This window comes from Carassius carassius, chromosome 10 (genome assembly GCF_963082965.1).
Source record: "Carassius carassius chromosome 10, fCarCar2.1, whole genome shotgun sequence".
NCBI lineage: Eukaryota > Metazoa > Chordata > Actinopteri > Cypriniformes > Cyprinidae > Carassius > Carassius carassius.
Window position 1 is genome coordinate 32382161 of NC_081764.1, and position 254286 is coordinate 32636446.

General features: G+C 37.1%; 6 protein-coding genes across 12 annotated transcripts; 2 read left to right on the forward strand and 4 right to left on the reverse strand.

Annotated features, from left to right (window-relative positions):
- Nucleotides 1-51314: 51314 nt before the first annotated feature.
- LOC132152178 (RNA-binding protein 26-like) lies at nucleotides 51315-69256 on the reverse strand. Of its 2 annotated transcripts, none has more exons than XM_059560945.1 (23): nucleotides 69029-69256; nucleotides 68848-68943; nucleotides 68401-68519; nucleotides 68069-68205; nucleotides 67445-67536; nucleotides 67077-67312; nucleotides 66071-66334; nucleotides 65736-65975; nucleotides 65498-65638; nucleotides 64433-64567; nucleotides 64209-64320; nucleotides 63752-63911; nucleotides 63509-63671; nucleotides 62383-62495; nucleotides 62232-62297; nucleotides 61899-62015; nucleotides 61722-61796; nucleotides 60900-61067; nucleotides 60716-60820; nucleotides 57337-57540; nucleotides 57166-57252; nucleotides 56978-57091; nucleotides 51315-52123 (listed from the first exon to the last, which is right to left on the reverse strand). In XM_059560945.1, the coding sequence occupies exons 2-23, from the start codon at nucleotides 68904-68906 to the stop codon at nucleotides 52034-52036; spliced, it is 2997 nt and encodes a 998-aa protein (XP_059416928.1). In that variant the 5' UTR covers nucleotides 68907-68943; nucleotides 69029-69256; the 3' UTR covers nucleotides 51315-52033. The 2 variants fall into 2 exon arrangements, with proteins under 2 accessions (XP_059416928.1, XP_059416929.1); XM_059560946.1 differs by having other exon boundaries at nucleotides 67445-67533; nucleotides 69029-69255.
- A 1439-nt stretch (nucleotides 69257-70695) lies between these two features.
- On the reverse strand, nucleotides 70696-137784 carry LOC132152179 (neurobeachin-like protein 1). Of its 2 annotated transcripts, XM_059560947.1 has the most exons (54): nucleotides 137519-137784; nucleotides 136532-136916; nucleotides 126631-126722; nucleotides 124054-124215; nucleotides 122022-122103; nucleotides 121138-121265; nucleotides 116886-116968; nucleotides 116391-116476; nucleotides 111438-111780; nucleotides 111251-111357; nucleotides 109623-109706; nucleotides 107306-107389; nucleotides 106792-106890; nucleotides 105141-105715; nucleotides 103330-103462; nucleotides 103120-103239; nucleotides 102641-103027; nucleotides 99506-99595; nucleotides 99250-99424; nucleotides 98185-98318; nucleotides 97942-98101; nucleotides 96847-96949; nucleotides 96583-96739; nucleotides 95375-95533; nucleotides 94503-94662; nucleotides 93363-93451; nucleotides 92176-92697; nucleotides 91246-91421; nucleotides 90203-90491; nucleotides 89126-89437; nucleotides 88815-88964; nucleotides 88154-88311; nucleotides 87794-87918; nucleotides 87562-87685; nucleotides 86692-86840; nucleotides 86482-86615; nucleotides 85445-85546; nucleotides 85263-85358; nucleotides 85044-85168; nucleotides 84093-84233; nucleotides 83614-83744; nucleotides 82798-82907; nucleotides 82341-82458; nucleotides 80761-80858; nucleotides 80535-80651; nucleotides 80366-80455; nucleotides 77154-77263; nucleotides 76895-77067; nucleotides 76657-76751; nucleotides 76352-76468; nucleotides 76022-76183; nucleotides 75781-75929; nucleotides 74368-74503; nucleotides 70696-71964 (listed from the first exon to the last, which is right to left on the reverse strand). In XM_059560947.1, the coding sequence occupies exons 2-54, from the start codon at nucleotides 136580-136582 to the stop codon at nucleotides 71863-71865; spliced, it is 8154 nt and encodes a 2717-aa protein (XP_059416930.1). In that variant the 5' UTR covers nucleotides 136583-136916; nucleotides 137519-137784; the 3' UTR covers nucleotides 70696-71862. The 2 variants fall into 2 exon arrangements, with proteins under 2 accessions (XP_059416930.1, XP_059416931.1); XM_059560948.1 differs by lacking the exon at nucleotides 109623-109706.
- A 2700-nt stretch (nucleotides 137785-140484) lies between these two features.
- On the reverse strand, nucleotides 140485-147750 carry LOC132152180 (STE20-related kinase adapter protein beta-like). 4 transcript variants are annotated; one of them, XM_059560949.1, is made up of 13 exons: nucleotides 147714-147750; nucleotides 146732-146802; nucleotides 146543-146595; nucleotides 145884-145967; nucleotides 145139-145235; nucleotides 144897-145018; nucleotides 142905-143013; nucleotides 142697-142820; nucleotides 142460-142631; nucleotides 141620-141724; nucleotides 141290-141537; nucleotides 141126-141168; nucleotides 140485-141022 (listed from the first exon to the last, which is right to left on the reverse strand). In XM_059560949.1, exons 3-13 carry the CDS (start codon nucleotides 146552-146554, stop codon nucleotides 140861-140863), a joined length of 1278 nt encoding a protein of 425 aa, XP_059416932.1. In that variant the 5' UTR covers nucleotides 146555-146595; nucleotides 146732-146802; nucleotides 147714-147750; the 3' UTR covers nucleotides 140485-140860. The 4 variants fall into 4 exon arrangements, with proteins under 4 accessions (XP_059416932.1, XP_059416934.1, XP_059416936.1 ...); XM_059560951.1 differs by lacking the exon at nucleotides 146543-146595 and having other exon boundaries at nucleotides 145139-145230; nucleotides 147714-147741; XM_059560953.1 differs by lacking the exon at nucleotides 146543-146595 and having other exon boundaries at nucleotides 147714-147740.
- A 1432-nt stretch (nucleotides 147751-149182) lies between these two features.
- Nucleotides 149183-170727, forward strand: LOC132152181 (trafficking kinesin-binding protein 2-like). Of its 2 annotated transcripts, XM_059560954.1 has the most exons (17): nucleotides 149183-149304; nucleotides 153143-153334; nucleotides 154827-154985; nucleotides 159399-159455; nucleotides 160620-160696; nucleotides 160803-160919; nucleotides 161003-161212; nucleotides 161294-161372; nucleotides 162341-162471; nucleotides 162817-162891; nucleotides 164028-164165; nucleotides 164851-164930; nucleotides 165025-165204; nucleotides 165297-165595; nucleotides 166048-166539; nucleotides 166615-166714; nucleotides 167920-170727. In XM_059560954.1, the coding sequence occupies exons 2-17, from the start codon at nucleotides 153280-153282 to the stop codon at nucleotides 168680-168682; spliced, it is 3012 nt and encodes a 1003-aa protein (XP_059416937.1). In that variant the 5' UTR covers nucleotides 149183-149304; nucleotides 153143-153279; the 3' UTR covers nucleotides 168683-170727. The 2 variants fall into 2 exon arrangements, with proteins under 2 accessions (XP_059416937.1, XP_059416938.1); XM_059560955.1 differs by lacking the exons at nucleotides 149183-149304; nucleotides 153143-153334; nucleotides 154827-154985 and adding an exon at nucleotides 156464-156539.
- An 8257-nt stretch (nucleotides 170728-178984) lies between these two features.
- LOC132151441 (semaphorin-5B-like) lies at nucleotides 178985-218015 on the reverse strand. Its single transcript, XM_059559540.1, has 20 exons — nucleotides 217807-218015; nucleotides 208637-208866; nucleotides 205562-205661; nucleotides 205146-205191; nucleotides 200923-200985; nucleotides 200511-200823; nucleotides 199101-199386; nucleotides 197334-197469; nucleotides 196937-197144; nucleotides 196639-196846; nucleotides 193478-193595; nucleotides 189033-189217; nucleotides 185548-185691; nucleotides 185158-185305; nucleotides 184836-185064; nucleotides 183578-183796; nucleotides 183332-183502; nucleotides 180480-180620; nucleotides 180112-180320; nucleotides 178985-179146 (listed from the first exon to the last, which is right to left on the reverse strand). The coding sequence occupies exons 2-20, from the start codon at nucleotides 208818-208820 to the stop codon at nucleotides 178985-178987; spliced, it is 3270 nt and encodes a 1089-aa protein (XP_059415523.1). The 5' UTR covers nucleotides 208821-208866; nucleotides 217807-218015.
- A 31287-nt stretch (nucleotides 218016-249302) lies between these two features.
- On the forward strand, nucleotides 249303-253195 carry LOC132151382 (protein unc-50 homolog). The gene is made up of 6 exons (XM_059559495.1): nucleotides 249303-249455; nucleotides 250958-251232; nucleotides 251312-251432; nucleotides 252380-252519; nucleotides 252597-252704; nucleotides 252786-253195. Exons 2-6 carry the CDS (start codon nucleotides 250959-250961, stop codon nucleotides 252920-252922), a joined length of 780 nt encoding a protein of 259 aa, XP_059415478.1. The 5' UTR covers nucleotides 249303-249455; nucleotide 250958; the 3' UTR covers nucleotides 252923-253195.
- Nucleotides 253196-254286: the final 1091 nt, after the last annotated feature.

Here is a 254286-nt window from a genome sequence, read left to right on the forward strand (position 1 = left end):
TAAGCCCTGGCTCTCTCTCCACAGTCAAGCCACAGCTGACGCCCCCTCCACGGCTCAGACACCGTTCATTGCCCTTTCACAACCCTGCCCTTTAAAAGTCGGAGCAGCATCCGGTTCTTTACGTTTTGCATCATTGATTGAAGCTTATGGCATCTGGAAATATCCATTATGTGTCTGAAACTGTGCTAAAAGCTTGCAAAGGAAGTCACACTGGATATGCTCTTGCCTAAAAAATACTTCTGTAATTGATTTTTTTGTTTTTTTGTGTTAAACATTTTATTCCAGCGTAACACATAGGAAAAACAGGCAGATTCACCTGTTGGGTCTCATTCACTAGTAAGTGAGTGGATTATTCATATTTGTATGCACAGGAGAATGTCTCCTGTAATAAAATACATTGAAAATGTAATATCTTTATGAAAAATTAATCTTAAAAATGTTTATAAGGCCACCCAGAGTATGTGACTGATTTTACTTGTTTGCATATGTGGTTTCAGTTTTTCATACTTTTATTTATTTATTTATTTTTATTTAGAATGTGATTGATTTTTTTTTTTTATTTTTTTTTTTTGTACATTTAGAATACATTTTAGAAGTAAAGTTATTGCTGAATTTCTGAATTTAATCATTGCTCGTGGCATCTGATTAAATACATTTAAAATGAAATTTTCTCTATGCATTAAATATTGTTAACAGTTACCCAGACTATGTTTTGTTTTTTGATTATATGATTGATAAATTGGTTGGTTTTAATTGTTCATATATTTTGTCCGTGAGTTTTGAATACATTTTAGGATTCATTAATTTGTTCATGAAAATGATTGTAAGCACAAATACGGTTAGGGACTGAAACCCATTGCTCCATTTCTTGTAAATCCTGATGTTCAGCCAATCACAGACAGGGATAGTGTTTTGGAAACATGATTGGAAACAAAAAGTCGGGGCAGACTCTTAACATTCAATTTTGCATCATGAATTGAAACTCACAGCATCTGGAATTAATCCAACATCATCCATTATGTGTCAGAAACTGTGCTGAAAGCTTGCAAAGAAGAGAAAAAACATCTTTGGAAATGTTCATACCAGATATGTTCTTGCATGAAGATTACTTGTTAAAAACTCTCGACTCCATCTTAAAACACAGGAATAGAAAAGAAACGTGCATTATTTTTGCACTTTTTTTGTGTTTGGTCGTACCAGTATTGAAAAATTACAGACTTCAAAACTGTTAAATGTAGAACTCTACACTTAAGATGCTTGTCCCTACCTCAGATTCATCTAAATGGGACATTTTTATCAAAATGACATCATGTCAAAAATGGAGCTATTTTTTTTAAACAGAAAGGCTCAACCGGATGGTGCATGCAAACATATACAAACACATGCTAAACACAAGAATACATATCCTGTGTGAACGACCCCTAATTTGACTGTAGTCTGCCTAAAACCAGACACAAAATGAATACATTCATAAAAGGACTTCTCTAATGGAGTGCATGAGATGCCATCCCAATTATAAGTATCAAAGTCTGTTCTCTAGCTGTGCCGCCACCCCTTTCCTCTCTCTTTCTCTCTCCAGCCTCAAATTTATTCTCCTCCGCGGGTGCAGTTTTAGTGGTGGGCCATGCGTCGTGGCGCAGAGAGGAGCAGCGTGCAGTGATTTTATTGCATTGCCTACAGGCTGCTTCAGCCACACGACTCGCTCGTGCCGCCCCCACCCTTCCACGCTGCAGATGAGGCTCCACTCAGCCCGACGGTGGCTCCGCTACACCACTCTTCCTCCATCTATTCCTCTCTCAAAGGGCCCCTGGGAGCCGAGGGTGGATTATTATGGAAATACTATCATCCACTGGCCCTCTGAAGCACAGCAGGGCAGGGCCATCATTGCATCCATTGTGGCAATCTGTTCTGGGAAGGGCAAATGTGAACGCCACGGTGGCAGAGATGAGAGTGGCATGCACAGATCACATAAAATGTGTGCTGAATAAAATGCAAAAAAATAATAATAATAATTACCACAATAAATGTTTTACGTTTTAATTTTATTAGGGCTCCATCACAGCTGTATCTCACTAGGCACATGTAAATAAGGCATTTTCACCTGGCCTGTTTCTTTTGCATGACAGGAGCTCTTGTCTAATGCCGTTGTGTAACGGCGCAGATATAAATGTAATCTGTGCAGCAAATGTTGCTGGTTTTGTTCCTGTTGTGGGATCTATGGTGTGTCCGTGTATCAATCATAGTCACCAGTCTGAGTGCTGACCGGCCTCTGAGTGATTGCGTTTAGTTCCTTGCGAGATATTTCTGCCATGCTTGTTATCAGATTAACCTCATTAACTTTTGCAGAGACTGAAAGCTCTTTCTTATCACTTCTTTTTATATATATTTGCAATATTTGATTCATGGTGACAGCTTTATGAGTCTAGGATCTGATCTGTTGAATTCAGCCTGTGAAAAACTTTTCTCAGATTATACAAATGGAGTGTTCAGATGAAATGCTTATGACATGCTGTGTTCCATCTGAAACTATTTAATTAGCTTTTTACTCATTATTTTCTAATTATTGTATGATTTAATATTTTTATTTCATATATGTTAAAATTATATATATATATTAAATACTTATTGTTATAACTGTAGTTTTTTAATTGAGAATCTGTTGGAATATAAAAAAAAATTGTACTTAAAAAAAGATTAAAATGGTGCAAATGTAATGTTGAGAAATATAACATGCTGTATTCCAACTGAAACAATTTAAACAACATTTTACTAATTGCTTTACTAATCACGACATTAACCATTAGACATAAAATATACATTTTCAATAACATATTCTTTTAAATTAAAAAAACAGTACAGCATGCACATAGATATGCAAAACAGTAATCAAACACACTCTCAGCATAAGGGCTTATTAATTATTAGTGCCGACTTGACTTCATATTGTGCTGCTGGTGGCCTGGTCAAAGATTATAATTACCACTTTACTGTTTGTATCGTATTCATCTCCTCTTGCCTGTAGTACTGTATTACTCTCAGCATCTCTCCCCCTCTCTCTCTCTCTCTCTCTCTCTCTCTCTCTCTCCCGTACACAAGACCAAAAGTGCAGGCACATCATTTATTGATAAGACAAAAAGAATGTAATGAAATTATCAATGTTCTTGAATTAATTATGAACATGATTAAGAAAGCTAAAATCTCAGGAGCCGAGATCTCATTACCCATTCAGTCTCAGGGATTGCTTTCATTCAGGGAGAGGCAAAAGAAGCCATCCACCCGGCCCGGCTCGAACAGTCCTCTCTGCCCCTGCATGGAGCTCCTCTTTACCCTGCCGCTCTGTCCCTGATTTATTCCCTCTCGCTCACCGCGCCGGCCTGCACTGCTCCGTCCTGCTGGAGCCAAATGAGATCCATGACTGTTTGCACACCGAGAGGTCCTGACCTTCCCCCTCAGATAGCAGCTCCTCACTGGAGGTAAGACACACAAGCTGGTTTTACTGGAGAGCAGCCGCTCCGCTCCACCTTAGTTTGGTGTCTGTGTGTAAAGTAGCACTGGGAATTGTCTGGGTTTTGTTCTAAATGTAGATTATTACTTTTCTGCAACAGTTATGGAAAACTTTTTAAGAGTCAAGCTGTCGTGTGCTTGTACGGAGGGTGTGTTGTTTCCTTAAAGTCTGAGGAGGATAAAAAAATAAATATGTAGGTTTCTTTAAATCGTGAAAATACAGAGGATTTAAATTTGGAATTTTCAGGATGTCATTTGCACATTGACTTTTCCTCAAATTTAACAAGTCAGTTGATTAGAATGCATTCAAATGAACTGTAACGTTTAAGGCCACAGAATGTAAGAGGCCATTCATACAAACTATCACTGAATAAGAGGGAAAGATTTCTGATACATACATATATATGGTCATATAGATAGATGCTGATATAGATATATATTATTATTGTTTTGTTATTGCTCTGCTACATGAATTTTCACCAATTACATGAACATGCTTCATGTGTAAAGGCAAAGTATTTTTTTTTTAATTCAGACTTCTGTATAAATCACTTTGTAAAAATAGATTAATCATTAAAATATATACTATATTTGGTCCGATGAAGCATTGAATCCTCATTAAATAATGATATATATTTTTTTAAGTTTAATATTTTCATTGGGTGTCTGTCGCTCCACTCATTTATCTTTGCATTATTATTGTGCCTTCACTGAGTATTTGTTTTTCACCTGCTTGTTTAGTTTGAATCAGAATGTGTCCCTCCTGTGGAAAAGATAGTCAGAATGACAATCGCTAGGTTTTTTTTTTTTTGGTCACATGGGGAAATGTGCACCAGTATTTGGGCGTCCCCAAAGGAATGGAGCTGGGGTTTCAGAGTCCCATCTTTCCCAACGTCTCTGTCTTTCTCCCATCCTGTCTACCATTCTCATATCCCTGTTTTCTTGCCTCTTTTTTCTTTCTCTCCATCTCTTGTGTCTTCCCATCATCAGGCTCCAACACACACACATTTACTGCAGCACTGCATTGTAAAGCCACCCATCGGGGAACGGTGTAAAGTTGGTGAAGAACTTATGGCATTGTGATTTCTCAACCATTTCGAAAGTAAACATGCATGTATCCTGATGTCTTTACTGTGACCTAAACAAATAAAAACATACCAAACTCTCATTATTCTTCCAGATAAGAAGGTTTATGTTATTCGGTTTTAGAAAACGTGTGTTTTACGCCCAACCTCGGTCTCGGTGGATAAGAAAGCCTCTGGAGGATAATGAGAGCTCTCTGGCCTGAGGATTGATCCGTGTATTGGATCTCACATAAGACTGCTGTTACTGGATATTACCCAGCGCTATCGGCCAGCCGTGATGGCCTCGTGATAAGAAGTGCTTACCAAAGGGGAAGCTCCTACAGGGCAGATACGGTTTCTCAGCCGCCCTCAGGGGACCGTCAGCCTCATGCTGCTGAGCTCAGGAACTTTTTACCTCATCAAGTAAATTCAGACCCTTATCAAGTTACCAAGCAGGCCTCTTCCAGTCGAACAAATATTTCAGCCCATTGTCACTGTCAGTGCTAAAAGAGCCGGTCGCATTACAGGGCACCTGCTTTTCATTGATAACCGGGGAAATTTGGGAGGTGATGGATTTGTTTGGGTGATTAGGAGAAAAGTAGGGGCCATGCAAAACTTTATCTCTTTAGCCGTCTACAGTCTGGGAGTCTTTAGTTTTAAGATTCGAATTCATGTGGGATGAGAATTCCCTGATAAAATTATTCGGAATTTACAGTAGGGTTTGAATTAGTTGAAGTTGTTATGTCCTTTAAATATAATGGCATTGTTGACAAGGCAATCTGCGTCCTGTAGAGCAGTTTAGTGTGTTTTGGATCTCTTAAAGACTCTAAGCTCTCACATAATGAAGTGTTCGGTACATAATGTGCCATCTCTAGAGTTTTTCAGCCCTTCGTTGCAGTGTTTAGGGCCCTGCAGAGAGGCGATGTAGGAGTCTGTCAGCCCTGGTGCTACTTCTGCTGCAGTATTAGCCAGGTGGCATCTGGTACCCACTGCCTGCCTGCCAGAGGAGGAGTGCCCAGATGGCATGTTAAGCAGGCTAATTATTTCGACAAAATTCTGATATCGCAGCCCGCTAGGGTCCAGTTTTCCTCTTTTGAATCTTACTCACTGGGCTTTGTCTCGGAACCGCCCTCCCTCTCTTCCAGTGAATGTTTCCTTGCGGGGTGAGTAATGGATCCCACGAACTGGTGGTAAATTGTGAGCGATGCCATGCAGTGGGAGATGACAGCTGTAATGTTAGTCCTGAGAGGTGACACGGTACAAAACGCCAGGTTGGTTTTATTAATTTACATTAATAAACAGATATAACTAATATTTAAATCTGTTGTACTACAGTACCTCCTGAAATGTATACCTATGTCAGTTTATAATATTATATAATATTATAGCAGATTTCTGTTTCAAATAAATTCTGTTCTTTTGAACTTTCCTTTCATAAAAGAATCCTAAAAAAAAATGTGCTATGGTTTTCCACAAAAATATACAGCAGCATAACAATGTTTTCAACACTGAAAATAATCAGAAATGTTTCTTGAGCAGTAAATCAGCATATTAGAGAAGAATCCTGTGACACTGTGTAAATTTATTACATTTTAAAATATATTCAAATTGAAAACAGTTATGTTAAATTGTAATAATATTTCAGAATTTCACTGTATTTTTTTATCAAACAAATGCAGCCTTGTGCATAAAATAATAATAACAATAAACTATTTGTGCTGCCCACAGTTTGTTTTATGCTGTCTGTCAAGATCATGAAAACAATTAAATTCAAACCAAAACTCTCTCTTTTGTCAACAATAACATGTACACTACATCTTATTTAAACTTCAGCTAAAATAAATATCAAGGTAAATTTTGTACTATAAAAATCATTTTCCGATACTGTAACCAACAATAAAAGTAGCAAAAAATGGGTTGAACTGTATTGATGGGTAATATAACACAAAACGCTTACTAAACAATATTTCAGAGCTGAGCGGGGTGGGCAAATAAAACCATAGTTTTGGCAGTGAATGGTCACCATTTCCCCATTCATTGACCGGGCTGTTAATGTCCAGTGATAGGGCCACTGAGTAATGGGTCAATAAAGGCCAAGTCAGTGCGGAGCACCTGCTATCAGAGTGCAGCAATAACGCCGCAATACCTCTAGCTTTCCCTTAAGAGACCTCAGACCTCGTCATGTAGTCCACTCTAAAGTCCTTCTAATAATAAGGGTCACTTACTAAGTCAACATTAAAAGCCTATTCCATTAGGAGTCCAAAATTACACAAGACTTTAATGTCTTACCAGCTTCAAACACCAGCAGTGAAGATGGAAACAGCTCATGTGCATTAGCAACACATGTTGAAATAGTCATGAGATTATCATCGAATCACATTTTAGTATGTTTGGCAACACAGATGCTTTTGTTCATGGTATACATCTGTTTCCAAGTCATGCTTTCCACATGCCTTATGATGGCTCTTTTGGGAGCTGCAGGTTGTCGAAAAACAATATTTAATGCACAGTGAATTTCCACCTTTGAGTTAAATCCTACATTGATTGTGTATTGGGAGCAGTCGAGAACAGGCCTTTCACGACACCCCTCCTCTTCCTCATCTTCATCCTCTGGTGGGCAGCGACACCTCGACCTCAATAAAGACAAGGTGCAGTTCTCCAACTGATAACCTGCTGACTCCTACATCACAGGTTTGCCCTCTGAAATTGAGTCCTACATCATGATCAATTGGTTGATGTCTACTTACGCACATTATTCCAAACACACATAGATAGACTTTAATTAACACACTTTCATGGACCGTTATGCAGAGAGGCTGTGCATATTTCTCTCCTGATTCAGACGAAATGTCTTTTTTCACTGGAGAAAGCAATATAATCGATAGAGGACTCATATTTTAGCTGCATGGAAGCAATGATTTGATTGATTTGTTTGGTCTGGATTACTTGTGGATTATTGTGATGATTTTATCATATGTTTGGACTCGTTTTGACGGCACCCATTCAATGCAGATTATCCATTGGTGAGCAAGTGATGTAATGCTACATCTAAATCTTGGATGGTCTGAGGGTGAGTACGGTTTCAGCAAATTTTCATTTTTGTGTAAACTGTTCCACAACTATGCCGATGTTATAAATAATTTTTAGTGTCCATTGAGAGTGCAATTTATAAAATCTATTTGCACAATTATTTTTTTATATAATAGTATAGATGGGGCAAATCTTTTCAGTCAAAGTCAACATGAAAGAAAAAATGGATATTTATTTCTAACACACATTCCTGATTCTCTTGTGTGCATTATTGCAAATTTACTTTTAAAGTATTTGTAGCTCCGCCTCTGAAGTAACTTTTCAGCAGAAAACAGCCAATTTTTAAACAGACAATGTTGGGAGTTTGAGGCCTAATTAAATACAAAGTAATAAATGAAAGAGCACAATAAAGACAGAGCTTGTCCCAATAAAGAGATAATAGCGATTTGAGAGTTCTTCAGAGACATTTGTTCTGCACATGTTGTATTGGAGACGGCTGCATTATAAAACATTATGATCAGTAAATTTCGGACTCCCGCTGTGTGAAAGTTAATCATTTTCAGTGTGTCATTGATCAGTATTACATCTGAAACCTGGCCTTCTGCCTATCTCCCAGGAGTCCTGATGCCCTGCGAATTAGCAGCAATAAAGCTGTAAAACTGTTCATTTGTATCTCCACATCCCTCCACCTCTCTCTCCCCCCTCCTTCACTCCCTAAAGTGTCTCCCATCTGCTTTTGGGACTGTCGGTTGTGGTCTTCCAGCAGGAGTGAGATAAGCACAACATTTTCCTGTCGATATGTTTCTATTAGCCTTCGCAGCTCCATCCATCAGCGAGGCCTTCAGGACCATACGGGACTGACTCTCTGTCTCTTCTTTTTCAGTCAGTGCTGAAGTTACGAGACTTACAGCCTCATTTGACTGTGAGGAAGAAAAAAGCACAGACTTCAACTTAGAATGTCTGACAGCACTCAAAGCTACTTGTTTGACTTTATGCAGTGCTGGAGAGATACCTAGTTCATGGTCAGTTGCATGAAATCATTGAAAGATACTCTTTGTTTAAGGCACTTAGTAGCAAGTTAACTAGACATACAATGAATATTAGGCCTATGCTATGTTTGAAAGTCTACACATGGTCTACGCTGCTAATCTTTTCAGTGTTTTTCCACTTTTTCAATCTATTTTATTGTGAACTAATAAAACCAAAACCCATTTTAAAATCACTTTTCATGTTGGTCAGATACTTTTTTATGTTTAAATTAAACCAGTTTTTTTTTTTCTAGATTTGGAGGATAAATGTACTTGTAACAGGGTGGATTTTGAACGAGCAATTGGTGTCAAGTGTCTTCATTTGTAATCCACTTTAAGAGTAGCACAAATCCCACTAAAGAGGACTAAATCAAACATGCTCTATTGATATTGCCAAAGGTCACGACCTGGAAATGATGTCCCCTTTTGGTCTCTAACCTTTACGTGTGCGCTATAATGACGTTGCAGAATAGCAGTGAATATTGAGATGTAAGTGACAGCTAGTGTTAATGTCTCATTTAAACACAATAGATGATACAAGTCACAGTGAGATTGCTTATTGATTACTGGTTAACTGTTTGGATCATGAAACTGTCACAAAGTGATTTTTGTAGTTGATGAATCTGTGTCATTCTCAAAATGTAAGTTTTCAGATGATGCTTTTTTAAAGCTCACAGGATTTAAAGAGATTTATAAAAAAAAAAAAAATTTTTATTTGTCATTCTAAACCTTTTAAAAAGGTTAAAATAAAGGTAAAATGTAGTTTTTTTTTTTGTGGGAGATGAAATATGGTTTCAAATCATTTTGTCCATTTTGTTTAAAGTCAGTGGGCTCCAAATCAACATTGGATCCCACTGTCCTTTACTGAATGGACCAAAAATATTTTTCTTACTTTGTTGGTGTTTCATCCAAATGTGAACTTATGTGAAAAATATAATCAAATGACAATTACTGAGATTTTTAGTTTAAGAATGTTGAGCTATAAAATAACAGTGGACAGCAGCTGAGATCATTTGTATTGGAAGTATTTGGTGAGAAATGTAATGAAACATTGAATATCTCTTTCTGAGAACTCACTGTGGTCTTAGAAACTTGAGTTAGAGATATTCAGATTAATTTCCCATTAATTACTAATTAAAATGCTCTTAACACTTTTATGAAACATTGTGAATGATGAGCCAAAGCTGAATTTACACCAGCATGCAGCTTTATGAATATAGGTGTGCTGTATTTTTGTAAGTACTGCCACTGTATTTGCACACAAGAAGATGAAAGATTGATTCCAGATAGATCTCTCCTCCACCTGCAGTTCTCCTCAGATCGTCTTTTAGCATTGAGATGAGAGAGCTGCTTTAAAGCACAGACTCTTTATTCGATGGCAGACTGGCCTACCTCCCGTAACAGGCCTCGGTTTGTAACAATAGCACTACAGGAACTACATCTGAAGCTATTGATTCAGTAGACAGAGAGAACACAAAGCATGAATGGGCAGTTAAACAGCAAAACCAAAGAGAGTTACTCATTCTGCGCTCAGGGCTAAATATGAAAGATTAATTTTAGGAGTTTTTTCACTTATGAATGTGGTAGGTTTCTGCCTGCTACACTGATAAATACAAATCCCACAATACCAGCAGATGTACACACACACACAGAGAGATACCTGTAATGTGAAGATACGAGCATATGGCTGTGAACGACATGTGGGTTTCCTGGGGACAGTTTTCCAGATGCTTCCAGAAGAAGAATGCAGACAAAAACATGTCACTCTCTCTCTCTGTCTGTCTCTCTCTCTCTGCCTCTGGCAGGTGTCTTGTATGTTCTGACTGTTAAGCACTTGATAATCACAGTGCCTGAGAGCATTGAGCAGAGCACTGAGACCAGATCAACATCTCTATGATTTAAACTGGCCATCTCCTGCTGCTCTCAACTACCTACTTAAGAGATCAATTCAGAATTAAACAACTGTCTTCACTTCAAGAGTGTGAATTTGAGTTGAATCAGAATGACAAGAACTGTCTATCTATATTTCCTACCTTAAATTCAAATTCGAAATTGCAATTCTGTATTCTGATTGCCACTGTAATTCAACTTCAGGAAAATGTATTTAATTTAAAAGGCATTAGATTCTGAATGCACTATCCTGGTAATAGAATGAGCTATGATGGTTTAATACTGTTAGGGGTTTGTTTAAATCTGTAACTCTATGCATGAGCAATATTTCTAGCGATACTTTTCATTAATGTCCTTTCTATTTTATCTAAGTGTCATGTTTCTGTAAGAACATCTAGTATTTGACGTGAACTAAGGTTAAGCCAGTGAGTGAACAGGTGTTTTGGATTATATCATGTATGGCTGAAATGCTTTATTGATTAATCATACAGGACCGGAACTGTCTGATTTGTAATTTCTGATAAGAAATCCCTCCCAGGCCTTTACTGTTATAAGTAGTCCTCATTATATCATATTTACCCAAAACCCCCTGCAGCCACAGTGTAATCCGCAGATAATCAGCCCAGCAGCAGTTTTTCTTCCTGCCTTTTTTGTTGCAGTCGCTTCTTTTTTCTTCAGTGGTTTTTCCTGCTGTTACTGGTTTCTCGAGTCTCCACAGGAAATCCAGTCTCCTAACAGATCATTCAAATGCTGTCTCTCTTTCACATTATTGATCGGGCGGCCAGCACGGACGAATGCAGGGTCCTTGAGATGTGTATCTGTCTGGTAAGGGCAGTAGTGTCTACCATGAGCTAATACACAGCACTGACCTTGTGCTCATGTGCTGCTGCCAGAGAAAGACTCCACAAATGCAAACATAATGTTCAGGCATTTCGGTCAAGGGAAGCCTCAGTGTATTTTTGATTATAAAAGCACATTAGTGACTGGGTATGTTTGGAATAGCATACATATTGTCTTTGAAACAATGCTGTATGTGCACAGCCGTTTAAAAAGTGTGGAATATTTGTATATCCTTTCAAATGTTTGGTTTTGGCAATTACTAATTGACTATATTAACTCAAAATAGTATGAAGGCAAAAATACATGTACAAAATGCGGTAAGAAGTGCGCTAGTATTCTATTCTGAACCTGATCAACATTCTTTGAATATCTCACTTGTACAACAATTTCGCATCAGCAGTGTCTGTAGCATTCGTGTGATTAATCTAATAACTCACACATGCTTGTTTTTCATCTCAGAGGCCTTCATTTCCCAGTCCCCTCTTTTTTCTGTGTTCTGTTTCAAATGCTCATGCTATCAGAAGGCTGAAGCGTGTTCATTAATAACCAGCCTTTGTTCTGAGAGATTTCCATTATCACTGCAGAAATCTATCACTCTGCATTTTCATCTCTTAACGTGCCAGCTTTAATGAGCGACTGGGACTCCAGAGCGATTCATTCAGATGTAAAACTAATGGAACAGACTCTGCCCAGAATTGTACTGAGAGAATTGGGAAAATGTGTCCCTTTTCTTTTATTTCTACATTGATTCATAAGATATACCCTAGAGTGGGTTAATGCTGAAGCCTCTCTTGCAATATCCACAAGAGATATGAGTTTGTCCTCTCGGTGAGCAGCGCTGCATCTCTGGCCTCCAGGCAACCCGATGTCGAAGATGAGACTCCATTGCACATGGCTTGCACGTGAAGGGTGAAAATCAAGGTCTTGGCATAGAAAATAAATGACTCTAGCCTAGTGATTACAAATACAGTGTTATATTAACCCTGGACAGGCATGGTTAAAGCAGTAAATGTTATACAATAATGCAGTAATATGTTTTTTTAATGGCCTCTGTGAGTGTCCAGGTCACTGCTTTTCAAATAACACACAAATTGTTAAAAAAAATATATGATGGCAGTTTAGTAGATTACAATAAAGTATGCCATTGATCTTTTTTTAGCATACTTTTAGTTCATTAGAGGTAATTATACTCAGAGTTGGGTAGTAACTGATTAAATGAAAACTGGATTACGTAATCAGACTCCAAAAATGAGGAATGTGCCCATATCCGAATGCCGTGTTCGGAAAGGAAATGATGTGTACTATGAAGGCTCTAAAGGGAATACATACGAGACAAACTATTTCAATGCTTTCTCTCGCAGTTATATTGTTGGGTACTTATACTGTATGTAAATCGCAGGCATCGGGGAGCCGCTATTATTATATTATATTGTCAGTTAGCTGTGGCTTGGTTTGAATCTATGTTTGTTTGTGGCACAGAAACAGAGGAACTAGAAATATTGTGTTTAAAATATCTATGTTCTATACCTATAATATGTTTTTTTCCCCCTTTTTACTTTTTCTTACTTAGATTTTGTTTTGTAAAATAACTTAAATCATTAAAATGCAGGCAAAGAAAAATTATGAACATAACATTTGTCATGTGACAAAACTAACAAATCATACATGAATGACACATCACTGTATATGTATATTTTCAAAGGTTTTTGGTATTGCTGTATTTTTATGAAAACTAGAGTGCTTTATTATTTATAATTATTTAGATATAAATAAATAAAAATGCATTATTACTTATTAATTTTATTATTAGACATTTTAGTTTGCTTGAATTTACCTTTTTTTCCCCCTTCAAAACGTTTGAAAAGACATCCTCTTTAAAATTTAACATGGAATGCAAGAACTCTAAATTGTGAGTGAAATACTGGATGGCACGGGCAGGTTTATTGTTTACAGTGCAGTTGTAAGCACCATGGTTTGGTAGCCAATCAAATTTGTTTCAGTAATGGATGCCAGTGGTTCTTCAGAAAAGCAGTTCAGTGGTAATGTGGATACGGTTATGCTTATCGACCTAACAAATAGTATTATCAGAGAAAAACAGACCGGAATTGCTCCCCTGAGTGAAGAGAATACATACTCAAGAAAGACTATCACGGTCTGAATTCTGCTCTCATGACAAGATGTTTTTCTCACTGATAATGTGAACATCATTATAGTGTTGATGATATAGGCTACAGACTTTACACAGATACAGTCTATACACAGATTCAATAGAGAGAAGATGGCATTGTGTGACATTCGTAAAAACAGATTCTCTCAACCCTAGTTATTAAGCGGTAAATAAAGATAAAGAAATAAAGTTTTTATTTCTTAGAAAGAAATTATTTATGTTGACTAAAACTAAAACTGCATTAGTAGTGGGTATTTTACAGTGACTCCTTCTGCAAGCTCAGGGACAAAAATGATTTGGATGATTTTGTCATCATAAATCAAATGTTTTTGGTTTTTGTTTTTGAATTAGAAGTAGGGTGCTTAAAATTTGGAATAGTATTGTTTGTTTAATAAATACAAGAATGATTACTATTATTATTTTATATTAAAATTAACTTTTTTATTTGCATTGATTTACCCATTTTGTTTCTTCCAAAATGTTTGAAAAGACATCACTGTCTTTACATTTTAACATAAAAATAAATTGACATTAAAAATCGAAAAGGACATATGGTATATTAAAAATGGTATATACATAAAAAACCCTTTCATTACTTGAAATAAAATTAATGTTATTTGAAATTATATATATATATATATATAAAATTTACATTATTATTGAATGTTTTTTTTTTCTGTTAGTTGCCAAGCCAGCATTTCTCATTTTTGTTCAGTTTAACTTGTAGCAAAATAACTAAAACTAAATAAATGAATAAATAAACAATCATGCATACAAACCCGATTCCAAAAAAGTTGTGACACTGTACAAATTGTGAATAAAAACAGAATGCAATTATGTGGATGTTTCAAATTTCAATATTTTATTCAGAATAAAACATAGATGACATCAAATGTTTGAACAGAGAAAATGTGTCATTTTAAGGGAAAAATAAGTTGATTTTAAATTTCATGACATCAACATCTCAAAAAAGTTGGGACAAGGCCATGTTTACCACTGTGTGGCATCCGCTCTTCTTTTTATAACAGTCTGCAAACATCTGGGGACTGAGGAGACAAGTTGCTCAAGTTTAGGAATAAGAATGTTGTCCCATTCTTGTCTAATACAGGCTCCTAGTTGCTCAACTGTCTTAGGTCTTCTTTGTCACATCTACCTCTTTATGATGCACCAAATGTTTTCTATGGGTGAAAGATCTGGACTGCAGGCTGGCCATTTCAGTACCTGGTTCCTTCTTCTACGCAGCCGTGATGTTGTAATTGATGCAGTATGTGGTCTGGCATTGTCATGTTGGAAAATGCAAGGTCTTCCCTGAAAGAGACGACGTCTGGATAGGAGCATATGTAGTTCTAGAACTTAGATATACCTTCCAGCATTGATGGTGCCTTTCCAGATGTGTAAGCTGCCCATGCCACACGCACTCATCCAACCTCATACCATCAGAGATGCAGGCTTCTGAACTGAGCGCTGATAACAACTTGGGTTGTCCTTGTCCTCTTTAGTCTGGATGACATGGCGTCCCAGTTTTCCAAAAAAGAACTTCAAATTTTGATTCGTCTGACCACAGAATGGTTTTCTACTTTGCCACAGTCCATTTTAAATGAGCCTTGGCCCAGAGAAAATGCCTTTGCTTCTGGATCATGTTTAGATATGGCTTTTTTTTTTACCTATAGAGTTTTAGCCGGCAACATCGAATGGCACGGTGGATTGTGTTCACCGACAATGTTGTCTGGAAGTATTTCTGAGCCCATGTTGTGATTTCCATTACAGTAGCATTCCTGTATGTGATGCAGTGCCGTCTAAGGTCCCGAAGATCACGGGCATCCAGTATAGTTTTCCGGCCTTGACCCTTACGCACAGAGATTGTTCCAGATTCTGTGAATCTTTGGATGATATTATGCACTGTAGATGATGATAACTTCAAACTCTTTGCAATTGTTCTCTGAGAAACTCCTTTCTGATATTGCTCCACTATTTTTCGCGCAGCATCAGGGGAATTGTGATCCTCTGCCCATCTTGACTTCTGAGAGACACTGCCACTCTGAGAGGCTCTTTTATACCCAATCATGTTGCCAATTGACCTAATAAGTTGCAAATTGGTCCTCCAGCTGTTCCTTATATGTACATTTAACTTTTCTGGCCTCTTATTGCTACCTGTCCCAACTTTTTTGGAATGTGTAGATCTCATGATATCCAAAATGAGCCAATATTTGGCATGACATTTCAAAATGTCTCACTTTCAACATTTGATATGTTATCTATATTCTATTGTGAATAAAATCTAAGTTTATGAGATTGTAAATTATTAAATTCCTTTTTTTCTCACAATCTGTACAGTGTCCCAACTTTTTGGAATCGGGTTTGTACATTGATAAAAATATATAGACATTTAAACATCTAATAAAACTGACAAAAATACACACAATTATTAAAACTTTTGTTAAAATGAAAGTGAAAACAGAAAACATAAAAAACTAAATTGAATTCAAAATGTTAACAAATACTATAATAGTATAGAAGTGATAATAAAATAACACTGGTTTGTTGATATAATCCGGTCTGTTTCTAAGCCACAGTCAAGGTCTATTTATTTTAATTATAGTGCTTTCTAGCACTCAGACAACATCCTGGCTGAAACTTTTGTTCATGAAATATTTCTTTTGAGTCTCTCTGGCCGTCATTCTCAGCTTTGAGAAGCATCCAAGCTAATACTGTCATGTCACTGCACATCAGATAGAGATCTCAGCAAAAACCTGAACCTTCAGTGGGGAACATCTGGTGTTATAGTGGAGAACTTGCACTGCCATATATATACCAAAATAACATGTCCTGTAGCAAAAACCTTGAATCCATTTGTCCTTTCATGTTATTAAAATGCCCTAAAAGGGGACATTTCTCATATGTTCTTTTGTAATAAAATAATCTATCACTTACAATTCCCTGCCACAGATATACCTTATAACAAAACATCCTTTTTTTCCCTTGCTGTGTCCATCATTTTGGACTGTATCCAGATCTCTCCTGACATTTCAGCACTGATCTTATAGCCATCTATTAATCTAAGGCATTACAGCCCTCTGCAAATAGCCAAGCAGCCCAGAGAGCCTCATTCAGTCTCTCACCGGCCCAAATCTGATTATGCTGCTGTGAGGAGTCGTGGCCTGCGGCCAGAGCCAGCAGGTCCAGCCATGCCATGGTCTCGTACACCTTCAGAGTGTGTCTTAATTATGCCGTGTGTGTTGAGCAGGTGGGAGCAGATGTGCAGTACAAGGAGCCCTGCAGCAACGTGATCCAGACCTGTGAAATTTTATAGCGTTTAGATCAGGCAAATTGGTATCTCGTTAAATTAATAGAGCTGATAATAGAACAGGTGGAATTCCAAAAAACACAGCATTGTTTTGGATTTCCAGAATAGACTGACAATGTTGGAGGGAAACGATGAAAATCTAGTATCTGGAAATCTAGTATTGCTTTGCCTGAATTAAAAGTAGGATGCTTAATTCTGTAGAATTGTATTGTTTATTTAATAAATAAATGCATTATTTATTATAATTTCTAGTTAAAGAAAAGTGCTTAGATTTGCCTATTATTTCACAATGTTGTTCAGTTTCTCTCTTAAGGAAATTAGTGTCTGATGCATAATTTTCCGATATACTTTTTTTTTTTTTTGCTTTTGTCCAAACAACTGTTGAAAAGTTTTGCGTCAGTTTTTGAAAGAAGTTTCTTATGCTCACCAAGACAAAGTAAAAAAATACTCTAATGTAATTTTTTTTCCCTGGGATTACAATGTTGAATTTTCATCCGTTTTTTTTCATCCTCAGGATTCTTTGACGAATAGAAAGAAAGGACATAATTTATTTGAAATTGAAATGTATTTACTGTCACTTTTGATCCATTTAATACATCCTTTTTAATGCAAGTGAAAATATTCTGTGTATTCTCCCAATTATTATGAGGTTTGTTAGATTTTTGAAGATTTTAAATGCAGTAAAGCTCTTCACGCAGCAGGATCTGTCAGCCTCCCAAAACTATTTCATGTCACCAGTCCAAACACACAGAGTGCAAATGAATATGAGATGTGAAGGATGGTATTTAAAAGCATGTGAGACACTGAGCCAAACTGAAACAGTGGAGTGAATCACAGATGGCACAGAATGAGGAATGATCCTTCTTCTGTTGGATTAATTATTGAGTCTGAACTCAACTATGAATATTATTTTTGGGGAGGACCATCCGAGCATGTGGCTCCTAACAGGAAGTGTCACATCCACATCTGTCAGAGTCTTTTAGGTCCTGAAAGGTGGACTTAAAACAGTTTATTTGGCATTTTCTACACACTGCTGAGTTTTTTGCTTGTTAACCGTTCTCACAGCTGACGGTTTGCAGCACAAAAGCTGTCCTTAAATCCTGCTGCGAAGTTTCTGCTTATGAGTTCGAAATTCTTAATGTGATTCGAGTTTGTGTATGGAATAAAATGTACATGTTCTTTCTAATCACTTCTTGACTTACACATATACTCTATCATTCAAAAGTTTAGGGTTAGTGAGGTTTTTCATGTTTAAAGAAGTCTATTATGCTCATCAATGATGCATTTATTTGAACAAAAATACAGTAAAACAATTATAATAAAAAAGTAATATTGAGAAATATTATTGCAATTTTTTGTTTTGTTTTTTGAAAATGAAGTTTTTTTTAATTGGTTTTATTTTATATATAACAAAACATACCAGTACAAAATTAAACAAATAAATACACTATGTACAAAACAACACAGACAAAAGTAATTATAATAAATAATAATAGAAATGACATTTAAGTGCACAACAGGGTAAGCAAGTCACACTTCAATGGATGACTGATATTAGATCCATGCCTGAAGTAATAATCTGAAAACAATTCCCCCACATATCAACATTCCTGTGATTTCCATTCACTTTAGCTAACATTTTTTCATATGAAACATTCTAGTATCAGTTGTACTGCCGTGATTACCCCTACAGTAACAAGGGAAAACTCTTTATTTTTAATCTGAGGAATCTCAGATTTATCTCCTAAAAGACAAATCCTTGATGAAAATGGAAGATCTACTCCTAAACATCTTCATTGATATTTCAACACAATTTCCCAGAAAGGTTGAATCTTTGAACATTGCCAGAGAGCATGAATGTATGTAGCAGTTTCTTGTTTACATTTCCAGCATTTATTATCAATCAGACAACCCATTCTGAAAAGTCGCACTGGTGTATAATAAAACCTGTAATACCTTATACTGGATAAATTTGCCTCTTGCTTCCTTTATATATCTTCCACTGTGGGACAAAACTCTGTTCCAAGTGTCCTTATCTATGTCACTATTAATGTCTCTTTGCCAAATCAATCTCAAGTTTTCACAGTTCTTATCACCAATCCTCAAAATAAGTTGATACAATTTTGATCATTTTTGAAGGGGTCTTGGTAATTCACAAAATGTTTCTAAAACATTCTTTTCTTGTCCCATAGAAATCTTTGCCAACAAACAGTTTCTAATCTGTAAATATTTCCAGAAATGATCCCGGCCTTCTAAATGAAATTTTTCTTTTAAATTAGTATAAGATAAAAGCTTATCATCACTAAATAAATCCTTTAGAGTGCGTATTCCAGAAAGCCCCACTCCACCCTATCGAAGGCCTTTTCTGCATCAAGCGATATTGCAGCAATGGGATCTAGATTAGAATGATTCATCCACATGAGATGTAATAGCCTTCTCATATTGTCAGATGAAGATCTATTTTTTAATAAAGCCCACCTGATCTCGGTGTATAATTTTAGGTAAAATACTTTCTAATCGTGAGGCTAATAATTTTGTTAATACTTTACAATCTACATTTAATAAACTTATGGGACGGTAGCAGGATCCATCCTACCTCTATCCGGTTTTGGTATGAGTGATATTAAGGCTATATTATTGCAATTTTAAATAATTTTAACTTTTCTATTTGAATATTAAAATGTAATTTATTTCTGTGATGTGCAGCTGTATTTTCAGCATCATTTCTCCAGTCTTCAGTGTCACACGATCTTCAGAAATCATGAAAATATGATGATTTGAATCGAGAAACATTTCTTTTTACAGTTGTGCTGATTCATAGTTGTTATAGTTTTTTTCGGAATTCTTTGATGAATAGAAAGTTAAAAAGAACAGCATTTTGAAACAGAAATATTTTGTTTCAAATATTTTCTTATAAATTGTTTTTACTGTCACTTTTGACACATTTAATACATTCTAGCTGAATAAAAGTATTTTATTTTTATTATTATTATTATTGTTAATATTAATTAACTGACCCAAATGTTTTGAATGGTAGTGTATATGTGTATTTGTTCATTGCTTAGATTTTTTTCCCACTTAAATTTATACAAATAAACTACATTTATTGTATGTTTAGGGTTAGGGTTAGGGTTAGGTTATATATATACATATATATTCATAAACTCTGTTTGAAAGGCCTGACACTGTTTGTCTAAACTGCTGCACAATAGGGGGGGGGGGGGATTGTTTCAATTGTAAATGGTTTAATAAATTTGCAATTTGTATTGATTTAACTTATTATGAACCAACCAATTTCCACCAATCTGGACTCAAAGAAAAAATGCTGCAAATTTGTGACTGCGTTCACATGTTCTGATCTTGTAAGTATGATTATCCCAACACAGCAGAATTCTAAAAATAAGAATTAAAAAAAATCACTGGTATCTGATTGGTTAATCAGCACACACATTTGAACAGGTTTGGTCATGCAATATATATTTCTAATGCATATGCACATACCGAATGTATGATTTTCATGTGCTTAATTGCTCTTATACTGTAGATGGTTTGTACGTGATGTTGTGAGAGGTTTGTGAGGCTCTGCTGATGGGTGATGCCATGGCTGATGATGTAAGCGCTCTTTTTTTAGAGCCTTTATCTCAGAGCAGCCTGCAGTAACACAGGGAGGATTTCATTTCCCTCTGTGGACGGGACAGGACGAGACAGCATGGGAGGGCAGGGCATATCTCTTACAGTGTGGCTTGGGCGGCACAGGACAGATCTCTTTACTTAGTAGTTAATTGATCGAGGGGAGGAGGAGGATGCAGAGGAGCGGGTCGAGAGGTTGATGGTATATGTGTTCTGGCCCTCAAGGAGCAGGTCAGTATACTCACTCCCCACTAACCCTGCTATTGATCATGTAACGGTACGATCCACAACCCTTAACCTCCTAATCTCATCTGACTGTGTGGCTCATCGCTGTCAAATTCTGTCAATTCACCTACAGATGGAAAAAGGAACGTAAAACATTAAAATGCCTTGTAAATGGCAGTGTGGCAGGAATGTGGAGGATTTCTTTGCCTAGAGGTGAATGTACTTTCCATTTTACTGTACGCTTTTGTAAAAGATCACACAGGAGCTGTCTAATTATAAAATACCTTCCAACTTTAAAATTTTTAGATCACAGTAATTTTAGATTTCCAAAAAAAGGGTTATTATTATTAACTAAAACCTTTTTTGAAGTGCTAAAACTTAAAACTTAATAAACTAAAACTAATTAAAAATAATTAGACAGACATACGTGAAAGTGAAAGTGACGTGACATTCAGCCAAGTATGGTGACCCATACTCAGAATTTGTGCTCTGTATTTAACCCATCCAAAGTGCACACACACAGAGCAGTGAACACACACACACACTGTGAGCACACACCCGGAGCAGTGGGCAGCCATTTATGCTGCGGTCATGGTATTGAGGTTGGAGAGAGCACTGTACATGCACTCACCCCACAGTTCTCTCTCCACCTTCAATACCATGACTTAGGTGCCCTTGAGCAAGGCATTGAACCCCCAACTGCTAATGGCTGCCCACTGCTCCGGGTGTGTGCTCACAGTGTGTGTGTGTGTGTGTGTGTTCACTGCTCTGTGTGTGTGCACTTTGGATGGGTTAAATGCAGAGCACAAATTCTGAGTATGGGTCACCATACTTGGCTGAATGTAACTTCACTTTCACTTTTTTGTACAGTATTTGATTGATTGTACATAAATCAAATCACAATCAATCAAATACTGTACACTGTAATATATATATATATATATATATATATATATATATATAAACAACAATTATATAAACATAATTGTCATTTTTAATTCAGTGTTTCTCTTGCCATTTCTTTGTACTTATTGGTGAAATTTACTAGCAATTATTGAGTGAAATTGTTAAAGTAATTAAAAAAGGTATATACCACTTTTTATTGTATAGTTTGGTTTGACATATAATTTTTGACTACAGTCAAAATACTGGAAGCATTTTCTCTAGATGTATTTTACTCTCCAAACTATACATGATTATGTAGTTAGTTGCAGTTTTAGTTGCAATAATTGCATTAGTTGAATTTATCATTGTTTTTCTTTTTCCTGATGTCTTTTACCCCCGTGTTCCCAATTTGGGGTTCTAATGGACCACTTAAGAACCACTTTACAGAATAGTGTCCCAAAATAAATGAAAAGAATAAAAAAAAAATTTGGAATACATATTATTAAAAATACTTACAAAAAGATTGATGAAATTTATAACAAAAATATGAATATTTATGATCTTGGATTAGTGCTCTTATGAAAAGTGCCTTCAAAATTGTTTAACAAAAAAAATAAAACAAAAACAAAAAATATGGGAAGTATTTTCACTCAATTTATTTTGCAAACGTTGCATGATTATATGGTTAGATAGTTCTACCGAAAAAAATAAAAATAATAATAAATAAATTCCATGGTATTGTCATTATGATGCCAAAACATGCCAGATGTGTAATCCATGAGAGTATAAATCTATTTTCTTGACGTGCTTGTATAAAATGAGCTGTCTCTCCAGGTCTTCCTCAGATCATCACCCAAACATTCAGAGATGACTGACGTGATGTGAGCAGGTGTGGACGGGAAATAAAACCTGGCTGGATTGGCTGCAGAGGCCGTTTGTGTGTGTGTGTGTGTGTGTGTGTGTGTGTGTGTGTGTGTGTGTGTGTGTGTGTGTGTGTGTGTGTGTGTGTGTGTGTGTGTGTGTGTGTGTGTGTGCGTGTATGTCTACCTGTTTGTATTGAATAGTGCCCATTAATAATTTAGCTGTATAGCTGCTGGCCATTATTACACAAAAATAGTGCAGTGCGTTTGGACACATGCCTCCTGCTTGTAAGTCAATAGAGAACAGTTCACCCAGTAGGACCAGGACAGAGCTCTCTCAAACCTGTGACAAACCTCTCTGCTTTATCTCTCTGTCTACAGTTTCCATTACAGAGCCCTTTGCATAAGGTTTCAACACTGTTTTAGAAATGAAGCTCATTTTTATCACTGAGATTATTAGCTCAGGGTCTCCGTTGAGGTTTGATCCAGTAAAATAGGCTGAGAAGCATCTCATATTTCATGTTTTATTTCTAATTCATCGAAGTGTAAAATGTGGCGGTTCATATTTTGGATTCAAATATTTATTGCATGGAAAAGTTTCTATCCTCAAAAGTCATGAACAAAAACCATCAAAGTTCAAAGAAATTACTACAGCTAATAGAGCTAACTGACACGGTTTATTCAGCCAGGACATATTCAAATGATCATAAGTGACCTTAAAGACATTTACAATGCTATAATATGCTACATATCTATTTCAAATAAATGATGCTGAAAACTCAGTTTGGTTCACTGGGGAAAAATGAGCCCCTGCCCATTTAACGGTAAAATGCTCTGTCGTTCTGATCTAGGTGTCCCCAGTCTGGGATTTCTACTGATGGGGACCTTAATACACTGGAGCATGCCACATGTGTCACATGAAGCCTTGGCAGAAGAGACTTTCTTTAAAAAAATTAATAAAATAAATACAGGTTACAGCTTCGATACTCTTTGGTTGCCACAGAATCTGGGTCCTGAAGCAAAAGCAACTGAGAATCAGAATCTAAAGCGATGACATTCATACATATTTAAGCATGGCTTAAGTGTCCAAATCCACTGTACGGGCATTTGGGCATGAGATCTTCAGATGGTGAAGTGTGTTTCCTCCCTCTGATATCTCCATTCCTCTGGTCCTTCTGCTTTTTACTCTCTCTCTCTCTCTTTACAGTGGAGACCGTTTGTTTCTTTTTCGTGTCTGTAGGGATGTGGTAGTGTTTGGTGGGCTGTAAGGTGAAGGGTTTAGATTGAGGGCAGATTTTGGCCAGTTCTGTGCGTGTTTGATACAGTCTGTTATCGATACCGAGTTGAAATTGTTTGCCGAGGTAATAGCGGTCTGATGATGTCACTGTAAGTGACCTGGGGGAAAATTGACCCCCGCGCGGCAAGAATTGCTAAAATGCCACCCGTGCAATTACGAACTACAGGCCCCAGCGGTCCGCTGCGTTTTGTTTTATGTCCTTCAGAGACACACACACACACTCTCTTACGCATGGACAAAGACTCAATCCATCACCGTCTCTCTCCCACACACACACACACACACACACATATGCATGCAAGCTTCTACTAACACTTTTTTGCAATCAGAAACACAGATGATACTGCAAATTAAGCCGTACATTTAGGGTTTTATCACTGACCTGCATTCGAGTGAGTGTGCGTGCAACAGAAATGGGGCAGTTACTATGACGATGAAATTTCAGTCGCATAATTTATTCATTTGGAGTAAGACAGCATCACATCACCTCGCTATTTTCACGATTTAGTTTCTCTTTTCCCTTTTTTCACGTCTGTTAATGTGGCTTTTGATAGGCCTGTTTGGAAACGGGAAGCTTTTTTGGTTAGTATGGGATAAATGTTGACAATCAGTAGGAGTTTTTATGCACCTGCCTGTAACAAATCTCATATGATCTGGAAACCACGCAGATGCTTCTAACAATGTTTCTAGGATGTTTGCAAGCACATCCCTCTTCAACATAACAGTCCAAATAGGCTTGTAGCATATCTATTTGTTTTATCTGTGTATTGTTGTTGTTTTTTCTATCCCTTTCTGTCCTTTAAAAAGAAAAGACGGAAGGAGGAGCGGAAAGAGAAAATCCTCAGGAGGCATCTATAATTCATGGCTTAGCTTAGTGGCTGGGAAAGAGCGCCATACTGCTGTTCTGAGATTTATTTGCTGATACCTCCTTTTCTCCACTCACTGGCTCTACACGGCCGTGGATTGAGTTTACACGCAGGCAAAAGTTAGGTCAGCACAGGTTCAGGGTTCAGGACTCGCGGCTCTGGCCTTCCTCAAACTATACATTTCTTTCAGTCTACCTATTTTTATTCTTTTTCTTGTTTGAGTATTATTTCTTTTAAAGTCACTCTGTAAAATCATAATCTTATGTGACTTAATTATACATGAAAACTGTTATATGTGAGTCGAGAACTCAAAACGACTCACAAATCTGTTGTTTTCTTCAGAATTTGTGACCCTGGAGCACAAAAGCAGTCTTAACTCACTTGGGTATATTTGTAGAAATAGCCCAAAAAAAAACATTGTATGGGTCAAAATTATATATTTTTTATGCCAAAAATCATTAGGATATTAAGTAAAGATCATTTTCCATGAAGATTTTTGTACATTTCCTACCGTAAATATATCAAAATCAAATTTTTGATTAGTAATATGCATTGCTAAGAACTTTAAAGGCGATTTTCTAAATATTTAGATTTTTTTGCACCCTCAGATTCCAGATTTTCAAATAGCTGTATCTCAGCCAAATATGTCCTATCATAAGTGGAAAGCTTTTTCAGCTTTCAGATGATGTATAAATCTCAATTTCAAGAAATTGACCCTTATTCGGGGGGGTTGTGGTCCAGAGTCACATATTGTTGTAATTGCGTAAAAAAAAAATAATAATAATAATAATAATAATAAATTTAAAAAAATAACTTTTTATCCTGTATTTCGGAGGGAAAACAACAGCACAACTGTCAACAAGTATTAGCAAGAGTTTGTTTGTTTCACATTAGAACATTCCATTCTCTTTGATAAAATGATTGAAATTTGTATAATCACTTAAAACGATAAAGGAAAAATAAACACTCACATTTTACTTAATTTTGCATGCAAAACTTTGTCATGCAATGCAATTGGGGAGTCATGGCCCCAAATGGCTTGCAGGTCTGTTTTGACTGGGTTTTGAACAGTGCTTAATGCAATAATAAAATGTAACTAACCATTAAAGTGAAATAAATAGACTAACTGGTTGTTCAAATGGAGGAGAAATGCTTCCCACATTGTTTGTTTTTGATACCAATCTGAGGCCATCTTTATCCTGCATAATTAAATAGTCACTTTTCTTTTGCAGCCTGTGTCATGTTAATAATTTTGCATATTGTTGGGACTGTGCAGTTGATAGTAAATGTATTAGCTTATGTTGTTTGATTTGAAGGAGATTTTTGGTTTCTTTTGTGAGATAAACAGCTGTCGGGTCACCAGTTGATGTGAAGTTCTGCTTTGGTGTTGAGTGCTGTTCGCTCTCTGTTTGGATTGCTGTCCTGCCGTCATGAATAATAGAGTTGAGGAGTCGCGTGCGTGTGCCATGGCATTGTTCACAGTTTGTGTCACACCAGCGCATGGCTTACTAGGCAAAACAAAAGCTTTTTAATATTTCAGTGTGTTAGGGACACAAGCACAGGCCTGAGTGAGAAACACACTCACACACACTGAGAGATGCAGAGCTTTGACAAACCAATACACAAATATTTGCATATAATACAATGTAGTTGGATTTAGTTTTTAATTATGTAGTTTAAATTAAATTTTTAATTAATACAATTGTACTTAATTTGATTTGAATTACGAACGAAACATTTTTAACATTGTGCTTTCATTTTAAAATCATAGATTAAACATCACATTAAAATCTATTATTAGAGACATCATACTTATCGCTTGATTTGTTTTTTCTTTTCATATCATCAGGCATTAAGCAAAAATGTATACTAAATGTATCTATATTTTTATTAGACATTGCCTTAACATGTCGGACAAATAATTTTAGGAGGAAATATTTTTTATCATAATATCAGGTTAAAAAATTAAACATTATTTTATTACAATGTCACAATTAAGTGCCTATATGAGTGTATTAAGATTTATTTGGTTTAAAGCAGATGTTGTCATATTTGTACAATACAAAAGAGCTGTAGTGCTGTAATGCAGGAGTCTCTGAGTCTGCATGGACCCATTGGCCAAATCACATATGATTTTAAAACTCAGTCCGGTCAGAACTGAAGGATGTGTTCTGTGGTTTCTCTCAGCGCTGATTATGGCTCATGGTGGTATTGTTATGCAAATTGTGCTTTGCATTATTGAGAGAAAAGACTGTCAGAGTACAAAATTTGTGATTGAACCCTTAATGGTCCTCACAGAACCCAGGGGCCTCCCGCTCAGTTCATGCCTTAAATCAAACTCAAAAAGATCTCATCAAATCTGAATTCAGAAATGGAATTATGTGTGTTATAAACTCGGTATGAAACTGTCAGTAGGGTGGTATGGTTTCAAAAAAGTACTAATATGCACACTTTAGATACTAATATGTAATTTTCAATTATTAATATGTAGCTTTAAGGTACTAAAATCCCAGGGAACATTCTCAGAACTAACATTCAATCAAGGTTCTCTCAAAGTTATGAACAAACATTCCACCTGGAACTCTATTAGAATGTTTGTTCAAAGTTATCTGGTCTTTAAAAAAAATCCTCGAAACATTATCACAAAAACATTATTTATACATCAATCATGGAATGATTTTTCCTGACACATTTTATTCGGGTGTTCATGTAACGTTTTTTAAATGTTACTACTAGTTTCAGAATCTCCAAAGATCCTTCAAAAGTAACATTCCCATAATGTTTGCAAAATGATCAAATAGAATGCCCTCTTATTATTAATTTAAAAATAATTTTCGAAAAATAACATTTATATGCACTTTTATAATTTAGAAGGAACGTTAGCAAAACTTATTTCAGAACGTGCTTTTCTTAGCATGTACCTTTTAGATTTTGGATATGGATACAATTTATTTGTATTTTTTTTTACTGTGTCATCTTTGTACATTTGTTTCTGGGAATGTAATATATTTATCATTTAAAACATATTTTTCCATTGTGCAGTTACGGAATATTGACTGTAATAAGGCATGTATTTATTCTCATATGTAGGTTCAGGAGGGTTGGTCAGAATGACATCACCCCTCACCCTGACCACATTAAATCAATGTATGGATCCTGCCATCTACTGCCAATACTGAAAATGACAACTAAGAGCTATTAAGTGAAAAGCAATGTGTGCTATTCATCAGCATACTAGTACAGGCTCCAGAGATAATGAGCAAATTCAGCTCAGGACGGGTGGCCTGTAAGAGAGGGATGTGTTTGGGTTCCAGAATATTTAAGGTGTTTAATATTTTATAGTAAGATTGAATCTTGATGGCTTATATCTAACATTTTAAACCCCTTTTTTGTTGTTTTATATGCTTTTCGAAACTACTGATTATTTTTAGGATTTTTTTTATTATAGGTTATTTATTATGGGTCTTATAACACCTCATTTGGATGTATTCATGCTAAACAAACGTTAAATGTGCCATTGCAAGTTTTATATTAAAATAGTTTATAAAATTGCTTGTTTTTCTGTATAACTAAAGAGAATTATCACAAAAAAAATGATTGAGTTTAATATATTATATTATATATTAGTTTAATTATATATTATGCATACTGATATAAAATTATTATATGATTATGTAAATAAATATAATGAATTAATATAAATCAAATAAATACTTTAATATATAATGCTGAACATACGGATTAAAAATTAACCATACTATATACTGGATTTTTATATGTTTTGGTCAAAAATACAGTAAAAACAATATTGTGAAATATTATTTAAAAATGTATAAAAGTCTTATCTTTAGTATTGTTAGATGAACAAAGTTCAAAACAACAGCATTTATTTAAAAATAAATGTTTTTTATCATAAATATATTTTCTGTGACTTTTGATCAATTTAATGTGCCCTTGGTGAATACAATTTTTTTTCTTCTTCTATCTAATGTTTAATATGATCTTTTGAACAGTAGTGTATTTATCAGTATTATTAATGCTACTGTTATGTTTACTGCTCATATGCTCTAATACAGAGAGACTGGCCTCTATTGGACTTCATCTGCTATTGCAGCTACATTCACACAAACAGTGGCTACGCTGGATATGATTCATGTTTATCTCATTCAGACATTTCTAATCTGAGATAACCTCACATGTCCTCAATGTAAAGCCACACACACTAGATCAGATGTGCAAAGTTCATTAGCAGCTTTGGTGACATTATTGACATGTTTAAAATCGTACGGTTTCTCCATGTAAGATCCAGCATGGTTTAACCACTGGGTTAACAAGCTCTTTGATCCTTAAAATCTCAGTATTGCTCATGGAAGCATAAAATGTATTTCTGATCAATGTATTTGATTCATCTGGTTTGACTGTGGCCTCGCTAACCAATCAGGATTGAGCTCAGTCGCTGGATGATTTAGGAAAAAGCATTGTTGTGTTTTTCCTCTAAACTGGAGTTAATAACTGCACAACACACACACACTTGAGTACAACTCCACATTACACACCAGGGAACCTTTGCAGACACTTAAGTTACACTAAAGTCTCAAAATGACAGAAATGACTAGCTGTTATTCGGTGCTAAATGATCTCATATCAGTGTGTGTGTGTGTGTGTGTGTCTGTGTGTGAGTGCAGTGCAGCACTCATCCACAGGGGTTGATCTTTTACGGCTCTCAAATCGCCTGTTCACACACAGTTTGAGGATCCACATTAACAGCACACAACGACTTGTTAGCAAGTGAACATACGAGCTGCTTTTGCATCAGTGTCTGTTTCTGGCTATTTTGGCAGGTTTGTCGGACATGAAGAAGTCCTTATATTGTACATCCCTGAGGAACACTGCATTGCTCGGGTGCTGCTCTTTCATAGCTCAGGAGATTTTAGTTTTGTTTCATGTATCAACTTCACTTCAAATGTTTAGTAAAACTCTGTTTGGGAAATCAAAAGTGTGACAGTTGTTTACTTGTGTACAATTAGCGAGGATGGCATAGCTGAGATTTGGTAAAAACTGGTAAAAAATTAGTTTAAGGCAGGTCAGATTTCTTATCTGAATTTTGTTTATCTGATAAGCAGAAGACTTCAACAAAAGTTTAGGTTTGGTCTCATTTTTATGTTTTTGCTTTCTTGGAGAAACAATTAAGATATCTTATTGATGTTTTTTTTTTTTTTAAGGAATTTTTATTCAATTTATTAAAATCCATTTAGTCTCAGATGTTTCTCCTGAAAAGCAAACACAAACAAAAGTATCCTATTCCTCTTCATTAAATCTTATAATAATACAAGTTATAAATTATTATAAAATATTTTTTATAAATTATAATAAAAAATATTTTTTAAAAAAGTTTTAAAATAACAATAAATGTTTAAATTATTTTATATTTAATTCATTAATTTATTTTAAAAAAAGGAGACTGAAATTTCAAACATATCATTTGTGATTTTTATTTCTGATAGGAAGAATAAACGTTGCCCTGTTCTGTATATGTTTTTTGCCTCTGAATCTTGCTGTACTGAATCTCTTTTTGTGTCTTCTAATAGCCAAACAAAAGCTTTGACACGTCTCATTGAGCTCCTTGGAAACTCTTTATTGCACAGGGTTCATTCAGGTCAGCTTGTTAAATGGCTAATTACACAAGCAAACACAATAACGGCTGCCACAGGACACTTGTGAGGGAGGGACCCTCAAACTCCCATCGCTGTGACACACACACACACACACACACACACAGGACAGCCACTGACCTACACTAACAGATCAAACCCAGTTCAACCTTAACAAAAAATTGGTACAGTAAATCGTAACTGATTGATGGAACTGGACAATTTGAACTGACTGATGGAAATCAAACTTGCCACTTGTATTGTTTTGTTTGCTACTGAAGATAAACAGTTTGCAATTAGGGCTGCAACTAACGATTATTTTGATAATCGATTAATCTGTCGATTATTTTTACGATTAATCGATTAATCGGTTTATGTACTTATATTTTAGTTTTTTTCATTTTTTCCCCAAGTAAATTATTAATAAATGGTCTTTATCCTTCAGCATAGATTTTTAAGAGATGTTAACCATTTTGCACTGTCATATCCTAATCAAAAATATACCTGGAGTTGTTTTATTGTGTTAGTAATCCTTTGTCGAACTCTTCTGCAATCAGAACACTGACCCATACTCACAAATTTCACAAGGAGATTTAAAATAATGTTTTCACCATGGCAGTCCTTAGAGCTCCTAAAGTAGTTTAACATCCCGAACAAAGCTTATTAAGGAATCTTTCAGAACATATTTTCACGAAGAATAAGGATAAAACAGAATAAAATTGCAGTGTATTGTATTTTATTATTTACTGGGAAACACCTTTATAGCTTATGCTGTGAAATTGTAAACAATCCTTCGAATAAAGTGCCAGTGGCATGAAACCTAAATGGAACTCACAATTTAAAGTAAAATCCATCAGAAGGTTGTCCAGAAAAAAAATTGGACACACACAAAAAACCTGCTGTGTGAAAAAGAGCAGTGAATACTTAGACAAAAAGTGTATTTCAAATATCTTTAAACATTTATCTCTCTCATTCAGTCATAATTAGGCTGCACGACTGAATTTTGAACTGGTAAACGACAAACTGATCACAGAACATGTTTGTAAAGCTTTAAATGTTAACTGTTAAAAAGCAATGTTATCAGCTTTTACGACTAAACATTTGCAAACAACATTGTACTGGAGAATCTGCACAAATAAAAGTCTTAGGGGCCGTTCACATATCGTGCCTAAAAACGCGTGGAAAACGCTAGGCGCGCCGCTTTCTCCTTCTTTCCAAAGCGCTCGTGCAGTTGCGCCCCTGAGGCGTCTGCCTTTGATAAGCAACCATGACGTGCTCTCTCCTTGAAGACGCGGAAATTTCAGCAAAGGATAAATGGATTTGCAGCTCAAAAATCGCTTGCAGTAGCTCTGCTACTAAATTTATTTCAAAATGGAAATCCATATACAACTATGATCAGCTGTTCCTTTCATCTTGACTGAGCTTTTAACGTTGTTACGGGAAAGGATGAAGCTGATTGGTTAGTTCTTGTCACATGACCCGCGATGCGCTTGCAGCATTCTGAAAAGTTGAGATGTTTTTAACTCGATGCGGTGCGGTGTTGGAAATAACGAACTTGAGCGCGCAAAAGACGCGATATGTGAACGTCCCCTTAAACAGTTCAGTAGTGCAGAGTTTACAGGTTACTCTTCTGTTTTGAAGGCTCAAAGTAAAGTACTCCCAGTCTCCCACATCCCGCTAAATGCTGCAGAGACGCTGTTCGGGAAGCACGTGACATAAAACGAGGCCAGCTATTGGCTATTCGCTACTTCTTCTGCTGTACTGGCTGAGTAAAACCTCCGGTGGCTCATTACTGCCACACTTTGGTCACCGCAGATTTGAAATATGCACGAAATGAGCCGCTTACGGCAAATAAAAGTTATTTAGCAACGAATCGATGACTAAATTAGTTGACAACTATTTTAATAATCGATTTTTATCGATTAAATCGATTCGTTGTTTCAGCTCTATTTGCAACCTATTTTTCTTTTATGATCTTCCAAGAAACAGAATATTTAACAATACAAAACAGTAAGAAGACACTACATATTGTACATTGGGAATTGACTGGATGGTCAACTGCTGCATGTTGTATTACATTTTAACTCTTTCCCTGCCAGCATTTTTGAAAAAAATTGCAAGCCACCATCAGCAATGATAATGATTTTCATTCAAATTTGATCGACTCCATTATATTTTGCTGTATGAATATTTTAACATGCAATACACCAAAATAAAGATCAGAGCCTCTACTTTTAAACAGAAATTTTTTAAAAAATTGTAGCTTTTATTGTGGTTCTTATTTTATCAACACTTGGATATAGGTAGGTTTCATAAAAATGCATAATTTTGAGCAAAAAGATGAGAAAATGTGTGTAATAGCGCCCCCGAGTGTATAACAGTGAAAACACGAAAAGCCGTAAAAGCTCATGAATGGCATCTTCTAAATGGTGGGGAAAGTGTTAATAAATGTTTACAAAGACAAAAAAAATGTCCCTTTATCAAAAGAATCATGCACATTAAGAACATAAACATGCAATTCAAATAAAAAACGTAATAAGGATACATTTTAATTTCATGTTGCCTTTAAATCAGTACTGCTATTAAAACCCAGTCCTTCCTTGTGTTGTGCAACGAGGAAATTTAACAGCCAAATAAAAAGTGCATGAAAACTATCGCTTTATTTCGTATCACCAGTGATATCATTGTGAATATTCATTATATCACCTGGCCCAAGATGAGAACATTTCAATGTTACCAAATATAAACAGATTAATTTGTCTTAAATTAAATCTAACCAAATCTGAGGCGAGACACCCAGATTCCCTACATACCAAACATCCTACTGCCTCCAGACTATATCTGAATTAATCATATAACTGCATGAAAACACTGCTTATTGACACTGAGAGAGAGCCTGTGGGAAAGAAAGATGTGTATGTGAGGAAAACGGGAGCGTTTGCAGATGGGAGATGCTCTGGTCTGCCTGGCCGTGTTCCTCTGTTGACAAAGTTGGGTAATTAGGGGCAAGAGCCCATTAAAGGAGAATATTCAAAGGGTGATAAATGGTTTTAATAAAGGAGCCATGTATCCCTTTAACAGAGACAAATCCTCCCCATCTTTCCCGCGCGCTGATAAAACACGACACACAGACATCCCTTTCATCTCACCTGCTGTGGACCTAAAGCGCTTCCCGTGTCCCTTCTTCTGTTGATTATGTGTGTTTCTGTTTGAGCGTGTATCTGTTTCTGTTTTCATTTCAAGTGTTTTTCTCAGATATAAATCTTACACAGAGTGCTCAGACACTAATTAGGTCCATAAAAGCCTCTGTTTGCTTGCTGGGTAGAAATCTGACAAGCCAAACACTTAAAAATTTTGTGAATCTTCTCTTCTAAATTGGGTGGAGAAGACGCTTGCAGGTCGATAGGAAACAGCCCTTGTGTTGAGAGCAAAGAGCAGCTCTTTTATGAGTCCGGCAGGGTGACTAGAGCATTTCTCTGAGCATAATCTCTTTTAGGGCCTGTCTGCATATGAACACAAAAGTCTGGACTCACTCTCAGAGAGACAATGCTGAAGACAAACAGAATGGCACACGAATGTAGTGGGGGAAGGAATACTGTGAATGGAAGTATAGGCTTTGTTTGGTATTGCTATAGAAATCCCACTAGAAATGCAGTATGCATACTATGCATAGTGTGTAGCATTTGCTGCATGCAAGCTTTTTATATATGCAGAAATGTGCAGTCTCAAACAGAACATACTGAAAATGTAAGATCAATAGTGTGCATTGCATTGTGGAATGCATTATTCTATTCAATCTGCTTTCCAGTTGACTAACCTTGCACCAAAACATTTATGTATATTTTACACTGATTGCATATTTTAGCACACATGACCAGCATTATATAAAAGCCCCTTTCCACCACTTAAGAAAAATAATGATTTGGTAAATCATAATTATGAGATAAAAAGTCTGAATTATGAAATAAAAGGTTGCAATTTGGACAAAGTTATAATTCGGAGACAAAAAGACGTAATTATGAGATAAAAAGGCCGGAATCATTATTCTGACATAAAAATGTGAAATTATTATTTGGAATTTTTACAGTCAATTCTAAGTCAAAAACTTAAACAATTATGAGATGAAAAGGTCAAATTGTGACATTGAAATTATGAGATAAAAAGTTTGACATCTTGACAAAGTCACAATTCTGAAATAAAAATGTGAAATCATGAGAAAGTAAAAATTATGAGAAGCTCTCTCATAATTATTAGGAGACAAAAAAAACACATTTTTGACATACTGAGTCATATATGAAGTGGATGAATGTCACAGTTTTGCATTGTGCTTTGAAACGGTAGGCATAGCCAAGATTTATGCTTTCAGGTTGAAAATAAAACTTGTATAGTACAGTTTGTGATCTAAAATGGTAATTGTGTATTAACAGCTGTCAACCATGTCGCTACGCAAATGTGCTGTCAGAACATATTTATATAACGCATTTTTTATTTTGGTCGCGCATGCGGACCACTTATGTGCACCCCTGGTTATAACATATGTTGTCATTTTGAGTTGTCATAATTATGATTTACAAAAGCATTATTGTTTTCTTATATGGTGAATATGGCCTTCCATAGGCATGAAGAACCAGACCTACCTAAGTGCTGTATGTAGTATGTCAGCCATTGTAATGAGGCTGAGGTTGTGTGGAGAGGTGAGCAGCGGATCAGGCTGTTCTGTATTCAGTGTGTGAGGAGCAGGTGTCTGCGAGGTCTCCATCAAAGCAGCGGCCTCACACACGAGGCTTTCTCTGCCATGTCATCCGGTGACAGCTCTCCCGTTCCTGCCCCCTCAGACCATCTCCAGGGCACCGAGGACCATGACACACCACAGAGATCACATCACCTCCCTACAAACAGATAGAGCCAATTAAAAACCTATGAAAGACTAATGAACCTCCACCTCTCTGTCTTTCTCTCTGTCTGTCTGTCTCTGTCTATCTTTCTATCCTCAGGTTCTTCCTGAAGAGAGTCAGACCCTTTTGTTCGGTGATGATTGACAGGAATTGATCTTCTCAAGGTTCAACCCATCAACTGAATGACAGCTGCAGATCATAAATTATATGAATGGTAAGATAATAGGGTCCTTTTTAATCAGATTATACATGATGGCCAAGAATTTGACACTTTTATAATTTGTTAGACCTCAAATGTATTGTGAATCAGGGTTATTAAATTTAAAGGTTATTATAACTAAAACTTAAAATCACACAAAAAATTTCCGTTACTTGAAATAAAATAAATGCTGCCCAAAATAAAATTAATTTCAGCTAGTTAACATTTCTTGTTTTCATTTAATTTAACAAAGACACACTAAAATAACTAAAACCAAAAAAAAATAAAAATAAAATAATAATAATAATAAACTATATGGGAACATTTAATGTTGTTTTAGTTTAGTTCACACACACACACACACACACACACACACACACACACACACACACACACACACACACACACACACACACACACACATATAGTGTATATATATATATATATTAATTTTAGTGATATATATATATATATATATATATATATATATCACTAAATTAAAATGAAAAAAGAAAGTAAAATCTAAATATTAATAAAGAGTATAATAGTGTCCAAATAATACTAAAATAACAGTTGTTAATGACATTTTACATAGGTCAATATTTACAATTAAGCCCATTTATAGGTGATATTTTTTCATTTCAAATAATATTTTTTGAAGTATTTTTGTATAAATAAAATATAATTTTAACTTAAAACACCACAGTTTTCATATTTGGGTGTCATTTTGCTTTTTCTCCACCAACAGGCTATTGCAAAATTAATAATTGAGTTTAATAATCAAGTCCCATTAGTGGCAGTAATACTTTTCGGTCTTTAAACTGTGCCCATCATAACCAAGACGAACTCTCGTGTGAATCACTACAGTATGATGACTTCTATAACCTTTATTCGTCAGGAATAGATTCAGATAACTTTCTGGCAAGCAGGATAAGTGGCACAGTATTAGCTGGGAAACTTAATGTAGGATGCTTAACTAAATGTCCCATGATTGCCCCCCAACCCTATAGCATGAAATGATCCTCTCAATAATGACATGAGTAATGAAACGCATCATGTTTTGAAAGCTTGCTGGGAACGCCAGACCTCCTCTTCCAGCGAGAGATGTAATTAACCTTGCTTATAGAAAGGTTGCCTATTTGAATTACTGCGTTTTTGTTATTTAGGAAGAAATCATTTTCTCAGCTTCATATTGGATGAAATATTGCCAGAGACATAATTTTTATTCGGAAGCAGCTCTGCGCGAGATATTATTTAAATTACCTCTCCTTGGGCTAAATTCCGCTGAAATATCTCTGGTTTGATTTATCATGCAGTCACAGTGAGAGAATGAAGCATATGAGGGTTTTATTAGGAAGAGAAAAACGTCTGCGCTCCTGCATAAAATGAGTCGGACTGAATCCTGCAGTCATATTTGGACACTAGATGTGAATTATTACAGACACAAGCCTGTCCACCTGCCAATTAGAGCTGCTTCATAATTCAAGCCGATTTAAATATTGTGATCTGTCTCTCTTCTCGGCTCAATGCTCTGTCAGGTATAAATTTGTAGATAATACATTTTGTTGTGTTTTTGGAGGATATGTGCACTTATCTGTCTAAAGGCTTTATTCAAATCTAAATTGCATAAAAAAAAATTTGCACCTGATCAAAAGTGAAAAATAGAATAGAAAGAAAAACACTTTATAATAAATATCTAATAAAGTTTAAAATAAATGCTGTTCTTTTGAACTATATATATATATATATATATATATATATATATATATATATATATATAATAAAAATGCTAATAGTCAGATATAATGTTGACAATATATTAGTGACAATAATCATAAATGTTTCTTGAGAGAATGATATCTGAAGGATCATCTGAAGACTGGAGTAATAATGCAGAAAATTCAGCTTTACATCACAGGAATTTATTATTATTATTATTAATACAATATATTCAAACTGAAAAATAAATGCACTTATCAAAAATAAAATGTAAACACATAAAAATAAAAAATAAAATGTACTGACCCCAAACTTTGGAAAAGTAATGTAAGTCTCCCTGTAAGTTTTCTTTCATACATTGGAGTAATTTCTACACTATTTCTGCTACACAAAACAGTCCAAGCTGCTTTCCAGTATCATCTGTCTTATTGTTAATCTAACCTTTAGTTTTCCACTTTAGTGTGAAGAGAATTATTGCTGTATTTTACTAAATAAGCAAACATTTCATACTTTGTGAAAACTCAATTTCCCATTATTAAATTTTAACGCGAGGCTATAAAGCTGGAGAATCAGTTGTGACATGTTGCCCTTTAAGACTGCCATGTTATATTACCTTGCAGATCACATTTCATGAGTGTCTCATTAAAATAAACTCAGTGTGTTTTAAGCGCACGTAACAGACAGATGCTGACGCTCCTCGAGGACAGATCAGGACATCTGTGTCTGGACTGTGTGAGAAGTTTTCCAACACTCTTGAAACTTCTACACATGTTGTGTTTGTTGGTCTCAGTTGCTTGTTTTTAATAATACAATAATAGATATACTGTTCAAAATCAAGACAAAAGATGTGGTTTAGAGTTTGTTAATAGTTAGTGGATCATAGTTAATGGGATCCTCTACATCTGTGGTTCCTCTGCAGGAACTTAACTCAAGGAGAACTGACTAGAAATTACCAGAAGTCAAGTCAGTTATGTACAATATTTCAAAGCAGATTTGCAGTAAATAATACAGCAATAATATCTTAATTCAACAGGTCATCGTTTAGCAGTTTAATTTGCAGCTTCATAGAAAAGTATATGCCCCAACTAATAATATTCTAATTTGCAAAAACTATTTTTCAATTTAAGTTACAACAAAGCTTTTTTTCAAATTTAAATCTTAGATGAACAACTTAAAAAAAAAAAATGTAAAAAGTTGAACGAAAATGATAAATGTTGCCTTCGCAACTACATGGAAGTACTACAATTATTAAACACAAATGAATTAAAAAAAGTAAAACTGAATAGAAATATAAAAAAGCACATATGCACAAATATGAAAAAAGCAAAATTACTAAAACTAAAAATAATACCCAAGAATAACTATAATAAAAAAATAATATGAGACACCACTGTCTGCAAAAAAAAAAAAAAAAACAATTTCAAAAATTCAGCAAACAAATAATTACATTACACATTCTTTTGGAGATTATTAATTATAAATTAATAATAAACGCTTAATAGAAATAAAATAATAATAACTAAAATGTTAATAGTAAAAGGAAAACTGAAATGTCAAAAAATAAAAAGTTGATTCCAAAAATGAATAAATACTATAATAATATATATTATTACTAGAATAAGATTGAAGCAAGTCAAAGGTGACTGTGGCAAGGAATGAAAAAAATAGTTGAATAACAGCCTTTGATCAAAAACAATATAGAGAAAAAGTGATAAAAGCTTAAAAAGCTTTTTTTTGTTCATTAGGGTGTGATATTTTGTGATGTTTCTGATGCACTGAAATTCAAACACTTTTAAAAGTGACTTAAAATATCAATACTTTAAGTTCCACCTGTCTCTCAGAAATCGTCAATCCACCATCATTTTTCCTTCTTATGCCCCTCCCAAAAACACAGCGAGACCCTCGGCTCTGAATTATTGAGCGTGGGGTGGAGGATCTGGCATCACTGTCCACACAATCAATTACAATGTGAATCCTGCTCTAATTATGACTCTCTCAGACGGCTGACAGGGGAAAATTGAACCTGAATATTTCATAATCTGCATCTCCTCTTCAAATGAGAGATCATTTTGGAATCGCATGCTAATTTTTGTCACAGCCCAGAGTTCCCAATGATTGGAAAAGTCTCTGAAGTTTTCATCAAATTATTTCACTATTATATAAATTATATTGTATGCACATTATAAGGCATGTTTATTAAACATACATCTCCAAAAAGACAAGATAATTATTCATTTAAAATATCATAAATTAGTTATACTATATTGTATTTATATATATACAATGTGAAATAAATTGTATTGTTTACTTTAACTGTTTCTATCTTTTTAACATGTATTATTTTTGTATTTTTAAATTGAATTTATTCAAACTGCATAAACCTGTTCATTGAAAACTATTTCAGTTAAGAATAAACATGGTTTAAATATGGCTAGCTGTGGAACAAGCAATCTTCAATAAGTTAAAACGTGATATTGGAAGAAATTGGCTTTATTGATAATAAAAATAAAAACCTGCTTACTTAAAACACATTTAGTTTATTAGTACAATTACAGAAATCATACCTGTTTCTTATTGGTTTAATTTATGAAAGATGAATGCATCACAAAGTTTAATAACGCTAAAACTGTAATCACCATTTTAAATGGAATTAAAATACATAAATCTTAAATTTAGGCCTTTTTTAGGGTCTATTAAATTGTTATTGGTGTAACAATAACTCCAACTTTTTGTATGCGATGAACTGATTTATTTTACACATTTTCCTATTTGAATTGGGACCTAGAGATTGTTAAATATTCAAATGTGCTCTCAAATTGATCAACTGAAACACTGATGTAAGCACTTAGTAATTCCTTCATCATCTACAGTCATATCAGTTTATATGTTAATGATATGATGATCAATGTAATGTGCTATGATTTTTCCTTGTACAATGTCAGTGTTGTTTTGTCAGACTAATAAAGTTATTTCCCGTCTGTTAACTGGGAGTAGTGCTCTCCTCGGTGTATTGTTGTGTTTGTGCTGAGAGCGAGAGGTTGCAGTGAAGGTCACTGTTAAAGCTCACGGGACACCACAAATAAACCAACTGGAGCAAGAACAAGGTGCGTGTCTAAATTTTACATGTTGTGGAATGTCAAAGTCATGAATTAATAAAGATCAGATAAAACCCTTTGTGAGTCCAGCATCTCGTGTGTGTGTGTGCGTGTGTGAGTCAGTCAGTCTTTTAACCCCAGTCAGAGATGTCAGAGCTCCTCGAGGTAAACGAGAAGTGAAGGAGAGCCGGAGAAACGAAGTAAAGCTGTAGAAAAATAACGGCGAGGTCAGAGGGACATGAAAAATCTTCTTTTGCAAGCGAAGATGTGCAGGTCTTCAGATGTAGTGCGAACTGACTGACTGAAAAAGGCCTTCAGATACCAGAAATCTTGTAAAAATATAGTTTAAAAAGCAATAAAATAAGTTTATTTTAACAGATTTAAACCTTGAATACATGCGAGTGTAAACATCATTTCTTAATCATTATTGCCATAGCCATTTTCCATAAGTTGATATGATTCTTTAGGTTCTTATTGAAATGTCTGTAACATAGTTTGGTTAAAATTCCTCAATGCTAGTGTAAAACAACACTTTTTACCCTGTCAAAAACATCTCTTTTCAGAGCACGCTGTTTTGTAGCCTTTTCCTTTCAATGTTAATGAGCTCTGCTGACCCCGCCCCTCTCTTCCTTGCCACTCTCTGAGGGACTGTTTACTTTAATCGCATTCATCGTGAAACTTGCTAATTAGTGCATTACTAAGAAAGGTGATTTGCAAAGATTCATTAAACCTTATACTCACTTCCTCTGTTGGTGAAGCTGGATCACAAATGATTGGCGCGAACAGATGCATTTATGTAGATTTATATAAACTTGTCATTTTACAACGATTTCTAAGAAACAGTGAATTGTTTTTGAGATAAACTTGTTAACATGGATAAACGGTAGCTTGAATACTTCAAGTAACCAAAAGCCACTAATTGAAGATTCACTCTTATGACCAAATAACTCCACAGCCCATCTCCGCTGCAGTCCAGAAGCAGTCCAGAGCACACACTCATTCAGCATTCTCCCTTCGACCTCTCCTCTCCTTCGCCATGCAAATCAGACAGGAACAAATGTCCTGACTCAGTAGGGACCCTCGACCCGAAGTGTTTAACTCGGCAGCCTCCCATCTCACTCATTCCAGTCTCTTTGATGTTCTTTAAATGAGCTTTCCAACTCCACTTCAATTTTACAAGGCCATTATGGGGAGATATAATGTGAGGGTTAAATATATCGGGGCAGACATTATGTGAAAATAATTAGTGCTGATGAATAATGCACTAATTCAGCTGATGAGGGATGGTTAGCAGAGTAATGGAGTGTGGGGAAGGCGGCGGCTTGACAAATGAAATTAAAATATTTAAACACTGCTTTATGATATTACGGGAGTGATCTCATCATCATCATCGAATCCCTCTCACCTCCGGCACGGCGCTCACTGCTATTAAGGCTGACGCTTCTATTTGAGTGACACGCTCACGGTAATGTGACGTCCATAAGTCACACAGCCCATCTGTCAACCTGAACACAGATGGCATCAGAGCAAGGACAAAAGTGTGTGAAGACTCACCGACACATGAACCAACACAAGGGACTTTTTGGATTTCTCTTAGAAGACACCCTCCTTAGACCTGCAAAAGATCACCAAAGACTACACTCTTCAAAACACTCAAAAGAACCATTTTTGGTTCTCCAAAGAACATTTCAGTGAACTGTTCTTAAAAGAACCATTTATTCTTAGTTTGAATAACATCTAAAGAACCTTTTGGCACTATAAAAGACCTCAATGGAAAAATTCCATGGATGTTACAGGTTCTTCACGGAAATATGAATGCAAAAAAAGAGCATTTAATTTAAGAGTGTAGTATAGACTGGAATGAACCTACACTCTTAAAGGGGTCATATGATGCGATTTAAATTTTTCCTTTCTCTTTGGAGTGTTACAAGCTCTTGGTGCATAAAGATCTGTAAAGTTGTAAAGACTAGTCTCAAATCCAGAGAGATATTCTTTATAAAAGTTAAGAGTCAACCACACCTACCTAAGATGGCTCATTCTAACATGCCCCCACAAGTCTACGTAATGATGTTGGAAAATTTGCATAAAGCCCTATTGTTCATGCAAAAAAAGGTGGCGTAACATTTATTGCTGCCGCCACCATGTTTTGTTCAGATGCTGTGTTTCGTTGTGAAAGTTAACCTACTGTACTTTGTTTGGCCTTCCAAAAGAGGACACAACTAGAGAAATCAGCGGTTAAGTTTAATTTAAAACACCGTCCTGGAACAGTTCAACCCAAATATTCAGACGTGTGCAGCGCATTTTGTGAAGGATCAGGACTGTTTTCCTGTGAGAGTAGCAAACAATGTTGGTGTCTGTTTCTATAAAGTTGGGCAGTTCCAACTTTGCAAGGACAATCTGGCACTTCTGACTCACAGTCTGCAAGTACTTTTTCATATTTAAAGAATTTGCCACTGATGATTCAAACGCAAGTTTTGAGCAGTGTAGAGTACAAACGTGTCTACAGCTCTTCTAGATGAAACCTATAAATCGCTAATGATCTTGAAATTGTGCACAGCTAAATGGTTATTAACATCATTAGCATATAAATAAGCATTAGTCAACATCCAAATGGTTAACTTGAGAATGGTGAGCGGCAACAACTGCATAGTTTTTTTTTGCAGTACAGTGACACTATTAAACATTGGTGCACAACTTATCCTGCAATGCTGGTCCTAGAGACACAAATGATCTCAAATTATGTGGTTTGTGGTAATCAAATGTATGATGATTTATCCGGTGAAAAAAAAAAAAAAACTTTACATACTTTGCAGACATTGTAAGAGGGAACCCAATGACCAGAATATAACCGAAAGTAGACAAGAATACATGGCATAGCTTAAGGCAGGTTATATGACTATAAGTTATTAAGATATTAAGAAATGGGCCTATAGCGCATATTTCTCCTCAAGGATAACTAAAGTATACCTGTCTACAGTGGATGGCAATAGAAGTGAGCACATGATCTTAGAGCTGTCTCTCTTTAAATACTCATCTGTCTCTGTATCGGGTATCAGAGCTGCGCTTGCTGCACGGGACTGGAGTTATTTATGACGGGGTGGAGAGGAGCGACACGACCCACCTCATTGCCCTCGTTACCATCACATTTTACACCCATCATCTGACAATGAAGTGGCTGCACAATAAATCCCTGCTTCACTGCCATTTCCCAGTAAATTGCCTCTACAGAATCAATATGGCGGTCGAGGCTGCCGTGTCCAGATAAATGAGAGTATCGATAGACAGGAGGAGAGTCAAACAGATGCAGGTACAGACAGAGTCGCTAAAGTCCAATAAACACAAAACTACTTTATATATAAAGAAATAATATTAATGCAAAAGAGATTAGATCCCAGACTTGTATATTACTTTGACATTTTTTGTCTTTATGACAGAAATTCATCGTTTATCATAGAAGACTCTTTTTCTGTATGAACCAGTTTGTTAAATACCTTTAACCCTCTGGAGTCTAAGGGTATTTTTGGGGCTTGGAGAAGTTTTGTCATGCACTGACATTTGTGCTTTTTTCAGTTTCTTATACACATCTAAATGGGTAAAGTCTAATCTCACTGTAATCAGCACAAACTGGGCTATAATGATATGTGAGCAGCATGTATGTACATGATTGTGTTTTTGAGAAGAAAAAAATGTTATGCGTGGTTAGTGAAAAACAAAAAATGTTAAAACACTTGAAAAAGGCCATAAAACACAAAGAACAATGGTTCCCGGGATTTTTTTTGAGAACTGGAGCTTGTAGCCTAGAATTTCTTTCTAAATTATGTGAAAATCATCTTGTTTACTCACTCACAGAATTGATTTAAATTTTCTAAGACACTTTTTGTTGGTAAAAGTCATATGCGAGTAGGCGTCAACTATCAAGAAAATCATTGTGCTTTACACCTAAGAAGACAAAGGCCCGCATAATGAGCTGCATAATGAGCTGCATAATGAGCTGCATAATGAGCCGGTCTGTCAGCTGTGTGTCACTGAGAGGGAGGAGTTACAGGAAAGAATGTGAGGACAAAATAAATCTTTAGAATTTTATGTTTGTAGTTTATTTAGAATATATTTAATTATCCCACAACATAATTTAATATCCACTTGCGAGTGCAGTTAAACAGTTTATTAGGAAAAATCAAAGCTGACTTTCAAACTGAATTTTAGCATCATTACTCCAGTCACACAATCCTTCAGAAATCCAGACCCAACATCCAGATCCTGAAAGACATCATCCTCCAGGAAGTGACATGAGATTGGAGAAAAAAACAACAGAACAATCATCAGTAAGTATTTGCAGTGAATATAAGGGATTGCCATGTTTTGTGCCGTTAGTTTATGTCATCCCATTCAAATATTACAAATCAACATATTATCAATACTTGATAACAACTATATATTATTGAATAAATAATATTAACTTACGGTGTACACTCTCGCTTATCCTTGTTTGTCTCGCCATTGTGTGGACAAATTAACATTAATACATTTATGAGTTTGAACAAAGCATATTTCTGAAAGCCTTTTATGAAAATACTTCTTAATAACAAATACTCATTTTTAAAATGTACAGAGCAGGCATGGCCCATAACAAATATTTTTATGGGAAGTCATAGATTTTCAAAAGTTCACCAGGTCTCCTTTACTTCCTAAACGACTCGAACTGTATCAACGAACTAATCACTCTGACCGTATCAAACCAATTTCCATGGGGTTAGAATGAATGTGTAGTAATCAAGTGCCGATGTCTGCTACCAATATGGCTTCCGGCACCTCCAGATATATGAGCGTTGTGCTCTGATAATCTTAATATCTGGGAGATGTGGTTGGCCGTATATTAGAATGAACAATTGCGGTATATGTGAAGTCAGAAAGAATCATTACTGGCCTTGAGCTGACTTTACACTGGAGCTGATATTTCTGAGACGAGGACGGAGGCAGAGGGACGGGGGAAGCATCGTCTCAGCTGGCACTTTTTATTAAGCTCATATTTTGCCACTGTCATTGGCGCAGCATTTGACTTGTAAAACAGACCTAATTACAGGCCCCAAATATGTGATTCGCACATCAAACACTAAGCTACAGTAACGGCCTCCTCTGTCCTGGCTCTCCTCTCGCTCCCGCGCCTCCTGCTGCTCTAAAGCCTCTGATTATGAGAGAAACATTAAATGGGAATTACTGCAAAACAATTTAGCCTTAATGTAGCAGTCATATCGGCACAGGGACAGGAAAAACGACTCAAATATAGTCGGATTAATAATACATGCTTTAATTAAACAGCTTGAAGGTGCATATAACAGGGACAGGAGACGCGGCGGATCTGAACAGATGCAAATATGCACCCATGAGCAGTCAAAGAAATCATGATAATTTACAAGAAGTTAGCGGAGTGATAAAGGTCATTCCAAACATGATCTGAGAGACATGAAGCGTCTGAGATGCCGCATGGTGATCATATATCCTGGATAAGAATTTGCCATCACAAAACAATACTGTTACATTATATTACTGAACTGCTCTTCATTTATTTCGATCATGCTCCATACATATATATAAATGTGTGTTCTAAAACATTTCCAAGTCAAGAGAGCCACTCTGATTCCTTAAGAAAAAGCTCAAGTTGGCTCAGGACTGTCTTTCATTGTCTAAGAGATATTGTTTTGCCTGCCAGATAAAATATTAGTGTGATCAAAAAAAAACTCATGTAAGCCACAGGATACATGAGGTATCATGCATGTTCATACTACTAAACGTACAATGCAAAGTTAACATTTAGTTAGTGTTAGAGGCTAGTTCATTTTAATAAAAGAGCAATAGAAATACGAACACTTGCCTTAAAATATTTGAATTATAGGCACCTAGCTCATAAAAGAAAGATGGAAATAGAGGTATGGTGTGTCTATCCATGTGCTCACAGGTCTGTACAGTGTTGATCAGAGACCCATAAGCCCACTCTCAAACACATTAGAGCACGTCTTCTGAAATCCTTCGTCTCTAATTACTGTGTAAGGTGTGAGACTCCACACACCGGCCCTGTGCGTGTGTGCCGCCATTACTAACCAGGATAATAAATTGTGTGCTACATTGATAAACTAATGCAATTACAGGCAGGGTCACAAAGTCAGCTAATTTACAGATAGCAGTGTTTGGGGTGGAGGGGATGTTGAATAGTCCCTGGGGTCCTGATGTAGTCTCTTTATTTCTACTCTGAGTTTAAAACAGCAAAGTGCAGCAGGATTGATCCTCTGAACTGCGTCGTACTGACCGTGTCTTATAACAACACACAGAGATCTTTAACACAAGGCAATTATTTCTGCAGATAGCATCTAGATGAAAACAGGCTTAGTAATCAAAGCAAGTGATTGAAAACTTGCTGAAATAAGCAGGAGAGTTAGTGAATTGTTTCATGTAAAGTTTCTTTTTTTAAGAAAAGATTGGTTTGTTACTATTCGATTTTTCTCTCATTTATGCTCTTAAAAAATTCAGTTTCTAAAAAGGGGGTTTACACAGTGACAACATAGAAGAACCATTTAGGGTTCAATTTTTTTTCTTAATATGAAGAACATTTTAAATAATCCAAAGAATCTGTTTTCCATTTAAAGAACTATTTGTATAACAGAACGATTCCATGGATGAATGAACCCACTGATGCCAATAAAGAAACTTTATTTTTAAGCATGTTATCATGAGGAACCTCAATGACTTCAAATCATTCTAATCTGCCATCTTGGCTCCAGGATGTTTTTGTAAAGTAATGTGACCTTTGACCCATAATTAAATTGACATCTTTAACCTCCGTTATGGCCCATCACATCACACCTGTGCAAATCAAAGTATATTTGTGATCCTGGAGCACAAAAGCAGTCTTAAGTCGCTGGGGTATATTTTCAGCAATAGCCAAAAAAAACAAAAGATTGTATGGGTCAAAATTATAGATTTTTCTTTCATGTCAAAAATTATTAGGATATTGAGTAAAAGATCATGTTCCATGAAGATATTTGGTCAATTTCCTACTGTAAAAAGTAATATGCATTGCTAAGAAATTCTTTTGGACAACTTTAAAGGCGATTTTCTCAGTATTTAGATTTTTTTTTCACCTTCAGATTCCAGATTTTCAAATAATTGTATCTCGGCCAAATATTGTTAGATACTAATAAACCATACATCAATGGAAAGCGTATTTAACTTTAACATCCATGCTTTCAATTACACAAAAGGTTCTTACAGTGAAAAAGGATTATTATTAAAATGCTTTTAACACAAATAAGTTTATTTACTTTTTAAAAATCTTTGGGGAACCAAAAATGTTTCTTCTGTGGCATTAAGCTTTATTTTTAATATTGTACATGTGATAATTAAACAAATGTATCATTCTATGAAAATAATATCAAGGGGTTGGATAAAAGAAGGAAGAAGCCAAATCAACATCAAGATTAAAATTTAAAAGTTTAGTGCTATTTTATATTACAGTGTAAATGCAATAATAATAGATTGTATCATGGAGAATTATGCAATAAGCAAGAATGTAACTGACAAAACATTCTGTCTTAAACATCATCATATTATACACTTGTTTACAATAATGACAAGGTGAATATATTTGCAGCACACTGCCATCCAGTGATCAGGCACAGAACTAGAAAAACTTATTAAAACAATCAGTCATAACGTTGATTATAATTGTTCAAAAACTCCTTTAAAAAGTCACATGCAAAACTACATCATGCACCAGCCAACACAAATAAAGATAAAGAGAGGGATTTGTGTGTATGTGAACATTCACACCGACAGACACTTCTGGCAGCTCCTGCTCGAGTGTTTCTCACAGACTTCACTGGAGTATTTTTAACGGGAGTGATGGCTGGATGTGCCGGCGGTCTGAGACTCACGCACCCCTGACACCAGTATCTGGGATGATCCATCGCCCCTGGCAACACAGGGCCTATTCCCAGAAGCCCCTCTGATTTATGGAGCTAATTTTGCCATGTTGCTGGGGAATCTGGGATTTGTGGTTCAGCTGAGGGCAGTTGTCTGCATGACAAGGCCACTGTAAAGTTCAAACAGCCAAAGCTTCTGTCAGCACCTTTACACACGCTGCAGAGTGAGACAGATGGAGCGACTCTTGACAACTCACCCAGAGAGAGAGAGAGAAAAACAACTAGTAATTGGTCATTACAAGCGCTGTAGTGTATTGAAATCCCTCATCCTTCCGTTCTTCAGTAAAACTTCAATTCATTCATCTACTTAATGTAGCTAAGTACAACTGCAGTTCCCAACGAGCGGCCTCAACAAACGTTAGGTGGCAAGTATACAAGTGTCAGAGGAACATTATGAGCAAAGATAGGAGAGACTTTGAATATTGTCTTGGATATAAGTGGGCCTTGGAGTAAAAAACTGACTTCCAATTACATGCATGTAAGCGTGGGAGAGCGAGAGTTTCTGCAAATGTATATGACAAGATGATCCCAATAGGATCTAAAAGCCACAGATTTAACTTCTGATCATTTTGAAAAGAACAACGTTCAAAGCTGCTAGTTTGCAGTGCTGCAGACATATTTCAGATTTTGAATGCAATCGCTGAATTTGAAAGGAAATCATTTGTGATTTATTACACAGCCCTGCATCACATTTGCTAAATGAAATCCAGTACTTGTTTCTTATCGATTTCAGCTTGCTGATTCCAAAAATAGTGCATGTTTTGCTCTAGCATGTCAGACTTTCTCACAAAATATGATGCATTTTATAACATTTTTGCTTTTGGCAATCACATGTGAGGTCAAAGGTCTTGTATTATTCCATAATCATCAGGAAAGTTGGCACAGAAAGATTCATATCTTTCTCTGAGCCAATACTTGTTAAATTTGCAGCTCATTTCCACATGCATCAATTATTTTGTGCCCAATCTTGATTTCCATTTTCCCCACTCCTTTGCGGATTATAAATTAAAAGTCACATTTTGAATGCTTCGTTTTGCCATTAAAACCTAAACATTCAAAAATTGACTGTTTTTGTTCTAAGTGCAGGGATACAAACTCATCAAGGTGAGGAAGACACACAACCTGCAAAGTTTTGTTGTAATGGAAACCATTAAAAATGTCTTCATTTGTTTTTGGAAGATCAATGAAAATCTGATGGGTTTGGAATGACATCAGTGTGAGTAACTGATGACGTTTGGTGAACAAACTCTTTAAAGGCTTAGGAATATCAAGTATTCTTGTTATAATTCTGTTAAATCTATAGTTTAAAATTGATCAAACTTTCAAATCTATCAAGTAAATTATGTCATATCTGCAAATGGCAGCTAAGACCACCATTCATCTAACTTTACTGGATCATTTTACAAAAAAAATAAGCAATTAAAAAGAATTATCAAAATTCTTTTGCTTTCTTGGAAGCAGTGAGATTTGCTCAGTCTACACTGACCACCACACAGTGGTACAAAACCCAATTCAAAGCTCCTCAGTCTTCCTCTTTCTCAGATATCCAAATAAGAAAATGTGATCCAGCCAAAGATTCCTCCCCAGGCCTGTATTGTGATGTAGAGTTAGAGATTTAATCTAAAACTGAGCTCTGCACGTCTGGCCGAGCGGGTTTTGTTTTTTTAAAGGATGTCGGGATAAACACTAAATTAAACATGTTTTGGCTGAACTTGCCGGGGACTGAAATTTGCTTATAGAGGCCCGTGATCACATCAAATATTAAAGACTTTTTCTCAACACTAGCAGGAGGAGGCCACCGTCACCCATCGCAGATGAGCATTTTTAATGAAACAAATAAAAAAGATTCCATTTGATCAGAACTGAATGTGGATTACATGTAAATAAATATTGGCAGGGCGAATTATGATTTTTGCATACATTAATGGCCTAAATCAGAAAAAAATGACTGACGATAAAAGCTTCACACCTGATTTTCAAGTCAAACATCATTCACCAGTTAAGAAATAAACCCATTTATCTTACTGACACAGATTACAGATTAAAGAGTCTTTACAAATGGCTGGGCCAATGTAAACGTGTTAGCTGAGGCTCTCCGACACGTTCTAAACTAGTTAGCCCACTTTTTCTGCACTAAACACATTACATGGTTTATTCCGCCGGAAATGCATTGGCCTCATGGACTCACAGCTCACGATGAGTCTGAGTTTCACAAATACATCACTTCATTACAGAGCAGTCGGGCTGCAGGGGTCGCTCAGATTAAATAGCCCTATTTAAGAACCGCGATTTACATCCCTCACACACCGCGACAATCTCTATAGTAACGACACACTAACTGACCCAACAAAGCTTATTAAAATGTTATATTACCCTGGGAGAGAGGTCAAATTTTAACTAGGGGAGGAATGGGACACACACACACTCACTTTAGGCCTGTCCGATGGTGAGAGATCAGGTCCCAGCGACCAGCAGAGGGGGTTTTGGGAGAGAAGTGCAGCATGAGGCCGTGTAGGAGGGGGCAAGCATCCACTTAAGGGCCCCCTTGCTGGGCCGGGTGCGGTTTAGTTGGTGGGGGTAAAGCCGAGCTGCATGGCACACTCCAAGAGCAAATCTAATTCTTCACAATTAGCTGAGCTTCCACGACAGGCACCAAGGTGAGAGAGCCACATCACCGACTGCTACAGCTCTGATTGGGTCATTCGTTCTCCACTATGCAAATGTGATGCTCAGAGGTGGTAGGGGGGCTGGATGCAAGTCGTCAGCATGGTGCGATGGCATCAAGGGTCAACAAATATTGTAAAAACAGGTTTTAGTGTCCTGCGGGAAAAGAAAAGTTGAAAATGCCCAAACAACAACAACAAAAAGTAATGTTCATTACTGTTTATGTTGTAATTAACTCTCAAATGTTGTGGATTTTGTATTTTATATTTCTATCTTCCTAAATTTTTCTTGCTCTTATTGTATAGCTTTTACTCACCAGTAATAGTTTCATTGCTACTAAATCATCAACACATGACCTAATGGACAGAAATGAACAACAGTTACAGTTAGTCAACTGAAAAGAAAAACGGATGTGTTATAACATACAGAACACTTTGTTTACCTCATTTTATGCTGTTAGTGCTCCATACTTACTTGCTGGTACTGTGGTGCATGAAGAATTTAGGAAATTTGCTCTTTTTGTGAGGATTGGGGGGGTGGGGGTTGAAATGGTCTTTATTCAGCTGTTCAGATTTGTTTTTGTTTTTTTGTTCTCAATGCTGCTTTTGCAGCAGAGCTCTCAATATATTTTTTTTCTTTTTCTTTTTTTTTTTGCAGCTGATATTTTTTCTAGACCATTTCAATTCTTTATTTTCTTTTACATTTCAAAATTAAACCCAGGAGATGAATCCAGAAGCAAAGAATTCATACAAACCATTAAAATTGATACATAAAATATGTACACAAAGAGCTACATCCTCATCAGGCTGATTATACTAAGGAAAGCAAACAACTTATAACAATACTCTACTGTTGTCTTTGAAACGTTTCCCACATTTGTCTCAAACTGTAACATTTTCAGAACTGCTGAAAAGAAATTTGGGTCAACATACTGACCATAAAAAAAAAATTAATAAAAAATTGCAGCCGCCAAAAGTTAAGTCAATGTTTTGACACGATACAAAAGAAAATGATGACAGCGAGAAACCAAATCATTTATGTTATTCTACATCTCAATAATTGAAATTCACAGCCTTCTGAGTAACGTTTTCTATTTGCTGCTCAGGTTTGATAAGTAAAATAAAATAAAAAAAAAATAAAAATGTAAATCAATATTTTTAAAAACAACCATTTCAAAAACACAGAACTCAAGATCTGATGCGCTCGAGTGGTAACAGTGCAGCAGGACTGGACACACGACTTCATCTTCATCTGCGCCATGAGCGCGACTCATTATCTTCTTCCTCTTCATCATCGTCCTGCAGCAGGGAATCATCCACGAGGAAATCCCCTGGAAACTGTAGCCAATCAGAACCAAACAAATGCACAATTATACTACATTAGATTCAACTCATTGTTTTCATTATTGTTTCAATTAATCTTTTTCCTTCTTGTTTCATTTCTGTTTCAGTTGTTTTTTTGTTTATAACCAAATCTTACTATGTGTTTCCAGATCCCTACTATCACTACCACTCGCAAACCACACATCACACAATGTAGACAGCGCAATCTTAACAACCTGCACACTTTGCCTATATCTGCTAATACACTACTTTCTTTTTCTATTGGTCTCTGGAATTACCAGTCTGCTGCAAACAAAGCCGATTTCATTACTTCTATTATTAGTCATTCAAAGCTTAATCTCATGGCCCTAAAAGAGACCTGGATCAAACCAGAGGGCACCTGCAGCACTCTCCAATAATTTCTCATTTTCCCACTCCCCCCGTTTTACTGGAAGAGGTGGAGGTACTGGTCTGCTCATCTCTAATGATTGGAAATGTAATCCTTTACCATCTTTGGGTATCAACAGCTCCTTTGAATCTCATTCAGTTACTGTTACCTACCCTTTTAAAATACATTTTGTAGTTGTCTATCGACCCCCAGGACCACTGGGTAACTTTTTGATGAATTAGATGTGTTGCTCTCAACCTTTTCTGAGGATGGTACTCCCCTAGTAATGCTTGGAGATTTCAACATCCATCTAGATAAACCTCTGTTTGCTGATTTCCACACTCTGCTTGCCTCTTTTGATCTCAACCGAGTGTCAACTACTGCTACTCACAAATCAGGCAACCAACTGGACCTTATTTATACACGACACTGCTTTACTGATCATGTTCTGGTTACTCCACTGTACACGTCGGATCACTTCCTCCTCACTCTTAACCTCAACATGGTCCCTGCCACATCACTTACCCCTCCACATGTCATCTTTCGACGTAACCTACGCACACTTTCACCCTCCCGGCTTTCTGCAATGGTTTCATCTTCACTTCCTTCCCCTAAACTGTTTGCATCTTTGGCTGCTAACAGTGCTACTGATACTTTCTGCTCCACTCTTACATCTTGTTTAGACACTGTTTGTCCCTTATCTTCCAGGCCAGCCCGTAACACCCCTTCTGCCCATTGGTTATCTGATGTTCTACGCGAACACCGTTCTAAGCTTAGAGCTGCTGAAAGGGTGTGGCGAAAATACAGAAATACTACTGACCTTAATATGTATCAGTCACTCCTATCTTCTTTCTCTGCTAATGTCTCCACTGCTAAAATGACATACTACCATAACAAAATTAACAATTCGTCTAACTCTCGCATGCTTTTTAAAACATTATCCTCACTTCTTTGTCCTCCTCCTCCCCCTCCTGCTTCATCTCTAATAGCTGACGACTTTGCAACGTTTTTCATTAATAAAATTAAACACATTAGTGCACAATTTTCCACACCACAATCAGACAAGCTCATATCACCAGCAAACTTACACTCATTTACATCCTTCTCTTCACTCTCTAAGGCAGAAGTCTCACAACTCATCCTTTCTAATCACCCTACAACTTGCCCGCTTGATCCTCATAGGTGTGATCGACAAAGGACAAAAAAGCAGGAAACTGTACGGTGCACTTACCCCCCCCCCCCCCCCACATGCACACAGTGACATAATTTATATAGTAAAATAATAAATTAATAAAAAATATTGTACTTGTTTTTTGTTTAAATGAATTTATAAATTCAATAATTAAAAAAGGGAAGGAAAATTTAAATACACATCTAAATTAAATGATTGAACAAAAAAAATCATAAAAGGAGTAATGTGGGAAATATGCTTCAAAGACTGGGCAAAAAAAAAATCTGTCAATAACTTGCTGCTGACGTGCACGAAAACTAGCCATTTATTGGGCATTTCTTGTCCTCCCAGATGTTTTGTTTTTCCTTATTTCTATGGTGTCCTTTACATCTATTAAAAATAACATCTTTATTTGCCTCTATATTTTTGAAAGGTATCTTTTCTTGTGTTTTTGTTCAGCCATTTTGTCAGTGCTTTATTATAGACTTCTATGATTGCTAATTCACAACAGAAGACGATTATTAGGTTGAACGTTCAGAATACGATTCCATAGGTTATATTTCAGGATGAATTTCGAGAATGGACAGCGACTCTTAAGTAGCACGTAGAACACGTTCATGTCAAGTAAAGTTTTTGGGAAAAGCGCGTGGAATTGCGGCGAGCGTTTATAACCTTGCACGTTGAGAGCACTCTTCAGAGCTAAGATACATTGTTATCAGGAAACTCGACCCAGATCAGATTTAAGCATTCATTAAAGTGAATCGGTTTAAAGGATGAGTTATTAGTGGACAGATATGCTCATATGCTCCGCGCATATAACGTTACTCCCAAATATATTTTTAGGTCGCACAGATTAAATTTCAGGAGCATATGCGACAAAAATGTTGGCAATTTCGAGCCTTGTAGAAGCTGCTAAACTTTCTAGCTAGAAGTAAGCAATAACCTACATGGCGTTACTTTGCTAAGTTAGCCCAGAATCGTTTAACATTATTGTTATGGAATCATGATAAAAGTGATCAATTGATTGGTTAAATTTTACTAGACTTGCATATAAAAATGAAAGACAATATATTGGATTTGCTTACATGAATCACCCGTGTTCACGGTCTTCGTCAGTCAACTGAAGCTGTTCACGTGAGTAGATGGTTGGGTGTGTTCGCATTCAGAACGGTGCGCGTACACTTTGAACTTCAATCGTGACAAATGATTGGACTACTTGCGGAGTGACATGACGACATGATTCAAAGGCACAAAAAACGTTGACAGCGGTGAGCGATCATTATGTTTACCAATACCCGACCCATCGCAACCGCCTACACCCCGAACCATCCCCCCAACCCTGTGTATATTTAATATACACACCACTGTTCGAAAGTTTTTTCCGGTTTTTGTCTCTTATGTTCACTGAAGCTGCATTTCAAAATACAGCAAAAATAGCAATATTGTGAAATACTATTACAATTTAAAATAACTTTTTTCTACATATACATATGTATACATATACACTCAACAGCCACTTTATTAGGTACACCCGTTCAATTGCTTTGCAACACAAATTGCTAATCAGCCAATCACATGGCAGCAACTCAATGCATTTAGGCATCTAGATGTGGTGAAAATGACTTACTGAATTTCAAACCGAGCATCCGAATGGGGAAGAAAGGGGATTTAAGTGACTTTGAACATAGAATGGTTGTTGGTGCCAGACCGACTGGTCTGAGTATTTAAAAAACTGCTGATCTACTGGGATTTTCATACACAACCATCTCTAGGGTTTACAGAAGATGGTCAGAAAAAGAGGAAATATCCAGTGAACAGCAGTTATGTGGACAAACAATGCCTTGATGTCAGAGGTAAATGAGCAGACTAGTTAGAGATGATAGAAAGGCAACATTAACTCCAATAACCACTCGTTACAACCAAGGTATGCAGAATACCATCTCTGAACACACAACACGTTGAACCCTGAAGCAGATGGGCTACAGCAGCAGAAGCGAAGAACAGGAAACAGAGGCTACAATTCACACAGGCTTACCAAAATTGGACAATAGAAGATTGGAAAAACATTGCCTGGTCTGATGAGACTCGATTTCTACTGCAACATTCAGATAGTAGGGTCAGAATATGAAAGCATGGATTCATCCTGCCTTGTCTCAACGGTTCAGGCTGGTGGTGGTGGTGTAATGGTGTGGTGGATATTTTCTTGGCACACTTTGGGCACCTTGGTACCAATTGAGCATTGTTTAAACACCACAGCCTACCTGAGTATTGTTAATGACCATGTCCATCCCTTTATGACTACAGTGTACCCATCTTCTGATGTCTACTTCCAGCAGGATAATGCACCATGTCACTAAAGCTCAAATCATCTCAGACTGGTTTCTTGAACATGACAATGAGTTCACTTTACTCAAATGGCCTCCACAGTCACCAGATCTCAATCCAATAGAGCACCTTTGGGACATGGTGGAATGGGAGATTCGATTCATGGATGTGCAGTTGACAAATCTGCAGTAACTGTGCGATGCTATCATGTCAGTATGGACCAAAATCTCTCTGAGGAATGTTTCCAACACCTTGTTAAATTTATGCCATGAAAAATTAAGGCAGTTCTGAAGGCAAAAGTCCAACCCAGTACTAGCAAGGTGTACCTAATAAAGTGGCCAGTGTATGTGTGTGGGCATGTTTTTGTGACATATCAGGGTACAACTCTGTATAATGACATAGGTATGATACAGGTATTACAAGGAGAGGGTGACTTATGAGGACATAAAACATGTCCCCATTTTTCAAAACGCTTATAAACCATACAGAATAAGTTTTTTTGAGAAAGTAAAAATGCACAGTTTCCTGTGAGGGATGGGTTTAGGTGTAGGGTCATAGAATAAACAGTTTTTTTACAGTATAAAAACCATTACGCCTACTTTTGTATTTTTTAAAACAAAAGTGTAATTTATTCCTGTGATCAAAGCTGAATTACTCCAGTCTTTACTGTCACAAGATCCTTCAGAAATTATTCTAATATGCTGATATGCTACTCAAGAATTATATCTCATTATTCAAAATACGCTATTCTTAAAAAAAAAAAAATTGATGAATAGAAATACAGTATTTATCTGAAATACACATTGTTTGTCTTTACTGTCCCTTTTGGATCAATTTAAAGCATCCTTGCTTAACTTAAAAAAAATATATAAAAAATCTTTCAATTCTTTTATTTATTTTGAGCAAACACAAATATATTCTATTATATACAGTTAAAATACAAACAGTTTGAAAGCAGACCAAACACACAGACCAAAGGGCGTACCTCCTCATCCTCAGGTTCAACCTCGTCTGGGTCTGCTGTATTGAGGGAAGCCGCGGGCTTGTGCCAGGCCAAACGCAGCTCCTGATTATTTAACCGAACGCCGTGGATGGCCGCCTGAGAAACAGAGCTGAAGTTTAGACTCTGCATGAAGTATGTATCTACTGATGTTTATGGGAATATGTTAAGACCTGTTCAGCCTCCGCACGGGTTTTGTATGTTATGATGACACTAAGACTTGAATCCTGCATCTGGCAATCTTCAATCTCCCCGTATTGCTGGAGGTTAGTGAGAAAATCAGTTATGACTCAAAGACATACCTCATAACAGTGTGATGTAACATGCCCTTTAATGTCACTCACTGCAAAGTGTGGCAGCAGGTCGACTCGATCGGCCTCAGTGAAACCGCTGATCTCTAAAGCTCGGGGTCGATGATCCACCACAGCGTGAGTTGGGACTCCTCTTCCGCGTCCTCGAATCCCGCGTCCTCGGCTCCTCAGGGCCCCCCGACCCCTGCCGTGGGCCCCCCTCCCACGTCCTGGGGTCAGAAGCCCCCTTTTGGCAGCCTGAATGAAAGGAAATGATCTTATGTAAGCTTATGAAGCTTAAGTAGCACTGCAGTGACACTCAGTGGAAAGATGGAATGTTTTGTTTATAAACCATTCATTCATATTAGAGGTCGACCGATATATCGGGCCGATATTTGTCTTTTTTTTTATATATCGGCATCAGCCGATATCTGTGTTTAGTAGAGCCAATTTAAAGTCAGGCACGTCAGCGGGCATCCCCGTGTTATTGGTGCGGTGGAAAGTGCTGCTGCCGCATGTGAAGGACCCCAAGCCAAAATTTTGGAAGATTCAGTCCTGGGAAATAAAGGTAGTCAGAGAATTTAACTCTGTAAATGGGGTGGAGAAGTTGTCAGCTCTCACAAACACTGCAGCGTGATTGAGGGCTACGTTACTCCGCCGCTCACAGACAGCAGCGTTCTCGGAGAGACAGCTGTCCTGGAGCTGCCCAGAACCGTGAATCACATTTGTTCGGAAGCATGCTTTGATGCAGACAATAGCAAGGTTTCCATCCAACTCATTTGCATTTAGGGATGTCAATATTCGATAATTTCCATGATCGATCGACGTTTAAATTAATGATCAATTAATAACCTTAATGCTGCAAAATGCGTCTGTAGCAGCCACTTGGAAAAAAAGCTTTCTCACCCGAATTAAAGGGGTTTTAGTCTGAATAAAATGCTAGTAGCAGGACTGTAAAATGAATAGATGTGATTATGATCATTTGATAAAATGAAGAGAGCGCGCCATACATTTGAGATCATTTTACTTTGTTGACTGTTTCCCGTCAAGGAGACCGCTGAATATACCTCTTTAAATGGTTTCTTGGTGCTCGTTTTTTCAAATGACACTATAGTATTAAAAATAAAATCATCCCAAACGTAACTGTGGCGCTTGTGGCTGTGCTGCGCAGTCAGTAAACCGCTTTTTTTTTCACATCAAACATTTTATGCAAGTATTATGACCAGTACTTTATTTGATCCTGTTCTGCAAAATGTTCGATTTTGAATTTTTGTGTTCCGCTAGGCATATTTGTTTAAAAAAATCTGGCATTTACAGAGCATTAGATCATGACAGTGTATAAGTGCTTGCATACGAGGACGAGCAAGCCTGGGTTTGGATGTATTTGGAGGTTACTGCTCACTTCTCGTTCTGCACATATTCAAATGTTTCCATATTCGCAATGTATCTGAATGTTAAACTATAATATTTTTTTTTTTTTTTTTTATGTAAACTAGACGTAAAAGATCATCCTCTTCACATGAGCAAAAACGTCCTTGGCATAACAGCAGAGTGGACCGGTATACTATGGTCTATTTAAACTGACCAGTGTAACCTTGTATATGTTTGGTTGACTGTACTTTATTTTAATACTGAACAGACTGCGATGTAAGTTTGAAAATAGAATGCACTTCAGATGTTCTGTGTCATTTATGTAAAAAACAAATGTTGCTGGTTGCTAGTGTGTTTGCAGCACTACTGTTATTTATTTTTTAGATATTTTATTTTTTATATTTTTCAGTTTAATTGATTTTTATTTATAAAATTGTATTTATTTTAAATGTATATTTAAGTTTACATTTATGTTCCAACAAACTTGAAAAATTCTGCTTGATAAATGCTCTAAAACTTTTATGTAAATAATTGAAATATATATTACCTGTTTTATATATTTAATACTTGGTCAGTTTATTGAATTGTTTGGTTAACTTTGGATACATTTTTTATTTTAATACCGTGCAGTGCACAAAATATATATTCGAGAGATGGTTCAAGTCAGTGCTCAATAAATGATGATAAGTTTAGAAATGTTGTGCTAGGGCTGGGCGATATATCGAATATTAGCGATAATATCGGAATAATTATGACGACGTTGTACAATTTGAATATATCGGGAATATCGAATATTTCAAATTCAAGCATACTTTCCCAAAAGAACGCGCCGAATGTCCAAAAAAGGAACCTGTAACTGCTGACTGCTCTACGCCCCTCTACTACGAGAGCTGTAATGATAGCGGTTGCCAGATAACAAAAGTTTAAATCTCCGAATCAGAGCTCCACTGTTACAAGGATACATTTTCTGCCTGGTGTTTGCTTATTTTAAGCAATCTGGCAACCATGCGCACGTGCTCACTCCTCATTGCGGAAGAGCCGCTGACGATAATCTGAAAACACTAACAAGCTGGAATTGAGCGATCTAATGAAAGCGTCGTTCAGCCGGTCTGTGTTCTGTCGTGAGATCTCAACTGTATTGTTTGCATTTGTGATCGCAAAATAAATGCACTTACTCGACCGCTGATGTTTGAATAGAGAAACATAGGCTATGGCCATTTGGAATTACTATTGGGGATTTTCACTGATATGTTTACCAGTTTACATAATATAGACAGAGAGAATGCAAAAGTCTTTGGTATTCATTTATATATATTTATATATAAGAAATAGCTATGTGCTTCAGCAATTATCTCCCCATCTAAGAGGGTTTTTAGTGTCAGTAGGAACATAGTTTCATGCCACAGAGCTTCTCTTAAAACCACAGACAGTTGACAGACTTGTGTTCTTAGCTAAAAAACTTGTTAAAAAAATTAAAAATAAAATACTTATCCTAGTTGCATAGTTTAAATTGTGAATTGCATGCACTAAAAAGTTGACAGAATGCACTTTCTGCAACTGTTACTTAATTTGCACTGCTTCAGTTACATATAGGCCTACATGTATTCATTTAATAAAAAGCAGTAAGTGATCTCTTGGTCTAGATTTTTTAACTGCTTAAATTAGCTGTTTAATCTAAATAGTTTTTTTTTTTTTTTTTATGGGCAAAAGAAAATCATGTTTTATTTTTTATTATTTAAATGCAAATGCAAACATATCGAGATATATATCGAATATCGTAAAAATTTTGACAATATCGAGATATTTTTTTTTTTTGTATATCGCCCAGCCCTATGTTGTGCATCCACTTATTATTAGTGTGACATTTTAGCATGCAAATGAAGGGGAAAACTTCAAGATATCGGCCATCGGCTAACCCTGACCTCTAAACATCGGCAATAGAAAAACCCATTTCGGTCGATCTCTAATTCATATGTTTTGAAAAATATAAACGTGTCAATTTCTAGCTATAGGAAATAAATTACAACTACAAAAAGAGAGCTTTTGTCTCTTTGTGAAATACCTCTAACTGCAGCCGAGTGTATTTGAGCTTGAGTTCAGCAGTGTCCTCTCCTGCTTGTATTTTCTTATAAAGGTCCAACTCTGTGTCCAGGAGCTCCTTTTGAGCCTGAAAACAGAGATGCATCAGAATATACATATGCAGAAAGATCCATTCTTTGATTCTGGTGCTTTGGGACTGTGTGTACCTGAGCTTTGCTCTTGAGCGTGGTCCTGAGGGCATTAGCACTGGACAGTCCTTTCATCTCCTCCTGTAGTTTGGTGATGCTGTTGGTGAGGGTGGTGAGGGTCAGCATGATCTGAGCTTTATCCTCCGCCTTCATGGACTTGTTCTTCTCCAGCTTAGATATCAGCAGCTGAAGACATGCATAAGTCTCAGTCATCTCATAAACTAAGTTATGAACAAAGTTATGTACAATGCTTTCATCCAAAGTAAGCAAGCTCTGACAACAACAAAAAACTATTTTTCTAGACTTTAAGTAGATTTGTTTTTTTATGAACCTCGTGAACATTTTGAATGAAATCAGTGCCAGCCTAGTACCACATTGCAGTTTCATTAAAAACTATGTTCTATTTAAATAGATTTTAAAACGTAATTTATTAATATGACAGTAAATCTGAACTGCCACACAATCCTTTCATATACTAATTTGGTGCTCAAGAAAAAAAATTACATTATCAACGCTGCTTAATATTTCTGCAGAAACTTGTTATATTTTTCAGGATTCTTTGATGAAGAGAAAGCTCAAAAGAACAGCATTTATTTGCAATATAAACCTTCAGTAACATTATAAATCAATTTAATGTGTCCTTGCTGAATAAAAGTAGCAATTAAAAAATAGAAAATGTTAAATGTTTGAAATTCAAACAATTATAAATAGTAGAGAACTTTTTAACTATAACTCAAACTACAACTGTTTAGCAGATAGTGACATCTAGCAAACAACAAGCATTTTTCTAATAAACAAGGTATGCACAACAAGACACAAGGACAACAATTAATGGCGCACCTTCTGAGTCTGAATATGCTTTTCCAAAATCTCCTGCTTCTTTTTCCTAACGTCCTGCTGAAGCTTCAGCGCCTCCTGGTGGAGAAGGACAACCACATTTACACTAGTTCAACGCTGCTAGCACAAGCATAAAATGTACGACTTGCAGGTTGCTTTTTCCAGGATATTAATACAAACCTGCTTCCTTTTCAGGGCATCTTCTGCGATGAGAGTTGTCCCAAATGGCGCTCCCTTCTGGCCAGCTTTCAGTGCAGCCGGGTTATAAACAGTCTTAGTCAGGCCAGTAGAAAAAACCTGTAAAGAAATGAAAGACTTTACCAAGTGATTTGACATTACGTATAAACTTACAGGTGTCTCAAAAGAAGCCAGTGGTCCACAACAAGTGGTTCTACACAAACATGTAAATAGGCCCTAAAAGTAGAAGCAGGTAGGTTTATAAGCTGCAACATGGACTAGACTTCCTGATAACAGTACAAAGCCTAGCTATGCAAACCTATAAAAAAAACAAACCTTTCCTCCAAAGCCAGCTGGTTTAGAGAAGCCCAGACGCTCCTTCACTGAAACCTTGGCTGTATTCTGTAAAGAAGCGCAGAGATATGCTAAGATCTGCGACGACAGACGAAGCACACACTTTCAGGAACAGTTTGAGTCACACATTCACCTGTGCAGCGCCGCCGGGGTCATGTGAGGGTTCAGGATGGGCTGTGGGCAGGGGTCCGAGCCGGTCTTTCACTGACTGTTTCGGTGTGGTGACCACAGACTCCTGGGCTGTCTGTATGCTCTACAAACAACAAACATGACTCCAGCAATCAGATATATGTGTTAATATATGTGACCCTGGAGCACAAAAGCGGTCTTAAGTCTCTGGGGTTTATTTGTAGCAATAGCCAAAAAAAACATTGTATGGGTCAAAATGATCAATTTTTCTTTTATGCCAAAAAACTGTAGGATATTAATTAAAGATCATGTTCCATGAAGATATTTTGTAAATTTCCTACTGTAAAAATATTAAAACTCAATTTTTGATTACTAATATGCATTGCTAAGAACTTCATTTGGACAACTTTAAAGGAGATTTTCTCAATATTTAGATTTTTTTTGCACCCTCAGATTCCAGATTTTCAAATAGTTGTATCTCGGCCAAATATTGTCCAATCCTAACAAAACCATACATCAATGGAAAACTTATATATTCAGCTTTCAGAAAAATTGATAAGACTGGTTTTGTGGTCCAGGGTCACATATACTAAACTGTGATAAATATTGTAATAAATATGCTAGTTACCATCTTGAAATTAAAGTGATAATACAAACATTTTGTGTTTGTACACAAGTTTACACAAGTTTATACAAATGTAAATTAAATTGATAAACATAAGAATTGTGATTTGTTATGTACTCTTTAAACAGTGATAAATATAAACATTCTGATAATTTTATAAAAACTGAAACGTGTGATGTTATTTACTATTTATATTAAACTGAGATAAATATATATAACAATGTGATGTTATTTACTCCTAAAATAATGTAAAAACAAAACTGTGACAATTTTATTACAAAATCAATTCTTATTTACAGTCTTTAAGATAAACTGTGATAAATGTGTTAGTTTGTCTCTTTAAATAAAATCTATATTTAACATATACAATTAAATATATACATTTAATCGCAATTAAATAAAATATACATTTTTAGAGGCATCAGTCACTAATAAAATACAGCTCGAAGAGTTCTAACAGTTGGATTCGGTCTGTTTGTTGTAAATCAGAGCATGTTAACAGGAGGATGTGATACCGGATGTGGTGTGGTGTGTGTGTCCTCTCTGTGCCAGTGTACTCTGATGAAGCGGTTGTTGAGCACTGCCTCTGTGCTCTGAATGGCCCGTTTGGCTTCTTCAGGAGAGGCAAACTGGATCAGCGCCCCGTCTGGGTTATTATTATATGCCACCTGAGACAGAGGAAATGTGCTTCTAAGATCTTTATGATCATGAACATCAACATGTCACGTGGTTCTCTCAGTCACAGTACCTGGAGGTTGACGATGGTGCCAAACTTGCTGAAGTGCTCGTTTAGTTTGCTGATGTTGTTGAGTTCAGGAGGAATCTGACGGATGGCCAGTTTGGTGTTTGCTAAAGAGTAGGGCACATTCCTGTGAAAGCCGTGGTGGTTGGGTTTGTTGAAGTTCGGTCTGTGGAGCGAGAAAACAAACATGCACATTGTGGTCAAATGTAAGTAATGAAACCGACTGAAAGATAAAACAAATGGATACTTTATTTGTGTGCACTCGAGCAATTGAAGAGATAAATTTTAATAATCCTAAAGAAAGACTGCATCCATATTCAACTATATGCACCTTTTATGTATCTATTAAACCTCCGAAAATGTATTTGACTTGCCCCTTTTCTTACTTCATGGCTTAATAAAAATGTACAAAATATGTACATACATTTTTATTTTATATCAAATATTTGAATGACTGTCTTACTTGTCAAACCAGGGTTTCTTCGCAGGAATGGCTCCATCATGAAGTCCTGCTCCTCTCTTCCTGGAGTCGGACTCTAAAACTATCCGAGCACTGTTAGTGTTTGACATTTTCTCTGAAAGAATTAAACACACACAAAGAGGCAGGTAAAGGATGAGAACATCTGTTAGGCTTTATTTAAATTCCTGAAGAGCTGGTTTAGCAGGGAGGCCAGAGCTCACGGTTACCTCGAGGGGGCAGATCCACTTCTCCCATGGTCAGACCAATCAGATTGGGCCGCTGAGCGTTGACTCGGTGTCTGTACATGGGCCGTGAGGTCATGCTGGGGGCTTCAGGATTATACACTTCTGGCTCAAATGAATCTGTATATTATAAAAAATGACAGTTGTAATTCCATAATTATAAAATAATACTTAGTAGCATTTTTATTTGGTATGTACGCTACCACTTACAAAATTTGTGGTTAGAATGATTTTTTGTTTTAAAGAAAGAAATGAATACGCTTATTCAGCAGGGGCACATTAAATTGATCAAAAGTGACAGTAAAGACATGTATAATGTAACAAAATATTTCTATTTCAAATAGAAACTTTCTTTTCATCAAAGATTCTTTAAAATACTGATCATGGTTTCAACAAAAATATGAAGCAGCACAACCGTTTTCAACATTGATAATAATCAGAAATGTTTTTTGAGCAGCAAATCATCATTAGAATGATTTCTGAAGATCACGTGACAATGAAGATTGTCACGAAAAGAAAATTTCCCTGTGTCATCACAGGAGTAAATTACATTTTAAAATATATATTCAAATAGAAAAGTTGTTTTAAATTGCAATAATACTTCACAATATAATTTTTTATTGTATTTTTGATCAAATAAATGAAGCCTAGGAGACTACAAGAGACTTCTTTTTTTTTTTTTTATGTATCGACCCCAAAGATTTGAATGTTGCAGTTTTGTAATAAGTGAAATAACACAGTCATCCATTCATTACTGCAAAATAATATATAAAGTCCATATAAGATACAAGTCCTAATCACCAGACTTTATTATTGCTGAATGATTGTATATTGTTCCGACATATTCCACGCTTTTTTAATGCTTTCTTTTTAACCCTTCAATTGTAAATTGTTTCATATATGAATTTCTTCCTTCAAATCTATTCATCTTTTACATAACTCCTCATATGCGTCAGTTAATATATGTCCAGGTTTAAGCTTTGACAGTCCAGTGGAGATGAGTCATCACTGTATTACCGTATCAGACGTGACTCATTCATAAGCACTGACCTGACGTGAACAGGGGAGGCGGAGGCTGGCTGATCGGGGGCCGGACACCTGACGTCACTATAGTGGGCACAGAGCTGGTGATGGAGTTTGGTGGGGCGTCCATACCAGAGGGCTGAAGAGCAGGAAGAGGAGGCGGAGGACCTGAAAGACAGAAGAACAGCACATTTATAAAATACACTCAACATTAAACATTCATTCCAAATGAAAAGTCTTTCCTGGGAACAATGCTTTTTCGTGCCTGCTACAGGGGGTAGGCTGGGTGGCATGGTGCCCGGTGGTGGCACAGGTGGTCTGAGGTTCACTGGTGGAGTCAGGAGTGAGTGGGGGGGCGGCAGGCCCGGAGGAGGTGGGCCTTCCACTCCAGGAAGAGGCGGCGGCTGGAAAGGAAGCATGCTGGGAAGATTAACGTCCTCCACCACCACTGGATCACTCCCGTGATCAAAAGGGCACATGTCTCCTCGCATACAGAAGCCCTTCTCTGTTAATACAAACAAATCAGGATGTTACTGACATAAAGAGGCTTATTCTGTAATGAACATGATTTCACTGATTAGGGAGTAAAAAATTGTGTACCATCATAGTCACGACAGCGTTTCCTCGGTGGGCCGCCTCTGCCGAAGGGCGTGTGGTCTTGTGGGAACTCTGACCAGCTCTCAGTGGTGCTGTTCCCATGGTGGGTGGGGGCGATGACAGTGATGGTGCTACTGAGGGTGGGCACGGGGAAATGAGTAGAGGGGATGCCGGGTGTGAGAGGCGTAGGGGTGAAGCCATCGGTGGTCACGGCCTCCTGACGTTCTGGACGACTGTGCTCGTATTTTGGCTTTCCAGAATCCCGCTCTAGAAAAGTAAGAAAAGCATTCAACAGAAGCATGACAAAGTGAGCAACGTAAAGTTGTGAAAATGTGTCTTTTTTTATGCAAGCAAGTTTCTAAGTACACTACAGCTAAAAAGGGGGCAATTTTTGGGCTAAATTAATACTTTTATTTAGCAAAGATGCATTAAACTGATCAAAAGTGACAAATACATTTATAATGTTAAAAAAGATTTATATTTCAAATAAATGCTGTTCTTATGAACTTTCTATTCATCAAAGAATACTGGAAATAATAGGCCTATCACGGTTTCCACAAAATTCTAAGCCGTTTACAACATTGATAACAATAAGAAATGTTTAGAATGATTTCAGAAGGGTCATGTGACACTGAAGACGCTGAGAATTCAGCTCTGGCATCACAGGAATAATTTAAAATGTATAAAATGATTTGTTTTGAACAAATAAATAGAGCCTTGTTGATTATGAGAGACTTCTTTCAAAAACATTTTAAAAATCTACCCACCTTTAAACTTTTGAAACTTTTTTACTTAAATATGTAAGAAGTAAAAACTTTTAGTATTTTTAGAGAGAAATATTCCATGCGATCTCTATTAATATGAATCACAAAACATAAGCACTTACATAAACCTGTTTTAAAAATAGTTTTAGACAAAGCATAGCATAAAGTATTTCATGTGAACTACATGCAGAAAAATTCAAATGTGTTTAAATAAAGCACATCACTAAAGTAAGGTGATGCCTCACCTCTGCTTCTGGAGCGGGATCGTGATCGGGTGCGGTCCCGCTCTCTGTCCCGCTCTCGGTCTCTGTCCCGGTCACGAGTGCGGTCCTTGCTCCAGCTGCGACTACGACTGCGACTGAAACTGCGGCTGCGTTCTCTCCTGCGGTTATAACGTTCCCTGTACGAGTCCCTTCTGGGTGGGTTACGCTCATACTCTCGCTTCCTGGAGCGGTCATCTTTCTTGCGGTCATCTACTCTCCTGTAATTTCATTTAAATAGTAGAGAAAATATGAGGATAGCTAAACAAGGTGGCTTTAGAGATGTGTGCATGCGTGGCATTTTGAGAAAGTTAAAAAATGAAAATAAATCTTCTTTTTAAAGTTCATCTCACCTGCTGTCTCGGCTGTATCTGGAGCTAGACGGAGGACTGTGGTTTATTCTCCGGGAGAATTTCTTTTCTCGATCTTCGTCTCGGCTGGGCTGCTTATGCAAAATCAATACCATCAAACAAAAAAGAAAATTGACATTTAAGCAAAATTTCACATTGTAAATCACATCGTTTAAAAGTTTGGGGTCTCTAGGACTTTACTTTTATTTATTTATTTATTTATTTATGTCTTCTACTCATCAAAACGGCATTTATTTGATCAAAAACAGCAAAATGTTTAAATTGGGAGTTAAAACTTTTTTTAATTTGAATATATTTTAAAATTTAATTTACTCTTGTGACACTAAGCTGAATTTTGAAGCTGAATCAGCATCATTCCTCCAGTCTTCAGTGTCACATGATACACATGAAATCATACTAATATGATGATTTGCTGCTCAAGAAACATTTCTGATTATCATTAATGCTGAAAACAGTTGTGCTACTTACTATTGTGCTTCTCTGATGAACAGAATTTATTGGAAAGAAATCTTTTCTAGCATAACAAATGTCTTTACATGCACTTGCTGACTAACAGTATTTATTTCTTTATGTAAACAGTGATCTTGTGTGCCTGTTTCGTGTCACCTCCTCTCTTTTTGTCTCATCTTTCTCCGTGCGCTGGTGAGTTTCAGTTCTGCTTGCAGAAGTCGGCTGCTCCGGTTGAGGTAGGTAACTCTTTGCATTTACGGCTTCAAAAAGTCTATCCACAAATGTCTGCGTCTCTGAAAGCAAAAGCAAATTTATGTTAACATCTTCAGAGACTTAGTTCTGATACCGTCTGTCTTTGAAATGAAGCAGCTGTTATGCAAAGAACCTAGGAGTTAAGGGTCTTCTCCTGGTTTGAGAAATAACAACAACAACAGCAAAAACATTATTAAACTGCATATATTACAATCAGTAATAGAGTTGAATTATACCTTTCTGAAGGAATACATCCAACTGGTCAATGCATAGTGCTTTCAGCTCCTTCTCCGATTTATCTTTCTTCACTAAAGCAACCACATATTTAGCAAGAGCAGAAGGGTCAGCGTCACATCTGCCGGACAGACAGATACACTTCAATTACACTGAACCCAAATAATCTTTAGACACACATAAAAATGGTGCAGATCTGTAAATGAAAACCTACAACATCCTTACAGATGTATAATAGATACAACTGCTGATAATTCGTGATTACTAGGATAACCAAGTACAAGCATTATAGTTAATACAATTTCAAACCAACATACAAAAAGAAGAGTCAATGCATTAGTCAGTAATCATAAACTCATATATAACTAAAGCCACTGTCATTCAGGAAGATTTGAATCATTGTGCTAAAATCATTTTAATGCACAGGGCATCAGCATCACTTCACTTACATGGGTTCAAGAGTCTTCGACAGCCATGTCTTCAAGGCTTCGAGATTTTCAATGATCATTTTTCAGAGGAGGGCTGTTTGTTCTGCAGTTATGTCCCTGTGAGAGTCACAAACATCAGAGAGTTTACAGTCTGCTCAGGATGGAGTGTGTTTGTACTGTCAGGCCTCAGTCACTCACTCACCACCCTCATAAACTCAGACTGCGATATCACATGTGACCGTACACCAGCCAAGGAGGACAGCAGGTAACGGGAAGCTTAGACGCGGTCTTCAGTTTAGGACTTGTCGGGCTTGGTTTCTGTGCGGATGTGAACGAACTCTCCGCCACACTTTCAGCTCTTTCTTACTTTCCAGTAATGGCGACTGTTTACTCTCGCGGGCAAATCTCGCGAGAGCCCGCCGCGGCTGCAGCGTGGAGGCAGCATCATCACACGCTTTACAAAAATATACTATATGAAAGTAGGTTTCAGTCGAAATGTAACATCTCCAAGTTATTTCATTATTACATCGGCTCGAAATTACATATTCCGAGAAACCGCGCAAAAAAAGAAGAAAAAAAAAAACACAATACTTACAGTACAGCTATACTAACACTAATACTGTTCTTATTATATCTTTATTAATGTAATCAGTTACTTTATTTTGTGACATAGGCTATACCCTTGTATTGTGTACAATGTTGTGTAAAATAATGTACTTTTTCACTCTGTAATATTATAAAAAGAAAATTGAAATCAAACATGGATTTGCATATCAGATATGGTTTTGTTTCACACAAAAATATATTGTAAAAATTATTTTTAATTAAAAATCGAATGATGCACACAGAAGCATACACTGTGACTCCCAAATAAAATGATATAGTGTTAAGAAATGTTCATGCTATCATGCTAAACAATAAATAAAGTATTATTCAGTTAAAAAAACACAAACAAACAACTTTTCAACATGGCTTTAATGATAAATCTTCACGTATAACAAAGCAGTTTCTCTGTACAAATCAAGCAGACATTTTAAACAATCTCTTAAAATCTGTCGTACCTGGAAAGTGCAAAAAAAATAAATTCATAAACAGAAATAAAATTCATGCTGTACATTTCATACTGGATTCATAAATAAGCACAGATATACACACACACATCCATTAGTGACGCCTAAAATAAAAGCAGCTCAGTAAGTCACAGGTCTGATGGTTATCTGGTTCCCACAGAAACCGTGGCTGTCCACAGGGATCACAAAAAGTCATGCTATAAAGTTCAGATCATGGAGTCTAATTTGCATGACGACAGAATAAAAAAGGCACTCCATTCATTTAGTTAAAGGAAGAAAAACACATATACATACAAATAGACATGTGAATAAAAACAGCCACCTCTGGGATCTCCCGTTTAAAAAAAGAAAAATCAAAAAAATTAAGGATTTAAAAAAAAGTTTAACAGCAAAGATATCAAAGCATTAATTGAGATCTCTTGGTATAACTTATTTCCAAAGCAATCAGCAGATGCAGGGACCTCTTTGTGATAGAAAATGCAACATAAGTTACATAACTCATCCGTATTCAAACTTCAGCACCACTGCAAACTAAAGCACATATATATGGAAGAACATACCACACACAAAACAGCCTGATAAAGACATCTGCATTTTGGTATTCGTATCTTCATTAACATCTTCATATTACCGATCACTTTTAAGTTTCAAAACAACCGTTCGTAAGTAAAGGAATGAATGTTGTCACTCAGAAGGACATTAGTGTAAGAAAATGAGAACTGAACTAAAAAACTAATTATCATCATGGTGATGATCGCTTCCATCAAAATACCAGTTATTATCGCTGTACAAGGGCGGGCCCAAAACCTACGGTTACTACAGTACATTCTTGTAACGGAAACACGTATATCTCAAGCCTACGGTGAAGAAATCAAAAACTACATATGGAGGAGATGTCAATCAGTAACTGTGAGAATTCTCTAAAAGGCCTGGAAGTTTACCTGCATAGTAAACGAAGACTGCATGGCTTAGAAATATAAAAAGAGGAGGGGAAACAGCGTCTCACTGGACTATTGCATTATGCTTCATTGGTTCTAGCTGTTCTATGTAGTGCTCGGTTTGGATACTAGGAAGACTGCAGGGCAGCGATTAGCCTGTGGAATGCTTCAATAAGAGTCATCAGAGGGACAAAACTGTATTGCTTACTGTCGTGTCTCACAAAGCCCTTCGAAACTTGTCCTCCTCTGTATCTGTAGCTTTTATCAAACAAAACAAACTTCAGACGCAACAAATCTAGAAACCAAACTGTAGAATGGCTGTAAAACTGTTCGCATGCAAGTCCACAACAAGACTCAATCTTGCATTCTTCATTGAAACAACTGCATCACAATTCAAGTAATGAATGACAATATTCAACAGTTATGCACAATAAAAATCAGTGTTTGTCAGTTTCGCTATAAAATGTGTTGGTCTATTGGAACAGAATATGTCATACGTATTGTGAATTATACTGGTGTGAACCGCCATTCACTTTTCGAGGTCTGTGCAAGAGCAAGACTGTGCAGATAAATAATGCCTGTGTCCACTAATAAAACATCCAAGAGTTCACCTATGAAAGTCATTTTATATGACAAGGCCACAAAGAAACGAATGAATAACTGGACACGTACTACAAAAACACATAAAACCTGACGTGACAAAAACACGCTGTAATGATGCTGATGATGATGGTTATGATTAACTAAAGGGTCGTGGCATATGTGGTGGAAAAACGACAGAGAAGGTGGTTTTCACCTAAATCAGATGCATATAGTTAGATGGTGCCTGCACCAGTCCAACTACACGTCTACAACACGAGGGAACACACATCCGTTTGACTCACACACACACACACAGATTTGCATACAGGTGCTAAAAAAGTCCTTCATATTGTTTCAGCAAGAGGAGAGAGCCATCCTCAAAACTGAAACAATGGTTTTGGGTGATTGACAGGACTGTGGGCCAATCAGGCAGGAGGGGGGCGGGGTCAGGGCTGCTCTTGGGTGTGATACTCTGTTTCTCCAGACGAGATCTGAGTGAGACGTTTACTGGAGCCCCAGAGTTTCCTCGTAATCTGGCCAGAACGCATCTGAGGAACGGAGAGGAGAGGAGAGGGGAGGGGAGTGAAGGATAAAAGTAAAGAGGAGGTGAGCAGTGGGGGGAAAAAGGTGATTGATGAGTTTATGTGAGATCATCAGTGCTGGATTCATTTTGAGGTTAGTGCAAAATCAAAATGTACATTTTAATTGAAGTTCAAAACAAGAAGATGAGATAAGGATCACTGCCCTGCATCATGTTTGCTGAATGAAATCCAACGCTTGTTTCTTACCAATTTTGGGCTGCTGATTCATCTACCACACTTTCTCACATATGATGCAAATTTTGCAGCATCCTTGCATTTTACAACCATTTGTAAGGTGAGGAAGTGTAGTATTAACCCTTAAAACCACCACAGACATAATTCACATCTTCCTCTATCTGTACTCAGGCTAGCTAACAAATATTTGTACAATTTTCACATGCATGGATTATTCTGAAGACATTATTTGGATTATGGCCATTGTAACATCTGTGGGTGTTTTACTACATCCAAACAGCGACAGAAACTTACAGATTTTGTTAAAAAAAGCTTATTTTGTAACCTTCCTTGACATTAAATGGAGTATTTGAACATTTTTTCACTCCTTTCTAGACTGTAAGTTAAAAAATAAAATTTGAATACTTCTTTTGTAATTAAACCTGAAGCATTTGATACCTGACTGTGTTAAGAGTTATTTCGGTTAATTAATTAATTAGATATGATCATAAATATATATATATATATATATATATATATATATATATATATTATTATTATTTTGTGAAAAATCTGTACAAGATGGAAAATTGTTAATGATATTTTTGAACTCATTATAATCAAATGACATAGTACCATGCAGAGGTTTTTTCAAGATGCAGGGCTGTGTGATTGTATGTACTTACTATGTGTGTATATGTGTGTGTGTTCCATTCAAATTGAAACTGGCCAATTGAATCAGTGTTCTCCATTTTTTCTGTCTGAGGCACAGACTACTTTCACCTCAACTAATCTCAGAACTCAAGCCGGCGATAGAGTTTATATCAAATATTGTGCGATAATTCAAGGAAGTAGCTATATGTCAAGTGTGCTTAATGTTGACTTGCTCAGAAAGAGAAAAGTGATGGCAGAAGAAATGTATGTCAATGTGGTGAATGAAAATGTACAGTATATTCTGAGTAAAAATATCATGATGTGCTGATAATGACAATAACCAGTGATATTTAAAAACATGAAATATTAATATAATGTTAATACAATTAATAATCCAGCATCAGTTACTTCACATTTCGGAAAACACTGATGTGTGAAATTGAGCTTGCATAGCTAGAAGCGTGTGTACTTGTGTAGAGAATGTTTCACGCTGTATATTCCATATTAATTCAACTAATGTAAATGTATGCATTTAGCAGACGCTTTTATCCAAAGCTACTTACAGTGCATTCAGGCTATCAATATTAACCTATCATGTGTTCCCAGGGAATCGAACCCCCAACCTTGCGCACGCTTGCTTGCTTGCTTGCTAACACAATGCTCTACCAGTTGAGCTACAGGAACACTAATAATAATAATAATAATGTAGAAACCCAAATGCTGCTATTCAAGCTAGTGATATTAAAGAGAAAATCCTTGAGAACGGTTTGCATTGTTTGGAATATAAAAATAATAGCTTCAGTGTTTGGCATGTATACCTATGCATTCGGTCACATTGAAAAATGTTTTTCTTGTAAACAAAACAAAACCAAAAAGAAGAAAACCATCAAAACATTTTTACAACTAATCTAGAATGACACTACAAGTTATTTATTCTTAATATTGTTATATGGTATTATTACTAGCAGTGTTAGTATTAACGTGACGGGTGGTTTGGTTTGGTTACGACTCTCTACAACTGCTAAGAGAAAACCAAAACCAATATCAACTACTGCACTTCCCACAATCACCACTGATTACACACATGCTCAAGATAAAAATCATTGGCAACAGTATCAATGCATTGTTATGTTATTACGATGTTAATTTGTGTATTGTTTGTTTATTAATAATTTGAGAACAAACCTCTGAAAAATGTCTTTCTGAAGTCTAAATCTGACAATACTACTTTGGGCATGTCTTCAAAAAAAATAAATGATTAATAAATAATTAATATTTTTTTTTATCTATTCTTTAAGAGGAAGAGTAATGGTTTTAGGTTCGGATTAAACTATAGTCTCCACTTCGATAGCTAGGTAAACGTGTGAAATTGATGTTATGTATCTGGTAAGTGTGTATGTATTTCTCTCAGATGATGTCGGGGCTGAACGTGTTCTGTTCTCTGAGATGCAGCAGGCGTGCGGGCGATCGCACACGCAGCGTGTTCATGAGAGGCGAGCCCTCCATCCTCTGGGTGATGTAGTTCCTGAAGGAGTTTTTTACCTCCGCAGGTTTCCCCACGCCCACCACGATCAGCTTGCCATCATCGAGTCCCACCAGAACATGAGACTGCTCCTTGGTCACCGACACACAGCGGATGGGCACCCGCATCGCCATGGGTGACACACACAGAGCCAGGCTGCCATGATAACAGAGAGAGAGAGCGTGTTAGGATCAGGTGCAAGAAACAGACCTGCATCCTTACAATCTGACAACATCGTCATAAAATGCAACGATAAAAATCCTTAAGCATCCTTAAAGGGATAGTTGACTCAAATTTGTCTTTTTTTTGTTATTGTGAAGAATGTTGGTAACCAAACAGTTTCAGGTCCCCATTGACGTCCATTGTATATTTTCCATATCCATACAGATTTTGAACAATTTGAGTGTGAGTAAATGGTGAGAGAATTTTTATTTTGGGGCAAACTATTCCTTTAATAGAGTGCGATAGTTGAGTGCCGGATGTAAAAATTCCATTAATTTTCTCATTAGGGTAAAATGTACTTCAGATGTTGTGAGCTGCTATGAGCGGTTAGTCGATGGGAATATGCTTGTGCTACTTTTGCAACTTATTTTTTAAATAATGGTGTTTAACAGCAGAATTCCTGGTGAGATTTTTATTCTGCCAAGAAATCAGAGAATCATGATAAGCAAATCATGTCCAAAATCTTTAGTGCCCAACCACTGCCATGAAGCACTGAGAATGGTGCAGTCAGTCTCCTATGCTTTCAAACTACTCAAATATTTGTATTCATGTGGATATTTTGCATTAAAAATAAAATACATTGTTCTATGTACATAATCAACATCAGAGAATTGTAATAAGAAGATAACTCATCCCAAAAGAACACATTACCATCAACTCACTGCCATAAGCACTGCAAATGACTAAATAGAGTCAAGTCTCCAATTTTCTCAGACTACTTAAATACTTGTGTGTGTATTTACATACAGTATCTTATAAATAGAGAAGATATTGTTTGTATATATGTAATAAACATAGGGGGAAAAAACGCTCTTTAGTGCCCACCCGTTTCCATCCTCTCTCCTATGCTCTCAAACATCTATGTATTTCGCAATAAATAAAATATATAATTTTTAAATTTTTAATATCACAGTCTTCTTGTACCTTTGTCTTTTTCTCTGATTTTCTAATGCTTGTTTGCTTTAAATCAAAGTTTTTGATGTGATTCACCTTGTAGCTGGTTGGTTTATTTCATGGTTTAAAACTTTTCAATTTAAACATTTATGGAAATAACGCGTCCAGAATCACGGCTGGTGAAGAAGTGGCCCCGTTGCATTGTATAGTATTACTGATGCTCTGCTCTCTAGATATGATTCTTCTTCCAGAAAATGTCATCTTTCTGATGCATGTTATAATATGGAAAAGCAGCAGATTGTGGTCTCCAGGTTTACCTGTAGAGATCTCTGACAGACAGGAACCCCTGCTCGCTGCCGATGATGACATGTTCTCCTGAAACACACATGTCTGTCACCTGCTCCTTCAGAGGAGCGCTGCACAGGTGCTTCCCGTTCACAGAGTACAGGTGCAGGGCGTTCTTATCCTGAACACACACACACACAACACGAAGAGGCTCGGATTACAAGGGGACAGAAATGTGTGCAGAGAAGGGGAACTGAATCGTGTGTTTGATACCTTCAGTGTGGCTTTGCCCTCGACACAGGTGTGCACCACTAGATGTCCCTCCCAGGACACAGCCAGGTGCATGATGGACACGGGCAGAGAGCTCTCACACGGCGACCGCAGAGAGCGCATGTACTGACCCCTGCGAACAGTGTGAATGATCACCGTCCCATCCTGTGACACACACAAACTGCTGATTACATTCACATTTCAAACATCTTTGAACCCGTTGAGAATTCTGTATGTAAATGAGCCACGATTGGCTAACCGTTTTTATTTCAAATGAGGCACAATGAGAACTAGACAGTGTTTCTGAGTGACTGTGAGAGAGCGGAGTCTTACCCGTGATCCAGAGACCGCCATGTCCAGCTCTGTACTGATAGACACACTCACAACTTCATCTGTGTGTCCATACAACACCTGCACTGGCTTATGGGAAAGACCCACCGGAGCACCACCCTACGAAAACAGAACAAGTTTAGTTCAGCATATCAGAATGATTTCTGAAGATCATGTGACACTGAAGACTGGAGGAATGATGCTGAAAATTCAGTTTTGATCACAGGAATAAATTATATTTTAACATATATTTAAATAAATACCAGTTATTTTAAGTTTGAAGACTTTTCCAAGAGAACAGAAAATACCTGCTGTAGCACCTGCCACACCATACAGGTGGTGTCTCTAGAGCCAGAGATCAGGTGAATCCCAAAGTGATCTGTGGCCAGGCACGTTACGATGTCTGCCGGGACAGAAAAATATAGACACACACACACAAATTTCCAAAGTGAGCAGATTTGTTTCCTGCAATTCAAGGTTAAATTTAGATCATACAGAACAATCTGGATGGGCCTATTCATGAGGAAGAAGCGTCGTTTCAATTACCCATGTGGCGGATGTGCTGCCCCACTGTTTTGCCCTTGACAAGTGATGTCACTCTCAGACTGTTGTCCCAGTGGCCTCCACTGAAGAGCAACTTCCCGTCATGAGACACAACAAACAGCTGAGCTGTGACTTCAACCCCTGGAGAGAACGGCCCTGCTAGAAACCTCTGAGTCCTACAGAGAGAGCGTGTTGGTTCTTTTAAAGGAAGTGCAGGGCAGCTATCAACAGGAAGATGTTAACATTGGTGAGAGAGACTCACTTTACACCGGCTACAGTTGGGTCTTTGATGAAGGTGAAGTAGTTGGATATGTTCCTGTCGTAGGGCAGCCAGCCGTGAGTTCCCATCAAGCAGTTCTGGCTCAGCGTTACCTTGATAACACATTATATATGAGAATATCAAAGATTTCAGAACAGCCAGAAACCTCAGAGAGCATTAAAGACACTGTAAAATGGCTTTTAGAATGCATTTATTTGTAATTAAGGAATTATGCAAAGCCATGCTATTACTGTAAAATAAACCCTGGGATCATGACGATACATTATCAAAATTATGTTATATATTTTATATTTATAAATATTAAAAGGCTGCTTACCAAATAAATAAACTCAAATAACTGTATTTCATTTATTATTTGTTTAAAATGATTTGAGTCTAAATTATTTTATATATTTAATATTTAAATAAATGTTATTATTTTCTATAATGTTCTATTTTTATATTTTATCATACTGTGCACATATTATAGGACCAGGGACATCACATGGGTGCTTATAAAATCATTAAATGCAAATCTTTTTTAGAATTATGTATTTATTTAAAATTAGTCTATATGTATAATTTAATACAATGTGCATTGATCAATTATGCCCAGGGACATTAATAAAAAACCTGAGTGGTCAGTAATGTGTATTATTATCTCACTTATTACATTGTAAATCATATGAATACAAATCTTATATTAGGCCATCCTTAAAAATATTTTGGTTTGCAGTAACAGTAATGTTTTTTTAAAAAAGGGTCGGTAGGTCGGTCTATATTTTTTTTTCAAGTTTCAATGTAAAAAAAAAAGTATATTTTTGTGATGGTGATGACGTCGGTATGAATTTAAACAAATTAGCATATCGTGACGTCACTGACTGGGTCTTCAACCCATGCCTTCGGGCGCATCATTGCAAACCTCATTTTGATGCAGGCTACATAGACCACAAACAAATTAAAATCTTTGTCAAAAACGTGTTTATTGCATGAATTTCAGGTGAGAAAAAAAATGAGGTACTGTTTTACTTGCATCCAACTCTACGTATCAATGCAACCTACAAATGAGAGAACGTTTACTTTGCTTTCTTGGGTTGTCACTTTTGTGAAAAAAATCTTTTGATTTGAGTGACGAGTGTTCATTGAATAGATTGTAAAATCGATTTTGCATGTCTAAAGTTTTATACGGCAAATAACACCAAATATAGGTAAATCCACGGACAACAGGCAGGGGGAATGTAAATATTCAATATATTGGTAAAGACCAATATTTCTGATGATTTATTGGCGTGAAGTTACGTGCAAAATGACAAACAGGAGTGCAACATTTTCGAAAAACAATAAGCAGACTGCCATAATGCAAAACATTTACTGCAGGCTTCAACATTTACATTTACTGCAGGCTTCAACAAAAAATCCCATAGGCGATTTTCTTAGGCTATCAAAAAAAATATTTTTGCGAATATTCGTCGAATTTAAAATAAAAATCCACATTCGAATGCGCATATGAATTTTAGGTGTGCATTAAGGAAGCTGCCTTATGAGCCCCGGTACGTGTTCAATTCCATCTCGCCGCGCGCACAGCTGTGTCACACAACTTTCAAAGGCGGACGAGCTCGACACGCAGTATCTGCTTTCTCATCTTTCACCTCGTGTACGCGCACGAGATGCGATGACAATATATGTGTCATTGCATTATAAGGTTATGTTAGCCTATCCAGTTGAAGCCACTTAAAAAAAAAAATCAATGTGGAGAAGATCTTTTTTACATCAAAAATGAAACCAAGCCGTTCACACAGAACGCATATTTCGCGCATCTCATGTTTTTAAATGAAAAAATGTATCCTGTGTGACTGGTTTTCCGCCCTTTTTGTTTATTTAACAATGCATGCATACATGATGCTGTTTTGTTTATAGTTCTTTAAGCAACTTAATTAATAATAATTGGTTCATAAACATCATTTTAAATATTATTTTTTTTTCACAGTCATGTATTCTAATGCTTTGAATAAACATGCAGTAATATTTTGCATATATCTTGAGCCTCAGAAGAGAAGCAAAAAGCTTTTCTTCACCCTAACTGAAATTATGCATTTAAAATTCGAATACAATTCGAATTTTGATCATATTTAAGTAAAAAAATTCGAATTTAGTTTTTTCAGCTATTTTGACAGCCCTAGGCGATTCAAGCCTGAAACTGTATGAGACTGAATACCGGCTGAATTCACATTTCTGTTGTAAAAAGAGAAACATAGTGCAGAAGTATTATTTGCTGTTATGCGTGTTTGTCCGAAGCTGCAGTTGCTGTGTGACGCCTGTTCAAAAAAAAAAAAAAAACCTGGACGCGCTCCGAGAGAAGGTCGTTAAAATCATATTCTTATTTTCGTTTTCGAAACTTGGGTTGGTTGATTCGTGCAATAGATTTTCGAACATAAAGTGACAGTCGACACGGTCACGGTTTTAGACTAGAAAGGAGAAGGGATGGGAAAAGATCTGGGCACAGTTTTTCCAGAACTTTGTGCCAAGTTAAAGCGGTGTCGAGCTGTTTTAATGAATGTTTTAGATGTATTATGGTGCCTGAACCCGTATGACTTTGAACAGTGACCGCGAACATTTAGTTTACTGCAGCCGCAGCCATCATTACCAAGCACGAACCGTTGACTCTGACAGTGAGTGAGAGTCTGAGACGAAGCGAACGCACAGGCCACAGTGTGACATCCGTGTAAACACAGATGACGTCACGGGTTTTTTTTTTTTTTATTAAACAAGATAGCCTTCATTTGTATGTAGGCCAAGGCAATTTATATATTTACAATACTTACTTAAATATAATTAATAGTATTTTATTGTGTTTGTATTAGTTATTTGAAGATAAAAAAAAATTGGTCGGTCTTAACGCAAATTTACAATCGGCAAGTCGGTCGGACTAAAAGCAAAAAATAAATAAATTTGAGTCGGTGCTAAATTGACAGGGTCGGTCGGGTTACGGCAAACAAGAATATTTTTAAGGATGGCCTTATAATTATTTTATATATGTTATAGTTGTTTACATTATATAAATATTTGCTTATATAATAAATCACAATGTGCACCATCGCATTATGAACAATATGACTAGGGACATTAATAAAAATAAAAATAAATCAATAAAGATAGGGTCTATTCTGATGTCATTTGTCTTTAAACCAGTCTTGACTAATCAAGGCCAGACTTACCAGAGTATCTGGACTCCCCTGTGAGATAAAAGAATGGGATTGGTTCTTAGGGACAACGGCTTTAACCAGCGGCACATTATCACTGATGCCCTAAAACACAGAGACGAAACTCCATCAGTCCACAGAACAACATCTGGACAAACACATGAAGCACTGCTAATTCAGTCACCTCAATGAAGAAGGATTTGAGCTCAGTGAGGTGCTCGAATATGTTGAGAGGACAGGAGTCCAGACGGGTTCTCCTCTTCTCCAGCTCCTCCAGAGAGAGACGCACGGGATGGGGCTCCTAAAACACATTAACACACAACATCTGATCAAACAGCAAACTCTCTCCTGTTTGTGTCATTTTTTTGAACTCCATTCGAGATTCTTCTAACACTGTGTGTGTGCTGTACCTTCAGTAACTGGCACGGTGTCTGCCCAAAGTTACTGATCATGCCTTCTAGAGCCTTCCTCTCCTTCTCATCTGTGATAGCGTCCAGATCAACAGCCCCTAAAACAACCACAGACAGTTTCATGTAGCTGCAGATAAAAACTATTTGCACTATAAACACAGTGATAATAAAGAGTCAGCCAGCCATTATCTCAAAATAAACCCCAACAGTGTAATAAAGACTCTCTTGATATGAGAGAGAAGTCTTCTAGAAGCCTGAAAGGCTCAGTTTTTGTGATAATGATCGGCTGAGACATCATTATCCTGTTTTTTACATGGCTACTTATGAAATTAATAAATTGCAGACATAAAATACTGATATGAGTTGAAACTGCCATTATGTTAAAACAAATGGAGACCACAAAAAACTAGCACAGATATGTATGAAACCGTTTTTTGTATTATTATAGTGTTTATAAATATTTTAGATAAATATATTATTATAATATTTATTTATAAAAGTTTATTTAAATATTTGTTGTGTTTTGCCTGAGTTTAAGTCACTTTGTTATGTGGGTTTCAGTTCTTTTTTCTATTTAGCTTTATTTCATTTCAGATTTACTTTTGGAAACTTTAGTACTAGTACTGCCTAAAGCAACATTTCTATTTTTTTTTTGTTCGCATTTTCATTTAATATATATTTCAGCTTTATTTAAATAAACAAATAATGTGTAATAAAGTAATCATTTTAGTTTATAATAAAAACAAATTATTTACCACAATATTTAACTACTGTAATAAACAGTTTTTTTGTTGTTGTTGTTTTTTTTTCAGATTTAGTTTTAGTCACTTTATTACTACTAAAATACTGGCAAAACATTTCTATTTTTATTTTTTTTTTAAGTTTAAATTTGCTTTTAATATTTATTTTATTTTATTTTAGTTTCCAATAAAACACCAGTTATTTACCACAATATTTAACCACTAAAATAATCATTTCATCATTTCAAATAATCAATCATTCATAAATATTTCATATTTAGTTTTAGTAACTTTAGTTCTACTAAAGTACTGGCAAAGCAACATTTCATTTTTTTTTCTTCAAGTTTGAGTTTTTCTTTTAATATTTAGTTTTTCTTTTATTTCTGCTTAAACAAATAATGTGTACTAAAATGTAATCGCTTTAGTTAATAATAACAACACTAGTTTAATGGACATTATACCACAATATTTAACTAATATTTACAGAATGGCAGTTTATAGATCTACAATGTAATGAAACTTAAATGTTTAAATTAGGTTTGGCACAACAATATTTCTTAACATATGTTATTCAATTATTTCTATAGTGGCACGTACAGTTCTAGCGCAGTAATTGTGGTATTAGTGCTCAGATGGTCCTTTATTACGATGGCTAGATCAATGCAACTATTTCTAAATATATATTATTTACAGTTTTTTTTTTTTTGCAGTGAAAAATAAAGTTTAAACATTTTATAAGCTGTATTTGTAGTAATATTAAGTCTTTGCAAAAGTCATACAAAATTAATGTTCCTCAAGTATGGTAGCAAAGGATGTCAGCCACATCATGACATAGTGTACCTTCATATGTGCAGTAATAGAAGACATTGAGGGCCTCCTCTGCAGCCGGGCCCCTCTGTTTATAGCCGAAGATCAGATCGATCCATTCATGCAGATGGGCCGACACATACTCTGATTCCTGAACACAGAAACCACATCACCTACATCAAGAAATAACCACACAATACACTTCCAAACCAGTATTTCTCTAACTTTAGACCCGAGGCGGTCAGTCATCATGAGAGGAATCTGCCACCAGGAGGAGTCTGGGAAAGACTCTTGTGTCGTTCTAGTTTTCTAACCTTTCATGAAGCCATTTCTGACTGCTTCAGGCTTTAATAGGACAGAAGTGGCAAAGGAATTGAGAAGAAGAACAGAAATAGATCCCCCCTGTATTCAATTACAAATCCCTCCCTGGACGCTCTGTATTGAGGTCAGTGGGGAAGAGCTGTGATGAGGTCATCAGAGATGGGCTCACCAGGGCTTTGCGGTGCTTGTAGATGAAGTCCTCGGGGGATTTGGCCCATTTAGGCAGGATGACATCATTCACCCTCTCTTTAGAGATCTGCAAGCGACCCAGGTCAAATCCTACAGCGATAAGAGAGAATGAGACGCAATCAAACACTGGATACTTGAGATTTTGCTGATTTATGGTCATAAAGCTGCTTGCAAAGTTTTGACACAGATGTGTTTTTAGAAAGGCTGTAAAATTTGTTGGGGTCATATTGACTCCCCCATTAGGTTCCATGCAATGTGCCAAAAATCAACTCAAATAAATATCAAAAAAAAAAAAAGAAAACAACAACTACAGAAACACAGAAAGTTTACTTAAAAGAAGACTCGTCTTCTGAATTTCCTAAGGAAAATTCACTGTTAATTTATCTAGGTGAGTTTCACAGTCAAAAAAAAGGATTTTGGATCTCATTGTGAGAAACTTATTTTACCCTCACAAGGGTTTGAGATCCAGATAACAAAAATCAGTGGAATTAACAAATATTAATAAATACACCAAGTACAAATAATGTTAGATAATATTTTACTAGCATGTGGTTATTTGAACCTGAGTGTGCAAAGAGTAGTCATAACCAAAAAAATAAAAAATTACATTTGAACATAACATGTGGGTCAGATGAACCCCTAACAGAATAGAAACAGCTTGAAATTATTCAGTTTCTCTCATTTGATATTTTTTTTAGAAACAGAAGTTTCCTGTTTATTACATGAAGCCCAAACACAAAAAGCTCTATCCTATTCCAGCTCAATCATCAACTGTTCTTTATTTCACTCTGCTCACCGTTCTGGTTCTCCAAGAACTCTGGGAAGTAAAAGAATTCTGGGATGAGCTCTTTGACGTCGTTGGGATTGTCCATGAGGGTCTGCCAGGTGCCAGGAATGGAGTGAAACTGACGGTCAGCACAGTCAAACCTGCCAAAGACAGTCAGACCAACTTTATTCATATAATGAAAACAGGATTTTGTGAGGATGTGACAGAACAGCACTAAACACATTTACATGATTGCCCATGTTTAAATATCAATCAATCAATAGCCAATCATAACAGAGGTCATCTGCTTGAAGAAATCGTAAGCAGACTCGGGTCAGAAAATGGTCATGAAAAACTGAAATAATCCTATAAAAAGAGCCTTTAAATGAATTTCACTTCAGGAACCATTTCTTTTTACAGCATGAATAAAAACCATTATGATTTGGTTGATAGAAAGACACAAGAGAAAGAGAGGAAAGCTAGTGAGAGAAAACCCAGACGAGCATTACCTGCCGCTCTGCAGCTGGATGTGCAGGGATGTGAAGGGTTCGACTCGAATGAGGTAATGCATGACTCCAGCGGCGTTTGAGTAGTGCGTGCCGTAGTGGAAACGGTCTATGGTGCCCGTGGGGTCTTCAAAACTCTCATATCTGCAGAATAAACCATTTACAATCAGCTGCATTCACTGCTAACACGAAAGCAATTCTAACTTTACTCTGTTCCAAAACCCTGTGAACTGCTTCACTGTTAAACGGGAAGCTACCTTCTAAGAGACCCGTGTTTAGGGTTTAAAACTAAAACTATTAAAAACTAATTTTGGCAACTGAAATAAAATATAAATCTTAGATGAAAAAAGCTAAACAAACAAAAACAAAAACAATGAAAAAGAAATTGAAACGTTGCCTTGACAACAAACTGAAATACTAAAATTACTTTATCTAAAATGAAACAAAAAAACAAACAAAACGGAACAGCACATAAAATTAGTAAACATTAAACTCAAAACATACAAAAATATAAAATATAAAATACAATAAATATTATAACAGTATAGTATAACAAGATATTTAGTAAAAATAATACTAAAATAATAATTTAAAAGACTTAAAGTTGATTTCAATAGTCTGTTATTAGCATGAGTTAATGACATACAAACACTGTAAATACAAATAACAGACGAAATAATGTATTTTAAAATAAATTCTAGCTCAATGAAACTTTTCAGTGCTGAACAATCTTAGTTTATAATCAAGATTCCACCATGAGTTTGTCACAGTGCATTATAATCAGGATTTAGCCAATTCAAGCTATTTTGTAAAACTGAAATTTCACAGCCTACTATTTGGTAAACCCTTCAGAGCAGGACCATGATGACTAAAAATGTTGCCTAGGTAGGCATCTCACTTGTTATTACAAATTAAAACTGGAATAAAACTAAAAGGATGGGGACAGAAACACACTTCTCTCTGACGGCTTTGGCGTTCCTCTCGTTCAGCACGGCCACAGGTTTTGAGAGATCTCTGAACACCCGCGGATCGGACAGATCCAGCTCCTCAGACGTATAATCCGACAGGATCCAGGGGAACTAAAATCAGCAAGAGAAAGATCAGTCAGGAAGTGAATGAGCGCTGACGTGTGGTTCAGACAGAGCTCAGAGCGGCTGTGGAAGGGGCACTCACCACAGGATACTGAGACAGATCATTATACGTCCGTCCTGCTATAGTGTTCAACTGCATCAGGTAGTCAAAGTTTGAGATCTCCCTGTTCACCCATTTCTGATGAGAGAGAGAAGGAAGAGTCAGCTCTGAACCTTCAGTGATATACTCGATGTGAAACAGAGATGCTTCGTGTGTGCAGTGACCTGTGTGAGTCCAGAAGCTTCCAGCAGCTCCTGCGGCGAGTGAGTGGCATGAAGAGAGAGAGAACGCAGCAGCAGCATCCGACTGTACACTTTATTACGCACCTGTCAATCAAACAGAAACAACCAATCATGAGAGAGACTACATGAAGAAGGTGGGAAGGTTAACAAATAAAAACGGTCTCATTCACTAACTGTGTATATACACATGTCTGCATGTGAAATATAGGGTTATCATAGTTAACTAAAGCTAAAAGCATGAAACAATTGTTGTAGTAGTAGTTCTTTATTTGTATTGCCATGTCAGCATCTAAGGTTATATTCAAATGGCAAACATGGAGTTGAATAATACAAGAGATACATAAACAAAATTAAAACCAAGCAAACACATAAACAAAGCAGTTAAAATCATTAATTTTTTTTTTTTTCAATTACCATATGATAAAAAAAAATTAAATAATAAAATAATCCAAAATGTTTTCTGGCAGAATCTGAATAAACGAGTCAACAATTTTTGTTACTTAAAATAAAATATATTTAAAAAAAAAATTCAAACATAATACAACATAATTTTCATTTAGTTTATTTTGATGTATTAAAACTAAAACTGAATGAAAAATTAATTGTAACTATATAGATGAAATTAAAAAAAGCCAAAAATTCAAATCATGATTAATCAATAATGTTTCACACAAAGAGCTATTCTAAATATACAAAAAAAAAATTATATATATAGGAATAACTGAAACTACATGTATGCACAGATCACATAGCTGCAAATGTTTGTCACTCATTTAGAATATTCCAAAAAAAAAACAGGTTAAAAACAAATTCATGTACATTTACTGTACATTTATCATAAGCTTTTTTCCAAAGCGACTTACAAAATATAAATAAAAGCAACTGCAAATTCAGCAGAAAAGTTTAATTAAATTTTTCAATTCTTAGTGCATGAGACCCAATGAGTGTGTTTACATTACAACAAAACAAAAACCAAATATCAGCTGATTATGAAGCAAGGAGATTGAGAGATTCCCCACCTCCTTCTTGAAGTTCAAGAAGTAGCTGGTCTGGTCGATGAGAAAGATCTCCAGAGCCGAGCGCCGGAGGTTGTACCTGCGCAGGTGAATCTCTCTGATCTGAGACAGAGGCCATTTAAAGTCCTGACCTACACCTGAAAACACAGAACACCCGTCTCATCTCTATCCTCATACACTGCTGCATATTCCTCTGTAGCACGTTCTCCTCACCCTCCTCTTTCTCCGTGCTGCTGTCGTAGAAGTAGATGTGTTGTGTGGTGAGCTCCAGGCGACCCGGATAGACGTCCACCACCGTGACCAGCTCACAGTCCTCAGAGATCACCAGCTTCTCCTTCTGACCCGCCTCTTCAGAATCAGCCCTAAGAGAAGCACAGCGAGTGTGTTCACATGCACAGGGGATACTTTTGTTCAGTGAAGATGCAGTAAAACGACAGTAAAGAGATTCATAATTTAGCAAAACTATTTCAAATAAATGCTGCTCTTTTGAACTTTCTATTCATCGAAGAATCCTGAAAAATCGCGGTTTACACAAAAATATGAAGCAGCGCAATGGTTTCAACATTGATAATAATCAGAAATGTTTCTTAAGCATCAAATCAGCACATTATGATTTCTGAAGGATCACGTGACACTGAAGACAATTGCATTTAATTATATATTTATATGGAAAACAGTTGCTTTAAATTGAAATATGTCACGATATTACTCTTTTTTTTTATGTAGCTTTGATCAAGTAAATGCAGCCTTGGTGAGGAAAAGAGACTTCTTTCAAAACAATAAAAAATAATAATAACTCTTACTGAGCTAAAGTCTTTAACAGTCTAGTAATAATGCAGAAAAACACCTTGACATGAAAACGTCAAAATATAAACAGACTTTGCCGTAAATCATTTTTATCAAATCTTTTAACTAAAATCTAAATTTACCTTTAAAAGATAAAAAGACATCATTCAAGAAGTTTCAAAGAATTTACACACTTTTTTTTACAGTGTGCATCTCCAGTTACTAAGTAAAAGTGTGTTTCTGTATTTAGCTCCAGTGATTGGCTACTGCTCCTGTCTGTCTAAAGCTGAGACTCACTGATTGGCTGAAGCAGGATCCTCCTCCAGGAGCTCCAGGATGTCATCCTCCAGATCACTGACCTTCACCTGTTTCACCGCCTCTAACAACAGTGACTCGGCGTTTACCTGCTGGTGCTGCACACCTGAAGCAACACACACACACACACACACAAAACCACCTTACTTCCTATAATGCCCATCACATGATTCCTTAAAGATTGTAAGTTACAGAATTCGAGTGAATGTCTTACCTAGGTTATCTCTCAAGGCACTGGCTTCTTTATGGGGGTCAAAGTTGTAATTCCGCACCAGTTTGAGTCGCATACGAGAGTAGTTTTCAGCGCTAGAGAGCTTCCAGTGTATGTCCTTCTGCTGCCTGCCAAACACAAACAGTAGCATTAAAGATCCTGTTAAAAAAAAATAGCCAATAGCTTTTAATTTGTTACATCCTGGCAAAAACTAATTTTATTGTATTATTGTCATGTGCATGCATTCATCTCTATTCTTTAGAAAAAAGAACTGATTTTAAATCTAAAAGTCAAAAACCTCCAGTGTACAAACATTGTCCACTCCTGGTCTCAGTGACCTTTACAGACAGAAAGGACACTCACTTGTCCACCCAGGGTCCTCTCTCACAGAAGAGTCCTCTGCGCGCCGCTCTCCACTGCCTGAGGATGGCGCTGTTCTGCGTGTGGATCTGTTTCAGCACGCTGTTGTACCTCAGGTTCTCCTGACGCCCTCGGCGACTGAACGGTTCCACAAACTGCTCCTGAGGGGTTTTGAGGAACATGAAAATGTTTGTGAATTCTGCATTAAATTTGAAGTTGAATTCTACACACGTTTTTTGAAATAACGTTTCAATGTTTTTAAAGTCTCTTCTGCTCACAGAGCCTTCAATTATTTGATCATAAAAAAATACAGTAATATTGTGGTATATTATTACAATTTCAAAAATTTGTTTTCTAGCTGAATGTATGGTAAAATGTCATTTATTTCTGTGATTCAAAGCTGTATTTTCAGCATCATTCCTCCAGTCTTCAGTGTCACATGATCTTCTGATATCGCTCTAATAAACTGAATTGCTGCACAAGAGACTAGGATTCTATGATAAATACAGAGTTCAAAAGAACAGCATTACTTTGAACGTTTGTGACTTTATAAATGTCTTTAATGTCACCTTTAATAAAAATGAATGCATCCTTGTTGAATGCAAGTATTAATTTCTTATTAATCTCCCCGAGCCCAAACTTTAGAGCAGTAGATGTTTTGTACCTGAAAGCGTATCTTGCTCTCTCCTCTCTCTCGGTCCTTGCGGTGCAGATTGAGCATGAACGCCTCATAACAGTCCTTCCAGTAGAGAGCCATGTTCTCATGACCCTGACTGAACGTCTCGAGCTCATATTGCTTCATGTAGGGGATGATCTTTCAAAACAGATACACAAAATTCAGATTTGTAAACTACAGAGTGCAATGAAGAGCATAAACCAACCAACTACTACTACTATGCACTATTAGTTAAACCTATCAGAAATAGAAAATAAGTGGGAGCTTAAATTCACAATTGTCTCCATTTAGTGTCTTACATATCTATCCAAATAGACCCTCCACTCCGGAGAGCTGCAGTACAGCTGGAAGTCCTCGAAGAAGGACGGGCTCCCATTGGTGTCGGGGAGGGAGGGGAGGTGCAGCTCCATGTACAGGAGCTTGTGGACTTTAGACAGGAGGGTACGGAGGAGAGGCACTAAAAACGAGTAGGTCTCCCCTGTCCGCTCCTCGCTCACAGAGCGCCTGAGGATTTCCTCCACACGGCCCAGAAGATAACAGGCCTCATCCTGAGAGTCCACCGTCTTCGTCTGCAGGATGCCATTCAGTTTGGCCGTAGCCATCGCACACACCTGCCAGGACGAGGAACCATGTGAATTAAAAAAATCATTGCTAAAAACTGCTGTTGGAGCATGATTATGAGTATTAGTTCAAAAGTTTGGCATTGGTGAGATTTTCTTAATGTTTTTACAATCATTTATTTGATTAAAAATAACAGTACAGTTTTATAGTGAAAACAGTAATGTTAAATATCATACAACTTAAAATAACTGTTTTTTTTTTTGAATTAGTACTGTCAAACAATTAATCGAGATTAATCTCATACAAAATACATGTGAGTGTGTACTGTGTATATTTATTATGTATATATGAATACACACACATGCATGTATATATTTCAGAAAAATATGTTATGTAAACAAAAACCTTTATTTTGGATGCGATTAATCGCGATTAATCGTTTTACAAAAGGAATTTGAATATAGATTTAAAATGTAATTTATTTCTGTGATCGAAACTATTTTCAGCATCATTCCTCCAGTCTTCAGTGTCACTGAAGTGTTCAGAAATCATTGTAATATGCTGATTTACAGCTCAAGAAACATTTCTGATTGTTCTCAATGTTGAAAACAGTTGTGCTGCTGTATATCTTTGTGTAAACCAAAAGAGCATTTTTTCCGAGATTCTTTGATGAACAGGAAAAGCTACATTTATTTGTAACATAATAAATGACTTTACCGTCACTTTTGATCAATTTAATGCACCCTTGCAGAAACTGGCCCCAGAAGGTACTGTACATCAAGATGCATCCCTAATATGACCTTATGACCTCTCACCTGCGGGTCTTCCTGTGCCATGAACCCGAGCAGCAGCCGTAGTCCCACCTGAGACAGCAGGAGCCACTGCGTCCCGGAGGCGTACCACACCATCAGCCCGTCCATCAGAGTCACCGTGTCCTCCAGAACCCTCTCAGTCCACAGAGCGGGATTCACCAGCCCCTCAGCCTGCAGGAAGTCCTGCACCATGTGCAGAAGACGCACCGCGTTCTCCGTGTGCTGCGGCAGCGTGGCCGTCGTCGCCTCTCGGTTGTCCGTTACGGCCAATTCCAGCATCCTCTCCATCAGACTGGAGAGAAAGACATTAGAAAATGCACGTTCAGATCAAGTGCTCAAATATCAGCATCAAATTTTGTTTTGGTGACTTTTAATTAGCACTTCTGCAATGCCACGTTTTGATTGTGTCAGCGTCTATTTTGTGTATACACTGTGGAAAAGCTACAACAGGCGAACATACAATATTGATTTTATTATTTTCAAACCATGTTCACTTGGATGAACTAATCATTTGCTCTTATGCTGTTCTCAGTCGAATGAAATTTTACTAAACGATATTTGCACTGTAACTCGTCTACCATTCAATAATCACAATAATCTTTGCGCTTTGTTACTTTAGAAATGAAACAATGTCTCTGCTTTCAAAATCTGTCAGTTTTGTATAGATTTCTGTATCCGCATCAGTTCCACCTGCACATGAACTGACCATCTTTTTTTATTTTCTGCTAATCATAGCAAGAATAATAAACATGAGTTATGCTGAAAGATTCAGTACAACATACTGAAATGTTTCAAGTCTCATGTAATCACTCTAACAGTGTTTCAACCACAGGAAGACATTAATACAACAGCTTGTAAACAATGTCACAAAATATTACATTTAACACAGAAAACCATTAAATAAACAAAACTTGTTAACTAGAACATTAGGAAAATTAACTCTAGAGAGGAACATTTTGATAAATATATGCACTATATTACATACTCATTCTATTTGACTTTATTATTTAGTGCATGTTTGCATAAACCCGTGGTGGAGCACACACTTGAGTTTGATGTGGTCGACGGGCAGCAGCAGCTCGTTGGCAGTGCCCAGTTTGGTGAGGGCGGAGAACACCTGCCCCCTCTCCAGCCAGGCGGTGTCATCGGACCCCTCCACCCCTCTCCACATGACACACAGCACCATCTCCAACAGCAGACGGGACAACTCCTCCTCCGCACGCTGGGCACAAGACAGAGGCTTACATCAACAAATCACTTCAAAAAAACCTTTCGATTTAATAAAGACTTTCAAAACCAAGTCCATCACTTCTCCACAATTAGATTTAAGGTTAAACACTACACCTTTCAACAGTTTGGGGATCGAAAGCTCTTTTTAATGGCTATGAAATAAGTCTCATATGCTCTCCAAGGGCTGCATTTATTTGAGCAAAAATACAGTAAAAACACTGTGAAATTATTATCAATATTGAAAGCAGTTGTGCTGCTTAATATTTATGTGGAAATGTGACATTTTAAAGTTTAAAACAATTTCAAACATAAATAATTTGTAACATTATAAATGTCTTTAACATCAATTTTGAGCAATTTAACACATCCTTGCTAATTTAAACAGCAATGTAATTATGCATTTCTCCTTTTATAACAAAAGCTGCAATTTCACCACAGTTTACATAAAGCTTTCATAAAATGTTAATAAAGCATATGATAAAACACAACAATGTTCAATATTATTAAAATTAATAATCAGCAAGTAAATTAATTAGACACTTGCCACATTAATATTAAATATGCAGTCACATGTGCAGACACTAAGCATTTTACAAAGGCTTTAAATTAATTTATATTTTTTAATCGTTAACACCTTCATTATAGTACTTATTATCAGGTACTTCTTATCGAGAACATGTAGTGGATGAAAACTGACGACACAATTAATACAAGGAAATGATAAACACATCACATATCAGTCTCACCTCACTGTTGAAAGACTCTCCAAGGGACATATTGTCACTAAACAGGAAGCGGTCATCATTCAGACAGGAAGCTCCGGGGAAGGGCTTTGCGTTCTCCGGAGGAGACGGTGTGCTTGGCATGCTGCCCGGAGTCTGACTGCCGCTGTCCCCGTGATCGAACAGATGCAGCTGGGACAGGTTCACGCCCCAGGGTTTGGGTGTCGGCGTGTCCCCAGGTGTTTCGGAGAGAGACATCAGCTCTCCGTTGTCCAGGCTGTCTATGGACCTGCTGTCTGAGACGCTGTCTCGCTCCTCAAGCTGGTCTCCCAGAGTCCTGCGCTCCAGAGGAGGCTCCAGGCGGTTTCCTCCGCTGCTGCGGCTCAGCTCCAAACTCCCCAGGCTGGCCGCGTCACAACGGCCCGAACCAGACCCTCCATCGCTCCCGGGGCTCCGGACAAACAGACTCATTAGAGTGCCCTGCCAACACGTCTGCCTGGAGATCTGCAGCGCTGCGTCCTGCTGAGACTGCAGCAGCGCATACAGCTGCAGGAAAGAACAGAAGTGCTGTTAATATACAATCTCAAAACTCATCTGTTTAGCTGTGCATTTATTGAATGAGCACTGTGCAATGTCCGAACTGATTGCAATATATATTTTCACTGTTTTTTATTTTATTTTATGTAAAATCATTTTCTAACTGTTTTAAATTCATTTTAAATAAGTACAGTTTTAATAATTTTAAAAGTTTTAAAATTGCTTGTTTTATTCTTGTTATTATTTTTCTTCATTACTATTTTACTTTCTTTTATGTAAAGCACTTTGAATTACCATTGTGTACGAAATGTGCTATATAAATAAACTTGCCTTGCCTTGCCATAAGACATCTAAAGTATTTCTCCATCATTGCATATCATTTAGTGCAGGTTTTTTTTTTTTTTTTGCAAACACTTATATTTAGGGAAAGGTAAAAAGATGTCCCATGCAAATGTGAAAATAAATCTTGATTATTTCTTCACACAAAGCTATCATTTGGCTTTACAAGGCTTATAATATATAGCCCGTGTATCATATGGATTATTTTTTGGTACTTAGTGTATTTTATCCTTTTATAAAATAATAAAAAAGCTATTTCTTAAATGCTTTTTGCAAGTTTTTTGTTTTTGTTTACACTAATAACTGTGGTGTATTAATGTGATAAATGCGCTCACCCTCTTGCATACAGTCAGGCGAACACTGGGCCCGGCTTTATGGGTCAGCTGAACCACAGCCATCAGATCTTTATAGTTCACCACAGTGTCTAGAGCACAAGAGATAAAAGGCCAAAAAGGAGGGTTAATGAAAAAACATTTCCCATCATAAAATTCAGTGTGGCTTCATCAATGAATGGTGTTCTAAAATAAGGATTATTATAGTTACCGTATTTTCCGGACTATAAGTCACACTTTTTTTCATAGTTCGGCTGGTCCTGCGACTTATAGTCAGGTGCGACTTATTTATCAAAATTAATTTGACATGAACCAAGATAAATGAACTAAAAATCAATTAATAGAAAACCTTACCCTCTACAGCCGCGAGAGGGCGCTCTATGCTGCTCAGTGCTCCTGTAGTCTACACTGAGCAGCATAGAGCGCCCCCTCGCGGCTAAAGACGGTAATGTTTTCTATTGGTTCTAAATAAATGCGACTTATATGTTTTTTCCTCATCATGACGTATTTTTGGACTGATGCGACTTATACTCAGGTGCGACTTGTAGTCCAAGAAATACGAAAACATTAATCAAACAATATGGATAATATAAATTATATAAATATAATATAAAACTATATTAATTTAGTTTCCAATGCAACATTTCTCATTTTCATTTAGTCTATCTTGAGGTACTAAAATACCTAAAACTGAATTAAAATTAATGGAACTGCATATTTAAAAAAACAAAAACCAACAAAATTGAAATACATAAAACTAAATTACCAAAGCTTTAACAAAAATTAAAATGAAAACAGAAAATATACATTAAAAATTACTTCAAAGTATTAATAAAAGCATTATTCCATAAAAACTATCTGATAATGAATATATATATATATATATATATATATATATATAGAGAGAGAGAGAGAGAGAGAGAGAGAGAGAAATAATAGTAATGATTACCATTTATATTATATTAAATATTTTAGATTAATTTTATATTAATATTCAACACTGCATTTGCTTTGAAAATATGGAAATTATTAAGATTTTTTTTTCACATCGTTTTGATTTCCACCAAAATCCTTATAAATATATCATTAATATTTGAATCCCCAACAGCTAGTACAGACTTCATCAGGTTTCAGCAGACTGACCAGTAGACAGCACTTGGTGAAGGAGGCACTTGATGAGGGTGGAGGTGAGGTGCAGCTCAGAGAACAGCAGACTGAGGCCCGAGTATCCCACGTCCCTCAAGCGCAACCTCTGCTTGCTCTTCTCATACACACGATCACACTTCAGCATCCGCTCAAACAGCTGCACAAACACATACACACTAATAACACATCCATTTGACATTTAACACCGCCTTTATCAAACATTTTATAATGCATTATGCAATACATAAAACAAATTTAGAGTTGATGAGCATTCAAATAGGAATATATATCAAAATATAATTATGAATTTTAAATGAATATTTTCATTATGCACTAGATTTTATATTTACTGCTGCACTCCAGTTGCTAATGTGTTCAAACAGCTAATGAAAACATCACAATATTTGTTTAGAACTGTTTAGACTTGTAAACTGTGCATATTGCTCTCCTGATTCAGACCAGATGACTCTTTAACTGGAGAAAGACATATTATCATGGATAGAGGACTGGTATTTTAGCCAGGTTGAAGTTAAAAACAACCTAATGATGTATTGTTTCTTATGAATATGCAGCTTTTCACTTCTCAAGATGTGCTCTGGATTACTTGTGGATTATTGTGATGTTTTTATCAGCTGTTTGGACTCTCATTCTGACGGCACCCATTCACTGCTGAGGATCTATTGGTGTGCAAGTGATGCAATGCTCCATTTCTCCATAACTGTTCATGTGAAGAAACACCCTCAGGTCATCCAAGATGCAGATGAGTTGGAGTACATTTTCAGCAAATTCTCATTTCTGTGATCTATTCCAATCAAATCTCTAACTGATGGAAGTTGGTTTAGAGAATCTGCTCAGAGTATGAAGTGCACCTTGAAGACGAGTTCTCGGAGGCGGTCGGAGTGTTTGTTGTTGAGCAGAAGAGCGTAGCAGGAGTCGGCCGCTCCTGGTTCAAACAGCAGCAGAAAGAGCTGGTCCCGCGCCACGCTGGTCTGCAGCAGAGTCAGCATCAGCTCCAGCATCCCACACAGCTGCAACAGCACAGGCACGCATTTCAATATAATGTTTGTCTCTAATAAGTGATAAGAGCAGGAGAAACCGGGAGAGACCGCATTTAAATGAATTGGCAGGGCAGTAAATCCAGTTTGCGATCAAGCACATGGAGGTTTAGGAATAATTAAAACCGAGAATGGGCAAATCAATAACAATAAAGAGAGTGCTTCTTTCCTGGATACACACACACACACACACTCAGACAAAGGGCCCTATTTTAACAATCTAAACACAAAGTGTAAAGCGCACGGCGCAGGTGCACTCAGGGCATGTCCAAATCCACTTTTGCTATTTTAACGATGGTAAAACGGTTGGCGCGCCCAGTCGCATGGTCTAAATGGCTTGTCCCCATTCTCTTAATGAGTAATGGGTGTCTTTTGGGGCGTAACGTGCAATAAACCAATCAGAGTCTCATCTTCCATTCCCTTTAAGAGCCAGTTGCGCTCGTGCCATGACGGATTTGCTATTTACACAGCGCAAGCGCAAAGATATATATATTTATTTATTTATTTATATTTAATTAGCCTACAAAAAATTCTTATGCATTGCAATCCTTTAATTTGTCATATTTGGCATGTTTGTGTGCTGCTGTGCATTCCTGTGTTTAATAAGCAGCGTGTACGCTCTTTAAATAACAAAGAAAAAACACATTGCGCCAGACTTTAGACCAGGTTTGAGTTGGTCTATGGCGCAGTCTATTTTCAGCTCCTTAAAATAGCAATGTGCCAGCAATGCTCCTGAACACACCTCTCTTTTAGACCAGCATCCCATGGGCGCACAAATGAGCACAAATGCATTTGCTAATTAAACGACGTGGCGCTGGACGGGAAAATGCGAACGGCGCCGGACTGAAACTATCAAACACACTTGCGACTTAAGAAAAAATATATAATTTTTTAATTTTTTTTTTTTTATCGTACCAACCCCAGACTTTTGAATGGTAGTGTACTTTATGATTTGGGATCCGCTGATCCTAATCATGCACACTATATAGGACACTGTGAGCCTACCAACATCCTCTTCTCACCTGTTCCTCGTCTCCAATGGCAGCGATGTATCCCAGAATGCTCTGGATCTCCTCTTGGGTGGTTCCCTTGCTGATGTAATACTTCAGAAGGCCACAGAGAGAAGCTCTGATTGTCTTAATGTCATCCTCACTCAGATCTGCATCTTTACTTCCAGAACTAGAAAGAAAAGAGAGAGTGGATGACTTAATGGAGAGAGAAAGAGCCAGAACAGTCATGATGGGACACAGCAGAGGAATGAGGGATTGTGGGAGATGTAGTCTTACCCATAGTAAAGGCGTATAGTGTCCAGCAGGAACTGCACTCCATATTTCTTCCTGAACTGCTTCCTGCTGTCTTTGATGACGGTGGACATGTACTGGATGTGACCTTCAACATCACAAACACGTCAAGATCATAACAAAACTATAAGAGTCTCAAAGAACATACACTGAACTCAGCAACAGTGACGGTGAACAGAGCAGAAAGCTCTGGAAAGATTTTTCCCATTCATTTTCTTCATTGGGATTACAGAGTTTTCAAATCTCTCTTCCGAATCATGAGTTCAGTTCAGTTTAGTTCTTCATTTAAACATGCATTAAAAAATATATATAATAATGATATACACACATACACATTTATATAAAATCTTAATATAATATAATATAATATAATATAATATAATATAATATAATATAAGATAATATATTATATTATAATATAATATAATATAATATAATATAATATAATATAATATAATATAATATAATATAATATAATATAATATAATATAATATAATATAATATAATAACCCCTGAGCTAATGGTTATAGGAGTGACAGTTAAAAATAAAATATTTTATTCAGGTCATTAATTATAAATTATGAATACTCCGTTTAATAATTCAAATATTACAATGAAAAAAATATAACCTTTTTTAAACGAGCAAATTAATAGACATAATAAAACTTTTACTTAATGTTTTAAAATATAATTTAAAAAAAAATTATGAAAACATATATTAAAGAAATCTTTTAAAAAATGTAAATACATTTTGTAAACTGACAAAAACATACGTGCATGTAAAGACTTTATACGTTTTATTCAATGTGCTTTAAAGCGTAGGTTAACAAAACCATAAAGTAAACAAATTATTTTATATGCTTTTTTATCCATTTGTCCCAAAAAAAAAAAATTCCATTGAGAAAATGAATGGGATTCTGACTTCCAGAACCCTCTATAATCAAGCTCCCTATAATTAGACACAATTAACAACAACAAAAAAAGAAAGAAAAGTATGTGTATCAAAAGTATGCATGAAGCTGGTTTGAACACACATAAAATGCAGCATGCATAAACCACACACACACACACACACTAACCGATGCGCAGTGGAAAATCTCCTTGGTTCCAGATGTTGAAGTTGAAGAGCAGGTGTGTGTAGAGCTGCTGCAGGAGCTGGGAGTTCTTCTCATACGTCATCTGTTCAATCAACAGCTGAACCGCCACCAGCACACTCACGTCTACCAGGAACACCGGCAGCTGCCCACACACACACACACACGGCAAATCAACACACACACTTAGCAAGACTGAGAAATCGAAGCAAAGAGAACTCTGGGTACCTTCTGCAGCAGAGCTCCTAGCGTGGCCACAGCGTGGGAGTGCAGAAGGGTTTCCTGGTTTATGGGATGCCTCTGCAGGAAGTGCTTGATCACCAGCAAGAACGTCGCCACCAGATTCTTCTCCAGTCTGGCCTCTGAATAATAAATGTCCACAAACATCACATCACAACATTATCAAGACATACTACAGATGCAAAGATCAGTCACATATTCATTCTGACAGCCGACAGCTACACTCGATCATACTATTTATTAATACTTTAAATTACCTTTGATATTTCTATTTTAACTTCATTTAAATTTGAGTTGAAATTTTTTTATGCACTTCTGTCTTTTTGACCATTTACATGTTTACTACATTTCTTTCACTTTACATTTCTTTCAGTTTTAGTAACATTAGTACTTTACAGAAATGATTTCATTTTTTTTTTCTTTTTTTTTTAATCATTTAAAGTTATGTTTCAGAAATTTTAAGTCAATAAGTTTGTCATTTAATATTGACATTTTGTTTTATTTCAGCTTTATTTCTATTCATAAAAAAAACATTTTTAATAGTTTACGTATTATTAATTTAATAGTTTAATAGTTATTTTTAACAGTCATAAATTTAACTATGGTTGTGAGATCTTTAGATCCAATCAGCTTTATTCTGTTAATAAGCTGCTGTTAATTAGGTTTTTTTTTACTATTACAGTATTTATTAATATTTAGAATCAGCTTTTATTTAAATTTTTTCACTTTTCATTTTAATTTTAGTAATTTATTAATGTGCTTTTGTCATTTTTATTAGTTTTATATTTCTATTTCACTTTATATTTATTTCAGCTTTAGTAACTTTAGCAATTAAGTTATTTTTTGCATAAACGTACTTTAGTTATATTTTTTCTAGTTTCAAATATTTCACATTTTTGTCATTTATTTTTAACTAATTTTCCTCATTTTTTCTTTTCTCCCCATCTAATATTTATATTTTATTATAGCTTTATTTAAATCAACGATTTCAAAATATCCCAAATTATTACTTTTTGATATTTTTAGACGGTCTAATAAAGAGCATGTGCTCACCTGACGCTCTGTTTGAGGGCAGTATGACCCAGTCTCCGTCAGAAGGTGTGGTCAAGTCAGGGGTGATGAACTCTGACCCCGAGGGGTCCACGTGATGTAAATCAGGGGTTAACAAAGTCAACTGTTCCAAGACTGGGAGCAACACAGGAAGCCCTCCAACACAGTTGATCATGTCCTACAAAAGACCAAAGCGTGTGAGCAGGTTCAGCAGAAAGTGTGAGGAGCAAGCTCAAAGGAAGCGAAACGCCGTTCATACTTTGATATCCCAGTTGACCACCTTGTTCCCGGTCAGGCGACCGTGCAGCACATTAGGGGACAAATCCAGACAAATTGCTTTCCTGCATGCCTGTGTATGCAAAAAGACGATTCATCATGTACATGTTAAAGTTATGTCGCAAACATGAGTGACTGACATTTATGATGTTGCAGAGCAAATACATAGATGAGTGTTTCTTTTTCATTTTGACCACTTGTGTGTCTCAGTGGTAGATTTTTATTAAAACACAGTCTTTTTCAGCATGCTTTGATTCATGTACAAAGATATATATTTATATACCGTCTTTTTGAGGTCTTTTGTGCTTAAAAAAGCTGCATTTACTTGATCAAAAATATTGTAAAAACAATAATATTGTGAAATATTATTACAACTGTTTTTATTTAAATATATTATAAAATGTAATTTATTTCTGTGATGTGCAGCTGTATTTTCAGTCTTCAGTGTCACATGATCCTTCAGAAATCATGAAAATATACTGGTTTCCTGCTCAAGAAACATTTCTGATTATTATCAATAATTGAAAACAGTGAATGGAAATATTTAGATTTTGTTGCACCCTCAGATTTTCAAATAGTTGAATCTCTAATCTCTGATCCTAATAAACCATTAATCAATGGAAAGCTTATATATGAGCTTTCCAAGATTTTATATGAAAGCTTATATATATTTCATCGGCTTTCAGATGAAAAATGACTCTTAAGACTGGTTTTGTGGCTCAGGGTCACGTATGAGTAAATAATGTAAAATAATCAGAAACTATTTTAATATTAATTGTACAATAATTGTTCATATATATTTTTTATTAAATGTTGGTTTATCCCTCAGACGGGAAGTAAAGTTAAATGAAACAACATAACTTGTTTTTATTGTGCATCATTTCTATATAGCCAGTGTTGGGAAGGTTACTTTGGAAATGTAATAGGTTACAGATTACAAGTTACCTTGTTTAAAATGTAATAGTAGTGTAACTTTTTCAATTACTTTATTAAAGTAATGTAACTAATTACTTTTGAGTACTTTTTGATTACTTTTATAAATTTGTGAAAATTCAAGAATAATAAATAAAAGCATATACATCAACTTAAATACAGTTATCTAATAAGCATGTGACGTATTCTGTGTAATAAACTCCTGAAACATTGGTGTTTTTTTTAAACTGCTGTCTCTGTATATGATGATAGTTTTCTCAAAATAAATAAAATGCTCATGAAGTGACACAGAGCAGTTCTAGAAATTATGTTTATGTGCTTGTGTACTCCTATATTGAGGCGGCAGAGGTTGAAAACACTGCGAGCTTCAGTAGGCCTATGTGTAGTAAATGAAACCATGTCTTTGCCATTAATTTACAGGAGGGGCGGACTGGGAAAAAAATTCAGACTGGAAAATTCAACCTCATACAAACAAATTCATGGACAATACTATTTTTTGTATGGACCTGACATAAAAAAAAAGGTTTAAATCTTTAATTTGGGGACATGCAAAATAATTAAAAGTTCTCGCCTGAACTGCACCTTCACTTCCATTTTTCTCTTCAGTCTCTTTATTTTGCCCTGTTATCCATCTCTCTCGTGACTTTAATACTCAAGATTGAACAAAACTATACTTTACAATACAATACTCTACAATGCTACAATATCTTTATAGAAAAATCCTAATACTGTACAGGAGTCATGTTTTTCCCTTACAAAAGTTAAACATGCTTGTATTAGCCTATATAAAAGTAAAATAACCTTATTTTTTTTGCAAATGGATTTTTAAATAAATACATTTGTAAAATAATATTACATTTTTGGTTACCACAGTTAACCAATAGTAACCATTTTCTCTGGATTTATAGTTAAATATTAAAATGTAAATTTTCGTAAGGGTTGTGTTGTTGTCTGTCGTAGCTCCCCCTAAACCTATAAAAAAATCTGATTTTTTTTCAGCTAAATTACTACTGTAACATTACAACAGATAATAATGAAGTCCTTTATATAGTATTTTGAGTGATGACTGGTGAGCAACGTGCTGCTGCTTGATTAAATAAATAAAAAAACAAAGACAAAAAAGCATCTTTACAGATGAAACTGACCTGAAACCCTGAACAGTAGTTCTGCTTCTCTGCTCCAGCAGTCCACTCTCTCTCTCTCTGTCTCTCTCTCTCTCTCTCTCTCTGTGACTCTCTCTCTCTCTCTCTCTCTCTCTCCCTCTCTCTCTCTCTGTCTCTCTCTCTCTGTCTCTCTGTCTCTGTCTCTCTCTCTCTCTCTCCCTCTCTCTCTCTGTCTCTCTCTCTCTCTGTCTCTATCTCTGTCTCTCTCTCTGTCTCTCTCTCTCTCTCTCTCTCTCTCTCTCTCTCTCCCTCTCCCTCTCCCTCTCTCTCTGTCTGTCTCTCTCTCTCTCTCTCTCTCTCTCTCTCTCTCTCTCGCATTGATTACTCTGAGTCTGATCCAAACCGTTTGGCGGAGGCGCGGAGAGCGCGCGAGTCATGACTCTTCATGACTTATTAGAGATTTAATTATCAAACGGCGGATTCGCAAATGATCGCTTTAGTACATTCGGCAGGCAATTATACAATAATGATATTAAATAGTGGGGCAAAATCGGCTGCCAGGCCACAGGGAATTGTCCCGGTTCTCCCGGTGTCCAGTCCGCGCCTGATTTCCACAGACACGCAGAATGTGCAAGTCATATATTGCATTTTTGGGGCTTAATATTCACAGACACTAGTCGATGTCATGTTTTGATTCAAGTGTACTGACCTACTTTAGTCATCCAAAATGTGGCATATTCCGTCCGCGTTAGGCATTCCGTTTTTATGACTGGATTCTACGAACCAGACTGTATTTCCGCATCCCGGAAATTATTAGGGCGGTATGTCTCAGAATAGTCAGTGCAATTTGGGAAAGAAATCAGTTAAATCTGTATGTGGATGTGTGTAAATATTCAAATGTAATCCCCTTTGTAATCGTTAAAAATTTCATAAGTAACTGTAATTTAATTACTCATTTTGTCTTAGTAACTGTAACTAATTACAGTTACAATAATTTTGTAATTAAATTACGTAACGCCGTTACATGTAACTAGTTACTCCCCAACACTGTATATAGCTCAGTCCCTATATGGACCCCTCACCTTTGGAGAATAGTGTAGCAGAAGTTTGGGCACCAGGTCTCCGAGGTCAGCCTCTGGGCTTTTAAACGGAGAAATACAGTTTGGTCCTGCGCTACAGAGGGCTTTGACGTGACTGGCTTGAAGGGGCTCGTGGAAGACCATGACACTTCCCAGCTGGCCTTGCAGTGAGGTTGGACTGCCCCACTCGCTGTCCTGAGTCCCCGCCGAAATCAGTTTGGTGACAGACTCTGGTTTGGTCCCTAGCAGGCCGCCCCAGCCCGGGAGGATAGCGCCAAAAGACGAGCGTCCGGAGGGATTGCCTCCAGAAAACGGAGGATCTGGGATCTGAGAGGGAGGAGGCGTCGTGGTGCGGTGACCCGCTGAACCGATACAGCATGACGTGAAGGCCTGAGAGAGAGATACACAGAACATAAGACTTGACCGGACTGACACAGGGAGGTTTCAAATACAAACAGCATAGAAAGAGTGGTTTCTCTCACCTCAGTCATGGTCGGGTACTTTAAAGGTGCTGATAGTTTCTGCTGTCCATCCACAAAGATGTAGACCAGACTCTGGCCGAACGGCCTCTTCCCCGGCACGTGAACCACACCAATACTGTGCTGAAGGTCAAAACCAAACCAGACATCAATTCATCAGTGTAACATAAATATAAGTACAAGTACAAACATTTCTTTGGTCATGTGACTCACCCAGAGCGAATCGCAGAAGCAGTAGTCAGGCAGCATGACGGTGACGTATTCTTTCTTAGTGCACACCGCAACCACAAGCACTCCGGCTGAACTGATGAAGGCCTCGAACCCGGTGCCACCCGGGGTGAAAAAACTACACAAAACATAGATTAAAAAAAAATCAGTCCTTATCAGTGATGCACGGGTTGATCCAAAATCAGCGGGTGCCTGCAATCACCGGCGGTTACGAGTCATCCAAAAATATTTGTAATGATATTCGGGTCGCGGTCGGTCGGGTCGTTTGAAATAAAAATGCCAATTAAACCTTTGTAATTTATATAGTACTAGACACATTTTTTAAATACAACGGCCTACACTTTATTGGCTGAATAACTGGCATGAAGATGCCGCACGAGCTCAGTCTGCACGTAGAGATGGAGGCGGCAAAGACGACTGCATGGGGAGCAACAGCGCTGTTTTTGGTAAAACATGATTTTGACGACTTCATTAAGTTTTTTTTTATAGAAAACTCTTTTTAAAAGATTTTAGTTTTGTATAAATTGTATCCTAATTTTGATCAATGTTTTATCAATCAGTTGCCCATATTTAATAAAAAAGAAGCAAATATAGCCTAGCAGACAATGTAATAAGGTGCCGGCAGGATCACTTGCATTGCATGTGAACTAAACTAAACGGATTTGAGAAATATAGGCTATATATTAGAGAAAGCTTGAAATGTCTTCTTTTAAAGAAAATACTCCAACCAAAATAAATGGGCTAGTCTCTGATGACGTAATCCATATGAAATTATTGTTATTATTATTATTATTATAAATGTGCATTTCTCTCTGGCGTTCATGGTGAGTCTGCATCGTCAACTTCATCTTTACAGCAACACAGAAAACACCAGTTCATTACTTAACAATAAAATGACTCCTTGCATATTTTCGAACCAGCAGTCCATTCTGGGTTGAGCGAGACCCCACGGAATGAGCGAGTTCTGATCGGAACAAACCCGAGCCTCATTGTCAGCTGACCTTGCAGAAACATACAAATAGACATAGGCAGCATAGACTATTTTAGTACAAATTATGAGCTTACTGACTTACTGAAAATTATAATATATTAAGTTTTGTTGTTGTTGTTGTTGTTTTTTTGCCTAGTTAGTTTTGCCTACGTTCCTTTGGCCAAATGCACTACGATGAGAATTTACTGCTTTTTAAAAATGTGGGTCGGGAAGCGGGTCGGGTAAAATATTTTATTTTTTTGCGGTCCAAGTTGCGGGTTAATTGAAAACGTCGGTCAGGTGCGGGTTATTAATACATTGACCCGCGCATCACTGGTCCTTATAGCTATCATAAAAATTAAACACTACAATTAGGAGGCACACACACACACACTGGAGACTGCAAATTTTGTGACTGTAAATGCATTTTTCCACAAAAAAAAAAAAAAGTTTTCAAAAACAATTTCAACAATAATACGAAGAAACATTTCTTGAGCAGCAAATCAGCATATAAGAATGATTTCTGAAGATCATGACACTGAAGACTTGAGGAATGATGCTGAAAACTCAGCTTTGCATCACAGGAATAAATCAGGATGCAGTTATTTTAAATTGTAGTTTTTATAAATAAATAAAAAAATAGTGAGCAGAATGGACTTTTCAAAAACATTTTTAAAAATCCTACTGACCTCAAAATTCTGAGCAGTAGTGTATATAACTAATTTAATAAATAGAATAAAAGGCTGAAAACTGTTTTCTTATTTCTTCATCTTCCCCTCCTACCAAAATCACCATCACACCACTAATTTCTTATTTCCATTCTCACCTGTACAGCTGCTTTCTCTTCTCTCCTTTACTGGGCGGGCCCAGCTGATCTTGGTCCAATGACAGCCAAGCAAAGAAGCTGAAGGCGGGGCCTGGCCAGCGGAGGATTGTCGGCACGGCGATGCCAGCCATGGGCGGTGACAGATCAAAATATTGCATGGCGCTCTCCATGCCCTGTTTGCGCAGCATCCCCAGGAGCGCCCGCAGCACCGGTCCCACATACGGGTGAGCGCGGCCCGGATCGTCCTGACGCAGGAGTCTCAGCAGATTCTGGAGCTCAGAGGAACTCAGCGACTGGCTGCCTAAAGACCCCAACAGGCCCACCAGACTCTCGGCACAGGCCCGGTGCAGCCGCTCGTGTCTCTCCAGAGCCGACAGCACCACCAGAGTCATGCAGGAGTTGACACAGGTGGCTCGCGTGCGCCGGTTCAGACCGCAGATGCGCCGGAGCCAGTCGGCAGTGAAGATCTGCAGCTCGGCAGACTCCAGCTCTGGAAGCCACTGGATGAGGAGCAGGAGAGGATCTACGTTACTGATGCCCAGGAGACCCACGGACGAATGCTCACCCTCAACAGCCTGCAGGAAGACAGCCATGAAAAGACAGAAAGTGAGATGTTGCTAATGTAGTGAGCTGCCCACTTAGGGAGCATTTACAGGTGGTCAGATCTAGTGTTGCTTTCGTCAACGAAAATTATGACTAAATATCGTCATCAACGAACCTTTATCACGTGACGAAAATGAGTCAAGAGGCAACGTAAATGTTGTTCATGTGATGATGACTATAATTAAATGTATAATGCAATATTGTTGACGAATAAAAACAAGACTAAATGTGGTTTACAAAATAAAAACTATGCTAAAATGTCTCTTCATTTTCGTTGATCAAAATGAGACAAAACTAAATGTTATAACGTTAGTACATCTCGTTAAATCGCGTTATTATTATTATTTTGCAGTATTTCCGTTTCCGGTGTCTCACTTCAGGGTCTGCATCCGGTCACTTCCTCAAGCTCCACTCGTGGCATTATTTAGAAGATGACAACAAAGTTAAGTCTGACACAGAGAAAGGGACAGATGTGTGTACTTCTAACACGTTTGGTTGGTAAAATAATGTTGTAAATTCAAATCAGAGCACCTTCTGTGTCTGGAATAGATGTATTCTTGAGTCTATAAGGTAACAATAATACAATAAGATAACTTTGTTTGAAATGGATTTGGCTAAAAGAAAATTTTGCTTTCGTCTGTATCACTAGGTACTTATATTATATTGACTGGGTTAAATAGAACTGCATTACTAAAAAGAGACTAAAACTCAATTTCCATTGACTAAAACTAATGAAAACTAAAATGACAGCTTCACTAGTCAGATCCCTCGAGACAGATGTTTATACCAAGATTAAACAGCCTTCTTTTAAACGGTCTTCATTATATCTGAATCAAACATCAGCAGTTATTGAACTCAACTGAATCAACACTGACACATTTGCATCATGTGATTCTGTTATTTTATTGTTTTCTTTACTTTGAAGCTGCTTTGAAACTATCTTTTGTATTAAGCGATATAGAAAAAAAGGGCTTTTGAATGATGAGAAAGAAAGGGGCAGATAACATCATGTGACTGATGCACAGGAAACAGGAAGTGTCCATCTCACCATATTCATGAGTTCCTTCAGCAGGTGTCTGGACGGCTGACCCAGTGACACCAACACCTCATACAGGTGAATGTAGCCGATCCGCTCCTTAAACACTTCCTACAAGGAAACAAGGTTGTTTTATTTAGTGATAGCTGATCTTGACTAGTTCAAGTGACTAGACAATACATACAAAAAGAATTCGCATTAGAACATGCATTAGAATTAGAAGTTGTAAACAAAGCTTATAGAGCTTTATTAGAGTATGTTTTACTGGTATCTTAATTAGAGTATGTTATAAAAGAAAATTATATTTCTTGAATTATTTAATAAAAATATTTGTGAGAACTTTCAGTAAAAAAAAAAAAAATTCAAAAATATCCACCATTTCGGTCATAATTTAGAAATAATCCAAAGGAATAGGATCAAATAATAGAATAGAATGTTAGAATACTTTTATAAAACTTCCCTTTGGGGCCATTCCAGATAGAAATCCTGTACATAAAGCTTAAATAATCTCTTGATTATAACAAACCTTTGCAGCAGGTGACTTGTGCATCACTGTGGTGAGAGTTTTGATTGTTGCCACTGCAAGAGAGTCTAGTCTCCCCTGGAACACCTGATTGGAGGAAATCACAGTCGATCAAGAAGACGACTCAGCACAGCGTGAGGCCTGTTCTATTCCCTGCATGTCTGTTCACTTTGCCATGCAAATCATGAGTGAAAAGCCATGATGAATGGCAAGAATGCTACAACAGAACCATGCTTCCATGAACAGGCAGGAATAGAATCAGGCGTTGTAAATGTTGATTATCAGAGTGAAACTGTTTGAGTTCTGAGCCTCTGATATAGATTATATCAGACCATCAGTGCTCAGATCTGAAACTAAAACCTCCCCAGCACCAACCCAACACACCCAATACACACAGTTCATAAATACACACAGACAACATATTCCCAGAAAATCACAGTCCAGCCACACTGTGTCACGAGACTCCTGATTGGCTGATTGCAAAAATCATGATGTTCAATCTGCCACTGCAATGGACCATAATCACTGAACATTTTTCAGAACTTCCACATTAAGATAAACCAGCTTGTAAACTTCTGGTGAAGCATCATTTGATGTAACTATTTAAGCTGACACTATCTAGCAAGCGATGCCATCTCCTTAATGACATCATAATGGTCTTGATTATCGATAACTTACCTTCATAGTCATAACTGTATATGTGCACAGGGTTGCCAACTTTGGTTGCCTGGCTGAAGTTAGATTAGTTACAGTGGTGCAGTAAAATTAACATTTAAGATACACTTTTTATTCATGATTAACATCTCCTGTTGGAGAAAACAGACTTTTTGAGTTGAAAATGACATGAAATTAGTATTATAACCAGTAGATGGCAGCAGAGGATCACTCATCAGCTCAGTTACAATTTTGACTCCCTAGTTTTCTCACCTCTTGCTTTTGGATTTATTATAAAATTACTTTTGTAACATATTTTAGTACTTTAACTGTACTGAAGCATAAAGAATAGCAAGTGCAGGAAGTCACAAAGTCTCATGTAAATAATTTAGCCAAGACACCAACAGCTTAGAAGTGTTTATTTTTTATATACTTAACTACAAATTAATTATTAATGGTATAACAATTAAATAATAATAAATAAATAAATAAATAAATAATGTGAAAAAAAAAATTTAACTACTTTTTTTTTTTATATCTAGAGGCTGCTAAATACATTCAGCCAATACAGACTTGCTGCTGTAGTTTTGTTACTCTGAATTTAGTCTGAATCACTCATAGAAGAGGCGCGCTCCTCTTCTAGCTCAGCTGAAATGACCGAGCTGGCTTATCTAAAACCAGGAAGTAACCGTGCATACAGTCCATTGGCTAGTTCATAAGACAATGACAAAGACTGGCTGGAGAGTGACAAACACTGAGCAGCAATTAACAGAATAAGACATGAAATCAAGGAGGTACTTCTATACAGCGTAACACACAGCTATGGGTCGATAATCTGGAGGCTGCTGAAGACAGCATTCCGACCCGGTTACCAAACCACCAGAGGAAAGGCGAAGAGGAACGGGAGGGAAACAAGCAAAGCAAAATAAATCGAATGAGATGATTACTGAAAGCATGACTGAGTTAATAATCTAAAGACCACTCCATTACAAGCTCCTACATTCACAGCACTTTACATGAAGAGATGGACAAGGACTTTATATATATTCATTATTATCTTAAGTCTTAATTTATATTATAAACAAGATAAAAATGGAGTGTTTATATATACTAGGCTAGGCTATGTATATATATTTATATGTGTTTGTGTATATATATATATATATATATATATATATATATATATATATATATATATATATATATATATATATATTACACCCAGGAATACTGTATAAATATTGTAAAAAATACACATTTCCTCCATATGTTATTTCCATTAAATTGGATTGTTTATAATATTTTTATAACCTACATTAATTATACAATAATAAAATGAATTATACTACATACTTTTTTGTTGTTTATTTTATAAAAATATTATTTAAAATGTATTTACAATTTTATATTGTTTCTATTATTATATATTTTACATATTATTATATTTACATTATATTGGATCACTGTAGATGTTGTTCTCGGCTATTACATTTTTAAATCCGATGAAAAACAAAAATAAACAAATTCTAATCATTAAAAAAACAATTCCATTTCCTCGTATCAACAGTGAGAGAGAGGGGGGGGGGACCGTGATCTTGTCCTGGAGTGGTCATGTGGGCGGCGGGGGGCGGGGTTTGCGGGAGCGACAGGCACAGGTGGGCGGTACCTGAATCTCACTCTCTCCTGTCAGTAACCTGTTGGTTAAATCTTTCTGGTCCTTGTCTGCAGCTGTGCACCTAGCGTTAACCAGCTGCCGGACGGAGCCGACCGCAGCAAGCACAGACGGGCAGATGAGAGGAAAATGCAAAGGGTTAAGGTTAAAAGGTAGGAGGTCAAAGGTTGTGATCCTTAGTGCCTAAATGTTCCATCACTAAAGGACAGAAACATGCATGGATAGAAGGCAGTGCTGCAGTTTTGATACAGTACGTGTACATGCTGATACAAGCTGATAACTCTATAAGCACAGTCAGACAGTTTTAATAGCCACATACATCATCAAGAAACAGTTCATCTGAACACATACATATGCACAAAGCAAACTGATCTTTAAGGCAAAGATAAAAAAAAAACATTACAGTTGTAAATATTTGCACAAGAAACTGACTGGCGAGACAAATACTGTCATGTGCATAGACACACAAAGGAAAATCCTGCAACTGAACACACTGTCAGTTAAACGACAATTAGCAAATCTATCTTTAGATTCTGACAGGATCTACAACAAACAAGGATATTCCTGACAAACGTTACAATATATAAGACAGCAGGTCATTAACATCCTGTAAAAGTCATATAGTGTCAATAGAGCTCAACTGTTGGGTTTTGGAAGAATCCAATCAGAAAACTCCACATCTTTTCGAGATAACATATCAATCTTCCATAGGAGATCTAGCATGATTTTTGATATAAGTTATGTAGAAGTCAATATGACTGGACTAGAATTACCTGCTGAATATCATGCACCCTTAGGGAACTAATCTGCATCCAAATATACTTTCATTGTTTAGGATCAGATAATTATATTTTTAAAAGGGTAATAAATTGTTATAAATATATTATATATTTTTTCAGGCTATTGAAGGCTAAAATTGTTTTCTAATTGCATAGACTGTAAAATGTAATTTATTTCTGTGATGCGCAGCTGTATTTTCAGCATCATTCCTCCAGTCTTCAGTGTCACATGATCTTCAGAAATCATGAAAATATACTGATGTGCTGCTCAAGAAACATTTCTGATTATTATCAATGTTGAAAACAGTTGTGTCGCTTCATATTTTTATGGAAATCCTACATTATTTTCAAGATTCTTTGATGAGCAGAAAGTTCAAAAGAACAGCATTTATTTGAAATAGAAATTTTTTAAAACATTATAAATGTTTTTACTGCCACTTTTGATCAACTTAATGCATCTTTGCTGAATAAAATAAAAATTTTCTTTCCTTTTTTATTTGAGCATAAAAGACAGCAGTGGCATGGTCTGATAAGAAAATACATTATTATCTGGGTTTTTGTGTCTTCTTGAAGTATTCATAAAGGTTTATGGGAAGAGTACTGATTGGTTTTCCTCAAAAACTTCAAATGTCAAATGTTTTTTTTTGCTGTGAATCAAATATTGATTCATCTCGGAGAGGTTCAGAAGACTTTCTTTGAAGATTTCTCTAAAGGGAAAATTTCTATGAATGCCCCAAAACAAAGGGAGCTGACAAAACCGTTGTTGAGCTCTATTTTGACTCAGAACTGAACAAACCCAAATGCATGATGGTCAGGAAACGTAGCGTCTGTGGAGGAGCTCACCTTACTGTTCTGCAGGAGTCGGGTCAGATGCTCAAAACAGTTACTGTTGAGGAAGATGGCCTGCAGGACGGGGCGGTCGCTGCACTCAAACATGTCCTGAATGGTTTCTGAGTGGAACGGTGAACAGGATTCAGAAGAGAGAAGCATCAAGGGTAAAGAACATGACATGAGTGACAGATCTACTCACCGAGCATGTTCACCTGTAACCCCACGAAGCGGCTCTCCCAGTGCCGAAAGCGGGGTGGCGACGGGCGACCTTTGACCTGCACTGTGGCGGCGGGGTCCGAGTTGAGCAGTTTGAAGTAGCTCTCCAGCACAGAGCTGATCTCCACCTGTCTCTGATCGGAGCTGCTGGCCAGGAGCCGGTGAACTACCTCTCTCAAACAGCCCAGAGTCAACAGAGACTTCCTGTCAGGAGCCTCACTGTCCCAGTCCTCTCCGTCTCCATCTCCGCTCAGACACTCGCCGGCACCCAACACTCCCAGCAGCACCTCCATCGTGGCCGGAGAGATGGCCAGCAGAGCATTACGCTGTTGAGAGAGAAGATGAAGTCAAAAGATACATTAAAAGAGACAAGTACGTACACCTTTTAGAAACTAAACGTACAGATTCCATTCAAGTGATTATAGATCATTTTATTGGACCGCTTACACAGTTTCGGCTGAAAAAAAACCAAATGAAACAGAAGGGACATTCTGCTTCAGGGTATTTGAGAAATACCCTGAAGCAGAATGTCCCTTCTGTTTCATTTGGTTTTTTTTTTTTTTTTTTCAGGGTATTTGAGAAACCCCTCCTTGAACTGCCACCTTAACGTGGTGGAGGGGTTTGAGTACCCGAATGACCCTAGGAGCTATGTTGTCCGGGGCTATATGCCCCTGGTAGGGTCTCCCAAGGCAAACAGGTCCTAGGCGACGGGTCAGACTAAGAGCGGTTCAAAACCCCTTATGAGAAGAATAAATCAAAGGACCGTGACGTCGCCCGGTATGGCGCAGCCGGGGCCCCACCCTGGAGCCAGGCCCGGGGTTGGGGCTCGTATGCGAGCGCCTGGTGGCCGGGCCTCCCCCCACGGGGTCCGGCCGGGCTCAGCCCGAAGGAGCGACGTGGGGCCGCCTTCCCGTGGGCTCACCACCTACAGGAGGGACCGTAAGGGGCCGGTGCTTAGACAATCGGGTGGCAGTCGAAGGCGGGGGCCTCGACAGCCCGATCCCTGGACACGGAAACTAGCTCTAGGGACGTGGAACGTCACCTCACTGGCGGGGAAGGAGCCCGAGATTGTGCGTGAGGTAGAGAGGTTCCGACTAGCGATAGTCGGACTCACCTCTACGCACAGCTTGGGCTCTGGTACCACACTCCTCGAGAGAGGATGGACTCTTCACCACTCTGGAGTTGCCCAAGGTGAGAGGCGGCGGGCTGGTGTGGGTTTGCTTATAGCCCCCCAGCTCAGCTGCCATGTGTTGGAGTTTACCCCGGTGAACGAGAGGGTCGCTTCCCTGCGCCTTCGGGTCGGGGATAGGTCTCTCACTGTCGTTTGTGCCTACGGGCCGAACGGCAATGCAGAGTACCCAGCCTTCTTGGAGTCTCTGGGAGGGGTGCTGGAAAGTGCTTCGACTGGGGACTCCGTCGTTTTACTGGGGGACTTCAACGCCCACGTGGGCAACGACAGTGACACCTGGAGGGGCGTGATTGGGAGGAACGGCCCCCCTGATCTGAACCCGAGCGGTGTTCAGTTTTTGGACTTCTGTGCTAGTTACAGCTTGTCCATAACGAACACCATGTTCAAGCATAAGGGTGTCCATCAGTACACGTGGCACCAGGACACCCTAGGCCGTAGGTCGATGATTGACTTTGTGGTCGTTTCATCCGACCTCCGGCCGTATGTCTTGGACACTCGGGTGAAGAGAGGGGCGGAGCTGTCAACTGATCACCACCTGGTGGTGAGTTGGATCCGATGGCGGGGGAGGAAGCTGGACAGACTCGGCAGACCCAAACGTACTGTGAGGGTCTGCTGGGAACGTTTGGCCGAGTCTCCTGTCAGAGAGATCTTCAACTCCCACCTCCGGCAGAGCTTCGACCGGATCCCGAGGGAGGCTGGAGATATTGAGTCCGAGTGGACCATGTTCTCCACCTCCATTGTCGAAGCGGCCGCTCGGAGCTGTGGCCGTAAGGTTTCCGGTGCCTGTCGAGGCGGCAATCCCCGAACCCGGTGGTGGACACCGGAAGTAAGGGATGCCGTCAAGCTGAAGAAGGAGTCCTATCGGGCCTGGTTGGCTTGTGGGACTCCAGAGGCAGCTGACAGGTACCGGCAGGCCAAGCGGACTACAGCCCGGGTGGTTGTGGAGGCAAAAACTCGGGCCTGGGAGGAGTTCGGTGAGGCCATGGAGAAGGACTATTGGTCAGCCTCGAAGTGATTCTGGCAAACCGTCCGGCGCCTCAGGAGAGGGAAGCAGTGCCCTACCAACGCTGTTTACAGTAGAGGTGGGGAGCTGTTGACCTCAACTGGGGATGTCGTTGGATGGTGGAAGGAATACTTCGAGGATCTCCTCAATCCCGCTGTCACGTCTTCCATTGAGGAAGCAGAGGCTGAGGGCTCAGATGTGGACTCGTCCATAACCCAAGCTGAAGTCACCGAGGTAGTCAAGAAACTCCTCGGTGGCAAGGCACCGGGGGTGGATGAGATCCGCCCTGAGTACCTCAAGTCTCTGGATGTTGTGGGGCTGTCATGGCTGACACGCCTCTGCAGCATCGCGTGGCAGTCGGGGACGGTGCCTCTGGGATGGCAGACCGGGGTGGTGGTCCCTCTTTTTAAGAAGGGGGACCGGAGGGTGTGTTCCAACTACAGGGGGATCACACTTCTCAGCCTCCCTGGGAAAGTCTATGCCAGGGTACTGGAGAGGAGAATCCGGCCGATAGTAGAACCTCGGATTCAGGAGGAACAGTGTGGTTTTCGTCCAGGCCGTGGAACACTGGACCAGCTCTATACCCTCTACAGGGTGCTGGAGGGTTCATGGGAGTATGCCCAACCAGTCCACATGTGCTTTGTGGATTTGGAGAAGGCATTCGACTGTGTCCCTCGCGGCGGCCTGTGGAGGGTTCTCCGGGAGTATGGGGTCCGGGGCCCTTTGCTAAGGGCTATCCGGTCCCTGTACGAACGGAGCAGGAGCTTGGTTCGTATTGCCAGCTGTAAGTCAGACTTGTTCCCGGTGCGTGTTGGACTCCGGCAGGGCTGCCCTTTGTCGCCGGTTCTGTTCATGATTTTTATGGACAGAATTTCTAGGCGCAGCCAGGGGCCGGAGGGGGTCAGGTTTGGTGACAACACGATTTCGTCTCTGCTCTTTGCGGATGATGTTGTCGTGTTGGCCTCATCAGGCCAGGACCTTCAGCATGCACTGGGACGGTTTGCAGCCGAGTGTGAAGCGGCTGGGATGAGAATCAGCACCTCCAAATCCGAGGCCATGGTCCTCAGTCGGAAAAGGGTGGCTTGCCCACTTCAGGTTGGTGGAGAGTTCCTGCCTCAAGTGGAGGAGTTTAAGTATCTTGGGGTCTTGTTCACGAGTGAGGGAAGGATGGAACGGGAGATTGACAGACGGATCGGTGCAGCTTCTGCAGTAATGCGGTCGATGTACCGGTCTGTCGTGGTGAAGAAAGAGCTGAGCCGCAAGGCGAAGCTCTCGATTTACCGGTCAATCTACGTTCCTACTCTCACCTATGGTCATGAGCTTTGGGTCATGACCGAAAGGACAAGATCCCAGATACAGGCGGCCGAAATGTGCTTTCTCTGCAGGGTGGCTGGGCGATCCCTTAGAGATAGGGTGAGAAGCTCAGTCACCCGGGAGGAGCTCAGAGTAGAGCCGCTGCTCCTCCACATCGAGAGGGGTCAGCTGAGGTGGCTCGGGCATCTGTTCCGGATGCCTCCTGGACGCCTTCCCGGGAAGGTGTTCCGGGCACATCCCACTGGGAGGAGACCCCGGGGGAGACCTAGGACACGCTGGAGAGACTATGTCTCCCGGCTGGCCTGGGAACGCCTCGGTGTCCCCCCAGAAGAGCTGGAGGAAGTGTCTAGGGAGAGGGAAGTCTGGGGTTCTCTGCTTAGACTGCTGCCCCCGCGACCCGGCCCCGGATAAGCGGTAGAAGATGGATGGATGGATGGATGGTATTTGAGAAAAGCTGATTAAGAACTGTAATTTAAAAATGCTGCAAAACAACACCAACAACAACAAAAAAACCACAAATGTTTGAATTGAAAAACAATTAAAAACAAATAAATATTTCTGTGTGCTATTTTTGATTATTATAAATTATGTGTAAGTAAGCCATAGCGTCACTGTCATATTGCATAGTTGGCCTTTATTCTTACATTTTTTTGAATATTTAAAAATGGGATTGGACTAGGTTTTTTTTATTATTATTATTTGCATGCTGAATTGCAACTGATCTCAGTTTGTATATTTAATTGCAAACTACACTTCTGATTGTTCTTTTTTTCTGCATTCATTTGCATACAGAATTGGAGTTGATTTCTTTTCTGTATTTGTTTGCATATTAAACTGTGTCTTCTTGCATTTATAATTAATTGTAATAGGTCATTTCCTGTATATTTTTTTGCATAAATTGTGATCTGCCTTCTATCTTGCAATTATTTTACAATTAGTGTGTTTGTTATATATATAATATAATATACATGTATATATGTGTGTGTGTGTGTGTGTGTGTGTGTGTCATTGTTTACTATTTGCATACAGAATTTCAATAAGATTTCTTAAGTAATTATTTGCATTCTAAATTGTGATTGGTCCTCTTTCTTCCAATTACATGCATATAGACATTCAATTGGTCTTCTTTATTACAATCATTTATATATGGAATTGCAATGTTTTCTTTTTTGTGTTTATTTGCATACTAAATTGTGACTGGTCTTTATTCTTGCAATTATTTTTCTGTGTGTGTGTGTGTGTGTGTGTGTGTGTTTTTTGTTGGCACACTACATTACAATTGGATTACAATTCTAGCCATTTTTAACATTCCAAATTATAATTGGTGGAAATTTTATTTCAGCAGTTAACAGAAAGTAAACCATAATTTCATTTTTTCGTTTTATCTGTAACTTCATCACTATTCTTCTGCTGCTGTGGCATGATCTCACCTGTCCACCCGCGATAATGGCTCCAAACAGGTGCAAAAGGCAACATTTAAGACTGTCCTTCAGGTGCTCACTCTCCTGAAAACATTCTGAAACACACACACACACACACACATGAATGAAGAGGTATCTGTTTTTCATGCAAATAACATGTCAACAACAAAAACATGCAGAATTTTTTTCTTGCATGCTTCCTGCTACACTTTACTGTCCCTCAGTCTTTTCAATACTGTTTCATTTATTTTCATGAGCTCCTCAGTGCTGTAGACCAAAGTATCGAGAGCATTCACTCACAGGTACACTCAGAAACAGAGTGACACTTCATGTCTCTGGCTTCAGTGATAAACACACAGATAAGCGGCGTGAGTTTCTAACCACAGGAACACTGAGGCTGCTTTGTTTAGAGAGCACTGGTTATATGCCATCGCTGAAGGCCAAGTGATAAAACAGCAGATTTGATCAGTAAATAAACTCATGCACAGAGAGAGAGAGACTTACGGTAGAAGAAGGGCACAAACTCTACAGTGAGCGGTGCGGCTTTAAACTTCTGTCTGCTTCGCTCCACAGCGCTGAGCTGCTGTCTGCAAGAACAAACCCATTACTCACACTTCATATTGCACATTTAATTATTTATCTAATGAACCCCTCCAGTTTAGGGAGGAAGGAAGGAATGAATAAATAATAGGTCAAATGTATTAACCGTAATATATTAATTGAAATAATAAAACAATATAAAGGGTTAGATAACACTGAAAAACAAAAATCAATTTAGAAGCCTTTTTCCCCCTATAAGTTATTATTTTCAGTGGCATTTGTGCCACAAGCCCAGGTTATTTTCTCTGGACATTTTAGCTGCCCTCAAATAACCTTTGAACACACACACACACACAAACAGAGAGAGAGAGAGAGAGAGGAAAAACGAACAGCTCTTCACAGAACTTGTAGAACCAGACTTCACGTGTTTATTGGTCAAACACAGCTGTGTTTTTCACTGTATATGTGTGTGTTTGCATCATTTGACAGTGTGTATCTTCTGATTTAACTGCACTTTGGGTTAGCCACATATATACCATAATTTGTAATTTAAACCTTCACTTACAGATTCTCCTCTGGCCTGTCATCAGTGTGGTGTCAAATAACCAAAGCAACAACATTTACAAAGCATTTTACTGCAGACAATCTATTGTACTTCTGAGTGACTGTAAAACGTTAAAATAATTTGACAAAAGATGAATAAAACAAAAAAAAATTCTTTCAAATAACATGCAGTGATAGATCATGCACAAGAAGACCAGGAGTATTTATTAAGAAAGTAAATGATTTACTCTTTCAGGGAATGGTTTTGATTTACCGTTGACTCTGCACTGCTATTTTAAACAGAGCAGCTCTCCAAACAACACTGGTTTATTCTACAGATTCAGTGTGCACGAGGAAACGTCTGGATTGGCACATGCTCGTACAAGGCTGTGAAGTCCTCTTATTGAAGCATTACTGCATCTGACAGCTGTGAAGTTTTCATACAATGCATTTTTTTGCATGCAAGAAATGTTCCCCGTTGGACAACTGGGTCAAAGTCTAGAAAGACGCATCGTGCAATCAAAGAGATAGTCAGCTGCAAATATGTCTTGACCCCACAAATAATTCTAACAAAACATTTCTCAGTGGTTTACAGTAGTATCAAATGTACTTAAAAACATACTAAAAGTTTACCAAAGTTTGACTCCAAGAAAGGCCCAGTTTTCAAAATGGCAGCCACCAGGTCCTTAAAATGACCATTACTCCTTTGTATTCATCCTAGACCAGAAATATTGGTGCGTGATACATGTTTTGGCCATGTAATATTCTAATTAGCATATTTGCATGATAGATAAGTGATTAAAAGTCCAATTATATATTAAAGCAATTGGTTATAAGCATATTTATGGGAAAAATATGTACAATTTCCCATAAATAAAGTACAAGTACATGTAAAAAAAATAGTTCTTTATTTTTTTTGTAATTTAATTTAAAAAGCAAACTTTTTTATATTCTAGATTCGTTGCACACAAACTGAAATATTTAAAGAGTTTTTTGTTTGAGTTCTGATGTTAACGACTTACAGCTTCAGTATCTCAAAAAAATTAGAAAATTTTGTCAAAGATCAATCAAAAAAATCCATAAGTAGGTTTAATTATGCACTCAATACTTGGTTGGGGCTCATTTTGCAATTACTGCCTGTGGCACTGCAGGTGGTAATAATGATAACGGCCTTCAGCTCCTCTGTATTGTTTTTCAAATGTTACTTATCTTCCTCTTCACAATACCCCATAGATTCTCTGTGAGGTTCAGGTCAGGTGAGTTGGCTGGCCAATCAAGCACAGTAATATCATGGTCAGCAAATCACTTGGATGTGGTTTTGGCACTGTGGGTAGGTTGTCAGGGTTTTGCACGGTCACTTTTTTTTTTTTTATGTTTTGTTTCTTGTGTATTGTGTCAGCACATGGCCTTGTTAGTTATTTTCTTGGCCATGTGCTCCTTTAGCCCCTCCTCCTTGTTTCCTTTTTACCACACCCTCTTGTTAGCCTGGTTAGTCTTATTGTGCTCACCTGTCCCTCATGTATTTTCCTCCTTATTTATAGTGCCCCTTACCCTTTTGTGTTGGCTGTCATTCTCACCCCCTCTGTCTCTGGCTCAATATGTGTCCTTGTCTCCTTGTCTGGTCAGTCTTGTGCCCTTGTCTAGTCCTTGTAGTTCTCCGTTTTTGTCTCGCTCATTATTTTAGTAATTTGTTTGTTCTTGCTTTTGGCTTCTATCTGTAATATTTATTTAGTTCTTCTAGTCTTGATTCTTGGTTTTGTTTGATTATTCTTCCAAGTTGGTTAAATTGGTCATTTCTTATTTTGTTACTTAACCTCTTATTAGTTCATTGTCTTATATCTTTCCTTGTCTTGATTTTAATTTGTGTTTTTGTGGAGCTTTGTCCTGTCTAGTCTTGTGTTCGAGTTCCTGACCTGTCCCCATGTGTCCTGCCCTGGATCTACCTACCTGGCACTTGGTCTGTTTCAGAGTCAGTGGTCAACAAGTGTCTGAGCTCTGCTCTATGGTGCCTTGTGTGGTCTTCTCCATCAGCCTGGTTTTGCTACCCCCTCTGTTGCCAAGTATTCTGCCAGTTGTTTCCTGAAGCTTTCCCAGTGGCCTCCCCTAGCTTTTCCTGTTTACTGTTTTCCTCTTGTGATGTCTATTGTTCACTTCACTACCCTCTTGTATTAGTCTGTTTTGTCAATAAAACCTTATTACCTCACACTGCAATTGAGTCCTCCCTCCTAGATCCCTGACATAGATGCTAAATTCCCTCTGCAAAATTAAATCTGCATCTCCATTAAGCTTTTCAGCAGATGGAAGCATAAAGAGCTACAAAATCTCCTGGTAGATGGCTGCATTGACTTTGGACTTGATAAAACATAATGAACCAACACCAGCAGACGTCACAGCACTCAAATCATCACTGACAATTTGCATTATTGACACACTGTTTTGCTAATGAATGTTGTTCAGTTGCTTTGACGCAATGTATTTTGTTTAAAGCGCTATATAAATAAAGGTGACTTGACTGACTTCAGAAACTTCACACTGGACTTTGGATTCTGTGCCTCTCCAGTCTTCCTCCAGACCTTGATTTCCAAATTAAATGCAAAATTTACTTTCATCTGAAAAGAGGACTGTGAACCACTGAGCAACAGTCCAGTTCTTTTCCTCCTTACCCCAGGTGAAATGCTTCTGATGTTTTTTTCTGGTTCAGAAGTGGCTTGGTTTTAGGAATGTGACCGCTGTAGCCCTTTTCTTGAAGATGTCTGAGTGTGATGAATCTTGATGGACTGACTCCGGCTTCAGTCCACTCCTTGTGACGCTCTCCAAAGTTCTTGAATCTGCTTTTACTGACAATCTTCCCAAGTCTGTGGTCATCCCTGTTGCAGCTTTTCCTACCTACTTTTTCTTTTCAGTCAACTTTCTATAAATATATTTTGATACAGCACTCTGTGAACAGCTAGTCCTTTCAGCAATGACCATCTGTGGTTTACCCTCCTTGTGGAGGATGTTGATGATTGTCTTCTGGACAACTGTCGAGTCAGTAGTCTTTCCCATAATTGTGGTTGCATGTTCTGAACTAGCCCAGAAGGTACCCAGTATTTATACTCATAAGTAGTCAAGGATGAATTTTGTTTGAGGAAAATGGTATACACTGTGCTGCCAAGTACCAACAACATTACAATGAGCCAAGCAATATCACATGTCAGTATTCTCTTCTACCATCTTCTGAATTGCTGAAAATTGTGAATTTAGTTTTGTTGGGTTTAGTATAATGCCACCTTTATACTCAAAAACATCAATAGAGGATGCATTACATGTATTACCTTATTAAAATTGAAGTGACCCATTTTAGAGGTTTCACACACACAGGCCTCTGTTTGGGCTAATACAGGGTTGATTATGATCAAAGTTATGATCAAAGTTATACAACTCCAATTTAAGTTACTTTTGGGTGCAATAACTTTTACATCGAATGTAAAGTCTGTGTTTTAGCAAAAAAACAGGTACTGAGTAGGAGTTACATGACATTGGCTAAATTGTTTACATCTCTGGTTCACCCCAAACAATGATAAAACCTTACAGTATTTATTTTCATATATGCAGCCAACTAAGAAATATTCTAGTTATTTCTGAATAGCTGAAAAGCTTCAGCTGTGGGATCGGCATTGGTTGCATTTCTCACCGGTGAATGCGATGCCTCCAGTTGTGATAGGGATCATACAGACTCTCACAGAAGGCCAGAGCGTGACGGACAAACTCCTCGGCTTGTGTCTGATCAGCCAGCTCCTTCTCTTTCGTATTACTCTTCAACTGAACACAGAGAAAAAAACATTGATTTACTTTAATACTGAGGAGAAGAGAGAGAAAGAGGAAACCGAAAAGACAATAAAGAGGAGAGAAAATAGAAGAGGAAGGCAGAAAAAGAAATATGAATAAGAGGAAAGGGAAAAGAATGGAAGAGAAAGAGGAAAACAAGAAAAGGTACAGAACAATAAAAAGGATGGAAGAAGAGGAAACGACAATAATAATAATTGTGGAATAATAATAATTCAATGGAAAAAAGAAAAGAGATGAAGAATGCAGCGAAAGGAAGAGGAAAGGGAAGAGGAAAAGAAAGAAAAACGGAAAGGAAATGGCAGGAAGAGGCAGAGGAAATGGAAAAGAAAAAGGAAAACAAAAAAGAGGAAAGGAAAATGCTTTTATTCTTCCTTTTTATATTCTTGTCAAAAGGAAGGTAAATGGAAAAGAAGAGAAAACGACCAGAAAAGGAAGAGAAAGACTTGAACGGGATGCAGGAAAGGAAAAAGGACAATTAATGAGAAGGAAAAGGAAAGAAAAGAACAGAACATGATAGGAAACTGAAGAGATTGAGAAATAGTGGAGGAAAGGGGCATGGAAAAAGAAACAGAAAGAAAAGACAGAAGAATTAAAAGAAAGAACAGGGAAGAGACCAGGAAGAGGAAGAGGCAAAGCATAGGCCAGTTTGACAACCATTAAATAATGGAGACAGAAAGTGAAAAAATAAATGGATAAACGGATATCTTGATTTTGGAGCAAGGTTCAGACCTGCTGGATGTAAAGCGTTGTCATGGTGATGATGTGGTTTATGTAGGAACAGGCGCCGATCTCTTCCACATTTGACATGTTCCTGTCAGACACATCACACAGCTGTCAGTGTGGAGAAGAAACTCTGAGTGTGTTTGAAGCTGTACTGGACAGAGAGAGATTTTCCTGCCACCCCGTGATCATAAATAACACCCTGACTGCTGCTGAACGCTACACAGAGTGTGTGTGTGTGTGTGTGTGTGTGTGTGTGTGTGTGTGCGTGTGTGTGTGTGGACAAATTACAACACCTCACTGAGTGGACACGCATCTGAAATAATTCCTCAAATAAAAGCCGGGGCCTTTATTTACCTGAATTGCAGAAGGTAACAGGCTTTTATTTGAAGCAGGCTTTTATTAGAGGCAGGCCTTTATTTCTAATTCCATCTGTTTGATAAGTAATTGTTTTAAATAACCCATTTTAAATTAAAAACGATTGCATTCCAGTGGACAGAGATCATAACATTAACACAGAATCAGTTCAGAATCAATCACCAAAAGAATCAGTTTGGTTCAGACGCTCTGTGTGTCAGTCTGCTTCACGCTGAATCACACATGCGCAGTATCATCAGCTCCTCGGTTATCGAATCGGACGCGTCTGACAGAAACGGTTCTCGGTTCAGTGTACTGGTGATCCGAAAACCACTGCAACCGGTTCTTGACTCGAGAACGAGAAACGCTCCGGAAGTGGGTGTGTATGTTCATTATCTGGCTCTGCTGCAATATAAGAGGCCCAGCGTTTATTTGACAACCGGTTTTTATTTGAGGAATTACGGTATGTTCTCTGGAGAAGACAAAATAGCCCTAGAAGCTATCCACTACTGTTCAAAAGTTTGGGGATGGTTAGATTTCTTTAAATATCTGTGTTAAAAAGTACAGTGAAAACAATAATATTCTGAAATATTTTTTACAATTTAAACAGCTGTTTGCTATGTGAATATATTTTAAAATCTAATCTATTGCTCTGATCAAAGCTGTATTTTCAGCATCATTCCTCCAGTCTTCAGTGTCACATGATCTTCAGAAATCATGAAAATATACTGATTTGCTGCTCAAGAAACATTTCTGATTATTATCAATTGAAAGAGTTGTGCTGCTTCATATTTTTGTGCAAAACCATGATTTTTCTACTCTTTCAATAGAAAGTTCGAAAGAACAGCATTTATTTGACTGTTACTTTTGATCATCTTTGTATAAAGCTATGCTGAAAAAAATCTTTTTTTTTTCTTTCAAATTTCAAAAAAAATGACTGACCCCAAACTTTTGAATGGTAATGCCTTTACTTTTAAATACTGTAAACAACCAAAACTTAACATTATATTTAAAAGTTTTGACTAGATTCATGTTAAATAAACTTAAAGAAGTAATAAATAAATATCCACATTAAGTGTGTGTGTGTGTGTGTGTGTGTGTGTGTGTGTGTGTGTGTGTGTGTGTGTGTGTGTGTGTGTGTATGAGCAGCAGCTGCCATTCGAGTAATCCTACACTGCAAAAACAGCTTTTCTTACTTCGAGCTTTTGTCATGTTTTAAGTCCAAATATAAAAAAATCCTTACATCAAGAAGCATTTTCTAGACAAGTAAAAATTATTGTCTTGTTTTCAGAAAGAATAAGTCAGAATTAAGTAAACAAGCAAAAATTACCTGCCAATGTGGCAAGCAAAAAATCTTGTTCTCAGTTTGAAATAAGATTATTTACTTACAACTCTAAGTAAGAAAAGCTTTTTTTGCAGTGTAAAAGTCTTGATGTGTCACTGAAAGTGGAAACCACTCATGAACTCATGAAACATTCAGCAGGATCACGGGTGTCCAGTTTCTGTTTGTACTGAGATTCAATGCACTTCATGTTTTCATAAGAGACTCAATTTCCAAACAGTTCAAATCACTCTTTTACTTCAGTTAGTTTGCACATTTAGCTGGAATACTGATCTGTTTGTGTAATCAGTTTTTTCTTAGTCATAAAGTGCAGGCCCCTGGTGTGACGTCTCTGAGTCTGACCTGCAGGTGACGATGAGGAACTTGAGGAGCAGGAGCGCCAACGTCTGCTGCTCGGGCTCCAGTCCCTCGGACGCTTTCTGCACACACTGCAGCAGCTGCAGACGCAACACCTGCAGGATGTTATCAGGTAACAGCGTCATGACGGGCGGCGTCTCCTCCAGCCTGCAGAACACAGGCCAAACACTCAGAAACTAGAAATAATGCGATTCGATGCATGATTCACAAACTTGCATTCTAATTTCAACAAACTTAAGCAATTCCATTAACAACTCATAAATTTGCAATCCGATTCACAACTCCATTCTGTACTGGATTTGAAACAGATTTTATAGTCAAACAAAGGTTAAAATGAACAACTGCTTTGTATAGAAAAGTTTAAATTGGATTTAAGTCAGGTATATTATAACAACTTTTTAAAGACATTTCTACCGGTTTGTTTTTTCAAATATTAGCATTTAACTGGTTTAGCCGTTATATAAACTTGTTTTCATGTTATTGTTTTCATGACTGAATTTTTCAAAGAAACATGAAATATGGAAAAACAGATTAAGAAAAAATTATGAATATGCAAAATGCTGCTTTTCTAGCTCCGTTTTTTTATGCACCAACTGAAAGCGGCACTTCAGGGATTTGTAATTCTGCAGTCGTGACTGTGAAGGCAAATAATGCACTACAAGAGTGTTTTTCCAGCACAAGAAAGAGAGTAATGAAGCGGATCTGTGTGAGAACAGCACAGCTGTGAAGGAGAGAGATGAATAAACCCATTACAATCTCATCTCTCTTTCTGTCTGTCGGTTCCTGGGTCTCCTCTCGCTCCGCATTACATAATGTCATGTGACAGTCTAAGCACTTCATGATCACATGACCACAGCTGGGAGAGCTGGAGTGATTTTCTCAAGCCACACATTCTGCACTACCACCACATAAATCCTTCAACACTCCCCCTTTTTCTGTCCTTCAACCTCTGTCACTCTCTTATTTCCCCCTTTTATCTAGTTCGACCCTCTTCATTTTTTCCATGTACACACACAAACACACACACACAAACTGGGCTGGCTGGATTTTCTCTGAATTGCCGCTCACTTGCTTTAGAACGTGACCTTGATGGCAGGGCGTCCATTAAATTCGGCTCATTATCCACAGACATGCATGTACACAAACAGACACACAACCATATCAATCATGTGATGTGTCTCTAATAATAAACCATTCAATTTAGCTTTAATAAACTGAACTGAGGTTAGCACTTAAAAAGGCGTACTTCCTGTCTAGTCTCAGCCTCATATTAAACACCAACAAACTACTCTCAAAGACTGAAGTGGAGTTATTGTCATTCATTAAAACTAAAACCATAATATATAAGTAACATTAAGGCAACATTTCACATTTTCCTTTTAGTTTAAGAACTAAAATAAAAAAAAATAAAAAAAAAAAAAAATAATAATAATAATAAATTAATAATAAAACTAAAAATAAAAATAAAGTAAAAAAATCTAATTTAAAATATTAACAAACACTATAGTGTGTTAGAAAAAAAAAACTAAACTATTTAATAATGGACTTCACACAAGATAACATTAACTTGTAACAAGGTTAACTTTATTAAATTCCATTGCATTTTTGGAGCCTATGGTGTGGCGACTTTTGTTTGTTTTTTATTTTCCTTCAATGTTTTTTTTTTTTTTTGTTTGTTTTTTGCCTTTGATGTGTGTGCCTTGGTTCCATCTTTACTAAAACAACACTGGACATACTGAGCATAAAATGGTCAGCTCTGGCAAAAAGCACAAAGCTCCAATCTGACTGGCCTCTTTTATACAAATAACTCCCTTTAAGGCAAGTCACTTTAGTCTGTGGCCATATTCATAATGCCCTGTTTGTCTAAATAAAATTTCAATAATATATTTTAAATACATTTCACAAACATCAATATTAAAGAGTGTGGTTTTTCAGCTTCAATCAAATTTACCAGGATTGAGACTGCGGATTTCTTTCAACAGAAATCTGAAATAGAAATTTCCCCACATAGATTTCAAAGCTTGTTGAACTTTGAACATGAAAATTCGTAGTGTTAACCAATATAAAAACTGCTTGGTTTGGAAGTGATCCGGGAGTACTAACAATGGACAATGGATCTTCTTTCATGTGACATGCCATGACCAAAAAGGTGATTGGCTCTTTTAACTGGAGGCGGGACTACAGCCGCCATATTAAGCATAATATATAATATACATATAATATACATATAATATACATATATGTACTACAAAAACAACCTCCATTTCTACGCAGAAGTGATTCAGGATGCAAATCTACATTTTTTTTTTTTTTTTTATAACTGACTAGTTGATGGGCTGCCTTAATAAAGTGGACCAGACTTGATGCTAACAGTCAAAAGTGTGGCTATGCAATACTTTATCCCATATTTTAGTCCATAAAAAGCTGAAAGCTTGTGACAAGGAACTGTGAACTCAATAAGCTCATTCCTTTACGCATTTATTCACTTGATAATGGAAGGATAAGTGCATCGTTGAGGGACAGATTGATGGATGAATGTATCTGGATTGTTTTAATGTCTACCTGGTTGGCGGTTTCTCGAAATCCACATCCAGACATCTCTCATAAGAGCCGATGAAGATCTCCAACCAGAGTTTCAGGTAGTCCGGGTCCTTCTGCGAGTTTCAGAGAACAAGAAAACAACAGAGAATAAGGAAGTGTTAATCATAGATAGAAGCATTCATTGAGATGCAATTTACTTCTAGGTGTGCCTTATGAGTTTGCATTTATGCATCTGGCAGACGCTTTTATCAAAAGTGAATAAGATTGCATTCAGGTACACTGTATTATCAGTTCATGCATTCTCTGGGTATCAAAACCATGAGCTTGTCATTGAGCTAGGAATGCAGATAGAGTTATCTATCTAAGGTGAGTCCAAATGTTTTAGGTTTAGCGGGTGGATAATATCAGGTGCAACACGAGACACCTGTCGACTAACAAACCGGCCTGACCACATTCCAACAGGAATCACTAACCTGATACACACTCCAGCATTTCCCCTTGATCAAGAACAACGCTCCACATACAAACCCTTTCACCCAGATTATCACGTGCAGAATTAAATCTCGATCAACAGCAATCTGATGAGCTGGCAGCGAGAGTTCATGAAACATGTGACGCTGTAACTGACGTGGCTGGAGTGAAGCACGACTCAATGCGGCCAATTGTGTGGTCAATGTTTAAGCTGTGCTACACTCAGACATCCAGAACAGGAAATCATGCTCAAAAATTCCTCTCGATGAGATCATCAGAGCACAGCTATGCACGTCCATGCCAAAAAACAACTGACCGCTTGCAGATATGGACAACATGACACGAAAAGTAAGTGTTTTGGACTTTTCCAAACACAAAAAACAAGTAGAATGTGTGCGTGCGTGTGTGTGTGTGGAAAAGAAAAGGCCCATTCATTTGGGATCCAGTGGCAAGACACATGTCTATTGAGGTCTGGATCTGGCCAAAGGTTTGCACACCCTGTTTATTTAGAGCTCACGCCACAGAGCGGGCACAGCCTTGCTCTCGATGCCCTTTCCAGCTGGAAGGGTGTGGGGCGAGTCGCTCACATCCACCTACTCATGCATGTCAAGCTCCCAATTAAATGATTAAGTGGTTCTTCTTCTAAAACTGGTAAACATTAACTTTAAGTAGCCTTTTATATTGCACACCCTGGGGGAAACGATTTTGTGGTAACCTGCGCACCTCGAGTTACTTGATTTGTTTGTTCATTGGTGTGGCTTTTGTGTAGATTAATAAATATAACTTCAGATTAAGGCATCTGATAAATGAGTACTTCACACTGACCATATCTGAGGGGGTTCTTTCAGAAATGGTTATGTATAGAGTAGACACAGAAATCCGTCAGAGATTTGCTAATGCGAAGCATCACTAATGTCGGGCGTATGACCTGCAGCCACAACACTGAGCTCACTCTAATCACATGGTCAAGACATCCTGTCCATTTGACACGCCATAATAACTTGTCTTCTACTACGCAGCATATTCTCTTTCCTGTGATCATTTCCAAATCTGTTATCCTCTCTTTCAAGAAGTACTTCTGATTAAAAGTAAATTAATTGGGACTGACTGGTTGAGATGTTGTTAATTTCAAGAGAATAACGCTGCCTCACTCCTTGATATGTAAAAACAAACGAAACATGCATTTACAAACCACACGTGTTTAAACTCGTCTCACTGTCTGCACAGGCAGAGCCTTCTAAGGCAGTGTTGTGTTAGCATGGTTGCGGAGCTAAGAACAGGATACTCAGAAAGGAGTCTGCATTTTTGAACTTCTGGTTCTACGGTCTCAAAATAAATGCTTTTTTTTTTATTATTGAATGGGTTTTTAGATAACTGCCTTAAATATAGTCTGTGGTTAAAACAAGCTGAGAAAAATGTTTTATTCTATTACATAAGATACGTTTTTTTTAAACCATTTTGCTTCTTGAAAAAGACAGTTGCGAAAAAATAGCTAAATTGAACTAGAGGGACATTAAACACCTAAACTCATTTACTCACTAGTTCGCTTTTACAGCCTCATTTTGTTTATACACACATTCTTGCAAATTATTTTAACTCAAATTTACCAGTAGATTTTTTATAAAAATTGAAAGAGTTGTTGGAAGTTTAATGGTGGTGACGTTGAGGTCAGATGAACGTGGTGTATTTCACTTATAGCCTTTATCTTTCTACTTCCAGGGATTGTACAGTTCTGCTCATAAGTTTACATTCCCTTTGCAGATAATGCTAATTTAATAATTTTAACAAAATAAGTGGGATAAGGAAGATCGCATGTCATTTTTTATTTAATACTGCCCTGAATAAGCTATTGCACATAACAGATGTTTACATTTACTCCATAAGACAAAATATAATAATAATAATAATAATAATAATAATCTCAATTCCATTTTATACCCTCAATTCTAAGTCTTTCCCAGAGTATCCCTTCATCTGAAGTGGGGTCAGGAAAAATCTTCATTTCAAGGGCTATCTGGCGCTTTGTTGTTGTTCACGAGTCCCTTGTTTGTCCTGAACATATAAACTGCCAACTTTTTATTTAGAAAAATCCTCAAGGTCCTGCACATTTTTTGGTATGCATCTTCTGCATATTTGATCGCACTCTACCAATGACTGTATGATTTTAAGCTCCATCTTTTCAAATTGAGGACAATTGAGGGGCTCAACTATTTTAAAAGATAAAAACACTTACTGATGCTCAAAAGGCAACCTGATGCAAGAAGAGCCAGTTTTAAGATTCAAGGGTATGTAAACATTTGAACGGTGTCATTTTTATAAATTCAGTTATTATTTTTTTCTTGTGGAGTAAATGCAAACATCACTATGTGAGACATATTATTCAGGTCAGGACTAAAAAAAAAAGAAAAAACAATACCATGCAATTTTCAAAATTCATAAGTTGTGATGGGGAAAAAAAGTGTATGAATAATAGTATACTAAAAAATAATATAAACAGTATATTTCTACTGATCTTGTTACATAGCAGTTTGAAGTGCGTTCCTCCATGAAGGATGCATATTGTCAGAAACAAGGTCGAACAATTATTATGCTTACTGCTTACAAGCTTCTTGTTGAGAATGTGCCTATGATGTCTTAAAATGCTGTCTAGGCGGGCAGCGCAATAGGTTCTGGAACAAAGCTACTGTTTCAAAGTATAAGCATAACACCTACATATAAACCTCCATGTTTTAGCATGAGATATGAGCCTGTGCTCATGTGCCAAAGTTATATCCTTCAACACATGCCATCATCAGCTAAAAAAAGCTAATTCACAGGAATTACACAGCCAATAACTTGCATAAAATGCATAACGCTTTAGTAAAAACACAAGCTGTTTTTTCGGTAGCAATCAACAGCATGCTAGTACACAAACACCAGCTTAAAAATAAGAGGAAATATTCTTTTAAATCCCGTCTGACTTAAAGTCACTCCAACAGACGGTCTCTGCGTTTATTCTCTCTTTTCCAATACTTTAGTTATGTGTTTCAATAGTCAAATAATCCTTCACAACAGGAACTTGAGTACCTGCGAGGATCGGATAGGGACTGTTACCATGATGACGAAAGAGTGAGATGGGACGGGACGGCACAGGCCTGCACAGCACTCTCCTGTCGCTTGTTCGCTCTCACTTTAACACATTTTCCTCTATCTCACCCCACTATCTCCATTTTCTCACTTCTCTCACACATTTAATTTTGCATCCCGCTGTTCTTATCTCCTCTCGCTCTCTTCTGAACACCAGACGAGATGGCAAGAGAGAAAGGACAACAAGGCAACAGAAAGCAGCCAAGATGATTTATTTAGCTCACTAATGTCACTGTCTACAGATCACACAGGTGTGCAGAAGATTTAGCATTACATCCCAGGAATAAATGTTATATTTGACCAAAAATTACAATAGAAAACAGTTCTTTTAAATTGTTTTTAAATGGTAATGTACATATTTTAAATGTAATTAATAGTTAACTTTAATGTGGGACAATAAAAAAAAATTATTATCTAGCTTTATCCAGTCGTAATATATTTGAAATTCAAATATAACATGCATAAAATATAACATTAAACTTTAATTCAATATTCCATTTTTGTCTCATGCATAGTCATTTTTCAAATAAAACAAATGCAAAAAAAAATTGGATGAATCCTGTATACCAAAGACACTGAAAAAAAAAAAAATATATATATATATTAATTATATATTTGCTAGTAAAATCAGTATATAATTTACATCTATAGTATATGTGTCTAACCATACTTTATTACACCTTTCAAATAACTAATGAAAATGTGAAATGGCAGGATTCAACTCTATTCTATTTTCAGAAGAAACGTTACCAGACCCTCAAAAACAAGCTTTAACACCAAAGTGATGAACACGGGTTTTTTATTTCTTTATTTTTTCAGCTAAAGCTAATGAGAACATTCTAGTTTTGAATCGCTTTCTGTACTTAATGTACTTATTTACCAGTACTAGATACAGCCGATTTAATTTCCACAGTGCACCTGTCAGAAGGAGAGAGAATATGAACACGGAGTGGATTACACTCACAAATAGAGGATTTCCTCATTGTCCATCTATAAACAGGCCTACTGGACGAGTACTGTACGTGTGTGTACGTGTATAAATAGCAAACAGCCCAGTAAAAGCTGTTTATAGCCATCACTGAAGGCCTGATAATTACTGGTCTTAACCGGGTCAAAGGTCACACACAAGTAGCTCCGTTCCATTCACAAGACAACTGATGCTGTCACACATGTGTGGTCTATCATGATCTCAGAGGGTGTGTGTGTGTGTGTGTGTTTATGGGATCACAACCATAACCGGGAAACACAAAGCACAGCTTCTATTAAACTGTCTGAGTAAACAGACCTTGTGAAAAGGAAAGCACTTTCATCATGAATCTTTTATTCAATCCATCCGGTTCTTCCTTCAATCATTTTCAACTCGGTTTCATTCATTCAGTCTTCTGCCATTTAGACATTTGTCCATCTGGCATTCAGAAAAACAGCAAAGATGTAACATGGTAGATGTTTCCATCTCAAAAACACATTATGCCACGTTATGTTAATAGTATGCCAAGTCAAATATTGTTCAGACTAAGTATTCTTTGATGCATAATCAACCTTAGTACCCTTTAACTTCTAGTATTGCTGCCATTTTGGTTCTTCTTACACTACTGTTGAAAATGTTGGGGTCAGTAAGATTTACATACAATTTTTTTGGAAATTTATTATTTTATTGAGCAAGTATGCATTGAACTGATCCAAAGTGAGAGTAAAGACATTAATAACGTTACAAATTATTTCTATTTCAAATGAGTTCTTTTGAAATTTCTGTTCATCAAATAACCTAAAAACTTTAAGCAGCACAACTGTATTTGACATTGACAATATTAAGAAATGTTTCTTGACCATAACTTTTTCAAATATATTAAACAATTAATTTAATATATTAAACTTTTTTTATTGTAATAATATTTCAAAATATCACTTTTTACTGTATTTTGGTCAAATAAATGCAGACTTTTATACATTAAATTGGAGCTTTGTTAAAATGTCGAGTTCGAAAAAGATGAGAAAGGCTTTTACTAGTCAGAAACATAATTATAACTACTCCGTTAAATTGAAGGAGGGAACCGAGTCAGAAATAGAAACTAGTAAAAAAGATCACCTAGTAACACTAGCAACGCCTTTTTCCTAATGTGTGAAAAAACACATTTACATCCACAACTACAGCCAAGCAAATTCTCCACTTACATTTTCAAAGAACTTATATGAACTTTATTAAATCAATGCTGCCATTCATGGCACGTTTGTGGCATTGAAAGGCAATATATGCCTAAACAGGGTACTCTTCATCTGAAGGAATCAAATGGTTCAAATGGATCTAAATCAAGTGTTATTACTGAATGGACAAAACATACTTCAGATGAGCAGGAAACTGAGGCTACAGAGGTCAAAGGTTTGCTGTGGCAACTTAATAAAGGTGGTTACACAAGAAAACATGACTCAGAAATCACATATGAGCTCTCAGTACAAGACTAGAAGGCTCCCAGAACAACATTTCTCCAGTATTTGATTGTTTTCTCCAGCACATTCTCTATGTTTTGTGAACAGGTAAACAGAGTACATAGAAGCTGAGCAGGTTTGGCTCCAAATCATCTTGTCCCAGGAAACACAAAAACACATGTCCCAGAATTCATAGCAAAATGACCACTGTAATGCCTACCAACATGCATAACTGTAGATCTGACAGACGTAAACATTATCATTAGGCTACATTAGCGTGCTGAAGAGGAAATGTCACCTCACGCTGCGCTCTGAAGATCACAGGCGGGCTATTGCATGAGAGCAGAAACCATAAACAAAAGCAAAGGTCATTCTTACAGCAAACAAAACCACACTGGGCTTGCGACTATCAGATCATGATGGAAATAATGTCAAGGACGAGCTGGCAAGTTGAACGCATCACTGTGAGAGAATCAAGACTGCACAACACTTGATTGATAACTGAAGAAAAACTCTATATCCCACGCTTTTATCATTCAAAACCTTGCACGTTTTATTCCTTTTAGACCAAAATCTCAAATTTGCTGCCACAACCCAAATCTAATATTCAGATTCAGAAGTCTTATTTTATCTGGCAGGTCATCTGGAGCAGATCTGCGTCCCAGTGGACAGCCGCGGCTCTGAGGGGCTCAGGCTCTAATCGATGTATAACGCTAACATAACAGACACACAAGACACTGCTGACACTCAAGTTATTCAAGCAGAATATTCTCTCTTGTGGAAAACATGTTATTACATTTGTTCAGGCTCATAATTACTGAGAATGATTTGGTGTCAGCCTGATGATCACAATAGTCTCAACAAGGATCTGAATATACCAGCGTGATAGTAACCTAGCAGTTAAAGAACTGTTCTGGCAACACAAAACACCAAGACAAGGAGTTTAAAGGAGTGAGAAGAATACTTTTGTGTTGAATCTGCAGCTAAACAGTGTTAAATAAAACTAGTGGCTAAAGTTAGTGAACAAACTTTGACGTTGGCTTGAGAAAGTAAACATTCGGCAGCCTCAAGGCAAAAGAGCCAGATCACATGTCTGTTCTGTGTTTTTGAGCTGGCCTTGCCACATTAAAAAAATAAAAAGTTAGGGCTGTGCGATTAATCAAAATCATCATAGAATCATGATTTGAGCATGCACGATTTCTAAATCGCTTTATAGCACGATTTTCCACCGCCCTGACCTCCCGCAGTATGCTATCCAATCACAATGCAATGCGCCTAGCGCGAGAACAGAACAGACTGGGCATATGCCTACGCAACTCCAGGTTCACACACTGTCTGTGATGGGATTTTTTTCAGAACCCATGTTAACGGATCAGAGCGTTCAAACTGCACGCGGTATAAGGCTAGAAATAGAAACGTGCATAGAGAGAGTTGTGAGTGCACAGGACGCCGTTTGAGTGAGAGGAGACACGTTTTAAATTGCACACTCTCTCCGGGCGAGAGCAGCGTGTATCTGAGCAAGTATGTCTGGTTTTGTGACAGAGTGCTTTCACATTATAATAATGCACTCTCGCTGCTTCTGCACCATATACACATACTGTATACGCACTGCAGACGGAGACATACTCTATACGCACTGCAGACGGAGTACGTGTGAACCTGTACAATGTATATCAAATCTATTTTAACACCTGAGGCCCCGCTACAATGAGCTCCATGACCAATGCATGGCAAAAAAGAACAAAAAAATCCCTGGACATGGGATTTATTTATTAATTTATTTTTTGCCATATGTCTAGACATTTTGTCATATGTCTAGACATTTTGTCACACCTTTACTTGGTGATTATTTTGACCTATGTCTGTTCTAGAAACATGTTACAAACTTTTTGATGAAGCTCTAATTGGTTTTCTTTTGGAAATATGTTTCAAATTCATACCGAATGGATTTATGACTGTAAAGCATATCTGTGGGTGTCAAAATCGTGATTAAAATTGAAATCGCAAAATTGATCAAAGAAATTGCGATAGGTTTTTTTTGTCCATATCACACAGCCCTACAAGCTATTGTTTTTGTAATATTTTTTTCTATAGACTCTAGCCATGTTGTATTGTAATTAAGAAGCTTATTATGACAACACTGTCAATACCTGATACACTACACACAATAAGCAAAATTACAAGCTATAGGGAAAAAAACTGGATTATTCACTGATGAGCAATGAGTGCTTTTCTTGCTGTTTATAGATGAACGTAAAAGACAGACAGCAGCTGCGCAGTCGAATCAGCAGCATGAATCCACTATAATGATCCACATTGCATTTTTTCTCAACAGTTTATGTTCGCTTGAGACAGAAATGACCCTATGGTTGCTATGGTGTTCAGGGTAGTTGCTATGGTGTTGCTACGCAGTTGCTAGGGCATCCAGGGTGGTTGTTTGGGTGTTTCTAGGCACTTGTTAGGGTGTTCTGTACGTTGCCATGGTGTAGCTTGGCAGTTGCAAGAAAGTTGCCTTTGTAACCTGGGTGGTTGATAGGATGTTGCTAGGGAGTTGTGGGTGGTTGCTAGGTGTACAGTCAGAAATTTTGGTCTCAGAAGGAGAAGTAAGAAGTTTATTTGTAATTATTTGAGAAATTTACTAGAAATGTCAGAGTGAAAACTGGTCAAAGTAAACCATACACCAGTTTTTTTTTCCAGTGTAACTAAAATAAATCTGAAATACAATCAAATTGATACTAGATGAAACAAACAAAAATGCTAAATATTGCCTTTGCAACTAACTGATAAAATAATTATTAAATAATTTATTTTAATAGTTGATTAAATAATAAGAGTTCAATTGAAATATCAAATTTACTAAAACTGAAAGAGTACATTATAACTAACTATATAGAAATATAAAAATCTAATAAAAATTACAAAAGCACAGAACAAAATTAATACAAACAAAAATTATAATATAAAAAGAGCAAGACATGAATTAATAGTATATAAATAATACCAAAAATTCAACATTTAGAGGGTCATAAATTAAAAACACTTTTTCTTTCATAATTTGATGTATTTACATTTTAGGTATTGATTTGTGTATGACAGCTTATTGGGGCGAAAATTAAGAGGTCTTGGTGACAAAATCTATTTCAGAGAAAGTTCAAATTAGAGAGCCTTATCTTGAAGACATGCGAGTCTTTTAAAGCTTAAGTGTGTCATTTTTACACTACCAACAAAAATGGAATTGCAAAAATTATGTTTTCAAACAGATTTTCCCCCTATCTGCCATTGGTCAGTCAAACAATTAACTCCGCCCCCAGATTCACACCATTGGTTGAGCCAGTGTTGCACAAACAAACAGAGCACTGTTTACACTTATTGTGGAAACTGAAAGATGAAGGTCTACTTATAGTTGCTCCTACATCTTGATCTGGAATAAGTAAGATTTTAACATTTAAAAAAACTACATGCTTCACCTTTAAGACCTTTCTCTTCTTTTTTGTAAACCAACATGAGACCTTTACAGAAAAAAATCTTAGACCCCAAATCATATGGTTTCATTAGGGAAGAATAACCAAAACACAATCTGTCACTATGTCCTGAATTATCTCGGGTCGATTATGTTAAGTCCGATTACATGATGTCACAGATGGGGGTCGGCAGTATCTACAGTCCCTCATCAATGAACACAACTGGACATTCCCAACCGCCTGAGCTCAAGGATCTTCCCAGCGGGCATCTCATGAGGTCACAACATGCGTTCACACATACCTCAAGAAATAAATAAAACCGCACTCCTTCTTGCATACAAGGAGATTATATAGCCGTGCTTAGTGAGGTAATGAGCATCTGCATGAGAAATTAAAGGCATTCATTCAATGAAAGTGCATGTGCTCTGCAAGTTCTTTACCTTATTACAGTAAAGCATCCAAACCTCATACAGTCTCTCGGTTGATGCCATTCTGCACTGCAAGCTGTGAGCATGTAGGCAGAAATCTCCCCGATAATAACCCTGATTATATTATGGTCAGTATTCCCGAACCCTCATGGTGTCAATATCCTGTCAACAGGAGTTTGCCCAAATGCCACGTTCCTTCGTGGATAACAAATCCCACCAACGAGTGAATCTAAATCGGTCTTCTTAATCCAGGGTGACAGATCGTGTCATTTCCCCTGTGCACGGTGAAATCCCATCCATCATGTGAACGATACCAATCCCAGATGACTTGGACTTGTGCGTTTCTGGCAGTTTTCCACCAGCAGCTTTTCCAGAAATTCCTCTGTTCTTCCAAGCCCTGTCGACAAATACAGCACACGTTACAAACAGCCCTGGATTTAGATGCTGCACGAATGCACTGCAAATTACCAAAACAAATTTGCATGTCACAGATAACAGTAAATGTGCAATGCATGATTTTAAAAGAAGGAAAAAATATCCCAAAATAAACAGAGACCCATGACATCATCCCAGGCCAACTCAACATGTTCACAGAGCCAACATTATATCCCAGGCATTGTAAACTATATTTTAACTTAACCATATCTGTTCAGATTATTTCTGTGGATTTATTATTTCTGTGTCCAAAGATTCGCACATAGTTAGAGCTGATGTAGAACTCTGGGTGTTACTTTAAGCTTTAGATCATAAACCAAAATACAGATTCTAGACTTCGATAGAAACTCACCCCTACAGGGTGTGAAAACATTTAACACTTAGATCATCCGCATTATCTTGCCTAAAATATTTACTACAGATTTAGATGTAACAGTTAACGCTTAGGAATAGCCCTAAAATCAACATTTGTCATTTTATAAAGATCTGATCATAATAACAAGTGGCAGAGGCATATACAACACTAATACTCATATATTAGCTCACTATCGATGTAAAACTCACCTGCTTCAACAAAAAGAGTCCCGACCCAAAGGATGTGTTCTGGTGAAGGATCCAGGAATGTTGCATGAACTGAAAGCGCCACTGATATTTAAAGCATGTCGGTTTCAACCACCCAAACTAGCTTTTGACTAATTTTGTAACCAGATAAGCCTGACAGCCCGGATGCATACGACGAATATCATCGCGCTGGACTGCGACTGCTCGTTACAAAGCCACGGCACGGGCTCAGCTGGCTTGAAGGTTTGTGTGCGTGTGTGTGTATGTGTGTGTGTTATTTTCTTCCCTAGATGTTTTACGACAGGCCGCACTCCTTTACGTTGCCTATGTGGAGCTCATGTGCGTCGCAAAGGCGTGGCTGAAACTGGCGAAACGACCAATCCCATAAAGGCTTGGCCTAATGAATATTAATTACATCATGATGACGTTGCATAGTATGCTTCCTTGAGATATTTCTTGAAAGTCACATTGTACAAACATTAGTTAAAAAAATATATATTATACTGATATATATATATATATATATATATATATATATATATATATATATATATATATATATATATATATATATATATAAAACAAAAATAAAAGAAAAGGCTCATTTGGTAATAATCTATGTATATCAAAATAACAAAAATAAAATTCAGGAAAATAAACTCTCATATCTCAAGATTTTTGGAAAAGACCTTCCAAGTGAAATTCATGTTTCATTTTTACACAAGGCCAGGGTGTTTGGTTACCTAATCTAATTAATATTCGAATGTCTGTCAGCCAATAAGATAGGCTCACTGTATACACATCATTTGTATAATTAACATTGATGAGATGCATTCAGTGTAGTAAGACTGCTAAATTCAGCCTCAATACTTCGGTCGTCGCTATTTTTAGATCTATCAATGTACTTTAAGTTACCTTGACATAAAATATACTGTTTTTTTTTGTTGTTGTTTTTTGTGTGTGTGTGTGTTTTTTTTGCCAGCATTATAAGATAAAAAGTGCAGGATCTATTTGTGCACAATATATGACCTCCCTCTGCTGGCCAGAGAACGCCAATACAGAAATACTTGCAGTTCAAATAAAAGTTCACCAAATGCAACACAAATTGCTAGAAATGAAATATTTTTGAAAATATAAATCAGTCAAATTAGATAAGTTTGTAAAGTTGCACGGGAAAACAAGAACACTTATATATGACATTTTTAATTGTCAGAAAGTTATGAATCTACTGCATTAAGAAATGGCACAAAGCAAAAAAACAAAAGACAGTACACCAAAGAGTTATGAAACAGAGTAAGAATATATTTATCATGTCTAAAGATCTCATATAGTCAACATATATATATATATTTAAAAAAAATCAGTAAATATTATATCGGTCACAGTTACAGCTGCTCAGTCCTTCAGTTTCATTCTGATTGGGTTGAGGCAGTTTTGATGGGCGCTTGAACAGCACAGCATTGAAAGTTTGGTTTATTTCTTCACAGGAGTAAAACGTGCCATTTCTTCACAGCAAGAGGAGGATTTGGATACACAAACACATGTACTGTACACACACCCACAGGTTCACTGGCACAGGTTGAGTGGGTGATGCACTAATGAACTCCACACACACACACACACACACACACACACACACACACACACACAACATCTGGCTCCTGCATTTATGGCTCAGTTTGATCAAATCCAGTTATTTGCATTTAGTTCATGATGTGATTGGCTGCTGTGAACATCTAACAGGAAGCGCTGATCACACACTGACATGGTCTTTTATCAGAATAGCATAGTAACAGTATATAATGTAGTATGCATGGAAAACTTGGGTGGCCAAAATGTGCAGTATACATATGAGCACACAGCATAAATTAAGACACAAGTCACAGATTGTGTCTTTAACAGCTTGTAACTGTCATTTTTCTGTCCATAACGAAAGAGGAAATGTAGTTTCTTTACTGTAGTTTACAGAAAGTTGGGTGGGACATATTTTAAAAATGGCTGTTTAAAAATAGCTATTATAAAACGGATAGTTCCGGTCCTTGATTCTGATTGGTTGAACCAAGTTTGAAGCTGTTGTATATTACTCTACAAACATACACCTTTGTTTACATTTGTGTGTTGCTCGGCAACCACTTTGCTGGAACCACAACATTTCTGAGGAACTACATTGTTTGGCGGAAGAATGTTTTTATTAATATAACTGCACTTTACTTGCTCTTTTTAGTGAAACCTTACTTCATATATGAAATAACCATTTTATAAAAGCAATAAGCCCAATGAAGCCGTGGTTTACATTAAATTGATAACTCTTATAACTTGGGGCTTATTGCTTTAATAGGGCTGCACAATTAGGCCATTTTTTATTATTATATATAAATATGAGTATAGTATACATAATATATTATTATTATATAATATTTAACAAATAAAAAATATAAGATGTGCAATATTTCACAGTTAAATTAAAAACAAAGTATTTGATAATATAAATATTTGATAAGTGTTCCTGTAGCTCAATTGGTAGAGCACTGCGCAATCAAGCGCAAGGTTGGGGGTTTGATTCCCCGGGAACACATGATATGTAAAAATTGATATCCCGAATGCACTGTAAGTCGCTTTGGATAAAAGCGTCTGCATAAATTTAATAATAAGAAAATATTTTAAAAAGAACAAATATTATTTTAGTAATATTTTTCCCGTAAAATTACAATAGAATATTTAAGAAAAACATTATTATTATTGAGAAATACAAATTATTCAAAAAGGAAATATTAGTATTGTCATTTTTTATTTTATTGTGAAATATAACAATAGTAATATTTCTTATTTTAATAATTATATTCCTCAATAAAAAAAGAAATATTAGTTTTGTAATATTTCACTGTAAAATTTAAAACCTCAAGTATTTAAGAAAGATATACATTTAATAAATTAAAAGGCAGCTTTTGAGATTTCATAAACACGCTGCATCACAATTTCAGTTTTATTTTGATGAATCGTGCAGCCCAAGCTAACAGGCTTTTAGTTGAGGGCACAGACATTATTAACGAGTATATAATTGCTCTTGTTAATCAGGAAATGTCTAGGCAAATTTTTGATTAGATAAAAATGTCAACACGCCCATGAGTGCAAGATGATGTCATCAATACTTTGGTCCATATAGAGATGGGATTTAGTTAGAGTTCACTGTGGGCGGGGCTAAAGTAACATGGTGTGACATAAACACAAACCAACTGAACAGCAAATGACCAAATCTAGCTGCTGGTTAGGACAAATTAATATGGAATATATTTATCGAGAAACAATCAAGAAATGGACGAGAGAGACAGAAACAGACGACGAGGTTCAGGAGAAATCCCACAAGCCATCCTCGGGCTCAGGGTGGGTGGGTGACGGGGTGTTGCAGGTCTGGGTGGATGTTTCAGACGGAGGCGTATCTGGAGGACAGGACACTGGCACGGCCGGATACATCAAACTGAGGAAAGAGTCCCTCGTGTGTTTCTTCACCTGGAAGATCAATACAGATCAATGAAGGAATGAATTCAGGCTGCACTGTAAGACTGAAGACAGGGTGAAAGTGAGTGAAAGCTTGATGAAAGGGTTAATGTACCTGTCTGAAGAAGGGATGGGTGAGGAGAGCTGTCGCAGACGGCCTGAACGACAAACACACACATAATACACAGGGTCAAAGTAAAAAGGTTATTTTTTATGTTTTAGATATTTTCATGGGCCCTGGCAGGTGAACTGAGTAGATAAGCGTTTGTGTGTGTGAACCTGCGCTCAGGCTGCTGCTGCAGGCACAGCTGGACCAGGTTGTGCAGTGTGGCCGAGTGGTTTTTGGGGGCGGGGCTTTGAGGTCTCTCCGCTGTGGCAGTACGGGTCAGACTTCCGGTCGCAACACTCTCGCCGATCCCCGAATCCACACCGGAGCGGGACACCCTGAGCGCACCCATGTCTCCAAGAGGATAAGGAGGAACGTCGAGAAGACAGCAGTGAGAACCATGCAGCTTCTGAAGCAGCATCTGTAGGAGAAGAAACAGGAAATGAGTGTTTGGTAGTCGTGGTTAGCTTGCAGTAGGTGGGACATTTGAAGAACAGCAGTACCAGAGTGGGCGGCATGTCCTGGAACGGCACTCTGCCACTGACCAGCTCACACGCCACGATTCCCAGACTGTAGACGTCTGACTTCACTCCATAGCCGTGAAGATCCTTCATCACAGAAATTCTCATCAAGCTCAATGTTTTTAAAACTGATGTTGGAGTTGACATTGACAATATCATATGTATAACAGCCAGTTTTAGTGATTTAATTTAAATGTAATTTTATCAGTGTTAATTTATTTCAAAGATACTATTATAGTTTTTATGAATATTTTGAATTCATTTTATTTTATACACATTTTCTGTTTTCATTTTAAGTGAAAGGCTGAGCAATTTTGTTGTGCATTTTTATCATTTTAGTTTGTTATGTCTATATAGGTTTCATTCATTTTTATTTCAGTGTTATTTTTAAAATAAAGTTAGTTGAAAATTACAGAATGAATAAATGAATATATTTATGTTTTGTAATTTTGGTGTAGGTAAGGTTTTTTTTTTGCATTTACTTGCATTTGTTTTATACTTGAACATATTGTAAATATTTAAAATAACTAATAAATAATATTTCATTTAAAATGTAAAATGCATTTTCAGCAGCCATTACTCCAGGAATCTTTTGTAACATTAATAAATAGTGTCTTAACTGTCGGTTTTGATCCATTTAATGTGCCCTTGCTAAATAACTAAACCTCTGTAAAAAAAAATAATGGTAGTGTATATATCAGACAGTTTTGGATATTTAATTGTGCATGCTCAATTTTTACAATTCGATTACCTGTGCCACACTCAAATTAGCAGAAACAGTTATATGCTGTCTATTACGCATCTGGACTGTGTGAGCGTCACCTGTCGCAGCAGCTCAGGACTCAGCCAGGGCAGCAGAGACAGACTGTGTTGAGGCATGTCAAACACTGCTCTCATTCTCTTGCCATCCTTCATCAGACTGTACACGCTCTGCAGTCCCGACAAACACACACGGCCTTCAGCTGACAGCAGCACATGACTGGCCTTCACACCCCTGCAGGACGCACCAGATGAGACCAGATTCATCTCTGTGACCTGACAGAGTCATCGTGTGCTCACCTGTGCACGTAACCCATGTGATGCAGGTACTTCAGCGCTCGGAGCATCCCGTACAGCAGGTACGCTATCAGAGACTCGCTCATTCCATCCGGAAAATAAGACCGGAGCAGAGATTCTGCAGAGCCTTAATGAGATGCGTGCGGAGAGGGAAACTCAGTAAGGGAAGGATGGGAAGTGAAAGAGGATGTATATTACAGGTGAGTCTCACCGTAGCTCATGAGAGGAGACAGAACCCAGAGCTGACAGCACGAGCTGAACACCTGTCTGGACGTCAGCAGGTTCGGGTGACGGAACAATCTGGACAACAGAACCTCATTCTGCAAAATAATAGACATAAACAAATAATACCAATTGTCTTAAACCAATGGTTTAATCATCATTAAAGGGACAAATAATGCCTTAAAGCAATAGTTCTCCCAAAAACATTAACAGCCTGTCATTATTTACTCCCTCTCATGTTGTGACAATCCCAAATGCTTTTATATTTGTTTTGAATGATAATTGAATGGCTTAAAAAAAAAATTAAAATACAGTACACAAGCCTCATGGGCTTTTATTTATTTTTTTTTGAGGTTTTAACAGTCACAGTGAAAATAGTTCCATGACAGTATACAAAATGTACTCATTTTACTAAGTATTATATACATATTTTGTATGTATGCAATGTTTTTATTATTAAAATCTAACTGATTTTCACTACAACGGTGCTCTTGTAAACATAGTAATACAAATATTATTATATGTAAATAATAATTATATAAATATATATATACATGTCCATTGTTATTATTATTTTTATTTCAGAATCCATCTATCTATCTATCTATCTATATAGATATATATTTTCTATATATATATATATATATATATATATATATATATAAAATAGCAATTATAAATGTTTTTTACATTTATTCATTTAGCAGACGCTTTCATCCAAAGCGACTTACAGATGAGGACAGTGGAAGCAATCAAAAACAACAAAAAGAGCAATGATATATAAGTGCTATAACAAGTCTCAGTTAGGTTAACACAGTACACCTAGCATTGGATTTTAAATAATATAATATAAAGAAAACAGATAGAATAAAAAAAGAATAGAGCAAGCTAGTGTTAGAGGTCTTTACACATACACACACACACATACACACACATATAATTGCATAATAAATGAAAAGAAAATAGAATATAAAAAGATTAGAAAGGTAGTTAGATTTTTTTAAAGAATAGAATTAGAATAGTGAGTGTTAAAGTTAGAGGGTCAAATAAAGATGGAAGAGATGTGTTTTAAGCCGATTCTTGAAGATGGCTAAGGACTCAGCTGTCCGGATTGAGTTGGGGAGGTCATTCCACAAGGAAGGAACATTTAATTTAAAAGTGCGTATGAGAGACTTTGTGCTTCTTTGGGATGGCACAATCAAGCGACGTTCACTTCCAGAACGCAAGCTTCTAGATGCACATAAGTCTGAAGTAACAAATTGAGGTAAATGGGTGCAGAGCCAGTGGTAGTTTTGTAGGCAAACATCAATGCCTTGAATTTTATGCGAGCAGCTATTGGAAGCCAGTGCAAATTGATAAACAGAGGTGTGACATGTATTCTTTTTGGCTCATTAAAAATTAATCTTGCTTCCGCGTTCTGAATTAATTGTAACGGTTTGATAGAATTAGCTGGAAGACCTGCCAAGAGGGCATTGCAATAGTCCAGCCTGGACAGAACAAGAGCTTGAACAAGGAGTTGTGCAGCATGTTTCGAAAGAAAGGGCTTGATTTTAGTTTTTATTATAATTATTATATACAGTTTATAATACATACAAATTATATATTTAAATAATATTTACTGTATTTATTATTCTATAAAGCACACACAAACACACACACACACATATATATAAAATACTATTACTTAGAATTAACTGCAATTGCATAAAAGCTCAATTTATCAAATATGAACAATCATACACAAAAATGTATATATTATATTACATTTTATTTATATTTAGTTATATTGTTTCGTTATTTTAGTTCTATAATATATTTATATTTAATAAATACTACGTTATTTAAATGTAAGTTTCAACTGACAATTTGACTTGAACTTAAAAAAATGTGACTATAATTTCATATGCCAGGCTTTATTAAAATCTAAAATCTAATAAAGCTTCATTTGAAAACGGCAGAAATCAGTGTGTGATGTACACACCATCAGCTGCAGCAGCTCATCTTCTGTGCACTCATCCAGGTCAGTGTTCTTCACCGCCACCAGCCGGCCAGACAGTGTGTGTCGAGCCATGCTCACCTGACTGAGGTTATTAAAGCCCCGGCCTGCACACACACACACACACACACAGAGTGATACTTCTCAATATAGGCTACATGACATAAACATGAGACATCAGGGAATCACTAACATATCATACTACATAAAGCACATCACGTCCCTACCCAGTTGGGAGAGCAGCTGATAGTGGGCGGGGTCAGTGGAGAGACCTGTGATGTCATCCTCATCCATCAACACAGAACACGGAGAGACATCACTGCTCCGTCACACACATTAAAACACCACACAAACACACATGAACACACACACACACAACTCTACCTGAACTGTAAGAGGTGATAGAGTTATATTCTGATCTCTGTGCCATCAAACCAGATGTGTTATTATTCAGTTAGCTTTTATAAACATATCAACACTATAGCATTTTAGACTTCAACTTCTTAAGCTTATGACTGTTTATCATTTGTAGAACATGAATGGAAAAGTGACCCGGACTGCTATAGTCAAACACCAAAGATTTCTGCCACAGGATGGGAATACCTAAAGACAACCCACAGATACCTAAAGACACGGGACAACAGCACAAGTGAGCCTTCATCCAATACCATGGAACAGAAACACAGCTTTGTGATGCCCAACACAACGGATCCACTCAAATCTCAGATCACCCTTCAGAACAACAGCAATCTGAAGCTCACTGGACTTTGTGAAAATGCAATGATGTTTCTCTGGCATGACTGTGCTCTCTCATATTCTACAGGGCTTTCACACTGACAACTATTTGCAGTGATAAAGCAAACAGAAGTCATTCATTTTAAATCAGAGTATGTGATTTAAGGTGATGTGGGAATCCTTGCCTGATGCCTTCAAACACACTGAAGCTGAGATCTATTATTAGACTCTACTGACCGAGCACTGCTGGCTGATGTCTTCATACTGCTCCTCTATGCTGAAGGACTGGACTCGTGAGTGGGAGGAGATACAGGAGCAGTCCTGAGGGGAAGAGGGGAGGAGACATGAGAATATGGAGATGAATACAACTATATACACAGTTTGAATATGCAAGCAAGGGTGGGCTGAAGGGCAAAGACACGGCAAAAGGAGGAGATGAGAACGGAAATGTTGCAGTGCAGACTCAAGCTTGCCATGTTTGACTAAGCCATGATTCACAGGCATGTTCTGCTTTCAATGTAAAACATGAAACTATTTATCTCATGCTTGCTTACAGAACTTTTCTTGAATCCAGAACATTTCTTTACGAGCGAGATATTGACACACAAGCCTCCTGGATTAAGCAGTGAGGTGGAGGATGAGGATGTGTATTATTAAATGTGCTCATATCTAGTGAATAGAGAATAATCAGGCCATGGATATTGTTCAGCGAACATCTTAAAAACAACCCTAAAAGCACTGCAACTATACACTAAACCCTGAATCAAAACCCTCATTCAAACACATTCTGACACCTGCAGAAGGAAGAACTGCAGAAATAAACACAGAAAGCATGAAACACCGAATGCATTGAGCTCTGCACTAACAAGCTGGGGATGAAAAGAATTGACACTCACCAGAAACGACATGAGGCTGAGCTGATGCTTCACTGGAGTTCATTTACGCGATTCTGGAGACAATGAATAACAATTAGTCCATCTGCAGAAACACTCCTGCGGTTGTTTTCTGGCTGTTTCCACTGTGTCATGGTACATTTTTCATTGCAAGAAAATTTGCCAGAAAAGCTAAATCGCTTTTTCGCTTACCTGGCTTTGCTCGGATTTCACTGCGTAAAACACACAGATGTCATCTCATCTTACAGTGCTCCATTAGAGTCCTATGAAGCAAACCATCATCAGAGAAGCTTTCAAGCACATATCAAATTTTCAGGGATTAAAAGACATCACATATGATCCGGATCCAAAGCATCTCATCTCTGCTTTCTAAGCTTACAGAACTATTTCTGTCATTTCTTGATAGTCTGATTTCAAATGCATCTTGTCTGAAAAGCAGCATCTATTTTCTGATCCGGAATCAGTGTCTGGCTCTGCTTAAATGACTGTATGAGTCTGATCTCCTCTCTGCTTGATACATCATCATCCTCATCTTCAGTTATATCTCTTGATAGGATGTCATATCTTTCTGGACGCATCAGCTCTGATATCACCGCAGGTGACATTGGCAACTACTGTCCATTTTATGTTATGTAATTAATATTAGCAGCATCGAAATGAGTTCATGCTTGCTTGACTACAATTTATATTAAAAATGAAAAAAAGATTATATGTATATAGCTCAAGATGAGGAATCTTTATTAAACTGCTGTTGTAAATAAAATAAACCATGCATATTATATTGGTCCACTGCACAATACAGAAAACAAATAGATATGCATAAACATGCGTGCCCAAATTAGATGATATGTTAAATGTTAAATATGTAATTATCAGAGCAAATGACATTAGATGTCCTTCCTAGTCCTTGACAGAGACTTCATGTAGGTTAACAGGGTTAAGAACAAAACATCTTTAAAGAAGAGTAACAGTGCACTAGAAGGGTCTAAAATAAGATGGACTTCAATATTAAATCCACCCTGTTTCATATGAATCATGTTTAAAGCTGCATAATTCACACAATATAACATTAATAATGCGGTATTAACATTATTCACACATGCTACAAGAACTATAATTTTTTTTATATGATGCATAACAATAATTTTCAACGGCAGTTATAATAAAAACTCACCCTTGTTATGCATGTGGATGGAGGTTCTGCTGTAAATGTTTAAATCTAATCTCTTTCGCCAAGCATTCGAATAATGTATCTCTTAAATTGTGAGTGTAGTTGCATCTGATCAAATGTGCATTTTTATTCATTAGCTTGGGTTAAACTAATTTTACTTTGTTGGAACAGCAGCTATGCTAATGATGTCTCTATTTGTTTCTATGTATTGCCACGGGATGTAACTAGGATTTACACAAGCTCCAGTCTGGATCCAGAACACCTGAGAAGAGATGATGATGACCCTCAGAGGACCTCAGATGATGCTAACCCTGAATCAACAAACAGAACTAACAAATATTGCTACATGTGTGACTGCATCATATAATAATTATCAATTAAAAATATTAATAATGTTCATCGTCTAGCTGACTACGTCTTGTATTAATTTTTTTCTAAAAATCCTGTCAAACGTGCACAAACTGACAGCCACCACCATAAGCTACTACTAAATATTGTAGAAACATAATTTTCTGTAAAGTTGCTTTATAACGATTTGTATTGTAAAAAGCGCTATACAAATAAACTTGAATTGAATTGAATTGAATTAAATAAATGTTGAAGGCGGGCGTCAGTTCTGCGCAGCAACAGTTAACTTAACTTCGGTCGCATCACAGTTTTATCGTGTGAGGAAAAACCACAAAGTGCCTCTCACATTTATCAATAACATTTGTAAGTTGACTTGCCAAAGCTTTCCTTCTCAGTCCCAGCTGATCGCGCGTCACGCTTGACGTGTCGCAGATATTTACATAATAAAAGTCGCTCTCACACGCCGTAAGGCAATGCATAATAAAACACTCTCCGTTATTTAAATAATAATTTAGAATTCTGTTTAAAATTATTAACACAGATCTATTGTAATTAGCGCATTTGTAGCTGATATAGAGTATGCAAAATATCTATCTATCTATCTATCTATCTATCTATCTATCTATCTATCTATATATCTATATATATATATATATATATATATATATATATATATATATAGATAGATAGATAGATAGATAGATAGATAGATAGATAGATAGATAGATAGATAGATAGATAGATAGATAGATAGATAGATATAATTTTTTATCCTGAAAATAATAAGAATTGATCTAAAAATAGTGGCAAGCTTAAATTAAACTGCACGTTTAGAATTCCTAGAACTATTATATAAATTGTGATTATTTTTGAATGAGGGACTTCAAACATTCAGAATTAAATCTTACTTTATTACCTAACATGTAGAAAATAATTTGACCAACCTTCCCCTCAACACCTTTCTCTTTCTGTATCATTATTATTATTGTTGTTGTTCATGTGTATAATAATGTTTATAATTGTCAACCATAAATAAATAAATATAGTATGATAAATAATTATCATAAACAAATGTCGCGGAATGTATGACGTACTTACAGCTCACTGACGCTAGAATTGCCCTTAACGCTTCCCCAAATCCCTCCCCTGCGCGCTCTTCTTTGCTATTGTCTCAAAAGCTCTTAGTGACAGGAGCCACATGAGACAGCGGCGCTCAGGGAAAAGACGCATTTTACGTGAACTGAAGGTAAGAGAGAGATTTTTCGTTCTTTGGTAAAACATGCGCGTGCATTGGTGTGTGTGTTTGCAGGGAGAGTGGATGAGTTTGACGGGTTGTAGAGGGTAAAATCACGGATGTGCTCACAATGACATTGGCTCTTGTGCATCGGGATGCAGATCAGATCAATGCATTTCTGTGCGTGTTTAGAGCTGAGTGATCAACGGATGAGCAGATGTGTTATTTAGACAATCTGATGTGACATCTGCAGGGATCATGAAATCTGTTGCATCAGATCAAATGGATTGTTTTTCCCCTCACACTGCATCATTATTGAGCATCTCTGTGCTGCTTTTCTTTATGTCTTTCAGCTCAGGTGTTATGATAAAATAAATAGAATCATCTATATTCATCCGTATCAGCGGATCTTAGTGTATCCTGTCACATGCTTGTTTTGTTTTGTGTTAGTTTGTAACACTTTAGATAACTGCAGACAGCTTGCTGTGGATCAGAGGAAAGATTGACGAACAGATGACATATCATGATATCATTGGTTTGACCCTGAGACTTGGTTTGACCCTGGTTTGTGTGATTGATGAAGAGTCTGTTCTTCTTCATGCAGAGTTTCCTATAATGGGCTGGTCAGCCGAGGCTCGATATTTAAAGAACAGGTTGTCATCGCAAGCTTTGCATTTCCCAAAACAGTAACAACAACTTCCTGGAGAAAGACAAAAAGAGGAAGAACATAAACATTCATGCATAGTTTTCTTGTTGTGAATTATTTGACAGGAAGGCCTTTCATAGCTGCTTATCTTCTGACAGTAACGAGAGAATACAACCCGAATTCCGGAAAAGTTGGGACGTTTTTTAAATTTTAATAAAATGAAAACTAAAGGAATTTCAAATCACATGAGCCAATATTTTATTCACAATAGAACATAGATAATGTAGCAAATGTTTAAACTGAGAAATTTTACACTTTTATCCACTTAATTAGCTCATTTAAAATTTAATGCCTGCTACAGGTCTCAAAAAAGTTGGCACGGGGGCAACAAATTGCTAAAAAAGCAAGCAGTTTTGAAAAGATTCAGCTGGGAGAACATCTAGTGATTAATTAAGTTTTTGTGAAAAAAAAATTGTGGAAAACTTTAAAAACAATGTTCCTCAACGTCAAATTGCAAAGGCTTTGCAAATCTCATCATCTACAGTGCATAACATCATCAAAAGATTCAGAGAAACTGGAGAAATCTCTGTGCGTAAGGGACAAGGCCGGAGACCTTTATTGGATGCCCGTGGTCTTCGGGCTCTCAGACGACACTGCATCACTCATCGGCATGATTGTGTCAATGACATTACTAAATGGGCCCAGGAATACTTTCAGAAACCACTGTCGGTAAACACAATCCGCCGTGCCATCAGCAGATGCCAACTAAAGCTCTATCATGCAAAAAGGAAGCCATATGTGAACATGGTCCAGAAGCGCCGTCGTGTCCTGTGGGCCAAGGCTCATTTAAAATGGACTATTTCAAAGTGGAATAGTGTTTTATGGTCAGACGAGTCCAAATTTGACATTCTTGTTGGAAATCACGGACGCCGTGTCCTCCGGGCTAAAGAGGAGGGAGACCTTCCATCATGTTATCAGCGTTCAGTTCAAAAGCCAGCATCTCTGATGGTATGGGGGTGCATAAGTGCATACGGTATGGGCAGCTTGCATGTTTTGGAAGGCTCTGTGAATGCTGAAAGGTATATAAAGGTTTTAGAGCAACATATGCTTCCCTCCAAACAACGTCTATTTCAGGGAAGGCCTTGTTTATTTCAGCAGGACAATGCAAAACCACATACTGCAGCTATAACAACAGCATGGCTTCGTCGTAGAAGAGTCCGGGTGCTAACCTGGCCTGCCTGCAGTCCAGATCTTTCACCTATAGAGAACATTTGGCGCATCATTAAACGAAAAATACGTCAAAGACGACCACGAACTCTTCAGCAGCTGGAAATCTATATAAGGCAAGAATGGGACCAAATTCCAACAGCAAAACTCCAGCAACTCATAGCCTCAATGCCCAGACGTCTTCAAACTGTTTTGAAAAGAAAAGGAGATGCTACACCATGGTAAACATGCCCCGTCCCAACTATTTTGAGACCTGTAGCAGAAATCAAAATTGAAATGAGCTCATTTTGTGCATAAAATTGTAAACTTTCTCAGTTTAAACATTTGCTATGTTATCTATGTTCTATTGTGAATAAAATATTGGCTCATGTGATCTGAAAGTCTTTTAGTTTTCATTTTATTAAAATTTAAAAAACGTCCCAACTTTTCCGGAATTCGGGTTGTACATCTTTTTTTTCAGGTTCAGTAAATACTGGAGTTGTGTGGGGAAATGCTACTAGAGTTGAGAATTGGGGATTAAGTGTTTAGGATCTTGTTCTAAAGATAAAGTGGGAATATGATTGCACTATAATGAAAATATATATAATTGAAAACTTCTTTCAGGAACTGCAATTTCACTCTGAATTTATTTGCCAAGTAAGATTATTACAATGAGTTTGTAAATCGATCACAGTCCACAATTATAAATTCACTTTCACTTTTGTTTGGTATGTTTTGATCTCACTCTGTGCACTCAAGCCACATCCACACGCTCCTGAGTTTGACAAACACACAAGAAACTGAAGCATCTTCACTTTGAAATACAGTAGTTTGACTGTGGCCCCTTCTGCAAAGGAAAACCTACGAAAAAACCTACTGTTGTTTTTTATTTTTTATTAATTAATAGTTGAATGTATTTTATTCAGTAAACTAAATAGATATTTATAATGTTACAAAATATTGCCATTTCAAATAAATGTTGTTCTTTTGAAAGTTCTGTTAATCCACACTAAAGACTGGAGGAATGATGCTGAACATTCAGCTTTGCATCACCAAAATAATTTACATTTTAAATTATATAATAGAAAAAAGTTTTTTTAAATTGGAATAATATTTTACAAAATCTGTTCACAAAACAAAATGTATTTTCTGTTATCCTACTTTTTATTTATTTATTGTTTCCTTGCTTTTTAATATATATATATACATACACACAGAGGTTTAATTATAAAAAAAAATTTGGTGGGTGTTTATTTGGGAATTAATGCCCTCAGTTTTTGTGTCCATGATAAAGCCAACCCATGTTTCCCAGATGAATATCATGCTCTGTAAACATCATCACCATGTTCAGTGCTACGGGATGTTGTTCCCTTCAGACCTCGAGACAGGAAGCTCATGTCTGCTCCTTTAAATCGCGCTGGAGCCGTTGAGTTTGTGAACAACAGGAAGTGCCCCCCACACCCCCCTCGGAGACAGCTGCGACGTTGCCTGAAGAAAACAGTCAAGCTTTAGACACCATGACCTCAAAACTATTCGGACACCGAAGTCATGTTATTTTGTGTTATTATTACTCATGATGTATATAATCTTTTTATTATTGTAGTCTACTAAATACCTAGTTATTTTTTTCTTATTGTCAAATTATCAAAAATGACACTTATAAGAAATGGTTTCTGGGTAGTGTGCACTGAAACGTAAAAATGAAATGTATCCGTCATTAAAAAACACAAATCTGTTGATCTCAAGCAGTAACTGTGGTGTTTTGGTGGAAAATAAAAATGTTTGTAAGAAACATAATAAACTGAAGCCTTTCACATAACTCTCCTTTTTACATAATGGTTGTAATGTCCGATCTTTGTCTCTCACTCAGTTAATACACACTTAATCTCAGTAAAGAAACACTCAAGCAGAGCTGAAACAGAGTGAGGGAGTGATTATATACCACACACACACACACTCCTAGGGTTATTAAATGTCATAGTATTTACTGTGTTTCAGGTATAGTCTGTGCATCTCTATGGTGTTGTGATACGAGCAGGATGTGACATCAGCAGTCTTCGCTCACAGTCTTCTGCTCGTGCGGATTGGGCATGAGTGAGGAGCCCCGCCCTCATTCACCCAGCTGACCAATCAGAATGTTCGAGGTGAAGCCCATGAGCGTGGAGAAGAAGGACACAGCTGCAGGAACAGGTGTGTGTGTGTGTGTGTGTGTGTGTGTGGACATGCGTTTAATTGTTTATCATTGCGTGTCATGTAATTGTAGTGTGGCTTGTTTATTTGAGGGTAAACTTAGCATCAGGGATTGCCCGAGTTAATTTCAGCGAATCCTTCAGAGTTAACTCCAGTTAATCCAGCTCAGGGCCACAGAACATATACACCCGTCCATGAGTTTGAAAACATGAGTGTAAAACATATTTATGATGTGATGTCATTTCCGAAAAGTAAACATTTTAGCATTTTAAAACATTGAATAAATAAATAACAAATAAAAAGTTACAAATAATTATTAATATTAATAATACAATAATATAATAATGAATAATATTCTTGCAGTCATTTGTGTCATTTTTGCTCACAAATAGCAATATCTACCTAAAAAAAATTAAGTGGTTGACATAAACAAAAAAAAAATTGTATTTGTATATATTATTATATATATATCTGACTTAGAATTTGTATTATTTATATATATTTTTTATGGCGTTCCAGGTCTAAAAATCACCCTTTTAAAATGCCCTCATTTAAAGAGGTTTATATTAAATTAAATTAAATTAAATTAAATTGATGCTTTTAGCTGACACTTTTATCCAAACGATTTACATTCAGGCTAACATTTTTTACCTAACATGTGTTCCCTGGGAATCCATCCCACAACTTTTTGCACTGCTAATGCAATGCTCTACCACTGAGACATTGGTTAAACCAGACCAAAAGAACCTGGTTCTTCACTAAAAATGATATTTGTTGAGGGAACAAATTAAAATAAGATGATGAAATGTGATGTCAGCTTGCATTTCAGTTTTTAGCTGTTTCTACTTGTTTTTTTTAAATACATTTTAAGCCATCTTGTGTCCCCCTGTAACTCTAGAATGATTGCTTGCTAGGCCATGCACAACTGTAAATTGCCTTTCAATTCATTTTCAACAAACTGATGGATAATTGAAATTGTTTCTCTGTGGTAATTTACTTGAGATCTTGTCAAACTTTTAATTATAACCTAAGCTTAACTTCTAATATTTGGATTCTTATGTTGTGAGCGACAGGTGCTGAAACACAAGGTTTGCCGAGCTTTTCCACATGTTGTATTCCACGATGCAAACCAAGTTTCTAATCATGCAGTAGACATCGTCGGCATGTAAAGGTGGAGGTTATTTGTTGATGCATCTGTGTGATGTCTTGGGATAGGTCCGGATGATTTGTTCATCATGGCTCAGAAAAACATGATGCAGACTAATTATACAATGCTTTCATCAGATAAATAATTCAGTCATTCAGAAATGTTGTTGCTATGCACATTCTTGCTGACATTTCCAAAAAATCTGTTTCAGAAGTTTTAAGTTCTGTAATTTTAATTAGTCGTACTCTTATCTGGTATCTCCTCATACAGTAGTAATGAACAGTAGATGGTGTGCATGGATTCGTGGAACTGACTGAAGCTGACTGGTGTGTGTCTGTCCTGTAGATGAGGGCAGTAAGGTGTGTGACAGGGGTGTCGGCGGTCGTGAAGGGGATTCTCTGTATCTTTCCGAGGGTCAGGACTGGGTCATCTCTCCCTCCTGCTCTCCAGAGGAACCCAGCGCCATCTCACCCGTGCTGGCCGAGGAAACCTTCCGCTACATGAGTAAGTGTGTGTGTGTGTGTGTGTGTGTAGTCACTAATGTTTGCTTGCTATTTCTGTCATGATTGCCGTTGTTGGGGAAGCTACTCATAATTCATAAAGTTAAACTACGGTCAGGTTACAGTTGACTGTAGCTTGTTCTGTTTTTTGTAATTAGTCTCAAATAGGCAGGGTTCCTGAAAATAACAGGAATATTTCTAAAACTATAATTACAAAATAAAAGATTTTTAAGTTAAGGAGTTATAGACATTTTTGTCGGTTGTAGTTGCAAATTGCTCTTTGTTACTCTGATCTCTGTAAAATCATTTATAAAAATCCTTATCTAGTTGTGTTTCGCCCAAAGATGGATGATGTGAAGCATTGCTTTTTTTTTATAGATTTTGACTTAACATTTACAAGGTCAAAAAATGTTTTTAACAGGAAGCGTATGCATAGATGAACTGTCCACAGTAAGATCAATAACATGCATTTAGAAAACATATGTGCATTTAATGCCAACTTTGAACCTGAACAGTTGTATGTTTCAAATATAAAGCATACAGTATAAACCTTAAAGGGTTGAAGCGTTTAGCCCTGAAAATGACAGTAAATACTTTTTTATTTTTATTTTATTAGCTTTTATCATTTTTGTATTACTTAGATATTCACCTTTTATTTCTCAAACTTCATGTTATTTAGAATGTTTTTGATTTTACCTTGCATTTGTTTTTTTTATTATAGTACAGTTTTTATTTTCCAGGATGCATTGCCCTTACATAGGGAATAAATAATTCATGTTCGTTTCAGCTTAATTTGCTTACTGTCAAAACAAATGAAAATCAATCAAACTTTCCGACGTTACATAAGGGAGAAAGAGGAAATGGACAGCATGTTTGTTTTTCACCTCAGTTCGCTCGGCAGTAAAGTACATAGTGATAAAAATATATGAACTATATATTTTATATAATTATAATTATTTCATACCATTTGAATTTTAAGTTACACTTAATTGAAGGTGTCCTTGTTACAGTGTAATTATACATTTAAATAATGAGTAATATTAATTTACTACATGTACTACAGGATTAGGGTTTGGTTTAGGGTAATTATGCATATATTTCATTGTTATAATAATAATAATAATAAGCACATGTAGCGTGCAACAAGGACACCTTAAAATAGTGTTAATTGATCATCGATTTAAAGTGTAACAGGACACTGTGGGAAGAGCGGCTCGTTACTGACAAATTTACATTATTTTGTAAACAGCTGAGCTTCTGTGATGCCACTGGATCATGTAGTTAAGTTAGTAGCATTGCTGCACTGCACCCTACACTGGTGTGTGTGTGTGTGTGTGTGTGTGTGTGTGTGTGTGTGTGTGTGTGCGTGCCTGTCCCTGGCAAGGGCACAGGAATTCAGTGGTCAGGTCTCTTAAGTGCAGCTGACAGCAGAGCCGTCCGGGCGTCACGGGGCGGGAGGGAGAGGGACTGATGGATGGATAGAGAGAGGAGAGGAGAGCAGTCATGCCGGTGCGAAACATACACAATGAGGAGCTTTATGATCAATATGCTGCAGAAGGTGAGACCATATCGAGATTCGTACATGCACTGAGCATAAAGAGGTGCGTGTGAGCATCTCATTTTATTTTGAAGTATCTGTGCCGATCACAGACACTTCAGGACAATGCAAGGTCATCTATAACGGACAGGGCATGTGGGGTGTTTCTGTATGCAGTATGTGTTGTGTGCGTCTGTTTGTGTCGCTGCATGAAGGCAGTGTTGAATGTTTCCTTGAATGACTTCTTGTGGCAGGTTTGCTGAGGGTGTGTGCTGCTCATTTCTGCAGTGTGTACAGGAAGTGGAGGCGCTTGTTTCTCTGCGTCTCTGTAACCATCCACTTGTGCTGATGTCATCTTTAAGAGTCGCTCAGTGCTGAATGCTAGGGCTGTCACCATTATGAAATTAGGCTGACGATTAATTGTCTAAGAAATAATTGCTTGTTTTAGGGCTTTTGTGTGACATAGTCATGCCTTTCACATTTTGCAGATTAGAGTTGTGCAATGTTTAAAAAAAAAAAAACTATGTTTTGAAATAGAGCAATTTTTTTCAGTTCCTATTATGACTGTGTATATTTAAAGGGACAGTTCACTAAAAAAAAAAATTTTTTATTTACTCACCCTCAAGTATTTCCAGAGCTGTATGAGTTTCTTTCTTCTGTTGAATATGAAAAAATATATTATGAAAAATGTGGGCAACCAAACAGTTGCTGGTCTCCATTGACTTATTCCATTGACTCTCCATAGTATAGAATAAAAAAAATACTATGGAAGTCAATGGAGACCAGCAACTGCCCACGATCTTCTAAATATCTTCTTTTGTGTTCAGCAGTCCTATTGATTTGATTCATTAACAGATCTGCTTCATAAGAGTCATTTGTTCATGAATCGTGTTCTAATCAGGGGTCAGAGCGGACGGTCAGAGCACTAATGAGGGAGGAGGGAGGGTGTTTAGCTTTCCTCTAGAAAGGGGGGAACACAGCCAGAGTCCTGCTGAGACTTTTTGCCCTAGTTTTACCCAGTTGGATGATGATGTGATACTAAAAATAAACTGAGAGGGATAGAGGGGGCAGATGGAGGCTATTTCAGGTTTATAATCAGAGGGTTGAACATGAGAGGCGATGAACAAGAGCACAAAGTCATATTTAAAGATTGAGAAGCATAATAGAAGATCCCAATATATCAGCTTATTGATTAAAATTTATATGACATATTTCATAATAAGCAACATTTTCTGTAGTATTTGTACAGATGGCTCCTTAGTACCATGGTTTAATTAATGTTTAATTAATGTAAGTCTATATAAACTCAACTGGCAATTTTCACAAAAATCCCATAGCTATTACAGTACATTTTTGTATGTGAAATCAGCTAATAGTCAGTTATTTAGTCTTTTATATTCAATTATGTCTAATCTAATAAATTAAAAGCAAATCAGTTGCATTTAACAGATTAGAGCTGGGAGTTTTTTCTGCAATTACAGCTAATCTAATTAAATCAGTTTTCAAGTCAAATCAAATTATTTTTATATCTGTAATAGGCAGTGCTTTTATTTATACACTATTATATTATTAGTTCTTTTTTAGCTGTAATGTTCTCTTTTGATAATTTTAGCACATAACCCTTAAAAAAATAATAATAATAATATATATACAGTACAGACCAAAAGTTTGGAAACATTACTATTTTCAATGTTTTTGAAAGAAGTTTCTTCTGCTCATCAAGCCTGCATTTATTTGATCAAAAATACAGAAAAAACAGTAATATTGTGAAATATTATTAACTTTTGGTCTGTACTGTATGTATATATATATATATATACACAGTATATGTATGTTAAAGTTTTTCAGCCAATATTAATATTTTATTTCAAAATTATTTCAGTTAACAAAAATGATTTTTAATAGTTTTAATTGTATTTTAGTTAACAGTAACAGCACTGGTAATAAGATGACGGATCACTCAAGATTGCTTGCCAGAAATCCAGGTTTCACTCTTATTGTGTTCTGTCATTGTTTAATGTGATTCTGGACCACAAAACCTTGAGTGTCAATTTTTGAGATTCATACAACTTCTGAAAGCTGAATACATAATCTTTCCATTGATGTATGGTTTGTTAATATTTGGCCAAGATACAACTATTTGAAAATCTGGAATCTGAGGGCGCAAAAAATATAAATATTGAGAAAATCACCTTTGAAGTTGTCCAAATGAAGATCTTAGCAATGCACATTACCAATCAAAAATTAATTGTTTTTTTGGCTATTGCAAATATTGTAGCAAAATCCCAGGTCCCTCATTTTGTCCGTTTTAGAAATTTGCAGCAAACTGTTTTGCAGTGGTCTCACTTCTGTGATAGTAGAAGTGAACTGAGCGGCCTGACCCCAGCTGAAGGTTTACTGGAGATCAGAGGTCTCCACATGTCTGGTATTACATGTGCATCACTTAACACTGAGGTTTCTTCATGACGCTTAGGTTATATAAAGTCGTCTGATTTAGACCGAGCGGATCAGTGCATCTGTGGCATGAGTCATGAGTGTTTTTGAGGCTTGTTCAGTTCATGTGTTTTGTGAGGTAATGAAGGTTCAGTCAGTGTGTGTTTGGGTCTGGACAGAGGAAGGTGTTGTGCTGTGATTGATGTGTCAGGATGCTTCAGTTGAGTGAAGAGCACCATCTTGCCATCTCGGGTAAAGACAGCTGTGTGTGTGTGTGTGTGTGTGTGTTTAAACCTAATGTGACTGCATTTATTTCAATCCAGGAGCACTCACGGGACAGTGACTGCTGTCAGGTGCTTCATTACTCCTCCTCCTCTCTCTCTCTCTCTCTCTCTCTCTCTCTCTCTCTCTCTCTCTCTCATTCTCTTTCTCTTGTTCCCTCTGCAGCATTCCTAGCTGTTGGTTCCTCTTATCCTCATAATGACTCTAACAGTCTCTCTGAAGGTAACACTGATGCTTTACCTGTCTATGTCCCACTTCCATCTGGTTACAGTACTGCTGTCCTTCCTAGTCTCTGCTTCTATTTTAGTATTTGTTTTTAGCTAGTATTTGACCTCAGGATACCAGCATGTCTAGTCTGGGGAGTTAACTGTGCCGCAGTGTCCTAGAGCCATCTGAAACTCACATTAAAGGGGTCAAATCATGGAAAACATTTATTGAAACTAAACTCAACTATGAGCACATTAACACAAACTCCTATTACGTATTAAAGACTTGGCATTGTTACTCATTTCACATGTGAAGATGTTAGCCAATCATACTGTACTGCATACTGCATGAAGCCTTAAAGATACAGTGGCCAAACCATCCTATTTAATAATGTATGGTGCAGCAAGCAGGTTGTCTGTCCATGCTGAAAGAGAAAATGCTGCTCGATGCAACAAAATCATGTTTGGGATGACTAGGATTTATTGCTTGTCAATATGGAACAGTAAAAGATTATGTAAATGAGACAAAATAGCTTTTGATGCAATCTTGACAGGAATTATTAGTTTGACTTAAGGAAAAAATATTTCAGAAATTATTCTAAAATGCTGATTTACTGCTCAGTTAACATTTTGATTATTATATGTTGAAAACCGTTGTGCTGCCGAATGTCTCTGTGAAAACTATTCTTTGATGAATAGGAAGTTCAAAAGAACAGCATTTATTTGAAACAGAAATATTTTGTAACATCACATGATCAAAAGAAATGCAGCCTTGCTGAATAAAATTATTAATTTGTTTTTAAAAAATAATCTTTTGAATCTTAACTGCTGCATTTTGGTGTCTTAGTTTTTTCCATGAAAATGCTAACATGGCACTAAAAATAAATAAATGACTTTTGAACAGTAGTTTAGTGCCTGCAGTTAATAGTGAATCTGAATGCAGATGTGTTTGAATGCACTTTGGGTTTGTGCATGATGTTACTGCAGTGTCAGGAGGTGTGTGTCCGTGTATTGCATGTGTAGGGCTTGCCATATGGCATGTGGGTGTTTTAACAGCTTCCTGTTTTGTTGTGTCTCACTGAATATGCACTGCTAGTATAGATGCCAGTTTTCTTTTTTGTTTAGTTTTTTTACACGCTTTCACATTGATCTTGTGTTGTCTGTGTCTCTCTCACCGTAGTCCTCAGCGCTGAGCGGGTGGAGCAGATGACCAAGACCTACAGTGACACTGACGTGGTCACACACCTCCTGGCTGAAGTGAGTGATCGGTCAGCAAACTGTGAGAAAATCATTTGTCTAGTTTGTTTTGGTTCATAACAGATCTTGACTGGTTGTCTGTTTGCTTTACGATGTGGTCCCGCAGAGGGATCGCGACCTGGAATTGGCAGCTCGGATCGGTCAGTCTCTCCTACAGAGGAATCACGTGCTGCAGGAACGAAACGAATCTCTGGAGGAGCAGCTAGCGCAGGCCCTAGACCAGGTACAGCATGCTTTGACATGAGACAATTGAAGCTAACTGTGTATAAGCTGGCTTCAAAGTCTTCCATGTAATCGCTCTGTCAGGTTCATCAGCTTCAGCATGAGTTGACGAAGAAGGATGAACTCCTCCGTATGGTGGCGAGCACTAGCGAGGAGAGCGAGACCGACTCCAGCTGCTCCACGCCGCTACGTCACCCCGTGCCCGCCGGGACCGCGCTCGCCCTCAGCCAGCTAGAGGCCCTCCAGTTCAAACTCCAGGAGCTGGAGGAGGAGAACCTGTCCCTGAGATCAGAGGTGCGTCATGAGCTCTGGATGTTTCTGGAGCGTAAGGGTTTTATGAAAGCGTTACCTCTTGATTTTCTCTCTGATTTCCAGGCCTGTCACCTGAAGAAGGAGACCATTACTTATGAGGAGAAAGAACAGCAGCTGGTGAGCGACTGTGTTAAAGAGCTACGTGAGTATCTGCATCGACCTTCAAGCTCCTAATTTAAGTTAAACCGAGTCTGTGTACTGTCTACAAGCAGCATCATAAACCAAATTAAACCTCATTAACTTTGTCCTACATAAATGGACTGTAAAGGACCTTTTTGTCCGTTGCAATACATTCTGTGATTATATGACAAAATACATGCAACTTCTGTTGATTTTTGCCAGTTTGCAATTTTGGAAGCACCTTTAACCTCAAAGAACCATCACGAGCACAGAAATGCCAGCAGCCCATAATATAACTGAATTTGATCCAGAATTTCACACATTAAACATCATTAGCTAGCTTGACAGATATCACTTAAAGCAGAAAGAAGCTGGAGGTTATAATGACGGAGATGGACGGGTGCGAGAGGTTGTATCTCAGGCATGGATCGGGTGAATTCACATTTATAATCGTTTATTGTACAGGCAATTAATCTCCGCTCTACGCTACATTGCTGCACAGGCACAAAACACACAAGCTTGTGCATAAGATCACGCACAAATAGAAACATTCAGGTGTGCAGAAAATGATTGTCAGCGTTGTCATGTAATTTATCAGTTTAAAAAAGAAAAAGCTACATCATAATGTTTGTTTCTGAAGGAACTACAGCCCTCAGCTTCGCCATGGAAGAGAGATGCGGCACAGACAAGTCTGTTAAACATTCATTTACTGAAACTGTAGTGTTCTGAAGTGATTATCGAATGCTTGGAGCGCGGCCCTCCACTCACACGCTCCGCTCCGGTGACATTATCCGGTCCTGAATGTGACGCTGCACATGTGCTGAAGTTTAGTTTGGAATGCATCTTGTGCATATGTAAACTATTATATGAATCGGATTGCTTTAGGGTTCATATAAAGAGAAAGCGGATTGGATTTATTGGGATTGTTGTGCTTGTAAATATACGTATTGACTGCTGTAGGTTTGTTTCTTCGGTGTGTTTGATTAACAGGGGAGTCAAACAGTCAGATGGTGTCACTGGCGGATGAGCTCTCCCAGAAGAACGAGGAGTTAATGAGACATCAGGAGGAGATCGCACAACTCCTCTCACAGATGGTAGAGCTCCAGCAGAGAGTCAAAGAGGTCAGGATGCATGCCTTATTTAACACTTTTATTCAGCAAGGATGCATTAAATTGATCAACAGTGACCGTACAGACATTTATAATGTTACAAAGGATTTCTATTTCAAATAAATCCTGCTCTTTGGAACTTTCTATTAATCAAAGAATCCTGAAAAAATAACGGTTTGCACAAAAATATAAACCGTTTTCAACGTTGAGGAGAAATTATTCTTGTGCAGCAAGTCAGCATATTAGAATGATTTCTTTAGGATCACGTGACAATGAAGATTGGAGTAATGATGCTCAAGAAAGGAAACTTGAATTTTACTGTGTGTATAATTGCGTATGTCTGTGTTTGTTTCTCAGTTGGCATTAGAGAAAGAAGAGCTGAGAATTCACCTGCGAGCCTCGAAGGAAGCACAGCGGCAGCTCACGGTGGAGGTAAAACTCCACACATACTGCAGCTCAAACAGCTCTGTGTCTGCTAGTCTCGTATAGCCACATCTTCAGACTGACGGCTGAAGGTCTGGAATCTATGGTGGCTTTCATTGGCCAAGGCCTTCCCATGAGCCCTTTTGACTGACATGTCACACAACCAATCACAGTTAGTTTCGTTCAGCGTCACGTTTCAGGGCTTGGAAATATCGCCACAATAAAAGACCGGTGAGTAAAACTCTCGGACATATTTTAGAGATTCTACGCCATGAACTTTAAATATTTGAGATCCTTTTGAATATCCAGTGTTTAGTTGATCCTGATAAGCGCTCGTCGTCACAGTTGTAAACTCGGTGGCTTTCTTCTTTCGTGAGGGGGTTTGGTGCCACAGCATTTTTGTTTCCAGGCTGAACGTTAAGGAACGCGACACACACGTCTCCCGGAAATCCTGTAGAATTCAACCAATCCGATGATGACGTTACCATTCCTGACGTTTTTCCATTTTTGTGTCCCATATGCAACCCTAACCCTAACCCTAACGGTCCATGAGCATGACGTCTAAGGCTGAGACTATGTGTCTGCCAATCTGGATTAACACTGATCATTCTGATTAAAACTGTGAATTTTTAAGATTAATCTGCTTGCTTAAAGCATTTTAGGTATTAAAGTTTTAAGACAAAGCAGCTTACGCACTGTGACTTGGAAAAGGCCATAAACTGATGTAACTTCATTCGTTCATGCTGTGTGTCCGTCTTATCATTGCACTTCTGAAATGTGTCCATAAAGGCTGGAGTGTTATAACACGTTACAGCACAGAGCTGGTTAATAAATGCAGTGTCCATAGTGACCTGGAAGTGTTATGGTGATCATGTCAGTAATCTCATGGATGTCAGGATATTGAACTCTCTCTGCTGTAGGCTTGGCACGATAAACACATTTTTTGTGACAATAAATTGTCCCAGACATAACTGCAATAAACAATATTGTTGTCATTTTAAAACCATTTTATGAAACGCATCCAGACACAGTGGGAAATATCAAAACGATCAGGTTCGTACAACTAGTGGATAAAGTGATTATGGTGACAGGCCTGCTCTGCTGTATTGTGAGACATCCCAGCGTCCCGTGTCTGTGTGTTTTAGCTGAAGGAGCTGTCAGACACGAATGCCGAGTGTGTGGGAATGTTGCACGAGTCTCAGGAGGAGATTAAGGAGCTGCGCAGTAAGAACATGCCGTCTGCAGACCTGCGCAGACACCTGTCGTACGGACTCTATCCTATGGTGAGAACTCTACACCTCCAGCTCCAGTCACATCTGTTCTTAATACAAGCCAGTTCAGTAACCTGCACATGCAATGCCTTGCTAGATATTCTTAATGCATTAGAATTCACATCCCAATCTGTTATATATTTTCATAAATAATTATAAAGGTTATACTTTATAAATGCATGAAGTTTGGTGGTGATTGTGTGTTTTAATGGGTGGGTATTGTAATTTGAGCTAGAATTAGGCACATTTAATTAAATATGAGAAAAAGAATAGATGTATATATGATTGTATTATTATTGCATTAATTATTAGTTTAAATAGTGGTTACCATTATTTGCAAAAACATTATATATATATATATATATATATATATAGTATAGACATGTATAGTATATAGCCGTGTTTGGTTTTTCATTGTATTTCACTGTAATTTCTTGTTTGTTTTATTTTGTTGTATTTCATTTCATTGTTTATTTCACTTATTCATTCTGTTTCATTGTTTTTATTTCATGTTTCTTATTATTTTATTTAATTGTTCATTTTACTTTTTTGTTATTGAATTGTATTCATTATTTTTTGGGTGATTCAATTTTTATTTGTTTTTAAATAACACATTTATTTCTGCATGAGCCAGTCTCTGTCTCTTTGCTTTGGGTTAACAGGTATATAATCATTGCTCGTTTTTTCTGTCCTTCAGGATTCTTTGGCAGCTGAGATTGAAGGTAGTATGAGAAGAGAGCTGAGTGTAGAAGAGGAAATGGTCTTTCAGGACCAGAGGTAATGCTTACCATTCACACACAGAGTTATGTTTATAATAGTAATTTTTCCTTCAGCAGGACTGACCTTTGACCCCTGTCTGCTCTGTCTGAAGGTCGACCCACAAGCGTGTGTTCCAGACGGTGCGGTCTGTCAATCAGTCGGTGATGAGAGCGGCTGCCGCAGTGCCTCCGATCCCTGGCTCCGCCCACAGCGGCGTGGTCATGACCCCGGTGCCCTATCAGTCACACACACCCAACACAGAGGAGCGAGCTGGAGACGTGGACACCACCAAGTGAGTGTGACTGCACTATGTGTTTATACCCACATTGCTTTTGTGTGTTTCTAACACGTGTGTGTGTGTTTGTGTGTGTGTGTGTGCTGCAGAGAGAACTCTCATCTGGGTCAGCCCGGCTCTCCCGGGGGAAACAACCCCACGTCAGCCCTAAACCGCCTCTCCCTGCGGAGGCAGAACTTCCTGTGCGAGCGACAGTTCTTCCAGGCCGAGAGAGAGCGAAAGCTGCAGGAGCTGGCGGCTGCGGAGTCTGAAGAGGGCGGGACCAGCTGCAGTTCACCAGTGGGAAGCACCGTCTCGTCTTTCACCAACCTATCAGAGTTCTCCTTCTCCTCCAGCTGTTTCAAGACATTTCTGCCTGAAAAACTGCAGATTGTTAAACCAATGGAAGGTGGGTAGAGGATAGTGTGGCATGTACTTTTTGGTTTATGTTGATGTAAACAAAGTGTTAACTAATCGCTGTTCGGACTGTGAGCATTCCCTCTAGCACTTTAAGGTTTAATTCATTAACATTAGTTAATAAATTAGTCTCAGCATATTAAATGTTATTTTTAGATAATTTATTAATGTAGTTTATTGTATAAATATATTATTGTTAATGTTTGCTCATAAAATATATAAATGTTGAATTAATTCATGCGTTTAATTTATAACATTTAAAACTGTTTGATGTATTAGAATACAGTACACCATTCAAAAGTTTAAGATAAGTAAGTTCTTTGATGTTTTTGAAAGAAGTCTCCGTGTCCGAACCTGGCATGTATGTGTAGAAATACACATTTACACATCATTGTAGTGCATCACTGTTTCTTGAGTATTTGTTCCTGTTGGTTTGATCTTCAGGTTCTCTGACTCTTCATCACTGGCAGCAGCTCGCTAAACCCCACCTGGCCACTATTCTAGACCCCCATCCAGGGGTAGTTACCAAAGGCTTCCGCCCTCTTCCTCAGGACAGTGTTCACCATCTGACTGACCTCGAAGAGGACGAAGACCAGGAGAAACTGGCATGGGAACATAAGAGAAAAGAGAAGGAGCCACAGGATGCTAAGATAAAAGAGGAAAATGATGAGGAGGAGGAGGAAGGAATCACGTTTAATGTTCACTCATCATCAACTCCGGAAGAGATAGGAAAGAGGAGGTGTGTCCAAAGCCCAGCTAATGTCCCGCCCCTTCCTGCATCCCTCAGGAATTCCCCTGTGCCCATAGCAACGGCCATTTCCTTAGCAACAGCAGTTAACCTGACAGCCAGCGCTGCTCCTGCGGTTAGTTCAGGAACCTCAGCATCAGCACCTCCACAGTTTCAGCTGAGTCTCGAATCTAAAGCGCCCTCTACAGGTAAATAACTGTCACTTCAAACTTCCAGTTCCTGTATAATAATGAATGTATATTGATCACTTTGTGTTTGTTTAGCTATAAATCCTGGGAAATATCAGAGCTCCACTTTTTCCACATACACCTTCACTACCTGCCGGATCCTGCATCCTAGAGACAGCACACAAGTGACAGCCAGGTACAACATCTTATCTATCACCTCTAATGAACAGCAGTTCAAGGGTGTGAATCATCTGAGAACTGTCTTTATTTTTGCACATCTTTACTTTAGTAAGGAACCATCAGATTTTAGTATGCAAGTGAGTTTAAGACTGATTTGTTCATTATAAAGAACTTTTATGTAAAAACGAATAAAAGGCCGAGTCATACAAAAGAGTCAATACGCTGATGAATCAGAGCGGTTGCACTGTATGTTTGTTAATGCGTGCAACCAGCAAGGTTAACGAACGAGAATTGTCTATTTTTTATTAAATGGATTGTTTATTTTTTATTATCATTTATTTATTATTTTTATTATGGCACTTAAAGGGATACTCCACCCCAAAATGAACATTTTGTCATTAATCACTTACCCCCATGTCGTTCCAAACCCGTTCGTCTTCGGAACACAATTTAAGATATTTTGGATGAAACCCAGAGCCTTGAGACTGTCCCATTGACTGAAAAGTATAAAAGATGTCGTCAGAATAATCCATCTGCCATCAGTAGCTCAACCGTAACGTTATGAAGTGACAAGAATACTGTTTGTAAGTGAAGAAAACAAAAAGCACCACAAGGATGCACTGTTTCTACATGTTTTTATGCTTTGATTTGAAAGAAAACAGCGCATCCTTGTGGCATATTCTCGTCGCTTCATAACATTACGGTTGAACCACTGATGGCAGATGGACTATTCTGACAAGTCTTTCATACTTCTCTGTAACTTGACAATGTAACTTTAACTATGGTACAGTCTCAAGCCTCCCGGTTTCATCCAAAATATCTTAAGCTGTGTTCCGAAGACAAACGAAGATTTTATGGGTTTGGAACGACATGGGGGTAAGTGATTCATGACAAAACTTTCATTTTGGGGTGGAGTATCCATTTAACCTTTCTTAACTCTGTTAATATACATAATGGCAGTTATTGATGGGAAAAAATCATTTATTTTATTTAAATATTTTTTTCTTTTATTTTAGATAAGATATTATATATAATAACATTTAATATAATTGATTCATTTACTTAGAGTTGTTCTCAATTACATGATACATTTAATATACATATATGTGTGTAATTTGATTATTTTTATTTATTTATTATTCATTTAATTTTTTTTTTTTGTGATTTATTCTTATGCATGGATGTGTTTGATCATGTCACGCTTTTCTTTCTGTTTATCAGCTCTGCCTGTAGTCCTTCTGTGAGTGATTACACCCCGAGTTCTCTCCGGACTGGTCCCAGCACTCCAGTCACACCCTGTAGATTGAGTCTGGGCGATTCTTTCCCTATTCGCTGTCCTGCAGCGCCCCCTGGTGGTCTCGCCAAGCTCCTGCTGGAGAAAGGCATCTCTGCTCAGGGTCCCGCCACTGTGGCGGCACCCAAAAAGCCTCTTTCCCTACGTCTTCTTCCCAGCACTCCTCAAAACTCCCCATGCCCCTCCCCTGTGCCCTTCGACTCCCGATCCACCTCTTCGGACAACTTCTTGGCATCCCGTCCCGCCGAGCTCTTCCTGCAAGACGTATACGGGCTGAAACTCGGCCGTGCCCCGCGACCGGATCTCCTCAGCCCTGAACAATCCCCTCATGGGCAGTCAACCAAACCCGACTGCCACACTGTCAACCTCATGGAGCATCTTCGCAAAATTGGCTTGGATAAAAAAGTCATCCAAGGGTCAGACACCAAAGGCGCCCATCCACAGGAATCTGCCACCTTCCTAGCAACAGGAGGAGGCAGCTTATTGGATGGGCTTCGGCGAAATCAAAGTCTGCCTGTCATGGTTGGCCGCCGTAGTGCATCCGTCTCCAGTCCGTCCTGTCCTGTCCCGCCCCCTCACCCTACTTCCCTGGCCCTTCCTACTCCACCATGGGGGAACCTAAACGAACCGCGGCACACACGTAGACACGCCTCCCTTTCTCAGGCCCCGCCCGACCTGCATAATTCATAAGGATGTGGGCGTGGAGTAACTTTATATCTATCCCTCGTATCCTTTATTTAACCATCTGTTCCTTGGAAAAAGAGGCCGAAAGACATTTAAGGTTGTTTTAAAGCACAAAAATTAAGTTAAAGTGTCTTGTTGCAATGTTTATGTGAAAACGCAGATTTTAAAGGCCTTAAAAGCTCTCAAAAGGAAACATAGACTTCTAATCCCATTCTTCTCCATCTAAAGTTCTTTTTTCCTTTATTGTTCATGTATGTCCCCTTCATCCTTTATTTAGTTTCATTAACAAGTCATCACACTTATATTCTGTCTCGTGAGGCTGTGGAGCTGTGAAGTGGTGGATAGAGCAGACAGGAAAATGTATGTGTAGAAAGATGTTGAACGTTGAATCGATGGAAGGAAGGAGGTTAAAATGAAATGCTATAAAGGACCGGAGATATGAGGGTTTCTGTAGGTTAAAAGTGAATAAATGGTCACTTTGATTCATCCTAGTGAATTATAGAAACAAGATTGAGGTGATGAACACAAACAAGAATGGAGTATGGCAAGTGAAATGGATGGTCGCATCTTCACAGCCTCATTTTAGGAGTTTGTCTTGATTCATTCAGCAGTTCCTGAGAGTTTCTCTGTGTAGTTGGTCAGTCCATCCTTCATTATAGATAGCTAAAGCTTTTTAGACATTTAGTAGGACGTCCACCTGCCCATATTTTCTATTTGTGCATCATTACAGCTACAGATGAAAGGTCAAAGCAAGCATTTGTGTCCCTGGGCATGCTAGTGTATCTGGACATAAGCTCCTCTTATATCTTTGCACTGAATTATCTGGTTATTGGGAAGTTTTGTCACAGAAGAACAGATCTGAAGTGCTCAGGATATATTTGGGTTTGTACAGACACGTGTTCTGCTACATGTAACTTGTCGAAATAATATTCAGGGACTGTGTATAAGGGAAATGAGTGATCAGTTCACATGTAGACTCAAAAGGCATTATTGCAGATTATACTTTAAATTTACTTTAAGTTTAGAGGATTCTGAAACTGAAACCTGAAGAGAAGGGAGTTTGCATTTACACCCCCTAAATATAAAGCATAAAAAATGATTTTAGTGAATACAGAAACCCTTCTAAAGTAGCACTAAAGATGGTCAACCAATTGTATTACATGGTCATGACCTATGACCCCTGAATATTTCCTTAGAGACACCAAATGTGCTTCCTTGTCATCTTCACTTATTTCCCTTAATTTTATGCACTTTTAGTTTTTAACCTACTGGAATTGTGTTTTTAGTAAATAGGCTTTACATGTGTTATCTAACAATAAGGTAAGACTAGAGTACATTAATACATTTATGTAACCGGAGATGGCTAATATTATTCACTAACCTTTCAGCTAAGAGTGGGATTTTAATACATTTCATGTTTTTGGTGGAGTTTGAGAAAGGGACTCAATTTTCTAAGACCTTTTTGGGTTTAAACTTAAAAGATTTTTTTTATCTTTTTGCCTGAATTGTCATTTAATAAGCTACAACGTATGTGGATGTGTTTGTTTTTGTGGTAAACTGACCTTTTGTGCTTTGTGGTAAATGACATGATGACAGCACAACCATCAGTTTGGTTCAGAAACTGTTACAGGAGTGACATTTAGTGAGCTTTTGTCAACTATGCCAAGAACACAAATGAATCTAAATGGGATTCAAACTAAACTTGGTCAAATCAATCACATCATTCAACCTCTTCAGAACAATACCAGCATGCTTGCTGCATTTATACATCACTAGCTTCGCTCTATTCCCAGCTGAAGTGTATGGTACTAAATGCATGATTTGCTTTCTGTATCAAAGTGTCCTTATTAACATCCTGCTGTTGATATCATCAAGCTCTATGCTGCCATTGAGGTCAAAGGTCAATGCTTGATGATAATGCTACTAGCTGTGACATCAAGCACCAGGTGATTTCTTTTGTGCTGTTGACATGGTGTGTTTTCCTGTGTTTAGGTGTCAGAACTGTGTTAGGTTGGATTTTTTTATAATAAAACATGAAAAAAAACCTTTGGTGTCCCTGACATTTTATCCTGAGGAGTTTGAAAACTATACACAGGAGCTAAAATTAGCTTTTTATTCAAGTTCATTTTAAGTGTACAAACATTTTTGGTATATTATACTGACAGTACAAATCATTATTATATTGCTTTACATTATTAATTATTTTAATTCATATTAATAATTATTTACCATAATCGTACAATCTTTTTCCTTAAAGGGTGGATAAATGGGTGTCTAGAGGAGAAAAATACATTTGTTTTGCATTAAAAAAAAATTCACTCGAATATAATATTGAACTATAAGCTATGAAATTGAAAAGGTGCTGAATTTTTATAAAAAAAAATAACAATTGAACAAAAACAATTATTTTTATGTATCATTCAATATTTATATTAGTATAATATTAATATTAGTAATTGTTTGCTATAACCATACAATCCAAAAAAGGGTGGGAAAAACATGTTCAGTGGGAATATATATATATATATATATATATATATATATATATATATATATATATATATATATATATATATTGCATAAACAAAATAAATCATGTTTTAAACCATTTAAGAGATTTAAGGTATGTTTTTTTATGGCAGTAAAGCATAATTACATCTCACTTCTCATTTCTATAATTTAAAAAATAAATTCTTTATTACTGTTATATGAATAAAATATTTTAGTCGATTTAAAAAATGTCTAGACAGAATGATTAACATGGCTGTATTGCAGTAATGAAAATCATAAATATATATTTGTACAAAAAAGTGCTGAATCTCTATTCAAAAATAATTTGGGTCTTAACAATACAGGGTCACAGGGATCTCCAGCTTCTGATTGGCGTGCATATCTGCGAAGCATACGTCTGACAGCTCCACGATTGGCTGTTATACCCAAGCCCCGCCCCTGAATTTGCACCTTTGAGGGGCATGGAGCCAGGATGCTACAAGCAAACAAACAAAAACCTTTATATTACCTTCTGTTGGCTGAGCTCCAGTCAACATTTCTTTACATAATTAATAATATAAGAATTATAATGATTTTCTGTTTTTAGAGCTAATTTGGAAAAGGCAAGTGTGTGGGTTGGTAGAATTTTTCAATGTTTTTTAAAGTCTCTTACCAAGGCTGTTTGTATTTGATCAAAAATAGTAATATTGTGAAATATTATTATTCTGTTTTAATATATTTTAACCTGGTGATGTAAAGCTGAATTTACTGTCACTTGATCAATTCACTGCAGCTTGCTGAATAAAAGTATGCATTTGTTTCATAAAATAATTATTAGTGTTATTGAAACAAAATAATTTAGTTTTTCATGACCATTTTTCATCCTCTCACTGTTATTTGTTTTTGAATACATTTATGAATTATTTAAATGGTTATGTAGATCTAGAATTTCTAAACTATTTATTTTAATTAAAATGTAATGTATCATTTCAAATAATGTACACTGAGTGACTTACAGGCAGAGGAGGGGCTACGAGGTCTCACTGACTCCGCCTCCAGTATAGTGGGTGTGGCCTCTCTCACTGTGAGCGGTTGAAATGTGAATGTTTCATACAATAATTTGCTGATGTAATGATGATAACAAAACATTTTAAATTTAAAAGGTTTTAAATCCAGTGGAAACATTTTGCTCTGGGTTGCTGGACACATGCTTGAAAACGCAACAAATGCAGACAAAAATAAGAGGACCCGATACATATGCTCATAAAACCAATAGAATATAATTACCGTGAGTGTTTCTGAGTCTTTTTTCATGTCTTTCAGTTCTCTCTCTCGATCCTGGATTCTCTGATGGCTCTCCGACAGAACTGTGCCCAGATCTTTCTAATTCAGTAACTAAGAGAAGCACACAAAACAAGTTTTCAGAATAGACTGGAATGAGTCTGAGTGGAACCAGATTAGTTTATTACAACTAAACCACACTGACACATTAATACAGCACGTCATGCAAAAGCTAAAGCTGAGTCAGACTGTTCAAACAGTGGCAGGGAAAACATTTATCTGAAGGATGTCACTGCCTTGCATATTGCATATTGCAATATGATGATTAGCGTCAGAAAAGAGTAGTGTCAGCTTTTTTAAATTTTTTTTAAATGCTATTAATAAATTGCAATAAAGTCCCTCTCACACAAATTCATGGTATTGTTTCAATTGTAGCCTATATGCATGCAGTCAGTGTGTCCTAGTTCTTCATCATGTTTTCTCTCTTTAGTATTCTGTTTAGTCTTTTGCTGGTGTCTGCCCAGAATAATCAATCAATCAGTCAGTTCATAAAGAGGCAGGAAGTATTTGAATCACTGTGTGTGTGTGTGTGTGTGTGTGTGTGTGTGTGTGACAGAGAGAGAGAGAGAGAGAGAGAGATGACAGCAGAGGGCGCTGTTGAGCTGGGAATCAGGAAGGACGTTCTCTCATCCGTGAGGTGATTTCACGTCAATCATCATCACCCACCGGACCTGAGTGGAGACAGCATTACTGGCTCATATGACGCTGCTCAGAGCCAGAGCTTGACAGCAAACAGCAACAGAAATACTCGAAAAGGGAATCCAGTTTATCCAGGATCTGATTCCAAATAGGAGTTAGAAATTCCTCCGGGAATCAGTTGAAGCATGTTTTTCAAAAGCTTGATTTGAGAAAGAACAAAAACATCAACGTGGTGAAGAAATAGTCAGACATTTCATGAAATATATGTATAACCTATTAATCATGTTTTGGCTTCATGTCATGACAGGTGTGTGAACTCACACTAAATGCTCTAGGTTATGTATTTTATGAGTACACTTTCTATTCTGCAGAAGAAAAACGATATCAAATGCCAGTAAAAAAAAAAACTGTAAAAAGTTACTGTAGTCTACTTTATAAACTACTTAAAAAAAGATTTTCCAGCAAATTACTGTTTATTTTTCCTAATATATGTTTTTAATAGTATATTTTATTTTACAGTAAAAATAATGTTTATAATATTAAATATTTTCTTCTTAACCTTTATTTAAACATGAAAGTCACACTGAGGTTAAAACAACTGAGACCTGGTCAGGACAGGGTCGGATAGCAGAATTAAACATATAACAAGCCACAATAAAAACAAAACAGCATCATCATTTGATACAACAGAAAAGTCAACAAAACAAGTCTCCACAACAAAATATTATACAACACTGAAACACAGCACAGCAGAGCATACATTTAGATATTACACAGTACCTTACATAATACTGATCACAGATTCAAAAAAAAAAGTTAAGTGGTAGTAGAATTGGCAAAACAACTGCAATTAGCAGTGACCAGCTCCTTTATTCTATGTTTAAAATAATTTAAAGAGATGAGGAATTGAAGTTTGAGTTTGGTCTGCACTTCATTCCAAGACCAAGGGCCATAATAAAACTGGCTTAGCTTTCCAGCCTCTGATCTAATAGCCGGCACTTTGAACTGTAGCAAATTATGTGACCTGAGATTATGACAGCTTTGAAATTATAAAAAGAAAATCCTATTTAAATAATTTGAAAAGTTTTCCTAAAATAACTTTGTAAATTAAAATATACCACTGTTCAAGCCTGCACAAATGAAGGGCCAACCATCTTACCATACTGTACAATATACAATGATGTGTCCTAAAACTAGAGTTAGTGACATATCTGAGAGCAGAGTGATAAACGGGGTCAAGTTTGGACAAGGTGGACAGAGAGGCAAATCTGTAGATAGTATCCCCGTAGTCAATCTGTGACAGAAAAAGGCTAGGTTAGGTTTTTATCCATCCAAAATCCTAGATATTTGTAATTGTCTACAGACTGGATACAAACTCCATCCAGTGACGTGATGGAGATGGATGGTAGCTTTGTTCGCCCAGTAGTAAAAACCATAAATTTAGTTTTATGAGGGTTTAACAACAGCTTCAAATCTTGTAGAGCATATTGCAGGGTATCTGCCTGCATATTTGAAAAGGCTAACTCAGCTCTGGGAGCACAGGAATACAAAACTGTATCATCTGCATACAGATGATACTTACAAAATTTAAACATCACAAATATTATTAATTTAAACTAGGAAAAACAAGGGTCCGAAAACTGAACCTTGTGGAACACCCTTCATAACAAGAACTGGGTTTGACATGCCATTGCCATATTTAACCATTTGTAATTGATTGGTCAAGTAGCTATGAAACCATTTGACAGCATTACATCCAATGCCGGCTCTCAGCAGGGTATTAACCAGTAATGAATGGTCCACAGTATCAAACGCCTTTGTGAGGTCTATAAACAAAGAAACAAAGGTACATTTTTTGTCTATAACCTCTTTGATGTCATCCATGACTTTTAAAGTGGCGGATATTATACTGTGCCCTGACTGGAAACCGGATTGCATTTCATTTAAAAAAGTATGCGAGTGCAAATATGATTTAAGTTGGGTAGAAACTAAAGATTCCAGTATTTTTTAAAGAACATGGGGATTAGAAATTGGTCTGTAGTTGTTCATGTCATATCGATCGCCAGTTTTAAATAGGGGTGTAGTGTAAGCTTGCTTCCAGATAGCTGGAACCTGATGAGAACATATTGACATATTAAAAATGAACCAAATATGAACCATAGGGTAAATTCAGGTAAACTTGGCAACATTTTCCCATTCAGCACAATGATTAAAAATGTCTCTGAACCTAAATTCACCCTGCTTCTCTTGAACTGTGCTTTTGAAGATTTGAGGCCCAAACGCACACTCTCTTTGTGTTTATGTGTGTGATGATAAACGATGAGAAGCGCATCTGATCGGCCCTGTAATAAGTCTAAATGGAGTCCCAAAGCTATTAGAAAGTGTTCTGAAATGAATCCCATCCATTTACTCTTTTAATGAACTACAAATGAAAACAAATGAATCCGTAAACAATCAGGCATGTTAATGAGCCTGTATGTCTCTGTTCAGTAGAAGAGTCAATAGTATCTGTGCTGAGATCATTCATTCCTGTGTTTGTGTTCGGGACGCTGTGAGCATGTTTCACTCTGTTTTTGTCCATCTGCTCACTGACGCTGATGAAACCATGCTGGACGCATCCTTCAGGGACTATTATAACCTCTAAAAGATGTCTTTACTCACACCAGCATCATGGGTGTGTGTGTGTACAGAGTGAGTTTATTACGTCAAGTCTGGCAGTACAATCCTCATTTCTTGGAATCCGCATGAGTTTCTTGAGAAGTTTCTTCTTCGTGTGAGTGTGTTGTTTGGGTCGTGCGTGTCAAGCTGACGGCTGTGGCTCCAAAATGTCTCATCTGTGTTCAATCATCAACACATCCGTGACCATCGCAGCTGATTTCTACAAAACATGCTCCAAAAATCCAGCATCACCCCTCAGATATCAAGAGCTGGCCGGTATTTTTTTCTTGCCTTCATGTCAGAGACTCTGAAATGTACGAGCTGATTAAACCATTTAAAGTGAGTCCCTCATCATCTCCAGATCTCTACATCTGCAGAAGGTCACAGTCATTGACTCCTGGGCAAAAAGCCAGCGAAGCTTCTTAAATGATGAATTGACTTTGGACTGGATGAAGCTGTAGAAGAAGAAGTGTGCTTTTGTTTTCTTTTTTATTAAAACACAGTTATCCAGATAGATAGATACAGTACATACATCAAATAAAGTCTTGACAGAAAAGTAAATTGTGGTGTTTTGACATCCAGCTGGATATTTATTTATTTGAACAATGTACAACATATAAAAACATAGCAAAATGTTCACAGTGTAAAAAGGCAGTGATCATGTGTTGGGAAATCATTTATTGCATAGAAAGCTTCCATGCAACATCAGCGTACAGAAGCATCATCAGCAAGCGTCCAGCTCCAGCTTCCAGTGCCATATTCAACACCCAACCAGACCATCTGCGTCTTGCATTGGGCTCATTGGAAAGAATTAACATTAAATATTTCATTAAACATATTGTCATTAAACATGTACTGTACACATGATGCCAGACAGAAAAAAAAAAATAGTCATATGTAAGAAAGAAGTGTAAATCTGAGCACTCTTAGGGTTCTGAAGACAACTTACTGCTTTCAGTGTCATGTGTTCACTGTGGAGTTATAGTGAGGAAAAAATACCTGATTCCATCGACAACAAAAAAATCTGAATTTGTGTATAAATATATAATGCCAGCTACAAATATACACACAAACTTATAAATGCACATCCCTTTAGATTCAATTAAACTCGCACTCAAGTTATTTCATACTGCTGTTTCTGTCACTATTCATTTGATTAATGCTTAAAATGTATATATTTGTCATTATTTACACATCTTCATATTTCATTACTTGTGAAAAAGAGTTTAACATTATGTGCGAGACACTCTTTTACACAATCTCACTGCAACAACTTTGAATGAATATGAATATGTGAATTTGAATTCTGAAAGCTTTAAACAAGTAACTTTCATTCGGTTTCTCACAAAACTTTTTTTTTTCACGCACTGGTAATAATATGGGCTATTCTGTTTCCATAACTTGTCTTAATTCAGACTAATGGAAAGAAAACATCCAAAATAAACATTTAATTGTTTATTTTTATTACATTTGATTAACTTATGTCTGTATATTTCAATTGCATTACACATCTTTAAAGACTGATCTCTAAACTTAGATTAAACTTTAGTTTTATTTCCATCTGTATCCTGAAGGTTTATACACATTTGGTTTGGTCTATTCATATATCATTCATCCGATTTATATACAATTTGATTCCTAAAAAGGGTTAATTTTTTTTTATAAAAATCTCCAAAATCTTTAATAGGGCAACAGCATAATCCAATGTTCAGATGTGTATGCAAATGAGTGCATATTTAATTAGACAATGCCTCGTTTGCATTTTTAAACAACATTTCAGAAAGCTTGTAATACATTAAGATAAAAATCTTAATGTACTGTATTAATCAACTGTTTTGCGCGTCGTTTTTTTGTGTCGTGTGTGTGTGAGAGAGAGAGAGAGAGAGTGAGAGAGAGAGAGAGAGAGAGAGAGAGAGAGAGAGAGACAGGGTCACACGGTGGAGTCAGCCGTCTCAACCGTCCGTGTCTTGTTTACTCCAAACCCATATGAGTTTCATCACTGTGTCTGTAACGTGACTCTGTTCCTCTTTCGGGCTTGAACTGATAGTAAAACTAAGGACATTATTAACTGTCTTTACATTTATTTTGAAAGATTAAGCTCACGGTTAAGGAAAGGGGTGTTATATTTCCGACGAGTGCTTACGTGTTCGGCCAATCACAATGCACTGGGTCAGTTGGCCAATCAGAGCAGACTGCGCTTATCAGAAGGAGGGACTTTGTTGAAAATGACGTGTTTGAGAGATGCGGGGCATAGAGGACCTACAATAATGTACAGTATTTGGAAGATAATCTGTTTTTTTTAACATTAAAGCATGTCAAGATTTTCTGTTACACCAAATACACAAAATAATGATCTTTAAAAAAGCATCATCTGACCCCTATTCACATACTGTGTTTTGCCTTTGGAAAAAAGTCATAAATTTATGTAATGACATTAGGGTGACAGAACTATCATATTTGGTGAACTTTCCCTTTAAAAGTGTCTGACAGACAAATCCACAGCCATATGTGTAACTGTGTGTGGATGGCCATATATTCATGAGCTCAGGTCTTTTATTGGACACCGAAGATAACGGTCTCTCTTATGAGTTCATCCATACATCACTGATGTTAATCTACCGTTGATCCTGATTACATGTATCTCACATCTTTGGAGTTCTTGGAGATCTGGAACAGAAAAAGAAGTAAACCAGGATCAAATAAGAGAAACAGATGTCCAGGCTTACTGTGAGACATCTGGAAACTTTCATGCTTTATCCACTCAAAGCGAGATCTGCGTTGCAGTTTTTCAATTGTGAAAAACAACACAAAGATGCCAGCACATAAAGTAGTACGTCACAATTCAGTTTTGAGCTTGATCCCAGAATTCCTCTTGCTCCTTTGCTTTATAAGAAGAGTGCATGCTTGGTGAGGGTCAGTCTGTAGTTATTACGAAGCATGTGATCAGCTGAACTTCCAGTTCGAGATGACATTTAGGAAAGGAAATGCTACAAGAAAACTACATGGGCCCGTCTAATCCAAACCTCACTCCTTTGCATCTTTCTGCATCTTTTGAGATGCAGATTATGCACTCAGCCTTCCTGTGGATCCATGCATTTTCCAATGCGTCTGCATGGAGGGATCAAGGTGCGTAACTGTGTTCACACAGCCCTAAGAAAGCATGAGATGTGTGTCTGTGCATCAGCTGTGCATGTAGCTGCAGGGTGAATCCATGGAAGGGAAGTCGTATTTGCCCAGAGGAGACGGGTAATATGTGGTGGCGTAGACGTTGGTCTGCGGTAACGCTGATGGGAAGAAGTTGCAGCTTTCGTCTGGTGGAAGCAGGTTATTCTTATTCAGAGTCTGCGGGGAACAGAGAGAGCACAGAAAGTAAGCACAAGATATGTTGAAAGTCTCTTCAATATTTCAAAGGCCACAGTGTGTTTTGCATCATGCTGCAGGGGTCCTGTGATGTCAACGCTCCGAGGGAAGAGAGGGAACCAAAAAATGAGGAATGATTGAGTTAAGACAGATGGAAGGAACGAGAGCAGATTAGAGAGAGTCGTGATTCTCTTTGACTTGACATCAGATGTCCAGAGATCCCAACACAAGACAAGAATTATTCAGTGAACAAAAGTAAATAATAATAATAATATAATAATGAGAACTATTATTCTTATTAAATAAATAATTATATACTATATATTTATTTAAAAATATATAATATTATATATTTAATTATTATTATTATTTAATTATAATGATTAATTATTATTTAAAAATATAATATAAATAACATATAATATAATACTTATTTAAAAATATATGTATGTATAATAATGTTTTTAAAATCAAACAAAAGGGAGCGTTTTCAATCTCAACTGCGCCAAGACAAGAATTATTTATCAAACTAATAATAATAATAAAATAATAATAATATGAATTCACATATTATATTTACAATATATAATATATAACAATATTATATAATACAATAACATATTTAAAAAAAATAAAACTATAAAATATTTTTTTTATTGAAACATTATTTATATTATTGTATATATTATTAAATAAAAACAAATAATAATAAAATAATCATGAACTGCATAGGCCAAACAGTATACACAATTAATAATGACTATTTTGGTTTCTTGAATTGTGAAGAATTGTTTTCTACTTCCCTTTAAAAATGTAATCCTATTTATTTCTCTATATTAACAACGCATGATTATATGATTAAGTGCTTTTTATTATCTGTACTAATTAGTGTTGCGGTTGCAACCCACCAGTTAATACAGAGAGAACACTGTGGCATGATGGGATACCTTGAACTCCATGGGTGTGTATAAGTCGTTCTTGGGCGCACAGCTGTTCTCTTTATAGTGTATGTGGTTGGGGGTGCTGGGATGGATAACTGCGGACTCTTGAGGGGGTTTGCGGAGTCTCTGACAGTAAACATACACCAGGACGGACAACAAAACGGCTCCCAGAAAACAGCATGCTCCAGTCAGCACCAAATGGAACAGAGAAAACCCTGCAGGAGACAAAACAGAAAGAAATCTTTCAATGGGGTCAGTAGACATATCAAATCCTGAATGCTGGATGATTTAAGTCAGATTTACCTTCATGTGAAACTGTACTGTAGTCTGAGAGGCCAGAAAGAAACAAACAAAAAAGAGAGAAATTAACTAACCTGCGCTGTCGTTGGGTCGACACTGTCTCTGATCTGTGGAGTTTCCTTGGCAAGAGGCGGAGCTTATTTCACATGTACGAGTCCTGAGCTGCAGCCCCTCCTCATTACACTCTGCCCACTCTGACCACGCCCCCCACCCACCTGACACAGGTGAGCAAGATAAGCAGAACACAGATTTCACAACTGTGTTATCATTAACACAGTCATGCAGAGTATTTAAAGTGGGGCATTTCTGTCCCAAATAGCACCCTAAACCCTTGCGGTCTTCCTCTGAGTCCACATTTTGACTTTCGAGTGAAAGTTTGCTGCAGAGCTCGGCGAATGACTCTTATGACTGAACAAATGACTGGTACAGTTCAACTGATTCCCGAACAAATTACTCTTATGAGCCGGTTATTTTAAGTTAATCAAACATATACAGTGCAATTAGTTCAGACCAACCGATTCCCGAAAAATTTGCCTTATGAGCCAGTTATTCTTAGTAAATCAAACAAATACAGCACTGTTACAACTGTTAGGGTTAAACTGATTTCTGAATGAATGACTCTTATGAACCGGTGAATCAAACACAGAGTATAACTGATACAGTTCAATCGATTCCCAATCGAATTACTCTTATGAGCCCGTTCTTTTTATTGAAATCAAACACAGTTGCACATTAGGGGTTTTGCCAGTAGTAAAAAAAAAATAAAAATAAAAATAACTTAATGAAATATGCTACTTTTGTTTAGTCGTTTTTTTATTGTTGTTTAATATCTAGATATAGTTAATGAGTTGAGTTAGTTCACCCAAAAATGAAAATTATGCCACTAATAACTCGCCCTCATGTCGTTCCAAACCAGTAAGACCTCCGTTTATCTTCAGAACACAGTTTAAGATATTTTAGATTTAGTCCGAGAGCTCTCAGTCCCTCCATTGAAACTGTGTGTATGGTCTACTGTCCCGGTCCAGAAAGGTAAGAAAAACATCATCAAAGTAGTCCATGTGACATCAGAGGGTCAGTTAGAATTTTTTGAAGCATCGAAAATACATTTTGATCCAAAAATAGCAAAAACTACGACTTTATTCAGCATTGTCTTCTCTTCCGTGTCTGTTGTAAGACCAAAAATCGAAATTAATCATTTTAAACAGTTCGCATATCCAATACGCATTAATCCACAAATGACTTAAGCTGTTAACTTTTTTAATGTGGCTGACACTCCCTCTGAGTTCAAACAAACCAATATCCCGGAGTAATGCATGCACTCAAACAGTACACTGACTGAACTGCTGTGAAGAGAGAACTGAAGATGAACACTGAGCCGAGCCAGATAATGACTCGTTCACGACTGAAGAACCGGTTGCATCGGTTTTCGGATCACCAGTAGTTCTTTCGGACAGTTCGATTCAATAAACCGGTTGAAGAAAACAGTTCACCGGTTCTTTTGCGCTCGACGTAATGGCGTCATTGGCGATAACTGCAAGCCTTCGGTTTACCTGGGCTCATAACATTAGCACAGAATCGGTTCAGAATCAATCACCAAAAGAATCAGTTTGGTTCAGACGCTCTGTGTGTCAGTCTGCTTCGCGCTGAATCACACATGCGCAGTATCATCAGCTCCTCGGTTCTCAAATCGGACGCGTCTGACAGAAACGCTTCTTGACTCTTGAACGAGTCATTATCTGGCACGGCTCGGTATTCATCTTTCTCTTCACAGCAGTTCAGTCAGTGTACTGTTTGAGTAAATAAATTACTCCGGGATATTGGTTTGTTTGAACTCAGAGGGAGTGTCAGCCACATTAAAAAAGTTAACAGCTTAAGTCATTTGTGGATTAATGTGTATTGGAGATGTGAACCGTTTAAAACGATTCAGTTCGATTTGGTGAACTGTTTCAAAAAGATCCGGTTACATCGAATGATTCGTTCGCGAACAGGATATCACAAACTGCTTTGTTTTGAACTCTCTCACAACAGACACGGAAGAGAAGACAATGCTGAATAAAGTCGTAGTTTTTGCTATTTTTGGACCAAAATGTATTTTCGATGCTTCAAAAAATTCTAACTGACCCTCTGATGTCACATGGACTACTTTGATGATGTTTTTCTTACCTTTCTGGACCGGGACAGTAGACCATACACACAGTTTCAATGGAGGGACTGAGAGCTCTCGGACTAAATCTAAAATATCTTAAACTGTGTTCTGAAGATAAACGGAGGTCTTACTGGTTTGGAACGACATGAGGGCGAGTTATTAGTGGCATAATTTTCATTTTTGGGTGAACTAACTCAACTCATTAACTATATCTAGATATTAAACAACAATAAAAAAACGACTAAACAAAAGTAGCATATTTCATTAAGTTATTTTTATTTTTATTTTTTACTGACCCTCTGATGTCACATGGACTACTTTGATGATGTTTTTCTTACCTTTCTGGACATCGTCCAGAAAGACTTTCAGAAGACCGTGCACACAGTTTCAATGGAGGGACTGAGGGCTCTCGGACTAAATCTAAAATATCTTAAACTGTGTTCCAAAAATAAACAGAGGTCTTATGGGTTTGGATCAACATGAGGGTAAGTTATTAATGACATAATTTTGCAAATTGGGCGAACTTACCCTTTAAGGCCAAGTACTGGATTTTACAGGAAACAAAGTTAAAGACTGTGGAATGTGTGTATACACACTTTCATCACCAAAATGGACAAATCTTTCCCTCACAACCAAAAACAAACTTCTTTGAAGACATTCTTACAATGTCTTACAATTCTTACAACAGTGTGAATAAGCCCGAATGCATGAAATAGCATTAGACCTCCAGTTTAAAATAAACAATATTCTTTTACTGCTGCAAGAATGTGATTTTCTCACCATCGCACTTGTGTGTGTTGCAGAGCGCTTCCTCTGTGTGCAGGCCGATGCAGATGTCTCCAGAATGAGCAGGGGAACGGTTAGAGCAGGTACGGGAGCGCTGGTAGTGACCGCCGCCACAGGAAGCAGAACACTGAGACCAGGAAGACCAGCATGACCACGCCCCCTTCACTGAAAAACAACACCTGTCAGTACACTACTCCATAAACAGGACAAGAGTGACGTACTTCAAAAGCTCTCTCAGACCTGGGCACGGCTGAGTGTTGCAGTCCTGATACTCGACCGGTGCTCCGCTGCAGGCGAACGGCGTGCTCTTTCCATCCGGTGTGGCGCAGGAGCGCTTGCGTGTGCGGAAGCCTTTGGAACACTCTTCGGAACATGAGGACCACATTTCCCAAGACGACCAGGCGGCTCCTTGCACTCGTGTCACAGGTCGACCCATTCTCAACAAATCCTCAACTAGACCTAAACAAATATAAAAGTGTGCATTTATTAGGATTGCACAATATGGATTAGTGCAATTATCAATGTTGCGATTTCATTACATAAATACATGCATGGTGCATTTTAAAGTGAAGAGCAGCATTGTGTCTCTTTACACGCGAGCAGCTCATGATACAGTGCTTTCAGCATCTAAAAGTGGCGTGAAGCGCTTATTAACCAGCAGCTGTCAACAAAAGTTGTGTTCCGTCAAAATAAAAGTTTGCCGGTTTAACGTTTGAAAATTAAGAAATTAAACAATACATAAATATTATTATTTTAATTCTACAGTTGTAATGTAAAATATAATTATTATTTCTTTATTTTTTAATTGTTTAATTTTTCTCAAATAGTCATTTTTTATTTTATAGGGAAATATTTTAGCAGTAATATTAGTTATATTTATATTTAACAACAACAATAATAATAAAAATAATAATGTAATTAGATAAAAAATATTTATATACAACTACTACTACTACTACTCTAATAATAATAATTATTATTATTTTATTTTATTTAGTAAAATAATAATATTATAAAATAATATGTAAGGGAAACAAGTCAATTTAGCTCAAAGGGAATCATTTAAGATTTTAAAGGGAATTTGGACAGAATCACTGTTTCACGGCTGATCACTGAGACGACCAGCAATTCATATTATTATTATTATTTTATTTTATAGTTTTATTTAGTCAGATAATAATGTTCTAAAATAATATAGTAATAATATAATAAATAAAAAAATAAAAGAATAATAAAATAAAATGATTATTATTTTGTTTAATATTTTATTTGTTAATAATAATATTTATTATTACTAAATAAAAAATATTATTATTCATATTATTTAAATATATTGATATATAATAAATACATTTCGGGTCAAATTGTACATACAAACAAGCATAGCAAACATAGATTTTTGAATTTTTTAAATCACATTTTAATCACATGTTTTATCAGAAAAGCAGCTCTCTCTCTGTGTGTGTATGTGTGTGTGTGTGTGTGTGTGTGTGTGTACCGTCAGTCTCGCAGGCAGCAGCTCCGTCACTGGTGGGACAGAGGCGAGTCTCTACCTTGCGTTTGCCGAGCTGAAGGTCGTGAGGGTCAGCGAGGAGAGCCCTGCAGGTGTACCTGACCCTCTGCTCCTGTCTCGCCCCCATCTGAGTCACATTAACCGGGTACCAGGGTGTCCATGGTGTGGTCTGCCTCACTTCGGCACACGAGTCCAAGTTACACGCCTTATATTCCTGGATACAGTAACACACATGCTTTTCAAATCTTTTTCCAATATAATTTTTTTTTCTTTTTTTTTTTTTTATAAAACCCATTTAAGACCCTACCAGAGGGCAACCAGGACATGTGTTTCCATTCTCGCAGGTTCGAACACGGGATTGGACTCCACCACCACAGACAACACTACATTTGGACCAAGCGCTCCAGGAGACCCAGGACACCGGAACAGGACATGGATTATTTTCGTTACACAATCTGAATCACACAAATGAACCCAAATCATTTTCCAGTAACCTCAAATAAACACTTACACACTTATGAATCAGTTTAGTTAGAAAATCAAACGAACGACTCTTAAGAGTTGGTTCTTTTTAGTGAATCAAAACCATAAAGCAAAGCCATTGTAGTGCAACTGATTCCTGAACACTTCACATTTATGATTCAATTGTAGTGAATTAAAAGCATAGTCTGACTAACAGCCTTCCCTCTCGTCTCACCTCTCCTCTCGTGCCTGTCCCACACATACACGTCCTCCGTGTTGGGGTGCTGGGTTGTTACAGGACCGCTGACGGACCTCAAATCCAATGCCACAGCTGGTGCTGCACTCGGCCCAGGATGACCAGGGCGTCCAGCCTCCGTTCCTGAACAAACACTAGCAGGTTAGCATGGATACTACGCTAAACGCTATTATCACGGTATTGATATTTAGTCATAATACAAATAAATAACATAAACAGGTTAAATGACTTTTTTCTTATAACAAAAATAACTGAACATTTAAATACAATAAAGCAATACAGAACTATAAAGACAAATCGGTGTCACTTTACAATAAGACCTCATTTGTTAACCTTAGTTAATGCATTAACATTCACAATGAGCAATAGCTACATAAATATCAGAATACCTAAGATTAATGAATGTTCAGAAGAATTTTTCATTGGCAGTTTAACTAATGAATTAACTAATGAAGCCCTTATGTAAAGCGTGAATGAACAACAAAGAATCAAAACACTTTCAAACAATATCTAGGGCATGTTGTAGTCCAGATTAAAATGAAAAAAAAAAAAGTTAGAAAATAAATAGCCAATTAAGTTTAAATATTTAAGTATTTGGCACTGTGTTGAACACCATAGAATACACAAATCTAAATGGCTGTTTAAAATGATTTAAATATGGTTTAGAAAGTTGTGCAGCTGCTTTATTTGTGGGGTTTCGAGAGTAAAGGCTGCATTTTCTGCAGTTTTGCGCCATCTGCTGTCAGAGAGTGAATGTGCTTTCATTCAGCACGTCTCTCACGTGTTCCTCCATGTGCTTCTCATGCGTGCTTGCTTACATCAGAGTGTTCAGGAGTCTTTCATGCAGCATACAGCGGTGTTGTGCATTTTGACCAGTTGATGGGAATAGTTTTCTTAAAGGAGCATTGCGTAGGTTCTGAAATTTCTAACCATTACTGACACCAGTGGCCGTTAGAGGAACTGCAGCCAGTCTCATGCTCGTTCTCAGTGCACACGCTCTTTTTTTTTTTTTTTTTTTTTTAATTACGAGGAGTGTCCGTGGGTGTCTGAATTGTGCTGGAGGCTGGTCGCTTCTTTCCATTCGCAGAGTCCATTTGAAAACACTATTGCCGCTGCTTACTATAATGGCTGGCGTGCCGTACGGTTGTAAGCCCAAGTAGACGAGAACGCGCATGACGTCACATTTTGTGAATTTTCGCGCCAATTCGGGCCCAACTCCTCCACACACAATTGAGCCTACAGGTTGATAGAGGCAACCGTGCCGGACAGTCGAGGTGTCTTTCTTTTTTTTACATCATGGTTGGTTTATACATGTACAAATGAAAACTCTATCTTAAAGATTTTTTAAGTAAAAACCTCCACATAGCTCCTTTAAAATGCATTCCAAATTCTGAATCATTTGTAATATATAATTATTCATGGTATCTAGAAGTGCCCATGATAACAATGTCATGCATATTCATTACCGTGGTATATCATTACCGAATACCAACACATGTGTCATAATGGTGACATCAGAATTATCTGTTCAGTTAACTAGATTTTTGAGAAGAAATTGTAAGTGACACTTGACTTTTTTTTTTTTTTTTTTGTAGAAACTAAATTGTTTAAAAAAATGTATCTTTGTTCAGATTTTCAATATTTTTTTTCTATACTATTATAGTATTTATTCATATTTTGGATAATCTTTTATTTTTATATTTGCAAATTAATATTGTTTACATTTTAATAATTTTGTCGTGCTTTTGACATTGGTTTATTTATTTTGTATGTAATTTACAATTTAATGTAAGTTTGAGTAATTTTTTATGTTTTTGCCATTTTAGTATTTTTTTTTTCTTTCTATATGTCTGTCTAGTCTTATTGCTTTAGTTTTAGTTATTTTAGTATATCAAGTTAAACTAAGTTCAAATTTGAAATCCTGCCTTGGCAACTAGAGGAAATAAAAACTTTTTTATATTTTATTTCAGTTAACGTTCATTTCAAATAACAATTTATATATAATATATAGTTTTAAATCCTTTTTATTTTTATTTATTGTTATTTTATAACTTTTTTTCAATTGAAAAAAATAATATTTTTTCATACATTTAGTTTAAGCTGACAATAACCCCATTGATGCTTACTTCGTTCTTCTGTGGAACTGTTTTTGTCCATACAATGGAAGTCAATGGGGTTCAGAACCCAACTCATACAGGTTTGGAACGATATGATGATAATGACTTTGCAGGACTATGATCACAACTTTAGAGCCTGACAGGTAACATCAGTTTTATTAAATTTCACAGTAGCTTTCTGACAAAGATGTATTAGCAGCTCATACATATTACTCATGTATTATAGATCTACCACAACTGTTCTTCTGCTGTTATAGTGAAACACTGCATCCTGTTAGTTTCTCGCACCCAGACCAGTGATGTGTGTGTTTAATCAAGCTCTCTAGGTAAAGATATAATTGGAAGATTCACTCAGTAACAGAAAGTGACTGCAGTATAATGGGACATGCAAAGAAGGAGCTGCTCGGCCAGAAACGCTGCGTCAGCCGCTTGCAGTTAATGAATCAGAGTTCAGGATTGATGGATTTGAGGCCTCACTCTCTGCAGCTGTTAGTGTTGGGTGGTGACTTTCTCTCGCGGAAGAGCTGAATCAGACAGAATAAAAGCATCACACATTTATGTGCTTTGACACTTTGATTGGCTGTGATTGAAGACTTCAGGCTGATCTCTCTGGCTCTCATATATCAGTCAATCCACATTGTGTACACCTGCCACTTCAAACTTGAAAAATTAGATGCACTATTATATCCATATGACCTGCGTAACTGTATGCTCCAAGTCTTCCACGACAGATATCATTTGTAACAAAAGTTGTTGTTTTTTGCAAGAAATTAATACTTTTATTCATAAATGATGCATTAAATTGATCAAAAGTGACAGTTAAGACATTTATAATGTTACAAAAGAATTATATGTAAGTAAACTTTCTATTCATAAAATAATCCTGAAAAAAGACAATAATAACTGATGATATAGTTTAAAAAACAACGACTGACAATAATGTTTCTTGATCAGCATATTAGACTGATTTCTGAAGGATCATTTGACGATAAAGACTGGAGTTATGATGCTGAAAATACAGCTGCGCATCACAGAAAAAAATTACATTTTAAAATATATCCAAATAGAAAACTATTATTTTTAATTCTAATAATATTTCACAATATTACAGTTTTTACTGTATTTTTGACCAAATAAATGCAGCATTGGTGAGCATAAGTCTTTCAAAGAACACAGCGTGTCAAGTTTATTTGCAGGGTGCGAATGGGATTTGAGATCTACATCAGAGGAGAAAATTGTCAGTGACATAAATAACAGCAAAGCAATAATATCGCATACAGGTTGTATGGAGTAACAAGCATGGTTAGTTTCCTTTAACAAGCATATGGGTTTGTACAGAAGGAGCACCTGGAGCAGTTGGCCACCTCGATGTTCGCCCCGACACACTCCATCCCTCCACACTGGGGTCGAGGATTATCACAGGCCCGAGAGCGACACTGACACGTGCTGGTGCCTTCACCTCCGTCATCATGGTTACAAGCCCGCCATGGTGACCACTGGCCAAATCCACCATCCTGGGTGAGGTTACGCTCCTATGCATGTAAAAGCAAACAAGGCATGTTTTAAATACAGGTTTAGTGTTTGCATTGAAAATCATCGTAGGCTACTAGTTTTCAAACTTCATTCCGCATAAACCGTTTTAGCGTACAGATTCCAACTCAGTAGGTAACCCTTTATTTTAAGTACCAATTCTTACTATTAACAATTTGCTTATTAGCATGCATATTACATGTTACATTACTAACATCCCTTAATCCTACCCTAAACCTAAACTTAAATGGTTAGTTCAGCCAAAAATAAAATTTAAGCCATTCATTACTCACCCTGAAGTCATCCTAGGTGTAAATGACTTTCTTCTTTCAGACGAATTCAGTTGGAGTTATTCTAAAATTGTCTTTGAACTTTCGAGTTGTTTGATGCAACTTAGCGGGTGTTGCACTCCATCGGTTTATGAGATGTTTAATAAAAAGCTCATTCATTAAAAAAAGTGTCTCACACGGCTTCAGGGGGTAAACAAAGGCCTCCTGTAGTGAATCGATGCGTTTTTGTTTTTGTCATATACACCTAGGATGACTTCAGGGTGAGTAACTTACGACTTAATTTTCATTTTTGGCTGAACTTACCCTTTATTTACCTTACTATTAGTAAGCAGCAAATCAGGAGTTTATTGAGGCAGAAGTCATAGTTAATAGTTAATTGTGAGAATTTATCTTTAAAATAAAGTGTCTTAACTTTGCTACCTGTTTTAGTTGTTATAAACTCAATGGTTTTTAAGAAATGGAAAGGGGTTTAACCATTTGATGTGAGTTTGGGGTGGGAATATTTCCTTAGCTGACCAACAGAAGATAAGGGAAACCTTCTTGAATACATTATGTCATTATTTTTGCAATTTCAATTGATGATGCATGTGGCATAGAAATTACACACTTAACCTTTATGATTAAAAGATCAAAACAGTATTCATGTCTTATTTGAAGACAACATTTTGCAGGTCACAATGGTTTTTCCCACAATTATCCAAGTCTCCACATACATGATCTCATTCAAAATCAATTCAATCCATTCAAATGTTCCTCCCGTTTGCAGTAGAAGCTGGTTTATGTATTGCACAGGTACTAAGAATAAAAACTGTAAAATTCATCTCCATGCAGGTGTGTGGCGTATCCACTGAGGTGAATACCAACATCTTCTGTGAGTCTGGATTAGTAACAACTGACCAGAACTCAATGCCATTCATCCAATAGTTCAGACCACAGAGATGCTTTTCTCTGCCGCATGACAAAAATCGTGAATGTAATGCTCAACAGTCTGCCCTTCTATGAATTCACTCTCTAATTCACTGCTCTGTTCCTCACCTTCAGCCAATCAATGAGGAAGATATTAAAGGAACCAGAGCTCTGCTGTGGGAACAGGGTAGTAACTGTTATTTAGTCTTTATTTAAATTGGCACTTAATTAGTAAGACAAGCCAAAACCATAGAAATGATGTTGTAAGTAGTATTGTCGCATCACATGATGTTTGTCATTACTGATCCAACATGCAGCCTTTAAAACTGTAAACGGATGTAGCGTCAAAATGCTGCAGATTTAAGTTTAGTTGGATGATGTTTCTTCATTTATTTATTTGTTTAAAATCTTTTTTTTTTTTTTTTTTTTTTGCATTTTACATTGGAAAAGTTTAAATTCCCAATGAGACACAAAAGGAAATTAGTCAAAAAATATTATATTTACATAAGTGAATATTATTCAGAAACCTATGTAAAATGAATCGTAGCAATAAATAAGGTTGCGTTCAATAGCACAACAAACAATAATTTACAAAAATTAGCTTGGATAATGTTAATGTGTGCATATATGAATATATTTTGCATGATGAACTAACAATGAACAATAAAATTTTTATAAATGAATACTTATAAAGATTAAATGCTGTAAAAATATTGGCCATTTTTCATTCATAACACTAAATAGATTAATATTAATAATACAAATACTAATATTAATGTATAGAACCTTATCATACAATGTTACCATAACTATATTTAATACAGTAACAGCTCTTACAGTTTATACACAAAAGTGTGATTTATTGAGATAGTAGAAGCACAACATCGACTTTCTCTTAAAATGTAAATGTCGACAATAATTACATAAGTCTAATAATGGGGAGTCTTTTTTTCGCAAAGCATGAACTCCAATGCAATCTAAACAGTCCACTATATTATCCCAAGTTATTTCTGACTAGAATCGTACTTATATATTTTGTTTGTATGCTTAATGTTTAATGTTGTGAATCACAAACATTTAGCGGTGCATACTGCGCATGTTGTAACTCCATAACTATGGAGCCAACGCTCATTCTGCAAAAGTTTGGGAAAAACACTCTTACTCCCTGTCACAGCTTAAAGCCATTATGCATTATAGTATGCAACTTGGGACAAAGCCAAAGCTTGCACAGCGTGTAGAAAATGAGGTTTGTTAATTATTGCTCCTCAGAGAATATCAACCATCAGAGATAAGAGGAAATTTGTGATGTCTAATTACGGACCTAATGAAGTGTCAAGAAGAACAGGACTGACATTGGCCAGCCTTCATGCAGAACACCAGCGTGTAACTGACAGTGTCAGATGAAGGGTTCAGATGAGCTGAGTTCCGGCAGCCTCGGTTTCATCAGAAATGTGATTCTTCAAGACCAGCTCAAAAATCATACAAGATTTCTGGGGTAGTCAAAGAAAATAAGCTGTTATGTATCTTCACCACAGAAGCCTTAAATAATGTTCATAGAACAGAACAGACCAGACCAGAATTAAATAGAATAGTACAGAACAATGTAGCATAGAACAGTATTAACATAACAGAATAAAACCGAATATAGAACAGAAAATAATAGAAGTGTATAAAACAGAAGAGAAAATAGAACAGAACAGAAACAAAATAGAACAGAAAAGAACAGAACAGTAAATAGCAGAGCACAGAAGAGAACACAACATAAAACCAAACAGAATGGAGTAGTGCAGAATAGAATAAAATAGAATAAAACAAACATATACAGCAAAACAAAACAGAACAGAATCAACTAAAACCAAACAGAAAAAAACACATTACTATAGAAAATAATAGAATATAGAACAGCTTTTTGGAAAGTCTAGATGGTGACTCTTTTGTGGAATTGATGGACATTGAATGTATATAGACAAGTATGTAATTGCTGTTTTATTTTTATTTATTTAGTATATTTATGGATTTATTTTTAAGGTTATTGTTGAGTTCACTTACGTATTACTATTTTTATTTATTTTATTATTATTATTTTTTCTTATGTATATATAGGTAATATATGTGTATGTCATAATGAAAAATTTAACTCTTGTCTTAATCTGTATGTAAATCTTTGAAAATAAAATTATTGTTAAAAAAAAGAATATAGAACAGCAATAAAAAATAAAAGCAGAGTAGAGAATAGAACAGAATGGAATACAACAGAACAAAACAGAATACAAGCATACAGTACAGAACAATACAGAATAGAAGAGAATAGAATGGAACAGAACTGAATTGAACAGAACAGAAAATGATAGATTAGTATAGAAATTGAATACAGAATAGAAAACAGAATTTAACACAGCAGAACAGAATATAACAATAGAACAGAACAAAATAGAATAAAACAGAAAATGCTATAATAGTAGAAAAAATAAAAAAAACCTGAAACCAGAACAGAACATAAGTGCACAGCAATAGAACATGATATAATAGAATAAAACAGAACAATATCAAATACAATAGAACAAAAAAAGTCCGTACTAACACAGTAAAAGAGAACAAAAAAGAATAGCAGTGTATAGAATAGAACAGAATAAAACAGAACATGAAAATAATAGTAGCGTACTGTATATAATAGAACAATAGAATTTAGAAGAGAATAGAACAGAACAGACTACAAGCATAAAGTACAGAACAATACAGAATAGAACAGAACAGAATAGAAAAGGGTAGATTAGTATAGAATAATTGAATACAGTATATATACCAACGCATAATAGAATATAACAGAATATAACAATAGAACAGAACAGAATAGAGCAGAAAATAATAAAACTGAAAACAGAACCGAACAGAGGGTCTTTTGCTCAAGATAATAATTAAGTTACAGGAGACTTAATAATAAATGAATCCATTAACTGTTCATTTAATCTCAGTGCTGTGTTGAAGAAACACCTGAGATATTAAAGAGATGTAATTTGTGATTTTTCTTTTCTGTGTGATCGTGTTGTCTGAAAGTGTGTGTCTTACAGGGCACTTTGTGATGTCTTGGCTCCACTGGCTCATGTTGGAGCTGTCCTCAATCGTCGTACAGCGCTTCTGTTTCCGGTCCCAGCCGCAGTACGGATCCCTGGCACCCAGACAGTCCCTACGATCACGAAATCACACATCAGTGACAAGGTCTTAAGAAATACCACCATAACAAGTGTCCTGTCTGCTCATGAGATCTTCTTAATGACAAGAGAGAAACAGGAGAGGAGAGATTGGGTTTAATAACGGAGGAATAAATCTCACTGCAAACAACATTAAAAACTAATCCTTCTGTCACTGAACACTGAATCTCAAGTGAATATTTTGCAAATTTGGTCTATAATATAAACATAACTTTCAGGGTTATGAGAGACTGAGCTGAAGTGTAAATATAATCTAAGCATCTGATCAGAAAATGATATGATCTGACTTACAGGAACTACAGGGAAGACACAATAAACCTCAAATCCTGCTCTGGGAGATAAATAACATCTGACAGAACCTCGGTGATTTATTACAGCTAGCAGACTTATCATTTTCTCCTTGTGTCCTTTGGGTTCAGTGGAGCGAGACTGTGTTATTAATTCAGGAGCATGTTTCATTGTTTTAATGATGTCATTCTTAAGAAGGACAAAGTTTGAAAAAGCAAACAATGTATATTACAAGCACAAGCATACAATCATACATAAGTAAGTAGTGTTAAATCACAGGAATAAATTACATAAAAAAAAATTCAAATAGAAAACAGTTCTTTTAAAATGGAGATAATATTTCCCAATATTACTTCATTTCTAATCAAATAAATACAGCCTTGGTAAGCCAACCCCAAACTTTTCAACGGCATTTTATATACTCATATTTCACAACCAAATCAAATATAACAATGCGTCTCAGCGTCCCACTAACAACTAAACACCGGCAACACTAGAAAACTGCAAATGTGCTAGAGATGCATAAAGAGAATAAATTTGAATACATTAAAGGTTATATAAAGGTATAATGCTTGCAGCTCAATCAGACTATGGATGAGAACTGGTACAAAATAATTCAAGTTATTTGCAGCATCTTTGTGAGATGTGACATTTTGCCACTTGTGTGTACTGTACGTGTGCGTGGGGAAGAATATGTCATGAAATGACTTCTTTCCATTGCATTGGAATGCTAAACACTGAGCGGGTTCACACACACAGTTCCATCATGTCCCATAACAGCCTCTAACCTCAAATGTGTCTGCCTCGTGTAGCTCCGAGTGTTTGTACAACAACATCTGCGTCAAGAAGTCAGCGAGTCTTCAATCGATCTCATTCCTCAGATAAAGACAATCATCTACTTCTAAAGTAACTACCGACAGCCTCGAATCATGAGCATATAAGTGCTTCTGAACTGACAGATCACATGGAAAATATCTTCTGATGGGACAAGCTGTAAGAAGACAAAAAATAATAATCTGTTATATCACAAGGTGTAAAAACGGTGTCATGTGGAGCTTGAAGGCATTTAGCAGATAAAAGAAAAATGCTTTGCTTGATATTATAACTCAATTTACCAAGCATTAAGTTACGTACAAGATTGCACAAAGCTCTTACAGATCCAGCTCTGAAGCCCAATTCATCCATTTGGAGTCTATGAATTTGAAGTCTAATTACATCTCTAAAGTAAACGCAGTCGCTTCCTGTGAGGAGTGATGCATGCATTATATATTTTTAATGATGTTCGACAATTTATAGGTGTTCTATTCATAACAGCCATGGAGAACATGAAAGCAATTTTTTTTTAAATGACCTAGTTCATCACTCTCTGGCCTTTACACCAATGGCGGAGAATTTATGAGAGAATAATTTCTGTGACTGCTCATAAGTACTGTCATTCACTTCATCTCCTTGAGCTTCATTTTCTGTCTGACTCCAAGGGCATTAGCCACTCGCAAGGACTGGTGCTGTAATCATCCTTTGCTGTAATTTAACAGCAACTGTGGATTTTGTTGTCATGTGTGAACAGGTAGTCAATGTGGTGATGATGCTGGCAAATGGGATCTGGAAGTTCTGTACTGATACTATGTGAATGTGACAGTTCAATCATGTTCATGGTTAGGACGTTCTGACCTCGTGAGTATGCTGTCAACGACTCCGACACAATTATTCGTCAACATGTGGGAACTGAAAATCTAGTTGCATTCAGCACCAAAGAAATCACTGCCATATAGTAGCCTGATTCATATTTCTCAGAAATCTGGTTAACTACCATTCAAAGGTTTAGGGTCAGTAGGATTTTTATATAGAAATTAAAACCAACTTACTTAGCGAGGTTGCATTAAATTGATCAAAAGTAACATTAAAAGACAAATGTATGATGATACAAACTTTCTATTCATGGGCGTAGGGGGGGGACGCTAGGTACTAGTCCCTATCAATATTTTGAGATGACAAATTTGTCCCCACCAATATTTAGCAAGCTCCTTTGAACTGCTATTTGTATATTTATATATTGAACTGTTCAATATTGAACTGCTATTTGCTATTGTACTGCGCATGTTGATGACGGCCGACGGTAAGTAACCAGGGCCGTCTCTGTGCCACATACAAAGGCCAATAAAAACATTTTAATATTCAGTTTTTTTGCCCCTTTTTGTACTTTGTAGATGCCACCCATGAAGAAAAAAGGGGACATAAGAAGCTTTTTCATAAAGCAGGGGGTGTCCCGGGGTGTCCCCACCAAAAATGAGACCAAACCTACGCCCATGTTTCTATTCATCAAAGAATCCTGAGAAAAAAAACATGTCAGAGTTGACAATTTATAGGTGTTCTATTCACAAAAAATATTAAGCAACACAACCGTTTTTAACATTGATAATAATCAGAAATGTTTCTTGAGCAGCAAGTTAACATATTATAATGATTTCTAAAGATCATGTGACACTGAAGACTGGAGGAATGATGCTGAAAATACAGCTGTGCATCACAGAAATAAATTACATTCTAAATTATATTCAAATGGAAAACACTCATTTTAAAAGGTTATAATATTTCACAGATTAACTGTATTTTTGATCAAATATGTGCATCTTTACTTATACTTCTTTCAAAGCATTTTAGCAAACTAGTCAGCTGTACCTACAGTGGTTGACTAATGTGCATGTTCTAGTTGACGCGTGTGCGACTCACTGTTCGGTTTGGTAGTTGGAGCATCTCTCCAGAGGGATCTTCAACACTCTGCTGGGAAGTCCCACGAAAAGCGACCTATCGCTGTGCAGAATCTGCAGGTTCAGGATTGGCTCCTGCATGTTTTCTGGGAGAATGTTCATCTCCTCCAAGTAACACCCATGCAAACTCTTATTAGTTGTGGATAAGGCTTTGATGATGGTGCCGTACTCTGATTGGTCAATGAAAGAAAACTATCAGAACCACAGAGCACAACACTGGAGGACAAAAGGGTGAATGTCAAACTCTCTTCTTTCCTAACCTGTGCCGATGTACATGACGTGGTAGAGCCTATCTCTTCCCTGAACAATGTCCACAGCCAGTCTGGAGAAACGGATGTTGTCTTGTGTGACCAGAGGATCCGTGGAGATTGGCTGAACCACCTCGCTCATGAGGAAGAGCCGCTGGGCGTCTTGAAGACTGCGTTCTGTTAGATTACCGCTCGGACCCAAATCATTCACTGTCCCGCACTGGCACAGAGAGAGAGGACATTACAGCCAGAGATAGGTGATGAGGAACGGCACGCTGGAGAAACGGTAAATCTAAATCGAACTGACTAATGCATTTGGTTCCAAATCTCTTGAATAAAATTGTGAGTTGGCTTCAGGGTAAAAGTAAAATGCTTTGAAATGAAAGCTGCAGCAGTTCATTTCCTTCACCTGAAAACTTGGGATGGGGTTGGGAGTGGAAAGCCAGCTGGTCCGAGGGTTCTCCTGATAGCGAAAGGGTCCATTAAAGGCCTTTGTGATGGCACTGAGGTTAAACACACACACCGCTGATGCAGCAATGCTGTTCCTGTGAAGAGAAATGAGAGGAAGAGGTGGAGGATGGTGAGGTGCTGAACATTCTACATCTTAATAGAACAACAATAGTGTTCAGAAGTTAGGGGTTACAAAGATGCAAATCAATCTCTCTTTTTTCTGCATTTTTTGGTTGGTATTCTGTCTCTATACATTAAAATAAACCTACCATTAAAATGACAGACCCTTCATTTCTTTGTAAGTGGGCAAACTTACAAAATCAGCAGGGAATCAAATAAAGATTTCCCCCACTGATTATATATATATTAGACATGTGCCGGTACTTGGTAATGCAATATATCAAGGTAATGAATATGCACAATATTGTTATCATAGGCACTACAGAATGTTTAAGGGGAAGTCGTGGCCTAATGGTTAGAGAGTCGGATCGAAAGGTTGTGAGTTCGAGTCCCGGGCCGGCAGGAATTGTGGGTGGGGGGAGTGCATGTACAGTTCTCTCTCCACCTTCAATACCACGACTTAGGTGCCCTTGAGCAAGGCATCGAACCCCCAACTGCTCCCCGGGCGCCGCAGCATAAATGGCTGCCCACTGCTCTGGGTGTATGCTCACAGTGTGTGTGTGTGTTCACTGCTCTGTGTGTGTGTGCATTTCAGATGGGTTAAATGCAGAGCACAAATTCTGAGTATGGGTCACTATACTTGGCTGAATGTCCCTTCACTACAAATTATTCAGAATTTGGAATGCATTTTAAGAATACTATTCCCATCAACTGGTCAAAATGCTGCTTGAAAGAGATGTGTGCCGCTCTGATGTAAGCAAGCACGCATGAGAAGCACATGGAGGAACACGTGAGACACGCGCTGAATGAAAGCACATTCACTCTCTGACAGCAGATGGCGCTAAACCGCAGAAAATGCAGCCTTTACCCTGGATACCCCATAAATAAAGCAGCTGCACAACTTTCTAAAACATATTAAAATAATTTTAAACAGTAATTCAGATTTGTGTATTATAGGGTGTTCAACACAGTGCCAAATACTTAAATATTTAAACTTAATAGGCTAATATATATATTTTTTTTTTAATTCTCATTTTAATCTGGACTACAACATGCCCTAGATATTGTTTGAAAGTGTTTTGATTCTTTGATTCTGATGTTTTGATTCTGTTAGATTACCGCATTCATTAATCATTCATTAATCTTAGGTATTCCAATATTTAATAAAGTTGCTTAATTATTGAGCTAACGAACTAAGACTTGTAATTTTTTAACAAAGATTAATAACTTCTATAGCAAATGTAGCTATTGCTCATTGTGAATGTTAATGGTTAACTAATGTAGTCTTATTGTAAAGTGATACCTATGGGTCTTTAGAGTTCTTTTGAACATTAATCTGTGTAAACCTTTAAACGTTATATATTCTTTCTGTATTGCTTTATTGTATTTAAATGTTCAGTTATTTTTGTTATAAGAAAAAAGTTATTTAACCTGTTATACTGTATTATGACCACTTTTTTATGACCACTGTATTATGTTTTTTTAAACAAAATTTCAATACCATGATAAAATAATTAGCAATTATTCGCAACAGGAAAATTTGATACCGGCATATCCATAATATATATATATATATATTTCAGTAATTCATGAAGCATCATCTCACATGTTGGTGGTGAAGACTCCATAGATGAGATCTTGCTCAGGGAGGTAGAAGGTGCTCTGCAGCTCATGATAGTAGAAGGGAACATCTCCAGAGCGGGAACAGTTGAGTCGAGCCTTCATGAAGGTGGTCCATGTGTCTTCCAGCAGGAAACGACCACCAATGTCATTCTGACATACGCGCGCCACACGAGAGAAGACCATCTTCCCACAGTCCTGTTCTAGAGCGTTCTCTCTCAGAAAGAGGTATGTGAAGCGGCCCGCCTCGTATGCAGAGACAAAGTGAGGTTCTGTAGAGAAGAAGGGACAGGGGCGTGGTTTGACAAAATATAATTCCTTATAGATAACTATTTCAATAAATAGACATAACTGTAAAAAGTTGTATTTAAAGAAACTGAAGAATGTTTAAGTCTATTAGGATGCATGAGTTGTGATTTTATTTCTCTCAAAATTCTTTACATTTTTCAACTTTGGATTCCCTGTAAGCTATAATGGTGATGGCAAGAGAGTGGTGGATAAAAAAAAACAAAGATAGGTCGCATCTAGGGTACAAAAAAAAAAAAAACCAGCGGGAATACTTGAAACATGTCAACTCATTTACGCCGACATCACGTTAGTGTGTCAGTATCTGGGAAAAGACGGAAAAAAGGAGAAACATACCTAAAAGACCTTACTATTTACCATTCATTCTATCATCACCATTATAGCTTACAGGGAATCCAAAGTGCACCCAAACACCAGACCTGTTGGTTATTGGAGGATCTTCTATTTCTGGTCTGTTAAACGCATTAGCCATTTTGCAACGAGCCTTCAGCGCGTACTGAGTGAGCGAGCGCCTGACTCTGTAGTGGAAAACATAGGTTTTAAGAACATGCTTAATGTAATTGAGCCCCGTTACAATATTCCTTCACGAGCCCATTTCAGACAGACCGTAATTCCTGCTTTGTTCCAAAAAACATAAGCCCTTTAGAGAACCAATTGAGTAAAAACACACTCAATATAAAGAGTTATAGAGTTCCATATAAAAAGTTACATCTTTGTATTTGTTCATAACTAATATAACATTTTCATTTTTTTTTTTAAAAGGAGCTTTTTTTGTTTTATACAGTATGCTGCTAAGAAAACACCATAGAAGATGGGTAAAGAATAGCTCCATCATTGTTCAATGTAAAAAAAAAAACATACTTTGTTAGTTTTAATAAATAAAACATTTTTATAAAAATCAAGGAAATTTATCTGCTAATTTTTTCCGAACCGAACAGTGACACCAGGGTATTGAATCGAACCGAACCGTGAATTTTGTGAACCGTTACACCCCTAAACAGGTGTTATTTAGACTTCAATGTAAAATATGACCTAAACACTTTTCAGCATTTGTTTCCATTCATTCAAGGTGTGTATTGTCCCGCTGTACCATTGAGCCATTTGGAGTTGTACTGTGCGGTCCGCAGGGGCGGCATGTTCCCCAGACTGCGGTAAATAATGGGGTCACGGCTGGAGAAATCAGTCACTGTAGCTGTGTAGACTTCTCCACTCTCAGTTATCATGGCTGTAGAGTTGTGTCGAGGGTCGTAGGGACAGCGGGCCACACCGCTGATGGACTCCAGGACGCTGGAGATGTCAGTAACAGGGCGAGTCGTACACATGGGCATGAAAGCATTAGTGCCGCAGGTGAACAGATGACTGCCGTTCAACAGGAGGACACGGACATAGTTCTGACACACATCCTGAGAGAAAGAGACGAAGTGAAGACTATTTCATTTAAAACACATATTACAGCTGATGCACTCTATAACAAACCTTCATTCACAGAGCGCATCTCTCACCTCTGTCTTTCCTTTGCTCTGGCAGGACCTCCTGGTGCTCTCGTCCACTCCCCATTCTGTGGCCTGCAATTAACAGCCAATTAACATCGCGGTTAGAAGTTAAGTTATCAAGACATTTGCCTGCTAAAATTCACATGCATCCTTTAACTCTGGGATTCATGAGGGAACTGCAGGGTGTTCATGAGTTGATTAAAAATTACAAATTTATTAAAATAAATAAATAGCTTTTTTTTGCCTGTTTGTTTTTTAGATATTGTTTATCTGCTTGTCAGCTAACCATAGACCAGCATCTGAAAAGCATAAACCAGAGTTATTTTAGTATCATCATTTTTTTTTTCAGTTTTAATTTTAATTATACTTACATTTTTAGTAAATTTGTTGTTTTTGTCAATTGTATTTTTGTTTCGTTTTTTATTGGGCTAACAATAATTAGTAAGTTTCCGTTTAAGTAGCTGTTTTTTTTTTTTCTTTTTTAGAATCAACTATTATAGATCACTATTATAGATTTTATTATTTTTTTTATGTTCCAGTCATCATTTTTGTGTGTTTTTATTTTAGTGTACTTTTTTATTTGTTTATATATATGTGTGTGTGTGTGTGTGTGTGTGTGTGTGTGTGTGTGTGTGTGTGAGTGTGTGTGTGTGTGTGTGTGTGTGTGTATAGCCTAGAGCAGGGATCCTCAAATGTTTTTGGGATCATTAGAAAATCACAGGCAGGTGACTTTGATCAGGGTTGGAGCCAAACTCTGCACCACATTGGCCCTCCAGGGCAGGATTTGAATAACCCTGATGTTAATGATTCGACTGAACTGACTCACAACGAGTAAAACTGTGATGTCGGAATCATAAACAACAGTATTTAAATATTTAGTTCACAATAAACACTGTAAAAGGTCACACAGAGACAACCATTTACTGATGATTCAAACAAATCTGTAAACTGTTCACTTCCAAAAAAAAACAATTCCTGTAAAGTGCAAATATTGACATGCCTTTTACCAAACCTAAACTTATCTCATTACTATGTTCAGGAGGCAGAAGTTGTTGATGAACTAAAACTATGAAAGATATTCATTCATGGGAAGCTCTTCTATTCATGCAACACCCTTCCTTAATGTGAAGAAGGTACAAAACACACAATAATACAAGACAATAAGACGGAAGATGGAGAGTTTCGCTGCCTGTGAGGCAAAGCAGCTGTGTGACATTTAATTAGGGAACACTTGATGGTTTATCCGAATCGCATTTGTTCTCTTATCTGAAACGAAAACCCTTGAATGTGTTGTTTTCATGTTTTCAACAAAAATATGAAGCAGAACAACTTTTTTTCAACATTACAAATAATAATTATTGAGCAGCAAATCAGTATATTAGAGTGATTTCTGAAGTATCATGTGACACTGAAGACTGGAGGAATGATGCTGAATAAATTACATTTGAAAATATATTCACATAGAAAAGAGTTATTTTAAATTGTAATAATATTTCACAATATTAATGTTTTTACTGTATTATTTTTGACCAAATAAAAGCAGCCTTGGTGAGCAGAAGAGACTTAAAAAAAAAAACAAAGATAAAAAATAACTGCTAAATCACAAAGCGTAAATTTATTATTACTTTAAAGAGAAAAAATAGTATTTTTTTCAACTGTAAAGAATCTGTACATTATAGTTTTGATAATTAATAGCACTCAATAATGCATTGAATTTATCCTGCTTTAAATGTAGTATTTTGTTGTACTACAGTAATGAGAGTCACCACTGAGGATACAAAAAAAAGAGAAATTAGAAAAAACAAAAATTCCCATAAAGAGCTCCGTTAAAACTTTAAGTTTATTTTGATGGAGATTTGACTTTAATGGAGCAAAGACTGATTTTCATTGCCTTCAAATACAACTATGCAACAAACAGGCAATAACGGAATTGATATGCATGACTGACAGCCTGAAATTAAAAAATGCAATCTTGTTCCTGTTGCCATTTCTAAATATTGTAAAAACGCAGTTCTGAGCATGATCAATTATTTTCCTTAAGTGCTTTTGCCATTTAGTGCTAGTTTTAGGAGCAACATTGCATTCACTAAACAAAAAGAGTGGATGGATTGTAGTGCATATTTTGCAATTAATAAGTTACATCTGTACTTTTGCACTCTTGAAAAGCAGCAGGCGTTTCTAATGAGCACACTCATCTACAAACAGATCTGATTACACATGTTCTGACAAACTGCATCTCTTCACTTGACTTTTTCAAACTACATTTCATGCTTGTTGTTTAAGAAACAGACAGATACAAAGAGAGCACAAAGGTTTAGAAAGCAATCATCAATCTAGCCATGCCTCTGCAGTCAGGTCACTGAACAACACGTGAAAGACTCTTTCATTTGAAGAGCAGGATTCACCCTGAATGATCTAGAGGGGTCAGACTTGTGTCACCTCTGGATGTTGTAGGGTTGTGTTTTTTCTCCAACACACTCAAGATCTGCTCATCCAGGCACGATCATTTGACCTCAGCTAAACCACTCTTATCTAACCTCTCTATCTCTTTCTGTGGCCTGTTCCTGACACAGAACCGTCATTAAACTATAACAATTTCAAGACAGATTTAATAAATCATTGACATGAGTTGCAATAGATCATTATGATATCTTTCATTTACTGAAATGGCTGATGTGTGTAACTTGAAGTGAGTTTTGTATGTTTCACTGATAAAATATGAAGCGAGTTTTTTTAGGAAACCTGTTTGAAAACAGTCATTACAGTTTTGTGATGCTAATGGCTGAGAAATTACACAGCTTCAATGCAGCTTTTTTATTTTATTTTTTTAATAAATTAAGGTCTTCATATCATTGGACATTTATATTTTTTTATACATTTTATTAAAAAAAATAAAATTACTCGTCCAGAATCAGACTTTCTATCTTAAAATATGAAAATCCATCAAACATATATGAATAATGACATTTTTAATTCTACTATAATATATCATAAGCACATCTCTGCTGTTTTTAGCATAAGTTCTACCACAATCAACAATTTTGGCCCTAATTTTTTTTTCTTTCAAAAGATTACTAAAATCACCTTTGGAAAAAAAATTAAGTTAGACAAAAAGAAAGTGTCTGCCTTTCTATTTAAAATGTTTTTAAAATGTAATTTGCACAGCAACATGAATGGTTATTTAAGACAGGCTGGAAATTACATTAGTTCATGATGGACAGACTGTCAAAATTGTATCTTTAGTTTCTGCAAATATGCTGTTCTAAAATTATTTTACAACAGAGATATAGAGGAGCGCAGTGAGGAAGTTGTCATGCTGCAGTGTGTGTGTTTGCTAGAGGGGTGACCGTGGGTCACTCTTGTGGACACAGGGTCATGAGGTCACCCTAAATCACTGGATTCTGACAGATTCTTGTGAGATCTGCCTCCAAGGCGTCACCCCCTTTTAAGGTTACGGTGAATGTTTAGAGGGTTCACCAGCAGGGTCTTCCACAAACGCAACACTTAAATATCACACAACCGCTCAAAGCTTTCAACAGGCTTGTCACGCAAGCACAACACAATCTCAGCGTTCCCACTACATCAAGACAAACAAGGCCAATTTAAACCCACTCCCAGATGAGACTGCAGTCTACAGCAGCTCACCACCTCAAACACAGACAATCTGCAGCAGTAGACAAACATACAGACGTCTGCATATTGAACGGATCATATTCTACACTTTATTTGATCCACAGTGCTATTGAAGATTGCTTGCACCAAAATCAGTCAGAAAGTTTTTCCATAACCATTTCCCACCAAAACATACTCTCAAAGATGAGCAAATTATGCCATTTGAATGAAAAATAAAATGAAATTGCTAATTTTGATGAACTTGCAAAAAATAGTTTTGGATTCCTCTTTTCAAGAGATTCGGAGGAGAGGAGCTTAAATCGGGATGCTGAACATGACGCAGCGGTCTTGGAAGTCAATGCTTTTCAAACATCTGCAAAATACCAGATGCTACTGAATGTGTGTGTGTTTTTGATTTGATTTGTTGGATATCTCTGCTTCTGTGCATCAGCACTTTCGAACATGTGGGCAATCATAATAAAGACTGAGTCTGAGTGTGTGTCTGGCATGGGATCAATTAAATGGACAGTGCTGGAACTGCATTTCTAGAGACATTAAGATGATTGGATGGACAGATGGGAAGGAGAATAAAGAAAGAGAGAAAGAAAATGATGTCCTACCTGCAGGAGAGAGACGTTGCTCAAATTCAAACGGAAGAGATGATTCCTACATAAAAAGAGATGCTTTAGATTTGACAGGCTCAGCTGGGCTTGTACTTCTGTGTTTGAGTGTGTTTGGGACATATCAGGACTCAACTCTGTATAATGACATGGGTATGACACAGGTATTACAGGAGAGGGTGACTTATGAGGACATAACCCAATGCCCCCATTTTTCAAAACGCTTATAAATCATACAGAATGACTTTTTTTGAGAAACTAAAAATGCACAAACTTTCCTGTGAGGGTTAGGTGTAGGTGTAGGGTTGGTGTAGGGCCATAGAATATACAGTTTGTACAGTATAAAAACCATTACGCCTATGGGATGAACCCACTTTTCACTAAAACAAGTGTGTGTGTGTGTGTGTGTGTGTTACCTGGCTCCCACTATCAGCTGGTTCCTGGTGAGGTCGAGTGCGAGCGGTGAGTAGTCAGTCACTCCAGGCAGAGAGAAAGAGGACAGCCATGGGCTCAAAGCTACAGCAGAAAAGAGCCACAGGTGACAGTTAGACAGCTGTGAGTGGAAACATTTGATCTGCTGTTTAGCTGCTGGGTTCAACTGTTTGTAATACCACGAATTGAGAAAAAATCCCACAAGTTAGCGCAAATGAAGACCAATGTTATGTGACTGCAGCATTCGTCTTGTGAGATACTCTTCACGCACTGTTCCTTAAGATTTTTCTTAAGATTTGTTTAATAAACCGTTGTCAGGAACTGTCTAAGTGGGTTTGAATCATGCATTAATAGTCTTGTTCATCATAAGACATATTATGCACTAATGCAATTGCACACTTTGTGGTTGGTAGGTATTTAACACTCACCAAGGATGCATTGATTTAACCAAAAATACAATAAAAACAGTAAAACTGTGAAATACTTTTACAATTTAAAATCACTGTTTTCTATTTTAATATATTTTAAAATGTAATTTACTCCTGTGATGCAAAGCTGAATTTTCAGCATCATTTCTCCAGTCTTCAGTGTCACATGATCCTTCAGAAATCACTTGTGTTGTTTTTATATTTGTCCACATTACATTTATTCATTTAGGAGAAATGAGGATTACAACAGCCAATTCCATTCTATGGAAGTCAAAGGGAACTGAAACTGTTTGGGTACCAAATACTTTCTTCAATATAATCTATTATGTTGGTAAACCAAATAGTTTCAGTTCCCATTGGCTTCCATTGTATTTTTTATTTTTTTTTTGCCATTCAATAGAAGTCAATACCAAAACAATTTGGACTAACATTGCAACGACATGAAGATGAGTAAATGATGAAATAATTTTCTTTTTGTTTTGGTGAACTATTACTTTAAGATTTCAGTCACCATTTGTATCAGTTGTGCAATCATCTCAGAAGACGATTTTGGCCTTGTAATCTTTCATGATTTCCAAAAATTCGTCTAAATTGTGGCCAAAATCATACTACGTGAATCAGGCGTAAGTCCAGCAGAAGTCAACAAAACAAATTAAATTGCTTAAAGCACTTTTAAAATGTGTGACTTTTTAGCGACAAAAAGAAAACCTTGACTAATAATGAAATGATCAGACATTTCAGGAGCAGCTCGGCTGAAGAGAAGGAACATTGCGTATGCAGTCCATTTAGCTCTCCAAACAGTGCTGAAGCAAGCTTTGCTGTAAATCAGGGTCATTATCGCCCAAAAACAGATGACTACACCCTTACTGTCTCACACTTAAAAAAAGAAATGCTGCTGAATCTCTCTCGATGGGCAAAATATTCTCTTAATGTCTTTGGTGTACAGCAGCTTCTGCTACTACAGTGATTCACTTACACTTATATAATAGAGGACAATATAAACACTTACAGTGTAGCCCTGCCTGCATAATTTTTAGAGCAGATTGCGGCGATTAATGTGTGATATTAGAAACTGCAGGGCGTGATTGTACACACAGCTGTGTAAACCTTTAACATCTGGTTATATAACATCTGATTTTACATACCCAAAGCTATCAAGACAGTTGCAAAAGTTAGTCAGTGGAAGTACAGTGACGGGTCAGAACTCGTAAGTATTGCAGTGACAAATCTTTATACAAGCAAAACATAAGGGTTCGTATCATAAAGTTTAAAAACTCTGCTCTCTTCGCTCACATCCTTGTATTTATTTTTCATATTGCCTGCACATAATTTCGCTGGCCTTTGTATCAAATCACAGAATAAATAAATGCATAATCACTTACTTTATGTTCTCCGCTTTTACTTCTACTTCAAGTGTTGCCAAGTCCACAGTTTTCTAGCATAATTGGGAAACTTTTTCATTGTTGTTTTTTAACTCTGTGGGTTAAAGCGACCCCACTAACACAATACACCCAGAACACGACTGGGATAGTTTTGGAATGGTTTTGAGAAGCAATTGGGCAGACTTTTTTTGAGAACTCTAGCAACCCTGTTCATATTGTTCTTTTGCGAATGTGGGTCAGTTCAGAACCATGACCTGTTCACATTGGAAATCTGATATTGGCCACATTTAAACAACAATGTGAACAGCTATACAAAAAAATCGGATCGGACCAAATCGTAATTGAGCACTAAGGCTCGCAGTGTGAACGTAGCTTTCTAGTCTTGCTAGTACAAGGTTTGTTAAGGATATATTTCAATAACATGTCAAAGAAACAATAAATTCTGATGAAAATTGTGTCATTAACTTCTTTGGCCTAACTCAAGCTACTCTACTGTTCAAGCCTTAAGATTTTTTTAATGTTTTTCAAAGAAGTGTCTACTACTCACCAAGGCTGCACATATTTAATCAAGAATGCAGAAAAAGATTAATATTGTGAAATATTATAACAATTTTTAATTGCTATATTCTATTTGAATATATAGTAAAATGCAATTTATTCCTATGATAAAAGCTGAATATTCAGCATAATTCCTCCAGGCTTCAGTGTCACATGATCCTTCAGAAATCATTCTAATATACTGATTTAATATTCAAGAAACATTTATTTTTATCATCAATTCTGAAACAGTAGAGCTGCTTCATAGTTTTGCAGAAACGGTTTTTTTTCTTCAGGATTCTTTGATGAGTAGAAAGTTCAACAGTACAGCATTTATTTAACATGGGGGTTTTTTGCATTATAAATGTCTTTACTGTCACTTTTGATTAATTTAATGAATAAATACATACTAGTTATTAAAAATCAAGTAATGTATTTTTCAAAAAGGCTCTTGTAACTGAAATTTACAGCCATTATAGTGAGCAATGTGACTTCTCCCATTCGTTTTACTGTTTTTATCCTCCCTATACTGTCTCTGGTTTCAGTTAGATGGCCTCCTCTTTTCTAGCTGCAATCTAAGCAGTTTTTACTAGCTTCACCAATATAACCGTGATGTTCAGGGGAAAAAAATGATTCAAAGGCTTATCGTTTTAACCTTTGGCTCCAAATGCGATGATGGAAAGGGCAGGAGAGCAAGCTATTTTACACCCACCTGTGTAGGAGGTAACAGGGTGCATTTTTCTCAGGCACTCTCCAGGCAGAGAGGGCGCAGACTCAGGGTCAGAGGTCACTGGGAGTGATGGCGTCTGTGACGAGACGAGAGGCAGAGAGAGGAGGCAGAAGATGACGAGTCCAGCGTAGGACAGCGGTCCGACCCGGAACGTCAATGCTGTCATGATTACTGCAACAACCTCTCCCTTACGTGTGAACAGTGAGAGAGTCCTGAAAAGAGGAGAGATGAAAAATGAATCACGTTATAGAGTGCAACGTTATAGAGTTTCCCCCAAAGGGAAAACTGATTTTACAAATTACTTCTACCTGTTGTGAGCTACGAGGTTAATCAACAGTATATCTTTTTGTTGAAGCCATCTGTTGACTTTATTTCAACTTAATTTTTGAATAATCATGTTAAACAGCTTAATTTGTGGTGATAAACTACATTACCCATGATTCTGCACAAAACATTTCACCAATCAGAGAGCTGCTTCGACCAAAAAGAGCTCTGACATAATCGAATCTGTCAATATAGTTAAATATTTCTATACGTGTATGCATATTTTACAGTAAATGTAAAATATATTGCTTATATAGATATAATCAACAACCTAAATTGAATAGTTTTACATTTCACAATCATTTTTAATTTATGTCATTCACAATGTTTCAACGGATTGTAGTTCATTCTCGTAAAGCCATCAGGTCTTGTTTTTTAGCTTGATTTTTAAATACTCTTTTTACTTCAAATATAAGTTTGTAATGTTGTGATTCACCTCGTAGCTGGTTGGTTTACTTCATGGCTTATAACACTTTTACAAAGACTTCTTAAAAATCCCTACGGGAAAAATGGAACCAATACTGGAAAAACACCTTGTTATTGAAATAAAAAGACTTGGAATATGGACTTCCTGAAAGCTTCAGTAAGTCTTCACAATTTTTTACATTTTAGTGTGTTTGGAATTGTACATTTTGAAAGAACAGAAAGAAAGCAAATGGACATCCAGACAAGTAAGCTAGATGGACAGATAAACAGACAAGTGAGCAGACAGACAGAGCGCAGAGATACGGCTTCATCTTCTCCTCGGGGGTTAGATGGAGTAAGTCTTGCTCTTTCTAATCTAATTAACTCCCATCTCTCAGCAGAGTAAACGTCTGGACCTCTTCCAAGACACGCAGCGGTTCAACACAATGTTATTCTAAAACATAACACTGCTTTGCTGTAATTGTCAGCCTCTGGACGATGAGCCAGCTGATCATTAAAAGTTTAATTATCAGTTAAAGAAAAGATTTTGATATATTTTCATGATATATTGTCATGTAAATCAACGGCTCTCTTTGATGACCTCCCTGAAGCTTAAAACGGTTCACTCTGTTTATTTTCCATTAGGTGTTTAACAGCGCATGAGGCTCAGGTAAACCCAACATGTAAACACGCATCTGACATCTGACATGCTCAGAATATATACATACACACAGCTTCACTTTAACAGAAACCTCCCTGTTAGCTCTCCAGTAAACACACACACTCACACACTAACACATGCTCAATCACACTTCAACTTTTACTTCCTGACACGTCATTGAGAAATCACTGCAGCATCTGTCTTGGTTTTTCGGTGGTTGGTGGCCACACAAATACCACACACACACACACACACACACACACACACACACCAAACACTGGTCACTCTCTAGAGAGGTGGTCTGATGTCCTGTATCTGTAACTAGCTCCACCTTTTCCATATTTTTGTACTGATTCACTTAAACTTGTTACCATATGATGGTATCAAATGGAAACACTTATATACTTTAAAAACAAAATTCAAGTCGGTCCACTCAGGTCATCTTAGAAACACCCCCAAAGAGCTATTTTCCATTTAGAAAAACTACTTTAAAAAGGAAAGCTTGACATCTCCAAAACTATGTCAAAACATAGACAGTATAAAAACATGGACGTAGTGTCCGTGACGTCACCAGTAGGTATCTGAAGAGCGTTTCTGAAGCTTAAAGAAGGCGGAGCTGGACGGGGTCATCTTGGCAGAACATCACTGCGTGTCTCTCCCGGATAATCGAAAATGGGAAAAGAGGCGGGAGATGATTGCTGAAGCCACGCCCACCTAGCTCAACAGTGGTGACAATCATCCTGTCACTCAAGTGTCCATGCCCTTAATTATGCAGAATTTTTTGGCTTAATATAATTGAATCAGATGAGTTATAAAAACTTACAGTTGTCATGAAGGGCAAAATTTTTGTACCAGGACGTAAACATATATTTTTTTGCCGTAAAAATTGGATTTTTTAATAGGGAGTCTATGGGACTTCGGTTGATTTGCTGTTTTAGTCACTTCCATGTTGGTTTCATGAGAGAAACCTGAAAGGTTGCCGCTTGGTTAACAATTATAAAAAAATAACTGATGCCCATATCAAAATAACTACTGGCCTTTTGGCATTCCTATAGTCAACATATTGAATGTTACAATTTTTCACATTAATTTTTCAACAAGTGATCCTTTTGTGTGTGCAAATAAATTTCAGTAATTTAAATTAAACTAAATTTAAAATAAAATGTAAATATTAAAATAAGCTGCCTTGGGAACTACCTGAAATAAATACAATTACTATAACTGAAATACAAATAAATAAAGTACAAATGTAAAAATAAAATAATAAAAATCACAAAACCAACAAAATGACCAAACTTTAAAAACTGCAAATTTAAAAATATAAATAAAATTAAAAAATATCAGTGTATAAATTTTACTAAAATAACATTGAGCTAAAAGCACTATTAATTAAGCATTATTATTTTTTATTTTTTTTATTCTTGCTTTTATTCAAAACTATCAAAATTATATTAGTAGAAGGGGGAAAAAATTATACCCTGTCCAAACAACATAATGATACCTAAATATTCAAAATAAAATATTCTTGGAAAACTTTTAGCTGAAAGTTTCATTTAAGCAGAAACTAATATAAAATCTATAAATAAATAAAAAAACATGGCATGGCATTTAAAAAGATGATGTGTAATTTGAAGGGTTAATTTTTTTTCATATACCATTTAATAAGCAGAAAACAACTAAAAGTAAGCCATTCATAAGTTGATTTAACTCCAAAACAATATAAACTTCCCATCTTAAACAGCAACACTGGCTCGACCAATGGCATGATTTGGGGGCGGAGCTATCATAGGGTCCCACCAATAGCATATCGGGGGACTGTTTACGAAACTGTTTTGAAAACAGTATTTATTTTTACGGTTCCTCTTGGTGATACTATTAACAGTATATATATTAAAAAAAGCCCACTTTTAAACAACATTTAGGCCTATTCAAAAACTCTCAAAATCCAGTTAATATGGAAAAAGAAGGGGCTGTGTAGAATTTTATGAATGGCATGCATCTGATTTCTTTGGAAATGTGTTGAGTTTTCTGTGTAATTCTCTGGCAGCAGCTTCCGCAGGCGAACTGTTGCTCTTATTCTTGGCTCCGGGAGCGTGACACTGTGCGGCAGACACTTCATCGCCAACCATGTCTAATGCACCTCAATAGCAAAAGACCCTTGATCCCCCAAATCCCCCTTAATACCCTCAGCACTTCCACATTCAGTCTATTCATGCCCACCTTCTCAGACTCATCAGAGGCCACAGAGATGGAGGGATGACGGAGAGAGAGATGGAGAGCCATGAAAGCCAATGATGGCAGTGGCAAATGCACAGGAGGGGAGGCCAGGGTCAGACAATGAGCTTACTAGGTGGGCCACTGATGGTATGTCTGAGACGATTCCTTCTGGGTTAATAGAGGAGATATGAAAGAACGGGATGAATAAATAAGGTCAAAGATGGCTGACACAAATGAGCTCAATAACAGACAGATATCCTGGAGGTCAATAATGAGCTGACAGTTCTTCTAACTAGATTAGACTATGAGTGAACAATTCAAACAATGTGTTGAAGTTCCTCAAGACTTCCAAGCATGTTTATGGGTAATTCACAAGGGAATTTTTCAGACTCCTCTCAAATCATGCCTGGTTTAGAAGCAACTTGTTTCTTGCCCTTGTAAAGTAGTACAAAATCCATCAAAACAATCAGTGATTAACGAGAGCATGAATTTATCAACTATTATTATTATATAATAGAGACTTTTTAAAGTGTGTAGATATCTCCCAGTCATAACATAAATCTTGATTATGAGATTATCAGGATTAAACGGTCTCCCATTTTGCTGCATTTAAAAAATAAATAAATAAATAATATACTAAATGTGGTTTCACTTCTACTCAGGTTTTGTTGAAATACTTTCTGTTTGTCTGATCCATATCACGTGACAGTGAAGACAAAAAATATTTTTCCATGAGTTCCACAAAAATAAAAAGTATGAATTTCTTTAAAATGAAAAAACATCCCTAACTTTTGCACAGTACTGTCCAGTGATAAACCAAACTCTTTAATGTATAAAACGTGAAAAGTACTTGTGCTGTTACAAGTATGATGTAGATTTTACAAACCTAGATGTAAAACTTTCTGGCAAACCAACACAACACGAAAAATACATGTTCTGGAACCCTGCCTTGCCCCACAGACTTCCGCTGTAAGAAATGTAATGTCAACACAACATAGTTTCTACAAACTAAGGGACGAGTCAAAACTGATGTGATAATCCAAAGCAGACCACAGATGCTTTCGATAGACGTTGTTGTAGTTGTATTCAAACCGGAACATTCCTTCAACACACTTTGATTATGCAATGTATAAACAACTGAATTCCTTGGATATTAAGTTTCACATGTATCAAGGTCAATAAGTGAGAGAGCGAAAATGAAGGGCGTTGAAGGAAAATTCTGCCAGGAGTCAGATCACTTTAACACAGCTGTCCTCAAGCACATTACTGAAAGACAACGAATCCATGACTGATGCGTGATAACAGTTAAACACAGAGATGAATGCTAATCCACTCTAGATGGTCTCAGATAGACACTGTCTCACTGTCACAGCACTTTCCAACCACTGCAGCATCAGCGCACTGATACAGGGGCTTTATGAACTCTATTCATCTCTACTCATCTTTAAAGTGAGAAGGAGGGAAGTCATAAAGAAAGACAAGACAAGTGATAAGAGCAGCTGAAAGGGTTTCAATATGAACTCAGGAAAGTCCAGATGTTACAAAATAACCGAGTTGGTCACATTACCCACCTAGAAGAGCAAGAAAGTTTAGTTATTAAATTAGTTAAAGTCCATATGAAATCAAAAAGGACTGATTTAATACAGATTCCTGAACTGCGAGAGATTCTTTGGGACACATTATTTCAAAGAATTAAGTTTGTCTTCTTAATCCTTCATTAAATATAATAACCTCTGCCGCTACTTTTGGTAACTTTAATTTAAAGTCCAAAGGAAATCCAAATTGAACTTATTTACACTGTAAGAATAAAAATCTGGAGAAAAATGGAAAAGATACTGCCAATTGTCTTAACTGGTGAATTTACAGGCATCTCCTTCAACTCTAAAACACAACATGATGCAATGTGTAATTCAGAAAATTCTTAACGAACATTTTGAGTCTTACTGTAGATATTAAATCAATGTATGCAATTTCGAATAATGTTTTTTTTTGTCTTAAAAACTTAAGCTACTGGCCAGTATTAAGCAAGAGACAAACAGCTATTTAGGGATTGTTTTAGCAAAGTTCATAAGGTCTGAGCATAGTTACAGGAAATAATATTTAGGGAGAAATCTTGTCTGTACAATATATCATCTGAAGATCTTTTTCAAAAGCATTGGTTGTTATAAATTATAATGTAAATCATCATATTCTATTTGCACAGTGAATGCAATTTATGTTAATTTGTCTAACACTGCACAAAACTGAACATTACTTTTACAGCATTTTACAAATTTGGTTAACGTTAATTTCTACTTTTTTTTTTGTAAATGCTGTATGGAATAACCTTAGTCAATGAAGTGGCAAATTTATAAATTATATTATAAATAATAAAGAAAAAATAACCAAGGTTAATATATGCTTTAAAATAATAAAATATACACTACAAACTACTAAAGTGTAAATGTACCCTACACCATCAAGAAATCTTATTCTCATTACAGCTGCATTTACTATTTAGGGATTGTTTTAGGAAATCACACACAGGTGAGCACACAGTAACAGCCAATTATATTGCGGGAGAAATCTTGTTTGTATGATATATCATCTGAAGAGCCTAAAATTGGCTCTTTTTAAGCAACTGAAAGACCATGATGTTTGTTGGCATGTTGTTCTTGTAATTGATCCATCTATAGCATCATTCATGAAATGCAAGCACAATATTCTGTATAAATTATCACATTCCATTCAGTGCAACAATTTCCAAAGAATGGTTTACAAACGATTTATAGAGAATTTGTTCTGTGTGCAAGAATGAAGTCCGTTGTCTGTGATTGCTCAAGTAAAGTGTTGTCAAAATGAAAGAAAACAAGAAACCGTCTTCAAATGCACACAGGATGAAGACCTTCTGCCTGGTAGATGCACTTGATCATGCAGAGTGCATGTAATTTAAGCTAATTTTCCTTAGCTAGACTAAGTGACAAAAACACCAGACAAAAACAAGACAAAAAAACATTGCCCACACAGAGAACAAATTTTTGCTCTTTGGAGCCCAGCCGCCCTTAATCGCCAGCATTTCTCTAAATGCTGAAAAGGGTCACACAACCGAAACCTTTCTCCCCTAAAAGAGACCCTGAGTTAACTGTATTCTCATTCACGCAGCTGGAGGTCTGTGCACTACCCTCATTAGGGCACTAATACGGGCCAGCAACCTAGAGCCAACGCCAACCTGAGCATCCTGAGATAGATGTACAGTGAGACAGATCCAAAGACCTAGCAGTTCCACGGATATTTGTTGTATCTCTAAAAGTGTCTGCCTTTTCAGATGCATTCTTGTTTGCCAATTTTTCCTCGTAAACCTTCCACTCCTTCACTGTCTCTGCGTGAAAGCCTTCTCTGTGCGACCGGCCAACTATCTGTCAAAGCAGAGGCTCTTAAGCACGTGAATGAAGTCCGTTGAGCTTTACGGGCGTTTTGAGCGAGTACGTGGTCATCCGCCAAAGCTAAGCACTTTCACTCAGCCCTGACCACGGACCCGACGCCAGGCAGAATCTTAAACAGCACTCCAACAAGACCGACCTTTTATTGTGTCCATCCTCACGCCATTCACGTTTCACTCATTCTCCCTTTCTCTGTCTATCGCAGGTTTGTGACAGAAGCATCTGTCTCAACAGTGGATTAATAATTTCATATATTCAAGTAGATAGAAAAGCAAAAAGAATGTTTAAACTAACGTTATGAGCTTGAAGCAAAAATCACAACCCACAGCTGTAAATTAGCATATTTGTTTATGAATCGTTGCGCATCGACGGCTGGCCCTGAATAATGCACAACATGCACTTAGACTCACAGTTGCAGATCCATGAATTTTCATTATCATGGTCGTTTAGGTTTTCTGTTTGATTCTGTGTTATGAAACTAATCCAACAGCCACACGTTTTATATTTACAGTATTTCTCAGACTTTTCAGAACGAGAAAAAGATACGTTTCTTCCCCTTCCTTTCCTGTAAAAACGTTCCACCGTAATTCATGTTAATGCAAAAGTGGGATTGGTTTATTTCTGAATATACTAAGAGTTAACTTTTGAACAATAAATGTTGTATAGGTTAACATTAAAGGAATTTATAAATTAGTAAACAATAAAGAATCATTATCATTAACCAAGATTAATAAATGATGATAAATTAATATATTTTCATACATTTAAATTCTCGTAAGAAATATACGCTACCATTCAAAAGTCCTCATGTTTTTGAAAGTAGTCTTTTCTGCTCACCAAGACTACATTTATTTGATCAAAAATACAGTAATACTGTGAAATATTATTACGATTTTAAAATAAATGTTCCTATGTGAATATGTTGTAAAATGCATGATAAAAGCTGTATTTTCAGCATCATTCCTCCAGTCTTCAGTGTCACATGATCTTCAGAAATCATGAAAATATACGGATTTGCTGCTCAGGAAACATTTCTGATTATTATCAAAGTTGTGCATTTAACAGTTGTGCTGCTTCATATTTTTCTGGAAACGCTGATACATTTATTTTTTTAAGATTCTTTGATGAATGGAAAGTTGAAAATAACAGCATTTTTGGAAATAGAAATATTTTGCATCATTATGATTTACTGTCACTTTTAATCAATGTAATTTGGTTTATTTTCTTTAAAAAAAAAAACTAAAACGAAAGACAAATACTGACCCTAAACTTTCATAATTACATAAGGTCTTAGCAAAGCACATTCTACAATATACATTATTTCAAAATATTATTTCTCCATATCTGCAGTGCAAATTACTGTCAAGACAACAATGAACATGAACACAATTTAATTTAAAATGAAGTTAAAATGATAGTTGAGTGAAACTACACACAGATAGAACGGAACAACAAAATGAACTTTCATGACAACAAAGAATAATTTAATTGCATTGAAATGAAAAAGAATTACAGCAAGTAAAAAAAAGACTAATCTAAAATAAGTTATGAGAACTATACAGAAAAAGCAAACAGAAATGACAAGATTAACTCCAATGACAACAAAAACAGATTAATTGAAATGAAACTGTTTTTGTGTCTGTCTTTTTCTCAGTTCACAGTTCAGTTCAATCAAAATGCTGCAACACTATAGACAACACGGCTAAATTCTTGTATAGTCACTCTGTCTATTCAGACAAACACTTGAAGTGGTCAGTCACACACAAACACACACACACCAGCACCACAGGCTCAGAGAACAAAGAGAATTGGCACACAATGGGGAGGTCTGGAGATGACGGCCAAACTGTTTATCAGCATACCTCAACAAAGACACGGAGAGAGGGAGGGGACAGAGAGAGAGAGAGAGAGAGAGAGAGAGAGAGAGAAGACGAGATGGAGCGCAGTGAGAGAGGATAAAATAATACAGGATGGACACAAGTGGAGGGAAGACATGTGGGCAAAACTGCTCTCAGGACAATAAAATTAAATAAAAGAAAGCACAGAGCAACAAGATGTAAAGACTCACAGGAAGTGGATAGTTTTGTCCAAGGATGAACAGAGGAGGACAGAAAGAGTGTACTTACCAAGAGGAAGGTGTCAGCAAGAGCTTATTCCAGAGGAGCGCATCCGATAGACTTCAGATCTGTTTAATGCAGTCCTTACAGACAGACAGAGAGAGAGAGAGAGAGAGAGAGAAATCATTTTAGTCAGTCTCTAGCGGACGGCCTACATCCAGAGGAAAGGAGGGAGATGAAGGGGCTTCAGTAATGTGTGCAGTGAAGCTTTCAGCTCTGTGAAAAACAAACTGTTAACTTTCTCAGTGGAGGGAGGCTGCTGGGGGCATGACGGCGGTGCACGAGAACGCATGTGTGTGGCATGTGTGACGAGTTAACGCGGGGAACGAAAGGGTTAAAATTCCTCAAACTGTTCCCGAATGAAGGCTGGTGCATCTCAGATGCGTACAGAAGCCCCAGTACTTCAACACTGATGCTATGCTTGAAAATGTCTGATACGAAATAAGATCACATAAGTGTCTTCTGTATTTAAATGCTGTAGAAGCTTTTCACTTCACTACGCTTTTCCCACAAAAAAAACACCAAAAACATCAGGCACTCAGTGTCTGAGTGATGTTTATGGATCAAAACGATTCTGATTCAGGTTTCACAAGTGTCATTATACTTTTTGCTTTATTAACATTAATCTTAATTAATATCGAAACATTGTTCGAAAGTTTGGGGTCGGGTCAATTTTTTTATTGTTTTGTAAAAACGTCTCTTCTGCTCACCCAAGCTGCATTTGATTAAAAATACAGTAAAAATAGCAACATTCTGAAATATTATTACAATTTAAAATAACTGTTCTCTGTGTGAATATATTTCGAAATGTAATTTATTTCTGTGATTCAAAGCTGTATTTTCAGCATCAATCCTCCAGTCTTCAGTGGCACGCGATCTTCAGAAATCATTCTGATGTGCTGATTTGCTGCTCAAGAAACATTTCTGACTATTATCAATGTTGAAAACAGATACATTTTATTTTTTTTTTTTAACTGAAATACATTTTTCAGGATTCTTTCATGACTAGAAAGTTAAAAAGAAATGCATTAATTTAAGATGGACAAATTTTCATTCTCGGGTGAACTAACCCTTTAATATGTTGATTTTAAATTACATTATTACATAATCCGACTCAGATGAAAACATGGCTGTCAAGTCCATTCAATGAGTAGTTCTGTTATGCAGTTTAGTGTTCATGGAGTCAATAAAACACTACGTCTAAATATGACCTAAAACCTTAAAACAATACAACTGATTGAACATCCTTCACATTTCCATCCATGTCAAATTACAGATCCATTTTCCCTGAAGCCCCTGTTTTATCACTTAAAACTTGACAAATATCAGAAGGCAATCACTCGCAAATGGTTGCAACAAGAGAGACCGACATTAGATGACTGGATAGATGTGACCATAGAGATTTATATGATGGAAAAGATTACCTTTTTTGTTAACTTAAAGAGAGATGTTTTTCTGGAAAAATGGAGGAATTGGGTTGCATATGTATCCGAAAGAAGATCAGATTTTGCTTCTATACTTAAATAGATCAAGATTAATATATAATATATATGTTAATAATATATGTTTATATGTGTATGTAATAATCATTCCCATAAGTCATTTGAGAATAGAAGAAGCCATCTGAGGTTGTTAAGGATTGAGTTTAACTAAGACACATGTTCTTTCCCTGGATGTATATAGTTTCTATTTTTATTTTTGCTCTTGTTTTTTGTTTTTGTTTTTTTTTTGTAAAAAAGGGAAATAAATTATATTTTGAAACAATCGAACAAACCTAAAGTACAAGTCATACTTAAAACACAGTATGTAATTGTTCATACCTGCATTTGTTAAAACACTTTGTGATTGTAATGAGCATTATGTAAACTGAAATATATTGTGTTGTGATTGTACTGAAATGAAAGATCAAAATAAACACAAAATAGCAAAAAAAAAAAAAACTTGACAAATATCAGTGAAATGCTCTTCTTAATAAGAACTTTTTTCTTTCAAATATATGCCATTTGGGGTGACATTTTATTTAATGCACTGACATTCAGGCATTTTTAAGCCTCCGAATACTTTTTGGGGCCACTCACTGTATATTCGACATGAGACCTTTGCTCACTCATTGGCTGCAGAACAGCACTTTGAGAAGCAGTGGTCTAGTTTCTGTGGCAACAAGACCCCTGCCCTATGACATCCCATAATACAGCTGTAATTTTCCTTTCAATCAATTCAAATTTGACATTTCACAGTGAGAATATGTGAAAAGAGATCAAAAAACATGCTCAATCCCCTCTGTCATAATTCTGTTTCCCTCCATCTCCAGGCCCACGTCGCACACAAAAACACAATACACAACGGGGCGGTTGATTTCCAGTTCAACTTTTGTTTGACTTTCTCTTGAGATCCATCAATTCATTCATACATTCATCCATCCATCCATTCATTTGTGGCTCCATTCAGAGGAGTCGCTTAATTCAGCAGACTGAAATGAGATATTCATTCATTTATTCTCCCAGGGGAATGAGGGAAAGGATGACATTTTATGCAAGAGTTGTGCTAGATTCACAATGTAACAAGGTTTGCTAAGAGTCAAAAGATCTCTCGACTACACAAGGGGAAATTCAGTCAATTATGTTGAACTATAAGCTTAAAATAACTGGTTGTACAATTATAAACAGTGGAAAATTACATCTGTTTTGATATATTCAGCAACTCTTTTCTACTTCTTTCCCGTCACAGAGCACTTTACTCTTAACTAATTAACAACTAATTTAACAGATTAGGGGATTTGTAATGTTTAATCATTTCTTTTATTATATAAATATTTTTTGCATAAAAAAAAGAATCAGAATCGGTCAAGAAAATTGCAATCGGTGCATCTCTACTAACCAGCTAAAACTAGCAACAGTTCAGTACTTAACCCTAAATCAGAATAAACCAGTTACAGATTAGCACTAACCAGAATAAACCAGCCACCAAACTTTTAAACCAGCAAAATCAAATTAGCAGACCAGTTTAACCAGCAAGAGCCTATTGCTTCAAAAGTTAACAAGCACTAACCAGCCACAACTAGCACCAAAACCAGAACTACTTAACCCTAAACCAGAATGAAACCTTTACAGATTAAAATTAACCAGCCACCAAACTTCTAAAACAGCAAAATCATATTAACTGAGCAGTTTAATCAGCAAGAACCCTCTACTTTACTAATTTAACCACAAAGTCAACCAGCTTGACCAGCACTAAATACCCATAACTAAAACCCAAACTAGTATTACTTAACCCTAAACCAGACTGAACCAGCTCATGATAGCACTAGCCAGCCTTTACCAGCCACCAGCCACCAAGCACTAAAATCCCATTACATCTTAACTAGTGAAAACCCTCTGCTTTACTGATTTAAGGCCCCGCTATATTTTATACGAAGTTCGTTTTTGTTCTTTGTTTGGGGACAAAAAGTATTTTTGAAAAGGCTGAGCGAGGTATACTGTTTCCAAACATTAGATTAATGTAAACATGACTCGCAATGGTCGCGTGTGTCCCCTATAAACACAACAACAATGAAATTAAGAAGTGTAGGCAATCTAGGTGTGAGACGGGCACCAATGATCAGAATATTACAGACAAAAGAATAATGTTTAGCAGCAATTCACAGTCAATTTCAATTCAAAAGAACCATAATCAATCCTTCATGGGAAGTGTGAATGGCTCATTGTCTGTAAAATTTTAGCATGATATGGGGAAAATAAATATTGGAATCAGTTTGTTGCTTTATTTTATTAGTGTTTATTTATTTTATTAAACTGGATAAAGGTAAAAAAAAAGGTTTATTATTGTATATTTGTTTGGCAAATACCATTTAAATTTGCTTATTGAAAGAACAGCAGCAGCAGTAAGGTGTACCATTTATTTGAATAAAGAAGTGAAGTCTGCACACTGAAAACTACTGCTCCAGAGGAATTTAATTAAGCTCAAGCAACGTTTCGACCTTCAGGTCTTCATCAGGCACAGTATCAATGTAAAATGAAGTCAACTTTAAATAGACACAGGTGATCACCTTAATTAGGCACATCCAAGCAATCATGTGACAAATACAAGTCATGTGACACATACAAGTCATGTCTATTATGTGACAAAAACAAATCATGCAACAGATACAAGCTACAAAGACATTCTGAATCTCTATAAAAATGGCTTAATATCAAAATCCTCATTCAACCCTAAAGGTGACAATGTATTTAAAGTATAAATCCAGAAACTTTCCCTCTGTAATAATTTCTTCTCATAATCTCCTCGTCTTAAGAGTTTTGTTACCTTTTCTATACCGATATACTGTAAAACACTGACGTTATGGCCTGCTTGTCTAAAATGACTTTATTGAATCATTATATGGTATTGACTATGCTGTTGATGATGTGCTTCTTGCTACCTTTGATGTTCAGAGTTTATATACCAACATCCCTCACACTGAAGGTTTACTTGCTTTAGAACAATTTTTAACACAGAGATCTGTGGATGTAAAACCTAGTACAGCATGCTTATTAGATTTAGCAAGTATCGTTTTAACTAATAATTTTTTTCGTTTTCAGGACGATTTTTATTTACAAGATAAAGGTACTGCAATGGGTAGTAAAATGGCACCTAATTATGCTTGCTTGTATATGGGAGTGTTTGAAAACGACTTTATTTTAAATGAGTCAAATTCTTTTCGCCCTAAGATTTTGCTTTATAAACGGTATATTGATGTCATTTTTATGATTACTAAGGCCACACCTGCAGAGATGTCGACATTTTTGAATTATCTTAACTCAAGGACTGAGCATGTGAATTTCACAATGGAATGTGATCCAGTGAGCATTAGTTTTCTTGATGTTCGAGTATACCTATGTGACGGGAAACTCCACACCGATCTGTACCGAAAACGAACGGATCACAATACTATTTTAAGAGGCGATAGTTTCCATCCTAGACCTTTAGTTAAGAGTTTACCTATCAGCCAATTTAAGCGTGTGCACAGAGTTTGTAGTACGGATAAATCTTATACTCATCAAGCCAATGATTTAACTAAAAGATTCTTGAATCGTGGTTATCGTATAGAATGGATCGAAGATGCCAAAAAGAAATTCAACGAGACATCTCAAATGCAGTGTTTACGAACAAAACATAATAATAAAACGCAAGATCATAATGCTCCCATGTGCATGATAAAATACTCTGCACTGGGAGCGGAGTTTCGTAGAGTCCTAAACAAACATTGGCATATTATTTCAAGTAATCCTAAATTATCAGGTGTTTTCAAAAATGGTCCGAAATTTGTTTTTAAACGTCAAAACAATCTTCGTGACTTACTTGTTAAATCTGAATATCCTTCACGTGTCAAACAAAGTATTCCTTCTCTTCCTCCAAGTGTGCCCAGTGTGCTTTTACACATAAATGTAAATCGTTTAGTCATCCACGCACATGACATTCGGTCATGACATTCTGATACGGGGTACCATTACCTGCGCTTCCACTCATGTAATTTATCTAATTTGTTGCCCTTGTGGTCTTGCATACGTGGGTAAAACATTCAGACAATTACGCACTCGTATTAGTGAACATCGCAGTAACATTCGAACTGGAGATATGCGCAGTCCTATAGCATCTCATTTTAGACAAGCAGGCCATAACGCCAGTGTTTTACAGTATATCGGTATAGAAAAGGTAACAAATCCCTTAAGAGGAGGAGATTATGAGAAGAAATTATTACAGAGGGAAAGTTTCTGGATTTATACTTTAAATACATTGTCACCTTTAGGGTTGAATGAGGATTTTGATATTAAGCCATTTTTATAGAGATTCAGAATGTCTTTGTAGCTTGTATCTGTTGCATGATTTGTTTTTGTCACATAATAGACATGACTTGTATGTGTCACATGACTTGTATTTGTCACATGATTGCTTGGATGTGCCTAATTAAGGTGATCATCTGTGTCTATTTAAAGTTGACTTCATTTTACATTGATACTGTGCCTGATGAAGACCTGAAGGTCGAAACGTTGCTTGAGCTTAATTAAATTCCTCTGGAGCAGTAGTTTTCAGTGTGCAGACTTCACTTCTTTATTTGATTATATTATTCAGTTGTCTTGCACCTGCATCCTATTTGGATGTTTGGGATGTGCACACCATTTTTGTGTTATTGTACCATTTATTTGAAACATGTATTTGGTGCTTGCTACCTTATATCTTTACTCTTTTCTTTCATTCTTTTCTTGGCTTTGGAAAACTTGTCTCAGATGTTTATCTGCTTTGCTTTTTACATAACTCTGGGTCATAGGCACCAAGCTTCGTTGCTATTTCTTTCTGGGAATGAAATACTGTCTCTACATCTTTAAAGTCTCTCTGCGAGTGATCGTACATTAGAAACTTAAAAATGTTTAGGACCCAACTAACTCCCCCAGAAAGTTCACTCATACAACTGCTGAAACGAACTCAAAACGAACTTCGTTTTGGCCTGATTTTGTTCGAAATGACGTCATATCAGTTCGTTCTTCGATTTCGTTTAAAGTATAACGGGGGTCTTTAACCAGAGAGTCACAAAGCCTGGCGAGAAAGACCATACTGTTTTGCTCTTGAACAGCAAGGCTTTGCTCATTCTCCAGCTTGACCAGCACTAACCAGCCATAACATGCACCAAACTAGTTCTACTCAACTCTAACTTAGAATGAACCAGCTCCAAACTTATAAATCCGCAAAATCACATTAACTTAACTGACCAGTTAAAATAGCAAGATCCCTTTGCTTACTGATTTAACCAGAAAGTCAACCAGCTTGATGAAGAAGACCATGCTGTTTTACAGCATGACGTTGCTTATCCTCCATACTGACCAGCATTAACCAGCCTTTACTAGTACCAAACCAGCAAAATCACAATAGCTTACTAAAATTACCAGCAAGAACCTGCTGAATTACTATCTTAATCAAAGCATTTTAACTAACCTTGACAGTTCACCAGGTTTTGCTGGCTAGCACCAGTTAGACAAGCATCAGACCAGTACTAACCTTCACTAAACCAGCCCCAACTAGTGCCAAAACAATACTAACCACATTTCTAAACCAAAACTAAGCAGCATAAATTAACATGGACCTGCATGGAACTTCAAAAAATAAAATATTAAAATAAAATATGAAACAAACTAAAATATATGAATAGAATAAAATAGAAAGGAATAGAATATGAAACTAAAATACACACAGATTGACCAACTAATTTGTCATGAATCTCCACTGAGTTTGCATTGGACTCACAAATGTAAATCCCAAAGAAGAGGAACACTACTAAATCAATAGTTGTGCAATATGTTAGCATTCAGCGTCGAGGCAGTCTGGTGTTAATTAGTCTTGGCTCCGCCCCTCACGGGTGTGTACCCTCTCGAGGGGTTCACTATGAACATGTCACGTCTGAACAGATGCCAGTACCGTAAGTCATGCTAGAGCACTGGATAAGGAAAACCAAAACAGATTTAGCCAACATGATCTCACCGTGAAATACATGACTCATGCTGTAATCATCTCAATTCAGCTCTCATTTTTAGACACTTTATTCGTTCCCACTCGCCATTTCTCTCACTGATTTGACTTAATTCTTCACAATCATTCTTTATAAACAAGCAGTGTGCTGGATGTGTGCCATATTCTTCTCTGCAGGCACTGAATGTGGGTGTTTGTGCAAGAAAGCCGGATTGAAATAGATGGGGAAATGAGGTAAAACTTTTGGAAAGCTAACTTAATTATAAATAAAAAGATTATTTCTGTCAAATGTAAAGCCTGGGTGTTTGAGCACGCAGTATTTCAAGGACAAGAGTATTTTGGGTTATTTGAACTCATTTTATGTGCACCTCACAGTGCTGTCGGTTCATTTCTGAGCTCCTGTGGTCAATCTGATGGCTGCAATCACAAGATGTCCACAAGACAGCACGGTATCAGGAGACCAGTTGATTTAGTCCATCTTCTTTTTGAGGAACTCATGAGGAAACATATGCAAAGTGAAAAAAGAGATCTTTCATTCAAACTCAAACTTGCGTTGTGAAATTAAATGGAGAGCAAATTAGGACTTCTGCCAAAGTTTCCTGCAGATGTGTCTCCTGAAAAAAGACCTCGATAATCGTGCACGTCACAACCAGAAGTGCCAAGGAGATCGATAAAAAGTCAGAGAGCTCTACATGCATTAACATTTTGCATCATGCTATTTAAGAAATCGTTCTCTAATTAGCATTTTTTTGTCTTATTTTCTTGTAAAAATGTCTAAACATCCATAAAATAAGAACATTTTACTTGCAAAATCCATTGCATAAAACTGAATTAGGAAACTGCAGGGGATTGAGCTATAATTTAATAATGAATTAAATTATAAAAATAGTAATAATTTTTTTTTTATAAAATACATCATATACTTTATATTAATGCTTGATATATTTTATTCATTTACCTGACCATAAACCAACATCATATAACTGTGAAAAAGCAAATTTGTTGTCAAATTATTCAAATATTAAAGGGATACTCCACCCCAAAATGACAATTTTGTCATTAATCACTTACCCCCATGTTGTTCCAAACTCGTAAAAGCTTTGTTTGCCTTCGAAAAACAATTTAAGATATTTCGGAAGTTACAGTTACACAGTTACAATTTAGTTTCTTATTAAATTTGTTAAATCCAACAAAAAAGTAGTTAAAAAAAAGTAAATTATTTTGACAAGACTAAAATACATTTTGCAGTGCATTCATTTTATAGCTCTACTTATAATCATACTCTATGCCAATGACTGTCTTATATGCACCTATTTTTATTTCCCCTAAGGAGAAACATCACAAATAAAGTTAATACGTAAATAAAGCACAACTGTGAACTCCCTTAAGTCTCCTGAGCCGTGAAAGAACAACTGCTGAGCAATAAAATCCTCCTCTGGAGAACAAGCAAAACAAAGACAGGAGGAGAGAGTGAATTCCTCAAGCCTCAGGTGGGATTCAGTCAGGTTTGAGTGCTCTGCCAGAGAGACAGAGATATTCACACAGTAACTACAGCCTACCATTCTTCAGAGACGATCGAGATAAGAGAAAATAACATGAATGAAGATTCCCTCACTGGAAAAAAAGAAGTGAGTGATCTCTTCACAAAAGCATTAATAAAGCAAATTAAATCCAAACATAAAGAAAGAGTAATAGCCAGAGCGAGGGCCAGGAAAAAATAACATACCGTGTTTTCCGGACTATAAGTCGCACTTTTTTTCATAATTTGGCTGGTCCTGCGACTTATAGTCAGGTGCGACTTGTTTATCTAAATTAATTTGACATGAACCGAGAGAAATTAACCAAGAGAAAACATTACCGTCTCCAGCCACGAGATGGCGCTCTATGCTGCTCAGTGCTCCTGTAGTCTACACTGAAGACATAGAGCGCCCTCTCGTGGCTGTAGACGGTAATGTTTTCTTTTGGTTCTTGGTTCTAAATAAATGCGACTTATAGTCCAGTGCGACTTATATATGTTTTTTTCCTCATCATGACGTATTTTTTGACTGATGCGATTTATACTCAGGTGCGATTTATAGTCCGAAAAATACGGTAATTAATTTAAAAAGCATAATTTAATCTACAACTATTAAAATTTAATCTCGGCTGTAGCTATTAAATCCCATTTGCTCTTCCAGATATTAAAAATTTTGAAATAATAAATAAATATTTAAATAAATAAATAACAATAATATATATCTATATATATCTATATCTATATATATCTATATCTATATTAGAGATTGACCGATATGGGTTTTTTTTCTATAGCCGATGCCGATGTTTAGAGTTCAGGGTCAGCCGATTGCCGATATGTGCTGCCGATTCTTAAGGCCAATATCTTGAAGTTTTCCCCTTCATTTGCATGCTAAAATGTCACACTAATAATAAGTGGATGCACAACATTTCTAAACTTATCATCATTTATTGAGCACTGACAGAAGTCAATCAGAAAGTCAATCATTTACAAAAAAGTTTTAGAGCATTTATCAAGCTTTGTTTTTTTTTTTTTTGGAACGTTAATGTAAAATTAAATATACATTTAAATAAAATAAATAAAATGTTATAAATAAAAATCAATTAAACTGAAAAATATAAAACATAAAATATATTTAAAAAAATAATAGTAGTGCTGCAAACACACTAGCAACCAGCAACATTTGTGCTTGGTATAAATGACACAGAACATCTAAAGTGCATTCTAATTTAAAACTTACATCGCAGTCTGTTCATTATTAAAATAAAGTACAGTCAACCAAACATTTAAAAGGTTACACTGGTCAGTTTTAATAGACCGTAGTCCACTCTGCTGTTATGCCAAGGACGTTTTTGCTCATGTGAAGAGGATGATCTTTTCCGTTTAGTTTACATTAAAAAAATACAAAAATATTATAGTTTAACATTCAGATACATTGCGAATGTGGAAACATTTGGATATGCGCAGAACGAGACCTGAGCAATAACCTCCAAATACATCCAAACCCGCACTCGCTCGTCCTCGTATGCACGCACGTATGCACGCACTCATGCGTCTCGATCTAATGCTCTGTAAATGCAGGATTTTTAAAAACAAATAGGCCTAGTGGAACGCAAATATTCTAAATTGAATATTTTGCAGAACAGGATCAAACAAAAAAAGTACTGGTCAAAATACTTGCATAAAATGTTTGATGTGAAAAAGCGGTTCACTGACTGCGCAGCACAGCCACAAGCGCCACAGTTACGTTTGGGATCATTTTATTTTTAATACTATAGTGTCATTTGAAAACATTGCAAAATACATTTTAAAATACAACAACGAGCACCACGAAACCATTTAAGGAGGCGCATTCAGTGGGCTCCTTGACGGGAAGCCGTCAACAAAGTAACATGATCTAAAACGTATGGCGCACTCTCTTCATTTTATCAAATGATCATAATCACATCTATTCATTTTACAGTCCTGCTACTAGCATTTTATTCAGACTAAAACCCCTTAAATTCGGGTGAGAAAGCTTTTTTTCCAAGGGGCTTTGCACATAATAATAATAGCCTACCGCTGCAGATGCATTTTGCAGCATTAAGGTTATTAATCGATCATTAATTTAAACGTCGATCGATCATGGAAATTATGTTGAGTGAGATTCTCTGACCACCTTTATCTCCCAAGGACTGTTGTTGAATCTTCCAAAAGTTTTGGCTTGGGGTCCTTCACATGCGGCAGCAGCACTTTCCACTGCAACAATAACGCGGGGCTGCCCGCTGACGTGCCTGACTTTAAATCGGCTCTACTAAACACAGATATCGGCGGATGCCGATATATTAAATAATGACAAATATCGGCCCGATATATCGGCCGAGCGATATATCGGTCGACCTCTAATCTATATATATATCTATATCTAGCTATATCTATCTATATCTATCTATATATATATATATATATATATATATATATGTATATATATTTTTTTTTTTTTTTTTTTTTTTTATTAATCTTTTTTGGAATTTTTCATCCAATCCAAATTGACATTCAATCAACAGATTAACCTCTAATCAAAATAGTCAAAATCGTAATATTGATTTCTCAATTTTAATTGATTCTAATCTAGTAGCAATCCACCCATCCAATAAATCGCAATAAGCTTTGTGTTTTGTTACTTTTGATATAAAACAAAGTCTCAGATTTTTTTATGAAATTTATATTTTGATTGATATGTCACGGAACGTTATATTTACCTCAGAAAAGCCATTCAGTGTCCATAAACATTATATATATTATATCAATGAACTCTAAAGAGGAACATTTTGCTAAATATATGCATTATATTTTTACTTAAATTGTACTTCGATATGTGCTTCAACTGTACTTAATGTATGTTTGAATAAACCCATCATGAAAACAAGTTATGACAGCCACTGTTTAAATGTTTACATTTCAAAAACCTAATTGGAGTAAAAACTTATATCATTGAAAGTTATTATTATAAAGTTATTTTCTAAAAATTGCATTGTGCAGTTTAATTGTTTGTATCCAAATATTTTTTTAGGGGTTCCCTAGTTTACAGCATTAATTGAGAGAGATTTTTTTTTCCCTTGAGGAAAACTGACATGAATTACTCCGAAATCAATTTTAAATTGAGAAATGAATCAAATCAATCATTAGTCCTAGCAATCCTCAATGTTCCTGCATAACTTACAGCCACTAAGAGGCAAAGTGAAATGTCAGTCCTGAAACCAGATGGCTGATTGGAGAGAAAAGCACCAGGCCCAGTTTGACCTGTCAGAAACAAACACGACAGCAATTACCAGCACGCACAGATCACATCCCACATCTCAGGAGGAAGTCAACGGCCCCTTCAAGGGTCCGTCCAAACACAGGAGACTAATAGCTCTGCTGTTCTGACATTTTCTTAACCTTTAAAGCCACCAGCAAGAGCGCCATTCATCTTCCTTTACAATGCTCCAAAAACAGACAAAACAGTGGGACGCCCCAGCAGAAAGAGTTATGTTAAACCAATTTCAGTAGGATTGAGACAAATGCAGACTAGGAAGGTGAACGTGTCGTGAAGAGAAAGCACAAGAATGTTGGGTGTCCAGATAATACACATTCAGAGCAATTAGCATTACACTAATAATACGGACCTTCCCCCTCCTGGGACAAAGTGAGGTTAAGTGCCTCAATCAAGAGCACTGTGATGATTGGAGAACTCAGAAACTCTACAGTGCATGGGTCACACGACCTGGGATTGAACTTACAACTTTTGGGACCGGCTATTTGGACAACATGAATGCAGCACTGTTTTTCCTCCCTTGTAAAAACAGATGCAGAGTTTTCCTGCCCTCGCTCATGAAAACACTCACACTAAACTTACTGTTCCTATACACATAGGAAACTTTATGTCACATTTGGAAGGGGAAAAATCCAAATGTGCCCCATCCACGACTTTTTGACAGGTCACTGCCTGGGAGTATGATTAAATTATTATTTAAAATAACAGTTCACCCAGAGTGAAAATTCTGTCATCATTTACTCACCCTCATATCGTCAAAGGTCCATATGACTTTCATTGAATGCTAAAGGAGATGCTCTGAAGAACATCCATGCAATGAAAGCACACCATGATCTATCAAGCCCCACAAAGGACAAAAAAACACCATAGAAGTACTGAAGCACAAAAGTAGTTTATATGACTTGAGAACGATATTTCACGTCTTATGAAACACATTTGTATATAAAACAGACAGAACTGTAAATTTTATGTGGGAAAAATATGCAAGAATTGATGTCAAAATGCAATGATTCTCACGTGTCTGGAAAGCAGCAGCATGGACAATTCATAAAACATCTGCTGTCAGGGTTATTATTGGGTTAACTAAAATTAAAACCATAAAAAAACTCTATATGAAATATAATTAACATTGACTGAAATTTCTCAATTTAATTTATTTTGAGGGGGGGGGCCTGAAAACCAGTCAGTATTTGGTGTGACCACCATTTTCCTCAGGTAGTGCATTAGAGTTGATCAGGTTGTTGCCTGGGCTGTGGCCTGCTGGTCAACTCCTCTTCAAAAGCTGTGTGAAGTTGCTAAATATTGGCAGGAACTGGAACATGTTGTCATATACACCGATCCAGAGCATCCCAAACATGCTCAATGGGTGACATGTCCGGTGAGTATGCTGGTCATGCAAGAACTGGGATGTTTTCAGCTTCCAGGAATTGTGTACAGATCCTTGCAACATGGGGCCATGCATTATCAAATAACACTTTTGTGTTCCACATAAGAAGAAAGTCAATATTATGAGGCCAGAATGTTCATTTCAACTCTCACAGCATGATCGCTGTGTAAGAAACACTTTGTTAGAATCACCTTGACTTATTTTACATTGCTAAAAACATCAAAACTCATCTGTGTGGCTTCCTCACTTTAAAATCATCACACACTACGATGTCAAACAACTTGTGAATTAACTTGGGAATACTGGCATTGAAAGTGTGAAACTTGACCGCAGAGTTGTACGTTTCACTGCAATTCACACTTTGACAGCAGTCGATGAAATCTGTTAGGAATGCATTAAACACATTTCAACTTAAACACATATCTCTACAATACTCACAGAGCAAAACACGCTAATATAAAGCCAGAGTGTTTGCGCTGGATGCCAGAAGGTTTTCTGAATGCTTGTTAGCATATTTCTAGGTGGCTGCTAGTGTTTATAATTTTGATAATTTGTATAAAATAATATGATAAAAAAAAATACCAATGTGCATTATCTAGCAGCATAACGGACTGTGTTTGTGTGGTTACAATAACTGGAAAAGAATGATACCAGAAGCCTCACACATTCAAGTTAAAAATGGCCACACTACACTTAAAATAGAGTGAATAGTATTAATACAACCATACTTGCAACATGTTTATAGTTATCTATTATTATTATTATTGTTATTTGGGGGGTTTGTACTCGGCCATTAATAATGACCCATAATGCTCTAAAATATATTAATATAATAAAATATATTATAAATAGAAAAAAAAATATCTTTTCATTTATACCTTCTCGTTTCTTAACAAGTGCCAGTATGTAGCAGTGTGATTTTAGTATTGAGATAGTGTAATTTAATATTTTTAATTTTATATTTAATTCTGTTTTTATTTTAATTTTAGTTAAAGTTATTTTTATATTTACATACATTATATATATATATATATATAATTTATATAATATATATATATATATATAATATTTGTAGCAATAACCAACAATACACTGTATGGGTCAAAATGTTGATTTTTCTTTTATGCCAAAAATCATTAAGATATTAAATAAAGTTCATGTTCCATGAAGATATTTTGATCATTTCCTACCGTAAATACATCAAAAAATAATTTTTGATTAGTAATATGCATTGCTAAGAACTTAATTTGGACAACGTCAAAGGAGATTTTCTCAGTATTTTTTAAATCAAAATCGGCCAACTATTATCCTATTCTAACAAACCATATTTCAATGGAAAGCTTATTAAAATTGACACTTGATTAGTTCTCTGCACTAATCAAAGGAAAGAAAGGGAGCTATGGTGCCTTATAAAAACACTTTCCTCTTAAAAAAGACCTGCTTGTTTGACTAACCCAGTCTGGAGGTGCACAGACCCCTCAGAGGTGAGAGACCCCCGTTAAAACACACCCCGCCGCGGCCAGAAGCATCAATGACTCTCTTGTGCCTGACAGAGCGCGTCACTGTGCGGCCTGGCCTTAGGAACAGCAATATTTGCTTTAATATTTAAAACATTTAGCTTGACCCATTTCACACAAGCTTGGCAGTGTTGTCCTCCATCCCCTTGGGTCTGTGCTTTAATACATTCAGCTTCCACAAACGGCCCCTAAAGCAGCTCCTCCAGCCCAGTTCATCCATTCACAGTCCCAGTGTGAGGCAGCTGACATGAAAAACCATCAGTTCCTCATCACAGGTGTGAGCCCCCCCCCCACCAGTCTATCTTTTCTCCACTTCCTGACCACAAGCACCTCAGGCTGAAGTGAAGAACAGTGGGGCTAGTATTGGATGATGTGTCTTCGGTCTAACCTGAGGTTTAGCGCTCCACTAGTGGTTTAGATTACTGTAAAAGGGTAAGAGGAGGTTTCTGGTTGGAAGGAAGACGAGGAAACGCTAGCGAAAGAGGGCAGATTAGAGACTATGTATTCATTCTACATGACTATTTTCCATATTTTACTCCAAACTTTTGAACTGTAGTGTAAAATGTTCATATAAATACATAAGAGCAAACATGCGCTTCAAGGAAAGACTGAGTCAAATAAATAAATAAGCTAATGGACCAAGGGCTGCTGAATGATGATTTAAATCAAGACTGAGTTTGAATGGCTCTCTGAAAGAACCTTGAGGTCACAAACACTTTTCCACCACGTCCTTGTCCAACTCTGCAAGGTTTGCATTTCTCAGATTGCAGACGGACTCCACTCCAGTGACTTACTGATGCTAGACACGAGAGAAGCAGAGAGCGAGGGCTGACCAAATGGGGCTGAAGGGTAATGTCCAGGAGACTAACTGAGCTGACAGAGGGAAGTCTTTACTTCACTGGTGACCTGTCAGAATCGCTGAGACTCTACAGCGGCTATAGAGTCACTTGCTGACAGCACCGAATCTTTCTGAGTAAGCTTTTTCATTTAATGGTTCTAGACCAAAACTTAGTTGCATGACTTGTTCTGTTAAAGGAACAGATCACCCAAAAAATAATATTTACTGAAAATGTACATTGCATCAGTTGCTCACCTCTGCAGTGAATGGGTGCCGTCAGAATGAGAGTCCAAACAGAGAATGAAGAGTTTTCAAACATCACAGTAATCCACATGAGTTTAAAATAACTATTTTAAAAATATTTTAAACAACACTTCAAACTGTTACTAATCCTTTATCCAGTATTCTCCAGTGATAAAAAGTCATCTGGTCTGAATCAGGAGAGAAATATGCACAGATCAAGCACTACTTAGAAATTACAAGACAGAGCAAAACAGTTCTAAACAATAAACAAATATATGGGTGGATTTTGATTTGAGAGACATCAGGAGATGCACTATTTCACTGTTATTGATTATGGGTTCATATTCTGGCAAAAAGGGACTGTGTTAAGTTAAAACGGCTTCATGATGTATTTGCTTCTTACAAACACCCAGCTTTTCACTTCACAAGCGGTTAACTAATGGACTGGAGTGCTGTGGATTCTTATTCTGACGGCACCCATTCACTGCAAAGCATTCATTGGTGAGCAAGTGATGCAATGTAAATTTCTACAAGTCTGTTCTGGCGAACAAACAAACTCATCTACAACTTGGATCAGTAAACCTTAGGCAAGTAAAGTTTAATTTTTGGGTGAACTATTGCTAAGAAACTACCTAACACTTTTAGAATATATGCAAGACCAGGAACGTGCATTAAGAAAGTAAATAGGTTTAATCTAAATGTAAACATACATTTTAAATATTTTTGATTTTAATTAATAAGTATAACTTCATTGCATACATTTAATACATTTAGTAAATAGTTGTTTACCTACATTTCTAAAGATATTTATTGTCAGCGTTCAACTGCATGACTATTGGGTCAGTTCTGTTAATTTACCCCAACATGAAATATTAATGAAATATTAATATTAATAAATCACGTGTCTCCATTAGCGTTTCAGAAGAGATCTCAACAAAGTCTCAACTACGCTAAATTCAAAAGTCTGTGATCAAAAGTCATCTCATTATGACAATATAAATCAGAACTCAATTAAATATAACTTTCTCATCTAATTTTCCAAAACCAAATGATAAGCTATTAAATCACATTGATTGCTCTATATTTCTACTGCATGTGAACTTTTATCTCATTTGTATCTTTAATGCTAAGTGAGTGCTAAAAATTTACTTTTTAGCCAATATAGGCCTATATATTTCAAATTTACAGTTTTGCACTTTTGGGAAAGTATTGAATGGGAATATACAAATTGCACAATAAAATAAACAAACAAAAAAACTAGAAAATGTCTATAATGCAAACTTTAAAATAATAATAATAATAATAATAATAATTCAAATATGTCCAGTTATAAATTCATGTGTTAACAATAAAAAAAAGAATGGAAAGAAAGACAAATGCGCTCCTGTAAGGATTCTGGTGGAATGCACATTAACAAATAACTTCATGAGAAGCTGAAGAGAGCCAGCGGAGAAATCACATGCAGAGGAAATTATGACAAGGTCAGATCATGCTGTTATTAATCAAAATATGAGGGTGGTCTGTCCAGATGTATGAGAAAATACAGTTTCATCTAAGTGCTGAACCTCTGCATCACCTAAAATCTTGACTACAACTGTCTGTTCATGTCTAGACATACTGATGAGACAGTTTCTATACAGTTTCAGGGTGCAGAATCAGATCACGCCATCCACTGCATGGAGAATCAGCAAAAACACAAATCCCAATCAAACCAACTAAACACTTCAAATAAAGCCCAGTATTATAATAACTGTAGACTCTCTATCGCCCTCTACTGGCCGGCGCTCACATTACTATCTGCACCACAACAATTACATTTCCAGTCAATCAGTGTCATTAATTGTAAAGTGAATAAACACAGACAGAAAATGGAGGAAAAAAATTCAAAACCATGCAAAAATACACAAAATACAAAATAATCAATTGAAACAACTTTCTATCAAACTAAACCTCAACACGCAGTTCTGCTTGTAAACATGGCACTTTTCGCACGCTTGCTGTTCGGAAACCCACAGGCCTGATCTTACCTCTGCAGCCAGGTGGATCCAGCGGTGATTTCAGGGTATGAGGTGTTCAGAAGAGTCTGCTGAGCTCTGTGAAAGCATCTGTGCTCTCTCTCTCTCTCTCTCTCTCTCTCTCAGAGTCAGACAGCTCCGCCTCACACCGGGACTGCTCATGAATATTAATTAGGTCGTGCTTGCCATTTGTAGGTAACGCGCCTATCAGGAAGATTTGCTTATGAATATTAATAAAGGAGTGCTGATGTCGCTTCTTAGCTGTATGGATGAGGTTTGGCTCATTACAAACAAAACTACTACATTCCATAACATTCGCCTCTGGGACATGAAATAATGGCACTAATCACACGAGGATCTTTACAAACTATCAACCATTCACTGATAAATGCTTCTGATAAATGAATCCTTTATTTATTAACTAATATTTATCTTGACTTGAATTTTAATTTATAATCTATTTCTTTTTTTTTCTTTTTTTTTCATAATTGTATAAAAATGTCTTCATATCAAGACACTGTTGTTCCAAAGTTGAAGAAACACTCCTTAAATTGTTATATAAATAATGTCCACTGACAAGCAATATAAATGCAAAAAATAGGCTAACTAAATAAAAGAATAAAAATAAATAAAAAACATTCAGTGATGAAAAAATAAATGTTTTTACAAAGAATGAGCTGGTTCAAAGGCTGAGAGATCATGTGAGGTAGGTATTGGGGTTCAAACACTATTAAAGGGAATTTGCCAACTGGAAAGCCATCAAGGCCCTTTTTACCGTCTAATCAGATGTTTTAAAGGATTACTTGAACAAAAAATCTTTGTTATGTTCTCAAAGGCAGTAAGTGCTGCTGAGGGATGTGAACAGATATGTTCATTGTTCTCATGTTATGCATGCTCTCTCTCTCTAAGACCTGCCAATCTACAGAGATATGTCATCCCTAAGAAAAATGATACATTTGAATTTGCACATAAGACTGTAAGATACTGCAACATGATACTGCTGATTTACTCTCCTGAGATCTGACAAAATGGAAATCAGAAATCAGCAACCGTCCATCACAATAAGTACAGGCACTTATGTCAGTGTGAAATGAGAAATATTGAGCTGTCAGTCACATTATATGCTGCCACAGGTGTATTGAAGCTCACCATTCATTTCTAAAATCTTTGAATGATGAAGTTTACTGAGATGCCTGGAAATAACATGCTGGTATGAAAATAAACTCACTAGTTAACTCACAAGTTCTAAGCACCCTCTGAGCCTTCAGTATTAACAACAGATCTCTATAAGAACAGTCAATCAATGGACCTTGACAGCCAGAGCTTGTCTTTAAATTATTTTAACTAATTAATCACAGATCGAAAGCTGCTTTGAAGCTCATCTTTGATATCTGATTGATTATCTCTGTTGGTAAAACTCAGCTGTGTGTCAGCATGTGTGTGTGTGTGTGTGTGTGTTTGTTTATTATTGCATTATTGTGATGTTTTTATCAGCTGTTTGGACTCTCATTCTGACAGCACTCATTCACTGCAGAGCATCCACTGGTGAGCAAGTGATCGAATGATACATTTTTCCAAAACTGTTCAAAACAAGCTCATATAAATTAGCGGGGCAGCTGTCAGGAAAATGATATAACAAAGCAAAAAGGAAAAAATTGTAATTATGTTAATTTTCTTTTTTTGTTATTTTGGATTTAGAGGTGAAATTGCACTTTGATAGTTATCTTCTTTATTATTTCTTCCTCAGTTCAACATATTATGTTAAATTTAATAAAAGTTTTCGTCCAGTAACCTGATTATGGAAAATAAAAAGAATATAAAAAGTATTGAGCACATGTTTATTGTTGGACAACCTCAGTATTTAATGCCATGCATTTATACTATACTTTATTATGCCATAGGTTTAGATGTCAAGTGATACAGAAGATAACTGTGAAGGTGCAATTTCACCTCTAAATCAAAAGAATACAACACAATACCAAATCCTAAACTCATATTTAACGGTTTCTAGGTTGTTTTTTCTCATGCAAAGTTTCGTTTGCAGATTTTTATATTTTTCTTTTGCATCATGCAACTTCTGCCTATTGGACAGCTTCTAAATAACCATGAAGTTTGATTGGGGAGTATTTTCTATCCTAACCGCGCAGGACTAATATGGTTAGTTATTTTATTAGCTTTTTGCAAGACCTGTGACCCATTTCTTGTATTGTAACCCACCAGTTGAGAATCACTGATTTAGTCAAAGAAGCTTTCACACATATAGGCACAGATATTCTGCAATAATTGAGAAATTCTGATGGATGATTATTATAGGACGTCCGTCTCTATACCCACACACAGCACTGATGCCCTTCTATTTTCAGAGTCGCAGTGATTAGCCTCTTTAATCAGAGCTGACAGCAAGAGCCAAAGAGAGATGTCGTATTGGAATACTGCATGGATGGGTTGGAGCCAGAGTGTGTTTATGAGTGAGGCATGTAGCTGTGTGTGTGTGTGTGTGTGTGTGTGTGTGTGTGTGTGTGTGTGTGTGTGTGTGTGTGTGTGTGTGTGTGTGTGTGAGATTATGTGGGTGTGTCATTTCCAGTCACTCGTTCACTGCCAAAAGTATAATTTACTAGAGTCAGAGTGAAAATCATGATCTCACCATCCCGCACACACACACACACACACACACACACACACACACACACACATACACACACACACACACACACAGACTCTCTGTAGCTAAAGAGAAATGATGTAATTCCTCTTCCTTGCCTCCTCCTTCGTTATTTCTTGGATTACATCTCCTAAATATGACAGCGATAGTTTTCTGATTCCTCTCCTGGGATGCATTTGATTAAATCATGATGTTGAATTGAGATGTGTTAGTGTTAAGATCTGACAGCATTCAGAAGTAAGGCACAGTAGGCATCATTAGGAGGTCAGCGCTCTTTCTCCTCCTCTGAACTTACAGACAGTAATATTACATGAGAATTAAAGATTGAACATTAGTCCACTGAATGTATTTGTTCATTTCTCTGTCTGTGATTTAGTTTAAGGGATGATAATAGTTCAGAAAATGAATTGGCACGATTCACAGCTGTTTTCTAACTTTGTGACGTACATAAAGATTTATGAAGGTTGGTTGTCACCTCCTTTAGCCAGTTCATGGCAGTTAGTGCTCAAGTAATGGATGAAGCTTTTTCAGAGCGAACTTGAGGTGCAGCATTTTGAATATACTCAAGCATGTGTGATATTTGAGAGGTATGATAAAGTGAAATATTGTGAGATAATAACACATATATACATATATATACTGTAATGGATCAGCCAGTCTCCACCATCACCCGATCACAACGATCTCAATCACCTGAATTCTGAGAACCTGCACTTGTCACCAATCAAGCACCTCATCAACCAGCCTGTACAAAAGCACACCTCTGACAGCCTCATTGTCTGATCTCGTACACATGTAGAGGACTCTCTCAGCTACTACTTCTATTTGATTGTATTTACCTGCTAACTTACCTCATGTGTTGCCCCCAGTGTCTCTGTGTCATCCAAAAACCCAGACTGCTGAGATGTGTGCTCCTGCTGTGAATTTCCCGAAACTCCTGCAATAACAAAAACTTAGATCACCATTCCCATCATATCCTTTGAACCTATCGATGAACTGAATATTTACCATATTCACCACCGGATTCCATACCCATACTCTCTGTGACCAAATAAACATCTTTACATTTACCAACCTGTTGTGTCAGACCTCTTCCATCACACACACACACACACACACACACACACACATACACATGTGGCCCATGGCCCTCAAACAAGATTTTTGGCCCTTTGTATTAAAAAGCTTGCTCACCTCTGTTTTAGATCAGTATAATGCATTCTTGCTTGAAACAAGTATTCACTTCTTTCAAAACTATTTCTGACGCCAAACTTTTGATGTATTTCAAATGCATTGGTCTCACTGTGCGCAGTTCAACAATTAAATGTTAGTTTTCAATCTTTCATCAAAATGTAAAACTTGCTCCACCCTGAAACATCTTCCTTCTCTTGCTGACATCTAATAGCTTGTGTGAGCTCCTAGTAACTAGTCAAAGCCAATTCGGCAGTGTTTCAGTAGGAGAGAAGTTCACCATTCACAGTCCACTGCAAACTCAAATACCTCCAGAAAGAGTTTGCTGGGTGATTTCCAGGCCAGTCTCACAGTACAACACAGACTGTGATTAATAATATGGCAATGCTGAGCAGTGCTTACATATTGATCATTCTTTTTCAGTCAAATAGTGTATTATCCATCAAAACTCCCTTCTGGTTCTGGGTGGACAGATAATTAGTTAGCCATTACAGCTAAATCTTCTGCTATTCATTTCCATAACTAATGTTCTGAGCCTGTCAGTTCAGAAAGCAATTCTGAGGAAAATTAAGAGGGGAATGTTATGACAATAAAAGCTGATGGTTTGGCTTAAAAATAGAGGACCAATTTCTAAAGGGATAGTTGTAGTTATGAACCTCGTTGGTTTAAAAACATCTCTTGTTGATATTTTCAAGTCATACCCAGATTTCTACCACCTCAGTGTTTGACCCGTTTGACGAAGAAGCCATAGATCAGTCAAAAGAGAGCCATTTTATTATGCAATGTGTATCATACAGACACAACATTGCTGTCGACATGGGAATTAAACAAGAGCAAAACAGGTTAATCTTCACCTCGCTGTACTTTAGTAACCTCATACTTTGAAAGGCGACCGTTTGTAATGGATTTGTGTGATCAAACAGTTTCTTAACATGTGTCGACATTAAGATCACTAGAGAGGTACAGGAGCGGTAAACCCTCTCAACTTGCTATCTATGAGCAAAAACCTGCTTTCCCACACTTACTGTCCTGAGACACATGTGATAGGTGCAAAAAATGCTTAAACATACATGATAGCATGCTTGCAGTGTGCAAAACATGTTAGCAATGACTTAAAATGTGTTGGTAATATTTTTATTTTCTGGATTTTCAGAGTAAAACCTTTAAACTTAAAATTATTTTAAATTATTTTAAAACCATTTAAACATTCTTAATCCCATGTTGTTTTGTGATTTGCCAACTTTCGTGATCTCATTCTACACATTTCAAAAAAAATTATAAGAGCCTGGAATGAATAAGAGGGTTTATTCATCTAGACTGTATTTTTGGAGCCGAAATGTGCTATAAATTTAGCACAAACTAAAATAACTGGCTTGTTGTTGATGTTCACATGTGTCTCTCTGACAATGTCATTCACTGCTCTGTCCCATCAGATTAAGGGCAATTCTTCCCTTTCAAGAATTAAATTAAAATGAGCAATATTTAACAAATCTTTTGTAAAAAAAAAAATAAAATAATAATAATCTTATTTTCATTCTTTTATTTGCAGCTGAAAACACACATTTTCCCATATCAGTCTCCAGGAATGTTTTTTAAAACAGGTTTGGACAAGAGTGTCATAGTTATAGTAAACTGAACTGGAACATGTTAAAACAGCTCCATTAATCCAAGAAGTTGCTTTGCTCTGAAGTCTTTGAAAGCACGTTACAGTTTTTGCCCATTGCTTGAACACTATAGACACATGCTTAAACCAAAGTAACATAACTTGAAGTTGTTGTTACTATACCTTAAACAAAGTGTAACCATACCTTAAACAAAAGAGTTGCTTTGCACTTTAGTTGCAATTCTGTAACACACTTGCTCCTTTCTGCAACACACTTGCAAAACTAGACAGACACTACACACTATTTCATACATAAGACACTTAGTTCAAAAATGAAATCTCAGGGTACCATTGGGAAAACACATCTATTCAAAATACAACACACATTGGTTCATTGAAAAGGCGTTGACACACACCTGAAAACACTTACTTAAAAAACTGAACACCAATCAGCCAGCTACAAAAAGGTCTCAGTTAAGCCATTTTGAGAACTTTGCAAGCATGGAGGCAGGGAGAGCGAGAGCGAGAGCGAGAGCGAGAGCGAGAGCGAGAGCGTGGTCGATGAGGCCACGCAAGGACCATTATTTCGGATGACATAAGAGCGACTATGGTGGACCATGTCATAAACCATGGCCTGACTATGAGGGAAGCTGGGCAGAGAGTACATCCTAATCTAAGCCGTTTCACAGTTTCATCCATAATAAGGACATTCCGACTGGAAAACAGGTATGTCTTCATCTCTCTACTCTACTCAGACTGTATCTAGAGTATTTACAGTACTGTACCATATCTTGTTTCATTTTGACAAAGGATTGTTCAGTTTTGATAGCAGTTTCAATTTGACATAGACGTGAATGGTTTATTTCCCAGTGTTGTGTCTTATTTGCTTGTTTGTAGAGTTTTGACACAATGAGCCAAATTTAGCAAAATGTGTAAAAGCAATAGGCAAAAACCGTATAATAAACTCAAAATAAGTGTAGTTTATTTTGATGATCTTACAGTTTTTCTCGATTGCTAAAACACTTTAACCAGGCTTTTGAAATAAAATTTCAAAACCATAACGCCATTTTTGACAAAGAACACCCATTTTGCTGAACTTTAAACACTATTCCCCTGCTTTAACACATGAGTTAGATTTATTGAATTGTTACTGCAAAGCTCTACACACAAATTCCTACATTTATCAGTGCTTACACCATGTGGTCATTTAGAAAGCACTAGCATTCAATATTGTTCACTCAAGTCTGCACAGTTTAAACTCAAATAGCACACAATTACCTAAGTGGAAACACTAAGAGTCAAAATCTATCACACACCAATCAGAATCTTCAATAGATAGATAAAAGTGCCCCAGTCAGTTCATTCAGTTTTGGAACAATGGATCCAGAGAGACATGATTGAAAAGGTTGAGGACACCAGAAAGGAGGAGGGGGAGGATGAGCAAGAACAGTAAGGAGTGGAGGAAGAGGTGAAGGAAGAGGAGGGGGACAAGGATGATGGGCAAGGAGACAAGGAGTCTCTGATGAAATTTGTGCCAGTAGTTGACCATGTCCTTGTCCATGGTAAGACTATGAGGGAGGCTGGGCAATGAGTTCAGCCAAACTTAAGCTTCTTCACTGTTGCCTCTATCATAAGAACATTCAGGTAGATGTACCTCAGTTTACGCTACTGTAACTTTTGAGAGCTGTACTCTCTTACAACACATACATCAAATTGCCTTACATACAGATATATTTTCTGTCTGCTTCCATTTTTAAAAAGGATGTGCTACAGTTACAGTAATCAGTACTTCTATTTTTGTAGGACACAGACACGATGGAATGGAAGAAGCCTGACTAGACATTAAAGCTGATGCGTGACATGGGTGGATCAGTCATGCAAGAGGATTGTGCCCCCACAGCCTGGCTAGGGCCAGTAGAGCCTGTGATGTTGACCAGATTCTCTGGTCTGACTCAGACCAAAGATGTGATGCTGGGGTAGAATATTTTTTTTGTTACTGTTTGGTGTATTGTACTGTACAGTACATTAAGGAATAGAAAATGTGCAAATGTATATACGTGTTCATCATGTGAAAAGTTCCTTGAGGGGGAGAAACACAAGCAATACAACTTATTACTGGTTTTGGTTTTTGTAGTATTGTTTTGAATTGATCTCACCAGTTTGTAAGACTATGCTGTAGTGTGTGTTTTTGAGGGATTGTGTGTGATGTCTGAAGGCAAAGTTTGGTTTTTCAGCAAGAGTGAGTGGTTTTGAGTGTAGAGCTGTGACGATCGTGTTCAGTGAGACACAGGAGAGAGTTAGATCCAATTGCAGGTATGTCTTTAATAAGGATAATCCAAATCGTGGTCGATACAAGCCAAGGTCAAAACCAAAACAGCAGTCCAAAACAAACAAATAAATAAACAAAGGAGGGAACAGGAAAGGGAAAGGAACGGGAATTCGGAGGACGAGAAGACAATGGAGAATCTCGGAGGACGAGAAGACTGGAAACACGTAAGGTAAGGACTCCATACAAACAACAGGAAAAGACTGGTATTTATAGGGGGCTAATGACAATAAAGGGAGGGAGGTGGAGCGGCGGAGGACCAGGGGGAGGGACGGAGGGCCAGGTAAAATGGGGAAAACAGAGGCAAGAGGACCAGGTAGAATGGGGAAACCGAGACAAGACAACCAGGTACAATGGGAAAACAGAGACAAGAGAAGTGCAACACAAAACAAGGAGTCCAGGAGGGTGGTGGACCGGTGGAGGATCAGGGGGAGGGACGGAGGGCCAGGTCCTTAGAGGGAAACAGAACGAAAGACACAGACAAGAAACCCAGGAGGGAGGTGTACCGGCGGAGGATCAGGGGGAGGGACAGAGGGCCAGGTCCATAGGAGGAAAACAGACAGAAGAACAAAAAAAACTAAACACAAAAACACAAGTCCAAGAAGGACATCACGTGACGCCCACCAGGGCGGAGCAGAAGACCACCACATCCGTGCGTCTGAACCAGACGCCCCCCATGGCGGAGCAGAAGACCACCACAGTGGGATGAACATGTTAAGGGTAGCCTCCGTGGCCACAACAGGAACAGTAGGGTGCTCAGAGAGTTCGACTGAGACGTGACGAGCCTCTGGAAGTTCCGCAGAGGCGAGGAGAGACTCAGGTAGTTCATCAGAGACGTGGAGAGGCTCTGGTAGTTCATCAGAGACGTGGAGAGGCTCTGGTAGTTCCACAGAGAAGTGACGAGACTCTGGTAATCCCATGGTGTTTATACTGGATTCCAGAAGATCGGTGCTGACTTGACTCTGCTCATGAAGATCATTGGTGACTTGTATTTGTTCATGAAGATCATTGGTGACTTGTCTTTGCACAGGAAGATTAATGGTGACTTGTCTTTGCTCATGACGATCAATGGTGACTTGCCTTTGTTCATGAAGATCAATGGTGACTTGAATTCTCCCGTGAAGAACCCCGGTGACTTGACTCTGTCCTTGAAGATCACCGGTGAATTGACTCTGGAAGGTCAACGGTGACTAGCCCTGACTCAGGAAGGTCAAAGGTGACTAACCCTGACTCAGGAGGGTCCACGAGCACCTCGACTCTGGAGGGTCAACCGGAAAATGACTCAACTCTGGAAATTCAACAGGCACCTGACTCGACTCTGGAAGGTCAACAGGAACTAGCCCTGACTCTGGAAGGTCAACGGTGACTAGCCCTGATTCTGGAAGGTCAACGGTGGCTAACCCTGACTCTGGAAGGTCAACGGTGACTAACCCTGACTCTGGAAGGTCAACGGTGACTAACCCTGACTCTGGAGGGTCCACGACCACCTGACTCGACTCTGGAGGGTCAACAGGGACTAACCCTGACTCTGGAAGGTCAACAGTGACTGACCCTGGCTCTGGAAAGTCGATGGTGACTAGCCCTGACTCTTGAGGGTCCACGAGCACCTGACTCGACTCTGGAGGGTCCACGAGCATCTGACTCGACTCTGGAGGGTCAACCGGAAACTGACTCAACTCTGGAAATTCAACAGGCACCTGACTCGATTCTGGAAGGTCAACAGGAACTAGCCCTGACTCTGGAGGGTCAACTGTGACTAGCCCTGATTCTGGAAGGTCAACGGTGACTAACCCTGACTCTGGAAGGTCAACGGGGACTAACCCTGACTCTGGAAGGTCAATGGTGACTAACCCTGACTCTGGAGGGTCCACGACCACCTGACTTGACTCTGGAGGGTCAACAGGGACTAACCCTTACTCTGGAAGGTCAACAGTGACTGACCCTGGCTCTGGAAAGTCGATGGTGACTAGCCCTGACTCTGGAGGGTCCACGAGCACCTGACTCGACTCTGGAGGGTCCACGAGCATCTGCCTCGACTCTGGAGGGTCAACCGGAAACTGACTCAACTCTGGAAATTCAACGGGCACCTGACTCGACTCTGGAAGGTCGACGGTGACTAACCCTGACTCTGGAAAGTCGACGGTGTCTAACCCTGACTCTGGAAGGTCGACGGTGACTAACCCTGACTCTGGAAGGTCGATGGTGACTAACCCTGACTCTGGAAGGTCGACGGTGACTAACCCTGACTCTGGAGGGTCCATGAGCACCTGACTTGACTCTGGAGGGTCCACGAGCACCTGACTCGACTCTGGAGGGTCAACCGGAAACTGACTCAACTCTGGAAATTCAACGGGCACCTGACTCGACTCTGGAAGGTCCACGGTGACTAACCCTGACTCTGGAAGGTCGACGGTGACTAACCCTGACTCTGGAGGGTCCATGAGCACCTGACTTGACTCTGGAGGGTCCACGAGCACCTGACTCGACTCTGGAGGGTCAACCGGAAACTGACTCAACTCTGGAAATTCAACGGGCACCTGACTCTACTCTGGAAGGTCGACGGTGACTAACCCTGACTCTGGAAGGTCGACGGTGACTAACCCTGACTCTGGAGGGTCCATGTGCACCTGACTTGACTCTGGAGGGTCCACGAGCACCTGACTCGACTTTGGAGGGTCAACCGGAACCTGACTCAACTCAGGAAAACCCACTGTAGCTGCCATCCTCTGCAGTGGCTCCGGGCTGGCGGCCACCTTGTGCAGTGGCGCTGGGTTGGTGGCCATTTTGTACTGTGGTGCTGGCTCAGCAGACGTGACGTGAACGGTCTCTGGATCAGCAGACGTGACGTGAACACTCCTGGGAATCTCTAGGATCTTTGACAGCATTCTGCGCAGTGGCTCTGGGCTGGCAGCCATCTTGTGCTGTGGCGCTGGGCTGGCGTCCATCTTGCCTCGTGGCGCTGAGCTGGCGGCCATCTTGTGCTGTGGTGTTGGGCTGGCTTCCATCTTGCCTCGTGGTGCTGGATTGGCGGCCATCCTGTGCAATGGTGCTGGGTCGACGGCCATTCTGCGCAGCGGCGCTGGGCTGGCGGCCATCTTGGGCAGCGGCCATCTTGTGCATGGGCGCTGTCTCGGCAGACTTGCGCCTCCTTTCCCCTCTCCGTCCACAATGTTGAGACGGCGGCTCCCATCCGTTTCTCCCGAACCCAGGGTCGACGGGGGGCCCTAGTGGAGAGTGATGCCGGACCTCCTCTCGACCACTCACTCCAGAGCGACCTCCCCTGGTCCCACGAAACACGACCAGGCGAGTACCCTCGAAACCATTCCTCCTCCGCTCGGTGACTGGGGAGGAAATATGAACGGACATACCGCTGGATCTTTTAGATGGAGTCCTTCTGTGACGATCGTGTTCAGTGAGACACAGGAGAGAGTTAGATCCAATTGCAGGTATGTCTTTAATAAGGATAATCCAAATCGTGGTCGATACAAGCCAAGGTCAAAACCAAAACAGTAGTCCAAAACAAACAAATAAATAAACAAAGGAGGGAACAGGAAAGGGAAAGGAATGGGAACTCGGGGGACGAGAAGACAATGGAGAATTTTGGAGGACAAGAAGACTGGAAACACGAACGGTAAGGACTCCATACAAACAACAGGAAAAGACTGGCATTTATAAGGAGGCTAATGACAATAAAGTGACTGCACCTGGTGCAATTAACAGGAGTGCAATTACTGTGATGACAGGACAAGACTAGAGGAAATCTAGTGCCTACGGTGAAGTGCCTAAGGGGAAGTGAGCCCACTAGTGGACACCCAGGGAAACAGAGACTAGACAGCGTGACAAGAGCTTCATTTTGACCTGAAAATAGGTTGTTTGGGGAATTGGGTGAGAAGTTATGGATTTGTGTTTACTGTTTTGAGAATATGAGGCATAGTTTCAAGAAATGTGTTTAAGCAATCAAGAAAAACTAATTCTATGAACAAACAATGAACAATACATTTATTACAGTATCTTTGTTAATGTTAGTTAATGAAAACACAGTAGTTCATTGTTAGTTCATGTTAACAAGCACAACTTTTGATTTTAATAATGCATTAGTAAATGTTGAAATTTAAATTTACTAAGATTAATAAATGCTGTAGAAGTATTGTTCTTGGTTCATGTCAACTAAAGTAGTTAACTAATTTTCACTTATGATAATGTTAATACATTTCATTTTCCCCCTATTTTGTTAAATATTTTAAAATGTCTAGGTTTAAACTAAACACTTGAAAGATGGAAAGACTAAAAATTACTTTTTTTATTCATTGTGATGGAAACTGAAAACTGTGTCAGTGTTCCTCAATGACATGAATGAACCTTGTTTCTGAAGTGATGTGCAAAGTGTTTTACAGTTCACCACATGAATGGCCTGCATGGGGTCGTCCTGAGGGATAGCAGAATGAAGTGGTGTTGCTTATTAAATAAATATGAGGCAAATATCAAAACTGCGCTTTTAAAATCCTCTGAAAGAGGAACTGCTCCAAACAGATGTGATGTGCTCTTCTCAGGTAAGCTCTGCTCCAGTGACCCGCAACAAATGTGGAGGTAAAAATAAAAACTACTTTCTGCTCACTCATCTTAGGAGTATTTGCTTTTAACTCACAGCATTTCATCTTTCATATAGTATTAAGAAATAAATCAAGATTTGTTTTAGAATTATTACTCAGAATTGTTGTTGTTGTTGTTTTTTTTAAATCATAACTTTCTTTCTTTCTTTTTTTAGGCCTGTTAAAAAGTCATGACTATTCAACGTCATCAACGTGACAGAAAGAGAAGGAATAAAGTACTTTAGCGCCATCTGTTGTTTCTAAACATGCAGTAAACAGCTTTTCAATGGTTTATTATTCAAATGGTTTTAACCCTTTAGATCTTCACAGATCAGAATATATATATATATATATATATATATATATATATATATATATATATATATATATATATATATATATATATATATATATATATATATATATATATATATATATATATATATATATATATATATATATTTATATATATATATATATATATATTTATATATATATATATATATATATATATATATATATATATTTATATATATATATATATATATATAAACAACATTCTGAAGATGTCTTGTTTAAAACAGTTTTATAAGAGCCAGAGGAAACAGCAGTAGGCCTAATTCACACTAATTTCACTTTCATTGCAGCCAGTATGAAAAGTTGACATTGTGATAAAAGAACGCAAATGATTGATTAAAGAACGCAAATGATTTTCATCGTTTGAAAGTGTGAGTTTCATATTTATCCAATCTATGAATATGATATAGGAATGTAATATAGAAATGACGTGCGCTGCTCTCTACCACAAAACTACATATCCCAGAAGGCCTTGACACAGGAAGCGGCGTCACTGTGTCGGTTGCGCTGCTACGTGTTCGGATAAAGCAGGAAGTTGACATGTCACCGTTGCTGCATTGTTTTTTACACCCTGATTAAAAGGAGCTTTGCTTTATTAGTTTCTGAAACTGCGGCAGAACAGGTGGGTGTCATGTTTACACACCGCGAGCAGGAGCGACATTATAGCTAACATGTTTACCAGGTTATTATGTGATATCGAGGCCCAAGTACCAGCAGTACCATTCTAGGGCTTCGTCTGTTACGTTGTTTGTTATTAATAAGCATCACCTTTCACCGATACATTAAGAATAGCTAGTTTGCTTTAAAACCAGTGATTTGAGTTTGCTGTAATGTTAGAGCAACTGTCAGTTGTGCTGTGTAAATCAAATAAGAGTAACAGGACTGATCCTGAATCAGCTCTACATGTTTACACATCAGGTTTTATTCACAGGAAGCAGAAGAATAAACTCACAATACATTTGATTATGAAGCTTAATTCTTGATGATAGACTACAGTTCAGGTGGATTTCTTTCAAACTAAATTCATGTACAGTTGATAGATGTAGATTTCAAACAGGGAAAGATTTACTTTACTACAATGAAATTGTAATTAAGTTTGACTTTTTTAAAACAGAGTAAGCTGTAATTGTTGAAAATTCAGCCACATCATTTATTCCTGATTTAGAAATACATTTAGGACGGTTCTTGTGTTATACTTGGCCTTCTGTTATTATTATATCAATCAAAATTAATAGATCTTGCTTTGATTTGCTCTGATTTGAATGTTTATTTGCAGCTAGGGCCCTATGAAATCCGCTTTATTTTTTCCTAATTTCCATTTTATTTTTTTCCAAATTCAGTTTTTTTCCATTTCTGTTTTTCTGGATTCAGTTTTTTTTATTTTAGTTTACATTTTTACATTAAATGTTACATTAAATGTTATTAATCAAAAAGCATGTCCAATTATTTTAATGCATAAAACAACTTAATGCATACATTTTTTTCTTAAAGTAGCCATATGAATTGTTTTCTTAATTAATATGTAGTACATTTTTTTTCCTGGTTATCAAATGAAGGCATAAAACAATTTAATTTATTTTTTAATTATTGAAAATGGGGACAAACAAAGGGGATTTACAAAAAAAAAGTAAAAAAAAAAAAAGGAAGAAATGTTGTGTGATTATTCCTTAAAAAATCATGTTTGTTTCATTTTAGTAGTAGTAGTAGTAGTATATATAATCATTTCCGTATCTGACTCCGATTATTCCATATGTTTGTCAGTTTTGATGTTGAAGCCTGGAACACGTCAGCGCGAAATTTACATCTGAAACCCAGCGTCTGCGTCTTCATTAACAGAGACATGCAGAACATGCAGAATTCATATTTAAATCGGCTTTTGTTGCTTAATATTTACAGATACTAATCCATGTCACGATTTCATTAAAGTGTAATGACCTACTTTGATTGCATAAAAAATTTGACAAATTCCATGACATTCCGCGCTAAACTGTGAATACTGTTTTTATGAATGCATACTGTGATTCCGCCCGTGTTTTCTGCATTGTGGAAATCATATGGCCCTAATTTGCACCTTTCATGTGTCTGTAATAACTAAATCTCTCTCTCTCTCTCATCCCTCGACAGTATGTTGCCGACGAGTTCCCTGCAGATTCACCGGAACGGCAGTCTGAGCGCTCGTGATGCAGCGCGGCACACAGCCGGCGCCAAGCGCTACAAGTACCTGCGGCGACTGCTGCATTTCAGACAGATGGACTTTGAGTTTGCTATATGGCAGATGCTCTACTTGTTCACATCGCCACAGAAAGTGTACCGCAACTTCCAGTACCGCAAACAGACAAAAGACCAGTGGGCCAGAGACGACCCTGCGTTCCTGGTGCTGCTCAGCATCTGGCTCTGTGGTGAGCACTTTTGATGGCAACATGGGAAAGGTTTAGAAATTAAACTTGCATCGGCTCACTAATCATGTTTTCTCTGCAGTGTCGACAGTTGGCTTCGGTCTGGTTCTAGAAATGGGTTTTGTGGAGACGTTGAAGCTATTGCTGTGGGTTGTTTTCATCGACTGTGTCGGAGTCGGATTGCTCATATCTACACTCATGTGGTGAGGGATCACACAAACACTCACAAAGACTGCCCATTATGTGTGCTTTTTCCTTAATGTTGACCTTGCTGATATGATATTGATTCAGATTTTATTTCTAGATTATGGATCTTTGCTTTTTTTTATTATTATTATTAATTACAGAATAAGGTGAATGATCCATCTTTATTCCAAAGAGATATTTACATAATCATAAAATAAACCAGGACAGGGTCGTTATGACCCCAGCACAAAGCAATGTTGTTATCCTTAACTGAAACTAAAACTATTATTGTTTTTGGTTATTGAAATAATACCCTAACCCTAACCCTGAAATAAAGTAAAATAGAATTGTTGAATACAAAACTTAAACCTTAACAACTCAAAGAAGTAATGTTGCCTTGAAAAAAGATTGTAAGTTAAAATACTCAAATTAGTCAAACTGAAATAAAAATTAAAAGTTACAAATAGTTTTTTTAAAAATTAACAAAAAAAGTAGACATTTAAAAAAAAAAAAAAAAAAATATATATATATATATATATATATATATATATATATATATATATATATATATATATATATATATATAAATATTGAATTAAAATTGAAAAACTGCATCAAACTGAAATAAGTACATTTAGGTTAAAGTGCTAATTACTAAACCTTAAATAAAAAATGAAGTTAAATAAAATATATAGAAAAAATACAAAATGGCAAAAGTAAATGACTTAAAATGACTAAAATAAAAAATAAGTGTTTTAATAAATGCTATAATATATAAAATTATAAATACAAAATATATATATTTTGACTGGCTGGGCTGACTGTATAAAACATAATTTCTTACCAAATAAATAAATGGACATGGAATATTGGTGAGACTTATTTTTTTTAATGTGATTATAATCAGGAAAATAGTAGTCTGGGGTTGCCACTGTACAGTAATCCCTGTTTTTCTGAACTCCAGGGTTGTCACAAATAAATATCTAATGAAACATCCTAGCAGAGATTACGATGTGGAGTGGGGCTATGCGTTTGACGTCCATCTAAACGCTTTCTACCCTCTCCTGGTCATTCTGCACTTTTTACAGCTGTTCTTCATCAACCGTAAGTAAACCGTAAACAAATATGTGTAATAATGAACTGGGACTTTGTGAAAAACATCTTTTACACTTTCTTGACAGATGTTGTGGTCATAAGTTCAGACTGGTTCCTGGGTTATTTTGTGGGAAACACCTTGTGGCTTATTGCAATCAGTTACTATATTTACATCACATTCCTGGGCTACAACGGTAAGTGATGTGACCGCTGGTTACGACCATGTGTTTTATGACATGTATCTACAAGCTGAACATTGTCTCTTGTTTCTTTAGCACTTCCGTTCTTAAAGAACACCGCGGTGCTTCTTTATCCCTTCGCTTTGCTCGGACTCCTGTATGTTCTCTCTATATCGCTCGGCTGGAACTTCACTAAAGGTCTCTGCTGGTTCTACAAGCACAGGGTCCAGTAAAGGACAGCAGAACACATGATGGAAAGTGTGTTGTCGCTCTTGGGACTTTTCCGACTTCTTGTATAATCTGTAAATATCAGTTTGGCTGTAGAGGAAAAGAATTTAAATTGTTTATGGTGTCATGAACCTTTTCTTTTTCTTAATTTGAGACTCAACCATCATTTAATGTTGTGATGTGGATAAATGCAAACTTGGGGAAAAGTTTCGGTATCTGATATGATGCTGCACTGTTTACTTGTGAAACCGTGTACAATAAAGATATTTTTAAAGAAACTGATTTTTAGTTTGTTCAGTATTGTCCAGTAATGTATTTTTAAATTCATGAAATGTAAATGTATGCATAAGGTTTTGATCACATAAAATACATTATCCCATTGGCAGTTGCATATATGGTAACATATTCAGGTGTTTATTGACAACTGTAAGGAATTCTCTCTCTCTTTTTTTTGGATTAGGTTGGCTTGAAAAGTCAACCCAATGTTCTGTATTTAAGATACTGCTGCTTCATCTTAAGACTATATTTCTAAACGCTACCCTTCCTAGAGTTTTAAAGATACAACCACCAGCTCTGCCGACTTAGTTCGCGTTATCTTTTTAGACTGATTCTTATGGTTTTCATAAAACTGAAGATTTAAAATCATAAAAATCCCATAGACTTACATTGATGGAATGTTCAGGTGAGCCAAGACTATTCAAAATTAAAATGTTAAATCCCAGAATTCTTTGAGACTCAATCAAATCCCCTTCTATGTACTATTTCTTAGCTTCCATTCTAATATTTCTAATCTAGCCTAAGAGCCAAATGCTAATCGTGGTATCAACCGCTCATTGTAGTGACACACTATGCACTCATACAGAGTGTACTTATCAGGCGGCAAGGAAGTCGACCGGAAGTTGAAGTCGGCCGTGTGCCGCCATCTTGTAGCAGAACTTCACTTGCGTTAGCATTCCCATTGACACCCATTCATTTTGGCGTCACTTTGACAGCGAATAACTTTACATCTGAGGCGTTTAAAGACTCCGTTTGTCCATAATTTTTTTCTAAAGATACACGACAATGTATAAAGGGCTCCATTACCTTCTATGTTGCATTATGGCCCCGTAGAAACAGTTTTTGTAAAAAAAATAGGCTAACGATTGCGTCATAACCACTCGACTCTCTGTCGCATTACCGTACAGACAGGAGGAGAAGCTCGCAGGCATATGAATATGAAGTAATATGAAGTACTGGCGTTACATTTTAAAATACTATACAAAATAATTAATCAGAATACTTACTCCTGCTCACTCACGCCAAAGAACTCCCCGCTCAAGCTCGCCGTCTCTGCAAGATTAACGATGGCAGTTTGCACGCACAGCCACTT

Coding starts and splice junctions, on each gene's coding strand:
- LOC132151382 (XM_059559495.1), top strand. CDS start 250,959: ATGTTGCCGACGAGTTCCCTGCAGATTCACCGGAACGGCAGTCTGAGC. Junction 251,233..251,311: donor GCTCAGCATCTGGCTCTGTG/GTGAGCACTTTT, acceptor TTTTCTCTGCAG/TGTCGACAGTTGGCTTCGGT. Junction 252,520..252,596: donor ACAGCTGTTCTTCATCAACC/GTAAGTAAACCG, acceptor CTTTCTTGACAG/ATGTTGTGGTCATAAGTTCA.
- LOC132152178 (XM_059560945.1), bottom strand. CDS start 68,906: ATGATCATTGAAAATCTCGAAGCCTTGAAGACATGGCTGTCGAAGACT. Junction 67,537..68,068: donor ATGAGACAAAAAGAGAGGAG/GTGACACGAAAC, acceptor ATTTTGCATAAG/CAGCCCAGCCGAGACGAAGA. Junction 63,912..64,208: donor AAGAAACCCTGGTTTGACAA/GTAAGACAGTCA, acceptor CTCGCTCCACAG/ACCGAACTTCAACAAACCCA.
- LOC132152180 (XM_059560949.1), bottom strand. Junction 145,236..145,883: donor ACATCAGCCAGCAGTGCTCG/GTCAGTAGAGTC, acceptor TGTGTGTGACGG/AGCAGTGATGTCTCTCCGTG. Junction 141,538..141,619: donor AGGACATGCCGCCCACTCTG/GTACTGCTGTTC, acceptor CTTCTCCTACAG/ATGCTGCTTCAGAAGCTGCA.
- LOC132151441 (XM_059559540.1), bottom strand. CDS start 208,820: ATGACAGCATTGACGTTCCGGGTCGGACCGCTGTCCTACGCTGGACTC. Junction 205,662..208,636: donor CCCTGTTACCTCCTACACAG/GTGGGTGTAAAA, acceptor TTTCTGCTGTAG/CTTTGAGCCCATGGCTGTCC. Junction 200,824..200,922: donor AGAGCAAAGGAAAGACAGAG/GTGAGAGATGCG, acceptor TCTTTCTCTCAG/GATGTGTGTCAGAACTATGT.
- LOC132152179 (XM_059560947.1), bottom strand. CDS start 136,582: ATGGCATCAACCGAGAGACTGTATGAGGTTTGGATGCTTTACTGTAAT. Junction 122,104..124,053: donor TTCCTCATCGTCACCTGCAG/GTCAGACTCAGA, acceptor TGTGTCTGACAG/GAACATGTCAAATGTGGAAG. Junction 87,919..88,153: donor AGAGGACCCTGGGTGGACAA/GTGAGTGTCCTT, acceptor TGTGTTTGGCAG/GCAGCAGAAGGACATACACT.
- LOC132152181 (XM_059560954.1), top strand. CDS start 153,280: ATGTTCGAGGTGAAGCCCATGAGCGTGGAGAAGAAGGACACAGCTGCA. Junction 153,335..154,826: donor GGACACAGCTGCAGGAACAG/GTGTGTGTGTGT, acceptor TCTGTCCTGTAG/ATGAGGGCAGTAAGGTGTGT. Junction 160,920..161,002: donor TAGCGCAGGCCCTAGACCAG/GTACAGCATGCT, acceptor TCGCTCTGTCAG/GTTCATCAGCTTCAGCATGA.